At 48.4% G+C, this 281831-nt stretch overlaps 9 protein-coding genes across 27 annotated transcripts in view; 5 read left to right on the plus strand and 4 right to left on the minus strand.

Moving 5' to 3' along the window:
* Positions 1 to 2060, plus strand: part of LOC309600859 (galactosylgalactosylxylosylprotein 3-beta-glucuronosyltransferase 1-like) — a gene marked incomplete at both ends in the record, with an annotated part of 3137 nt that extends 1077 nt beyond the window's left edge. The window contains 2 exons of the mRNA XM_082333487.1: positions 1174 to 1470; positions 1974 to 2060. Coding sequence (XP_082189613.1) covers positions 1174 to 1470; positions 1974 to 2060 — 384 coding nt within the window. The remainder of the gene's footprint in view (positions 1 to 1173; positions 1471 to 1973) is intronic.
* A 10826-nt stretch (positions 2061 to 12886) lies between these two features.
* Positions 12887 to 27164, plus strand: LOC309602023 (beta-1,4-galactosyltransferase 3-like). Of its 2 annotated transcripts, none has more exons than XM_082335307.1 (6): positions 12887 to 13507; positions 20324 to 20559; positions 21446 to 21630; positions 22184 to 22306; positions 25114 to 25218; positions 26220 to 27164. In XM_082335307.1, the coding sequence occupies exons 1-6, from the start codon at positions 13270 to 13272 to the stop codon at positions 26359 to 26361; spliced, it is 1029 nt and encodes a 342-aa protein (XP_082191433.1). In that variant the 5' UTR covers positions 12887 to 13269; the 3' UTR covers positions 26362 to 27164. The 2 variants fall into 2 exon arrangements, with proteins under 2 accessions (XP_082191433.1, XP_082191432.1); XM_082335306.1 differs by having other exon boundaries at positions 12889 to 13507; positions 21446 to 21636; positions 26220 to 27159.
* Positions 27165 to 27261: 97 nt separating this feature from the next.
* On the minus strand, positions 27262 to 72497 carry B4GALT4 (beta-1,4-galactosyltransferase 4). 9 transcript variants are annotated; one of them, XM_082335234.1, is made up of 10 exons: positions 64897 to 65794; positions 50392 to 50564; positions 49391 to 49436; positions 48685 to 48781; positions 44111 to 44590; positions 41737 to 41969; positions 38028 to 38215; positions 32101 to 32223; positions 29005 to 29109; positions 27262 to 28566 (listed from the first exon to the last, which is right to left on the minus strand). In XM_082335234.1, exons 5-10 carry the CDS (start codon positions 44376 to 44378, stop codon positions 28425 to 28427), a joined length of 1059 nt encoding a protein of 352 aa, XP_082191360.1. In that variant the 5' UTR covers positions 44379 to 44590; positions 48685 to 48781; positions 49391 to 49436; positions 50392 to 50564; positions 64897 to 65794; the 3' UTR covers positions 27262 to 28424. The 9 variants fall into 9 exon arrangements, with proteins under 9 accessions (XP_082191360.1, XP_082191357.1, XP_082191359.1 ...); XM_082335231.1 differs by lacking the exons at positions 48685 to 48781; positions 49391 to 49436; positions 50392 to 50564; positions 64897 to 65794 and adding exons at positions 68418 to 68652; positions 71554 to 71685; positions 72260 to 72497; XM_082335233.1 differs by lacking the exon at positions 49391 to 49436.
* Positions 72498 to 72810: 313 nt separating this feature from the next.
* On the plus strand, positions 72811 to 94483 carry TMEM39A (transmembrane protein 39A). 4 transcript variants are annotated; one of them, XM_082304530.1, is made up of 9 exons: positions 72811 to 72940; positions 85891 to 86084; positions 87689 to 87911; positions 89341 to 89424; positions 90855 to 90997; positions 91489 to 91837; positions 92665 to 92852; positions 93377 to 93497; positions 94054 to 94483. In XM_082304530.1, exons 2-9 carry the CDS (start codon positions 85972 to 85974, stop codon positions 94285 to 94287), a joined length of 1455 nt encoding a protein of 484 aa, XP_082160656.1. In that variant the 5' UTR covers positions 72811 to 72940; positions 85891 to 85971; the 3' UTR covers positions 94288 to 94483. The 4 variants fall into 4 exon arrangements, with proteins under 4 accessions (XP_082160656.1, XP_082160658.1, XP_082160655.1 ...); XM_082304532.1 differs by lacking the exon at positions 72811 to 72940 and adding an exon at positions 78676 to 78806; XM_082304529.1 differs by lacking the exon at positions 72811 to 72940 and having other exon boundaries at positions 84976 to 86084.
* Positions 93540 to 112769, minus strand: LOC309586897 (uncharacterized protein; the record flags this gene model as incomplete). 6 transcript variants are annotated; one of them, XR_014227458.1, is made up of 21 exons in its annotated part: positions 93540 to 93779; positions 96696 to 97226; positions 97789 to 97876; positions 98058 to 98142; positions 98802 to 98877; positions 99203 to 99265; positions 99482 to 99630; positions 100910 to 100946; positions 101687 to 101775; positions 101868 to 101945; positions 102085 to 102147; positions 103366 to 103449; positions 103670 to 103755; positions 104867 to 105027; positions 106057 to 106149; positions 106579 to 106699; positions 107873 to 107935; positions 109516 to 109656; positions 110862 to 110899; positions 112461 to 112517; positions 112599 to 112754. XR_014227458.1 is itself a non-coding variant. In XM_082304524.1 (21 exons), the coding sequence occupies 20 exons, from the start codon at positions 112752 to 112754 to the stop codon at positions 97116 to 97118; spliced, it is 1839 nt and encodes a 612-aa protein (XP_082160650.1). In that variant the 3' UTR covers positions 94590 to 96817; positions 97092 to 97115. The 6 variants fall into 6 exon arrangements, 5 of the variants coding, with proteins under 5 accessions (XP_082160650.1, XP_082160654.1, XP_082160653.1 ...); XM_082304524.1 differs by lacking the exon at positions 93540 to 93779 and having other exon boundaries at positions 94590 to 96817; positions 97092 to 97226; XM_082304528.1 differs by lacking the exon at positions 93540 to 93779 and having other exon boundaries at positions 94590 to 97226; positions 112599 to 112769.
* Positions 112770 to 112888: 119 nt separating this feature from the next.
* Positions 112889 to 141427, plus strand: CHD1L (chromodomain helicase DNA binding protein 1 like). 2 transcript variants are annotated; one of them, XM_082337820.1, is made up of 24 exons: positions 112889 to 113058; positions 114381 to 114493; positions 115294 to 115400; positions 116661 to 116775; positions 118292 to 118323; positions 120392 to 120473; positions 121759 to 121921; positions 122603 to 122758; positions 123828 to 123920; positions 124384 to 124480; positions 125915 to 125988; positions 127095 to 127205; positions 128750 to 128864; positions 129308 to 129461; positions 130552 to 130717; positions 131898 to 132043; positions 132416 to 132579; positions 133294 to 133502; positions 134587 to 134685; positions 135460 to 135530; positions 135790 to 135904; positions 136155 to 136263; positions 136967 to 137318; positions 141368 to 141427. In XM_082337820.1, exons 1-23 carry the CDS (start codon positions 112962 to 112964, stop codon positions 137043 to 137045), a joined length of 2667 nt encoding a protein of 888 aa, XP_082193946.1. In that variant the 5' UTR covers positions 112889 to 112961; the 3' UTR covers positions 137046 to 137318; positions 141368 to 141427. The 2 variants fall into 2 exon arrangements, with proteins under 2 accessions (XP_082193946.1, XP_082193947.1); XM_082337821.1 differs by lacking the exons at positions 112889 to 113058; positions 120392 to 120473 and having other exon boundaries at positions 114478 to 114493.
* An 11223-nt stretch (positions 141428 to 152650) lies between these two features.
* Positions 152651 to 184988, plus strand: VANGL1 (VANGL planar cell polarity protein 1; the record flags this gene model as incomplete). The annotated part of the gene is made up of 7 exons (XM_082337473.1): positions 152651 to 152789; positions 154552 to 154678; positions 157471 to 158078; positions 177414 to 177547; positions 181115 to 181247; positions 183234 to 183468; positions 184728 to 184988. Exons 1-7 carry the CDS (start codon positions 152707 to 152709, stop codon positions 184986 to 184988), a joined length of 1581 nt encoding a protein of 526 aa, XP_082193599.1. The 5' UTR covers positions 152651 to 152706.
* Positions 184989 to 199332: 14344 nt separating this feature from the next.
* Positions 199333 to 234395, minus strand: CASQ2 (calsequestrin 2; the record flags this gene model as incomplete). The annotated part of the gene is made up of 11 exons (XM_082337608.1): positions 199333 to 201477; positions 205271 to 205345; positions 205708 to 205808; positions 206493 to 206547; positions 209003 to 209048; positions 214031 to 214161; positions 214631 to 214704; positions 216152 to 216263; positions 218425 to 218525; positions 220020 to 220104; positions 234162 to 234395. The coding sequence occupies 11 exons, from the start codon at positions 234393 to 234395 to the stop codon at positions 201277 to 201279; spliced, it is 1215 nt and encodes a 404-aa protein (XP_082193734.1). The 3' UTR covers positions 199333 to 201276.
* Positions 234396 to 270261: 35866 nt separating this feature from the next.
* On the minus strand, positions 270262 to 270708 carry NHLH2 (nescient helix-loop-helix 2; the record flags this gene model as incomplete). Its single annotated transcript, XM_082334498.1, has 1 exon — positions 270262 to 270708. One exon carries the CDS (start codon positions 270706 to 270708, stop codon positions 270262 to 270264), a length of 447 nt encoding a protein of 148 aa, XP_082190624.1.
* Positions 270709 to 281831: the final 11123 nt, after the last annotated feature.

The following is a 281831-nucleotide window of genomic DNA, read 5'->3' on the forward strand; positions in this document are numbered from 1 at the left end:
CTACCATGTGGGCTTCTAGCATCAACTGGGAGACAAGGGCTCTGGCATGTTGCCTAGAGCCCTCTTCTCCCTCCCCGCACTCAGTGGGAGCTGGGTATAGGGCAGATGGAAACCTATAGCTATGCAAACCCAGTAGCCATGCCCTGGAGGGCTGAAAGAGCAAAGAGAATAGCTGCCGTGGTGTAGGCTGCAGATGTGAATAGCCACTCGCACAACGTTGCGCCAGCCAGACCAGAGGATACATACTCCAGAATTTATACCTCTTCTCAGGGAGAGTTGACCTGATTTAAATAAGCACCGAAGACAAACTTCTGGCAAAGCATAAATCTGCGCTGTTGTAGGGGTGTGATGGGTAGGGGATGTTAGAAGAGTTGACTGACTTTCTAATCCACCTTTTCTCTTTGGCTGCCCTTCTGTACTCTGAGTGCCAGCCACCACAACAGGGCTGTGCCCCTGGGGTCACAGAAGCTTGCCCAGACTTCTGCTGGAAGCCTGGCTTTTGTGAGATGCCAAGTCTATTGTAAACTTGCAAAAATGATTATTCAGTAAACTCCCTTGTCACCAATTTAAGCCAAACTGTACTATACCACTTGAAATACAGAGTTATGCATCAGAACACATTTCCAGTTTTCTGAATTTTCTCTGTTAAGCTCATCCTTTCTTATTTCTTTCCAGGTCCTTTCTGACAATTTGAGTTAGGCAGTAGCCATGGATGGAAGAACAAGGGTGGGGGGAATTTGCAGTAAATGAGGACAAAGATGCATCAGTCGGGGAGGGAGATTACTTGCACGAGGGTGAAGTTGGAGTGGAGTTGATAATACAGAGCTAGAGGCCTGGTAGAAATTGTGTTTGGCATTTACAAGAATGATAAAATATTACAAAAAATGATACAAGTTCAGATGAGATCAGAAAACCAAAGGTTTTCCTTCTTCTGCAGGACTGAAGGTGGGCATGGAAATGCAGTGTGTTTGGTGTTCAGAGAATGTGCAAGCTGTAGCTCTTCAAGCAGTAGCACAGGTGAACAAGAACTTGTGCTGCCTAGAGCGATGCGATTACGTGGGAGGTCAAGGGGGGAGGACAGGTGCCAGTGGAAGCAGAGGAGGGCATACTAACGGGGTGGGAGAAACGTTGCGGGGTTGAATTCTCACAGCACTGCTTCTTTCTGGCACACAGATGCGCTACACAAGGAGGGTGTCCGTCTGGCCGGTGGCTTTCGTTGGGGGACTGCGATATGAATCCCCAAAAGTGAGCCCAGCAGGGAAGGTGGTGGGTTGGAAAACCGTCTTTGACCCTAACCGGCCCTTTGCGATTGACATGGCTGGATTTGCTATCAGCATCAAGCTGATCTTGGAGAAGCCTCAGGCCAGTTTCAAGCTGGAGGGAGTTAAAGGAGGCTACCAGGAAACCAGTCTGCTGAAGGATCTAGTGACTATGGACGGGCTGGAGCCCAAAGCAGCCAACTGTACAAAGGTGAGCAGGACAAGAGACCTTGAAAATACATTCTCCTTGCTGGGTCCTGGCTGCTTTTGCAGCCTCGCGCCATGCTCCTCCACCTTCCACTGTGCCTGGCCTGTGCTGGCGCACGTCAGCGCCAAACGGTGCTGGGACAGACAGGCAGAGCCTGCCAGATTCTTCATGGATGTGAAGCTTGGAGAGCGCTGAGGAACAGTTAGCGCTGTGCACTCTAACTGTGTTAATAAAGAGCCTCAGCCGTACAATTCACACCCAGATTGCTTCTCCAGAATCCAGGAGGATTGGCAGAGGGCTGAATCTGGGGTTTCGGTCCAGAACGATCCCTCTTCCTTGTCACTGTTTCACGTGCCTGTGAAGTCTCTCCCAGGTTCAACCCCTTTGAATCACATCCTTCAAACAGCTGCGAGCCCCGGGTGGCTCAGGATCCCACTTGATGGATGCGCTGCTCTCGGCGTTTCCATGGCATCCAGAGCCCCTGAACTCTTTGTGATTCCCTCTAGGTGTTGGTCTGGCACACAAGAACCGAGAGGCCTACGCTGGTTAATGAAGGCAAGCGTGGATTTACAGACCCCAGAGTAGAGGTGTAAGCAGAGAGCCAGCTCCAGGGTGTGAGTACCCTTGTCTTTGTTGTTTTTGGCAAGGCAAATAATCTGTACCTGTTTCCTTATTTATGCTGTTGTTTCCTCAAAGACTGCATATATGATTGTCCCAGTAACTCCCTTACCATGCCACCCTTTGCACAAGAAGTAGATCCTCACCTGTACCCACTTAGGGTCTGCATTTCATACTCATTCAAGCCTCATTGCAGTCCACACGGAAGCTTTGCCTGCATACAGACAGAGAGAAAAGTGGCAGAAGAATCCCACGGTTTCACTCAGTCATAACGACAAGTCAAATTCTTTGCTCCCCTATTTCTGCCAGCTCCAAACTCTCTTTAATGTGGGAGCTGCCCTACAGCGTGTGGAAAGAGATCACACTCCTGCAGATGAGCTTTTCCCCAGCAGCCCTGCCACCTCTGCAGTGCTCCATGCATCCACCGTCAGCTTTTATCCTGCGTGAACGACTGTGGTGTGGATGCTGCAGGGAAAGGCTGGTGGGACACTGAGAGGACCTCAAAACAGGAACCAGCAAAGAGCAACCTACACAGACTCTTAAAGAGTTTGAGGGGCTCGGTACCAACGTTATCAGAGCTAGGAATAGACCTGCTGCTGAGGAGAAATAGTGAAGGCGCTAGGAGCGCCTTTGTGGTCCACAGAGCCAGGTTCAGCAGCAGGAGGAGGGATTATGGCAGCCACCACAGGTGAGGGCAGGAATGTATCAGAGATCAGTGATGTGTTCTTAGAAGCAGAGATTGATGAAGAACAGGCTGCAGAGGAGCTATGACCTTCTCTGCTAGCTGCCATGCCCTCTGATCCCAATGTCTGCCCTTGGCAGATTCCTAGCCCAAAAGTCCCGAAAGAATAAAGGTATTCAGTTTGGGAGTACCCAGCTCTTTCTGGAATGACTCATATCTGTGGCAAGATACAGGATGCTGAATGATTTATTCCTACTTTGGAAAATATTCCAGGGCTGCTTTCAGTCCTGACCCCAATATACACCTCAGCTCAGCTCTACCAGTGGAAATAAAACTGACAGCTTTTATCCAGGCAGTCGTGAGTATTTCAGCTTCTGCATTGATCTGCTGTGTGCATTACTAGTGGCTGCATACAGCATTTCCACATCATCTCATCATCTCTGAGTGACAGCCGTACAAAGTGCAAAGCAATCCCAGCGCCTGCACACCCAGCAGCAGATGAGAGGGACAGGAGTCAGTCGCCTAAACATAGACAACTTGTGCCGCCATAAGGACCCTGGGGTAGCCTGCCTGGCGCTCCTGTAGGGCACAAACTCTGTACCTTATCTGCCAGCTTTTCATTAATATCTCAGATATCCTAGCAATCCGTAAATGATGCTAGACACCTGTGCTTAGGCAGCAGCCCCTCTTTTAACCTGTGCTTCTCTGGAATCTGCTAGCAGCGACGAGCTCATTTTTCATACCCACCCATGCTGGGTCTGCAGTAGGCTAAAGCTACAATTGCCCAAATTCAGCTCATAAGGACTCAGAATCCAGTTAACTGGTCTGGAGGTACCACTTACTTTGTAAAGGATGAGCAGGTTTATAAAACCTCAGACAGATTAGCCCTGCCTTGCCTGCTTGGCAGAGGAGGGGTTGACTGCTCCACTACAGATACAGAGTGTGGATGTGACGTTTTCATAAATGTGCCATTTATGTATTTGCTTTTTTGTCCTCACCTTCTCTCCCCGGCCAAACACTCAGCCATCCTCCATGAGAAATGCCACACACCTGCTGTGGATTCTCATGGGAACGGCTCCCCCTAAGTCATTTGTTGTGGGAAAGGGAAGCGACCAGTCTGAGAGATGGAGACACTGCCACCCATCCACCAGGAGGGCTTGCACCCTTGTCCAGAGCCATCCTCTCAGGGTGCTTTCAAGCCAGAGTCTCAGCTGGGCCAGCTCTACAGATATTGAAGGAACTTTCCCACTTGCATTAGCAGAGAATGCGAGTGACCACAATCCCTTCCACGCCGACGTCTGCCATGTAGGGCAGCTACTCTGACCTGCCAAGCGGGCAGGTGGCATCCACTCCAGGAGACACCTAGAAAGTAAACTGCTTGACTGGGCAGTCAAGCAAAATCATTAGATTCCCCCCTTTAAAGTTTTAAATCGAGATCTCTGCTGATGGCTACGGTGTTTTGGAGGTCCTTACTATCAAGGCTGCTGAGCTTCAGAACCTTGACAGACATGATCTAGATAAGCCAGCGCTGAGAAAAAAAAGAGGTAAAATTGCTCCCCTGAGGATGTTCTGTTCTTAGACACAATAGGGAGAATATTTCTGTCTTTCCCTCCTGGCAATTAGTCCTCGCTGAGAATCAGATCGAGCCAGTCAAGTCCCAGACCTCCCAGAGGCCTTTTTCCCCTTTAACGCCTGCAGATGTGAGCCGGGCGGACACTGCTGGGTGCGGGATTTGGTCCTCTGTTAACCTCTAGTTGGACCACTGGCATGGCTGCTTGGCACGTGTGCCGACTTGGTGGATTGCCACAGACACGGTGTAAAGGGACCTGCTGATGACGTGAACGGCAAAGATCGGGCTTCAACGGGTGCTGCATAAATAGCAGTTATTTTGTCCCAGCTGGAGTCCACTCTCTTCCTTGCCCGCATTCCCACCACCCTTAGCTGTGTCCGGCTGAACCACGGCAGTTTCAGTGAGTCTGGAGGAGAAAACTCCATGCGCCAAATCAGAGCCGATCTGCAGAGGGAGGGCAATAAGACACATCAGGGTTTTGCTTTTCACAAGAGACAACGAAAAGAAAGAGAAAAGCTCAACGTTTAAAAAAAGGAAAGTGTTTTTCTTTTCTGCACTAGAAATTCTGCTTTTTTTGCTGCCCTGAGAACCATTAGGCAGGATCTGAGATGTGCTGGGATTGAGGATCAGGGGTGAGATCCTCAGCTGCGTCCCCAGCTACTCTGTGCACAGCGGAGGAGCAGGAGGGACAAAAAGGGGATCTCTGAGCCCGTCTTCAGCTGGAGAAAGGCTTTCACTGTGGAGATATTGTGGAAAATGGCCGTAAGCCTGGTCTCTGAGAAACACTGTGGGGTCATGCAGAGTAGGAAGGGGAATGAGGAGGATGGGGGAAATCTTTGGGATTGTCTGTATTGCAAGAGGGGCCACAGAGCAACCAAAAGCTATCACAGCACACGTCCCTGCCGACTGTATTGAAACCCCCTTGAAACACAGGCTTTGGCTTCGGAGAGCGGGAGGTGGAAATTAATTTTGCTTCGTATTTTTCTTTGTTAAAGCCCTGAAAATTATGACTCAAGACTGGTGTTATAAAAACTACCTGTTCTTATTGCTAACATCTATTTACAGGCATCTGAGAGAGAAGAGTTTGCTTAGGTTAGTACAGGACTCCTGCTGCCTTGTGATATTTGGAAACAGGGAAAGAAGTTCATCTGCATTTCAGAGCTTCCAGACAGACTGAACAGGGATCCTCAGATCTCATCCTCCTCCTCTTTCTTTAAAAAAATATCAGAGAGGTGAAAATAATGATTTTATGGGGAGCAAAAAAAAAATCCTTCAAAAACTTCTTATAATTCATAAATAAAATATCCCCGCTAGGACTCTGTAGTGCGGATAGAACAAGCAGCTCCTCAGCCATATCCCCAGCCCAAAGCTGTGCGTTGCGTGGCCGAGGAACCTGGTTACTGTTGGCTGCCTTGTGTCTACCTAAGCCAGGGGACAACCCTCTTGGGAATGCGTCCCCTGCTCTGTTGTACTGGATGTGGTATTGACACCTCTTATCTCCTTCTTACCTCATCTTGTGTTTGTTTTGACAGAGGCAGCGGGCAGTGATTGTTCCCGAAATTTGTCAGCAACCACAGCAGCAGCGTGCATCGCCTGTTCTGCCCGGCCCTCTGCTCCACCGCTGGAGGATGATAAACGCCCCCAAACGCAGCCGCGCCGATCAGCTCCCGCTGCCCCGAAGGTGGTAACAGGCAGGGACGGAGCTGATGCGGTGCCCTGCGATCCTACAGCTCTCCACCTTTGACTTTGTGCCCTGGCTCCCGTTCCCCACCTGGGAGAGGAGAGCTTCCCTTCCCCTGCGGGCTCTGTGTTTTTAACCATTCGTTAAAATTTATTAGATGCGATCTCCGTTCTCGGCTGCGCCAGCACAGAGGCTGAAATCCAGGATGGGTGCGCGTGCCTCTGAAGATTCCTCCTGGCATATCGTCAAACCTGAGCTTCAGTACGGCAGCTGCGAGCTGCAGTGGTTCAAGGACAGAAGTTGTCCCAAAAGCACAAATGTGGACCTGTCGGCCTGAGATCGGTATGCTCTCAAAAGAGCTTTAAAGCAAAGCTAGCCTGAGAAAGGCTCTCCCTCTGAAGGATGCACTCGGATACGGACACAGATCAGCCTTCAGTGTCGGGGAGGGAGCTGTGCTGGAGCACCTCATTTTGGGTTTGAGAGTTCAGAAGGGATCTGGTGCCTACGCCTCAGCTGAGACCTTGAACTGCCCTCGCTTCAGGTTGGTTTGGAAAATGTCATCCCAGATCCCCAGGCCCGGAGCCCTCTGGATAAAGATCCTCTCCTGCTCAGGGAGACCCGGCAGGTACTGCACCTCAAAGGCCATGCCTCCACGTCTCGCTGCAGAGACCAGAAAGCAGGAGCAAAGATGGGTGGACTTAAAAGTGTTGCTCCTAGCCTGGATCCTTGCTGCAGCACTGTCAGGCACTTCAGTAGCCTCGGATCACGCATACGGACTTGCTTCCTAGACCTCCAGAGAGGAAGACACCTCTCTGGGGTGGAGGTGGGTGAGAAGTGCTCAGAGAAGAGGAACCCTCAGCCTGCACTCGCCTCCTGTGAGAACGTCGAGGAATGAGGAGAGACATCGCCAGGAAACATATCTTGAGCACGCAGATGACAACTGAAATAGCGAACGTAACAAGGCGTTGGAGCTGAACTTTGAAAGGCACGTGTGGCCCTGCGAAGAGAGAGGAGACGGCGTCGTGTGGAAGGGTTTCCCTTTCCCTCAAGAAAGCAGGAAGACAGCCAGGTGGAAGGCAGCCCACAGAGCAGGAGGTGGCAAGTGAGGACCGAAGGAAGGATGCACTGGATTAAAAGCACAAGTGTTGGTACCATGTGTGTGCGTGGGGAGCGGCGTCGCTGCGACTTTTCCAGGAAGATTCCTTGAATGACCCAGAAACCCCTCTGAGCACATCCTGAAAACCATCTTCACTCAGGCCAGGAGAAACAAGGCTTTAGGCACTCAAAACACATCAAGGATTTCGCAGCGGGGGGAAAGTTATGACCAATTCAATCATCCCCCGCCCAAGAAATTCTGGGCTGGCAGGAGACTTATTTATTTGTTGATTTATTTATACTGGAATTCCTCTTTGCCTATTTCTTGTTTAGTTTTTTTTTTTAGCTTAGATCACCTGGCACGTTCATGAAGAAAGAATATTTCCCCCCTCGCCACAGACTCTCACAGAAGAACAGTGGAGCTTGGTGTTCACCGACGAATGTCGTATGTTCTGCGCTCCCTGGGGTTTCTTTACAATGCTGTCTTAAACTGGCAAAATAATCAGAAACGCAGCAAGGAGGGGAGTACAGTGAAGGGAATTACAGTTCCTTTATGCAAGAGATGTGGGTGGCACTAAGTTTCTGGCTCCCGAGCAATCATAGCGTGGTAAAAACATGTGCAAAGGAGTGCCTCGCTCAGCAGATAGTCCCCATGGGATCTCAGGAAGCCTCCGTGAAGGGGACTCTTCGAAGGGTGTCTGAGAGAGGGAGTCGGTCCGTGTTCCCTCATGGGGAACGAGCAGCCATGGGGGCTAAAGTCCAGGAGGGGGCAAAGGGGGTGAGATGCCTCCTATCAGAGAGGAAGGCAGGAGAAATCAAAGAATAGGCAGCAAATAGAGAAACGGAGGCTGCGTTTAGTGAGGCCAGGGTCTAACACACCCAGCACCCTGCCTTGAAGGAATACTGAATGGGCCATGGAAGCGGTGTCTTCTCTGGGCCCTAGAAAGGTCCTTACAGAGCAAGGGTCTGGCATACTGGCACTGGATAGCATGAAGGAAGCCTGGCCTGGCGTCTACAAAACCCTTTTCATTCTCCATTTGTCAGAGCTTTGTGTCCTGTCCTCCGAAGGAGGTAACAGGCCTTGCGCTCCAGTGGGCTCTGCCGACCCATCCTTGCCACCAGGCAGGTGGGCTCCATGCTTCCACCCAGCATTAAACCAAGATTAAGTCCCCTTCTTTGTGGTTTTGATGAGTGAGCAAGAGCGAGGGAATAAAGGATTTACGATCCTCCATGTTCCCCTCCAAGATGGGCAGGGTTTCTGCCCGTATGAACAGGAGGGGATATGGCGATGAATTCCCTGGCCTTTAATCTCACGCAGATCCTATGCAGGGTTTTGGCACCGCCGGGGTGTGTTTGTAGCAGGGGTCTGTTCCCATTGCAAAGGATGCCCTCCACACACGTGTTTTTAGAGAGAGATCCCCTCTGCATCCCTGTAAGAAAGCAAAATTATTATTCCTGTTTTTTCCCACTGGGGACCTGGATTCCGGTGATAGGAGCTGCTCTCACGACCAGCCCTATCGCACCATCTTCATTCTCGCCCCAGCCTGGCCCTGTGGAAGAGTATTTCCGTGAATCAAGAAATTCTGTCAGTCACTAAATTGTGCAGGACCAAGACCTTGGATGGACAGCGTGGATGTACACAGCTGATACTCCAGGCTAGCAGCCATTTGGACCTGTTCAGCACAAATACTTCTTTTCTCTGTCGAGCAGCCTAAGGAGGGCAAGGACTGCTGCCAGCCGAGGTGTATCAGCTGAGGGTAGGTGAGTAAGAGACACCACAAGCTAAGACGGCTGCTTGTTTGTTAGCAGAGCTGGGTGGGAGCCCAGCAGTGGAGCAGCGGTCAGTCACAGGCTTCAGGGAAAGCGAATGCAGTGAATGCAAGAAGGAGGGAAGCTGCAGATCCAGCCTGAAGTGTTCAAAGAAGAGAAGACATCCCAGCGCCTGTTTTTTACTAGCATATTAGTATCTGATATTCATGTTCTCCGAGATCCATCCAATTAACCAACCAATGAATATTACTAACATTTCCTGTTGCAGAAAATACTATTGACGAAGGAAAGAGAATGTCAAGAAAGTAATTTTTAATGGTTATTTATTTATATTGAATGGTACTAGAGCGTTATTAAATATGATGTGAATAGTACAATATTGCACCATTGTCTTGTCTTGCAGCGTAAGTGCTTACTTATTTTGCAGGAAAACACAGCGGACTCTGTAATCGAGAATGTATCAGTTTTAGTTGTTCTCGTTTCAAGGGTACTCCCTTCAGTCTTTATCTATCTGACCCAAATGCCGCAAGAGAAATTCAAGCAAAACCACTTCAGGTCCCTGAGGCTGGTGCCTGCATTATGGAGATGAAGGAAGGGAGACAGGAAAGAGAGAGGAAAATATAGCCAGAACTCCACAGTCTTACGGCATCTCTAGCAGCAAGCTGTCATTTTGGTGACGTGGTGACAGTCCCTACGGAGATTGCCCTCTAAAGGTGCTGACCACAACTCTGAAGTGGGTGGTGGTCAGAACATGGGGCAGGCAGGCAGTTCTCCATCACAAGGGAGAGGGGAAAGGTGCCACAAACCTTCTTAGTGCGATCGCAAGCCTCAACAAGGCTGCTGCTGGCAGTGAGCAGGCTGCCTGAGTTCCGTGGAGGTCTGCTGGGTGACGTTATGAGGTCTGCTCTGCAGGGTGCACCGTATCCGCTCCAGCTCTGTTGGCCCAGCCAGCTCCTGCACGCTGCCCTGCCCTCTGGGAAGAGCCAGGACAAGCTGTCCTGGCAGCAGTACGGTAAGACCCAGGGGATCTCCTGCAGGAATGTGGTGACACATCACATCTCAGGTGTCAGCAAAAATTGATCCAAGGTCATAATATCCATTTGGCCTGTCTGCTCTGTGAAAAGTCTCTCCCAAGTAGCTCTGGAGGCCATGAAACCTCTCAAGAGATGTTTTTCAACTTCCTTCCTCCTGGAGGAGGACCAGCTGCTCAGGACAGGAATCGATGGGAAGAAGGCGAGGGCAGTATCTTGTGGCTCTCTGCAGTACAGCCCGCCGCATCTCCTGGGGCAAGGGGGAGACACCCAGGAGCAGCACCAACAGGGTAAGGAAGCACAGGCTAAGGCATTGCAAGGCTTAGTCTTCCTAACCAACTGCGCACTGTTTCGGTCCCTGCTTCTGCCAGTCCCTGTAAGCTACAACCCACTGGGAAACATGTATGAACTCCCTCACACTCCCTGAGCACTAGATCAGTCCAGTGGGATCAGGCAGGGAAACGCCTCCAGTCGCTTGGTTCCTCCTTCGCTTTCCAGACTGGAGGAGAATGGATTGTCCTGTTTGGCAGAAGCCCACTGTTGGCTAATCCACAAGCCTGGGAAAAGCTAGGAGACCCAGGTCCTGTTTCTAATGTTCTCACTGATTTACTCTGTCATTTGGCCAAGGTATGTCACATCAGCTATCTGTAACTGCGGGATTTTTAACAACAAGAGACCCACCTGCCAGAAACACGGAAGCAATTTAAGACTCTTTTGAGAAAGCATTGCTAAAAACTTAGCATACTTGAGTACAAGCCAAATCCATCCCCGCGTAATAAAAAAAAAACACATTCACAAAGGTGTTGCTTAAAGTGCAATGTGAAGTTTACGAGCCAAGATCGTGCGCAAGGCTGAGAAAGAACTGCTGTGGCCAAAGGTACCTGAAACATCCACCCCCCTAGAAAACATTGTCACCCTCAAAAAAGGGGGACAGCTCTGCTTAGCTACGGTGGCTGAAAGGCTCTACAATGCCTGTACAAGGATTAATGCTACCTTCCTCTTCCCTGGGAAGAATCCCCGGGGATCGGGAGGGCAGTGGATGGGACACATTGCCCCACACTGCCTGAGCACCCTGCTTGGTAGCGCTGTGTTACAGCAGCGCATCGTTCCTCCCCTCCTTGGGCCCTGCCTTTTCGAGGCCAAGCTTCCCAGCCACTCTGCTGTGTTTTCAACAGGGATCTGGTGCAGGCCCCAGGAGACAAAGCAGGGAGGAGAAAGGGAAAGAGCAAGCAAGAATGAATCTTATTAAATGGAGCGAGGTACTTCTCTCAGTCTCTCATCACGTTCAGGGCTGATTGGAGGTGAAATTACACTTGGAGGAGGGGAAGCCCCCTCCCCTGGGACAATCCAGAGGCTCCCGCACAAACTTAATTTCAAGCTCTGTTGAAGATGGTGTTTGTCTTTTTTTTTTTTTTTTTGTATGCATTCAATTTAATTTCTCAGGCAGACGTGTGAAAATGAGAAAGGCAGACCTTTGACTGTGAAGACAGCTCGGTGCCTGCTTCTAACAGATCCAGTCTCACGTTGTTTTCCTCCATCACTGCCCTCAATAAATCTGTGCGCAGGGGTTGCTAAAATGCCCACCACCTCTCTTCCATGCTTCGGTGGAGACGGTTAAATTTTTTTTTTTTTTTGCATTTAAGCAATCCAATTCATTTTTAATTCAAAAAAAACCCCAGCTTTTGACAGCTCTGCTCGAAACAGGAGCACAGTGACCTTGAAAAGGCTGGGACCTGCTGGCACCATGAAGTTCTGATCTGTACTCTGCCCTCCAGTCCGTACTTGCTCTCTTGTGAGAAAAAGGCTCGTGGTGGTTTCTGATCCACCCGTTTCGGTGACAATGGCTGAAAGGGAAGGAGAGGAACTGCATTTGGTTTTGGAAGGCTCCTGGGGGAGAGGTTCCTGGAGATTCAGCTCTCCCGGCCTGCACAGAAACACACGCTGCTCAGCTCCTCTGCAGGCAGTTGATCTGGCTAGTTGCACGTTAGTTTTCCAATCTTGAGAGCATACATACACACAGGTTAAAATACAGCTTGGGGTAAGCTGTTGCCTTTCCAGCTGCCCCGCTTCTTGTGCCCAGGAACAGACAGATGGTGTTGATTTTAAAAATCAATGATTTTTAGCAGAGTTGCTGGCACAGGACAGTTCCAGCGGGTCTGGCTTCTCCCTGCCTCCGAGACAGACAGAGGCGGAGAGGCCTTGCCCGAGCCGTTCCTACGTTGCCATTTCCCAAGGGAGGACGTTCCCACTGTGACCCAAGGGAGGACAGCAAGCAAAACATAAAGCGTAGAGCAGTACCAGGCTCTCAAATAATTTCTGTCTGCAACCCCAGGCAGGCGGAGTGGATCACAGCCCTGTAAGCCCCATCTCGTTAAGAAATCAGCCACTAAAGAGATGGGTGTAAAAGCCAAAACTGTTATGGGCAGCGAGGCCGTGACAGGAGGCCCCTCGCTGCGGAGGCTCTGCTGACCTTCAGGTGTAGGTAGAGCCGTGTATGCATTCCAGTTTATCTCTCTCTGCTCAGTTCAATAAGCAATCCGGGACAGCGGCTGTGGGTTGAAAAAGGAGAAGAGCCGCGGTGCAGCCCACCGGTCCCCCCCACCCCTCTCCCCGCCGCCCCACAGCGCCTGAGGGCCGTGGCGGCGCCGGGCGCCGAGGGAGCCCGGGGACTACATCTCCCAGCATGCAAAGCGGGGCAGGGCGGAGCCCGGCGGGGTTGTGCCGCCGCGGTGCATGCTGGGAGCTGTAGTCCCGCCGGGGCGTGGGCGCTGCTGCCTGACGGTTGAGCGGAAACGGCCGCCCCGCCGCCGCCGCCGCCGTCGTCGTCGTCGTCCGCCCTCCGTGAGGGCGCTGGGGCGGAGCGGGGGAAGGCCGGGCCGCCGGGAGCCGCCGGGGTGGGGGTTACAGCCCAGCCTGCCCCTCCGCCCCGCCTGGGCCGTCCCGTCCCGTCCCCTCCCGCCGCGCCGGCCGTGTGCCGCTCTGCCCGCGGGCGCGCTTCCCGCCCTCGCCGCTGCCTGAGGGCGGCTGTCCCGCGGGGGCAGGCGTGAGGGCGTGGGAGGGCGGGCGGCCGCCGCGCCTGTGCCGCGGCGCCTGTGCCGCTGCCCCCGCCGGTCTTAGGCTCTTGAACGGCTTTTTCTCTCCTTCAGTCCGGCTTGCGGAGCCCTTGTAGCGGGAAGGGGTGGTTTGGCTCGCAGCGTCCTGAGGAAGCCGTGCTAGAAGAGCAGGCTGCCGCCTCAGAAAGTTTGAAGAGGAGGAGGAGGAGGAGGAAGAGGAGGTGGAGGTCTTCCCTGCACGGGGACGTAGAACAGCAGCTCAGCTCCTCACCGGTCCGATTCCAGAGCATGGGCTAAAAGCTATGTCCCTCTCCCGTGTCGAAAATCCTTGTTTTCTGCTGTTTCTGTTTGTCTTCCAAGCAATATTTATCCTGATACTCTACCGAGGTGGACCCTCAAATGTGTTTCGTGGGTTTTTAGACTCGCGTCAGATGCTGGATTACTCAAAAACTCACGATGTGTACACAAACCTCAGCTTGTTTACCCAAGCTCCTAATGAAGAAACCATGCCGTACTGCTCAGTGCAGTCACCAATATTTGGTAGGTATTAACCGGTCGTGTTTTTGGAATAGCTGCTTTGGTACGTGATAAGGCTGAATGCTTTGTAAATATAAGTTGTATGTTTTTTTCAAACTTTTCCACTTTAAAAGTGGTATACTGGTGTAATACACTGACAAAACTTTCTTGTGCTAATTAACTCATTTGTATTGGTTATGTGATGAAAAGTATTTTACTGATCTAAAAACTTCCAGTATTAAGGATTTGGCTACATAGAGGTTGTAGAACAAGAGTGAAAACAGCGCATGGTGTTAATACCACGTTAGTAACACTTTTTTTCTCTTGGCTGTCCTGCCTAAAATGTGCCAACGATTGTACTTTGGTAACTGCCTAATTTTGACCTCTTACTCACTGCGACTCCTGGGTTCTTTGTCTCAGCCTTATATCAAGCCTGTAGTTCAATATAAATTGATTCAGTTGGCTTTAAATATTGTTTGTAGGAGAATGTAGCTTGGCACCTTGCTCTTCATGGTGATCTTTTTGGCCTGTGATTGCTACGCATCCTTTAGACGTAGAAACTTCTCCTTTAGACTTACAAGTCTGGTCACAGGTTAATTTGTATTTGCACTAGGACCAAATTAGAGCTGATCCTAGAGACAGCATTAATCCAGCAACTGCACTGCTAAAACAGTTGAGAAACTTTAAGTAAATAAAAAGTCAAACCCGTAAGACAAGTTTGTTGGAGGTGAAGTGGTGCGTCTCTGCTAATAGCGAATCTCTTCCACTCAGGCAGCCGAGAATGGGTGAGTTCTGTAAGCGTGCACTTAGAGCTGGTTTGGGGATGCCTGCTTCTTAGAGTACGGTGTAGTAAGTTACCCTCGTCTGGTTTTCCGTACTGCACAGGTTTCTGCATGTCTAGATCTTGCATGTAATGAGCGCTACTTAGTCGTTGCCCTGCCGTTGTAGGAAAGCTGGTAGCTGCACGTGGAGCACAGCGAGAGCAAATGGCTGACCTCGGTTCACAGCTGGAAGTACTGTGAAAAGCCAGAGCTGTGGTTACTCTTGTGTCAAGGTGCTTACTGAGGTTACAGAACTCTGCTGGGATGCTTCGGATGAGCCTTTTTAGACTGCTTGTTCTTTTGGGGAGTTTTCTTCCTTCCTCTGTTGCTGAAGTTCAATGAAATACATACCGTACGTATGATGAAATTGTATGATAACTTTTGGGTATATACTGCAGCATTTCCCTTGGAAACAGCTCCACTAAGTAAATACTGAAATATTAATAGTACAGAGCCTTTTTTGCACAGGTGCCAGTCATAATGGTCTTAGTGCAGTCTCTGTTCATCACTAGCTGCAGCCTGTCAGTTCTTTTGGGAAGCTACAATTCTGTGTTTCCAGCTTAATCGTTTTATTTGAAAAAGCACAGCAGAAGTGTGCCTGCACCTTGCTTGTTTGCACTACTGACAAGAATCTGCTGTCCTGAAAAGAGTCAAATGAGGAAGCTTTGGTCTCAAAGAAAAACAAACCTAGGTGCAGTTCTGTGCAGTTTGCCTACAAACCATCAGATAAGCAAGAGTAGTGATGCATATGTAGGAGGCAGAGTAAAATTATACTAATCAATGCTCTTAGAGCTGTGACATCTTTTTAAGACCTCTTCTTTTGCCCATCCCTGAGAGAGGGATTGGCCTGCACGTAGTACTTAAGAGCTAAAATGAAAACACGACGTTAGTTATAGACAGAAACAAACAGTAAAGTTGACTGGGAGTAAAAAAAAAAATATGAGGCAAAGTAATTGTGGAAGTTTTGCTGCATAAAAAATTGGAGGTGAATGTATGAAGCATTGTTGCTGTGAAACAAATCATTTGGAGCATTGATACAGATTCAGCTTAAGAAAAATGAGCGCTCTGCTACAGCTTAACTTGGTGATATTTCCCTTTAAATATAAGAAGTAGATTATTCCGTCTGGTATTACTATATGCCAGCCTCTTCTGGGTGTTTTTGGTTCCCCCCGAGAAAGGCATGCTGCTCTGCAAGGTGCTTTGCCCTTTGTTTTGTATGTAATGGGCACATATGAATAGATATATAAATACTTTATAAATGTCTTGATTGGTTGTTACCATCTTCTCTCATGGGACTGATGTCTCTTGGAAGTGTTATATCAGAGAGAATGATGCCTTTTAATATTAATTTCATAAACTCCATTAAATGAGATTTTGAATCAATTGTTGAGGACTCCAGTCTCCAATTCAGAGCTGGTAATAAGTCACTGTGTCCACTCCAAAGCGTGTTAAAGTAACTGGAGGAATGCCAAATGGCCTGAATGGTTTCTGCATCAGGGCTTTTATGAAGTGTAACACGTTTTCCACTTACGTATATAGCAGATCATTTCAATAACTGCTTGAATGTAAGATCAGCTTGCAGCTCATCTGTCTTTTTCTTGCCTCCTGAGTCTACAGCATCTTGGTTCTTCCGGGGCTGTGGAGTAAGAATTAAATTATAATTGCTAAACATCTCTGTCTTGGAGGAATTAGGCTCTTTCTGACTAATGTTACTTTTTTAGCACTTAGTGGTGTCTATTGGACCTGTTGTGACTGACAACTTGAAAAGCATTGTACTAGATACTCAGTGTCTTCATTAATATTGTGAATAAATTACTAAAGTTCCCTTAAAGGTTAAAGTTTCTACTTAAATAACCAGTTGTCTGTTTCCTCCTTCTTTGGTTTTGGAAAAAGCAAAGTGTTTATATGCTAGAGTTGTGCTTATTCAAACTTAATGAAGTAGCTTTTAAATTCAAAATCTGACTTGCTCACATTGCACGCAAAATGTGTTGTTTCGGTTCATCTTTTCCTCTTACCAGGAAGAAGCTTGATGCTAGAAGACTCAGGTTTTTATTTTTTTTTAAAGAGGTAACTTACTTCATGCATGGTTTGTGCTCAACAAGTTGCTTTAGCCCTTGAGGACTTCAGTAGTTGAAAGTTCTGTCTGTAACTCTGCTGTTTTAAATAAGCTGGTGCTATGGAAGAATTTTTTTCCAAGCCCTTCTTACTGCCTTTCGCTCCCATCTGTCATAACCTTTTCGTGAGTGTGACCATCTGTCCTGGTAACGAGTAGCTCCTGCTGCATTTCCTAATGGATGCTCTCCTACTAGAGTTTCTTCTCTTGGATTTAGAGAGAAGTAAAAAGGTGGTAATGCTGAGATTTATTTTCAGCTGCCGTTGAGGCAGCCTTGTATTCTGTCGTTAGAAACTGGTGCTTAAATTAAGGCTGTTGGTCTGCCTTTTTTTTTCTTGTTTCATTCAAACAGTGGTAGAATTAAACAAATATGACTCTCTTAATGTAGTGTGTGGTGCTGCACTTTCTCAGTGAGGTATTCATCCGTGCTCCTGTTCCTGTTTATTTAGTTTGTGCAAGTTCTGCTTATTTTGGCTGAACTCAGTAATTACAGCTGCTAACTCGAAATGTGTAGCAAGGAGTTTAGAAATCGTGTAGTTTCTTTCTTCAGCTGGGATAGATCTGGTCAAAATCAATAGATCCCCCTGATCGTCAAACGCGTTGCCTAGAAAGTAAAGCAAGCAGGGAGTATGCTGTCACTGGCACCAGCTAATAATACGGACAGGGAATTATGAGTTTTAAGTCTATCCACCGAAGTTTCACATTAATTAAACACCTTCTGTGTGATGGTACAGGCACAGAAAGAGCTTAGGAACCAAGCTACGGAGAAATTGCTTGGATGCTTCAGGGTGTTGATTCTGTACCTTGTCTGAATTGGGATCCTGTGCTTTCTAGCATGTCGAAGATGGGCTTTTCCTCCTTTCCCAAAGCTGTGCTTCAGCAGTTTTATTTTTCCCTATTTTGTCCAGCCTGCAACTGCTCTGTTCACATCTGGGATTTAATTGGATTACAGTGCATTAACCTTTTGTTAGTTGGGCAGGAAGGAGACCTGAGAGCCAGAATTTAGTTCATAGCCAAGGAGCGTAGGGCAGCCAGAGGTTTTGGGGATATAAGTCACAGGCTAACTTCTTTTTCTCTGTGTTTCCTTGGCATATACTGCATTGAGTTTCTGAGCTGAGTTGTTCGAGGTACAGAGCCAGGCAGCTCAGGAGAACATGACATCATGAAAAACCTGAAAAATGCAGATATTACCCTCATGAATCATGTGCTTGGGTATGGAAGGAGACAACAGGAATGAAACTATTGCACGTTATCTTACTCATACCCTTATGTCCAAATTTAGATTTGATTTTTTTAAAATTTAAGGATTATCGCTACAGAATCTTACTTTGCAATGCAAAGAGCCCCGATTATATTATAGGAAAAAAAAAAAAAAAAACAACACCCTGCCTTTGTGTGAGAACAAAAGGGATTAATTCCCTTTCTTGTGTTTTCCTTGGAGCAATGATCTGGAGTTGAAATCCAATCTGAATATAACATTTCTTTAGCAAGCCCCAGTTGTCACCAAATCAGTGGTTAATGGGGCTTTAGTTAAAAGATCTGATAATCAGGGAGTTCATAAATCTAAAAAGCAACACAAATTACAGGTTAAAACCAATGTTGGACTGAAACGTGGTGATCTTAAAGGCAGAACAGGAAACTGTCTGCGTAGAAGTAGGTAATAACATCGTAAAATCTTAACAATAAATGTGACCTAGACTCATGGGCCCACAGCATGATTCTCTGAAGAGCTACTCTTCTGTTTCAGGTACAAAGGTACAGCAACGTATTCCAGTTTCCTCCTGAGGGTAACGCAGTCAAAATCAAATTACCTCCGTGTTTTAGATACTTAGGGAAGGGTTGAAAAGTGATAATTAAAAGTCAGCTATTGCAAGATCTTGCTGACAAGCAAAATTCAGGTTTTCCTTTTAAAAACCAACCAACCAACCAACAAAAACAAACCATGAAGTGGGATTCACAGCAGCTGGACCTTTTTGACAGCGTGAGGAATGGGATCAGTGGCTGTTCAGACCGACCTTCAGGAAATGCCGTTATGTGTGTTCCTTGAGGAGGAGACACTCAGCGGGTATAGGTTTGCCCATCAGAAATGTGAGGTATACCAACTTCCACATACTAGCAAAATGTTTCCCGGTTCTGGATGGACAGCTTGAATCTTATGCCAAACTGAGTCCCTCAGCCTTGTTAGTGCTCAAAAAACCCCCGAACAAAACAGTGGAGGGATGTTGCTTCCTTCTGTGTCAGTTAAACAGGATGTGGGTGAGCCCAGGCTCGATTTGCTTCGTTAGAATTGTAGCAGAGACTTGAGTGTAGGATGGGCTGGAAGAAGTGTCTTCTGGACTCACATGCTTTAAGACTTAATTAGACTTAAGACACACCTGTAGCTTTCCCTGCTCAACTGAAAGCTACTAAAAACCAGGCCTAAAGATTTGCTCTTTCTCTCTCAGGGTTCACTTTCATAAGTTTTTTGAGAGAATAATTTATTTCAGTGGTTTAAGAGGGAGTCTGACTTACAGACACTGAAAACTTGCTTTAAGCCAGCCATAGGATTAGCTATGAGCTTGGAAGGAAAAGAAAAACTTATTTATAGCTATTTAAAAAAAAAAACAAAACCCAACAACTTGCCTCACAGGCTTCTGGTGCAGAAGAGTATTTTGTCTTTGGGTAGCACGGCCTGCAGAGAATTGTTGGTCCTACTTAAAGCTGTCATTTGAAATTATCAGCTTTTAACTGTGATTTAGGTAAAGATTTCTTCCTAGTTCATTTAAGGGAGAGATTTCAATCTTGTTCTGCATTTGTGCTTTATTTCCTTAAAAGTTGATAGCGGTTGGAAACCATGAAGACACACTGATTTGTGTATAAATATAACTCTTCTGCTCGTTCTGGGACTTCTTCTCACTACCCAGAAGGACAGGCATTTAAATAATTGTAGAATTTGTTTGTTGATATTGTTATGAGACTTGTGTTAAAATGCTGATTGATGCTTTATATTGATTGTTTCTTACTTGTGACTTGTCAAGCTTTTTTCATCTGAAGAATGGAAGAATTCAGATAAAAATGCAGAATTATTTTTTTTAATTAGGTAAAAACTATTAAACATACTGGATATGTTTTGCATTTAAAGTCAAGGTACTGAGTAAAGGAACTATCGTTATGTAGTTTGTTTTGCTACCCTGCGCCTGCTCCTGAAGATAAGTAACATCTCTCTTCTTCCCTCTCAGTTCTGTCAACTGCTTCTCCCAAAATGTTGAAGTACTGCCTGTTTATCGCTGCGTATCACATGCCCTTGTGGCATGCGATTATAACATCAAATTGAACTTGAAACTTTTTTTACGATAAAGCTAACATTTCCTAAAGCATTCGTATTCATCCAGGCTTTAAACTGTTTCTCCCCCAACCTGCTGAATATCCTTTTGGACATTTTTGCCCTTGAATCTCCTCTGAAAGAGGCTTAGAGACTTTTTCCATATGGGTAGCAAAAGCAGATACGTCTGTTCATCTTGATTCATTTTCAACACTATTCTTACAGTGAATACATTTATTCAAGGATCCCATCAAAGCAACACAAGACAGAAGGTTTGCTTGTGTAGCAGGGAGCCAATACCAGGAAAAAGCAAGCTGTGCAGGAGCCCGCTGAGGCTTGCTGGCTGTGCCGGGACTCGGGGTGCCTCTCTGGCAGGTCGCCTGCTGGCCCGGCGCTGTGCCCAGCACCCCTCGGTGTGGAGCCGTGGGGAGGTGACCAGCAGGCAGTGGTAGACTTCATCATGTGGGCACATCTGCGTGGCGTTGTAGGTAGGGCTGGCGTCTTAAGGAGTAAACATACGTAGCTAATCTGGTAGGTTTGAATGAAGGTTGAGAAGCATCACTGATCTTACTTTTTTTCTTCTTTTTTTCTGTCTCTCCTTACAGTTGGTCCGTTAACCATCACCTTCAGGGTGCTCCCTAGTGAGAGAACGATCATCAGAAAAAATCCTTTTGTTCAGTCTGGTGGCCGCTACAGGCCACCTCACTGCTTGGCCCGCTACAAATCAGCCATCCTCGTCGCCTACAGGAACCAGGAGAAGTACCTTCACCACCTTCTCTACTACATTCATCCTTTCTTGCAGCGCCAGCAGCTCAGTTACAGTATCTACTTGATTCAGCAGGTAAATCTAAATCAGATGTGCCTGGTGGTGCAGCTGAGCTTCCCAGTTAAGGGTTAAGCTCTGACCAAGAGATGTGAATCTTCTAAGGTGGAAATACAGTTTTATGCATGGGTTTAGAGCAGGTCAGTTACATGCTGTCCCATCTCCATGGCTGCTAATGATCGAAATATTATACCACTTGTCAAGACCATCATTCTGCTATTGATTGGTTCTGCTTTTTTTTTTTCTTCTAGAGGGATAAAGTTGTCATTAAGTGGTAACCTGTATTTTCAGCTATTCAAGAGTTGAATGTGGTTTGTCTGTAGCTTGTCAGTGTGGCTACTGAGCAAAACTGTTGAAACTAAATGCTAAAGTGAAGCTGGATATTTTTAGTCTGTATCAAATAAAAACATCGGGCTCGACCCTGCTGTGGGGCAGCCTGTGCAGGTCAAACAGCCATTTTTAACTCACATGGAGAGGCGTTGCAAAAGGTAAGTGGTGAGAGAACAAGTTTTGGATTCATTACTTAAAACTGATAGTTGATTGGGAGAGAGAAGCAGCTTTTTTCTTTGACCGAGATCTTTTTTTTTTTTTCTCATTTCTAAGCTTTAATAAGCCATAGCCAGGGCAAAAGTGTTGATGTGCAGATGGACACCTGAGGATTGACTTACCGGTCTCTTAAAAGTCAGCCTTCTTCAGGTGCCCACGGTATATAGCCCCTGACACAGCAAAGCTTACAATTGCTGAGAACATTGTGAAGAGAATGGGTGAAATTTTCAGAAATTTGGAGCCAGTATTGATTTATTCCAGTGTCATTCAATTGAATAAGGCCTTTTTACTAACATAAATTTTAATTGAGTTATCGTCTTTGTTGTTTTGGTGAAGAAATGCAGGTTTTCTTTTCCAGGTGGGGAATGGTACATTTAACCGAGCAAAGCTGCTTAATGTTGGTGTCCGGGAAGCCCTGAAGGATGAAGACTGGGACTGCCTTCTCCTGCACGACGTCAACCTAGTACCTGAGAACGATTACAATCTGTATGTTTGCGATGAATACTATCCCAAGCATATGGCTAGTGCCATGGATAAGTTTCAGTACGTGTAAGTGCCTCTGCTTTGGATGTGTGTATTCTAACTGGTTCACTTTTTGCGCAAAAAGCATGAATGGGGGCAGCGAAAGATACAGCCTCTGAGAGGTTTTCTGTTTGTTAGTTTTGCAGTAGTGACTTCCCCAGAAAAGGGTATTCCTGACCTGAGCGTGCAACTCTGAACCGTTCCTTGCCTGCGGTTCCCTGTTCCACTGTTAGCTCAGCTTGGCAAATGACTGGCAGATTTCTTTTTGCCTTTCCTTCCGGAATAAAAGGATAGGGTGGGAATTACTGGATCCTGTGGAAGATGTGTGATAGGATGACCCAAGATGTGAATTTGAAAACCAGCTTTGCTTTGGTCTGCTGGGGAGGAAGGATGGCGGGGATGGAACGTGATAGGAATGGCACTGGTTTAGCTATTTTGGGTTTTGGCATTGTAATGACAGTGTCTGTAAGGTATGCAATTAATACATGTGTGACTTGGATCACGTTGTTGATTTGTGGACTGGTATTAGCCTTCAATAATGATGGTTTTATTTTATTTTTTTTTCCCCTCTTAGTCTGCCATACAAGTCCTTTTTTGGGGGTGTATCTGCTCTGACTCCAGAACATTACATGAAGATGAATGGGTTTCCAAACACATACTGGGGCAGCGGTGGTGAAAATGACGACATTGCTACAAGGTACTAATGCACAGGGCAGGCTTAAAATAGAACCAAGCTGGCTAGTGAAACTTGTAGCATTACCCTAAGAAAGGAACTAAGATGTTGGTCCTTAACGCGCTTGCAGTATCGTTATAACCCAAAATGCTGTTGGCATCGGGAATGGTTAATGTCAGAAGATGCTCAGAATCCATGAATCCAGTCATTGTGTGGTGGGAGGACAAAGCTTTCCTCAGACTCCGGAGGGCAGAGTGTTCCTTCACGTCCTTGGGCCTGCAGTCGCTCTGGCGTGCGTCCAAGGGGTCATAACCACCCGCAGTTGACAAGTGACTCCATTGACATTAATGGCCACAAGGGAAGGAAGGGCTCTGCAAGCTTGACGAATAAGAAAGCCAAGAAGGTACTTAATAATTCTCAGACAGTTGGGAATTTAACTTATGTTAAGTGCATCTAGGTTGCTCCAAGTATTACCTAATCACCAGTGCTTGGAATTAAGGAACACAAGGAATTCTGTCTTCAGCGCTGGGTGATGGAGAAGCCTGTGTACTATTATGAGTCACCGACAGCAAGGTCTGGTGTTTTTTCTTGTACTTTAGTTGCCATGGCAGCAGCGTGCTATAGAAGTGAATACAATGAGCTAAGTTCCAGGTACGCTGCCTAATGTGAATTCTTCAAGTACAAAATCATGGCTGCAGCTTCTTTATTCAGCTTTGTAGCTGCACCGTGCACCTTCATCATCCTGCACTGAGGCAAGCTCACGGGGAGTTTATAAAACTAAACTGACAATGAAGGCCTTGTGCGTTTTTTGGTCTTGCACAGTGTGACAAGTTACATGGTTTTGGTGGAATGTTCTGTTCGAGGACTGCAGGAGTTTTTACAAAGCGGTATTCTTCTGGGAATTGAAAGTCAGATTTTCTAATGTAGAATTCCTCCTTTTCCCTTCAGAAAAAGCTAACTAAAAGGGTGTATGATTGTTTAGAGATTCAGCATTTACTAAAGGAATGGAATGCTAGGAAAATAAATCTTTAAATCAAACACTATGATGCTGGGTCTGTTCAGCTGTTCTTAGTACAGCCTAGGCATCTAAAGTGGTTTTCAGTACGAGTGGTAGAGAGTCGTGCCAGCTACGCGTAAGAGTGCGCTACAGAAACCTCTTCAGGTTATATAGATTCAAAAATAGCCCTTTCTTGAAAGGTACTTAAAGTGGTGTTTCTCTGAAAACTAATACTAATGATTGGCAATGTTCTGGCCCATAGGTACATGGAGGCCACTGACAGCACCCGTTAGTGATTTATTCACATACCGAAGTCTCAACCTGCAGAAGTTAGGAATGAGCTGGCCAGTTTTGAACGGCCAGCTTGATGCACCTACTGGGATTTGGATTTTAGGAGGTGCTCAAGCACTTCTTACCATGTAGCAACAAAATTAGTTAGCATTTGAAATTGGACATTGAAATGTTAAAAAAAAAAAAAAAAGTCACGTAAAGATTTTTTTGCTGGGATACTTATATGTTTTAGTTAAAAAAACATGCTGGCTGCTGCTTATAAGTTGGCAGACTGCAGTACTCTAAAATACCAGTCCTAGCAAACACCAGGATCTACCTTTTATTAGCAGAAAACACTAATTGGAACCACTTACATGTTAACATTATCAACTACAGGAAAGTCTGTTGGGTTCTTCTTAACAGTAAATGAACGTCTTAACTGTTTCCTATTATGGTTTTAGTTTAATCTTGCAATGCAAAACTGTAACAGCAAAGCTAGTTTAGTGTTCTTGCTTTTCTTGTCTTTTTGATGGAATAAGTAATCAGCTTATGTTCAGACAACAAGAAAGCTTGCCTAAAACTCAATCAGAAATAATAGTATGTCATACTGTCAGTGAAGTGCTGTAATCATTTGATGGCTCTAGACTAACAAATATGTTCAGTTCTGTAGGCTCTTTCAGCTTTATAACATTCCTGCCTCAGTGCAGCTTGCTGCTGTACCAGATCTCACTGGAAGGGAAGCCAGTGTTGCAAACACGCCGGTTAGATAACCTCAATTGAGCAAACACTCATTCTTACGTTCACAGGAATTTTCTCTGCGCAAGAGCTGCCCTGTGATAACGCAGGTTGCTAGCCCTAGCGCTATGACAGGCACTTTTTGTTGGTAAACCACCATAGATGCCACCAGCAAGGGGTTGCTTGAAAGTCACCCAAAATGCTCTTTTTAGGAGCTCTGTTCTGGAATTCTGAGCCTTTAGTTCCCTTTGTTCTTACCTAACTGTCCTGCAGCTGAGCAGCTCGCATTTATTTAGCCAGCGCCTGCATTTATCGCTAATCTTTTATGAAGCCAGTCCTTTGATCAAGCCATCTGAATGAAGGGCACTTCTCAAAGAACAGAGAGAGGCTTAATCTGGATCTGAAACTCAGGACTGGCTTCCTTTCAGAAACTGCAAGTTTGGGTGGGTTTTTTTTTTAAGTTTAGGTTATGGCCCTCTAGGCAGTAAGAGCTCTGCTCGTACGAGGAAGTGAAAATAACGCTCCGTTGTCAGATTCATGGGAATTGCTCCTGAATGCTCTGTATGCTGTTGTTCTTTCCCTGCTTGCTATAATCCTCTTTGTACCCTGTCGGAGTGCACTGCAGCTGGCAGCTTTCTAGCTCAAGCCTGGTTAGAACCTGCTAAAGACGGTGTGGCACTGTGGTGTTAAACTTGCTCCCTTCAGCTTCTCCATTTTGCTTTGGTTGCATTAACACTGAAAAACCATCCCTGACTTGGAACTTCCCTATAACTAAGCCTAGAAATGGCATCTTTATGCCTAAGCAAACATTTTGTTTGTTGTTTTCAAGGATTCAGTTAGCAGGAATGAAAATAGTCCGGACATCACCTCACCTTGGACGCTACAAAGTGATGGACTACAACAAAGAGGCAGAGACACGAGAGCCTTGGAGAAGGTAACTGCTTGGGGGCAGTTAGGAGGCTGCTCTCTGCCTTGTTACCATCATCTTCCTCAGAACAGGCAGTAAGGATACCTAATGCCACTGCTTGTTTTTCCGCTTTAATGTGGCTATTTAAAGAAGGCTGCCAGTCAGTTTCAACGACTCATTCTGCTCCTCTCTCTGCATTTGAAGGGTTTCTCCTGGTTTCCTACTTTTTTCCTATTGTTAAGGACAGGTGCTAGCTCAGAAGCTAACACATATCAGACTTAAGCATCAAATTATTCAGGGAATAAAACTTAAAAAAAAAAAAAATAGTGCCTGTCTTGTAAATAGGGAGAGTTCAGGTTGAAGAGGCACTTTGTTACAACTTCCCTGTAGTAAAATTTAGTTTACCAGTAGTAAAACTACTACCAATGTAGTTTAGTTTTGCGACTAAAACAGGGGAAAGCAGCATTCTCGTTTGAAGACATGAGGAAGGTGCTATGGGAGACCTGAGCAAAGACCCAGTTTTACATAAAAGAGCTGGAGGAGGGTGTTGGGTCAAGCGTGGCGGAGGCTTCTCATCCCAACAGCTCAGACTTCCCTCTATCATCTCAAAACTCAGGTTTCCATAACAACCCTGTCTTTAAAACTACCTGGAGCAGCCTGCGTACACCATTGCTGCACCCGCTGTGTTGCGCTCCCAGGTCTCTCTAAGCCGCTGCCGGTTTCTTGGGTTTTTTTGCAGACTGGAGTTGCCACCTCACTGGTTTCCCTGTCTGACTCGGTTCCAGTCCAAGTTGCCCTCCTTGTTTAGAATACGCAATATGAACTTAATCCAATCGGTTTATTAGTCTTGCAAAATGCCTTCTCTCTCTAGTCTGTATTATGCGAGAAGAATTTTCTTGGGGCTTTTGTGCTAGCAGCTTCCATCTGCTAAGCCCTTGCCCCCTCTGGACGTCTGTTTCTTCTGCAGCTTCAGCTGCAAACATCACCTTTGTTCTTCTGTCTAACTGCAGGTATTTTTCCTTCTTCAGGCCCACTTCCCGACACAACACCGAAAAAACATGGAAGGATGATGGAATGAATTCATTAGAGTTCAAGCTCCTTTCCAGGACAAAGCATCCTCTGTATACCAACATCACTGTGGACATTGGATATGTTCCCCCATTTTCTTAAGCGAACGAAAACAAAAGCAGAGTTTGGGCTCAGCGTGGCTGAGTTTGGGCTCAGCCTCTGCCTCCCGTTGCGGTGTGGAGCCTGCACCACCTGAGCCTTTTGTCTTTCATGCATTTCAGTTTTCTTCTGACTGTTTGAGATTTAGAAGAAAAGGCTTCAGGAATAGGATACAATAGCCAATAATTGTCAAAGCACTGTAAAACCAGCTACTGAGCCAGACCCACCGCCAAGGTCTCTCTGACAGTAAGCCGGCCCAAGCTTTCTGGAGGTTTGCTCCATAGGTGTATAGCTCTGTCCTGCTTCATACTTCAGTGTTAATTGGGACGCAAGCCATTCTGAAATGCTGTATTTTGAGAAAGCGTTGAAGGCGGTTACAGTTCTGTAAATAGCTTTTGTGAATTTGAGTAAAATAAATTGAGTTATGTGGTTGGGTTAAGCTCTTCTAGAACATTTAATGAGTCCAATAAAGGAGAAAGTTGCCCTGACTACCAGACAAAACCAGAGCTTAAGTTCTTGTTTTTTTCTGGCCTGATCCATCAGTGTTTAAGTGTTTTTATTGTAGCTGTAAGTAATTCAGGCTGTCACCTAGTCTGACCTCCTGCTCAGAGTAGGGAAAAAGCCTAGTATTTCCACTGTTGCTCAAATATTATTTTTCAAGGCTGATCCATCTTCAACATAAAATGCTTCCGAGAAATGAAACAGTAGAGGAAAAAACTAAGTCAAACATGTCAGCAGCGGAGCTGCGACCCTGGCAGGAACGCCTTTGTACGTACCTGGCTGTGAGACTGACACATCTGACTCCCCTTTCTGTAATCTTTCTTCATCCATAAAATCAGGCGGTAGCTCTGCCTACCACGTCCAATTATTTTGCAAGCATGACACAAGGTATTTTTGCTTGTTACTTGTAGATACTGAAATTCCCTGTTCACTGAAAAGCTGCATCTATCCCAATACACCTAAGAACTTAAAGCTTCGGCCTTCTCTACAGTTGGAATAATGTGTCAACCAGCTAGAGAACCGTTCTTCAATATTATAGCAAGCAGAAGTTGCTTTTTGTCTTGTAATTATTAATATATTGTGTCCTAAAAGAAACTCTCCCACATCTACCTGCGAGGGATGCACATCCAACAAGCAGATGTAAGGAGTTAGGTATAATGCAGAAAGGAAAGTGCTGTAATCAAGATTTTAGCAGAAATCCTGCAGCGTACTGCAGCAGTCGGTTAACCACAGACTTTCACCAGGCTTCTAAAACAAGAAGCCCAAATAATAACGGCCAGCGTATGCATGCAAATATGCACTCTGCTAACAGCGTGGCCCAAAGCATTAAGAAAACCACGGACAGCAATTTCTTTCCGTCTGACATAGCTGCCCACTGCATTTCCTTCCCGATCTCTCCAGAATAACACACGGCCTGCTGCAGAACCCAGGCTTTTGTTTTGCCAGAGGACGCTTCAGCAGTCCCACGGCAGGGTGAGCGGAGCTCGTGAAGGACAAGAGAAGCCTTTTGAATTCAATGGAGTGTATTTATTGAGAGATTTTTAACATCTCCTCACCTATTATCATTATTGCCCTTCCCTCACACATAAGCAGCTTTTCCTCAGGCTGGAAAAAATTAGCTTTTCTCAGCAAGTTTGTAGTTGGTGAAGAATTCTTGTGCTTTTAATGAAAAAAGACTGGCCTGTTCCTTTTGAAGTCCTGGCAGTGTTGGCAGTGCAAGGCCGCCTTCCCCCTACAACAAATAAGAAGTTTGCAAGAACAAAATGTTTTTTCAGGAGACCGAAGTTCAAGTCCTTCCCCTGGACCAGCCCAAACGAGGACACTTTTGCAAATGTCCCAGCAGGAAGTGCACGGAAGAACAGGAGGACCTGTCCCTCGGGTCAGCCCGGAGCTCCAGTCCTCACAAAAGGTAAATTCTCAACCGATCAAATTAGATGCTGCGAAGAAAAACTTTCTTCTGCGCTACTGAAGGACTCTTGGAAGCAGAGTGCCAGGGGTCATCTGCTGTAACAGCAGCCACAAACGCGATCTGTCGCCGTTGCCTATGACCTGTGTAGTGTTTGCCCTTACGAGATCTTCGGCTCCGTGCTGAAATCCACCGTGATGTTGACGTATAAAGGGTTATGTTCCACTGAGAGCAGTTTATACGAACAGGAGTTCAGCCCATCTGTTTTCCACGTTCTGGATACCTGACGGAGAAGCTTCATCCTGAGGACAAAAAGGAGAAAATCTTCGTTGACGTGCATAGGAGAGGAGTTTCGAGCTCTTTCCCCCTACTACAGAGAGTACAGCCATTCTGCATCTACTGGGAACGTGAAGTCCTGCTTTTCCTGTCCTCGGCACGGACAATCGGACACGGGGGAAGGAGTCCTTTGGCTTCATCTCTGAAATCATACGCTCGCATCATATCCACGTACCTGTAACTCTGGAAGTTTCTACGGAACATCACCCAGTTGATTCTCAGCAGATCTCATGTACAGAACAAGAGCCGCCAGCTGTGAACAGGGGTGTCCCAGGGGTGTCCCCCAGAGCCTCTGGGTACCACAAAACGCCTCTTTGGCCTACAGCAAGGAACTTGGCCCCCAGGTGCCTGGCTCCTGGCCACATGCCAAGACAACGCAAGGTGGAACACTGTTCTTGACTCACCTCTCTCCATTCTCCTCGTTACCGTGGTCTCGTTTGTGGAAGATCATTGTGTACCTGGCTACATCAGCAGACGGCCTCACCACTCTCATCTTCTGCATCTCAACCCTGGAAGAAACAATAGGGCCATGAGCAAGAAGTCACCTATAAACAAGTTCTTAAGGGAGAAAAACCCCAACATTTGGCAACTTTACGTCTTGTATATGCCATTGAAGCAAGCACAGAGCACTGTAGGAAACTCATTTTTGTCTCTTCCACAACCCATTTTGCCAGAGAAATGGGGCTTGGAGTTGTGTTTCTGGAGAACAGGTCCAGTAGGGTGACAGATACCCCTTTCTTTTGAAGAGAAGCAGGTAGCTACTACGGTAGAGATCACGTCGAGCTTTAAGCACACGTTATACAACAGAGTACCTTTAAATTACTATTGTCTGGTCTGGTTTGTGCTGCCCCGTATTAAACCTCGGAGGTCTGTAGCCAGATTCCACACATTCTGCAACAAGTTCATCTCAACTCCTGCAATAAAGCCCCTATACTTGATAGTTCTCCACTTTAAAAACAAACAAACAAAAAAACCAACTTGTTTTCTTTTTTAATAGTTGGCAGACAGCTGCAAAATTTTTATTTGTTGACATGAAGAAAATTTTCTTTCCGAGAATAGTGCCAGAAACACTGAGCCCCATGCATGGATTTAAGTGTCTGACATCAGGCACTTGATTGAAGCCTTTGGCCGTTAACATCGGTGGAGCATAACAATTTTGCTCTGTCAGCAGCAAGGGTTAACTTCGTGACAGTGGAATTAAGGAATCGCCCAGGTCTTTGCTCATCAGCAGCTGAAAGAGTGATAGGAAACCAAGAACTGAAGAAACTGAGCCCGTACAGCTTTCCAATGACTGTTTGGAGCAGTAAATTATCAAACAAATACAGCAAACAATCGGAAAAGTCTCTTTGTGATGCAGACCGCAGGAAGGGGCCCAAAAGAGACCATCACATTCAGCACAGAGGCAAAACAGCAGGACCAAAGAGCCTCCAGCCCCGAGTTCTTGAAGATGCTGAAGGGGATGCTGCCATCTGCTGTCTTCGCACAGGAAGGCTGCAAGGATCAGAGAACGCTTTGGGATGGAAGGGACCTTTAAAGGCCATCCAGTCCATCCCCCCTGCAATGGGCAGGGACACCTACAACCAGATCAGGTTGCTCAGAGCCCCATCCAGCCTGGCCTTGAATGTTTCCAAGGATGGGGCATCTCCCACCTCTCTGGGCAACCCCTTCCAGTGTTTCACCACCCTCATTGTAAAAAATTTCTTCCTTATACCTAGTTTGAATCTACCCTCTTTTAGTTTAAAACCATCACCCCTTGTCCTATCGCTGTTGGCCCTACTAAAAAGTCTGTCCCCATCCTTCTTATAAGCACCCTTTAAGTACTGAAAGGCCGCAATGAGGTCTCCCCACAGCCTTCTCTTCTCCAGGCTGAACACCCCCAGCACTCTCAGCCCTTCCTCGTAGCAGAGGCGTTCCAGCCCTCTGATCATTTTCGTGGCCCTAAATCTCTCCGTACAACAACCCACTGAGGCAGCAAGCTTCCCATCACCTGCCCGCTGCCAGCTCTGTCACCAGCCCGGTCCACGACCTACTCGAGGAAAGGCGTGAGCCAAGCCCAGCTGCGGTTGCGCTCTGGGTCATACGATTTGGTTTCCACACCCAGACCACAACAGCTGCAAAGTTAGGAGGTGCCACACGCAAGCAAGCGTCGCTTTTGATTCCAATCCCTCGCCAACGTTGTGGAGACCCTCAGTAAATCCTGCTGATCCGCTGCGCGGCCAGTTCTCTGCTGCCCGCAGGAACGCTTGAAAGAACACCGCTATCACCTTTGTTCGCTCATCAACTGTGACGCTTCTCAGGAAGCTGGGGAATAAGATGGTAGCAAGCCATCCCCTGCCGCTGTAAAAGCCAGCTCCCGAGAGGTCACAGAAGAAGTTGGCGCGTCTAGCTCGGGGTAGAGAGGAAAGAAGTTGTGATTAAGACGGGACAGAAATCCGTGTCACCAGCAGACCTTTCAGATTTCTTGAGATACAGCTGGCCGATCTGCTGAACTGACACAGAGAAAAACTTTCATTGGGAAGTTCCTAACTTTTAACACGTTTGATTTCACCAGTTATTTAATATTACAGGTGTTAATAATTGTAATATCATAAGGGGTATGAATTTTATGTCCTCCAAACATCTGTGTGCGTATTTAAACAACTGAAAAGGATAAACACGTAAGGATGACAGAGTATACCCCGGTTACAAATTGACAGGCTCTGCCAGCAGAGCTTGCGGGGTTGTAGGGTTTTGTTGTTGGGTTTTTTTTTTTTTCCTTCCTTCACTAACAGCAGTGCAGGATGAGAGGTTTCCTCCTAGGCCAAGGGCAAAAGATCGACATAAAAGTTTTCTTGACTTCTTTGTCCCACTAAACCTCTCAAACTAACAAGTTTCTCCTACTTTGACAGGCATGTCTGCAAAACTAGTTTTAACAAGAAAGGGCATATGCATATACATGCAGTCTTTCTAAAATTCAAGTTATTCACTATCTTAACTATCATCAACACCACCCACGTACCAACTAAGCCCTGCTTGGAGTAAATCACGATAGTCAATGAATGCAAAAACACCAGTCCCACCAAACCCAAAACACTCCCATGCTCTTGCGAAGTATTGGAACTCAATACATTTGTGTCTCTTTGGCAAATCACGCTCCAGACTTCAGTCTTATTATTTTGGTTATAACCGATTTCCAAATACTGCGTGGCGGAGACAAAACCGGAACAAAACAACCAGAAAAACCCCAAAACACCACAACCCCCCACGCAACCAACAACGCTGTCAGGAGGAGGAGCAGGTCTCAGGCAGGCATAACCTTTTCCAAGAGGAAACCGTTCACACAACTGCATCTCGCGCTCCAAATCCCCGCCGCAATACTGTTTTGAACGAGGACTCCCGCAGTGTTCCAGCTTTGGAGGCTGGGTGTGAAGTCACGCTATTTTTTTATTTTTTTTTATTTTTCAAATCAATGCCTCCCCCTCTCACACCCATTTCCCTCTAGCCTTTCATTTATTTATTACCTGATTCGAAGGTCGTCATCTTCTCCACCCCAACCCCAGTAGTTGTTGGAGAATCCATTCACCTTGGAAAACTGATCTCTTGTCAGAGCGGTTACACCTCCAAAATATCCCTGGTACCGTAACCTAGAAGTACACAAGAAGAGAGAACGAAGAATTAAAAGTCAAGTTCTACCAACAGCAAAAATACCACCCTGAAACTCCAGATGTAGACCTGTCTTTCACAGAGTTTAGGGTGCACAAATCCTCATCCTCTTCCTCTTTTCACGAAAAGATGGTGTTTTGCTTTAGGCCAGAACTCCCCAACTGAGCGAACGCAGCCTTCTTCAATAGCTTCTCCCTTTACACGAGACTCCCCTTGCCAGCCAAAAAGCCACTTCACCTCAAGGACTCGGATGAGTAGAAAAGGAACAAAGCTACGCACTAACACAGCAGAAGCTTCGCAATAACGATAGCAAGCCGTCAGCTATCACAGAGTTCAATCTGAAAAACGTGGAAGGAAATCGGATCACAGCGAGGGGACGTGCGCTATGGGATACCGCAGGACCAACTCCGAGGGAAGGTACAGCGCGGGTTAACTTTGTAACCTAATGTAACGGAGCTCCGCTCTGAAGGAGATTAATTTCTACCTGCCTTCTCCTGGAAACTAGATCTGCTTTAAAAAGGTATTTACATACCATGCTTATTTATCTTCTTACACCATTTTGCTAATTGAAGCAACGGCCTCAAGCTGCGCCAGGGCAGGTTTAGGTTGGATATTAGGAAAAACTTCTTCACCGAAAGGGCTGTCAGGCCCTGGCCCAGGCTGCCCAGGGCAGGGGTTGAGTCCCCATCCCTGGGGGTATTTAAAAGCCGGGCAGACGTGGCGCTTAGGCACATGGTTTAGTGGTGGGCTTGGCAGTGCTGGGTTAACGGTTGGACTCGATGATCTTAAGGGTCTTTTCCAACCTTAACGATTCTATGCAATTGCCTGGACTAGAAAATATCCATTATGGCAATTTGCATGCCAGCCAAGCAGAGGTACAAGGCTTATTATTCTTTCTGGTTTAACATCAATCTAATTTAAAAACACCAAAAAAACCCACCACACACAACCTCCCTCAGACTATTTTTCCTGGCTGATCACAGGAGAATGGTGGAGGCTGGAGCCCCTGGAGATCAGCTAGTCCAACCCCTCTGCTCAGAGCGGGGTCTGCTAGAGCAAGTGGCTGAGGACCATTTCCATTCAGGTTCTGAGCATCTCCAGGGATGGAGACTCCACAACCTCTGGGCAGCCTGTTCCAGTATTTGACCACCCTCACAGTGGAGAGAAAGAAAAAGAAAAAAAAAAAAAAAAAAAAAAGCTTTTTTTTAATGTTTAAATGGAATTTCCTGTATTTCAGTTTGTGCCCATTGCCTTTTCCTTTCACTGAGAAGGGTCTGGCTCCACCTTCTTCACTCCCGTCCACCAGGTATGTATACGCATCGACAAGATCCCCGCCCGCCTTCTCTGCCCCAGGCTGAGCAGTGCCGGCACCCCCAGCCTCTCGTCACATGTCAGAGGCCGCAATCCCTTCATCATCTTCACTGCTCTTCTCCGGACTCGCTCCAGTACGTCCCTGTTTTTATTGTGCTGGGGAACCCAGAACCGGACACGGCACTCCGGGTACCGCCTCAGCGGTGCCGAGGAGAAGGAAACCATCGCCTCCCTCGGCCTGCGGACAAGACCCCTCCTAGCGCAGCCCAAGATGCTACTGGCCTCTGTCATCAGGGCACGCCGCTGGCCCAGATCCTTTTCTGCAAAGCTGCTTTCCAGACAGTTGGCCTCCACCACCCGCTGGTGCACAGAGTTGCTCCTCTCCAGGTGCAGGACTCTGCATTTCCCTTTGTTGAACTTCTTTAGATTCCTCTCGGCCACATTCTGCAGCCGGACAAAGTCCCTGGTACATCAACCACCCCTCCAAGATTTCGGTCTTCTGAAAACTTGCCAAGGCTGCAATCCGCACTATCACCCAGGTTACTAGTGAAGATGTCAACCAGTACCAGCCCCAGTATCAAGCTCTGGAGCAGACCACTCGTGACTGGCCTCCAGCCGGGCTTTGCTCCGGTGATCAGAACCCTTCGAGCCCAGCAGTTCTGCCAGTTTTCAGTCCATCCTTCATCACTTTGTCAATGGGGATGTTATGGGAGACAGTGTCGAAAGCCTTCTTAAGTCAAGATAAACATTATCCACTAACTCCTCCCTCATCCACCAAGCTAGTCAAATCAGAGAAGGCTATCAGGTTGGTCAGGCAGGACCTGTGAACAGATTTCCTTCATCACCTTCCCAGGGATTAAAAGGTGAGGTTGACCAGCCTGTAGTTCCTCAAATCCTCCTTCTTGCCTGTCCTGAAGACAGAAGTGACATTTGTTTTCTTCCAGTCCTCAGGAACCTCCCCCAATCATCGTGACGTTTCAAAGATAACCGAACGGCCTCGCAATGACAGCGACCAGTTCTCTTGGCACTCCTGGATACCTCCCATCGGGTCACATGATTTTATGGTGTATGCCCAGTTTGAGTATTCCTGAACTTGATCCTCCTCCACCAAGAGTAAGTCTTTGTATGTCCAGACTTTTCCACTGGTATCAGAAGCCTGGGAATCCCGAAGGCAAATCTTGCCAGTAAGGACCAAGGCAGAGAAGGCATTGAGTATCCTGGCCTTTTTCTTTTGTCACCAGGTCCCCTGCCACACAGCAGGGACACATTTTCCCTGCTCTTCCCAGCAGCTGATGTACCTGCAGAAGCCCTTCACGCTGCCCTTCGTGCTGCTTGCGAGATGCAACGCCAGAGCGGCTTTGGTTTTCCTAACCCCATCCCCGCATGCTTCGACAGCATCTGGTGTGTCCTCACAAGTCTCCTGACTGCCTCCGCCTCTTTCATGCTTCTTTTTTCTGTTCCGAGTTTTCTCAGGAGCTCCTTGTTCATCCATGCAGGCCTCCGTCCACCTTTGCTTGACTTCCTGCACATAGGAATGGACTTTGAGCATGAAGGAGGCAACCCCTGAAGATCTACCAGCTCTCCTGAACCACGCTACTCTCCGGGGCATCTCCCAAGTGATTCTTCCAAGCAGATCCCTGAACAGGAAAGCAGGATCGCAACCCTGGATATTTGCCTCGTTCCCTCCTTGTCTCTGACGTCCGCATCCCTGACCAGCTCTTCTTTGTGTCTCAGTATAAAGGTCAGCAGAACACCTCCCTTTATCAGCTCTGATCACCTGTCTCGGGAAGTTACCATCAATTCACTTCAGAGATCTCCTGGATTACTTGTGCCCTGTTGTGTTGCCCTTCCAGCGGATACCAGGATGATTAAAGTCTTCCACGATTAAAGTCTTCCACGAGGAGAAGGGCCTGTATACATGAGGCTTCTTCCAGTTGTCTGAAAAAAGCTTCAACTCATTTGCTGGGACTGTGATATACTTCCCAAAAAGATGATGTTATCTATATAAACCTACAAAAAAAGGATTGTTCTAGGCAGATGCAGTCTCTCATGAGCTCTACCTGCGTTTTTTTCTGCCTCTGGAATTTTTACTCCTCCTTGCTCTCTCCCCTTTATCTCCTCTCCTAGAGGAGACCAACCACAAGGCAGCAGAGGCCCTATCAAGTTTTAATTATGCATCGCTACCTTGAGGCTTCTGCTGTGGGCGCTCTAGAGAAATCCAGCGAACAGGGGGAATGGACAGCAAGGAGGTCCCATGAACAGCAACAGCAGGGAAGAGCCCTCCCCAGCCAGGCCTTCAGGCTGCGCTGCCAGTCCCAACAGCCCCACGTCCCCCTGTTCCAGCAGCCTGGTAGGGTTTGGGAACCGACTGCCCACCCACACATCCGTATATGCGCCCCGCTGCTCGCTTATGCGCCCCGTAACTCCCCGACACCACCGGAGAGGCGGACACCGAGGGAGCCAGAGCTGTAACCAGGACGGCGCTGCCCACCCAACCCTCCCCAGGCAGCGCAGAACCGGCAGGGCCCGGGCACGTCCTGCTCCTAGGGGACATCGTCTGCAAAAACACACCTCTAACAGCGTCCAGCCACCTCTTCCCTGAGGACAAGAGAATATCAGCTCCTTGGGGATTTTAAAAATCGAACTGAAGAAACCATACCATAGAAATTGTCATTAGGAAAGAATGTTGTGCTGGTCCCGAGGAAACAGCTTAGCTGTGGTAGCAAAGTTTTTCCCACCCTTACCTTCAAAAGTTTGAGTACAGAAACCTTTTCCTAAAGAATCTAAAACCAAGTTGTAGTTTATAGAACTAAACATAGGGTACTTGCTCTCCAGAGGAGCACAGCTGCTAAGATTAGCATGGAGATTATTGCCCTGGAAGAAAAAACAAACAAAACCCCCTAAGAAACCCAGCGAAAATCCACATTCCTGCCCAGGGTATTTTGTGTTAACACGGACCACGTACGACTTCACTTCCCTCGATCCCATCTGAGCGACGTCTCTCGGTACGCTCACCTCAGCCTAAGCAAAACACTGAGGTTACCCAACTGGGATTTCAACCTGTGGTCTCAGCTCAGTTTAGGTCTCATTCTTGAGCTCAGGACCTGAATTCCTTCAGACATACCCAGGAATTCCCTAGGAAGTAGAGTATGATTATCCCCACTTCACAGATGTGTAAACAGAGGCAGTGACCCAGAAAAGAAAGTATGAATGTAATTCAAACCATCGGTATCCTCGTGAATACTGGCGCAGGGTATTCACAACAAAAACGTTTTGTCAGTGTAAGGCTCTTTAAAGCCAAAGCTTAAAGCTGACCCATAACTAACAGCTCCTTCCCACAACAGGAGAAACCTGAGGAAATTAATAGTAAGAAGACACCTTAGTAAAAGAAAATATCCATCTGCATGCTTAGCTAAGCTAGACACTTGCATTAAGATACAGTAACATACCCCAGGAGGTTCAGTAAAGCACCCCAAGCTTTGGGCCATGTTATTAGCCTGGGTTCTACATGCCTGTCAATTAACCAACGCAATGTTTCTGTTGCTTTGGAGCACAACCACCCTGTAGCCCTCGGCATTCCCTCTGCAAGGTGCAGTGCTCCAAAAACTTGCCACAAGCTTCGTTCATTTGCACTTGTTCACGTTTTCACTGAATAACTGGAAAGTGAATATTATTCTGTATAAGAATTTGCACATCCCAGCTCTTTCTCATACGTTTAACAAAGGAAACCCAGAAGCGAAGCAGAGCTTTACTTCAAAGTACTGAGATCAGCTTTTGAAAAGCCCACTTCTAATTAATATTTAGAGTGACATGACATAAGAGGTGACTCTTGAAAGAAACACATTCAATGAAACCACTCTAGTCATTAAATTCACCAAGCACAGGAGCCTTTTTTCTCTGAGGTGGACTGAACCTGACTTTTCTCTTTAAATTATTTACATCACACTATCACTTAGGGCACCCATTTAAAAGTCCAAATGATCCTGTATTAGACGCTGTACAGCCAAATAATTAAAGGACAACCCTATCCCTCGGCAAATTCTCACACTTGAGCTCTCAATATTAGAAGTTACCTCTTCAACAGCAAAAGCTAAGTGGCAAGTTTTATTAGCACAATAGTAAGATCGCACTGTCAAATCACAGGATCAGGGGACTGCAAATGTATTCCTAGCTTTGACAGAGGTTGTGTGAAGACCTTCTGTCACACTGCTTTCCTCTCAAAATGCCCTTTACCTCACCCCAGAAACCAGAACGATGACAACGATCATTCATACAGGTGACCACGGAGCTGACTTCAGAGACGTCCGCACAGTTACCTTTCGTCAGAAGGTGCTCCACACGCGGAGCGTTACCACCAGAGACCTGGTGTCAGAAGGAAGGGTAGATACCAGCATACAGCTCCGTCAGAAGAGGAACATTATCAGTAACTTGGCATTTCCCAGTTGGTATTCTTTCCATATTCCTGGTTTCCTACCTGTATCCAGTATTGTTCCTGCCAACTACAAGGTGCTTTGGTTGTCTGTCACACATGTAAATGTTAAAGTCATTTTCTGGCACCAGATCCACATCATGGAAAATGAAACAGTCCCAGTTTGCTTCTTTTAGGGCCTCTAGGTATCCTACATTCAGCAGTTTAGCTCGATTAAATTTGGTGTTGCCAGCCTGTGGAAGAGAACGGAAAAAAAAAACCTCTGAAGAAGGTGTCAAACCTTTTGAACCAGAACCGCTCCTGGGCATTTGTTCTAACCACGTAGTTCGCAACGGCGTGCGTGCGTCACAGCCTTTACAGCAGGAGCTACACAAGGAGCTACCCCGTGACATTAGATACGGCATCAGAGTGGCCAAGGATGCAAAGTGTTTCTTCAGTCTCTACTTGTCATGAACAAAACCACAGCCAGGTGAGGGGAGCCTACGCTCATCTGGGCAGCAGAAGCATGCATGCTGCATGATGCGATTTCATGGCTCCTGTATGCTGCTCCAGTCCTGGAGCTCCCACCAGGCTACGTAACAAAAGAGACATCAGTAAACAGTTTAGAAACCGGCGCTCCATACAACTGCGTCAGTAAGGCTTGTGGAAGTTTTAACAAAAAAAAAAAAAAAAAAAAAAAACCAAACCAAACCAAAACACCAAAACATTACTCCCATACAGATTGATTTATAGATGTAAGCACGTGCCACAGGTGATTTATGCTTGCCCACTCCGTTTAGAGGATCGCAGTGCTTCAAGAGTTCACTGTATTTCCTTAGGTCACACAGTAGGTGGCAGAGTGGGAAATAAAAAGCAGGTCTCTTCGTTTTTAACTCCTGTCTATAACCTAATTATCATGCTGCACTAGGGACTCCCCCAGCACAGAGCTTCACTTCACATTTACTCGTCTTTGTCGTTTGCTTTTGCTATAAGTTAGTGCATCTTCGCTTTTCAAACATATCATTTTTCACCTTTGAGGTATACATACATATACACGCACATACAGAGCAGCAGTTTTTAAGCTTACCATGTCACCCTTCACTCCGGAGCAAGAGGTGTGCTTAACTTGCTATTTATTTTTTACTGGGCTGTACACACATGCCAGCCTGTAGAAGGCTTTCTGCTCCTGAGGACAAGGTGGTGAGCTGCCTCGAGTTTCCACCTGGGAGACAGAGGGCCAAGCCCTGTGCTCCCAGAAACTTTCCAGAGCTAAGCACCTGATCTACTTGAAAGAATTAAAAAAAAAAAAAGCAATTTTTCAAGAGAAAGGGGTCATTTGCTGGAAGGTGCCTGGACTGGAAGAGGCTCCATGGAAGGTGAGAAAGAAGCTGGCCTCCCCCGACTGAGAGAATGTTAGCTGTAGGGAAAAGCAACTACATACAAAGCAGGTTTTATCGGTCTAAAAAGTAAGGCTTTGCTCTGAAGAAGCGATTTGTTCACCATCACTAACAGCCATCTGCTTCTGCACAAAGATTTATGGGATTTATGGCTCCATACCTGCAGTTAGGGAAATACCGCCCAGTGCCCGCTCTGAGAAACTGAGAGGGATAATCAGTTGCTTCCAGTCTCAGTAAGGGAAGGAATGCACTTTCCAAGAAAGACTTAGATACAATTCACCCACAATCTATGACGTCAAATTCCTGTATATGAAAATACCTGTCAGAAAATCTCCTGATGATGAAAGCACAGGTTATTGAGTGAACAGAACAGTTCAGACGACTGGTAAAGAACACAGAGAGAACGTCACTTGTGTTGGGTACCAAACCCAGCCTAGTTCAGCAGCAACACTGACCATCTGCCGCTCTTCTGTCTCCCCCATCAGTACTGTCAGCCACCACAGCCCGCTTGCCGCACCAAAGGCAACCAAACGGCAGCTAAAATTGCTTTCCAGGAAGGGCAGTTAGACCACATGCAGAACAAACAGCAAAGTTTACTCTCACCTTTTACTGATGACAGATTTGTCCTCCTTCTGTTTCTATGAAAGGAGAACACTGACCACAAGACAAACTTAGGTTAGGAAAGAAATTAATTATTCAGGGATTACAAACTCACTTTTTTTTTTCCCCCCCCAGCATTGTGCTCACGTATCCACATATTTCTGCAGAGAAACACAATTTTCAAGATGTTACACGTAACCCATAAAGAAGAGATCTGGAGTATGCCCCTCAATGGCTCACAGAGAAAAATATAAAAGGCCCATTTCTTAATCTTCCTCCAAAGTAAACTCTCTGTATTTTAATAGTTAAATCCCATTTTTAAGTATCTTTTAAGGAAAGAAATAGTTAAAACAAGAAATGACATCACAAGTGGAGAGTGGAAATGGATTTGCCGTAAGAGAGAGTTTTGTTAGACCCACTTTCCAGTCTTTGGGTATGCCTGTCTACACGGAAAGCCTAAGCAAAAGCTTCCAGTCTTCCAAGTAAAAGCTCTGATAGAACAAGTCCAGATTCGACATTGCTGCTCACATCAGACAAACCTTTCCGACTTCTGTATTACTTTTTGCTAGCACGACACCAGCCGTTCTCCACCTCACGTGTTTCAACAAATAGAGAACGTATGCCCATTCTCCCAGTGATTTATTGCTAACCACTGCCTGCTAGCTGGAGCAAGCCATTATATGTACGATTACAGTACATACTAATGCAGCAAAAAAGCCTCAGTTTTTCCACCCTACGGGCCACATGACTCTAAACAACGAAAGAACAGTCTATTCCAAGTGAAAGTATGTATCCTGCCATGACTTTTGTTGCTGTTCTGCTGTGCCATTGAGCAGAAGAGTAAGCTTTCACCTAGAATGCACTGCCTCATACCGGTTAATTGACTCTACCCTCTTTAAACAGAAGGGAGGAGAAACTACATTAATTTATCACCTTTTGCTCCTGCTGTCTGAAAAATCTGTTTAGAGTCAAAGCAGAACGTGTAAGCAAATCATAGTGAAAGAAAGCAAACACCAAAAAAAAAACCAACCACCAATCAAGAAAAAGACAACACATTACAAAAGTTAAATCTCTACTGCTTTTAGCTCGTGTGACCAGAACATAGGCACCTTAACTAAAAGACCACGTGGCACAAGTCTGTATGCTCAAATTTCAGCTGCTGATTCAGCGGAGCTAGAGAAAAGGCAAATAAAGAAATTAATAAATCTTTCAGGTACTAAATGCTCTGCTGTGACTACTTCTTCCCACAGCCCTTGCTGCGCAAGTAAAGCACCTACAAGCAGTAGCTGACGTGTTTAGTTTGAGACAGCAGAAGTACGCACAACTACACGATACACGCAGCTTAGTAAGCATGACAGCCAGCAAGCAGATGGGAGAGAAGAGCTCGATACAAACTGAGGCCTTCGATCCAAACAACTCCAAATTTAAAGGCAGAAAACATGTCAGCCTAGTTACGTGTGTGGATACTGCAAGAGAATTGAGCTGCATTGCTAATGCAAAAGACGCTTACCTTGAATGCTAACTCAGAAACAGTACGTTACTTAGACCGAGAAACGGACACCAGTTAAAGACGCTGTTTGTTAACGCTACCCAGCTTTGCTAACAGCAGCTGAGATCCTGCAGCGCTACCAGCAACGGCTGTGTGCACCGCTGCACCCCTCAACAAGCAGAAGGGTTCAAAGCAGGCTTGGAGGACTGACGTCGGACAGCAGAGGCAGCAGCACGCCTCTCCTCGGGCTGCAGAGCACTGACACCATCCCCACCCGAGGTTGCCTCACCTGGTGAATCACGTAGATGCCATAGTCTAGCTGCTGCCTCTGTAGGAAGGGGTGGAGGTGCTCCAGGAGGTACAGCAGATGCTTCTCTCGATTGCGGTGTGGGATGATGATGGCCACGTGCTGCAATGCTGAGCACTCTGTAGGGTGATACCGGCCCTTGGCTACCTGAGGGTTCTCCTTTTGCACCTCTTCTAGCGTGAGAGATGCTTTGAAGGTGAGTTTGCTGGCACCTCCTGTAGGAGAAGCACAAGAAGCTTTCCCGAGCTGTTTCTGGTTGTGGCTAGTGCAGTCACCTAATGAGGTACTCCATAACCAGCATAAGAAACCCAGGTTCAAGCCCCAGTTGGTTACCCTGCCTTTCCAAGAGAAAAGTAGTGCTACAAGGGCATTACACGGGCAGTGGAAGGAGAGGGTATCGAGCATTTCATTGCTTAAATTGATTATAAAGTAATGATTATTTAAAAAAAAAAAAAAAAAAAAAAAAAAAGAAGAAATCAAGAGCAGTTCCACTCTACTCCAGGAGGACTGGCCACGAACGGCTGCCAGGACAAAGCAGAGGAGAGGGAAGTGGAAAGAGACACAGGACTGTGGCTGTGAGAAGTCATCTGAACAAAAGCATCAAAGGCTTAAGGTTCTAAGTTTGTAAGATAAAACGTACCAAGGCTCACTGTAGCCAAATGCAATTTCCATCACTTCTCTTGCACCGAGCTATCGCTCCAGCCCCTCCGGACTCGGCAAACCCATGAAACGGCTACAGCCACAGTGTGTTTATTTAAGCAAACAGGTCCTGGGGGCAGGGGTGGGGTGTGTAGCTAGACAGCAGCTTGTTGGACTACATAGGGGAGCAGGGAAGAATCCAGCTTCCCAAACAAATCCCTAGTCAGGTTTGCAAAAAGCAAGAGGAAGACGACAGTGACATGGTACTGCAAAGCAGAAGCCTGGTGCTGCGGACAATACCAAGGCAAAAAAAAAGCAGACTAATAAAAATGGCCAAACTAAGGAAACAGTCACCTATTTGAACCTTCACCATAAGTAGTGCTAACCCCAACGCAGCTGTGAAGTCCTTCAATTGTCAACATAGAGAGATAAAAGTACATCTAATAATGAAAAGCCAAAAAATTGAGGGAAGGTGAAAAGACTTGTGGTTGAGATCCTTTAACAAAAAAAAGCAAAAGATGCACATGCGAGCAATGCAAAGAAAAATTCATTCATTACTTCATAGAATCACAGAATCGTTTGGGTTGGAAAAGCCCTTTAAGATCATCAAGTCCAACCGTTAACCCAGTGCTGCCAAGCCCACCGCTAAACCACGTCCTTAAGCACCACATCCACACGGCTTTTAAATACCCCCAGGGATGGGGACTCAACCACTTCCCTGGGCAGCCTGTGCCAGGGCCTGACAGCCCTTTGGGGGAAGGGTTTTTTTTCCTAATATCCAACCTAAACCTGCCCTGGTGCAGCTTGAGGCCGTTTCCTCTTGTCCTATCGCTTGTTACTGGGGAGAAGAGACCGACCCCCCCCGGCTCCAGCCTCCTTTCAGGCAGTTGCAGAGAGCGATGAGGGCTCCCCTCAGCCTCCTCTTCTCCAGGCTGAGCCCCCCCAGCTCCCTCAGCTGCTCCTCCCCAGCCTTGTGCTCCAGCCCCTGCCCCAGCCTCGCTGCCCTGCTCTGGCCACGCTCCAGCCCCTCCATGGCCGCCTTGGGGTGCGGGGCCCAGCGCTGAGCACAGCATTCGAGGGGCGGCCTCACCAGTGCCCAGCACAGGGGCACCATCACCTCCCTGGTCCTGCTGGCCACACTATTCCTGATACAAGCCAGGATGCTGTTGGCCTTCTTGGCCACCTGAGCACACTGCTGGCTCATGTTCAGGCAGCTGTCAACCAACACCCCCAGGTCCTTTTCTGCCAGGCAGCTCTCCAGCCGCTCCTCCCCACGCCTGTAGCGTTGGCCCGTGTGGTCATATGGTATGGTATGGAATATCCCTTTGGTCAGCTGGAGTCAACTGTCCCAGCTGTGTCCACTCCCAACCTCTTGCCCACCCCCAGCCTACCAGATTTTAGGGTGCCAGGGAAGAGAGACAAAGCCTCAATGGTGTGCAAACACCGTTCAGCAGTAGCCAAGCCCCCGGTGCGTTACCAAAGCTGGTTTAGCCACAAATGCAAAGCCCAGCACCATACGGGCTGCCATCCCAGCCAGACCCAGCACAGGCACTCTGTGCCACCAGTCGCTTCCTCGCCCAGCGGTACTTACTGCAACTGGTTGTATTTGTTTCACAGGAAAGGTCTCTAACTGTAAAACAGCTAGGAAGAAAACCAAGTCAGCAGTACCAAAGCAGATATAACTTGTTAGAAGGGAGAGGAAAGCACCATCACTTACGCAGGTACGGAGACAGAGCTGGGCAGTGATCTTGAAATGACTTCACCGTGGGAACTTTAGCAATTGATTCCATCTTCTCTTCCTTTTGACTGTCCTCCAGGCTAGTGACCTTTCTGAAATCCTCCACCATGCTCTTCGCTTTAGAAATTTCCTGTCTGGAGTCCACCAAGTAACTGAATGTGGCCCATAGCACCATCAAACACAAACTGACAAGCACCAACACTTTGAACTTATAGAAGAGGTGAAAGACATACGAGCTCAAGGCCATGGCTCTCCCTGCCCCACAAACTGCCTCCTCTGCTCTGACGCCGAGGCAGGCCACTGCGCACCCAGTGGGGACGAAACCGAAGGTCCTGAGAAGAATGTCACAGTAAGGATGCAAAGCTGGAGGTAGGGAGGGCTGCCACACTTCCTGCGGTTTTGCAATTCATGGAGCCATGGTGCTGTTTACTCTTCAAATGTCAGAAAATACGGCTTAACCTGGACAAAAAAAAAAAAAAAAAAGGACGGAGAGCATTAGTTTCTACCACCCTCCACTGCTGTACCTTCACAGAGGTAAATGAAATGAGCTTATGACATAATATGAAAAGCTTATGACATATAATGAAAAGAGCTTATGAGGAAACATGAAAGAAACAGCAAGTATGAACTACTGGTCAGAAACTAAGACTCTGAACTTTGGTCCTAGCTTAGCCACAAACCAGCTGCATGATTTTAGGCAAATCACTTTCCTGCTTTGTTCTCCACTCCCAGTCTTTCCCCCGCCTCCCCCCCAGATCAGAAACTGCAACCACTACCCCATGGTACATCCGTGTACAGCGCCTGGCAACACACAGGATTTACTACTTCTATTCCTACCAAAACTAACGACAGCGGCAAGGCAAGGGATTCTGCTGGCTATGAGTAAAGTCAGCTTCCCCCGCCAAAATTAAAACCACATGAATCTCCGCAGAATTAAACTGTTTTCTTCTGAAAGATAGTATTATTGACGCTACGTTGCTCTGCACAATGCAGCGTGAACCCTGCAACACTTGACTGGCATCAGAAATCATTCCTCCGTACCTGCTGCCTGCCAGTACCACCTTGTGGGTCTTCGCCCAGTATTCCCCTCTCACATGCTGCTGCAAGAGGCAAATCTTCCTGCTTTTCAAGGGAAAGGTTCAGTTTTTCAGTGTTAGGTCTGTGAGGATCCAATTCTTTGTTCTGCTTCCCGCCCTCTTTCAAGAGCTCCATTTTCATACAGCCTTTCGTTGCCATCATACTATAAAGTTACCATGCTAATACTTTAGTCTGCTATTATCATCTCACAGCAGAGAAAGAATGAAATTTTAATAAAAGAGAGCTTTGATATGGAAAACGCACAAGAAAATTGCCACCTGTGAGAACAAGGACCGAGGCTAAGTGAAGCAAAGGCAGCGATTAAAGACAATGCGCACGAACCAGGCTGGATCAAAGAGAAGAAACACAAAAACATGGGAAGTTATTTCATACCAGCTTTCAAAATATACATGAGACCCTGGAGAGATATCGCAGGCAGAAGGAATACAGTAACTCTACATTCCCACCAGTTTAGCCCAGGTGGGCTGTTAAAGTTTGCTGATTCACGTGGGGGGATGTAGGTGGGAGCCAGGCCTAGGACTGACGAGATGAGCTACTCGAGGCACTGCCCGAGGTTCTCGGGGTTGGCCGGGAATGCCCGGCTGCCGTCCCTCCCGGCAGGCACCGCACGGAGCGGCTAACCCGCTCTCCCCAGCCACGTGCACCGCGCAGTGCTGCTCTAAGGAAGCGACGGCAGAGTTTTCTGTGACCTTACCGTTAACGGTGAAGGATCTGAAGGATCTCCACATCCACTTCAACCACAAACAGAAGACAGAAAGAAGAAGAGAAAAAAAAGAAAAAAAGAAAAAAAAAAGAGACTACCCTGGAGAAGAGAATATTACTTACAAGGAAAGGAGGGGAAAAAAGAAAAAAAAGAAAGAAAAAGGAAGAAAGGAGAGGGAGAGGTCCTCAAGGGGGAAAAAAAAAAGCCATGTAGTCATACTAATAACCACGGTGGGGGGGTGGGTTTTTTTTTCCCCTCTGGTCTTCCAGAACAGAAGGACAGAATCACCAGAACAAACAAAAAGGGAAGCCTGAGTTCCTCTTAGTCCTCCCCTCCCCATCTCCTAGCCCTTGAGGCCGCATTTTCCAATGAATTCTTTCTGTTCTTAGGTAAATTACACTGGAGACCACCTGGGTCTCTGCCTCATTGTTTTAAAAGACACAGAAAAATGAGCTCAGTGCTCTCATTTACATCCTTTCCCTGATTTTTCCACAGGGGAAATCATCAGAATAGCCTGTAAGGTGTTGACAGCATGGGTCTCTGCCACTCTCCAAAGGCAACCTGAGAATGAACAGAACCAGTTTTCCTGCTGTTGATACCCATTCGCTCTGTCGTCAGAACAGGAAAGAAAACACCAGCTGCAGAGTAACATGCAACACCTAACATCCAACTGACCTATAGAACAAGGAAATCTACACAGTTCAGGACAGCTATATACATCTAAAAAAAAGAAAAAAAATCAAGAGGATCAGCAAATCTAAGCTACATGCTGATAGCACGCTACTTTCTACTGTCAGCTTGTAATTAACAACTGGAAAGCAACTTTAGGGGCAGCCAGTAACACATTTCACAGATACGGAAAGCTCGACTACTTGTTTCTGAAGATAATTCATTCGATAATGCTAAGAGGAGTAAAACAGCATCGAGCTTCTGTGCTGTGACTGCCGAGCCACATGCAAACGAATCCCAGGCCTCAGTTATAAAAATCTTCACGCTCACTTAGCACACCTCCTTGGTATATTTACTTACACGCGGTGGTAAAACCATACCTCCATCACTTCTCTCTCCTAGGCAGCCAACATTAACAACAAAAGAGTGAACCAGAAACCTTTTTCTCCTTCTGCATCATCAGAGCTGTTCAATGAACTCTTATCACAGAATTAGCTGGCAGAGGTCTTGCACACCCCTAGAAGGGCAGACGACGCTAACCCTGAGCAGCGTGCGTATGAGCCCGTCTGCACCGGCTCGCTTGGCAGCCCCATTCCCTTTCTGCTACCCGTCACACCGCTTTTGTTACTTACAGCACAGGGTACGACACACGCTGGCTGAGCACCGGAGAGGGTACCGCTACCACTGCGAAACCAATTCTCCAGTCTCTGATCTTTTTGCAGCGCTCAGCAACTTTATCCTGAGTATTACAAACAAATACGGACTGCAATGCAATCAGATGGAGAGATCAACAGGGATTAATACAGTCACGTAGACATCCCAAAGGCTGGAGATCAATGCAAAAACAGCAAGGATTTGTCCCCCTTATTTCCCACCCACAAAAGGGCGACTTTAAAAATACGAACCTTCTTTTGACCTGCTAACCTTCTTTCTTGTTCTGGGTTTTGTGAACAACTGTCCTAGCACAGCTTTGCTGATATTCAGAACAGAATTCATCAATCCAGAGAGATGAGGGAGATGGCAGCGATGGACGGGGATTCTCCAGCTTCTGCACCCCTCAAGGGGGGGATCCGACAGATCTGTTTTACAAAAGCTTCGACACCTTTTTAAAAAGCGTGGTGGTCCTGCGTATTTTAAAACCAGAGGTTGAAATGGACCCCCCACTCCACTGTTTTCCATACTGAGACCAACTACAATCATTATCTCTAGGGTCCTGCAAGATCAGAATCTCCATAAGCCTCAAATACTAGTTTGTTTTAACCACTTTTTTTTTTTTTTTTTTAAGTATTCCTGCAGTTGCTGCCAGTAACCAGTACTATTTATTCTGACAGTCTGTATTCTGCTTTTCCTCATAACAGCTGTAGGCTATAGCTGAAGTACTGAAACAATATGCAAAACACACTACTGGGAATGCGGGCAGACGGCGGCAAGGGGACTAAGATGTGAAAAAGCAACAGGAAAAGAGGGGAGAAGAAAATCTCAGTTAAGGAGAAAGAAAAAGCACAGGGGCAGGGGGATTCACTTTCCAGCAAACAGGACACTCTAGTTTGCCCAGGAAAATAGATGAGAGTAATCACTGTTTTGCAGTTAAAAGTTAATAAAAAAATTTGAAGTGGGCTCAAGCAGAAAATGGATTAAACCCAATTAAACACCTCCCCGTGTTTCTAGAGTCTTAATTCAATCAGCCTGCACAACAGGTGTCGAGGGAAAGCTCCCTAACTAAACAGGAAACTAAAAGTTACGTAGAAGGAAATTAAATGGGAAAACTACGTGAATGGAAGGGAAGACAAAAATGCTGAGATTTTCAATGAATATATTTTGTTTCAGCAATGAATTTTATTTCTTACATTTGGCTGAGACTTGCTGGCAGACATGCCATAATAATATAAATTAGCAGCCGTGGTGCCCTAAGAGGTGACAGCAAAAATGTGCTGATACACTGAGTTAAATAGTTCCAGTTTTTAGCTCAACTAATGAGCAATAAGAAGGATTAACATTTGCTTTTTACTATTGCCAGCTGAAACATCAGTGCATGCCTCTCGGCCCAGCACTGCTTCCTAGTTAGCTGTCGTTACTGTCATACCAGGGAAGGACTTTTGCAGGACCGAAGTGATTCTGAAGCACAGCTTAGTTCACATTTCAGCTCTGTTGCTTAGGACTCCGATTCACAACTGCAGCACCTGAGGAAATAACGGGCCAAAATGGTTTACCCTATTATCCCACTGTGGACCATCAGCGAAACAACAGGGATTCAAATAAAAGAGAAAATGTCCACCACGCCCTGGCAGTTTATACGCTGCAATAGCTGCGTACAAGGAATCAGCGATAAGCTGTATGAACGACTGGAGAACAGCAAACACTGCGGACCCCGTGGGTAATATTAGCCGGTAATTATTATATCAAAGACCTTATAATTTGCTCGTTTAAACTCTACTTGCAAGTTTCCATGGAATAATCTAAATTTCTGCCTTTTATAACCTCTCAGCTACTGTGCCGTGGTCAGCAGGCGAAGTGCTTCCCCCACGGAGGGTGATCTCTCCACAATAAACCAAGTGTATTGCTGTACTAAGTGTGTGCATGAGGAAGGAGCTTCCCTCTCCACCCCCCAACCCAAACGACTTCCAGATTCACCTGGGCTGAAAGTACAACATAAAGTTAAGATACTGAACTTAACGTGCAGGGAATGACTGTCAACAGGTATTTGCTAAAAATCAACTGATTAAACTCATAGCCTCCCACTTTATCAGAAGCGGACTGCATTCTTAAAAAAAGGTAAGACAGTTGCTTACCTCTGATGCACAGACTCGTGCAAATGGGCTGTCCCCCCAAGAAATTCTTTTTTTCCACAAATAAAATAAAAAATTAATTTTTAATTATCCACGGAAAAAACCATAATGAAACATCAGGAAGGAATCAGCAGTATTAGTCAGAAGAACAAGCTTCCAAAATACCTTTTTTTGTTAAATATCAGGAGGAGCACACTGGTATGAAATTGCTAAGGTATGAGGATGTTAAATTATGAACAGAAGCTCTGAACTTACTGCACCAATCTTATTTATACTCTCCTCCCCTCCTATTCAGTTAGGTGAAATCTCCCACATACCAGTCTCCTTTGTCAGCTTTGCGAGATTCCTTTGTAAGCAGATGTTACTAAAAGTTCACAGTACTTGCCTCTGACAAATATTCAGACCGTACTACTGTCAGCGTGAATTATGTCACGTAACTAAAACTACACCTTAACTGAGTTCTCCGGCAACGACAGAATGTTGCTCTTGCTTAAAATACACTTGAGCCCTTCAACAGAGGAGCATAAATCCGCATGCACGACCACAACAATTAGCCACTTTCAACTCATCACAACACACAGGCAGAAGGGCGTAATTCACGTTTCGTAAACTTGCAGCTTGGTATTTTTTATGTTTTCTATGGAGAATATAGTATGTATTTCAAAAGGTGGAAAGCCTGGAGATATTTTGGGTATTTTACACGGAAAAACATACCTGAATCAATTTACCCATCAATTTACCTTACATTATTACTTCATAGGTTAAAAGGTATTAGCGTTGTTTCCCCCCCAAGACACAAGAATGGCACGTGCACAGAAAGGCCTGTCTGATTCTACTAACAAATGATAAAGAACCGGACCCTTATGAACGAAGGTGACTGAGAAAGACAGTGAAGAGCTGGCACTTTTATGACTCCCACCAAAGACGGAGAACTCATGAACTTAAGAGGACAGTAACTGGAAATAAAAGGACAAGCAAGAGGTTAAGCCTCAGTAAAAACTTACCTGTCAGAGAAACGAAAGGAAAACTTGATCATTGCCCCACTGGAGGAGGTTGCTTTACTATTTCACACTACAGACTCTTCACTTGAAAAAGCGATCTTTCACCAGCAAGCTTAAAATACCTGGGTTGATAAGTCAGGCAGCTAAGCCAGAGTCAAGAACAACAGAGTTTGGACCTTGTTAAAGAAAAAAAAAAAGTTAGGCCCAGGGCCCGCTGTTAAAAAGCCACACCCAGAGAAGTAGTATAAAAAACAGAGTAGTCACACAGCCATAAAATCATTATTAATGGAACAGCCTCAATAAAATACTGACGAGAACAGTCATGCAGTATCTACTCCAACCTTAATAAAGCCCAACAGTCATTCTGCAATTCACATGAAATAATGGAGCAGATGCTTCGCAACTTGCAATTAGATACAAATTAAACATTTACCAATTAAGTACAGGTTGAGGATACGCAAATCACAACCACAGGATGGCCGAGGTTGGCAGGGACCTCTAAGAGGTCATCTGGTCCAACCCCCTGCTCAAGCAGGGCCACCTAGGGCCAGTTGCCCAGGACCATGTCTAGATGGCTTCTGGATCTCTCCAAAGATGGAGACTCCACAGCCTCCCTGGTCAGCCTGTGCCAGGGCTGTGATTTTCACGGTAAAATAAGTGCTTCCTGATGTTCACATGGAATCTCCTGTGTTTCAGTTGTGCCTATTGCTTCTGGTCCTGTTACTGGGCACCACTGAGAAGAGCCTGGCTCCATCCTCTTTGTACCCTCCCTTCAGGTATTTATGCACGTTGGGAAGTTCCTCCCTGAGCCTTCTCTTCTCCAGGCTGAGGAGTCCCAGCTCTCTCAGCCTTTCCTCATAGGAGAGATGCTCCAGTCCCTTCATCATGGCCCTCCGTTGGGCTCTCTTCAGTATGTCCATGTCTCTCTTGTACTGTGGAGACCAGAAATGGACACAGGAGTCCAGGTGTGGCCTCACCAGTGCTGAGTAGAAGGGAAGGATCACCTCCCTCAACCTGCTGGCAATACTTTGCCTAATGTAGCCCAGAATACCACACGCCTTCTTTGCCCATTGCTGGCTCACATTCAGCTTGGTGCCACCAACCCTAGGTCCTTTTCTGCCAAGGTGCTTTCCAGCTGGGTGGTCCCCAGCATGCAATGGTGCCTGGGGTTGTTCCTCCCTCTGGATGGCAGCACGACCCTCTGGTGTATCTGCCACTCTTCACAATTTGGTGTGGTCTGCAAACTCACTGAAGGCACAGTCTGCCTCATCATCTAGATCATTAACGAAGATGTTAAACAGGACTGGACCCGGTATTGACCCCTGGGGTACACCACTAGTTACTGGCCTCCAACTAGACTTCATGCTGCTGACAACCACCCTCTGGGCCCAGCAGCTCGGCCAGTTTTCAATCCACTGCACTGTCTGCTTATCCAGCCTATACATCAACAGCTTCTCCATGAGGATCTTATGGGAGTCAGCATCAAAGGCCTTCTTGAAGTCCAGGCAGACAGTATTCACTGCTCTCCCCTCATCTACCAGGCCAGTTGTTTCATCCTAGAAGGTTATCAAGTTGGTTAAGCATGACTTCCCATTGGTGAATCCATGCTGACTACTCCTGATGATTTTTTTCTTGTCCTTCATATGCCTCGAAATGGTCAGCTGCTCCATCACCTTCTGAGGTATCGAGGTGAGGCTGACCAGCCTATAGTTCCCTGGGTCGTACTCCTTGCCCTTTCTGAAGACAGCAGTTTTCCTCCAGTCTTCGGGCACTTCTCCCAGTCGCCATGATTGATCAAAGATTATCGAGAGCGGCCTTCCAATCACATCAGCCAGCTCCCTCAGCACTCATGGGTGCATCCTATCGTGGCCCATGGACCTCTGTACGTCCAGTTTGCTTAAATATTCCCCGACCTCTTAAGTAATCCTCTTCCACCAAGGGTACATCCTCCTTCATCCAGCCTTTCCTCCTGGTCTCTGGGACCTGGGATTCCTGAATCACAGTCTTGCTAGTGAAGACTGAGGCAAAGAAGGCATTCAGTAGCTCAGCCTTTTCCATGTCCTGCGTAACCACGTCCCCCATCCCATCGAGCAACAGGCCCACTCTTTCCCTTGTCTTCCTTTGGTTACTTAGGTACTTATAGAAGCCCTTCTTGTCATCTTTGATATCCCTAAATCATGGCTGATATATTGGTTGGGGAGTGAAAAAAGACCACCCAGTCAGATATTAAAACATGTGCAAACAATAATGCAATCAAAAATTCAATACTAAACAAATCCTGCTATAAACAATAATCCCCAAGATGCTGGAAATGTGGTTCTTCCTTCTTCTATACTTTGCAACTCGGGGTGACTGTCCCTCAAATATGGGTGGGAAAACATCTGTGGTGCAACTAAACTCTTCTCATAGCTCTCAAACCTCTCTCTAGCTAGATCTGACCTTCATCAAACGTACCAAGAAACTTTCATTGGTACATAAACTGCAACTTTTCTTGCGAAATAAATTCTCGGTGAAGCATAACCAAACCTAGTTTAGAAAGTTACAGCTGACTACAAGGGCACGGCACTTCAGGCCACAAGGTTAAAACCACCAGGGTACCCATTTCAAAAATCCATGAAAAAAAATAAACAAAAAAACTCATAGTTATCCAAATATGACATCTGCCAGAGATCCCAAATCAATGAAAAATGAGAAAGGTCTCCATCAATATGTAGACATACTCATATCTAGACAGACGCTACAAACACACTTCTAAACATATCCATGATCGTATCGAGGCACATAAATACTGCATGATCTGCGTTCCCCAACATCATATCTGTACTGGTAACTGTCCCTGTGCTCTGCAGCTTGGCTGCCAACTCAAGTTCTGTAGCCTGCTACGTTTTTCAAAACATATGCCAAACCCTACTTGCTTGCTCCAAGGTTCCTAGCACTGTTCCGAACAGGCTACCTGTAGGAACCGATCAGAAATGCAGTGCTATAGGACTCACCCCACAAACAGGGGGGTTCGGTTCTGATCTCTGAGCCTGGTGGCATGAACACAAAGCCCTAACTTGCTCTCCATCCGGGCAGACCAAAACAGCAAGCAAGGTTCCAGCATGGACAAGACTTCTTCCTAAGCAAACTAGAAAGATCAGAGCCATCGATTTTCACTCAGGGTTTTCCCCAACAGAAATACAGATGCATCGGAGCCCGACAGGCCGTGCAAGCACAGAGCAAGTGAGCAACGTATGTGCAAGCTGGTTCCCCATGCAAGGGCTGCGGGGTCGATCCACCCGTACGCAGCGGGCACTTGCCTAGCAGCCTGACTGAAGCCACTAGCATTACCAAGCTCAGAGATACCCAGAAATTCTGGACTAAAGGCTTTTCTTTTTCATCTAGGCAAAAATCACTAGGTAGACGAAGACAGTCTCAGCAGGAAGATGGATTACTGGTAGCCCTGATATTAGTGAAGGAAAGTAATCTTATTAAACAAAATCTGTTATGTAATTGGAGTTGATAAAAACTCATTATTTTCCAAACATTTTTCCCTGATACCTTTTTAGATAAAAATTGTCATTATGATAACTGTGCTAAAGCCTGGAATCACATGATTACTTATCAAAAAAGTTATGTTTAACAGTATAAATAATCAGTGAGAACTGCCTACATTTTATTTCTCATGTGTTTGTATTTAAAATAATTCACCCTGTATGGAACATCTGCAGAACAGCTCCAGAGAGACACCTTCGTTTGATGCACGGAAAATTAGTTTTTAATTTACACAAACGAACTTTCTGACTCTACCTGTTTCGCACTGCCCAGTAAGGACAGGTTTCCTATCATGCAGGATTTTCCAGGAGCCCCTGCAACCTCCTCAAGCTCACACACAAATTCACAGATGGCAGAACAGGTTTAGCAGCAAAAAAGGATTCTTTTCCATCTAACTTTAAAAACCCTCATAAGTTCAAGCAGGAAATGAAGCATGAAAGCGTTCCTTGGGACTGCATTTTTCAGCTCTGCACTACGCAGATTATTACTTAGTATTTTATCTAGGCCAAAGTCAAAAGTAGAAATAAGTTAGGTCTGGGACTATCATGAAGCTGTATAGCAATCTTCTTCATTAAACCCTCCAAGAAAGAATTAAATTCTTTACAATTGACAAGGTAGAAAGATCACTGCACAGCATAAGCTTTTCTAAGCAAGACAGTTCAAGTCCTCAAGTTTTACAGGAGTCTAAACCTACTTCTTTCACAGGCGTTTCCTTCTTTTCAGAAGATTAGGTTTTTAGTAGGGCATTAAGCTAATAGTTTTTAATACCTCTTTTATACAACAGTTTTATAATCCTATTACCTCTTCCTAGTAAAAAAAACCACCAACTGCACTGAGAAATGAAGTCATGGGCTATTAAAAAAAAAAAAAAAAAACAAAAACCACACACACACAAACTAAAGAAACCCAATCGTCAGACAAATACCCCTTCCACTTCTCCGGATTTCAAGCCAAATGAAGCAAACGCATTAAACCACTCGCTGCTGCTGCCACATCCCTCCTGCCTACGGAGCAGTCACTCCGCGAAGCACGGAGAGCGCTACGCACGCAGCGGACGCTTTTCATCCAGGAAACCCCACGCCATAAAGAGACCTCTGTTACCTCTCACATGCTGCAGGGAAGAGTCGGCTCAAACCTTGCAGGATGACTTAAAAAAAAAAAAAAAAAAAAAAAAAAAAAAAAGAGCAAAAAGCCAACACATCCCGCTTTTCCCCAGCCCTAAGAGGCTCCCTCGTGCTGTCCCACGCGCCCCTCCCTCGGCTCGCGTCCCAGCCCGGGATGGCAGGCAGCCTCTCTCCTTTCCTCCCAGCGCGGCAGAACCAGCACGGGGGCACTCAGGCAGATCTTGGCGGAGCACTGTGCCAGAAGCAATACTGCATACAAATAATTACTATAACAAACCATTCCATTAGAAACAAAGGCTCAAGCCTTTGCTCCTAAAAGCAAACCACAATTTCTATTGGAGCCTTTTCTGGTATCTGCTCCATTTGGATATTTTTAACATTAGCAATGCCATTCTTCTTATGCAGATCAAGCTGCCCACCCTCTTGTCCATACCTGTGGAGAAGTCCAGGTGCTGCTCTCTGTTATCGCTCAGACATCCCTGCCTGTGACATTACCACCACAGACAGAAGCGCGTACTTTATGCAAGGGTCTTTCAACCAGTCTTTTCACAAGAGGTAACTTATTATTACAAGGTTGTCCCTCCCTGGTGCTTCTTCCACCACTTTGCCCCGTAACACTCCTCTAGCAACCTCGCCGAATCAGCAGGATGGAAACAACGGAGGTGTCTCTTTGCTGTCTTGCCCATCTGGGGCTCTCTGAGGCTACCAGGGCAGCAGCACCGCAATGTTGGCCATGCTGGCCGAGCTCCGGTCTGGCACACAGCTGCCAACCTCCCTAAGGCTCCTCCCTAGCTGCTATGCGTTAAGCTGACAAACACACTTCTTTCAGTAGAGCTGCACCTACATTAGAGGAATTTATGAGCTTACCTTAGGGTGTCAGGCAAGGGGTGGGATTTTCTCATGCTTCCAGTCCACATAGAGATAATGACAGAACATATAGAAAGGATGAGGCCTGAGTACATACAATCAGTCTTAGCTGTGTACCCTGTATCAGAGGTGGTGAGAGAAAGGATAGGTGCAGCCTCAGGACAAGTCTTAATCTCCTGTAACTCAAACCTGTTTGAACTTTGTACAATACATACGTTCCAAGCAGGTAGATGTTTTGAAGCTTCCCCCTCCTCCTCTATGCCACAAAGGTCTTATCATTAGGACTGCCCAAGACTTTTGGGGAAAAACTTCCTCGTTTCAGACACTTAGTAGCGTCTGAAAAAACCTTCAGGACTACTGTGCGTTTTAACAAGTCGGCCACAAAGTCAGCCCAGCCTAGATCTCAACTGTCACCGCCTCGCCTTCCTCTCCGCTCCAGTCCCCAAACTACGCCTTCGGTCCACCGGCACGGGCTCTCACGCTAACAGGGGGTTAGCCGGCTCAGGAGGCAAGCAGCATTTCCAGCAGCCTTCCGTGATCCTCTGTCTACCCTTCCCACCGAAGAAGGTCAGAAGACCTGGTACAACTAGCAGCAGAAAAACAATAGCTCAGCTTTCAGTTGAATAGGAATGGTTGTTTTAGGAGGACGATACTACGCATTTCCAGGCAGTAACTGGTAACATCCTACAAACCGCCTTGAACCAGACAATTTTAAAGAGGAAACGTGCAAGTTAAAAAGAAACAGACCAAGGTGCATTCGTGGGGCCTGATTAGAATAACAGCCACTGCCAGCTAAAACATTCCAGTTGTGTGGAGAACAGAAACAGATGTGCTGCCTCCGCACTCTTTCCTTTCTATGTATTGCTTGTTAACTGCTTGATACGCAACGCAAAAGAACAGCAGCTCCAACTCCCTGAATTACAGATAAAGAATACATAACACACCAGGAAATAACCTAGATATTTACCTTAAATAACCTAGATATTTACCTTATATAACTTATTGTCTCCAAGCCCGTGGGCATCATGGAAGCAGCAATTGCAACAGATGTAAATAAGGAAAGGCTTGGCAGGCAAATACAATAAATCCGTTTCATACAAAAGGAACATCATAGCAGAAAAGCACTGAAAGAGGACTCTCCATACATCTTTAACTCTGACATGCAGGACGGAGAAGAAAATAGGAGCGTCTCAGTATCTCACCTATCCCTAACAGGGACGCCGTTGTTCTTCCACCCAACGTTACCCCAAAGGGGAAGCGCTATTCCTGCGTCCCAGCCTGCTCTGGTTTATGATCAAAGAGCTGAACAACTTGCTCCACAGTGAATGCACTGGACAAAAGCAGCAGTCCCTGAGCACTGGTACGCGTGAAGTCCGTTGTCCTTTGAATGGGTGTCACTGATTTTCTGGCTGCCAGACACCCACCCGGCCGCTCCCGCGCTTCCCCCCTCCCCAGGCGGACAGGGGGAGACAATAAGATGAAAAAGCTCATGGGCTGAGATAAAGACGGGGAGATCACTTATCAATTACTGTCACAGGAAAGACAGACTCGACTTGAGGAAAATTAATTTCTTGCCAATTAAAAATAGAGTAGGATGGTGAGAGACAGAAACTACAACACATTCCATCCACTCCTTCCCAGGCTCAACTTCACTCCTTCATTCCCACCTCCTCTACTCCTCATCCCACAACAGTGCAGGGGGATGGGGAAGGGGGGTCCGTCCATAACAGCTCCTCTCTGCCACTCCTTCCTCCTCACATTTCCCCCTGCTCCAGTGCGGGTCCTCCCCACAGGGTACAGTCCTTCACGAACTGCTCCAGCATGGCTGCCTTCCACCAGCCACAGCTCCTGCCAGAGAGTCTGCTCCTGCGTGGGCTCCCCTCCACAGGCTGCAGTCCCTGCCAGCAGCCTGCTCCGGCATGGGCTCTCCACGGGCTGCAGCTCCCTTCAGGGCGTGCCTGTCTGCTGCGGCAGGGTGGGTATCTCTCGGCTCCCGCGTGGTCCCCTCCACGGGCGGCAGGGTGGGTATCGGCTCCACACCAGGACTGCCTCCTCCTCATCGCCTCCTTCTTTGGTCTTGGTGTTCACAGAGCTGTTTCTCACTTTTTTTGTGTTTGTTTTTTTTTTTTTTTTTCTTTTCTCTTTTCCGTCTCTCTCTCCTCACTCCTCTCTCAGAGCTGCTGCGCAGCATTTTGCCCGTTCTTAAACACATTTTCCCCAAGGCACCACCAGCTTGGCTGGTGGGCTCAGCCTTGGCCAGCGGTGGGTCCGTTTTGGGGCTGGCTAGAACTGGCTGTGTTCAGCGCCGGTGCAGCCCCTGGCCTGTTCTCGCAGAGGCCACCCCTCTACCACCACCCCTGCTGCCAACACCTCGCCACCTACACCCGACACAGCACTTTGAAGTGCAATACTGACTTAAAAGTGGTTTAAAAGACCCAGCACGTTGTTTGAGATGTATGGCTTCTTAATGATTACTCACACCTATTTACCCAGAGTGTGTGTCATTTTCTAACCAGCAGTACACCCAGCCAAGAGTCCTCTACACCCTGTACCTCCAACCACAGCACATACCTGTGAGCTTCACTCTCCTCTACTGATGTCCAGAACAGTAACTACACACTTCTACCACCTCAGATTAACCGACTGACCCTTTTTGACTGTTCATCTAGACAGTCGTTGCTCCATGGCATAACTATTCTGCCATAGCTATGCAAATCTATCTTCAGGTAGACAAACTTGAGGCAACAATTTCACCAATGCAGAAGAAATTTCAGTTGACATCTTCACTTAACCCAGGGCCCTAGAGGAATCTTGGCTTTGGCATCACTCTTGTTCGAGCGCTTTACATCTATCTCAAACATTAGAGAGTGGATATACAGCTACTTTTAACATTTCCAGACAATTTGGTGAGCAAGCAGCAGACATCTTTATACAGTCATGTTTCACTTATAAAACAGAGGCCCAACTCTTGGCAAATACTCAGCACCTAGAACATCACATTAAGGTTTCTGAGGTTACCAAAGAAAAAGCTTACGCTTTCTTTACTAAGCAAGTACAGAGCCTTTGCTGCAAATGACCCAACGTCATTATCAAGCACAGGCCAACTGAGCGGGTGCTGCTCCAAGACTCCAGTACAGTTTTTACTTCCCTAAGATGCAATGAACTCTGATTTTATGCTAGGAAACGCAATCTAACATCTCCAGGCCGAGAAACACATTTATGAATGGCCTCTCTTGTTACACAACTACAGCTGAGCCACTGACCTCACCGTAAAAGACACGGCGCTGTCAGACTGAATGCAGTCAAAGAGACGGAGCAAGACATACAGCGAACAGTGCTGGCACACCCTCCAACTACCTAACTGCTTACCACAGAAGTATCTTTTAAAAAAATACAGCATAATTTAAAAACACCTTCCCACCAAGGTCAGCAGAACGTCCTGAAAAAGCACATGGTAAAACAGATTTCTGTGAACACAGGAATCCCACGTATAACGGAAGGTTAAGGTCATGGTTCAACTCAGCAACACCCTATCTTTTTCTGACACCTGCTGCCTTGCTGGAGTGGATGCCAGAGACCTTGCCACTTCAAAAAAAAAAAAAAAAAAGCCAAACAACAACAACAAAAAAACCCAACACATTTCTGGCCAAATTCCTCACTCACTTCTCTCCTGCACAAAAAAATAACATCTGAGAAAAAGACTATATTAAGACAGTGCACATTCTTATTTTAGCTTTAAGTACTTCACAATGAATTTTTTAAATCAAAGTGTCAACCTCAGATAGCTAAAGCAATACATGACAGAAGTTGAGGTAGAAGTATAGACCTGTGGCTACTTAACACATTTATAATTTTCAGTTTACAAGCATCTATGAAAAAATTTGTAAAAAAAAAAAAATGAAAACTAATAAAGTTGTACATGTATTATGAATGCATAACCAAGAACAGAATCCCATTATTTGTTTCTCATGGAGGTATTTCAGCATGAGAACTGCACCAAAGGCATTCCAGTTGAAGCTTCCTTAGGCATGAACAGATTTCACTTTTTTTTTTAATTTTATTTTTGCAGTCTGATCTCAGTAAGGATTATGAATTGTCAGTGCCTACTGCAAAGACACCTATCAAGAAACTATGTAGATGGCATGGCTTTGTTAAGCTATTAAATGTACACGTTAGAACACAATTTACATCTATGCCAGTTTTCAAACAATCTGCAGATGGATATTTATGCAGGAGAAAAGTTTCAAACACACAATTTAAAAGCTCTAACTCACATCCTTTGGAAGTGTTACGGCCTAGAACAGCGTTTGACAGAATTCAAAACTGTTCCAACAAATCTAGTTCAACCCAGCAACAAGCAATTTTACTCAAATGCTTGTGGAATTAAGTCTAAAAACATACCCCCCCTCGAGAATCAAGAAACTATTAAACCTTTTGGACAAGCAGCTCAGTAAAATTTCAGGCGGTGGGAGATAGTGCATCTCTCTTCCTCCCGCTCGGTTGCTAATCTCTTTTCCCCATCTCACTGGATCTTGCTGGGAAATCTGGAGAATGAAAGGCGAGATGTGATGTGGGCTCCTCCTCTCCCACCCCCTCAGGGTTAAAGAGCTCCTGTCCCTCGAGAACCCTCCTCCTCCTCACCCAAGCAGCATCGGGGCTCTAGCTCCTTCCAGCAACAAGAGAGAAGGTCGAGGGGGAGGATAATTAACTCAGAAGTAAGGTAGGGGTAAGTGGCTCCTTTCCAACCCTTCACTTCTCATTACTGCGCAGGTATTACCCCTCCCCATCCCACGGCCAAACTCTGGCAGCTAATTTTATTCATAAGTCAATGACAGGACTGAAGACTGAGGGGGACACATGATTAGTGCTGCAGATGCCCCAGCAACATTAGATCCAAAAATTTTGCTATTATTTATAATTGCATACATTTAGAATCATTATGATATCGGTTTAAAAGGATTATCTGAATTATAAGGCATGATAACTTTATCCCACAATTCACTGCCTGACAAATAAATATTATCCAGTTGTTACTCTCAGAAGCAGCACAACATATATGCTAAAAAAATATTTAAGGACACCAAGATGACACAATCACAGCTGTAACACACCTTACTTGTACATATGCCAAAGCACTTCCAACAGAAAAAAAAAAAGCACAGAGACACAATAGTTATAAAACCCCCTAGATGTGTTAAAAACTATTACAAAAAAAGTGATGGAAGCTCTCTCCCATTGTTTTACAAAATTTTCAAGGTCCCCTTTTGTCATGGTTTAACCCCAGTTGGCAACCAAGCACCACACAGCCACTTGCTCACCCTCCCCCCCCCTCTGTGGGACAGGGAGAAAATCGGAAGGGCAAAAGTAAAAAAAAAAAACAAAAATAACAACAAAAAAACCACAAAACCACAAAACAACTCGTGGGTTGAGATAAGAAAGTTTAATGACTGAAATAAAATAATAAATTGTAATGAAAACAACAAAGAGAGAAACAAAACCCAGGAAAAACTAGTGACACCCACCGATCGATGCCTAGCCCGTCCCCAAGCAGCGATTGCTGCCCCCCAGACAGCTCCCTCCAGTTTCTATACTGGGCATGACGTCATATGGTATGGAATAGCCCTTTGGCCAGTTTGGGTCAGCTGTCCTGGCTGTGCCCCCTCCCAGCTTCTTGTGCACCTCCTCACCGGCAGGGCAGTACAAGAAGCTGAAGAGTCCTTGACTTAGTGTAAGCACTGCTCAGCAACAACAAAACACCAGTGTGCTACCAACATTATTCTCATCCTAAATCCAAAACACAGCACTATACCAGCTACTACGAGGAAAATTAACTCTATCCCAGCTGAAACCAGGACACATTTATACACAGTGCAAAAACCACCAGCCTCTGAAACTAAAAACAGCTAGCCCAATTGCATACCTGCTGGGAGATTTCTGGACTACGTATTTGCCTAAACAAGCTGGTTTTTAACTGAACTCTTGCATCAATGCAGGCAGTCATTTGACCAGGCTTCAGAATCGTCAGGCATACCACCTCTGAACTAGAAAAACCCAAGATCACCAAGCTCATTCAGGCACCTTAGATTTAGGATCATAGAAACAGAAGTCGAGCACCCCTCAGCTTCTATTTTTTTCTACATATTATTTAAAAGAGAAAAATGTGGCAACTTAAACCACAGAGAAACATAAAAACCCAAGCCTTCCAAAGTTGAAGTAACAAATTTCTTACTTCTAACTGAAATGTATTTGTGAAAATGAAATACAGTTGTTACAAAAATGACAAGGAAATACCTACGTAAATCAAAAACAAGATCAATCATACCTAAAGAAAGTGTTTATCAAGAAAACTCATTTACAGTAACAGTATCTTGCATGAAAGGTGGTATACTTCACAGTGTTAAAGAAACATTCATGAAACATTATCTAAGTTGAATAATGACACAGAACAATACAAAACTCCAAAGCCACGCTTTTCAATATTCTAATTTAATCAGAGTATTTGTAATTAACAGACGACTTACAGAATCATCACTGAGTTGCAGAAAAAAAAAAAAATAATCTTTAGAGAAAGACCATCTCATGTAACTACCAACCTTACTGATAAAAAGTGTAAATATTTAAAGAATGTGAACAGCTCCTAAAGTTTATTTGTTTGGGTTGTTTTTAGTGTTAGCCATCTCAATGACATTAAACTTTCACCTTCCTCTTCTCTAATCTTCTTTGTTGAAAACTGAGCTCTTCTAAACTGACTCAGCTGTCCCTTGGGAACTTCCATAGCTGTTAAGTGACAGGGCAGAAAGAATGTTAAATTGACAAGAGATCTTCACTGTTAACTCTTTGAGACAAGCAGGTATTAGCAAAAAATTGAATCCATGTATTCTCCTTTTTGACTATTACTACCATTGTGCTGTGAAAATCTTAAGTCTACAAGGTTTCTAATCATATCAGAGCTATACTTTAAAAGTGTTTGTATTATGACTCAGAAACCAAACCTTCTCAAATACTCCCGCTAGTAGCCCCACTTCTGCTTTCCCTCAAGACCTACAAACACATTTCCATCACCACTAGCCCATCCAGGGCATTTTCGTCAAACGAGGGCTCCCACGACCCTGTGCAAGTCTCCCCTCAAGCCCTCTGATCACTGTTCCGGCTCCTCCAAAATAACACCTAGAGCAATGAGCGAATTTTATGTCTCATCGGTGAGAAAATTTTAGTAAACAGCATCGCTTGCCTGCGTCGCAGCATCTCCACGTGTGAAATAGAGAAAATAACACCAAGTCCTGAATTTATTTTACCACAAAATTGCTCAAAAGCTTTAGTTAAAAGCGCGCTACATCCATCCTCCTCTCTGAGCCCGATGCGGTACGTACTTCCACCCGGTACATGATTTTTAGATACGCAACTGTTCCCAATGGTATCAGCAACGCTACACCGCGATGAAATTATGTACCGGATTATGTATTTGCAGGACGAGCATCCCCAAGTCCTGCCCTTGCTGCTCCCCAGGGATCGCTGCAGAGGCCGGGGACAGCCCAGGAGCGCCGGGCTGCAGCAGGCCACCCAAAGTTTCCTCAGACGCTCCAAGTACGAGGCACAATTAAGCAAACCCCCCTTTCGCTAAGGATTTTAAAAATCGAAAACACCCTCCGGAAATTCGTTATCCCCACCGCTCACTTCCACCTTTTTACCCCTCCCTCCGCAACTTCACCCGGTCCCGGTCCCGGTCCCAGCACCCCGCTCCCTCTCGCCGCCCGCCGCCGCTGGGGTCAGGCCCGCCCTCGCGGCAGGCAGCTCCCCACCCCGCTCCCCCGCTTTTTTAACCCAAGCCCCTACTCACCGGGCCCGCCCCTAAGGGCGCCCAGGGGCCGGACGCGCCGCTCGCCCCCGGGCCCGCCGGGACCCGCCGGGACCCGCAGCCCCGTTCCCGCCGCGGCCGCGCGCCCCCGGCCAACCGACCGCTGCCCCCGCGCGCGCAGGCGCCCTGCTGCGCGCGCGCGCGCGCGCGCCCCCTCCTCTCCCCTCCCCGCCGCCTGCCGGGGGCGGGGCGCGCGCGTGCCCAACGGCTGCCGGTGGGACCCGGCCGCCGCGGCGGCTGAGGGGGCGAGGGGCGGGATGGCGGTGAGGCGGCGCGGCCGGCCGGCCTTCCCTTCCTTCCCTTCTTCCTCCCTTCCTCCTCCTCTCCTTCCCTCCTTCCTTCCCTTCTTCCTCCTTTCCTCCTCCTCTCCTTCCCTCCTTCCTTCCCTCCTTCCTTCCCTTCTTCCTCCTTTCCTCCTCCTTCCCTCCCTTCCCTCCCTCCCTCCCTCCTTCCTTCCCTTCTTCGTCCTTTCCTTTCCTCCTTTCCTCCCTTCCCTCCCTCCTTCTCTCCCTCCTTCCTCCTTCCCTCCCTCCTTCCTCCTTTCCTTCCCTCCTTTCCTCCCTTCCTTCCCTCCCTCCCTCCTTCCTTCCCTTCTTCCTCCTTCCCTCCTCCTCTCCTTCCCTCCTCCTCTCCTTCCCTCCTTCCTTCCCTTCTTCCTCCTTCCCTCCTCCTCTCCTTCCCTCCTTCCTCCTTCCCTCCTCCTCTCCTTCCCTCCTTCCTTCCCTTCTTCCTCCTTTCCTCCTCCTTCCCTCCCTTCCCTCCTCCTTCCCTCCTTTCCTCCCTTCCCTCCTCCTTCCCTCCTTTCCTCCCTCCCTCCCTCCTTCCTTCCCTTCTTCCTCCTTCCCTCCTCCTTTCCTTCCCTCCTTCCTTCCCTTCTTCCTCCTTTCTTTCCCTCCTTTCCTTCCTTCCCTCCCTTCCTCCTTCCCTCCCTCCTTCCTTCCGTCCTTTCCTCCCTTCCTCCTTCCCTTCCTCCTTCCCTTCCTCCCTCCCTCCTTCTCTCCCTTCCTCCTTCCTTCCCTCCTTCCTTCCATTCTTCCTCCTTTCCTTCCCTCCATTGCTCCTTTCCCTCCCTCCTTCCCTTCCTTCCCTCCCTCCCTTCCTTCCCAAAGGGAATGGATCCCTACCCACCTCCACACCACGGCGGCACCGCCATCGACCCATCCTTATTCCCTCAGCCGTGGCAGCTCCTCGGCGGGGCTGGGAGTACCGGGCCGTGCGGGCCTTATCCGCTTGTTTGCTTTAGGATTTCAGAGCAAACTCGGGAGGCATAACGTTATCAGCACAGGTGAGCCGGTGCCGGCGGCTCGGCACGCCCGGCGTGTTCGTGGCTGGGTGCCGCAGCCCTGCCAGGTCTTGCCGTTCGCGGGAATGCCGACGCGCCTGGCGTTTGTGAACTTGCAGGGGAGCTTTGAGGGCCGTGGGCATCGCGGCATTTGCATTGCTGGTACTTGTCAAAGGTCAGACGTGGAGAGTTTTGCTTCTTCTCAAAATGTATCATATTTAGCACTTCTTTACAGTGAAATTAGGTGGGGCTTGGCAGGAGTTATTAGAATCTCAGAAATCAGAACTTAAGATACCCACTTCCAAACCCCAATTGCTCAGGGAAGAGAAAGGTGTTCCCCTACCTAAATCTTAAGTGCAATCACAAAAGGGCTTTTTGTGTTGAACGCTAACAGAGTGCCGACAAAACCCCTTCCAGTGTGCACGCCCACGGGCAGACGGCTGCAAGCGTTTATCTGTTCGTGGCCAGTTTTCTCAGTATTTGGAAAAAAGCCTCAAAGGTATTTTTGTCTGCAGTACAAATCAGATCACCCTATGGATTAGCCAAAATTCATATTGCTAGAATCATAGAATCGTTTAGGTTGGAAAAGACCTTTAAGATCATCGAGTCCAACCGTTAACCCAGCACTGCCAAGCCCACCACTAAACCGTGTCCCTAAGCGCCACGTCTGCCCGGCTTTTAAATCCCCCCAGGGATGGGGACTCAACCACTTCCCTGGGCAGCCTGTGCCAGTGCCTGACAGCCCTTTCGGTGAAGAAGTTTTTCCCAATATCCAACCCAAACCTGCCCTGGCGCAGCTTGAGGCCGTTCCCTCTCGTCCCATCGCTTGTTCCTGGGGAGCAGAGACCGACCCCCCCGGCTCCAGCCTCCTTTCAGGCTGTTGCAGAGAGCGATGAGGGCTCCCCTCAGCCTCCTCTTCTCCAGGCTGAGCCCCCCCAGCTCCCTCAGCTGCTCCTCCCCAGCCTTGTGCTCCAGCCCCTTCACAATAATATAACGTTTGTTGTTTCTCCATGCAAAACTTTCCAGCATAACTGCCCCCACCCGCAGAAAACGAATGATTATTTTAAATTATTTGGTCAAAATATCAAAGCGGTTTCACGGACAACGGCAAGAAAAGCAGGAGGGGAGCAGCAGGGTTGACCACGGTGCTGCCCTGCTGAGTCCGCCTGGCTCTAGGGTGGGCCTGCAGACGTGCCCATCAGGAGCTGGAATATTCCACCCAGACCTCATAAAGTTGCACCCAAGAGAAATCTGCTGTCAAGCGCTAAAAAAGCCCTTCAAGAAAAAGGCAAAATTTATTTTCTTTTGTGGTGAGAAATTACTTCTGTTGAAAGAACCAGAGAGGAGAAAAATTCTGTTTAAAAGTGTAAGAAATTAAATGAAGCAAGATGTTGTAAATGTTTTTGCAAGAAAAAAAAAAAACACAACACTGAAACTGTCAGAAATTAGATCTGAGGGAGAATGAAGGCTAGTCTTAAATTCCTTCAGTTTGTAAATAGTGAAGGATGTTGATAATCCAAAAATAAAAGATGTATGAGTAGTTGTCCACTAAAAACTGTATGAGTGACCCCGTTTCTGATGGTATCAGTCACACCTATGGACAGTTTTAGTGGGATTTTATAAGATTATGTAATTTTCAAATCCAGATGCTACTTGCTGGTTGTAATTAAATCTGTCAAAGCGGCATCGGTCCCAAAGACATGAAGTTTCTGTTAGCGCTGCGAGAACGAGAGCTGCAGATACAGAAGACGCTCCGCTGAGAGAGTGGCAGAGAGCGTTAGTCGTCGTTTGACCCGGCGAGAGTGCATTGGCATTATCCGGCTTGTCTGTCCCCGCGCTTCCCGCGGATTTAATCAGCGGGTTCCTTAAGTCCCAACGCACGCAGCAAATCACATCCTCGCTCGTCCTGCAGGCCAACACAGATAGGTAAGCGAACGGCGAGACGCGAAGCTCTTACGGCGCGGTGGTCTCGCGGGACAGATAAGGGAGGAGAAGGGGTGGCCATAGGCGTGCGTGAAGACGCCAGACGCGAATCGGGATGCGCAGAGGATCCGCAAGTGTTGCGTGGACTTGGAGGTATCGGGGATACTGCGTTACGGGGGTATCAAGGATCTGTGAGAAATCTGGGCCGTTGCAGGGATGGCGTCGTGGGGGACGTGGGAACAAAATGCGCCGAGAACAGCAATTAACTCCGTTTATGGCCCGTGGAACGCTCTGTTAAACTGATACAAGCACTTCTATGGCTACGCTTTTCTCAAAGTCCCTCTGCGTGTTTTCCTCCACAAGCGTCCTTATCTGGCAAATTTAACATTTGCCAAACTTTCTTTAATCGGGTTTCTTTCCTCTGGACTAAATGTTAACGCTTGTTCTAAAAAATAAAACCCTCTTGTAGATCTCACGGGAACAGAGCCTGTATTGAGAAGGGTCCTGAGTCTGGAGTCTCCTTCAGTGATCTATCTTTAATCTTTTCTTAAGCAAAACCTTACATTTTCCCCTACCTCAAAATTTCAGATCGTCCTAGATGAGATCTTTAGCTGTTAATTTTAATCTCACTTGTAGAATATGACCAGAACTGAACTTAGGCTACCCAGCATATCAGCCATCTATCACTGGGCCCCACGCCACACGCAAATGCGGTACAAGCGATTTTTTCCCCAAATGCCCCAGTGACTCAAAGTTTTCAAAGTGTAAAATGATATTTTTGAAATCCTTGAAAAAGACCAAAGATCATGAGTTGTGGAAACAATGCCATCCAATAAATAATCATCTGTAAACTTAGTAGCAGGCATTTCAGTGGAATCTCCAGTTCGGAGAAGGACATACAGTATATGGCATGTCGAGTAACTTTATTATGTTGAGGTGATGAACGGACCTTTTTTTTCCTGTCTGGGAAGAGGCAATGATATCAGACAGAAAACCTGATACCTCACCAGTTTTCTTAGCACAGCATAAAGAGTTTCCCTCAGAACTCAAATCCAGACCAGCAAGTTCTCGGTGCTACTAAAAAATGACCGATGAAGCGATCCTGGATGTAGTTTATCTCAATACAGCGACCTAGAAATAGCGGAATTTCTGAGCAAATGGAATCAGAACATGGGTCGTTTGGGTCTGTTTCTGTTAGCGTTGCTATTTGCTGAGCAGGAGCAGATTTTAAAGCCCTGCCGGTTAGTTGCCTATTCACATAGACATCAGTGACCTGAAGTAAAACTGCTCCATAACACGACGTGTAGAAGATGTACGGAAGCACCGTTTTCTTGGATGCAGATACAAAGTCCACATCAGACGCTCTTGCCTGCAGCGAGTGTGAAAGCAGCCTTTCTGTTCGCCTCTATTCTTCAATCTCACAGCTTAAACACAGGCCTTTTACCTGATCAATCTTTCAGATGAAAGCTGTTTGCCTGATGCGGTGTGGCCTCGAAAGGTGAACAGCAGCAGTGACCCGTTCCTGCATACAGATGTGAGACAGAGGAACCTTCGGAAGGGAGATCTGACTTCCCAGGCAGTGTCTCGCACACAAAATCCAAGCGGTGTTTGTGCGGGCACAAGAGGAAGTTCCGCCTCGAGTGTCCAGTGACTCGCGATCCCCGTGACACCTGTATTTTCTGGAAGAGCGTTAAGATAGTTGCGTTAAATCCAGAGGTCTGTGCTCCTGTTTTCACTGTGTCTTTTTCAGCTATGCCCTATTTTAAACCTTGGAGCCCAATCCTAGCGGGCAAACACTCTGCAGCACAAAATAACTTCCACGGAAATACACCCTGGCGGTGGTGACCCGCTGTCACAGCTGTACAAGTCAGCAAAGCAGGGATCACTTTAACATGGGGCAGGTCAAGTTATAGATGACAGCGTGGTATCAGTAGCAAGGAGTTTAGAACGGGCTTCAAAAGTCATCCCAGCGACTGGTGGACGTTCAAGCAATTGGTTCATGCTGAATTTCACGTCACTACAGCTACGCTGTTAGTGGGACCCAACCTCCTCTGGATACAGGTACACGAGATGGAAATTATGTCTTTGCTTTGTCGCGGTAAGGCTTTGGCTCCCTGCCTGAAATAACAGCTGTATCCCAGGGTAAAGTTACAGGACTGTTCAGGGTGACACCCATTTATGTCCCACAGATTGGGGGGCAATAGCCTGGGAGTAAAGGGATAGAGGGGATGTTTGATAAAATGAAAAAGGGGTTAAATCAGGAAGACTGGAAAGGGATTTGAAACAAGAGGGAGAGTGACTGACAAAGAAAAAGGGGTTAGGTCTTCTAAGGGACAGCAGAAAACAGACACAAAGCATGGCAGAAGCGAGAAGTAAATGAAAAGGGCATTAACCTGAAATACCGGAGAGGAAATGAGAGTTAGAAGAAAATAGGAACAGAGGTAAAGACAGACAAAATCAGTGGGCTGCTGGCTGAGAGCATGAGAAGTTTTATTCCGTTGGTGTTTGTTGGTGTACAGGCCAGTGGGGAAAGCGGCGGTACGGTGACTCAGTGTGAGCGTTTTATCAAAGTCCCTGTAGCAGCTAAACATTTAATCAGAGAGGACGGGTCTTTTTGAACATGGGCCTCTGTACTTTCCTGGGCTTCTCGCTGACGTAATCCAGTGTTTCACATGATAAAGTCCCATGCAAGGGTCAGTTAAAACACTAGGGAGACTTCACAAAATGTAACGAGGATGGTCTCATTTTTCACATTCTGCCTGAGCTGCTCCTTGTTCCTCAGTCCTTGTTTCCTTAGCTCAGTCTGGATTACAGTTTCCTTGCAAATAGGGAGAAAGCAAGGACCCAGAGGTTCACACATCTCTGTGGTGAATTCAGTGATAAATGCCAACGGATTGGCCACAAGGACCCTGGCAGATAAAGGCAAGTTATTCCTGAACTAGCGTTATCAAGGATAGATGGGAATAAATTGTCACTCCGCCGTTGTCCCAGGCTCATGCTGTTTCCCTGTGAGAATGAGAAAGGAAAAGACGAGGCACCCAAGCCTCCATACGATTTCATTGAATTCCGTATGCATAACCGTTAATAAGTAGTATGCTAGGAAGGAGGGTGCATAAACCTTAAAACATCCAGCCCAAGCTGTTGTCAGGTCATTAGCCTAACTTCTACAAATAACACAAAGTTACTTCTTTGAGTCAAAATGCATAGCAGCTGTCAGATTCTTCTGCATGTATCCAGACTTAAAACTGGTGTTCAGGTTTGCAGCTGAAAATGAATTTTCCCCCTGTGGAATTAGCACAGACCTCGGTCTCCTACCTGACTGTGCCCTGCTGCACAGCTCCATCAGCTAAAATCTCCTGGGCATATTTTACACAAAGAGCAGCTTTCTCTTGCAGCAGGGGCCTCAGGCCTTAGGGACGCCTGGACTGGGGTTAAGAACAATTTATTTTTTGAAAGATTTCACATTTTAGTTTGGGTTTTTTTCCAGCTGATCTGGAACAACAGAACACTTTGGCAGATTTCCTAGTACAAGGTGTGTACTCCAGAGGTGCAGACACAGGGACTACGGCCACAGCCTGCTGGGCCAGCTGGGATGTCACCGGTCATTTTTGTGGCTACGGGGAGAAGGATGAGCAAAGCCAAGGTGCGAGGGCAGCGAGGCAGGGATACGCGGTCTATTCAGAGTACGGCAGCTGTGGTCCAGTTTGTAGACATGAAAATTACCTGAAGATGCTGCTGAGGCTGGAGGAAGGAAAGTGAATGCATGAGGGACAGACCCTGATCAGGGTCAGGGCAGGGAATGAGGAGGGAGAATTCTGTAACGGAAAGAAGCCCAACCACACTGATAAGCCAATGAGACTTTTTCGGAGCCCCTTCCAGACCATCGTTTTAAAAGTAAAACAGAGTAGAGGGGAGGGTTGGTCAGGCCAGCTCTACGCCATTTATCATAGACTTGCCTGGCCTGAGTTACCAGGTTCTCAGGGTAAAACTTTTAAGCTGTGCATCCCCATGCAGAATTGTCTATTGCTCACACGCAAGATTATTTCTTTCCTCCAATATTTCCTCTTGCTCCCTGGGAGAGTTTTCTTGTTGCGGTTGTGAAAGCTACTCATTCAAAGAGATACGTTTCCACCAGTACAGCTTCGGGCTGGCACCTACAAGCTGGCCCAGAAGTCACTTGCTGCTCAAGCCTTGGGTTGGTTTTGTGTCAACCACCGCCAACCTTTGATTATTTGCTGCCACTTGGTGGCTATTGCAGATACTACCTGATGTCCCTTCCCCACTGCTCGCTCTTCACTGGGTCTGCCAGGGATAAACATCTCCTACGCATGTACAACCCCATGGCGGGGATCTGAATGCGCCCTGCTTTGAAACAGCAGCCTCCCCTGGAGGTCCATGCTGCCAAATGCTGAGGCACCCAGAGGGCTATACTTGTGAGAATGGGGGGAAATCAAGAGTATTTTGGGATGCGGATAATTAAATCAGTTGGGCTCGATGATCTTAAAGGTCTCTTCCAACCTAAATGATACAATGATTCTATGATTCCCGTACCCGAGGCTGTCCCGAGTACCTGTGCGCACCTTCTAACATGCTCCAGTGGCCCAGGCCTTCTCCAGTCACGGCATCTTCATCGCAGCTCAGCCGAGGGTGGCAGTGGCCGCAGGACTTTTCAGCTGTTGATGTTCAGCCATGGGATAAATAGATTTTGCTGGCTGCAATGAAGCAGTTAATTACAATTTCATTTTTTTTGGCATCTCATGATGGAAAATGATGTACCTTCTGGGTTTATTATTACTTAGAATCATGGAATCGTTAAGGTTGGAAAAGACCCTTAAGATCATCGAGTCCAACCGTTAACCCAGCACTGCCAAGCCCACCACTAAACCGTGTCCTCGAGCACCACGTCTACCCGGCTTTTAAATACCCCCAGGGATGGGGACTCAACCACTGCCCTGGGCAGCCTGTGCCAGGGCCTGACAGCCCTTTGGGGGAAGAAATTGTTCCTAATATCCAACCTAAACCTCCCCTGGCGCAGCTTGAGGCCGTTCCCTCTCGTCCCATCGCTTGTTCCTGGGGAGCAGAGACCGACCCCCCCGGCTCCAGCCTCCTTTCAGGCCGTTGCAGAGAGCGATGAGGGCTCCCCTCAGCCTCCTCCTCTCCAGGCTGAGCGCCCCCAGCTCCCCCAGCCGCTCCTCCCCAGCCTTGTGCTCCAGCCCCTGCCCCAGCCTCGCTGCCCTGCTCTGGCCACGCTCCAGCCCCTCCATGGCCGCCTTGTATCTTACTTACGTGTGATTCTAGAGCAAGAAAAATGTTCTTGGCGCAGCAAGGAGCAAATAAGGAGTCGGAGCATCTCCGCTGGAGGCTAGCCAACGTGCCGGTGAGGTGCGGGTTTAAAAACAAACAAAAAAAAAAACAGCAAAAAGGACAGAGCGGGGGCAGCGCGGAGGCCGCTGAGGCACCTCGCTCGCCCGCCCGCCCGCCTGCTGCCACCACCAAGATGGCGGCGCGGCGCCGCCGTCCCGCCCCCGCGGCGCCCTTCCCTCCCTGGGCCGGCCGCGGCCGCCGGCCGCCGCGGTGGCTGCTGCCGCCGCCGCCTGTCGCCCTGTGATGAGAGCATCAGCCCTCACTGCCACGTCTCCCGGGCAGCTGCGGCGGCGGTGCGGGCAGCCGGCGGTGTGCAGGGCCGCGCCGGGGCGCCGAGGCCGGGCTCGCCCGCCTCCTCCTCTTCCCTTCCTTTCCCTGCGGCCGCCCGCCTCTGCTCCTGCCCCGCGGCGGGCAGCGGCGAGGTGGGTCTGCCCGGCGGGAGGAGAGGCAGCCGCCACCGCCGACCGCAGCCTCGTCCCCCCGCTGGCGGTCCGGGGCGGGGGGGGGCTGCGGGGGTCGGGGCTCCCCGCCGGGCCGCTGCCGTCGGAAGGGGACCCCGCTGATGTCCGAGCCGCGCCGCCGCCGCCGCCCGCGCTTGGATGTGTGAGTACCGGCCCCGCCGCTCCCCGCGGGCAGCTCCGCGCCGGGGAAACCCCAGAGACCGGAGCGGGTGGCGGGCTCCCAAGGGCCCGGCGGGACCCTGCCCCGGCGGGACCCTGCCCCGGCGGCCGGAGCCCCCGCGGGCCGCCCCGGCCGCCCCAAACTCGGTGCCCGTGCGCGTCTCTGTGCGCGGTGGGGAGGCCCCCGCCCGCTTTGTTTGGTCCTGCCGGCAAAGCGACGGCGCTGGGTGCCCGGCCTCCGGACTCGGCCGTTTCCCGCTGTCCCTGGGTTAAAGCGGGAGGTGGGAGCTCCCTGGCAGGGAGGGTTGGGGGCGAAAGGCGAGGAGGTCGGCCTGGGGCCACGGGTGGGTTTGCTTTGGGCTTTTAAAACGCTGTCCCTACGCAATCAGTCCCACAGAGGAGGCAGGAGAGAGCACCGTCCTGTGGAAGGGGAAGAGCTACGGCCATCTCTCTAAGTCGAGGCAAATCTAACCCGCCGTAAGGTACCGTTTCCAGCACGGACGTGGGTGCGCATCTCCACGGCTGTTCTTTTTGGTACCGCTAAGAAAACGGGTGTATCAGCCACCCTCCGTGATGCAGGACAGCAGCTAGGCCGATGGTTTCCCCTGTTACACGAGGTGGCTCTTGCGCTACTCCAGCATTGTTTTAACGTGTGAACGCGTAGCCGAAACAGAGGCAGCTTTGTTTGCAGTTTACGATCGCTCCCGTGCACGCCTTTCCGTCGTGAATCACAGGCCCCTCGCATCGCTGGCATCTGTTATGACTGTAAGTGAAGGAATGAGATGCCTATATTCCAAAGCGATGAGTAGTAAAGTTTATGGAGACTAGGCATCCCTGCTGTAACCAGCTCAGGTCTGTTAGCTTGCTGTGATCAGAAGGGATTTTCTGGGAGAGGGATACGGTGGGATGGGGATGGGACTGGAATGGCTCAGCTGCAGGATGTCAAGAGCAGAGCGGGACCCCAGCCCTTGAACCCGCAGTCTGCTCCTCCGCTCACCTCCTGGCGCTCCTGTTGTCGGAGCGGCTTTGTTTCTGACGCTCGTTTCTCCTCCCAGCCGCTCCTCTGGAGCGCCGGCTCCGTCAGCCGAGGCGCTTGGTGTCGCCGTGGGATGGTGCTGTGCTGGTAAAACCTGGGCCCGCTGGAGCCAAAGTGGTAGCGAGGCAATGTTGACCTCTCTGGGAGTTGGGCTGAAGCTTTACCCGCTCCTCGTTGTCCCTTATTGGACTGGAAGTTCTTCAGGTGTAGATGCAGCTACTCCTTGTTTCTGTTCTTGAGCATCTTTGGTGTTTTGCAGAGCAAACCAGCACGTAGGGTGGGATTGCTGTCCGGGTCGGGTCTATTTGGAAGGACAGAGGAGCTCAGGTAGTATCACTTTCCCAGTTAACTGTGTCCAATGTGCTGTGTACTCCTAATCTCGAGACCACAGAGCTCTGCACGCCTCCTGTGCAGCTCATTCCCGGCTCTTTCTTTGCAGACCTAGTGACTTGCAGGCATTTAAGACCTGATTTTCAGCAGGTCCGGGTTTCCACACTCCTACTGATAGAGGTGTCTATATTGCCTCAACCTGAGCATTCAAAATCATTGATAAGTTAGAAAAGGCAGGCCTTTTATTTTTTTACTTTACTTTCATTTTTTACAGTCTTTCTGGCTGTAAAATGGGGATAAAACATTTCGCTTCCTACTTTTGCAGAGTATGTTTCCATTTTGCTTGTAAGAAGATAAATTCTTTTAAAAACTTCTTGCGATGTACAGGTTAGCACCTTGCTGAATTACTCTTTTTACAGAGACGCTAATGGCATCCTGCAGTAGCTAAAGAAATAAAGCGTATTCTCATCTTAGAGGCCCGCCTATATTAGCGATATTTGTGCTGATGTAACCTTGCCAATAGAGTTATGTATTAGTCAAAAGCAGACAGGCCTAATCGCTTTTTTGTCTATGCTTTCTTCAGACACTGCTTTTTGGTCTGAAATTTTAGAGAGAGAATCAAATTATGTATTTAGTATTTGAGGGGAAAAAAACCACACCTTTCTGCTGTTTTTAGAATTGAGCAGCACTGAACGCAAATCTTTGAAAATGTCTGTATTACAAATTGACTTGGGCAACTCAAGTCTGGATATCATAAAACTAACATTTTTTTTTCTTCTGCAGGCATCAAATCTGGATGTTTGAGAATACAACAAGAGCATATATGCTAGAAATGTTTGTTAAGGTGGCTTCCAATTTCCATGAGCATTCAGTTCAGAAGCCAGTCGGGCCTCTCAGTACGACTCTGTAGAGTTACAGCTCCTAAAGATGGATATGGTGCAAAGCAACAAGATAGTACTGATTCTGAGACCGCCCTACTCCTCAATCTCAGTGCTTTCCCTGTGCCTCAGTATCATGAAATCCTGGAAAAAAAAGTTTTCTTCTGGCAGTTACAAGCATGTGGTTCAGTTTTAGTTTATGGATGTGAAACTCCCAAGTTGGAGGGGTTGGATTCGTACTCTGGATTTAAAGAAGAGATATTTTGTCAATACAAAGACGTATGTGCTTTTTAGCACTGGTGAAAATCAATCAGGGATTTCGCTGAATTTGTTTACTATTAGAACATTTGGTCTTAAAAATATTACCGATTTCTGACCATTCTTTTGTTTGTCCATTCTGAAATGTTACGTCCTGGCACATTCATGGACTGAGAAATACAGAGAAAGGTTGAATTTGGCTTGCAGAATCTACTTAGATTCTTGGGATCTTTAGACTTTAGTATTTATTACTTGATCTGTTGTACTTAATTGTGCAGTATGATATTCTGTTACACATATTTTCCTTTTTGAGGTCCAATTTTTGTTGTCCTTGCACTGCCATTCAATTGGAGAACTGATACAGTTTGATGACAGTACCACAGTGCTAGCTTATGCACAAAAAAACATAAGGAAGATACGAAATTATGGCAGCTGACCTTCCTCTTCTTTCGGTGATCCCTTCCCTCTGCCATCTCCTTAATCCGCTCTCTGGCTACAGAGTTCGGGCTGTCGCGGTAATGGACGGTGCCATGGAGTTAGCTCTCTCCTTTTTTCACCTTGCAGCAGGTCTCCTGTGCTGATGGTTGCTTTAGTCCATTTATTTCTAACTGTACCACAGTCAGATAAGCGATACAGCTTTTAACAGGTGGATTTTTACAATCAGAGGTAAATCTCTAGTAGCTCATGAGCTATCACAAACTCGCCTGAAAGATTTCCTGCCATTCTTCGTGGGGTGTAGTCACTGGAGAGTCATTTCCAACCTTTTTTTTTGACTTTTTGGGCTGAACGTGTTGCAAGCGGAAAATGAGACTTCTGGTGGGAAGTGAGTATTATGCAAGCTTGTCAGAGAAGTCGTGCTGGCTAACGTGGTGCAGCGGCATCCACGTATGCTGGGGGGTTTGAAATGGTTGGTTTAAAGCAAAATTGTTAGTAGACATCTGTGGCCCAGAAATATTTATAAGGGAGCACGTATGCAGATTCAGACAGCTAAATTATTCTTGGTATAATTAATTATACCAGGAATTAATGTATCCTATTGCATTTTCCCAATCTGCTAGATTTGTTGTTCTGTAAATGGTTGTACGAGGTTCTGAGTGTCGCCTACCAGAGTAATGGAAGTTGAATCGAAAACCCTTACTGTTTTGCAGGGAACTTGTATATTACTTGTACCTGTTATTTAAGAGGCAAGTAGAGGGGAGTTGATGTATTCTTATATGTGTTTTATATTTTAATGCAGATTTATGATTTATGCAAATTACAATTTATTTAGAATTCCCTGCAATAATTTTGCTTTTTCACAGTGTCAGGGATATGCAAATCGTTGTTGCACTGATACTTTCCGATATGAATCCCAGTGCGGTGACATGGGGTAAGGCTCAAGGCAGTGTTTTTCCCTTGTGTTTTACTCCATGACTTCAAACTCGTTGCTGCAGATGGCAGATGCCTGCCTTATTTTTAGCTATGCAAGGACAAAATAGAAAAATCCTAGTGACTCCCCATGATTTGTCATCATGGCTGATCTCCATTAAATTAAACACAGGGATTGGCAGAGGAGCAAAAACAGCAGGAAAGCTGCTTCTGTTTGTTTTAAAAAAAGCTTGTCTAAAGCACTAAAATAATACTGTAAAAAATATTCACTGCTACATACAGAGACCCCTGGGAGGAGAAATACTTGCCGAACAGTTTATCCGGTTTGTGATAAGGAAATTGAGGTCTAAATCAGTAAAACAACTTCCCTGGAAGGCAGTTGAAGAGGAGAGATTAAAAAGCAAAAGAGTTCCTGGCTTGCGCTCCTGTATTCAGGCCATTAGACCATGTGTATGTGTTCAGGGTTGGGAGGAGAATGCGTATTTTGGTGGCTTGCTTAGCTGAAAATTATAAGATGGGCTCTTAAGGCAAGAGCATCTTTTCTTTTTTATTTTTTTTTTTCTTTTCCTCTCTCTCAGTAGTGATCTGTTTTGCCGTGCATTTGCCCTGATAAGTTGGAAAAGAAAATCTCAGGGGCCATAGCCAAATTTCCCCTCCTTTCCCAGCCGCTGTGCATTGCACGATGTAACGGAGGGCGATGGGTGGCTGCGTTTCAGCGGTGCCGTGCCTGCGCACGGTGTTTACTGAAGAGCTTTGGTGCAAGATGTGCTTAGGAGCGCGTGTTGATAAACTGTATTAACGGCCAGCTTTGATAGCTTTGCCCATGTTAATACATCGTCCTTGTGATTTAGCGTTACTCCCCGACCAGTGTCCCTTTCTAAAGTGAACTTGTGTTCCTGTCCGTAACAGGCACGTGGAGTTGGAGCTTAAAACTTTTGTGGGGTTGCGTATCCAAATCCTGTTTTGGATCTGAAGTTGAAACTCTCCCGAGCTTTCAGACGACAGCGCAGGTTGTATTTGAGAACTGAGCTCAGTGATTCCTGCCAGCATTTTGGTTTGACCCTCTTCCTCTGGATGAGGCTGGACTTGCTGTCCCTTTCCCCACACGAGTTAGAAGCATGGGAACTGCAGGACCAAAATAGACCATGACCCAACTGGTCAGGCCTGCATTTCCCTCCGCTGCTGGAAAAGCTCAGCTTTGCAACTCCGTCTTGTTCTCACACAAGAACAAACCAACGCTTTCTTTATTCCTCAATCCAGTATTTGGCTGTGAGCGTTGCTGTATACATCAGAAGAAGCCAAAGAAAATGTTAATGCCTTGCTAACTGTGTGATAGCGTTGTCTTGGTGAGAAGGGCGTGATTGGCCACTTGTAGCTGATGAGCCCCGAGGACCTTGCGTTGTGGTTTTTTTTTTTTTTTTTGCTTTTTTTGTAACATAATTTCACTTGTTTTCATTCATAAAATTATTCTAGTCATTCATTAAACTCTTACTAAGCTGTTTGCTTTGACCTCCTGCAGCAGTTAGTTGCACAAGGTAATTATACGGTTATGAGGTATTACTTTTATTACTCTAGGAATCGCGGCTTTGTTCTTGTACTCGCCAGAGGTTCATTAAAAGCACTCGGCGTGTGTATCTTCTTTTCCTCCAATTCACAAAGACTTGAACTCATCTGTGTTCTGAAGAGGACCGTATCTCCTGCATACCTCTGGAAGTCTCTTCCTTGCACCCCCTGAAGTAAGGTCTTTGAGGGGATTTTTCAGGAATGTATAGGATTTGGGTTGGAAATCCCTCTCCGCTTTTAAAAATTGCTTTTTTCAGTCTCTTGGATAATTTTCTTGGTCTAGAGTACTAAGAACTTACATCTGTGTTCCGTCCTTAAAGAGCACGGCTGCAAAAGGAGCTGAACTGAGCTTACTGCACGTCGACCTGGAGAGGCTTTTCCTGGAGAGCTTCTCTTTCCTGCTCCCATTTTTGTCGGTGGGTATTTGAAGTTCTGTGGCGGCTACAAACGGCAAGCGCTACCTTGCCTTTGTCTTCAGCTAGAACTTCTATCTTCCCCGCTTATCTATCTGCTCAGCTCTAGCCCTCCTCGCTGAAAATGCCCGAAATGAATCATACGGTATATATGCCGTTTGTGAAATCTTGCCTTTTTCTTGCTACTTTCACCCTTCGGTTTTGGCGCGTGTGTAGAGGACTGAGAAATGGAACCCCTTCAGCCGGAGTTGTGCTCTATCAGCCTACGCTGACTTGGTCTTGCTGGGTTGGTTTTGTTATTACAGAGGAGGTTCTTGGTTCTTAGTCACCGAGCAAAAATTAGTCTTGCTGGTGCATCACCTGACGGCGGTGATTCACCGCCCGGCTCTCGGCCTCCTCGCCCGACCCTGGGCCGCGCTTCGGGGGGGTTTCTATCTCTCTCCGCGCCAAATCTGCTTCTTAGTCCCTCGCTCTGTACGGCGTGAGGACTTGGAAAATGTGCTGACTTGGGAGACCTCCCTCCTAACCAGTTTTGCCTCCCAGCCCAGGGCCAGGGCTGAGCTCCGGGCCAGGCAGCGGCTGTGGGCCTTTGGAGCCAGCCCGAGTTGAAAGGTTGTGTTGACTTAGCGCTGGGGGAGCTCTGTGCAAGCCAAATATTTAGCTTTCCAGCTGATAACCTGTGGTTGTTTCCTCCCTCGCAACAGCCACATGCTTTTTTTTTTTTTTTAATTCCCAAACCAAGTTAGAGCTTCCACCCAAGTTTCGCAGCGTCTCGGCTTTCGGCATGGCAGATGTGAGGGGGCTGGCGGGGTGGGCTCCCGACCCAGGCACGGGTGCAGCCATCGCTGCTCCTAGGCTCGCTTCTCGATATTTTTGGCACTGTGTTGCGTGAATCGGTTACCAGCTTTGCGTCTCAAGTTTTTCCAGCCGGCAAAATGTTTTTATTTAAATAAATAAACAAAAGGCTCACACTAAAAGGAAGTAAAAATGAGCCACAGTAACTAGGACTCGCAGCAGTTCAAAAGAAACCTTGGCTATAAGGTGGATTTGCTGATAATTTGCAGAGACATTAGGCTTGCTGGACAAATGCAAGTTTGGGATTAGGTTGACCAGCTACAGTGACTTGAAGTGAGGACGTTAGTAACGAAGAGACCTTTTTACATTGCTTGTTTCAATTTCTGAGACTGACGGGGGAGGGAGGAAGAGGAGAAAGAGCTGCTTGTCTCCCAGCTGAAAGTCACAACTGTTAGAGTATATATTTAATCCCAAAGGTTAGAGAATCCTACCCTATTTTCCTCCTCCCATCCTTCTAGAAATGGTTTCACCAGGGGCTAGTAAGTGTCTTTTGCAGCCTTGCAAACAAGGTTTTATAAATAAGCCACCCGTCAGGGACACAGTGAGTCGTTGTCACCTGTGGCGTTGCTAATAGGCATTGCTCATTAGCATCCCCAGAAGCTGTACCGGTGCTGGCTGTGCTGGTCAGTGGCAGCCCTGGGGACGGAGCCTTTCCAGGCCCGAGTGAACCAGCAAGGTCTTCAGTGGTCCCTTGCCCTTGTAGTCTGGGAACTCGCATCTCGGAGCTTATCCAGACGGTCCGGTTCCAGGATATATGTTCCTTTTTGAAGGAAGATGACCTGGAAGCCAGTGCTCCTGACAGCAGGGGGACCGGCGGCTGCTGTAGCTGGGGGAGGAATTGGCAGATCCCTGGGTGCAGGAGTGCTCTGGAGATGGGCAGTGCCGCTTGCTGTGGCACTGGATGGCTGCTTCTTGCACTGCTGCTTGTACTTTCCCCGCGCCCTTCCCAGTTATCCTTTTATCCCGCGCTTGCCGCTAGCTGTGGTTCAGGGTATTACCGCTAGCACCCGGAGGAGCTGGGAACGTCAGCGGTGTTTTGTAGTTCCCCCTGCTTCGTGTCAGTGGTCTGCGGCCGTGTCGCGGGGGTGGCCTGCTGCGTTGCCCCACGAGGGAGCGCCGCGCAGATGGCAGGTGTGTTTCCGTGCCTGCGTTGCCATAAAGCACGGGCACCCCGAATGGAAAGTCTTGCTAGCAACCCAGACAACACTCGGAGCTTCTGTGTTGCTGAGGAGGAGGAGGAGGAGGCAGGCAGATCTCCCTCGCTAACGGCCAGCGAGGCAAGGTGTTGCTTCATCCCACGTGCTCGCTCGGCAGGAAGAAGGCGGCTTTGATCAAGACGGAGGGTTGCAGCGAGAGACCTGTGGTCTCCTCAGGCCACGTTGCTGTAAGTGAGGATGGCCACATTTCCCCTTCTGCTCTTGAAAGTATCTGGTTGCAGGACTTGTGGAGCCAAGGAGAGCCTCTTGGGTGTTTTCCAAGCTCTGAGAGTTCTCACGCCTCGGCGCAGCGAGCTTCCCGGGAGGATTGGAGGCTTGGAGTTTTCTCCAATTAAAAAACGTTAATGCCATCAAAATAACTGGCTGAGCATTGTGGCATTTCCAGCAAAGAGATGGGGAACCAGGCAGGCTTTTCGTTCTGATGAGTCACTGACTCTCTCCTGATTTGCCTCTCGTAAGAGCTGTTTTGGGCAGCTGCTGATGCGGGAACATGATGCTGAGCGATGGTCCCTGGGGAGCAGGACGGGGCCGCGTGCTGCTTCACCTCTGAACTGGTGGATAGTTCGTCTGCTTAGCTTTTCATCAGTAAAGCCTTGCTGGCAGCTGTGGTTCTTGATCCTGCCTCATCAGGATAGCGGGGGAGCTGATGCGGAGGAGGAGCGTTGGTGCAGAGAAACAAAATGCCCAAGTGATTTCTGTAGCCCTAAAAGCATGAATGGGAAATCAGAGGGTCTGATGCCTCACGTTTCTGGATCTTCTTATAACCATGTCACAGCTGAAGGTTTCGTCTCCGTCCCAAAGAAAGAGCGCAGTCCCTCTCCAGGACCCAAGAGCCGTCCGTACCCATATTCGTTCCCTGTGCGTGGACAGGACCGCTGTCCGCTCTTCTGTAGCTGGTCCCCAGATCCTTCTTGTGCGTTTTCATGGTGCCCACATCTGCCTGAGAGAGGAGATCTTGGAAGCCAGGCCGTTTCTGTTCTGGGGATGTTGAGGATGAAGGGACTACAAGTATGCGACTTACTTTTGAGGGAAATTATAGGTGAACTGGGAAGAACAACGTGGAATCACATTAATGGACTAGAGTGTCTAAGGAAAAGCTTTTATCTTCCATTACTCACGTTTCGTGCCTGTGACTCTATATAAAATAAGATTGCTGGTGGGGTGGGGACTCTGCAAACAGAGAGAGGAGCCTGGTAGACTCCCAGCTCGCTCTGCGGGCTCTTTATTAATACTTAACATGACTTGGATGCACACAGGAATCTTATCTGTTGGAGTAAAGGGTCATGGATGCTGTCTTTTTTTCTTGTTAGCATATTTTTCACAGTAGAATCACGCCTTTGTTTATTAATTGAAAACTATAAAAAAGCTTTTTCCCGTGTCTCTCTCCTCAAAAAGGAGGGCAGTTGATTGGTTCAAGGCCAAAAAAAGCAGACTTAGAGTCAAGCTGATCTGTAATCTCGCTGCTTTGTTTAACTTTATCTGGGGAGCTTCAAGTTTTGCGTGGCTAGTTTTACAAAACAAAAGCAAACAAAAAAAAAGAATGGTTCTTAGGCAGATTTTGCTCTAACAGACACCTACCTAATTTGATCCGACTCCAGTGAAGTCAAGTTATTTAAAGCTTGGCTTGAGGACCTGCCCAGTCTATATGTTCATGGATCACTGTGAAAGGGCTTATTCAAGTGCATTTAAAATAGGGTGCGCTGACGTTGAGGAGGGCTCCTTTCCCCAGGCGTTCTTTTTTACTGGTAGCAACCTGCCTTTTACTGGTTTGCAAAACCAGAGGGTGAAAGTGCGATTACTCAGTGTCCGAGTGTCTATACCGGCGAGCGTGCGAAGCATACTAATGGGATAATACTAATGAGAGCTGTTAAATTATTTACATGAATTATTGAATGTGGCATAAAATGCCTTCCACTGTTAATACCCCTAATTAGACCACCAACATATTGCATCCATTATCATAAATATCCTGTAGGTTGAATCAGACCAATTGTTTTAGCTTCCGCAGTCCCTGTAATAGTTTAATTTGGCTTAAAATGGCTTTCAAAGTTGCTCGGTTAGAGGTTTTTCTCATTGTTTTTCTTCATCTTAGCTGCTTATATAAAGTGTCTGGATGCCCTCAGTGAATTCTGCACTGTTGCTGCCCCTGCTCATCTTGTGCATGCAGGAGGACTTTCTTCTGCTCGTATTTAATTCCTGAAATACAAATATTCCCAAAGAAAACTCCAGAACATTCTAGAGAAAGTTCTCTGAAAGCTTTAGAGTCTTGACAAGGAAGGTAGGCTTCAGTTCTCCTGTTGTGTTGTTGTTGGAATTACAGTGAGAGTTTTGAAGTCTGCCAAAACACATTATGTTCCTCCAAACCCAAATTGTCCAATGTTTGCCCTCTCCTTTCATGCAATTTCACAACTCCTTTTTTTTTTTTTTTTTCTTCCTTCCCCTCCTTCAGGATCTCTGGTTTACTACTTTTTTTTTTTTTTTTTGCAAGTGACCTTCATGTGGAAAGAGTTCGCCTTTTGAAATGTCTTGATATTTTGTTGAAATTTTGCGAATCGGTTATTGGAGTAGAGACGAGGGATGGGAAATTTTAATACAAAGGATGGTTCTTTGAGGGAGTATTTTAGGCTAGGTCTCCCGCACACCATGTTCGTGGTGACAGTGGGGTGACTCATTGAGCAAACTTCCTGGCATTTCTGCCAGCTGTGATTTCTCAGGATTTTAAAGGAGGTGATAACTGAATTATAAATAGATGATAGGTTCCATCTGTAAATTTTGTAGCTAGATCCAGAGTTTCCCAGAAGGTGGGGGTGCTTTTTTGGACCCTGGGTTGCTTCTGGCTGTGATATTTTGCCAAAAGGGCGGCCGAGGAGTCCTCAGACACGCAGACGCACCGGAGTCCTTGCAGCGAGATGCTCGCTCGGTGTCTTGATTCTGTACAGCACGCGCGCTTGGAACGACTGCCAGATTCGCGCTCCCATTCAGCCCCTGACTCTCTCATGTCTGCTAGCCCTCAGAACCTTACCTGACTGCCGAAATCCTTGCAGTGTCATCCGGGAGACCAATGAAATAAAAGCAAAAAGCCTATGGGAAGGGATAAAGCCTGTGCCAGAGAATCCACCTTTGTTACTGATATTCTGAGTTGCCCAGCCTCTCTCATGCTAGTTCGTTTTAAGGAACTGATTGATTTAAATGTGTCATTTAAAAAAAAAAAATCAATATTTACAGGCTTACTTTTTAAATTGTTTCGTTTTGAGGGCTGGGATATGTGATTACCGATACGTGCGTTTGAAGTACATGCATACATGTGCGTTTTGCAGCACTGCTCTGCTAACTAGAACCATTTTTAAATGGACCTCCTACCATCGCGTCAGTCACAGAATCATCATCACCGAATCATAGAATACCAGGTTGGAAGGGACCTCGAGGATCACCCGGTCCAACCTTTCTAGCACAGTCTAGACGAGATGGCCCAGCACCCTGTCCAGCTGAGTCTTAAACGTGTTCAGCGTAGCAGAGTCAACCACTTCCCTGGGGAGATTATTCCAATGATTGACTGTTCTCATTGTGAAAAATTTACCTCTCGTGTCCAATCGGAATCTCCCTGGGAGTAACTTGTATCCGTTACCCCTTGTCCTCACCATGGGACTCCTTGTAAAAAGGGAGTCTCCATCTCCTTTGTAGCTCCCCTTTAAGCACTGGTACATGGTGATCACCTCTAAGCCTCCTTTTCTCAAGGCTGAACGAACCCAGCGCTCTCAGCCTGTCCTCATACAGCAGGCTGCCCAGACCCTTGATCATCTTGGTGGCCCTTCTCTGGACCCCCTCCAGCCTGTCCACATCTTTTTTGTATAACGGGGACCAGAACTGTACGCAGTATTCCAGGTGTGGCCTGACAAGCGCCGAGTAGAGAGGGATAATGACTTCTTTATCTCTGCTGGTGATGCCCTTGTTGATGCAACCCAGCCTCCTGTTGGCCTTCTTGGCCGCAGCAGCACCCTGTTCACTCATGTTGAGCTTCCTGTCCACCAGGACCCCCAGGTCCCTTTCCACGGAGCTGCTCTCCAGCCAGGTGGATCCCAGTCTGAGCTGCACTCCTGGATTATGTTTTCCCAGGTGCAAGACCTTACTCTTGTCCTTGTTAAACTTCACGAGGTTCTTGTTAGCCCACTCTTCCAGCCTATCCAGATCTTCCTGCAGGGTGGCTCTCCTTTCCAGAGTGTCTACTCCCCCACTCAATTTGGTGTCATCTGTGAACTTCATCAGGCTACACTTGATCCCGTTATCCAGATCGCTTATGAAGATACTGAATAGCGTTGGGCCCAATATTGATCCCTGGGGGACCCCACTTGTGACGGGTTGCCAGTTTGAAAAAGAGCGATTCACCACCACCCTTTGGGTGCGGCCCGCCAGCCAATTCCTCACCCACTGCACAGACCACTTGTCCAGGCCATAACGCATCGGTTTCTCCAGGAGGAGGCTGTGGGGAACCGTCGGCCTTGCTTAGCACAGAAGGGAGCTGAACCCTGCAGTTAACTTCATGGAGCCCATGGACATTTGTCTGTTCAGAGCTCTGGCAGAGGGGGTCCAAATTACCTACCAGCATCAGGGCCTGTCAAGTGATGCGGTGGGTGGTTAAAAAGACCTGCAAAGCTCTAGTAGCTCCTTGTACTAGAACAGGGAGAGGGCTCTTCCCAGGCTGGCGTTTGAAGCGAGGCAGGCAGCGGTACGGTCCCCAGCACTGGAGATGCGTGGTGGTGCTTTCCAGCCGACGGGAAGTGGTCGCAGTCGCTGATGGCTAATTTAAGCAGCTGCTTTTTAAAGACGCACTGTCAGTAGCATCCGTTCTGTGTATGCAAGCAGAGGCTGCTCTGGTGCGGTTGAAATGGCACAGCGTTTTAGGGTGGTGATGGCTCTCCACGGAGAGTGGTTTCCTTTTGCATGAAGTCACTTGGCTGGGGTGTGAATTAGCTGACCAGCAGTTTGCAGCTTAAGTGATGTTTCTGCCTCCTTTGCAGACCTGGGAAGGCTTCGGGATTGTTGTCTGGGTCTCAGGGCACAGCCTGCTGGAGGCACTGGAAGTGGACTGGTTCCTGGTCATGCCCGGTGGAAGGAGGGGACCCAGCCGGCAGCAGCTAAGCCGTTCAGCTTTGCCTTCTCTCCAGACGCTGGTTGGCGGGAGCTGCGGAAACGGTACCGGTTTGAGAAACAGGTGAGGACAAAGGTAGGGTTGTTGAGACACCTGCGGCTAGGATAGCTGTAAAAGCTAAGAGCCTTGATCCACTCTGACCTCTGCGCGGGAATGCGGCTTCGTGGTTACAGTGAGGAGCTGGGAGCTGGGGACTTCGAGCCCTCTGCTGTGGCATTAGGAGATGGCCCATCCGAGAGGGAACGTGCCCTGCATGACAAACCTCTTCCAGCTTCTCTTCTCAGCTCTGCTGTGGCACGTGCTTCCCTCTGCGGCCCCTCTCTTGACTTCATGCATTAAAATCGGCCCCGTGGGGAGGATTGTGGAAGTGGTCTCAGCCACCCTTCACCGTGGTCACAACGGCTGGGGTGGAAATCACACAGTGCTCCGTTTGTCTTTCCCTGCAGCAGGTCCCAGAGCAGTGAGTCCTAGCAGATGATGAGTCCTTGTCTTTCTCGCTGGCTTGCCTGCAATGCCACAGTGTGACATGTCAGAGTTCAGCTGTGAGTCCCCCTCCTACGTGATAGAAAGGCAGGGCAGGAGGATGCCTATATTCTGTTTTAGCCCTGCTGGCTGCAGATGAAAGTAATTCTCACAGTTGGCACAGCTTATCTCTATTTTCTGGGGAAGTTGGGGGCTGAAAAAGGAACACACAGTGACATTTAGATCTCCACATTTGGCATAAAGACTAAAAATGCCCAGTGTTACTTCCTTCCATACAGAAGTTAGCAGACAAGAGAAGCTGTTTGCTGCATGTGGAGGCCCTGATCTACGTGTTATAGGTTCATCCTTACAGAGTAGTGAGATCCAAGCCATTTAGCTTTGGCCTTTAAAGACTTCTCTGGCTGGAAGAGAGGGATGGATGGCACCATCCTAGATTCTTGAGGAACAAGTGACTGTGTTGAGACCATGGAGTCGGTGCCTCGAGGTCCTGGGGAAGGGTCGCTTATCCTGGTTTCAGTCAGACATGGCATAGTTCATGTCTGAACTTCCTCCATCAGTTTAGTCTGCTGGAGCTTTTAGTTGTCCTAGCCTCCTCTGAAGGCTAGGAAAGAAGGAAGTGTGAGAACATTTGAGAGGTCAGCCCCTAGGAAGTGGCTGAACTCCTCCGTTGCATTTTTAGTTACCTCTCTTTTAAAAAGAGAGGAACTGTGAGCAGAAAGATGATGGGTACTTTGCAATACTGGAGAAGGAGGCTGGGTGCTACTGTAATGCCCTAGTGATGGGTGGAAGGAGCCAACGTTAAGCGCTTGGTCTGGCACAGAGTCCTCGATGATTTTTGCTTGGAGTTGCTTCTTCACTCTGTACCTCTGCTCCTCCGTCTGCACGATCACTGAAATATTGCTGGGCGTGTCGGAGCACCTCTGGTAGACCAGAGGTCTAGAGAAACTAGACCTAGTTTCTAGACCTAGTGTCTAGAGAAAATGCTGGATAAGGGTTTTGTCTGAGCTAAGATGATGATGAAGCTCACCACCAGTCTTGCGCCAGAAATACGAATGCGAGACTGCTGCCGTCTCTCCTCTAGCAATACCCAGTCCCAAATTCACAACCCCAAGTGCTCCGTGTCCTGGAAAATGGTAGAGATGATGTAGACTGTTTACCAAGTGAGTGATATCTGTCTGCTTCAGGAATGGTAGCGCCATCAGCCTCTCCGCGCCTCCAATCACAGCGCTGATTACTCCAGAGCCTGTACGTCACTGCCGGATCCCTGAACTGCCATTGGATGGGAGCCTTCTCTTTGAATTCCTGTTCTTCATCTACCTGCTGGTAGCCCTCTTCATTCAGTACATCAACATCTACAAGACTGTCTGGTGGTACCCATACAATCACCCTGCTTCCTGCACCTCACTGGTGAGTTCCCCAGCAAATGTCGTCACTCGTGCTTTGTCATTACACAGCTTCCTTCCATGCTTCTTCAGTCCAGGAATCACCAAGCATTTGACATTAAGGGGGCGAAGGAGAGTTCACATGCACCCCCATCAGCCAAGGCCATGTCATCCCCATTTTACAGGGGAGAAAATACGTGGAAGGTGAGAGAGAGAAAGAGAGAGGTGTCAGCAGGGCCCCGTCAGTGGACATTTCTTGCAGGTACTTGCGTGGCCTGGCTAGCCCCTAGGGTTCGAAATGGAGTTGAGACTCCAGGAGCCTGCTGCGGGTGCCCCTTCCCAGTAGAAACAGCAGAGCCTGAGAGAAAGGAGATGATGCAAGTTTTCATTAGGATCTCGCAGCGGGTCAGCAGCAGAGGAGTTGGGGAGGGAGTCAGACTCATCGTACTTTCCAGTCTCCTCGGTTTCAGTGTTCTTCCTGGCCCAGTAAGCTGCACAACGTGGCAGTGACCTGTACCCAAGTCAGCAAACCTCATCTGAGTGAAGCTAGCCTCTGAAGTGGTCCTTCGATTTATATTGTGTCCTTGCTGCGTGGAAGCATGAGGTGGTTCCTTAGTTAACTATACCGACAGGTGGTGCTGGTGTTCCAGTTATCCAGCTATTAGTTTCAAGTTCAGACATGCGATGCTGGACACAGCTTTCCTTGAAGACAAAGTATTCTGGTTTAGGCTCCCTACCCGAAAGGATTTAATGGTCATTTTGTTTGTTCCCATCAGAAGTCAAGCATTCTTTTTCACCCAAAATGTCCTTGAAGTCCCAGACAGCGGTACCCAGAGTCTGCTAACTGTTGTAGCCAGAACACATTTGATGGCTTCACTGAAAAACCGTAAGGGGTCCAAGAGCTGTATCTAACTTGATGCAGCTGGAGCCACCATTAACTTCTAATGCAGATCTATGGCCTGTGAAGATGACGTTTCTCAGATCAACTTGATTATCAGGGAGCGCTGGTCGCTACAGACCATTTCTGAGACCGAGAGCTGAAGTGAGCTGGTGTGCTCTGGACTCCGTTTTGGCTGCCCTTGCTCTGGTTGCTCAGTGGCTTTTCCCGGGAGAACTTGCAAGCTGTTCTCCACAGCAGGATCCTGGTCCTGGATGTCCCTTTGACCCCAAAGGGTCAAAAGACGCAAAAATACCTGCCTGAAGGGTGGGGTTTTTTTGTTTGCCTTGGAAATCTCTCCATGGGAAGGAGCCTCCATGTGGGGAAGACCTTGCTTCTTCTGGAGACATTCCTGTGTTACTGAAGTTTAGCCTTTCTCCCTCATCCCTAATAGAATTGGGGAATGCTTACACAAGGTCCTAATGTGCTCAGAGCAGCCAGCTTTCCAGTCCCACCCCAGCTGGGTGGTTTCAGAGTCCCTTCCCCTGGTGAAGACCTTTTTTCTTTCCTCCTTCAGAATTTTCACCTCATTGACTACCACCTGGCGGCGTTCATCACAGTGATGCTGGCGCGGAGGCTGGTGTGGGCCCTCATCTCTGAGGTAACATTCCCACTGTTCCCTCTCCTGCCTGTAGTACCGATTGAGGAGCGTGACCGTCCATGGCCTGAGAAAGTTGTGCGAGTTGGATAGCTGGAGGGTTTCTTCCCCCAGAACAAGTCTGGCTGTGAAGGACTAAGATTTTGGGGATGCCTTTCTGCCTTGGAGTCTTCTCCTCGAGCCCATTCATGTCCTGCAGTACTGGGTAGCTCTGTTGCCTCCGCAGCTAGATGGAGATGAAATTGTCCCACTTGCTTCTGCGTCCTTGCAGGTGCAATACTGTACCTCACTATCTCGTGCCAGAGAAGTGGCCGAGAGAATTGCAAGTCAGGTAGCAGAAAGGCAGATAGGGAGGTTAGCCAAGACGGGAAGAATGAACAGGAGATGAGAGGGGAAGGGTCAGGAGGAGGACGTCTGAGTCCGCTAAAGTGAAATAGGAATAGCTGCTAGAACTGCTTTTCCAGTCCTGGTTACTCAATAACTCTGAGGCTCTGGTCATGTCACCTCAGATTTTGAGACCCCCCTCTGTGTTTGTGAGAGCAGAACCAGGCCAAATACATGTTTGAGAAAGGTCATTTTGAGGAAAATGGAAGTTCTGGCCACTGAAATGGTTAATACAACTCCGGGCTAACTAACTAAGCAATAAGTTTAAAAATAAATAAATAAAATAAAGGAACAGTTATGTCCTGTTCAATAGGTGAATGGAGAAGATGGGATCTCTGAAGTTCTCTTTTCATCTCTGATTCCTGCCATTTTCATTTATGTTCACATCCTCCGTAAAACCTCCCATAGACTGAAATTTCTGCATTGAAACCTTCCATGCAAATTCTTGCACATCCCATCTATTGGCTCTAACCCCGAAGAATCTTTTCATAGTTCGGTTGCCTTCTCCCCTCTGGAGACTGGAACAAGCTTTCTTGCTGTCCTTGTGAAGGTGGTGCCTCCTCGCTAGGCTGCAGCCTGTACATCCAGTCAAGATGAGTGGTGGAAATCTAGTTTTGGGATTGCCAAGGTGCACCGTCTTCTCTTCCCGTAGCTGAGAACTGTGACATTGCAGTTCCTAAGGAAAATGAATGGTGAGACCTGATCCTTCTAAAGGAACGAGCAAGAGGAAATGTGTTTCAGGCTATCCTGGACTATCATCAGAGCGATACGGGACTTTGCAGCTCTGATTTTTAAAAGGCCCTGTTTCAGTCCTGCCCCACAACTTGTGCTCATTTGAAACTTTTGGATTCTACCAATCATGAATAAAATCAAAGGTGTTCATCTCTGTAAGAGAGTCAGTCTCCTACTCCTGGGAGGAAGAGGGCAGCCATCCCTCTTACAGTGCCTCCTGGCACCCCTCTCCCGGCTCCTCCTCCTCAGGCACCCCCTGTGCTCATGTTCTAGCGCTACCGTCACGGGGATGCTGAATGTTTCTTCTCCATTTGCAGGCCTCTCAGGTGGGCGCGACATCAGTGATTCACTACATGGTGCGCCTGGTGCTGCTCACCCTCTGCGGATGGGTGCTCTGCTGGACTTTGGTCAACCTCTTCCGCACCCACTCTGTTCTCAACCTTCTCTTCCTGGGCTACCCGTGAGTGACACCACCTTGTACCTTCAGGGTGAGGGGAGCGCAGTCGCTTGGGGTGGCACGAGCCACCGTGGGAAGCAGAGCTGTTGGCTGTAATCTGCCCTCAAAAGACACACAGACAAAAGTCTCTTCATCGTATGATTCAAGGGGCAGTAGGAATGGCTGGGGACGATGCGAGGAGGTGGCGCTGAGCTTATGAAACAAACTGCCTGCATGTGCTGTTTGCCTGAGGGGCCTTTACTGTGGCTGAAGACTGAGCCACTGGGATCACTGGTTCCACAAATGGGATTTAAAGAAGCTTCTCTGCATAGCTGGCTCACGGGAGTTTTCTCTGCTAGCCTCTTAGTGGGGAGAAGAGTTGGCCACTAGCTTCTGGAGTGAGGGTTCCTCTGTGGTGTCCCTCTCATAAGGGCCAACATCTGTAGAGAAGGTGCCCCCTGCTTCATGTTGGGATGGCTGTCATCTCAGCTCTTTTTTGCTTTCTTTCCCTGCAGGTTTGGTGTCTACGTTCCTCTGTGCTGCTTCCACCAGGACAGCAGAGCACAGCCCCTACCTGCGGACTGTGGTTACTTGGTACAGGACCAGATGGTGGATGATGGGGCTTCAGCTGTCAGCAGCCTGGTCAAACCCAAAGATTTCCTCTCGCTTCTGTGGGAATCCCTGAGAGAACAGTTCAATAACCCTACATCTATCCCCACCCACAGCTGCCCCCTCTCCCCAGATCTCATCCGCAATGAGGTGGAGTGCCTAAAAGCAGATTTCAACCGCAGGATCAAGGAAGTGCTCTTCAACTCTCTCTTCAGTGCCTACTATGTGGCATTCCTGCCACTGTGTTTTGTCAAGGTAGCTCTTGCCTGGCTCTCTCTGTGCCCCTGCCCGCCGTCTCCTTCTGAATGTTGCGTGAATTGCTGCCAGGCCAGATTCCTGGTTAATTCCCCTTTTCTCTGTCTCCCCTTTGGCAGCCCGGATAGCGGAGCATGGCTGCATCCGGAGTGCACTAGTACTGCTCCTGGTTGGCGGATAGGTATTGCCATAAATGTGATGCACCTCTAGTCCCATCACCCCACTTACTAACTCCCCTTCTCCCACCCCTGTCCTAGGCAGATGGATAGCTGTGTTCTTCCTAGAAAAGAACAGGGAACCTGTTGCTACCTGTCTCAGATCCAACATCCCGGCGTTCGAGTGCTTGGATCAGAGGCTTTGGTGTTCAGCCTGTTAGAAAACAGAGCCAACTAGGATGCTTGGCAAGCTAAATCCAAGAACCTCTTGTCAATGTGTGGGGGTTGTATTTTTTAATCTGTCTTTTTTCTAACTTGAACGAGCTCCAGTTGGTGTAGTGAAATGGGCAGGGCTCCACAATACGGGTAGCGGTCTTGGTGCAGTTGGCGCTCCTGGGGCGGTTCTGTGGCAAGCAGACCCCCGTGTTACCTGCTGCTGGAGGAGGAGATGCACCAGCTGCAGCAGGATCCCCCTGCCCTTTCTCCTTCAGGTCAAGGAGAAGGGAGTCTTGAGCGTCTCCTAAGCTGTAACCCTCTGAAATCACCGGTCCAAAAGCGCATGCCTGTGATGTGTGGTGTGGGTCTGCTGGATGCACACGCAGTACGTCCCTTGTCATTCCCCTCCTCTGTTTTGTGACAGCGGTGCCAAGTTCTGGTCTGGTCTCTTTGCAGAGCACCCAGTACTACGACATGCGCTGGTCCTGTGAGCACCTCATCATGGTGTGGATCAACGCCTTTGTCATGCTCACCACTCAGCTGCTGCCTCCCAAGTACTGCGACCTGCTCCACAGATCAGCTGCCCACCTCGGCAAGTGGCAGAAACTAGAACACGGTTCCTACAGCAACGCTCCACAGCACATGTGAGTGTGGGGATGGGGAAGGGCCGGCAGGCCCAGCAAGGGGCTGAGAAGACATTCTAGTAGCTAAGCAAGTATCAGCAACGCTTATCCACTGAGGGAGCTTTGCCCTTCACCATGCCGGGGGTCACAGGTGCAACTCTGCTGGTCTTTCTGTTCCCTAGAAATAGAAATATCTGCTCCGGAGAGCTGTCCGAGCTCCTGAGGCCACTGGTGGTTCCTTCCCAGGAAAAAAAAAAAGCTGAGATCTTCTTGGCCACCGGAGAAGTAGCTTGTGCAGGGGCGGGGGTGGCCCCCTCCGATGCAGCGGGCTAGGTTCTTGCGCCGGGAGCCGTTTGTTCACGTTACACCGTCAGAGTCCGTCCGGTGGACTTGTGATCACCTCTCTGTGCTTTTCCAGTGGGAGCTGGGACGTGTCCTTGTGGCAGAGGCTTTGGAATTTTTTCCAGACGCAGTCTGTTCCTGTGAACCCGCGTTCAGGGAGCTGGGAGCGCAGATGCTAACGCTCGGGCATTCTTTCCCCGCAGCTGGTCAGAAAACACAATATGGCCACAGGGAGTTCTGGTGCGACGTAGCCGATGCCTGTATAAAGCAGTTGGGCCTTACAACGTAGCAGTGCCTTCAGATGTGTCCCACGCCCGCTTTTATGCAAGTATCTCTTCTCTCGCTTGACGCATTACGATTGTGGGAGGGAGGAGGCTCAAACCTAGCTGCAGCCGGGCCGATTGTGCGGAACGGAGCTCGGTGCTGTGCAGCAGCCTGTCGCTGCTAAACAAAATACCCGTTAGCAGAGGGGCTTTCCCATTGCAGCGTTACAGTGATGTCTGGGCGAGACGGAAGCCACGGCCGCCTTGCCAGTGCTTCCTCGTCACGGCGATGCAGCTCTCCCATCAAGCAGTGGCATATTCTTAAGAGGGTTCTAGTTCACATCTTCCAAGGAAATGGGAAAATATGTCAGCTGGCCAACAGGTTATTTAACCTGTCCTCCCCTTCCCAAGCAAAATGACACTTTTACACGCCTTGGTGTTTTAATGCTGCTTTCCCTACGTAGCAGCTAGCGGTGGTTGGAGCACAAGCCTTTTTTTCTGCCCAGCACAGTGGTTGCTAGCTCAGTGATGCCCGACAGCATTACGCAGTGTTAAAGCTGGGAGGGGTACGTGGAACACATTATAGAAATCTGTCCTTTTTAACTGTTTCCCTGCAGTTCCTTTTTCACCGTCCATTACGGCTGCTCAACCTGCTGATTCTCATCGAAGGCAGTGTGGTCTGCTACCAGCTCTACTCACTGCTGCGCTCAGAGAAGTGGAACCATACCCTCTCCATGGCCCTCATCCTTTTCTGCAATTATTATGTCTTATTTAAGCTCCTCCGGGACCGGATAGTATTAGGCAGGGCGTATTCCTACCCACTTAACAACTATGGACTCAAGGCACACTAGGCTGGCCAAACGTGTACCCCTTCTCTTTCCCTTCCCACAGGGCAGGGAGGGAACCTCAGAAAAAAAAATATTTTCGTACAGTTCTATTTTTTTCTTGCGGCGTTTATAAATATTTAAAATATTTTATATTTTGTATACTATTGTTTTTGTGGGGCGGGAAGGGAACCAGTGGCAATTAAATGTCGCTTTATAAACAAGGTGTTATTTTATATATATAAAAAAAAAGATCAATGTGTATATACCGTATATCTATACCCATACATATATCTATGTGAAGCAACAGGATTGTGTGTGTGGTCACTGTGTCCGCTTTGCTCACACAGCTGCCTCGCTGTTGCGTACTGCGGGGACAGAACTGGGCTGCTGTGGAACCTGAGTCAGCCAACAGCCAGGGGAAGAAGGAAAGGCAGGAGCCTTCCAGGAGGGCTGGCGTTCAGCGCAGTAGCCTCAGCACCAGGGAAGTCCCGCCCTGCAAACCTGCACTGATGCGCTCCCAGTTTAGGGAAAGGGAGGAAGCAGTGTGTGGAAAGACAAAGTTACTGCCAGTCAGTAAAAGCTCTCAGTTCTTATTCCCGCTGTTAGCAGGATCCAAGTATTGTTTTTAAAAAATAGCAAACTTTATGGTAGGACTCGATGATCTTAAAGGTCTTTTCCAACCTAAATGATGCTATGATTCACTTTAGCTCCTATCTGTCTTCCTAGTAACTTGAGCTCCCTCCCTCTACCTAGAGAATGAACTAAATATTGAAATTATAATTTCAGGGTAGTGCATCATCTAGGAAGATATTTGAAATAAATAGCTTCATCTGGTAGGATGGTAATTGATTATTTTAAACATCCGTCTCTCCTCCCTTGAGTAATAGCATTAAATTAGGGAATATTCAGCCATTTCCTTCAAGCAGTAATGTTCCTGGCAGAAATTTATTCTTGTCAAACACTTATCAACTCCCTTATTGCTATACAATGCATTTCAGCAGTGCTTCACTCTAAGGTATATTGCTAGTGTTTAATAACTTATCATTAATAATAGAGGAAATACTTTGCTTTTAAACTCTTCTTCATAAAGCTTAACTATACTGGAATCTAGTGGAAAAAAAAAAATAGTTGTGGCAGTATCACATAGAGGAAGTGAAGCTGAAAGGCAATATTGACCGTATAATTCATTTAACCGTGGATGCTGGTGAGAGCTGATGGTAGCAGCTGATGCTTTGACTCGGGTAATTCAGGAGGAGACGGCAATGCAATGTTCTTCCATTCAGATGCCATCTGACTTTTACCTTCAGCCGTTAGTAAAGTGCTAGCTCTGTTCAACGAGTGGATATGTACGGGGCGGGGGAAAAAACCCAAACTGTACTGAGTTTGGGAGAAACTGCAACTGCTTTCTGTTCCTTCTTTCCTTCCAAGCGAAGAATACAGCCATCTTCTCTGCTCCCGCCTGTAGGACAGCTTCTCCAGCAGCCTGCTCACAAGCCCAGGATACCTGATGAGGCCACCAACAGGAGATGCCTCCGAGTATTAACCCCAAACTCCTCCAAAACGCACACAAATGCTTAGCCTTGGTTACTCCTAGGCCTCTTCTTATCTTTCACGTGGCCCTAGCGCTGCTGGCAGGACACGGGTACTCGGGAGTTTACGCTCTGGGGCCTCTCAGTGAACCACAGGACTGTGGCTTAGAGCCATGTCATGCTTTATGTAGTATAGCCTCATCTTTAATCCAGCTCTTAATTCTACCTTGATTACTTCAGGAGGGTACAGCTGGGATGAGAGGGAGTTGGCTTCTTACCTAGAGCAAGCCCTTTGCTGCACATGGCTTTGTGCAACCCTTTTCTTGCACCCGGCTTCAACTCTTGCCAGTAGCTCAGCAGCGTTCCTACTTTCAGTACCACACAAATTTCACCTGTTTGTAACAGCTGGCTCAGCACCCCTTAAGCAGTATTTCACAGCACGACCAACTAGTTTCTTCCATTTGGACACCTAAATGATAGTAAGCTTATACTTAAGCTACCAGTGGGAGAAAAGAGGTTCTCCAAGGCTTAGTTTGGGAAACAGAGATGTGCAACAGAAAGCCAGAACCCCGAACCGGGGCTTTGGGTCACGGAGGGGATGAGGGTTCGTGCTCTGCTTTTTCCTCCCCGTGCTTGTAAGGCTGAAGGCAGGTAGGACTGCTCGCGCGGTGAGCACAGCCGTGCTTTCTGCAACAGTTAGACTGACCTTACACCGTTTGCAACGTAAGGGACAGAAGCAGAGTGGCACTTCTGTAGCTACAGGCTTTTTATTTTGCTCTAAGGGACTAAGTAAGGGGCCACGACACACACTACCTCATTGCAGGTGTGTTAAGATCCTCCTCATTCCAAGGGAGCTAGGCATTATTTCTTGAGGGAAGCTGCCTCTCCCCCTCAAACCAGTACCTTTGTTCTCTCCTGGAGCTGGAGGAGTTCTGTGAGAAGGCTTAAGGTCTAGGGATTGTACTTTTCCGTGCACAGTAGCGAGAACTGCCTTCGCAACTGTCTTCCATCTTTACACGGGACGCCTAGGTGGAAAGAAGGTGCAGAAGATAGTTGCAGCTTCCCCTTTTGGTAAAAACACAGCAAGGAACTAGCTAGCACAGTTGGTCTCCCCAGTACAAACTGGACCATCCGATAACAAACAGGGAGCAGAAATGATGCCTGCTCAGCATCAGTGCCTGCTGAGATCAGTGTTCCTCCCCATTCCTCAAACAGGCCTGCTCCTAAGCCTTATTCTGATGAAAATTCAAAACAAGTCCACTCTAATACTTAGTCAGGTCAGACTAGGAAAAGACAGACACATTCCCCATCTTGGTCACTCCGTCATGCGAGGATGTCGTAATAAATGGATGGTTTTTTAGTCTGGTAACGAAACTGCTCTAGCTTCAGGCCAATCCTCAGAAGAACAGCTTCATCCCACCATTTTGCCATGACCTGGGAGAAGATGGGGGGCAGAGAGAGAAAGGAGAAGGAGGGGGAAAAAAAAAAATAGCATCATCACATACAGATGCTCTTGAAAGCCCTGCAAAACATAACTTTTTTCCTCAACAGCACTAAAAGGACACATGCTTTTCCCTTCCACCCCTGTAAGTATGGCATCACTGCATTTGGGATAAAGGCAGCTGCGCGACTTTGGACATGGACCTTTCATTTAAACGAGAGCCATTTCAAGAGGGAGAGGAGTAAGGAAGGACTTAAAGAATTACAGAACTGAGAAATAAGGAAAAGAGAGGAAAGAGTAGTGACAAATAGCAGGTACTGATGCAAGTAGACAGGGAGAGAGAGAAATCTACCTCCCAGATACCTGAAGAGTCCCTCTGCCATTCAGGAGTGAGTTACTCTGAGGCAAGTCTCTTCACCCGCAAGTTAAAACTTGACTACCAGTACCTGCCAGCTCCTCGAGGGTGCTGTGTGGAACAGCACCTGGCTGTAGTGGTTCAGGACAAAGCCAGCTGGGGATTTTGTGAGCCAGCATTCACAAAGAGCCAATGCTCACCTGGAGGCTGATGGGAAGCCCAGCAGTAGAGTATCCAATGGGGACCACAAGGCCTGGAATCCCAGTGAAGTTACCAAGCTGCATGAACCTGGGGGAAAAGCTGTCGTTAGCACTCCTGCCTTGGGACAGCAGCAAAGCCATCCTTTTTTGGCAGAGGCAGCTAGGATCGATCTCTCCTGCTTTACAGCCTGAGCTCCTTCGGTTAGTGCAGCGAGTCTCCAGCTGTTCCCAAACTTTTGCTTCTGTAGCGCAAGCAGCGCTGTTCTTACCTCATGGACCGGGCTGTGAAGGACAAATCGCTGCTGCCAGTCAAGAGGTCAGATTCATAGATTCTTGGGGCAGTGCAAGCAACAGCTGTGGAGGAATCACAGAATGGCTGAGACTGAAAGGGACCTCAGGAGGTCATCTTGTCTAACCTTCTGTCTCAGGGACAGTCAGCTAGAGCAGGTTGCCCAGGACCATGTCCGAATGGCTTTTGAATATCCCCAGGGATGGAGATTCCACAGCCTCTCTGGGCAACCTGATCCAGCGCTTAAAGAGCAAAGGAAGAGACAGGCAGTGGGCGATCTTCCAAGGAACAGCTCGGTTCATTAAAGCCACATGTTTGATATACATTGGTGATGCAAACTCACGCCCCTGGAACGCAATCAAGTCACTGGGATTTATGAATTAAGCCGTTCGTTTCTGTTTAGAGCAAGAACATCTGCATACGTAAGTGGATGTCCAGTCCCTCCTGTGTAAACGTGCTGGCTCTGTTGCTCCTGTTTCAAGTACCAAGAGTTTCTCACTGCCATGGATATAAGCAGTAAGTCCAGAAATACACAGCAAATCTAGAAATGCACAGCCGTCTTTCTAACCAGGCTGCATTATCTTCTAAAGGCCTGAGGCACAGCAAAGTCTTTGCACAAAAGTCATGCTCTTAAAATCGGGGAGGGAACGTTAATAGAGTAACTGTTCTTAAAATGCACCACACAGCTGCCGGGGACCAGCTCTTTGGGCAAGGCTGCCGATACCTGGTGTAAGGATACAGTTCACAGTGGTGAAGATCTCTCGCAAAAATCTCATGCTTCGAGTTCTCTGTCGATTTGCCTGCAAGCAGAGAGACTACCGTCTGACCGGGCCCTCTTGGTTTATGAGGCTCATGTTTGATGATGATAACAGACTCTGCCCATCAGAGCCTACGCCTTTGCAAAAGACGCCGCCATTCCTGCAATTTGGAATCGACAGGCAGGACACCAATCCACGTGGCACGTCCTCTGTGGTGCCCCACCATTCAGTACGCTTTCACAGCGGAGGGCGGTACAGCTGGGTGATATCTTTCCACGTGTATGGGGAGGTTAAGAGAATCCTCTACCCCACCTTTACCGTTTCACTAGGTGCCTCCCTTCAGCCTTCACCACAGTATGTTCCTTACCGTAATATAATCCAGAGCTGTGAACTGGGAAGCCACGGCCAGGTTAGCCCGAGTGTCCAAATTCTGAAAGAGAAAACATCGATCACGGCTCTGCTTGCAAGAAACTGAATGTGACTGCCCAGGAGTTCTCTTCCAGGTCTCCTCTCCTGTACCAGCAGTCATCCAACGGGTGGTTTGTCATAGAAAAAGCAGGAGAGCCTCAGGTTTCTCGCCGACATGACACTTGTTCTGTATCAGCCGGGACAACTACTGCCACTGATCCAAGCTGCGGCTACTTACCATGTCCTGGTAATGTTTATTGAAGTCAGGTTGCAGGAAATCCCTCATCTCACTGAGAATGCAGATTACATGGGCTACTCGCACTTCCTCCATCTCTGGAAGAGACACTGCAACCACGCTGGCTCCCAAACTCTGCAGGTGCTCCACAGCTGAGTACAGAACAGGTAAAGCACAGACGGCATCCTTGAGTTCACCAAACGTCACAAAAGGGCTGTGAATCCCCACCCCCGCGAGAAGTTAGAGACCCCACCGGCCGTTACGAGGCAAGCATCTTCAGTGCATCACTGGCACGCAGACTGCTGCAGCCGCTTCTCGTAGGTAAAAGCCTTCAGCCTAACTAGATCTCAATATTCCCACAGGGCAGGGGCTTGCAGACAGGTTCCTAACTTACCCGCTACATTTTGGGCAAGTTCATCTCCTCCCTCTAGCCCCCCAGTTAACCCAAAGAGTAAAGGTGCCTGACAATGCTTCCCCGAGCACTTGACATGACCGGTATTTTACCAGCCTGAAGTGATTATTTAGCACCATGAGCTTCCCATTCAAAGCCTCTTCTCAACCATAATGGTAGAGGAACCTGGGGGACACTCAAGAGACCAGGTCAACAGTACAGATTCACTAAATCCTGATGCACTTTAGCAAGGCTGAGCACCAAGACTTCGGGAAAAGTGAATCTTTTGCAGCCTAAAAAAAAAAAAAAAAAAATATCCCCTTCTTTCTTTGACCCCAACTTCTTCGTAAATACCCAAGCTTGCCTATTTCACTGGCTTGTGGTGCACCTCTCCTAAGAAAACTCTACACATGTAGAAGCGTGAGTGTCTATGGAAATAAGGAGGCTGAAAAAAATCCAGGCAAACCAAGCCTGAATACTGTGAGCTGTCTCAGCTCCGATGCATAGAAAGCCAACTACTACACCAGGCATTCTAGAGTCTTTCTCCCCCACCCCCCCAAGTACTCACCAGGGTCAATTTTGCTTAGTCTAAAATCTGACAAAGCCACCCTGAAGGCACCATTTGGTTGATTTCAAGGAAATACCAGAGGACTGGATACATCACAAAGACCTAGCCCTGTCTCCCCTACTGAACATTATGTTGTGAAACAAGTCCCCCCCTTAAAAGTCTTTTACCATTAAAGCTTGCAGAGTAAGTGTTACTGAGCACAGATCTATCTTTATACAGAGAGAGGCTCAGCACACTGGATTGCATTCTTCCATTGTAACCCGACAAGCCTACAACTGCCGAGCTTTTTAACCCTCAGCAGTCAGGAGGGCTTCCCTAAGACAAAGCTACTGCTGTTTGTCCAGCCAGACCTCTTTAAGCATCTGCCTTTACGGACTTCAGGTGAGATCTTTTTAATGCACACATAAGAGGAGCACCAAGTGATACCATGACATCAGGCAGAATAAGAGACTTACAAACTTTTCCTCTTTACCTTTCTCACAGATGGACAGGACTTCAGCATCACATGCCTGGACAAAAAGAGGAAAGAACTAAGCAGACTTTAGTCACTGCCCTCCTTTCCTTGGTGAGCACACTCACCAGGTCTTCGGTCCTCATGGAGCTTTCCTTGTTCCTGTCCCTAACAGTAGTGAAACACAGCCCTCCAGGACTGCCTTAGGCCACCTGCTCCAAGAAAACAGCTTGCAGGTCATACCCCTACGGAAGAGGAAAGGTCATCTTTTCCAGAGGAGAGGATGTTCCTCTTCCGCACTGGGGCAGAACCAGAAAGAGCCCTTGTTTTCCTCCAGGGAAGAAATCCTGAGCACATTTGTGGGGTTGCATTACAATTGCCAAGCGCTACTAGCTTGCAAGTCCAGTTTCTACACTGGAATGATGAAATACCATTCAGCAGCTACAGCTTTGTCACAAATGGATACACTTATTTTCCTCATTTGATTTTAAACTAACTGCCTTTTGTAATCAGTTCAGAAGCATTGCTTCCAATAGAAGCAGAAGTATGAGGAAGCATACTGCCATCAACTGTACAGTCGTTATCTTTCCTCATGCCTTCAACAGACTGTTACTCAAAAGGCTGCCTTAGGAAAAAATCCATCCCTGTCGATGTTTTCACCCAAGCTATATTTTCTTCCAATTATAGGACTAAATATGAGAAGCTCTAATGATGACAGGCAAGAGAACAGTGAATGCACTGAACTCCTTCAAAATCTCATTTTGCAAAGCAGCAGAAAGAGAGAGGTAGAACAGGCACCTTAAAAAACGTCCAGTCCACTCCCAGTTTTAAGCCTTTCAGGTCAGGAGCACACATATCAGATAGGGTTGCTTTGGGCTGTTTCAGTCCTGCAGGGAACAAACCAGAGTTCCTTCTTTTATCTAGGATGCCTCTAGGAAGGCAGAGCACCTGGGCTCAGGGAGGGAGAGGGCTCACCTACCATACGGATAGAGCGGATCCGGCTCAGCAAGGATACTGTAAACAATGGCTGCATCTGCCACCGAGGTACAGATAGGGCCTGTAAAAGAGATCAGTTATAAAAATGTGACAAGGGGTAAACAGTACCTTCCTCCCGAGATCTTTTGTAGGCACAGATTGCCTCCCCTGTGAGAACACCACACAGCAAGGTCCCTGAAGTGCAGCACAAGTCCTCTTACCTACGCTGACTGTGGAGTAGGAGAGTGGCAAGCTGCCATGAGAACTGATGCGCCCAAACGTACCTAGAGAAACAGAAATGGGCAGTTACCTAGACACCAGCAGTCGCTGGTAAGATCTGACCTAGATGGCTCTGGTGCACCCAGTCGGTAAGCAACACACGCCTGCCAGTCGCTTTCACGTCTGCCGCTTCAGAGCCCAGTCACTCATCCTTCAATACCCCGTTCTGCTCACCATGGTCTGTCTCATCAGTGAAACAGATGCGTTCAACAAATAGCGAAACTGTTTTCCCCCTTAAGAAATTATTTACTTGAGGGGAAATATGTGCAGGGACATTTTGAAATACATGCATTTAAATATGCAGAAGCAGCATCTATGGTATGGAGGATGGACAGGCAGGAGCAGGATTATCAACAGCAGGAGATACCACACCCTGGGAGATCTCACCCGCTTCACCAGTGAGACTTCGTGCCTAACACCAGTTGACGTCTGCGAGTACTCATATCGCCTTTCTGACCAGTTACATTTTTGTCATCGTCATCATTATCTTCCTCAGATTAATCAAGATGAATCAAGCTGATCACATGTGAAGGATGGAAAAACAGAGTAATGGCTGAGTATCTGGTCTCAGATGAAGCAGCCAAGATCCTTCGGAATGATAAACCATTCCAAAAAGCCGGTGTCTCTTCCAAGTGACAATCCTGCCTCGCCACCTCCCATGCTGTAGACACTGCCCCGTGCATTTCTTATGTCTTCTGCACATTCCCCTTGATTACATTAATTCTTACTGCAAAAATGGCGTTGTTGCTTCTTCTTGTAACCCTGAGATAAGAGGGAATGGCTACATCCTGGTTTCATACAAGCCTATCACCAGGTTTAACTTACCAAATACCAGTCTGAGCAGCATCAGCCTCTCCATATAGTTGGGGTGATGGCAAACCATCATGGGTGGAGATGCTTTTCACCAGCTCACAACAGATAGCCAACTATGTTGGGAACACCTCCCAGCAAAGAAGGAAGATTGGAGAGGGACGAGTGGGTAGAAAGAAAAGCAGCAAGCATGTTTTGTTTAGCATTTGACTCAAATAAGTTAGGTTTTTTTGAACATCCGTTCAACAGCCAGTACTGAGAATACTTCCACTCTGCCAGTCCAACCCACATACTCCAGAGTTTCTCCGGTTGAGTTTTACTTGACCGGAATTAATGGACTGTGCCTGACTTGTTTGTGGCATTCTGATACAGCAATGAAGACGCACACCCCCTCCATGATTAAAGGGCCCTACCTTTCAGCCCCACCACACCGCAGAACGAAGCAGGAATCCTCACAGAGCCGCCTCCATCTGTGCCAATAGCCACCGGGCAGAGACCTACAAAAAAACCCCACACATCACTGGTCTGTGATCAGAGAGGCATTGTGTTGCCCTGTCCATTCAACCCGCAGCTGTAGCCAAGACAGCACACAGAGCTCTCTGTTCAGCTAGGAGCTCCCTCCAGCTTCTAAACCCACTCATAAAAACTAAATGCCTGAGGTACTTTGGCTCAGGACCTTCCTCCCACCAACCCTGAACTCCGTTTAGGACCACCTACCTGCTGCTACAGCTGCTGCTGACCCACTGGAGCTCCCACCTGTGAAGTGGTTAGGCTTGTAGGGATTCCTAGGGATCTTGTGGTACCTGAGGCAGACAAAGAGTGTTGAATCTTTTCCTAGGAAGGACTGCATGTACTACAGGGCAGGAAAAGATCCAGAAACACAGCTCAGGGATTCTGATCTCTTAGTAAAGAGATACCATTTCATCCCAGGTAGTGCTATGTCCCTAGAAAATGAGATGCAAAAAAGACTTCCGTCTCAGAGTCCAATCTCTTCTTACCATAAGCAGCCTGTCCACAAGAGACAGACTCAAAGCAAGAGAAAGGATGCCGCTCCAGCTCTCTTGTCTGCGACAGCACTGTCCCATTACCGCATGCCACAGTGCATTATGCAATTCCAAAAGGTGGAGCAATTGGTGGCCAGCAATTCTTACAGACAAGCAAGTCAGCATCCCCAGCTCTGCCTTTTACTCCAGAGCAGCAGCTCCCAAAGTTTCCAGTCTGACCACAGTCCCCAGACACCAAGGAGACCTGCCAGGCGGCGGGGGATCCAGCTGACCTCACGCAGTGAGGAAATGCCCTGGCACGTTGTTGCAGCTGAGGGGGAGCCCCAGTTCCGTCCAGCTGCACACGCACGAAGCGTGGCTCTGCACATGGCTTATCAAGGCTGTGAGGACCATCGTTCTGGAACAGCAGTTCCCACCTTGGCTATAGCTGGAGAATTCACAACAGTAAAGCAAATTCCAGTGAACCTGTTTTAGCTAGGAAATAAGAACACTACGTTCTCCTGAGATGACTGTGCCTTTTCCCACTGTTCTGGGCCTTTAGCCATTACTGTGACTGAGCATTAGATTACTATTTATTTGTTTTATGTCACTGCTTTTGTGTACCACTCATCCTGTAAACATTCACACCTCCAGGCGTGTAAGGCCTGGCAAACAAAGTTCCTTACTCAGCAGACACCACTTGGATCCTCTCCTTCCTTTGGTTTCAGGAGCCTTCAGGCTTCCATAGCTACTCTGACCCTCAAATCTACAATGCTGGGTTTTCATACCCCCGGGGTTCTCCCTGCACAAGGTGCTTCCGTCAGTTTTATTCTCACATGCTTGCCCTATTTTTGTGCCCTTCCCTGTCAGTTCTGGACAGACTTTTAGGTCTTTCTAGACCCAGAGGAAGAGAGGGGAAAGGGATTTTTACCTATTAGGGTTGCATCCAGTTGTTCCAGTCCCTAGTTCATGCATGTTTGAGACCCCAATAATGATAGCCCCAGCCTCTCGCAGCTTCTTGGCCACAGTAGCATCTTCTGTTTCGGGCTCTGTCCCAAGATACACTGTTCCCACTCGGTGACGGTAAGGTACCTTAGCAAGAAGACACCTTATTATTCATCCTCAAACCCTGGCAAGGTAGGCAGGCACACGTGCATGCTTCACATGCACACTTAAACTCCACAACAGATCCCAGACACGAGGACCCACAGAGGTAAGTAAGGGCTAGGAAGCTTCACCCTTCAACTTGTCCTGCGTTGGTTTCTGTTAGGAGGGACACTTAACCCTTCAGTATTTGGTGCTTCTCCCTTGCAGAGGAGTCCTTTTAATACCATGATACAGAAGAGCAGAAACATGTAGATGGCCAAAAGTCTGCCTCCCTGCTGCGATGCAATTGCTATGCCCAGAGGCTGCAGAACAGTCACCTTGGCCCCACAGCACACAGGAGCTCTGTTTTCCATTTCTCTACAGACAGAGCTGCAGCGTTTCAGATCTGCAGTGCTTTGAAGCAAGGCACCAAGATTAGATGGATGCCAAAATACCAGATGGACTCATTTTCAGGGTATGCTAAGTACTCTTCACTTCGATGCAGCAATGGCAGAATCTGTACATAAACAGACTTCCACCCTATGGGTAGGTCTCTGCAGAGCCTACGACAGCTTGATGGCACTGCCAGGAGTATTTAATGGTAACTGTTGTTAGGCCACAGGCAAAACTCCTTGTGAGTGGGAATTTTCAAAGTAACTTGCATATTTCTGACACAAGTATGTCCTTTAAGGTACGGAGAGAGGGATGGTTTGCCAGTGGAGCAGTCAGTGCCTGAGAAACAGACAGTTACACCCACTGCTACAGATGCTTTTATACATTCTCATTTCATCCTAAGAGGGACTGTTTCCCACCCTCACCCTCTACTCCCCATGGATTAGAGAGATCAGTACAAGATACGGAACACGTCTGCTGGCAAAACTTGTTAATCCTACTCATTACAAACCCACATACTACCCCTTATTACAAGCATATTCTCAGGCTTCTGCCCTGGCGTTGGCCTTAAAACCTTGTTGCAGTGAGTTGTCCAGGTTGACCACCTGCAGCATGAACGGACAGCTAGACAAGGAAACTCACCACTTTGAACTCTTCTTTCACACACACTGGGATGCCATCCAGATAAGACAGGGTACATTTATTCCTGTAACGAGCAGTGGAAGCCTCAGCCATCTGCACAGAGAAAAAAAAAAGTATATGTTATATATATTTAGTCGAGCTGAAGGTCATTACCAATATCAGAACGGATACCAAAAATGGCACTCTCAGGCTTCTACTAAGCCATACCATAAAAGTTTCTTTCTTCTTCCACCATAGGCTGATGGGAAACTACTACTTGGAAGCATCTATGCTAACGGATGCCACATAAGTACAGAAGTCCTGTTTTAAACATAGCTGTCCAGCAGAAAACAAATTGCTTTAACGCCACCTCTCTTTGCAGGAAGGAAAGCAAACTTGTTTGTAGTCTTCTACACAAGGAGGGAGGAAAAATGTACATATTTATCCGTGCAATATATCAGCAGAAGAGCCTCCGCCCCTTCTAATGGATGCTACTGCTCTTGGGGTGGCAGGGGCCCCTTTCCTACCAGAGGCAGACATTACCAGCATTATTTGCTCCTGGTCCCATTGCACTATCGCTCTGAGTGGGGGCGTGGATTTGTCGCAGTCCTCCAGCACGGCAATGATGTTCTTTGCTACCTGAGACGGCGTCAGCTTCCCACTCCTACAGGACAGGAGAAGTTGGGACCTTGTTACAAGACCCCCACGCCACACCCACACACAGGGTTTGTCTCTCATGTAGCAAGACGGCAGCTGTCACAGCTGTAAGCAAGAACTATGTAAGAATCTGCGTGTGGTGATGATTTCAACACAGCTGACGCCATCAAGAGAGGAGACTCCCTTCCTTAAGGGGAGAATTTGCCTACACAGCACACCCCCAACCTTTAGAGTAGGGGCAGGAGCTAGGAGAGTTACCCAGATATTCCTGAACCACCAGATAAACAGGGAAGGACAGCTGACAGCTTTACAGAGAGTCCTCAAGCTCCTGAAAGCCTGAGGCTATGAAACTCCCAGTATCATGAGCTAGGACCAAGAGGCCAGCCACCTTTATACTGGCCTCCCGTTACACAGAAGGGGCTCCCAGCAGTAGTCATAACCCACCTTTAACAACCAGGGCTTCCCTCCCTCCTGGTAAAAGGCTACATTACACCACGAACACATCTATCTGGCTGACACGAAAGCCTCACAGTCAGGATGCACCTATAACACCAGACTGCAGTGTCAGCCTTTTGCTCCAAGGCCGCAGTCTACTGGCAGAGGTGGCCCTTGAGGAACACGTGCCAAGAGTGCAAGAGGATTTATCTGCGCGCTCCACATCTGGCACATGCCCCAGAGGCAACCAGGAGTTACCGAGCAGTCAACAGCTCGCAGAACCTCAGAGCCAGGGATGTGCTTCCAGCTGTTCCCGAGCTGGACATATTTACTTGGTGAAAGCAGTCAAACTGCTCACAGGAGCACAAGCAGCTGGGGACCCAAAGGATACTTCAGAGACCCACAGGATGTGCAACTCGCAACATCTAGATGAACCTTGATCTCCTTCTCACTCATGTGTTTGGGCAAACAAGGTATGTAGAAATCTCTCCCAGAGAAGACTGACAAAAAGTCAAGGAAAACAGCATTTAAACATCCTTGCAGGCTTGTAAAAGTTGCGCCAGCTCCCCGAGTTGGCTTTCCTTCGTTATTTTACTAAAGGGAAAGGATTGCAAAGGGCGATGCTAAACAGTGGTACCTCAAGGACAACCCTAACAAAGAGATGCCTGACAGCTTGTGGAACAGTAGCAGCCCACAGCATGGAAACAGGCGAGACAGGTTGTTCCCAGACCACTATTTCACCTACCGGTAGCAGTCCAGGTAGTCTTTGATCCCTTTGAAGCTAAACCCATTGCTAGCAGAATCAGACCTGCAAAGAAAGGATTAAAGGGGCAACTGTGAACCATCAAAGCCACCTCTGTTTAGACCTGCAGACTTCAGTACCACAGTCCAAGGCAGGCTGGGCATCACCCACTTCCAGTAAACCTGCTGGTCACCGTTCGGACCGCTAGCCTATGCATTTCAGCTCACACTCTGTCAGACTCCTTGCACACACACAGGACACCAGGTACACTAAGGGTGCCACAGAAATACGGGGTCGGTCTTGCTGACACGTTCTAGATGCTTCGTATTTCTGCTGCAATACCGCAGTCGCTAAACTGTTCAAAATCTATGCCAGGCTTACATTTGCTACTCACCACTGGAGCATTACAGAATAGCTAAAAAATACTGGTCAACCTACTCCCAGGCTCTCTGTCCCAAGTTTGATCCAGATAGCCAGCAGCACATACAGCGTGTGGTGCAGGAGTGGGAAGAGACATTATGCAGCACACACAAAGATTCACATCAGCAAACTGCTTAAAAATGAAATTGATGGCACTAGCACTTAAGAAACAGACCATTTCTCATCACAACAGGATGAATGTAAGATCATCTGAAGAGCCAGCTACAATTACTACTCCTGCGATGTCTCCATATCATCACCCAGACCAGAAGCCATATCCTGGAATAGGACAAGCGTATGGCACCGTATTGTGCTGTGCAGGGAAGAGGCAAGGCTCCAGTAACCTGCCCTGTAATACTCGATATATCACTGGTGGAGCTGGGGAGACAAGAACCAGAAGGCTGCACTCGCCCTGACCAATGCCTGTAGGAAATACATCCCTTCCTCTAAAGTCCCTTCCTCTAAAGTGAAGGAGCTGAAAGTTTTTCCTTGCTCTAGCTTAAGAACTCAAGCAGGGAGCAAGCTTAGTCTTGCTAAAAGCAGAGATACATACAGAGATCCCACTCTCTGAGATGCTGATGAAGTGCAGCTCATAGACATCTTCAGTAACTTCTGGACAGGCCCACAACTAAGAAGAAAACCAGCTGGGGAGAACATTCACAGCAGCCCAGCTGCTCCCACCTCAGCAAGACAAGTGAGCCTGAGTAATGTTTCGCCTGGAATCTAGTGGGATTTAATCAAGTACAGGCTGCAATCAAGAAGCTGAACAGGCTTTTAACCAAGCAATCTAACTAACAAAGCCTAATTTGTTGTGGATCGTTTTCTTTATACTCTATGTTCCTTCTCTCCTCCAAGCAAGCCCTGTGTTTTCTTTGAGATCCCTTGCAGGCAAGAAACAGCTCACTTGCAAACTCACTTAAAGGGATGTATGTGCTGACTAGCCAACCACGAAGTGTATCTGCTCTAACAGTGCAACCACAGCCCTGGCAAGGGCGGAATTTGGTCTCTCCCCAGTAAGCAGACTCCCTGAGGCTTGTAGAAACTTCATATCGCTCATAACTACTGGTGATTTATAAGTTACAAAAGGGAAGACAACTGACAGCACAATTTGTTTTGCAAAGTAGCCAGATGCGGAAAAAGATTTTAATCCAACGACAGCTTCCCAGTGATATAATAGCGCCCACACGTGTGTTCTTCCACTCCACGCTTACACATCACATACTGACCTTGCATCTATCAGCTGCTCGATAATATCCGAAGTGCTTTTAGCCTCAGACTCGTCTTCCATAACCTCCGCAGCAACCTCCGGGATAAACGTGGGATCTTCGTGAATGTCAAGTGAACGCATGAGCGATAAGTTGTTCAGCCTGAAAGAGAGAGAGTCACCGCTAGAGTTCGCAAGCTCTACCATGACTAATTTTTCAGACTGCTCAGAGGTACCCTTACCCAAGAACATTTTGTCTTAGCAGTCTGCTCTCACAGCAGGGAGTTGCAACAGTTAACAAGATAATCTCTCTCACACCTTTCCTAAAGGCAACATCAAATCTATTCTGCTTGCTTAACAAAGCCTCCTACTTCTTGACATAAGGCCAGCCAGCCTCTGTAAACCCAAGCTGGGAAAGAACTGGTGAAAGTTTTCGATTCACTTAGATGTATCACCCACAGACCAATGAAGACAGGAATGGAGAGGAAAAGAAAAGGAGAAAGTAGTATAAGCCATACATTCAAGCACTAATTCTGTTAAAACAAGCACCTCTTCAGCCTTTTCCATGACCTGCTTCAACACAGTTCGTTTACAACCAAATGCAACAGGGATCGCAGCACGGGTCCAGGGCTTGGAACGCGGAACGAAGCAAGGAAATCGAGACCCTGTCACAGATGTCAAGGAATGATCTGCTGTATAACAGCAGGGATGCTTGTCTGCGTTTGATTCACTCAAAAAGCCCATGCCCCAAGGAAAAATTCAGGAGTACCAATTGTGTACGTAATACATTTCTCAGTGTCCTGGCATCTGCGCAGACGACCCATCAAATGACTGGCAAACTACGTGAGCCACGTGTGAGCTTGGGGTTCCTGACACCTCTTACCGGGGTGGCTCTTAGTGCAACGTACACCTGAAAGCACAGTTTCTAAACAAAAACATAAATGAGAGAGAAGGAGAAAAGGCTGATCTAAAATAGTCAATTAAAAAGAACACGTCTGGCCTCATTTCCCCGTGACTACTAGTCTTTTACCGCTGCTGGTGATAAACACAGCAGATTTGCACATCCACAAGCTTCGAAAGAAAGACTGCTCCTTAGCAAAAGAACAGAAAGGCAAAGAGGTAAGCTGGCGAATTCAGTTTCTATACACCTGCCTGAGTGCGAAGAAAGGTTAATTTCTTCTGATAGAGACCCACTCAAACCAGAGTAGTTAAAAAAAATAACCTAGTAAACAACATCTGTGACATAATCTTGCTTACTCTCCAATCAAGTTATGCAGCTTCCCTCACAGATAACCTGTAAGTGGTGTGCAATGCAAATACCTTTAAAAAACAAGAAACTTGGAGGGGGAGAAAACTCCCCACTCTTACCTTATGAGGAATGGCAGTAAGCAGATCTGTCCAAAAGCCTAGAAGAAAGTAAGCAGAAACACTGGTTTGCAGTAACTTTGACCTGAACACCTTCCTCGCTAGACAAGGAATGCTGAATGTGCTCACAGTTGCTGCAGTCTCAGAGCACCCTAGAGAGCATGCAATGCTATGTAGTAAAAAAATAGCACAAATACTTGTATTTCAGGCCACAAAATTGGCCCAAAATGCTTTCCCCCCCACCTCTCATTTATACAAAGAGTGTACTCTTCTGGCTCTCCTGCCTTTGTCCTTCCCTGACTTGGCCTGGAAAGCCAGCAGCAGGCGGCTGCAACACTGTTAAGAGGCATATATATAGCTCCCATCTGTTACTTTCTTCATGTTCTGCAGATTATGCAAACATTGGATAAGGTAGAAGCTTATTATTTTGTTTATCCCACTGTTAGGATCTTTCCTATCACTCAACCAGCTCCTGCAGTAAACGGAGTCAACTTGGAAAAGCACGAGAAATTTAGAGACTCCATGGCAGCAGGCAGCTGAAAACACTCTTTGAATACCTTGGTTCCCAGTGTAGCAATGCCAGCGGTCCCAAGGAGACCAGCCTTGTTCTAGCCTGTCTTAATGGCTCAACAGCAGACTTCAAAAACCTGTTAAGGGATGTACAAATACAGTAGAAGTCTGAAGCAAGGCTCACACACACTCCTAGATCCATGAAGTGATACGTTGCCTCACACATCACATAGGAATTACAGTCTCTTTTTGAAAATACATTGCTCCTAATCTACATCTAATCTAAGACAGCACAATCTTGTAGGAGATTGAGAGCCTTGCGTCCCCCCTCCAAGGGGGATGTCAAGAAAGGAAACAAGCCCAGGGCCACGCACAGAAGCAGCCACAAAGCAAAGGATAAATAGGTATTCTGGTTGTTATATCCTGGAAAAAAAGCCACTTGCAAGGTATTCTCATGAATAAACACAGCCCATTGCTAGCTTTCGCTCCAGGCCCAACCAGCTGCCAAGCTCCGTAACAGGTCACGCTGTTGAAACGAGACTTTCATGCCTAAGCCTTGACACTGGGTCCAAAGGCCCAGCAGCAACAAAATCCACCGGCTTTTGGGTGGATGGTGCCGCGAGGCGCTCGCTGCCAAGGGGACGCAGGCTTTTCTCCCCCAGCCCCCTGCCACATGGTGCCTCCTCCGCAAGGGCCTCGGCGGGAATCGACCCCGCCAAAGCCCGAGGAAGAGCGCTGGGGGCACAGCCGCCTCCACCGCCTTCCCGAAAACCCCGCTCGGGGGGCTTGAAGGACCTGACCCCCTTCCCGTCCCGGCAAAGCTGGCGGGGGCTGTATTCCGAGTCTGATGGCGGCTTCGGGCTCTCCACACCGTCCCACGACACCCTCACCCCAGAGGCCAGCTCTCTCTCCCCACAGCAGGGATGCTGTGGGGGACAGGGTGAACCCAAAACCACGCAGAGAAGCCACAACCTCCCTACAGTTTCCCCACAAACGCGGCTTTTACCTTCCCACCGAGACTCCCTCCCTCCCTCCGAAACCCCCAGCAACCTCGCGTTTTACTGCCTGCTTTACCCGCCTGCCGCAACTCACCGTGTTGGCCACATGGACGAAGAGGCGCAGCCCGGAGCCGCACAGCCGCGGGGCCCACTGAGGAGAGGAGGCGAGAGGTGAGCGCCGGACCCCGCTCCCCGCCGCCGCCCGCCCGCCCGCTCCCTCCCCGGCGCTCACCGTGTCCCGCGGCGGGCTGCGGCCCCGCGCCTCGGCCCGGCCCGGCTCCCGGCGGCGAAGCACGGCCCCCGCGTTGCCCGTGTGCCGCCGCACGCAGCACAGGTAGGCGGCGGCCGGCAGCAGCGAGAGGAGCAGCAGCAGCAGCAACGGCGCCATCACCGTCCTTCCCCCGAACCCGGCGGCGAGGCCTCCGGCTGCCGGGGCGGTGCTCGGGGCTCGCCCCGCCTGCGGGCCGGCCCTGCCCGCGCAGCGAGGGCGCCTGCGCCCCGCACGGAGCCGGGGGGAAACGGCGGGAGCAGCGCGGTGGCTGCCGGTGCCCGACGGGCCGGGGCGAGGCGGGCCGGGCTTCCCCCGCCGCCCGCCATGTCCCGCTTCTTCCAGGCGCTTCGCCGCGCCGCCAGCTCCCGGGCGGCGGGCCCGGGCGTGGAGGAGGCGGACGTTTACCGGTGGGGTCTGACAGGTCAGCGGGCCGCCGCCAGCAGCCGGCCGGGCCCCGGGCTGCCCGGGGAAAGGGGTGGCGAGGGAGCGGTAAGGCGCGTTGAGGGGCCGGTTTCTGTGAGGGGACCGCGGGAGGCGGCGGAGGGGCCCTGCGGCTGCCCGCTGCTGTGCAGCTGTGGTCGGCTGGGCTCCGTGTTAACAACCCCCAGGCCTGAAATAAATAAAAGTGTAACTAAAGTTGTCTCCCGCGCCTGTAAAAGCGAGCCACGGTATTGCTGCCGTGCTTGCCGCTCCGTGCAAACCTTCCCCGGCTGCGCCGGTCACGCTCTCCTCGGCTTTGCGGTTCGGTGGGTGGTTAGGCTGGGGGCTTGGCTCCCTGAGCCCTGCTTTTCCCACTCCAGCGTCTCAGCCCGGCCTTCGACAGCTCTGTGCCCCAGGAGCAGGTGTCCAGGGCAGCCTTCGCCAGCCTCAAAGCGGGTCGATGTTGAGCGTGAATGCTTTAAAGTGCTTTCCGCTGCCTGAAGGGTCGGCGTGAAAGGGGAGCGCCTGGGCTCTCCAGCCTGCTCGCGCGTTTCCCTGAGCTGTGGGGAGCCTGTAGTTCAGCCCCTGTGCTCGTCTGGGTTTCTGTTGCGCTGGTGAGTTCCTTCACTAACTATCTAACCACTAACCCTAACCTAAGCGTGCACCTTTCCCCGAGGAGGAGAGGGCGGCAATGGCGCAGCGCTATTAATGATACACAGCACCTGAGTCCAGGTACGAGGAAAGATCTTGAGAACTCCTACTTGTCTTGTTTTGTGTTCATTTTGATGTATTGTGCTCCATAATAAGGATTGCAATGGTGGTAGTAGCTACAGTGACCTACGCTTGAGGTTTGTCCCCACTCAAGTGTAGGAAAGCTGGAAAACATCTTGTTTAGAAATTATTATTATACAATAGTAGAATGTTACAGACATTTTCGGTAGCCTAAAGTGTGTCCCTGGATGTAGTACTTACATATTTAAAAAAGTGGCTGGAGCTGAAAATTAAGCTGTCTTTTAGGAATGCGAAGTAGCGGCTTAATTATCAGATTAGGTTCCTTGTACGGGCCTTTGCGATGACTCGGGGCATTTTTGTGTGTACAAGTTCCTGAATATGGTTTAATTTAATGGGTTTGCTGTAACAGTAGCGTCTCTGCTCTCCAGCAGGGTTAACCAGCTTTGCTGACAGCTGTTGTGCTTTTCCTGCAAGGCAGTTGTTTGGGATGGCCTGGTTGTGCAGGACCTGTTTCTGGTGGCTTCAAGGTGTAACTGTGTCTAGGGTGTCTTGGATGACTGTGTAAATGTACCAAATTGCTTTTATTCCCAGGCATTAAGCTTCGTCCCTATCAAATAGAAGGTGTAAACTGGCTGGTGCAATGCTACGAAGTCCAGCATGGCTGTATCCTGGGCGATGAGATGGGTCTTGGGAAGACTTGTCAGGTGCGTTGCCGTCGTCGTCTTCTGGAAATGACTGAAATGATCTGGAAAATGATCTTTGCCTAATTTAGCCCAATGTTTCTGTAGAATGAAAAGAAAATCACCCTAGTGACTGGTCGGTTAGGCAGCCTCACCCTGAAGTCCATACTCAAAAGAGAGAGCTCATCATTTCTTTCATTCCTTAATCACTTAAAACCCCTGTTAGGTCCTGAGTGACGCTCCAAAAATGTTCCAGGGTTTTGTAAAAAGTCAAGTGGTCATTTTACACAGACATCTGGATGTGTAATTCATAGTGCGCAGAGATGAAGGGACAATACACAGCCAGTACAGAAAGGATGATGTCGTTTTGATGCACCTGCAGCAAGATGATTTTTGGGTTTGTCAACACATGGATTAAAATTTTTACGTGTAAATGCTGCTTTTGGGTTTTTTTGGTAAGTTTTTAAATGGGTTTCAGTTTTGTTGGAAGATGAATGTTTGTGCTTTGATTCAGCTGGTGGTATTCAGTGGGTCTTAAATAACAAACGGGTAGTTTTAGAAAGTGACGTGTGGTAAATCTTTTTTGTGACTGTGGCGAAAGGCCTTTGGAAAGGGGCTCCAGATATCGACGTCGTATTTTGGGATCTAAGCTTTTTTGTCATTGATGGTGGATCTCACCTGACGTTCTCTTAGATCTGCTTTGTGCTAGAGAACCTGTGAGAACCAGCTACAAAGCTCAAGAGGTAGACAGTTTATGTAGGTTCAGGCTATTGCGTTTAACTCTTTTCTTATTATAAAAAAAATTTATTTTCCTTGCCTTCTAGACTATTTCTCTACTTCTTTATTTGACAAAAAAATTAATGACCAAAGAGAGATTTCTGATACTTTGTCCTCTGTCCGTTCTGAGCAACTGGAAGGAGGAACTGGAGAGGTAAGTTTCAACAGTTGTCCAGCTCATTGTATTCTTGTACAGCAAGTAACGAAGATTCTCTTCAAATGGGGTCAGTCCAACAGTTTTCGTCCTTTCAAAAGGGAAAAAAGTAAAATGGGAAGCTACCGAAACTACAAATCAATGCAAACACCACTTGCAGTTAATGTGTAGTCTGTACAATGCTGTGGTACACGTGAATTCATCCAACTTGTAGTCTTGGCTGACTTTCAGTACAAATGCCCCCCACTAGCTCCTTGCTTTTTATTGTCTTGTAACCCTCCATGCTCAGCCTCTCTCAGGCCAAATCTGCTGAAGACAGCCAGGATTCTGTATGAGGAAAGGTAAGACCCAAACTGAATAGTATCATTCTTGGCATGCTCACATATGCATGCAAAATACATCTGTGCATGCAAGCCGTCTTCACTGGGATGCAGTGACTGTGCTGATGGCACATTTGCTGTGCCCAGAATATATACATTTTTAAGCTGGAGCCTAAACATTCCTTTTAAGAGGAAGGGCAGAAAGTTAAAGATTAGAACAGAAGTCTGTCTATGTGGCTGTCGCGCAATGCTGTCTCTCAGCATCTGAAGTCATCCAGGTTACGTTCTGAAGTGAGCTGGCCTGATTTGGGTGGACTTGCAGTTGGAATAGTTGGGCGAAAGTGCATCCCTTCATACATCAGCAGCGAACAGCTATCCAGGAGGAACTTTAGGCAAATATCAGTGGTGGGATTAAATGAGAAAGAATTTTATGGTCCCAACTCCCTCCATGGAACTGGTTTTATCTGCTTTTTGACGAAGAGGGTAGATTTTTGAAGCCCTGACTTGGACCTGTTTGCTGCAGACATTGTTTGCCTTTATTTTTGCATGATTTAGGCCAATTCTTTGGTCCCAGCTGGGCAAGCTGTATTCATCCACCTGCTTCTCATGAGCTTTTTCAGTTCAGAATGGCAGATGGGCCATGAGACTGGTTTTCAATCATCTGCCTGGGACCTTTAGACTTGGGAGAATGCAATTTATTTGGGACTTGCCCAAACCAGAACCAGCAGCTGAGGTGCCAGCCTGAGATGCAAATTAATCAGGAAGGGGTTAGATTCAGAAGCTGAGATCCAGCCGCATCTCACAGGAGGGCAGGGTGTTTGGATAGGAGGTTTTCGTTACCTGTGCAGTAGCTATGTTTGATAATGGGGTCCAGGGTCATAAACACGTGAAAGACTTGGCTTGGCTCACTGTTTTTTCTCTATCTTTCTCTTGACAACAGGTTTGCTCCAGGTCTTTCCTTTGTGACATACATAGGCAGCAAGGAGGAACGACCCAAACTGCAGCAGAACCTGAAAGAGCGATCTCGCTTCCATGCGCTCTTGACAACATACGAGGTACGTGATGTCCCTGTCACTGGAAAGGAGGGCTCAAGTCCTTCCTCGCCTTCTCCATTCCTCTGTGCCACCCAGCTCATGCCTTCTCCTCTGTACTCATCTCTGACCTTCCTCAGTGATTTTCTGCTCTCTAACCCATTTCACCAGCTGATCTACGTTGCTGCAGTTTTCGTGTCGCTAAGATAATCTACTTTAACCCCAGCTTTACCGCACAGCTGTATCACACCTTGAGTAAAGAAAGCAGACACATGTCCACCCTTAACTAATGCTAAATGGTACTGCAGTGCCTTTGTATGGTGCCTTACAGACCTTTAACATTTAATAGAAACATATATGTATGACGTTTATTAAGATTCTATTAATCAGGCAATGAAAGAACACTTAGAGCTTGCCTTTTTTGTGCCCTCTTCGACATGCCCTCCTCAGACAAAACTCTCATTCCTGGACTGCAAAATGGTGAGGTTCCTGTTACAATTGATAGGACTTTGGGCTGAATCTGATCTGAGCTCTCTTGAGAAGGTCCTGTCCTGTTGTAAGTGGAACCAGCCAGAACAGGGTTGCTTCCTTGGTCACTGCTTTGGACTTTGCATGATCTGGTGCTTAGTTATCTGGAGTGGGAAAAAGCCCTTATTTTTCTCTTAGGAGTCAGCCCGACTCGGGTGTTACTTCATATCAGCACTTTGAATATATGTTAACAATCTCTTAACAAACACATCAACTTGAAATTAGATGCAAAGCATCTCTTACAGCTCCTTCCCTCCCCGGTCTCCCTTTCCCTTTGCCCTTTTGCTTTCCCTCTCTTCAAGTATTTTACTGTCTCTTCGCGCTGGGAGCTGTGTGACAGGTGCTGAGCACTCTGAGTCTGAATCTTTTTCCACGGTGCACAAGCAGGAGTGGGTAGCCGTGATAATGCTTGTCCTGACTGTGATAAATGGAGGTGCTCATACTGAAACAAGTCCAGGAAAGCGATCAACTGTATTGAGATATTCACTTAGCTAGGATTTTTCTTGTCTCTCTTGCTTTTGGTGATAAAATTCTGTGCTTTTTAAGGATTTCTCTTGAGTGACCTGATTTTTCTTCCTCTGAATCTGAAGATGGGCAAGCAATGTCTACACTTTAGGATACTATCAGGTCATTGTAATAGCTTAGATTAATCCACTGAAGCATGTGTTTGGTTAGAGTGAAAAAGATTGTGATGCTGAAGGTGTGTGGTGTTTCTTACTGAGTGAGAAAGATATGAAACACTTTACAGAGCTGAAGAGCATTTACGGTGTGTGTAAATTTCCATTAATTCTCTGAGATTCTACTGCTGGTGTTTTGCCAGACGAGTTAAAATGCAGGATCACAACAGCCTTTGGTTACAATAGCTGTCATGTTACTTTCCCCAGGTAATAAGTGGCTTTATTCCACTCTCCTCCATTCCACCATAGTTTGCAAGTAGACAAAAAGATGTTCTGTTTCTTACCTGGAGTATTAACTTAAATCATAAATCACGGTTCATTTCTTTTCATTGCAGATTTGCCTGAAAGATGCAGCATTTCTAAAACTGTGAGTCTGGTTTTAGCTTTTTCAAATTTAATTCTGCATGTCTGTCAACGATTTCTTAAGCGTGTGTTTGTATGTGTGTGAGATCCTGTGCTTGTTTCGCAAGAGCCAAGCATGTTCTTTGCTTGTGATTAGAGCTTTGCCTTTACCAACTTTCAGTGAAGAATCTTTAACATCAGCTAAGATGTATGTGAACTTCCCCCAAGGACCGTTTTCAAGCCAGTTAACTCAAAATAATGCGATACCTAATGGCTTATAGCAGTACTCTAAATATCAGTCCAGAAGACTGATATTTAAAACAGAGGAGGTCTTCAAAAGCTTCCGATTATAAAGGTATTAGATGCAAAATTTGCTGAAATTGATGTGCGTTATACTGTGGTGATCACGGACTAGCACCATAACCTGAAGTTTATTGCCTCCTGCCACCAGTCAGAACTGTGGAGGGTTTATGGAGCGTTTTGCTTTCTAGCAAGACTGATTATACAGCTGAAGTTCAGCCTGTAGGAAGTAATGTCATGGCCGTGCAGGATTTTACAGAAGCCTACACTTGAAATGGGGAGGCATTTTCCTATTTTTTAGTAATAGCGCCAATGCCTTGCAGTAGCGGTAAGTGCTGTGATAAATGCTGGGGGCAGCCAGATACCGTGAATGGCTCAGGATCTTTGTAGGCGCAGAAACCCAGTGGCCCCCACTGACCCAATTTTGGATCTCCCAGAACTAGTCAGGCCCACTGTGGACACCCTGTTGTCTTTCTGCAAAGCACCTGCCCTTGGCCTCTGGTGGAAACAGCAGGTTGTGCTGGATGAACGCATCGTGGTAGAAGCCAGGGCTTATGAAAGGTAGCCATGGCCATACTGTCCTTACGGTTTCATATCTGCACTGCCGCCTGTGATTCTGCTTACTTTGCAGCTCAGCCCTGGGATGTAGTAGCCAGGGAGAGCAAGTGACTAGCCCTAGTATCACAGAAATGTCAGCTCCAGTGCAATTTCCTACTTTTAAGGCTAGCAGATAACCTCAAAGCCATGTCACTCAAGGGTTTTTTTGCCCTCTAGTATTCCTTCTGAAAAAAAGTGTCTGCTAATCATTTGTACCTTGTCCTGTGTAGGACCACTTGGGGCACTTTGTAAAGGTGGGTCAGACTTATCAGACGTCTCACCGCCACCGCTCCTTACAAGCAGCGTAACAACACAGATGAGTTGAGCAAGAGCCCTGTTCTAATGTAATGTGGAGAGATTCAGTTGCTGAGCCTGTAGAATAAGAATAATGACATTTCACTGTCCTGGCAGTGGAGAACCACTCTTAAATAGCAAAGAGGGGAATCAAGGGACACTGAAAAGCTGTGGGGAGAATGTAGGTCCCTGTGATTCCAGCCCTTGTATTCCACTGAGAAGAGAAGCGTGTGGGTAAGAAAAGCTGGAGGGTCATGCTTTCCCTCCTCTGCCTACCCATCAGCCAGACCTGACTATGTGGAAGTCACTCCGTGATGTGGGAGTTGAAACGCCAGTGGTAAGGAGGCACAAACACTGAGGGCTGGAAAGGTCTGGAGTTTGTATTAAGCCCATCAATGATTCTGCAGCCTACTTGATGAGACACTGCATATAGCTGTATTAAGCCCAGAACAAGCTGAAGCTGCTGTCTTGGGTGATTTGCAAAAGGCTTGTAATCGCTCTGCCATCGTGACCCGATCATAGTTGTTGGGTTTTTGCACAGGCGCGAGGGCCTAGTTTCATGTCGCTTTTGTTCCAAATTGTAGACCTCCTTGAACATTTGACTAACTTGTGCTTATGTCATTTTCTCCATAGAAATGGGGGTGGAGAGAGAAGCAACAAATTCAAGTGAATTTACTTAGTTTTAATTTCAGAAAAACTCATCCAGGCTATAGTTAAGAAGCTGCATTGGCCCTTGAAAACCAGTACTTGTGAATTCTTCCCACCCTGCTTGTGACGTTTGCTTGTAGTTCACGGGGTAGGACCATCTCAAGTTCAGCCAAGCAGAGCCACTACTTATTTCAGTCTTTTTGTACTGACAAGAATGAATTGTCTTCCCCTAACTGAAGATGCTGTTTTTTCAGCTTTAACTGGGCTGCTTTGGTTGTAGATGAAGCTCACAGACTGAAAAATCAAAGTTCTCTGCTTTACAAGACGCTTTCTGAGGTAAAATAACTCATCCATCTTTTAGTGTCTAAAGCCTTTTTTCTCTTCAGTATAGCATACGGATTCTCTGTTCCTCTGAGTATTTATTAAGCTCTGGGCCACAACCAGTTTCCATCAGAGTTGGTGAACGTATTCCCATATTTAGTGGCAGACAGATGAAGGCCTATCTGGTTGGCTTTGCATGGCATGGGACAGTATTTGGAGTTTATCTCTCATTCTGACTCATGTTTGGGCTTGACACCTTGGAGGAATTTGAGAGACCAGAAAACGTGAAGCAGCCAGACATAGAGCTGAACCACAGCGGTGCTACTGAAGTGGTAGAAGTCTGACTGACCTGAGACAATATAAAGCGACAAGAGGCTATCTCCAGCTCTGGGAGGGTGAAGGAACCCTTCCCTAGTTCATGGGACCTCGAGTCACGAACCATTGACTTCCATTGTCCCATGTAATGGAGGCACCCTTTTTTATTGAAATTAATAGAATTGCTCCAGCTTCCAAAGCGCCCTGCCAGAGTACAATGGATGCCTGAGTGAAGGATACACTTGTCATGGCAGTGAAACACAGGCATTAGGTCTGAGCTGGCATCAGCAACAATGAACTACAGTACCTCAAAAAATAATTTTTTTATTAAATTCCCAAAAGTCTTATATCTTCTGAACATATTGTCCATGATGTCTGTATTTCAGGATCTTTGGTTGTAGCCACAAAGAAATAGGCATGATTTACCTTAGCTCTCCTCCTAATGTATTTTCTATTACCAAACTTGAGAGAAGACTTGTATTTTTTCAAAGGTAACCATATTCCCCAAGTCTCTTTACAAGGATTACTGTAAGCAATTTGGACCAGATGATGTTGCTGTGTTTGTCAGGTAGCCAGCAAACAGAAATGGAACATAGTCTTTCGCAGTTTCATTTCACTGTCCTATTCTGACAGCATTTTCCAGTCATCTGTCATTACCTAACACTGAGTAGGCAGTATTGGACCGTAGAGTGCATGGATCTGACAATTCTAACGGTGTCGGTTTTGCATTTCGTTCTTATTTTGCTTACACTCTCTTCCTCGCATTGGTGCCATCCTAGTTGGTTTGGTGGAGCTGTTTGACTGTCACACCATACCTTATGTGGGATGGTTTTGGCAGACATTCGCCGCATTCTGCAGGCAGTTCTGTGCCACTGGTCATCCCTAAGTTAAGCTTAAGAGTGGCATGGGTGGAGCTGTATATTAAGTAACTTTTCATTTCAGGTATTTTCTCCTCATAATTTTGTTTTGTTGCTGGTTCTTTCAGTTCTCAGTAGGCTTCAGCCTGCTACTCACAGGCACTCCAATCCAGAACAGCCTCCAGGAACTGTACTCCTTACTCAGCCTTATTGAGCCTGACATCTTTCCTAGGGAAGAAGTGAAAGAGTTTGTGGAGTATTACCAAGCGATTGAAAAGGAGAGTGAGCCAGGTCAGTAATAAGCAATGTTGTACTTGAATCGGAACCGGCTGTCATCTTGACTAGGAAGCAGACATCATTGCTCTCTACAGCTGCCTGAAAGGAGGCTGTAGCGAGATGGGGGTTGGTCTCTTCTCCCTAGTAACGAGTGATAGGACGAGAGGAAACGGCCTCAAGTTGCGCCAGGGCAGGTTTAGGTTGGATATTAGGAAAAACTTCTTCACCCAGAGGGTGGTCAGGCACTGGCACAGGCTGCCCGGGGCAGGGGCTGAGTCCCCATCCCTGGGGGTATTTAAAGAACGGATAGATACGGTGCTCAAAGACATGGTATAGATGGACTTGGCAGTGATAGGTTAACGGTTGGACTCGATGATCTTAAGGGTCTTTTCCAACCTTGACGATTCTATGATTCTATGACATATTCTGTCCCCTTTCTATGCCATTTTAATGATGACTAGCTTTAAAACAAAGCCACTAAAAGTAATGATTACTTACCTTAATGTAGCTCTTGCGTATTTAAGGTGTGCAGCTATGTTTTGGTTTCTCTGTTTGTAAAATTGGGCTTGAATCATTTTACTAATAGATGTAAATTCCCTTATACGTTTATTTTGAAAGTATAGTTGTGAAGGTACTGTATAAATTCCTTACATTTAATACAGTAATCTCCTCTTTTTTTCCCCTGCCTCTGCATAGCCAAAGAATTGCACAATCTTCTGCAGCCATTTTTGCTTCGAAGAGTCAAGTCTGAGGTGGCTGCAGAGCTGCCAAAGAAGGTGGAAGTGGTTCTGTACCATGGAATGTCAGCTCTGCAAAGAAAGTACTACAAGGCCATTTTGACAAAAGATCTAGGTAACTGAGGGGTTTGAACCCTATCAGCTAATTTTAAAACCAAAATTAATTCCTTTTGTAAATCCACACTTTGTTGTAGTGAAGGAGAGGATACTTTGGCCTGCAGAATATGCATAAAATGAGCATGCCAAATTCAGTGCTTTGGGCTGCTTGATTTGTGGTTTTAGCTTGTGATAAAACTAGAGACATAGGAATTGAGAGCTGAGCTTTTGCAGAGTCGGGGAGGGTCAGCTTCAGGATTCTGCTCTGGGCCATCCTGTAATTAAAAATACTTATCACCAGGTAAGCCTGCTCCTATCCCATGTTTTTGAGTTCAGACAAAAGGGTGGTACAGGAAATTTTGGATCTGTGGATCTCTACAAATTTTCCAGTAGTAGTACAGGTGCCATACAGCAAATATAAATGTACTGGATGTAGATATGAGTTTCTTCGGAAACCACAGGGCCATATAGACAAGGCAGCCATAGTCTCTTACCATAATAGCTCACTCCTTGTCACTTCACATATCAACTAACTGTAACAAAGCATCCTGAGGTATGAGAGAGAAAGTATTTGCTTCTCTCTGAATTCCTCCTCTTCCATCTATGCGTACCACATCATATGTGCTTCTTTTTCTCCTCACAAAAATGCAACCCTTCTTAACTTCCTGGTTGCCCAGTAGATCTTGACTCTGCTGTATTACTTTTTTTGTTGGAAAATTCAAATGAACTGCACCAAATTTCTTTCACTTTTTTTTTTATGATTTCTAGATCTATAATTCACTCTTAGAAAAATGGCAGTGACCCTTTCCAGGGAGCCCAGAAAGTTCCAGGGAGTTTGACAAGGCAGAGTAGTTTTCATCAGGGTCTTTTTCTAAAGGGTTGTCCAAAAAACGTGAGGAAAACTTTGTTTGGTCCACGAAAACAGATGTATTAGTCTTGAGATGGAAATTCAAATGCAGATGTGATATGCAGAGAGAGATACCCCAGTGCTGAAGCACTGCAGAGTAGCACTCAGACATTCCCAGTCACACCCACTGATGGAGCATGGGCTTTCCTGCTCAGTTCCTTTTCTGTGCTCTCTGTTCCAGATGCTTTTGAAAGTGAAACAGGAAGGAAGGTTACACTTCAGAATGTCTTAATTCAGCTTCGGAAGTGTGTTGCCCACCCGTACCTTTTCAATGGTAAGAAAGCACTCCTCTCTCTTGAAAGAGAAAGAAATAAGTTTCTTGATTTACACAGTGATTTTCTATTATTGCTTGGCAGTGTAACGCTTAGAAGAAGCAAGTAATAAACAATGTTGTACTTGAATCAGAACCAGCTGTGAGTGTGTGACGAGTTCCAACATATGACAGTTCATCAATAATGAGGAATAAAGTAGGGGACTGTGTGAAGTCTTGAGTTTCCTACCGCAGCTCTCCGCTTGCTTTCTCCTCAGTGCATCTGCTCTCACCTAAACAATGAAATCGCAATGCTTTGTGAACTACTGAGGGTGTTCTTCAGAGACGGAGAAGGGCCATCACTTCTCAAGCAAGCAGCATGGGGGTCTGGTTGGCGATAGCTGGCAGTGCAGACACACTGAGGTTGACCACTGAGTTGTTACTTGCACAGTATTAGGTCTGCTTCTGAAACTCCTTTCTGTTCCAGGTGTTGAGCCAGAACCCTTTGAGATTGGAGACCATATTATTGAAGCCAGTGGCAAGCTGTGTTTGTTGGATAAACTCCTTTCATTCTTGTATGCTGGGTATGTCATGTTGGGGTGAGGAAGATAGGGCGGGGTTGACATAGGGAGAGGTAAACTGGGGAGGCAAACTACCTTATTTAGCCATAGATTGAGCAGATATTCATCACAACGCAAGCATTGCCCTATTTATTGCACATTACTGACTACCTGAAAGAAGTCATTTCAGTATAATAGCTGCATTAGAGATGGTAGAGGAACCTCAAAGATTTTTGTAGCTTCCCTTTAAACATTTCTCAAAACACTTACACTAACTCTCTCACATGTTCTCATGTTTGCCATATTTGGGAACCTGGGAGAATAACCATCTGACGTGGTGTTCAGCATATGTGGTTTGACCGTGGGTTTCCTGAGAGTAGCTTCCAGTTGAGTTCCTTTGTGCTACCATGTCTGTGTTAGCCCGGGAGGCAGAATGCATAGCAAATGTGAAAAAAAAAATTTGGACCAAAAACCAAGAATAAACTGAAACTTCAGCTTTGGGAATGGCATTCAGAATGCCTGGTGCTGGGCTCTGGTGACTTCAGAACCCGGAACCCGAGGACCTTGGGTATTTACCTCCAGCTCTCAGATGGGATGCAAATCAAACTGCGGTTTGCATTCTTGTGCAGTCTGTGAAGCACTGCCTCCTGCATGACACAAATTCTACCTTCTCTCTTAATGGGGCTGTGATTTCCCTTTGACTGCTTCCAAAGGACAGAGCTTCAACAGACCTTGGGAAGTTCTGATGTGGTTGTGGAGGTCTTTGTCCTTCTGCTGTATAGCACCTTGTGAGTGGGTGCCTCTCCCTCGAATCTCTTTGCTACGGGACCAGCCCTGTGCAAATTCTGGACTTGAAAATGTCTGTGTTCTGCTCTACAGCAAAATCTGATTTAAACAGAGCACTGAGGCCTAGAGCTGGGAGGGAGGAGAGTTGATTTCTCACTTACACAGGATTGTAGGCAGAGTTTGATCTTTGAGGGTCATTTGCTGGAGGAGGAAATGCTCTGCTCTCACAGAGATGCTGATATTACATTTTCCCGGCATTTGAGATGCTTTGTAGTGTGTGATTTGAGAGCAGTCTGGTGTGGCAGGTCGTGTGGTGAGGAAGACCTCCTGATGCCAGGTTGAAGCTGAGGATCCTTTTAGACAGGCTCCTTTGGATCCTCAGCAGGCTGCCGCCAGCCAGCAGCTGAGCTGTGCCGCAGCCTTGTTACCTCTCTGTGACTCCACACTCTAGACACGGCAACTGATGATGGCAGATGAGGCCGACTGGTTGCCTCTGGATGTGGGGCCGAAAATGCGGTGAGGGAATGGGCCGTGACTCTGTGAGGCTTAGCGTACAGAGGTGATGAGGCCTTGCTACGTAAGAGTGACTGGTGAAGCTATTGTAACCCCTCTACCACTCTGTGAAATGCTGTCACAGTATGTTGAGGCTCATGGTGTCTCACCTTCTTCCAGTGGCCACCGTGTCTTGCTCTTCTCTCAGATGACTCAACTGCTTGATATCCTGCAAGACTACATGGACTATAGAGGTATGTTCTGCACACTTTGGCAGCAGAGGGCTTATCCTAATGATCTCTGCCATATATTTTTCCTCTGGTTTTGGTTCATCTGCCTGGGATAGAGAAGGGACTGTGATGGGGATTTATTGCTGCTTAGTAGATAGAAACCATATTGTTGTAGTGGCGCTGTGAGTTGGAGGGTCTTGAGTTCAGCTCTTTGCTGTGCTACCACCTGCCTGAAATGAGCTGGCACTTAAACGTTGTTCTTCAAAGTAGTTTCAGCTTTGGTTCTGCAATAAAATGGAGCTAACAGACGGCAGGGTAGCAATGTTTCATTATATACCTGTGTTCAATTATATACCTGAGTCCTGAAGTAATTGCACTAAAGGCAACAGGCTTGCTCTAGATTCAGTTTGTCCAGCACAAAACGCAAATTGGGCCACATTCATACCAGGAAATTAATTTTTGATTAAAACAGTTGTTGGCAGTGGGGCCCCAACGTGTCTGCGAGGGCAGGCTGGATCAGACCATTTTTGGCAAGGTTACTAAAGTGTTCTTGGGACATTTTCTTTTGTTTCGATCCACATGGCTCCATGCCTACTTAGGATTTCCCCTGAAAGAGGCTTTTGTTCGGCGTTTATGGTTTTGGACAGCTAATAACGCAGGATAAAGCCAAATGTAGGGCCATATCCCATACTGCTTGCTCACAGGAAAGCACACACTGAAGGCTGTGGGAGTTTGCGTAAGGAGGATCCAATGGTTGTTGGCCTGTTTTGTGGGACCAACAGCCAGCACAGCATAGCCTGAAACGGGACTGTGTGCTAACGTTCTTTTACTTTGGCTCTGAATTTTCCTGTTGTGTTTCCAAGCAGTAAATTAAATGCTAAGAGTCTGTGCTTCAGACTCAGCTAAACTACCCTTTGCCGACAGTCAATCTGGAACTCAGGATCACTACTTCAGTTTATATGAGGTTTAACTGGGAAAGAAGGAAGGAGTTGAAGGCAATAAAATGAGAATCAAGCCAGGAGGATTTGGCATAAAAAGATTCAGGACAGCAGTGAGACAATAGAGAATGAGGTAAGAGGGTAAGAGCACAGACAGAATTTCAGAAACATACATGTTGCTTGTTTGAAAAGGCTACAGCTACGAGCGGCTGGACGGTTCAGTTCGGGGTGAAGAGAGACACCTTGCCATTAAGAACTTTGGTCAACAGCCCATCTTTGTCTTCCTGCTGAGCACCAGAGCAGGTAAGTAAGGCAAGGAGAGACAAACACCCCATCTTGCTTCCGCGCTCTTCTTTTGCGCTCTCTGGCAAGATTTCAGGGAGTTCTGAATCCTGCAGAGCCTCTTCATGTGGCGGATTTTTGAGGGAGACAAGACACATCCTGAACTTGGGTCTCTCAGCTAGGACATCTGGTTTCTGTGCTTTCCTTTCGGCAGCTGATGCCAAGATACTTTTCATATTGCAGCCACTTGAGTTGCTTTTTTTATTCCAAGGCCCATAATGCCTGTCCCTGTGCCAGGTTGAGCTTAAGGAATCTCACTAGCATTTTATTCCTGCAAGCACCAGACTTTAGGTGGGAACAGACTTCCTTTAAGTAAGCTGGTGGAAGTGTTTCTCAAGTTTGCTGAACATGGACATGCTCTCTCTAACTGGCAGACAGACTCAAATGAGAGCCTTTTACTGTCCTGAGACTGCAAAGAACACTGTGGGACTGCTATCTGTCCTTCTTCCCCTCTTAGCTCCTCAGGCAGATCCGTGTCTTCTACACAGTTTCAGAGGGGATCCAGACTGCTTGATCTCAAGCATCAAACTTGAACTAAGTTTTCCTTTTGGGCTTCTGGTCAGACTTTCCTGGATGAGCCTGGCTCCAATGACACTGCAGTGCGTTGAGGGGAATATGTAGAGAGACTGAAGAGAAGTGCCTAATGCTAGATGGTAGGAGTAAGTGTGTCTCTCACCACGATGCCTGAACTCTCCCTGCCCGTGTCAGCCAGACTTAGAGTTGGTTTTTGCTGCGCATTGCTATGTCTGGCCAAAGTATCTTGTATTCAGCTGGGAATGGGTGTGCTAACAGCATTTCCATCACCGTTATGGACAGAGATTTTCAGATGCATGACTGTCTCTACTTGCAGGGATGGTCTGATTACTGTGAAGAGGTGCTTGGCATGAGCTGGAAGAAATGTAAGGCAGCAGGCTCCCCCCTCCTTAACTACAGTATGTAGTCACAGTAGTGGGTACGAAAAAATATAGTTAACTGTATTTTTTTTCTTTTCATTCCATGAGAGCCCAAACTCTAACCTCAAAAACTTTGTCATATAAATACCTAGGCTCTGGTTATTGTATAATTGGGCCTGGTGTTTTCCACTGTTTCAGCAGTGTATTTACCTATTGCTTCTCTGCTGCAGCCAAGTCATGGCTTGGGCAGTCCCTTGTAGCCTCAGGGAAGCCAGTCCTTGCTGGGTTAATCTGCCTGCCAGCGGGAGAATATGTCTGTGTTCATCTGTCTTGACAACCAGTCCCCTTTGCTTTGGTTCGCTTGCACCCTATCTTCTTTGACTTACGTTGCACAGTACAGCTTGGTTTTGGGCTGTTGCAGAAAGCTGGAAGCTGGAAATGGAAGGCTTACCCATCTTTTTAGATCCTTACAAGACTTAGATTTGGGGTTGAGAGATGGATTGAATTAGATACAGTTGATCAGATCTGACAGAACCTTGCATAGCATAAATTCTCCAGCTTCTCCTTTATTTTCTGCTGGTGACATTTTTTTGTGACCTTCTTTGTTCATAGGTGGAGTTGGCATGAACCTGACAGCAGCCGATACAGTTATTTTTACTGACAGTGATTTTAACCCGCAAAACGACTTGCAAGCAATAGCAAGAGCTCACCGGATTGGGCAGCACAAGTGAGAAATGTTGCTCCTCCTGGTTTGGTTGCTGACTCTCCTGGTCTCTCAGTATTGCTTTCCCTATCCATAGGCAATGGAGGGTTAAAGTACAATAGATTGAAGATCAAAGAAGGAGAGCAGAGAGGATTTTATGTCTTCTTTTTTTCTGTTCCAGCCCCGTGCAGTCTTGTCCTTGTCATGTGTCTAGGGTGGGAGCTTTGTTGATTCAGAGGAGCAGAAGGAATCTGGAGGTTTGCCTGCACTTTTGCAGGGAGCATTTCTCTTGTGTCAAGAAGCAGTTGTATCAGCATTACATTTCTGCTGATTATTTTTGTTGATTTTGTTCTTGCCTTTTTTTCCCTACCAAAGGAGTGGGTGAGGGGATAGTGCTCCATGCAAGGAAAGAGCTTTAACGCACCTGAAAAAAAGAAAATAATAAGAATTTTCTCAAACTTTTCAAGGCCTGTAAAAATTATCCGCTTGATTGGGAGAGACACAGTTGAAGAAATAATCTACCGAAGAGCTGCTTCTAAGCTCCGGCTGACCAATGCCATTGTAGAAGGTGGTCAGTTTGCTCTGGGAGCGCCCAAGGCTCAGGGAGCAGCAGAGTTACAGGTAAAACAGAGCTATATCCTCAATTTGACTCCAGTAACGTCTTTAGAAATGTCCCAGAGTGTTTCTGTATTTATGTCTGATATGAACCTAGCCAGACACTTAGGTTTTGGGAGAGATGTGCATTGACATGACAGTTTTTGCATGTCTTAGGAACCAAAATGACTTCCCAGGTCCAGACAAGATCTGACGTTTGAAAACAGTTTTTACAATTTTGATGCGCATCCATTGTTGAAAAAGGGTGTGTTTTCTTTGGAGAAGATGGGAAGGCAGAACCTCTCCATGTTTTACTTGTTTATTTTTAATTATAACAGGTCTAAAGTGGAAGCTGACTCATTGTTTCTAGAACTTATCTGTCTCTGGTGCTTTTCTCTCGCAAACAGAGCTGATGATAAGTACTTAGTCAGCTTTTGGTTGCTAGTCTGAAACTCAGTCAACCTTCTGTTGACCTCTTGGCAAATATAGCATCTCAGGAGACAGGGCATGATTTATAATTCTGACCTGAAAGCTGGGGTTTGTGCTGAGAACTTGGGTTGAAAACCTCAAGCAAAGTGACATTTAGGGGAATATATCCCCTGTGTGCAGCTAAACCTGGGAGAGGTCTGGAATTAGTCTATCCTCTCCCCTCCCCGCCCCGTCAGCATGTATCTCAGCAATTATAGTTTCCATGGGAGAAGTGGAACTGAGCCCATAGGAAATTCCATGCTGATATTTTTCTCCCCGTGGATTTTTGTGGTATTTAAGCTTTTGTTTTAAAGGAGTTGGGGGCAAAAACAAGCCTGGTCTTTCTGGCTATGAAGAAAGCTGCTTGGATGCAGTCAGTACAATGCTGTTTCGTCATTTAGCCCTGGAGAAAAATGACTGTTCAAGTCTGGATGAGTTATGTTTGAGGGATATATGTTGTAGGGGCCTGTCCCATCAGGTGTTGGGACAACTAAGCATGTTAAAGCCTAAGTATTTTGACAGGTACCATTAAGGCTGAGATTTCTCCACTCGTACATCCTTTGCCTTTAAGTCTGAGAAGCTCGAGACACTGGGATTGGCATGGAATTAGGAGATATTAATACTAAACTTGCCCTTCTCTTTGTTAAAGCTCAGTGAAATCTTGAAATTTGGCTTGGATAAATTGCTCGCCTCTGAGGGGAGTACTATACAGGATGTGGAGCTAGAAAACATCCTTGGAGAGACAAAAGGAGGGAAGTGGGTAATGGATGTTGTGCTGCCATGCGAAGAAGAGCGCGAAGAGGAGGATGCAGAGAGTAAGTTAAGAATCGAAATACCTACGAAATGCATGACACTTGGGTGCTCTTAGAGCAAGCTTCCCGGGCAGGGGTGGCATTTTCCAGGCAACAAGAAGAAAAGTGGACTTGCAATTGAGTGACTTGGATTTTGTTTGTGACCTATCCACAAACTTTATTTCTGAGCCTTTATTGGTCATCGTCTTCTTTTTGTGTCCTTATTTGCCTCTTTGTAAGATAATAGTAACAATATTTGCCCAGTTTGGTGGCTGAGGGGCGGAATTCCTTCACGTGCTTCAAATATTTTGAGACCTCAGATGAAATTCACAAGAAAAGGGGAAATATTCAAATGGCAGATGCTATTTTTCCCACAGAGAACCATTAAGGTAGATCTACAGTTTTAGAGATATAACAGTAACTTAAGGAAAGGCTATGTAACAGCTGTTTTATATTTATCTCCAAACAAAAGATTATTGGCCATGAAAAACACAAGGTAATATGACCTTAAAAATTCCAAAATGTGAGATAAGAGATGCGGAGTCATGGAGTCTAAACAACTAGAATAAACCTACTCTGTCTTCAGTACTCTTCCTTCCAGTCCAGATGTCACACAATTGTGGTTAGTTTTTCATAGCCCCATACTATACGAGAATAAATTCTAAGGATACTTTCCCTCTTCTAGTGTCATGGTGAGAAAGACTGAATTTCTGTTTTGAATAAACAGTAGCACTTAAATATAGATCTGTGACTGAAGCAGAAATATGGCCCTGCAGGTTAGGTATTTTCCATCCTGCAGCAGTTGCCAGCAACAAGTAATTATTTGCTGAGAGTTAGCAAAGAGTGGTATTTTCTGTTGGTAAGTTAAAGAGGAGCAGTGGTACCACACTGTGTAATAGTTATTGGGAAAATAGCTCACCTGATGAGCAGTAACTCTGGGCTGCCACAGTTCTGTGCTTTTATTTTGTATATATGTATAAATGACTTAAATGAAAAGCTTTTGCCTAAGGAAGCAAATCTTGATTCTCTTGTTTCTACATGATGCTGACTCTCGTCATACAAAAAAATGATGAGACTGAACATCATTTTCTGCTGAGGGTAGAACAGTGCTACAGAGAAGGCAGATTTCTTTCAGTCTCACTGTACATTTTAGGTGTTAGTGGCTTTCAGTTCCTTTTTACACTTTTTAATTATTTTTTTAAAGATCACATGTACGTGTACGAAGGCAAAGATTATTCAAAAGAACCCAGCAGAGAAGACAAAAAAGCATTTGATCAGCTTTTGGATCTTCAGAAAGCCTTGACTGAAGAGACCAGTAAGGAAGGGAGAGCTCTCCGGAACAAAGCAAACGTAAGACAAAAGACATGACAAAGCACATGATGCTCTTTCATTTGCTTGTGGAAAATGAGGCTGACTGTTTTCTCTCTTTACCTACAGCTTGCAGAAGGCATGTTAAAAGGTTTGGATGTCAATATAGTAAAGTTGGCTCTTGAATCTGAGGGCTTGACAAGTCAGCAATGCTGATAACGTATCAGAGAGATGATGTGCAGGGCACTCATATCAACTTAGGTCACAAAACCACGTATTATGTGACAATTGGGATCTGATGACTAAGACCTGTGGACAAGTAGACAAATGGGAAAGGAGCGTAGGTTAAGGTGGGCACTAGACACGGCTTTAAGATGAGCAGTTTGTTTCTATGATACTTCTTTCTTTCTCCAGGCCCTTCTCACAGGCCTCCGGGAACAGTCAACCAGGAGGAAGCACTTGTTGAGCGCAGAGGAGCTGGAGGCTAGGAGGAAGAAGCGCCAAGAAGCAGCAGCAAAGAGAGCAAGGCTCATGGAGGAAAAGAAGAAGGCAAAAGCAGAGGCAGAACACAAGAAAAAGTATGGTTTGTACTGCATGTACTACTTGTAAGCTGGTGTCTGCTATACTCTAGAAATGTGCATCTGTTTGATGAAATGAAGTTGTGCTCTGTATCCACTCTGGCAGGTGGGGCTGGGGATGAGGGAAGGAGAAGATGACAAATTGGCTGCAGGCCACCCTCATGAGAGGGTTAACTTCATACATCAGGATGTTTCTGTGTGTGTGCTCAAACTGCATAACAGGGATGTGAAGGTGGAAAAATGGCTTGAGCCCCTAGCAAGGGTTCTTTTCCCCTGAATACATTGCCTGACTTCACATCTAATTTAATTCATAGAGACTGGCCTGAATAAGACCCCCATAGCTGAATGTACAGTGAGCTTTGGGAGAAGCTTTCTGAAATGTCACAGTTGGCCCCTGTGTATTGATCTGACATCTGTGACTCTGGCATGTGTCTTAACTTTCTTCTCCGTGTTTCCTAGATGTTCTTCCTTTTCATTGCCCTTTGTCATATGCTCCCTTTTTCCATGCCTGCAATTGGCTTATCGCACTGGCACGTGGCTCTTAATATCACAGATAACAACTGTGGTAAACTTTGTTCCGATCTAAAATAGGGGAGGGGAGCAGAGGGAATGCAGGTCTGGGTCTCCTGTGTTTCACTGCAGTGGTTTAAAGCGAGGTGTGTGCCCCCCACCTTTGATTTTCATTGAACATCATCTTCTCTTGCTTTGTTTCAGGATGGCCTGGTGGGAGGCAAATCATTACACATCTACCTGCCTTCCTTCAGAGGAAAGTGACTCTGAGGAAGAGTTTGCGGAGGATGAGGCTGGGCTAAATGTGGATTTAGATTATGAAGATGCAGACATGAACTGTATCAAGTACGTCATGGGAGATGTCACCTACCCCAAAGCAGAAGAGGAGGATGCCATCATTGTCCACTGCCTAGGTGGGACTTATGACAACAGGAATGTTGTTGGGTGAGGTGGACAAGGGGGCTGAATTGTCCCTACTAGTTCAATAGTTTCTAATTCCCAGCCAGACTGAAATAATTTGGATTTGAGTTCTGACTTAATCTTGAGTGGTGCAGAGGCAATACAGCCTCTACTCCACCATGCATAACCCGCACAAGTACTAGCAAGGTGTACCTGCGTCTTTTCATGCCCTCTCTGGATTTATGGGTGAGCCTCTTGAAAGGTGCCTGTATGGCTTGAAGCTTTATGTCTATGGCCAAGTGGGGACAGTTCCTCCTGAGAGCAGGGCCTTTTGTTCATCCCATGGAAGCTGTAGGGATTGAACTGAGATATTGAAAATCATCTCCCTTATCCAGTCAGCGGAGAGAGACAGGCACTTGCAGAGGCTGAGGTCCGAGTTTCTCTGTCTCGGTGCTTGTCTCTCAACGCTGACAGTACAGAGGCTCTAGGCTAGTCTCCTAATTTAAGGACTGTTTCTAAGTTAATTTCTTTTAAAGACACTAAAGCTGAGGGAGAGAAACTCACAGTACAGAGTTCCTCCTGAATTAGTGTCAGAGCTGCTCTCTGACCAGGGCTATAGCAGAACATTATAATCTGCTTTGGCTTATGTTAAACTCATCATGAAAACTCATGTTTAAAGTGGAAAAGCCAAGTAAAAGTGAAAGCCCGCAAATAACAAACATGTAATTGTGGGAAGCCCAAGGCACCAATCTGGGGACATACTAGGTGCATGCTCTATGCACCTATATGCATATATGTGAGGATACCGACAGGTTTATATGCTCAATGCCATGGTTAGTGCTTGTTTGAGCATCCTCAGTGGACAGTAAGAAGGAATTCTTCCCGCAGAGTTTTTCAGGGAACTGTGACAAGTTTGTTTTTTTCTCAAGGCCTGAGGTTTATCCTCTAGGATGGTTCCTTGACTTCAGTTCATGTGTGGTTCCCATGTCTGCCTTTGATAATCATTCGTTGCATTTGTACAGAGTAGGTCCCTTTCCTGCAGGGGTGGTCTTCAACCTCACTTTCTAAAAGGAGTCTTAACTTGTTATTTCATTCTAGATGACTCCGGCCGCTGGGGAAGGGGTGGTTTATTTACAGCTCTGGAGGCTCGTTCTGATCAGCCAAGGAAAATATATGAGATGGCAGGAAAGATGAAAGGTAAGAGATTAAAAAGAGATTAAAAAATGACCTTAGGGCAAGTACTTGAAAGAGCTTAAATCCCACTGATGTTGCAGGAGTGAGGTGCTGGGGTACCTTTATACTCATGTTTTTTCTTCTTTCTCTAGATACGTGCGTCCCTAGCTCTGAAAGTAGTAATACAGCAAGTGCTTTGATTTGACTTGTTTGGAGTGGGAGAACTCTGCATAGGGGTTGGTCATTCTGATCCATGCTACAAATCATAAAAAAAAAGAAAAAATTAAAACCCCGAACTTGGTCATTATTCACGGGATGTTTTTCACTATATAAGACAGAGCCCTGCACCTTCTGTCAAAGTGCTTTTAGGAAGGATGAAAGCCACCTCAGGCAGTACTCAGTTGAGCCTTTGGTTCCCTCCAAGCACTGATCTTCTCCTAAGCACATAGTAGCAGTTTTGAGCTACCTGCAGCTGGTGAGGAATGCACATCTGGCTGTAAGGTGGACCTGTTGTTTTTTCTAATTTCCTGGGAGATGCTTTCTTCTTGTTCCAGTGTCTCCCTTTCCATTTGTGGTCTTTAACTGGGATATGTGTGTGTCTGTGTGTCTTGGAGGGGGTAACATCTGTCTTGCTTCCCTGGGCAAAGGGACTGACTCTGCTGAAACCATTATGAGGAGGTAAAGAAAGCCAAGGAGAATAATACAGAACATGACAGTGAAATCACTGCTTCATTGACTCACCGTTGACTCTTCATGACTGATTTTTTTGTTGTTGTTCTGTTCTTGTTTTCTGGACAGACCTGGAGTTAGGAGGAACCCTGTTATTCCCCATTGATGATAAAAAATCCAGGAAAAAAGGACAAGACTTGGTGAGAATGAGAAGCTGCTTTTTGTGTTGCTCTGTCCACGTTTTTGAAGCCGTGTGAAATGAACGTTCTGTCTTTTTCCCAATAATAATGGCACTGAATACTGAACATGGCTAAGTTGCAGTTAAACATTAGAGAAAAGGAGATCTTTTTCTCATTTATTAAAGCTAATAGTTAGTAATGCAGTTTCCCAGCGCTATCACTGTGTCTCTTAGTGCTGTACATAGACTCCATTTCATGTTTTTGTGTGTTTTCTCCTTAGTTGGCCTTGATTGTAGCTCAGCACCGTGATCGGTCCAACAACTTGTCTGGCATTAAGCTGTCTGCTTTGGAAAAGGGCCTGAAGAAGATTTATTTAGCAGCCAAGAAAAGGAATGGTAAGTGTTTGTGCGGTAGAACAGTGAATCTTTACATGTGTGATTGCACATAAAGATGATGACCAATTTCCACCTCTCCTGTACTGTTTTTTTCTGAAGTGAAGTAAGAGGGCGATCTCCATGGCAGATATGTTGTGTTCCAAAATATTTCTTCTGTTCTTGTTGGGTAGCTTGAAGTCCTTATCTAGATTGCTTTCTATATGTGCATCTTGTCCTAAAGAGCGTGCACTCTCTGTTCCCTCCTTCTCAGCAACAGTGCATCTTCCACGTATTGGGTATGCAACAAAAGGTTTCAACTGGTATGGTACCGAGCGGCTCATCCGAAAATATTTGGCAACACGGGGTATCCCCACTCTTATGTATCCTTTTGGAGTATGTTTTATTTGGTTCACAATCTAATACTGAAATGATACCCTAAATATCTTGGTGGATGCAAAGCAAGAAAGCAAGGCAAGGCACAGATGCCACAGTCCAGCTAAAAACTTGGTTTATCTGATTTTGCTCTCATCCAGCTACTCATTCCACAGTGAGGACTTACCATCTTAGGTGATAATGACAGATTAGTGTGATTCAGTATGCCTGTCAGAATCTGTTGCACCTAGATGCTAGTCTTCCGTTGACAGCCATCAACTTACCTGTATGTGCCACATCTGTGGGGGAGATGCCTGGAATTTCAGAATAACGGAAATGACTCAGAAAGTAGCAAAAGTGAGGATGTGAAAAAAACATTACAATGCTTCACGCAAGTGATAACCTGCCTCCTTGGCTGAACATGGTGGAGTTGGTCTGTGTTAGGACAAGCTCTTATAAAAAAAACAGCTCATTGCTTTCACCGTCCAGGAAAGGAAACGGAGGTTTACAAGGAGGCTCTGTTTTGTCATTTCTCTAGAAAGACATGCGTTTGCTGTACTGCCACTGCCAGCAATTCTGTGAAACTGAAAACCTGAAACAAAGGCAATAGTATTCAGAGCATTCTGCCTCCTTCCTTGGTGAATCTGTTAGTGGACATGTTGTCTGGCGTTCCTTGACACTTAACAGCATTTCCTTGACACTTCTTATTAGATACTACTTCCCTAGGAATAAAGGCTCTTCCTCTGCTTCACAACCGTATTCATCTTCAATGACAGTCTCAAAGCCATGACGATGCAGTAATTTCATTGAGAAACATGCGCAAAAAGTCAAGGATCTTTTCACCATCACGCAGATAGTCTGTATGCATTCGCTTCAGAAACATGGCTTACACAGCTATTATTCGCTCCGGTCTCTCTCTGCCTGTGTTGGCCAGAATGTTTACGTGTTGTCAGTGGCTCTGGAGAGGAATGAGACTGCTTCAGAGTTCAAAGAGTCTTTGGATAAGGATGTTGGCTCAATCCCAGATCTGTTTTGGAGATGGAAAATTAAACTTTCACTGATGGTCAGTTGTTGTCCCTTATATTAAGTTATCGCTAAAGCCTGGAATACAGTATTGTTTGGCCATGTTTTTTCCCCCTCTTCAAATTTCATCCCTTGTCTCACCTCTTTTCAATCAGCTTTTTAGTGGTTACCTGGGACTGTGCGTACATGCCCACGTAGACGTCTCAGTGGAAAGGAAGCTGTCAACCACATGACAACCACACAGCATCAACTGTTTATACTGTTCCAGTTCCCCAGAAGTCCATCTGACTTGCATTTGTTCAAATATAAAGTTTAGCCACATAATCACGTGCTTACAATCTAGCAAAATCCTGACCGGTATTCTTGGCAAAGGCATGCAAGGCTGCCAAAATTTGAGCCTGGCTTTATAAATGACACCTTTCCTTCTCCCACAACTGCTTTTTCATTACGCAGTTCTTTGTTGCAGCTGTTGGGCAAAACCAGTTCCTTACTGCTGTCCAAAAAGCTGCGTGAAAGGTTCCACAACCCTTTGATTCACTTTAAGGAAATCTAAATGCAGAGTTTGTGATGTTGGCTTTACTCCATCGCAACAGAACTTTCCTGTTTTTCACATTGTTGTCACTGTTGGCTTCAGGATATTTTTTAGGGTTTTTTTAGTACAACTAGGCAAGAGTAGCTCTCCTAATAAGTGTTTTGACCAGGGAGACTGTGAGCTGCCAAACTTAATTCAATTTAAAGTTCAGCTTCCAATAGGAAATCACCCCACAAGCAGTGGAAAGTATGTCTTTAAGTATCTCATTGCCAACACACATCTCATGGGCTGCATTTACACCGCCTCTGTAGCACCAGCTGGTTACTTAATAGTTTCAGGCCTGATTCTGACACGGCTCATCACACTGGTGCACCGCACACTAGAAGAAGCCTTCCTGAGTTGGATACTCTGTCGTGCACTCTTAGCTGTACCAGAAAACCCCAAGTGATTTCTTACCTCCTTTGGCCCTGCTGAAGCGTAGGTAAGCCAGTGCTGCATACCACCTGTGTGGGTAAGACCTTTCTTGCAGCAGGAACAGCCCCTTTGTGTTTGGCAAAGGGCTTGCAGGATCAGAGTCTGACTGTGGAGACCTTCTGGGGTGAAAGGCGGTGAGCAGAGGTACGCTACCTTGTTTTCCCCGTCACGCGAACTGGCACTCTTCCAGCAGGCCGGCTGGTGGCACTGTTAAATCAGCTGCAGCCGCACACGCTGCTCTTCAGCCTCCTTTCAGAGAGCAGGGCAGTGTCTCCAGCCTGGAAAAACGCTCCCTGTTTGCCAGAATTAAAACATCAATTATGCTTTTCTCTTTGCCAGCTTGACTGAACATGTAATTTCAGTCTGCAGACTCAAGGCTCTGTTCCTCCACCTATTCTTTTCCTGTATATTTGTTACCCTTTTTAAAAGGTTTCATTCCCAAGTGTTCCAGTGTGTGCAGTCTTGTTCCTCAGCTTCACACACACCTGTGGCCAAATCCAAGCCCACCTACAGGCTCTCTGGCCACCACGCAGTTACGCAGGGACAGGATTTGTCTCGTGGCTGAGTCCCCCAGAATAGATTGAAGTAGTGCATCTACCACGGCTGTGGTAGGTATTCCTATTTGAGGCCTCATGCTTTCTTTTTTTTTCTACAAGAAGACGGGGCTCTGCCTTTGTCCTGTGCCCCCCACCCTGCTATAATGCTGATTACAGTTATAAAGGAGAGGAGGGCAGGACTACCTGCCTGTTAATGTCCCTTACCCTCTAAGATAAGGCCCACGGGGGCTGCAAGGTTCCTGGCACACACAGAGGAAAAGTCATGATACGCAACAGATTCTAGCCCTCTAACTTAGGGGCAAGTCAGACAAAAGATGTTCTCTTTTCCCCCTCTAGTCCTCGTGCCCTGTACAGATGAAATCTACCTTTTTTTTTTTTTTCCTTTAAATTTACTTAGGAGAGTGTGGGGGTTTTGTTGGGTTTGGATTTTTTGGGTTTTTTTTTTTCATTTTTAAACAATATTTGTAATATTCTTTAAATCTGCTGAACCCAAAGAAAAGTCCTACCTCTATCTGCTTTGAAATGGAAGTGAGATTTCAACTGAATCCTGAACTGGGTTTTGCAGAATCTCAGCCAAGTGAAGTTTTTCTAGGGTTTGCTACCCCCCACCATTTCTCTTTATTTGGGCAGGAATCGTGTATTTTGGATAATTAATTCCATAAAGGGCTCAGTAGCTTTTATGCAAGTTGCTATTCAAAATAAATGTGTCATGCTGTTTCTTCAGCTGTGCAGTACCATGCATTTTCCCTTTCTAAATAGCAACCACCCCAAAAGGGAAGGAAGGTGTGCTTTTGTAGCCATGTCCCTCTGGCCTCTCTCTTCCTCTAAACAAGATTTTCTGCAGCGTAAGAGCTGAAATGTGGTTCCTTGTGCATATCTGTCATTGCACGTTTACTTCGACGTTAGATGTATGCTGCTAGATTGAGGTCAGCGGCACTGAGCAAGATCATGCACAGTTCAGACTGGCTCTACAAGCAGTTTGATCAGATAGGATCTATGAAGTGGCACCCAGCCTCAGCGAAAAACTTTCTCCTCCACCCCATGCTGGAGGCTCCAGCTGATGCCATATAAGAGTGGGCAGTAATTCAGAACGATGTTTATACTTGTGCTGGCTCAGCTCATGCTTATGTTTCTTACTTGATGTGGCACTGCCTCTGATTCTCAAAGGGTTGTGCAGACAAATTCTGTCTTTGGTGAAGAAGCTCTATGGCCGGTAACTTAAGAATGATCTTTTTATCCTACTCGGGAAACAGTAAAAAAAAATGGAGAAACCAATCGGGTTTTATGGACACGTGTAGATTTGTGATTTTGTCACTGAATTTTGTCACAGACAAAAATTATCTGGATATGTCACTGTGTGTTGGGGAAGGTGGAGTCTGGATTTGGGGGAAAGAAAGAGGAAGACTGGTTCCCGAGGTGATGGAGAAAATCTACAGCAAATTCAACCTCAGTTTCTTAACAAAAATACTGTATGTATGTGTCTCCAAACAAGGCAGAATTTGGCCCACAAAAATGATCAGTAGAAAAATATAAGGATAAGTAGTTGGATTTATTTTAAAAGAAGTGAATCTAATGGTCCTGGAGGAAAAAAAGAAAGAAAACCTCTGAGCAAAGAGATGACTTAAAAGTGTAACCTACATGTCAAGTCGTGTGAAAATTCCCACCACTTTACAATAGATGATCTAGAAGAGACAGCGTAGACCTTTGTTTAGCTAATTTGACTGGATAGCCAGTTGGTCCTGCACTGTGATCAGCAAATCAAAATGTAAGACAGAGTTATTCAAAACCCTAAGGGATTTGTTATAAGAACGGATAATGTCCACATTTTGGAAAGTACCTCTTCTAGTACATCCAAGATCACTTGAGTTCCACAGCTGGGACTGAAAATCCATCTCTCTCTGGTCTTCTGTCCAACTCATGCTTTTCAGAGTGAAAAATACAAGCCTGAGAAATGCAGTAGCAGGATTAGCAGAATTACAGATTAATATTTCCTCTAAAAAAGCAGATGTCTCTATCATTTTGAATTCCTTGCATGAACGAGTCAGAGTGTTTTCCATGCTGGACTCTACCATCCACCCATCTTGGCCTTGGTCAGATGGTATTGTATTTGTGGGAAGACACCTAGAACCTTCTGAAAATGTGATGAGGATAAAAATTGTCTGGATCCTCATGTTTCAACCAGAAAAAGAATGTTCCTGCTTGCACTTCCGAGTATTTTCTTGAGTATTTCTTCAAAGTTATGGATAGGAACAGTGCCCTCAAGGAACTACACGAGGTGAGAATGTCAGTCATGTTTCTATTGGAAAAACAAACCAAAGGAGTGTTAAGGGAAGCCAGAAGCTGCTTTTTGTAAGATCTGGAAAAAGTCTCGGTTTTTGCTGCCTTGAGCAGAAAATAATTATTTTATTAACTTATTTATTGAAGTCAGTGCAGGGCATCTGCTACCCTTCCTCTGCTACTTCCAGTGAACCTGAGGTTGTAGCATCGGCATTCACGTGATAAGGATTTTTTTTTTTTTCCAAATAGGAGAAGAGAGACAAGTTAAGAGCGAATCAAAGGTATTGATGATCTCATGCAAGTCCGCTGCAGAAAGGGATGAAGAATCTGAGATCATATCCCTTTTCTGTGTGCCACATCATGAAACAGGCCCAGTTTGGGCCTGGCTTCGTATGAGCGTCCTACCTCTTCATCTGTCGATCTGTGTGTGCCTCTAAGAGCATGCCATACAGCGCTGCCAGTCCGTGTACTTGACCACTTACAGATCCTGCCTAAAAGATCCCCTGGCCTCTACCGCCAGCAGGAACGGGAAAAGATCAAAACAGAAGGCAACTGAACAGTGAAGGTGTCTTGCAGTACGTACAGGGAGAGCACGCTCTGGACCAGAGACCATCTTTGTTTGACAGGGATGTACTGGAGTGAGTCCAGCACGGGTCCACTAAAATAATTCAGGGATTGGAGCATCTGACGTACCAGGAGAGGCTGGGAGAGCTAGGATTTTTTAGCCTTGAAAAGAGAGGTTTCAGAGTGGAATCAATGCGTATAAATACCTGATGGAAGGGAGTGAAAAAAATGGAGGCAGGCTCTTCTCAGTGGTATCCAGTGAAAGGAAAAGAGGGAACGGGCGCAAACTGAAATACATGAAATTCCATTTAAATGTGAGAAAAAAAAAACATTTTTACTGTGAGGATGTTCAAACACTGGAACCGGTTGCGGAGGGAGGTTGTGGACTCTCCATCCTTGGAGATGCTCAAAACCCGACTTGGCCAGAGCCCCGAGCAACCCGCTCTAGTTGACTTTGTTGTGAGTGGGCAGACTGGACTGGATGATCTCCAGAAGTTCATTCCAGCTTAAACGATTCTCCTGTGAATCTATGAGAGCTGTTCTGGGTAATCTAAAAAACCCTCAAATCTTACCTATTCGGTAGCTTCCAGGAGCATAGCACTTTACAGATTTCTGAACCATGACCCTACCACACCAGTAGCTCGACTCAGGTGAAACATTTCCTCGCGTCTCAGTGGTTTAAACAGATGATGAGAGATAAGCACGTAGCAGCGTCTCAGCATCCGCCCCGAGCCCATCTTCGGCGTATTCCTCCTTTGCCAATATTCTGTGTGACAGCTTGACGTAGTTGGCTGCAAGTGGGCCTCGCTGCCGGGTCTAACTGGTCTTGAAGACCTTTGAAAAAGTCCCCTTTCCCTTCTTGAAGTTCTTTCCCCTGAGTTTCTGTAGCCTTTCAGGCAGGGCAGCATCCCTCCTTGTCCTCTTCCCCACTCGGCACAGGTAAAACCTTGCTCCTCGCCCCGAGTCTCTCCCCTGCGCCAGGTGCGTGGCCTGCATAAACTCCAGCCTGTCGCCTTCTGTCGCGTTTCCCCCACCTGTGAGCGGGGAGGAAGAAAGCCCGGTTGCGATAGCGGAGCCCTGGGGAGCCATTCGCAGGCGGTGAGGCTGAGGCAGGCTTTCAGCAGGGCGGCAGGCGCTTTCCAGGGCAGGGCCGTTGCCTGGAATGCGGCGGAGCACTCGGGCCTTGGGCAAGTTTAGGCACATGTTGATGCAAGATACAAGATGGAGCCTATCACTTGATATCGGCCTCTTCCAGTCAGTCACGGGGTAAGCAGGTACGCCATGCAAAACGGGAGGTAACGTACCTACCAAGTCAGAGCGGTATGGAAGCTTTTCTGCTAATTCCCGGTTGACTGTTCCGTTGTCAAGTCATTCCACGTTGTGCGGATGCTGAGTAGGGAGCAAGCACCACAAATAAAACCGTGGCATTATTTTGGAAAAAGCGAGTGAGGGGAAATAGGAGAGCAGAAATAAAAGATGCAACCCACAGGAGCCCCAGTAATGCAACACAGAAACTATCTGATAGGAATAACTTCAGTATCTTCTGCATTTGTTCCCTTTGTAGACTGGTTTGTTCTTAAGTAGTTGAAAACGCAGGACTGGAATCCAGGAGGTCTAGATTTTCTTCATGCATTCCCAGCTGCTGCTTCATTGTACGGCCTGAAAACTTAACTCTTTTTAAAGGGTAAGACAACCCAAAGGTGAAATGAAAAAGGAGCACCATTTGAATTCAGAAAAGGTGACTTGCACGGCATGCAGAGCTCTGCCCGTTTCCTTCCCAGCTGCCCAGGGCAAGCGGCGTAAGGGATTTGGTGCCCAAGGCAGGCTTTGGGCAGCCTGTTAGAGGCTTCGGGCAAACCAGGCCCTTCTCCCTGGGGGGCAGGAGGTCCTGCCTCAGCGCAGACCTCTTGTGACCAGGGGCAAAGCGCGCTGCAGCTGCAGGCTATGGCTGGAGGAACCGAGCAGTCCCGTTACGGTGCCCGGCAATACGTGTGGCCTCGGAGGGGAAACCCAAGCGCATGGCTGTCGGGGATGGGCGAGCTCCCGGGGACGAGCCGTCCCCATTCCGCTGGAGGAGAGCGTGATGGTGCAAGAAGAGGTGAGGGGCGAGGCTGGGTGGAGGGGAGCTGCAGAGCAGGGAGGGCTCAGCCCCGGAGGGGCTGCGGGGCTCCGGAGCAGGGTTGGTGTCGGAAAGAGAGGCGGCGGCGGGAGGTGCGGAGGAGCCGAGGAGGGAGAGGTTCCCGGGGTGAAACCAGGCTGGCGGCGGGGTGCCGGGGGAGGCAGGGCGGCCGGGGCGGGGGGCGGCGGCGGCCGGGGCGGTGCGGCCGAGGCGGGGGAGGGCCGGGGGAGCGGGGCGGTGCCGGGCACAGGAAGCGGAAAGCGGCGGCGGCGGCAGCAGCGACGGCGGCCGCCGCCGGGGGAAGGCGGCGGGACGGTGCCGGGAGCGGCATGGGGCGGCCGCGGGAGGGAGGTGAGTCCGTCCGTCCGTCCGTCCGTCGGTCTGTTTGCCTGCCTGCCTGCCTGCCGGTGTGTGCGGGGTCGGGCGCGGTGCGGGGGGCGGCGGCGCTGCCCCCCACCACGCCCTCCCGCCGTCGGGACCCCGCCGCCGCTCTGCCGCGGGGTGCCGGGGCCGCGGCGGCAGCGGTGGGGCAGCCTCCTCGGCTGCCCGGGGTCGGGGTGTGTGTGTTTGTCCCCGCAGTCGGTACCACCGTACCTCCGCCGGGTCCCCGCTCCCCCCGCCCGGCGCTCTCCGGGGCGGCCGGTTCCCGCGGCCGGGCGGAGGGGGAAGGCGGGCGGGGGCGGCCGCCGGGCCTCCCTCCCTCCCTCCCTCCCTGCCGCCGGCCGGGGCTCTGCCGGGCAGCCTTGGCGCTGCCCTCGCCCGCCCCGAGGCTGCCGGGGCTCCGGTGCCGAGGGCGGGAGAAGCCTCAGCTCCCCGGGTGAAGCCCTCCCGTGCTGGCCCGGGCCGTAGCTGCAGCCCCTCACGGCGGGCAGCGCTCTCCCTGCCCGGCCGCGCTGTGAAGGGGACGCCGCGCTGCTAACGCCCCAGCACGGGTCAACTCACGCCGGTGCGAAGGCTCCGCTAATGCTTCCCATGCCCAGGCCGCGTAAAACAAGGTGCTTTATGCCTCGGCTCATCCCCCCGGGCAGCAAGGGGGTCACTGCCAGGGGGAGGGAGGGAGGAAGGACGCGATCGCGCTTCTCTGCTTCGAAGCCGCTTTGGTCGCCGAAGCGATGCCCAGGACCAAACGGTTGTTTCCATCCAGCAAGTTACGGCGTGGGGGGAAGCTCGCGTGGCCGGAGATAGATCTGCTCCCGCGACAGCCAAGGAGAGGAGAGTCTCCTTCTGCGCCTTGGCCGCGCTGGCCTGGGATGGCTACCTGAACGCTTCTGAGCGCGCCCAACAGAGGGCAAAGCTATTGCGTCCGCCGTTCGGTTTCGGTAACGGCACGCGTCGGGGAGCCGCGGCGAAACAACGTTGTGTTCTTATTTAAAAGGCTGTCAGGGTTGTAGACTTAACTCTCTCATGCCAAGGGCTGAACTCTTTGACTGCTGGGTCTATGAAAGCGTAAATGATTTGATGGCAGGGTTTTTGGTCTGGGGAGGCAGACTTAGCAATTCTATCACTGTTTGAAGCAGTGGGGTTTTTTGGCCCTGGGTTTGTCAATAATGACTTGCCCACAAGGTCTTTGCAGCTATAAAAAGTTAAGAAGTTAACTCACGCTGGCTGGAAGAGCAAATTAGGATGTTGCGGGGTATATTCTGTGATAGCATTGCCTGTGAGCCCATCACCGGGGCATCCTGACTTTGAGGAAAAGAGAGCTTCAGCAATGCTTTGCAGTCTTTGAAGAGCTTCGTTTTGACCGTGCTTGGCTCTTTTCCTCTGCTGGGGTTTGGCCCTATAGCTGGCCGCAACTATGGGACCAGTGTTGGCTCTGTGATCGTTTCAGTTGTTAATTTTGAAAAATAAATGGTGAATAGAGCCTTACAGAAAGCCTCCCTTAAGAATGCTCCGTATGAGCTGAAATTTTGGAAGGATTCCAGCCTGTGTCGGAACCACCCAGGCAAGTGTCTCGCTGCCCACGGTCATTGGCCAGCAGCTCCTGTGGCCACTACTGGCCTTTTGGTTTTGGTTAGTAGTCGCAGTGTTCTCAGTGGCCCTTATCTTATGAATATGTGCACCTCGGGAGGGCTTACCATCACTGGGAGACCGGGATACTGTACTAGGAAAATGCTACTGAGATAACTGCAGTTGTCCTAGCAAAACTTCATGTCGTACCGTTGTGGTAGCCTGCCTGCCTTCCACCCCCACCTCTGACAACCAAAGCAAAGAACGGTATCAGAGACGTGGCTTTGCTGCTATAAGGCGTGTTGTGCTCCGTAGGGACCCGAGAGGCGGACCCGAGTGGAGAAGCGCGATGTCCAGTTCTCCTGGTGGGAAACAGTAATTGTAAAAGCACAAGCAGTGTCGTGCTCCTCCATCTCTGGTACCGTCACTGGGGATATTTGGCAGAAGGGGAAAAAGTTTTCACAAGGGTTCAATCGTACGACTTCTTTTAATTTCTTATTAGCCTTTACTTTGGAATTATCTGATTTGGGTTAAATTAGTGGTTATTTCCTCAGGAGTCAACACCCTTGCCCTTTCTCCTTGCAAGGTCAGAATGGCATTGGCTTTGTACAGGGTTGAGCAGGAGGAGGGAGACGGGGGGAGACTCCACTGTGTTGTGTACTGGGGAGTTGATCAGGGTCTGTAGTCTTCTTTTTCTTTTTAAATTCAAATAGAAAATGCAGGAAGACATGCAGTATTCTAAAGGAGGGGGTGCACTTTCAGTAGAGAAACCTTTTGTAGTTTATAGCCTTTAATGCCATCTCGGTATCGAAGTGCTAGGGCTAAAAGTAAACTTTGAAAATAAGGTACAGGTAGTGCCTGCCTGGATAGGCAGAGTCTGAAAAGTCTTGCAAAAGTCTTTCCCCTGCTTGTTTCAGTAAGGCTGTAGGGCTTTGAATGTCAGTATGGAAAATTGTGTTTCTGTGGACAGTCCCAGGTGCTCTCGTATCATGAGGGTGAGGCCCCAATACCTTCTACCATGTTGCATGACTCTGGGGTTAAGAGGAGCACTTGAAGGTTTAGCAACACGGGAGACGTACGGCCGAGGAAGCACAAGCTTTCACCAGTCCGACAGGATGGTAGCTAAGGTATAATTTGCATGGTAGACTTGAACGCTGGCTGTGCTTTGCAAACCCGGACGGCGCGGATGTGGTTCTTGGAGCGGGCAAAGGACATCCTCCAGGGAGGTATTTCACCAGCAGGTCCCACGCAGAGAGCTTCCCAACTTTTAGCTGTGTGACAGGGAGGTAAGAGGCCGGCGCTTACCACTTGGAAACGCCGCTTGCTTGGGCGGTGGTTCTGGACGGGCATTTCTGTTGTCAATTGAAACGGCCTTGCTATGTTTTCAGACCTGCGTTGTTGCACGTTCTGATTAAACGTGCAGGTGGATTGCTTCAGTAAACCAAGCGACTTGTCTTTTTGAAATATCCATGTCATGGACTAATGGTTTTCAGCCTAGGGGGTGGAAATCCCCAGGGGTCTATGAAATCTTTCTAAGAAGCCTCTGAGAAGTAAAAGAAAAGAGGAAACTATTGCTAGAGGGCTTGAATTTGCTGACTACTGAACATTTTTTTAGGATGAGGGGCTTGCAAATCAAGACCCACCACCGTAGAGTAAAAGCCCTAATTTATATATATATATATATTCAAGGCCAAAATTAACCTTACTTAATGATATGTAAAAATAAATAGAAAGCTTTTGGAAAAAACCTTGTTTCCCAAAGCTCGTTGGCCATTAAAACTGAAAGCCTTACCTCCGCGAGTAGATTAGCACGGGTGAACTTCTTTGCTTACAGATCAAGTTGCTGGCTTGGGGCCTCCTCAGGAAATTCAAAAGCAAAAGGTTCCTGTGGCATTGCTCATAGGTCTTATTATATATGCAATTGAACATAGCAAGTTAGGTAACTTCTTATTTTTCTGAAGTGAATAATAGGGGTATGCTGCAGCCATACCGTCCAGCCAAGTTAATGCCAGAGTTGGAAGGCTTCCTCACTACCTAGCCATCTTTTAATTATTTTTACTCTTGAACCCTAATGCTATCCCATAGCTTAGTTCTTGGGGTTCTGCGTATTTGATTTGTAAAGCTCTTCGTTTCACTAAACGAAGAAAAAAAACAAAGACTTCTCGGCGCGATAGCTCGTGGGCATCCGCTACCCTGTCGACAGCTGGTGCTGTTTAACAAGCGAGGCCGACGGCGTGCGGAGCTGAATGTGCGCACATCCTCGCGGACACTTGTGGCTGCTTGTGCTCCAGATGGCACTTCCAAATATATGTAACTTCATGAACCGACTGGTAAATCGGCTCTAATTGATTGCAAGTTTTAAACGGAGTAAGATTGAAACTGTACAGACAAGGATTTCAAAGCTGAGCTGCTTTGGAGTTATTTGCCTGGACTTCACAGGGGAAAATCCATTGGGAAAGCATGGGATGTAAAAGAGTGCTCTTGTTTGCGTTTGCCCGCTTTGATTTAAAGATGTAACTTGCTCTTTTAAATTTTCCTTGGGCTGGGAGCCAAACTGTGCTCCCTTGAAGAGGATCACAAAGCAAACTTCATTGGAAATGGGATTGGGCTCCCAGCGTGGAAAATAGTGATTCAAAAGAACTCTTTTGGGAGATTTATGAGCATATGAAAAGAGGGGGTTACAATGAGTGGTGTAGCTGCGTAGAAACTAATTACAGTGATCTCTGCGGTATTCGGGGTAACTACAGGATGCGGCCATCCTTCTTGCCAGAATAGGGTCCCAAAATTTCCTTTGGGGTGTCCTTCGCATTGTTTTCCATCTAGAGCTTGGCATCCTTCCGTCGTCGGTGAGTAAGGGAAAGGCAAAGTGAGAGCGCCGGCCCTACTGGGAGCAAAGTGCTTGGTGCGTGCAGTTAGACGGTTGTTGGAGCGGAGGAGGCGTTCCCGTCTCCCCTCTAGCTGTTCGCTTGCGCTGCTGTTCGCCCTGGTGTTGGTTTTGCTGTTTGGGGCTATGCTGTGAACGAGGTCAGGGAACGGATCCAAGACAAAAGTGCGGTGAGGGGGGAGAAAAGGGATTTGTATGTTGTTTTGTTTTCCAGCGGTGCCGTTTGCTTGCTGGGAATTGTGTTGACACAACCGAGAGTGGTGAACCGTGGTGTGGAGGTGGAAGCTACTTACAGCGGCTTTCTTGTCAATGCTGAAATGCAGTGCAACTGTACCCTCAGGCCGAAGGAGCTTGCTTTCACACAGGGCCAGAAGCTCTGCAAACAGACCATGCCTTCAGCGGCGTCCTGCGAGATGTAATGATCTTTTGTGAAGCCGTTTCAATTGGCTAAATTGGGCTCTCAATTCACACTTGTTTGTGGAGGGATGAGGCCCCAAATGATGGGGCTGCTTCTTCACGCAGCACAGTTGTCCTTTTCCGGAGGGGTAGGGTAAGAATCATCATTAATAGTGATTTAGTAGTGGAGGTGTTTAAAGACTGTTTGAATACGATTGTGTGATGTAGGACACACGTACAGCTTGTCTTCTCCAGCTTTGCTCAGGCTCTAGTGGCGGGCACTGTTGGGGTGGTGGCTAATCCAGGGTTGGCTTCTGTCTATGCCATTGAAAGAGCTCCAACCCAAAGATGTAGTTTAGCATGTTAGTTGTCTTTTGGTCCCCTCCCTATCTCTTCCCCAGTAGTTCCAGAAGCTTTTCTGGGATAGGGCTGGTTCCCTTCCTGCTTTGAGACAGGCTAGGAGGTAGGTAACCTACTTGGCTTGGCTATGAGGAGTGTGTGTTCGGACTGTGCTCCTCCCTCCTTGGTTTCTTCATTTCGTCCTGCTCAGACTGGGAGTGGTGCGTAGCTAGCAGCCCAGGCTATCCTTTGTTGGCCACATCTAGGAAGCCTCGTTGACGATCAGCCTCTGTTAGGCACCAGGCAAAGCCAGTGGTGGTCTGCTTTTTCCAACTAAAGTTGGGCAGATATATTTTATTCCCAGCAGCCCTGTAACTGCCTTGGCAGGAAGATCTATTTAGCCACCAGCGTGTCCTGCAGCTGGGGCCAGGAGGTGGTGCAGAGTCCCCAGGTTCATTGTATTGCTTTTGACAACAATCCAGGAGGCTTAACGTTTTTGGGGGCTTTCTTGTTGACTTTTCACAGAGCTGTGTCAAAACCGTTGCTCTTGTTTACACAGAAAACGAAAGTTGGCGTGATCCAGCCTGCCCCGATGTTCCTGCGTTGGTCTTCCCGTGAGTCTGCTTTCTCTGCCTGGTGCCCAGCACTGCCTTGCTTCACCCACCGTCAAATGGGCACCGCTCGCTCATGGTTCCTCTCTAGGTAGCCTGTGCATTTCCACAGCAGCCTCTGCCTGCTGAAATGTTCTCCGACATCTCCAGGGAAGCGTGACCCTGTGCTGCTGGGGCTGAGACGGGGCAGAAGAGGGGCTCTGCTCCCAGTCCCTGTCTCAGCTCCGATTCTTCAGTCTGGGAGTTCGGGGAAAAAAACTCTATTATGTGGTTAGAGGAAAAGGCTGGGAGTTGATACTTTCCCAGAAGCCAAGGAAAAATGCATAATCCTTACTGATGTACGCCGGCAGCCTTCCTTGCTTTCCTTATTCCTGTAATGCGGTGGTATGTATTTGTTGACAGTGGTTGTTCTCAAAGGGACTCCAGTAACGTCACAGTCAGTGGTTTAAGCCCATAATACTTGTTACCACCTTTCATACAACTGAGGGCGTTCCTGATTTGTAATGGCTAATGTTTCCAAGGTCCTGTGTAGCCATCTCCTCTATGGGTATCATTGTGCTTTTTGAAGGCAGGGGGTGGTGGCCTTACCCCCGTTTGTCAAAGGACAGACACAGGGGGAGGGTTTTTCCAAGGCTGAGTAGCAGGACAGAGGTAAAAATCAGATTTAATGAGTCCCAGCCTATTGCTGGATCCATAAGCTACAGGCTGTGTGCAAGTCTAGGGAGTTAATGAGTGTTACATCACGTGTCCCACACCGGGGAATTTTTATTCCTGTTACAGTAATGATGCCATATTCCAAACTGTGCCGTGCCTTGGCTTTATGTCTTGCTGCGTTTAAATTCATCCTCATTCCTCCCCTCCCCAAACCAGGCCTTTCATTCCCATCCTGATTTGTCCTCCCTAGATTCTGTGCTGCCTTGAAGGAGCTTTCTCAAGGCACGATATGCCCTTAGAGCTTGGGGATTCCTGTACACAAAAGGTGTCATGCCGTCCCGTCCCCCCCACTGCCTTCTCTTTTCCAAGAGCCCTGGCAAGCCTACGCGTTGTGCAAATACCTGCAGGTCCCGATGCAGCGGGAATGCTTCTTTGCAGATTGCACTGCCAGCCAAGGAACCCCGTGGGGAAGAGGCTTCGTTTTTTGGCACGGCTTGCGTGTGGTAGAGCTCTCTGCTCACTTATGAGCTTTTCTGGAGGTGTTAGTGGAAGAATCTTATGGCTGGAAAGAATAGTTGGCCAAGTATAAAGCCCGATTTCTGTTGTTGTCCCTCTGTGTTTGGGGAGGGAGAGGGCTGAAAGCAGTGGTTGACTGTTTTATTGCTAACAGCTTTGAAAACTGCTGCGAGCAGAGAATAACGGAGGGATCTAATTTAATTTTAAAGCGGTCTTTTGCCCGCTCTGAAGGTACGGCGTGGCTGTAGGCCTGCGTTGGCTGGAGGCAGCAGTCTTCTGGGCAGGAGGCACGTGAGAGCGCTCCTTCGTGCCAAGGTGCCTCTGTCCATGGCTGCAACCCCTCCGCCTGCGCCTCTTCACCGTTCGCGTGCCATTCCCCAAACCGGTGACTAACTTCCCTCCTTTCCATTTCTCTTCTCACCTACCGCAGGTTGTGGGTTTGGAAAGCGGGATGGTATCTGCTCTTCTTCCCCACAGGGTTCAGGGTTTTTGACATGTCGCTGTTGGGAATTGTTCTGATGTCGCCCTGCTCCTGTTCCAAAAAACGTGACCCTCTTCTGCCCTTTACGGATGGGACTTAAGCTTCTCTTCCAAATGGAAGTACGTTGTAAGAAGTGTTGGCCCATATAAGCTAGATGTGATCTCTCATCAACTCTCCCTAGTGTTATTAGTATGGGTATATAGAGAGACAATTTTTAATAAAATTCAATCCTACAAGGCCCAAATTGGCTTCTGGAGGCAAAGGTTACAAAGAAAGGGAGGTGATCGTAGTGCCATTGATTGTAGAGTAACTAAGGCTTGCAAAACGGGCACACCTTGCAGTTGTGAAAACAGAGCAGGTTCAGACACGGTGGTCTGATCCTCTCCTGCGTTCCTCCTGGGGAAGTCACCCTCACCCCCCACCCCTTCCCCCTATACGTAGGCTATAACCTTCCCCCTATACGTAGGCTATAATGCTGGCGTTCTGAATCTGGGGGTGTTTGGGCTGTGCGTTACACGGGTGAAGAGATGGGCATGCTGAAGTCAAGCCCAGTGCTTTTTCTGGGGGTGAACGCTGTATCTAGGCTGCTGAGCCTTCTCCGAGTCACTGCCTTTTCCAGGTGACTTACGCTGTTTCTTCTGGATTTTTAGATGAATGGGCAAAACAGAGATGTGTTATCAGCTTATTTAAACCTCTACAATTGCATGTGTTTCTTTAGACTGGAAAGAGAGATATCGGCCGGGATGAGCTTGCAAATCGGGCACAGTATGATGGGCTGTGGTGTGGCCAGGGTGAGGGAATGGCTGCGGTAGGAATGCTGTTTTGCTTTGCTCAGAGTGCACTTCCATGCCCATTTGTCTTCCCTTAGGTCAATCGTGAGGAGCTGAGCACCCTCCCCTCCCTCCCCTCTGATCGGATTCCTTGTAAATGAAGCTCACTCGCTCCCTGAGGACCAGATTTCACTGATGACTGGGAAGCAAAGAGTACCCAGAAAAGCACTTTTACCACGGACTCCACCTCAGGAGCACCAGGAGCTTGTCTTCTAAGTAAAATCCGTGCCCCTTCCGTGCAGACCCAATGTCTGCTGCAATGGATACAGAATCGACATATTCGGGATACTCCCACTACTCAGGTCACTCCAAAAAAGCCCACAGACAAGGGTAAGGAAATGTTTATTTTTAATTACTTGCTGCTCTAAGCTAGGACGCGTCCCATGGAAAAAAAAATTGTAAGCCAGGATGAAACCAGTGGGGCCACAGCTCTGGAGGAGGTAAATGTGGAGAGTCCTTGTTAGGAACCCAGTGAGGAGACTGGAAGCAATAATGCTGTTAATTTAATGATATTCAACTTGTTGGATGCATGCTGAGGTCATGTATGACCGGAAAGATTGGGAAAGCGCCGGCAGAAGGAATAGATCACTTAATTCATCCCTCATACTTTAAGAGCAGAGCAGTCTCGAGTCTCTGGGGAGAAGTGTCAGACTTCGTAAACTGGTAATTGCCAGTTGTTTTCTCTTCTGATGCCATTTCTTTATTGTGTAACAATAAGGTTTCCTATCCCTCCCCACTGTCCTCCTGGCTACTCTGTTGCTGGTGTGTTGGGTTTTTTTAAATAGCATTTGAGTGGTACTTGAGTCTACAACAAGTCCTTTATCAGCATTGATTGGATTAGAAGTCAGGCTTTTCTGGACTTGAATAGCAAGTCCTCTTTGTTGGGGTACTTCAGCAGCCTCAAAAACCATCTTGCCCTAAAACTTCTGATTACTTGGAAACATTATCTTTTTTCTTTCCTGCATCATCATTAGTTTTGCATGCAAAACGTGTGCCACTTACAGTCTTTGCAACTTAGAACTGAGCTGGTCCAAAATAACTTTGCATTTCAGAAGCGATTATACTGTGTGGTTGGAAAAAGAATTCTTCCATGAAATGAAGTCTCTTTGCTCGCAGTCCAGTTATTGAGTAAAACATCTCGTTTGCTTTTTCTCCCTTCTTTAACACCCCCGCCCCCAATATGGATTGTCCTTTGAAGCTTAGAGTGCAGTGTGGAAAGAGCCTTCAAAGTTCCCCAAACAACATACAAAATCCTAGAGCCTCTTACTGTGAACAGGAGAAAGTCTCATCCCATGAAACCTTTGGGCTTTGGTAACTCCAAGAGAGGTGCAATGGAGAGAGCAGAGCTGGGACACTGGATGCTCCTCGGCTTTAAGCCGGTCCCTGAGCACAGTGAGGGTCTCTGGTGCAAAGGCCGCTTTCCTGTCCAGGTAGGAAGGGGAGGAAAATATCGGTGAGCAGATTGGTGGGGCTTAGCTCCTCTTGAGACATTCTCAGATGAGAAGCCATGAGGTCTACAAGGGTGCTCTGGAAGTAAGCACTACCTTAGTACCCTTGATGTTCTTGCTCACTTGGTAAGAGGTTAACTGTGGTTGATTAACCAGTAGAAATAAACTCCACCAATTGTCCTACAGTGTTAAAGTCCTAGTTGACAAGACTCCATTGCAGGAACTAAAGCTGTCTTGATTGATCCCGTGTGTTAACATGTCCCTGTGAGACACTTTACTGCTGGTGAAGAGCTGTGCAGACCAGTTAATCCCAAATGGAGTTGCCAGTTCTTTGGGAAATGCAAGCTTCCCTCTCAAGCACAGCACTGGCAGAAGCTGTTTTAAGAGGAGCTGAGGTGGTGGGGATGTACCCCTGAGCCCTTTGCTCCCCTCTTTAATTACTGAGAGGGTAGACTGTCCCAGCCACCAGGCTGTAGGCTGCTCTGGGCAAGGTCCCTTTCTCCCTCTTCCGAAGCTTGTTTTGTCACAGATTGAGTCAATATTGATCAAGAGATGGGCAAGCATGACAAAGGTGTAGCAGATTCCAGGCCCTGCTCCAGAAACTATCTGATAACGTTGTTCTCCTCTTGCTCTGTTTGGAAAAGGAGTCGGGACAGGCACAAATCACCGCGAAGCAAAGATGGCAGTCGGTCTGAGAAGTCCGTCACTATCCAGACACCTCCTGCAGAGCCGCTGCTTGGGAACGATGCCTCTCGGGCAGAGGAGGGACAGGTAAGGAGGGAATGAAAACAAACATGGAGTGTGGTTTCTGGAACAGGGCGTATGACCTACCAGCATGTGAGTAGAAAAAAAAAGCATTGCTCACATGCTGTTAGTAAAGAATCACGACTTATGGGCATCCTTATTCATGCATGAAGCCAAGGTCTCAGTCAGTTTTGTCTTTTTCCGAGAGCATTATTTTTGACAGCAGCAGTACTGATGTGACTACTCCTGGGGCGCTAATTTGCCTCTGTCTTCAGAGCATCACCTGCCAAGCTCTATAGAAACATCTTGTTTCCATCATCTCGCTGTGCGTTATTCAGGTCAACCCTTTCACCTGTATGTGCGCTTTTGTTTTTAAGCAGGATTTGCTCTGGATAATAGCGTAAAGCATGTTAGGACCAGGATCCCAGTAGGGAAAGGAGGCAAGAAATGTAAAACTAATGTGAAATAGCTGGAAAGGAGGGTGAAGTCAGTGAAAGCTAGTATATCAGCGCTGGGTTAAATAAAGAATGGAATGATGCTGGCTTTAGATTGCACCTAGGATGGATCCAGTACTCTCTCAGCTCTAGCAGCTGGTGGGAAGGTGCATGTTCATTTTCAAAGAATGGCTGATGCTGCAAGACACAGAATGCAGGATGGTTCAGTGCCTCCTGGGTTGGATTTGGGGTGTGTTAATCCTTGGCTGTGGGGCTCCACCTCTGCCCTTGCAAAAAAAAAAAAAAAAAAATTATGCCCAGTTTCCACCCAAATTGTGTATGGTAGTACTTGTAATAGTGTTCATGTAGCTACAGGTGGGCTCACTTCATGTACTACCATATGGTATTTTGTAATCAGATGCTTGTTTTCATAAGTCCCAGATATTACTTCAAATAGATCTAAAGGTGCTGCTGAATTCTTAAGCCCTTGTTTTCGTGCAGACCTCCTCAATGTGAATTAAATCAAAATAAGTCGATGAGCAAGACTTTTCTTCTAGGGAGCAGGGTGCCAGGGTTGGGTCCAACAACTTTGTACCACTGGAGATTTAGACTCGTATTTCCATATAACTGCATGACTTTTTGCTTGTGCCACTTAAAGTGGGAAGAGCTGTTATAAGGGGTAGACTGGGACTAGGCTTGCCTGTTGCCTTCGGGGCTGCTGTGGTGTTTCTGTCCCTTCTCTCTTCTGCAAAGTTTCTCAGTCCATCAAATGGAGGAAACTATGCAGAGCTATTTCATGCATAAACACAAAATAGTTGAAATGCTTCAATTGCTTTACTGGAGACACTGGTAAAGAGGGAAATGTGATAGGATTATGCTGCTTTTCAGGACATACTACAACGCAGATATCTCTTCTGGGGCCTCTGTTTTGGTGAGAATTGACTCAAAAAGCCCTCATATTAATTCAAGATGCTGACTGTTTGTGGTTGGTCTGTCTCAAAACCCTGCTGCTCTAGGCATGGGAGGTATTCATGTCTTGGAGTGCATTACAAGTTAAATCCCTGGAGTTGTTCAAAGTAGTCGTGCTGCCTCTGTCTACTCCTTTCCCAAAGGTTCTTGAAGACTCTTTCCTCTAACTCTTTTAAAGAAGTGAATAAAGGTTTAAAATGATGCCCGTTTCTTTAAAACAAAATGCTTTGATCAGCATGCATAGCTGCAGAAGTCTGGGGGAAAGTGTAAATCCTATTAGTGACGGAGGCTGCAGGAAGATAGGCTCAGGAGGGTAGGAAGAAGAGCAAAACATGTGCTTCTGAATGAGCGTTGCAGCTACGAAGGTGTCAGGTGCTGAGCAACAAAGCGCTTGCACTGCCGCTGTTTGGGTATTTGTGGGAAGCATCCGGAGTCTTGATGTGCGTGAGTCACTCCAGCAGCAGCCGTGAGTCAAATCCATACACGTCAGTGTAACTCTTTGGCCGTGCCAGCACCAGGAAGGAGCAATTTGGAGGCATCGTCGGATGGGAGAAATACCTTGCAGACGTCCTCTGATATTAGCTAGGGAAGAAATGAGACTTTCGGAAAACGTAATGTAATTTGAAGCTTGACTATATGGCAGGTGTATTTCAGGTAAGCTTCTTTGTGGCTGAGTGGCTTCTGACAATGTCCTGGACTCTAATACCAGAGCTGCTTGGTGGTCTAGGATCCTCTAAATTTAAAGCCTCATACCTGAAAATATCCTCTGTGACCACTTGTGATTTGTTGGTTTAACTAAACTTTTATTAGAATATGTCAGCTATTGAGGGCAGTGCTACTGTAGAGAAGAATAAAAGAAAACAAAGTGGAGGAACTTGTTGGAAGTGTGGTTGCTTCTGTTACCGATGGAAAAAGAATGTGTGAACATGTTTTTGATTGTGTAACAACAACTGGCTTGAAACACTGAAATGAAAGTTTCCCTTCCAGGTGCTTCTGTGGTGCACTTGCACCACAGAGTTTGTGGGCTGGAAGAGTGCTAGTCCTTGCCGTGCACATGGGAACTGATGATTACTGCAGTTTCCAGGAGTTATGTGATACTACTCGTTAAGTGTGCTGGAAGAGGAACCTCTGGGGTGCAGTGGGTGGCACAGCAAGTTGAGCTACCTGCTCTACAGTTACAGTTTTTTAACACCTAACATTTATAGTCACTGGTTTGGACAAGTTCCTGTTGTTTCCAAATCTTTGTTAATTTTCAGGGCTGATTATTCAATATATTGAAGATGTTGCTCTTGCTGTATTTTTTTCTGGCACTTAAGTCTGTTGTAGCAATCTTTTTCCAGGCAAGAAAAATAGACGACCTGGAAGGAATAACCTGATTATTTCAATACTATTTTTCTTTATCTCTTCCTCCCTCAGGATGACAACTGGGGTGAGACCACGACAGCAATCACAGGCACCTCTGAGCACAGCATTTCCCAGGAGGACATTGCCCGGATCAGTAAGGATCTGGAGGACAGCGTTGGGTTGGACTGCAAACGTTACCTGGGCTTAACAGTGGCAGCTGTTCTCGGACTCCTTGTCTTCCTTACCCCCATCGCCTTCATTCTGTTACCCCAGATCCTGTGGCGGGATGATCTGGAGCCGTGTGGTACTGTCTGTGAGGGACTGTTCATCTCTGTGGCGTTTAAACTCCTCATTCTTCTGATTGGGACCTGGGCTCTGTTTTTCCGCCAGCCTAAGGCAGATATACCAAGGGTGTTTGTGTTTCGGGCCCTTCTGTTGGTCCTCATATTCCTGTTTGTGTTTTCCTACTGGCTTTTTTACGGAGTTCGCATCTTGGACTCGAAGGACACCAACTACCAAGGCATAGTGCAGTACGCGGTGTCTCTGGTGGATGCTCTGCTCTTCATTCACTACCTGGCCATTGTGCTGCTGGAGCTGCGGCAGCTGCAGCCCACGTTCACTGTCAAGGTAGTTCGGTCAACAGACGGAGAGTCGCGATACTACAGCTTGGGGCACCTGAGGTAGGTACAAGCCCTTGAAGTCCAGCGGTGTAGATAAATGTGGCTATGCTGTAGCGCGAAGCATCAGCTGCTTATGTACAGGTGATATCGCTGGTTTCTGAATCTTCCCCCAGAGGAGTCCTAGAGTCTCTCCAAAGTTACCAGACTGACTCTCTCTTCCCCTCTGCGAGTGTGGGAGAGGTGGTCCCTGCTTCAGAGGAGTCCTGTGCGTTTCTGTAAATGAAAAGAGCTGATGGCACAACTTTAGGCTGGTCGTCGGGCTAAGCCTGATGAGATCTTTAAGATCCTTCTCTGGGTTTCTTGCCCTGTCTCCCTACTGGAGGAAAAAGGAGAGGCCTCCTTGCGTAGCCAGGGCTGGCTTGTGCTCTTTGGCTGTATGGGCCAGGTGCCACGTTGAGAGCAGCCCTTCGGACCACGCAGAGCATCGCTCCTTGGAGCCTCCTGACAGCAGACTAGTCCACGTGGCAGGGGCTGAAGGAAGAAGTTAAGTGGCCCTGTGTGAGAAAGCATTCAGAAACCTAACATGCTGTTGAAAACGTCCATTTGTCCTCCTTGCCCTGTGCAGCCAAGAGTCGTGCGAGGAACCTGAATAAACATCGCTCGGGTCGGATCGAGCACTGTCGTTTGGATCCTCTGCACGCCTTTTGCGGCCAGTTGAGATGCTTGTGTTCAGGTGTTTGGGCTCTGAAGCCTGTTCCTGTGACGGGCTGGGGCTGCCTCGAAGGGCTTAGCCAGAGAGCTACACCATGGGATCTGAAGGCTGCTTTTACTGACTGCGGACTCTTGCCTTGTTTCTTGTTTCAGCGGTTTTGTGTTGGCTTGAGGTTCAGTCCTGCTGAAGCAGTTGCCTTGATGCAGCCAAAATCTCCCAGCAGTTCAGGCATTTAGGAATAATATTTTTAATGAGTACTGGGGCACATGTAGGTGCTTTTTTTGACAGTGCTGTGGTGCTCCTGGTTCGGTTTTGTAGCATGATGTTCTTTTTGTCATCGGTATGGATCAGTTTGCTGGGTCAGATGTATCTGGGAGTGTTTGGGAGCTGTGCAATATCCATAGGTATGACATATGGATGCCTGCTTCCACCTTCCTGCTGGGGTTAATGCTTCCCTCAGCAAAGGTAGAAGAAAGGACAGATGTCTCAATCTCTTCAGTTCCCGTGTCCTGTGAAGCTCTCTAGAAATCTCTTAGTTCCTGTGGCCTGTGAAGCCAGCAGCTGAGCTCTGAGGATGATTCCCCAGACTGTATGTGCACTTCAACATCTGTTCTGCTTATCCTGTCCAGACCCCTATGGCATGCTATCTATTGCAGATGGAGAGATTAGTGTCTGCTGGTTTAAGTGGATGTAGGACCAGTCTCCTACAGCCATTAGCTTAGCAGTGGAATTGCTTTGAAGCAGATTTAGTGGTTGAAGCTCAAGTCTGGGAGTTGACTCCTGGATGTTGTTTCTGGCTTAATGGAAGAACTCGAGGCCTTTTGGGTGAACTAGGTCTGGACTCTGCTGTATTTTCCTTCTCTGTAAAATGTGTAGGGTAGCCCCTCTTCTGTAAGAGATGTGCTCCCGTTGACTTAATGAAAGGTCACCTTCAGCGTTTAAAAAAATGAACTAATCTCTGTTGATTTTCTTGTGAAACCAATTTTTTTCTTTTTAACTTAAAAAATCCTCTGTGGAAAGTGACAGATCCAGCATAACCTCTAAGACTAGGGAGATGGAGAGATGACTACCAAAGAGTTCCCCCGTGCCACAGCTTTGTGCCTTGAGGTGTGCCAGGGCAGTTCTCTCGTAAGCAAATTGTGCACAGAAAGTTCAGTACGTGTATGTATATACCTATATACACACACAATGTGCAGGTTCTGTTGGAGAGAGTTTGCTGGTTGCTTGGTGGTAGATTGTGGGTTTGTGTTCAGAGGAATTAAGATCCCACGCCTGCCAAAGTCTGCATGCCTGGCTTTAACCATGTAAGTAATCTTGCCATTGGAGGCAAAGAATTTGCTCGAGAATCAAGGCCTAAATATTTAATAGCACATGTGTTAGAAACAGTGTTCTCTCCAATTCTCTCTTTGCAGCAAGGTTTTGAAATGCCTTGGGTGATGCAAGGGCAGCAAAGAGTTGTAAAACCTAGGGTGAAATCTGAGATGTATGAAAAATTAGTAACTTCTCATTTGTTGGCAATCCGATTGCAGTTTTGTTTGGCATATTGAATCCAAACCACGCAGCATGTAGATGCTTCAGTGTCCTGTGGTACGAGAGAGTCCTTTCAAGCGTGTCTAATAATGATAAACTAGTGTTGCTTTTCCTTTCGTTTCTGACGGACGTGTATAACGTGTACATGTGTATAACACATGTTCTGAAGCCTGTATGTCTTTCCATCTTTACTAACGTAAAGGTAGAAGGTTTGATCAGTGGCCAACTGTCTCCCAGCTAAGGGGGAGAGTTGATTCTCGCTACAAGCAACAGGGAGAGGTACTTGCGTGTAAATGGTGAGAGCTGCTGGTCTTGGCCAGAGTGTGGCCCCAATGTCATAAACGCTGTAAGAAGTGAATGCCGTTGGTATCTCCTTCAACTTCTAAAGGCTTAGGATTGCGAGATGTTTATGCAGACCATGAGAAATTTGGGGACTTTTGCATGCTTTTGCAGCATAATTTTGCAAAGTTTCCATAAAAGCCTCAACATGCTTGGGGGTGAAGTGGCAGTCAGGGTCAGAAGGGGCTGCCTTCTGGCTGAGGCACAAGGCTGGAATGGGAGGCCTGTTGATGGGAAAATGTGGAGATAGGCAAGGACAGTTTGGATTATTCAGGAAGACTGGAGTAACAGCCTTGTGGGTGTACTGGAGAGGTTGTAGCTACGATGGGGTATACATAAACTATTTGCTACTGCCTCTGGGCTCTCCATTTGCCACCACGCATGCTTGCCTCACCCCAGTGCTTTTAAAGGGGTCTTAGATAGGTTGTGGGCTGCCACCTGGAAGGAGAAAGCATGCTTTAACAGGTAGAGCAATCTGACTGCCTCCTGAAATCAAAACCTTGCTGCCTCAGTCCAGCTTTTTGTCCTCTTCATGCTCCCAAATATATTAAAAGTTTTGCTCCCCGGCTGTTCATGGAGTCTGTCTTCCTCAGTAACCCGGCGTGCTCCAGAGAAGCTGGTGGCAAGAAGGCTCTTGAGGCATCTTATCTTGTTCAGTGTTGCGTCTTGGAGTTGCTCTGGATTTTCCACAGGAAAATAGTTGATATCAACCTTTTTAATCCAAGGTGGAAGCTTTCAAATTCTAGGTCTTTTCTCATGTGGCAGAGGGAGCTGCTATGTAAGTACGAGGAAAACAGGCTTTCTGGGGGAGAAGGGAAGAAAACAAGAGCTCAGCCACCCTTCTGCAAAACCATGTTTTTGCCAGGCAGCGTACAGACAGGATTTTCCACCCTCCCTGACTCCAAACGTAGCAAAGAAGCTGAAAGTGCTGAGTTAGGTATTCTACTCCACCCCTGAGGGCCCTAGGTCCAGGAGGGTAAGCATATTTGGGAGTAGTTCCCCAAATTCATATTATAATCAACCTATTAATAGGCTGGCGTGGTCCCACCCCCAGCACTTTGGCTGTAACTTTTCTTCGGGGAGACTTGACTGCCAAAACGAGTGTTCCCTTTGGCATCGATTCAGGAGCTCGGGGGGGAGGTAAAAATTAAATTGGAGTCTCAGTGAATGTGGTGCCAAGTCTCAGCTCACTGACTGCTCTGCTGCTCCTGGTAGTAAGGGTTGCCACGCGGGGGGAATGCTTTATGGTGGTACGTATGGGTAAAGAGCGGGGAATAGAGTAGATGCAAGAAAGGTCAAGCCTGGGAAAATGCGAGAGAGGCTGGGTGGGGATGCTGGCGAGACTTTTGAAAGCAACGACAAAGGGAAACAAAGGTGGGGGAGAGCAACAGTAGATAGCTTTTCTGTTGAAAGGCTGATAGTTTTGTGAGCTGAGGCTTGGATTTGCAGCCCAGGCTTTGGTTTGTCCCTACGGATAGGGACACTGATGGCACCTGTCACCCACGGCTCAGTTCCTTCTGGGTGGCTCAGAAACTGTGTAGGAAGGCTGTTCCTTCTGGACGGCTCAGAAACTACGGAGGAAGGATGCTGCTGGAGAAAACCTTCCTTTTCTGTAGTTAGGATGTTAAAACATTCCCTTCCTCTCCAGTGAGTACTTTTTCCCCACCCTAGAGCTTTGCTAGTCTAGACAGCTCAAGAAAATGAATGGCTTCAAACATGTAGTAATTACTGATCTCACACATAGACTGAATGTTGGGCTCCAGTATAGTCTTGCTTTTCTCAGGTTAGAGATGTCTGAGAGTGGGTCTTGCTCCTCCCTTTTGCTCATCCTTGCAGTAGGGATATGAGGAGCAGGGCCATGATAGTTTGTCATGTGTCGAGCTGTATGAAGTACTGAGAGCTTCAGTCTGCTTTTCTGTCCTTCCTGACGTGGGCTTACCTTTATGAACCAGCCGGCTGGGAAGCTAGTGGGGAGGCCTCCGTATGCCTTTGGAAACAGGCTACAGCTTTTGCAGACGGATGGGAGCTGGTGGATGTTCTCTGTCCAGCTAATCAAGAGAAGCTTGGTACTCAGAAATAGCAGCTCTGTATGGAAAAAGTCTGTTAGAGCATTGCCTGTACCCGTGTTACCCATCTGCATTTGGATGGATGTTTGCTGAACTGTAGTTTAAAAATCCAAGAAGGGAGCAGCTGCTTCTTCCAAACAGGTCCCGGTTTCTGAAGAGCCTGCATCTTCCCTGCAGGAACTATCGGTATCTTATGGAGAGGTCTGGTGGCTTGCACATGCTCACAAAACAAAGCAGATGCATACACGTTTTGTGGAAGGGGAGAACGTTCAGCCTGTCTCCCAGCTGAACTGGAGGCAGCAGAGCGGCTGTTTCTTAGGTGCTGCGTGAGCCCTTACCTTTAATACAAACCAGAGCTGAAGCAGAATTGCATGGTGGAAGCCGATGCCAGTTTTGACCCAGCTGCTTTGGGTTGGCAGTCTCGTATCTATTGAACCTGTTGCTTATAAAGCTGATCTCTAGGCTGTCAGTATTTACTGATCTGATCTGACGAGCGCTCTCTTGTCTGTGTCCCTTGGTGCTGCTGGGGCCGCGTTCCCTAGTGAGGGAGTGCGCAGGGGGCTAAGGAGCGGGAATAAGCTTCTTCATACTCCAGCCTGCATTTGTAAGCCTCGCACGTCTGACCTTCAACAACGAGGTGTTGCTCAGATAGGCCTCCCCTTATCAAGGGTGAAATTTTTCTAATGGAGAACACCTGGCCAACAATTGAATTATACAGAGCGCTCTTGCCTGGAGTTGTGTCAACACTTCTCTCTAGGTTATGCTGTCCTAAAATCTCCCTACCCCCAAAAGGAAAGCTTCCATGGCATATAGACACCTTTGTTTCTGTTTCTAGCGTGGTGAAATACATCAGCTTAACCATGGGTTTAGGAAGCTCGATCTCTTGCCTGAGGCAAGAGCCGCTGAAATCTTGCTGTTTTCTGCTGAAGGAACTTCATAACGTGTGTCTAATTGCGTTGCTGGTTCCTAGTGTGACTGATCTCGTACGCTTGTGGGCTATTTCTGTTCCCAGTCGGGCGGTCAGAAGTGGGGCTGCAGAACAAGCACTGGTGCAATGCTGTACCTGCCCAGCTAAATCCTGCTGGAGGCACTCTGGGCTTGGGCGCTCTTCCTTCTACCCTGCCTGCAGTTTGCTTGCTCTGCGTTCCCAGGGACCAGAGGAATTACGCTGACCCTCCTTGGGGTTTCTTCAACCCTCGCCATCTTCCATCGTGATAAACACTGTGATGAAAGAGATTGAGCTGATGAGTTTTTATCTTGTTCTGTAGCAAAACATCTTATTAACTGTCCTGCTGCCTTGATTACAGGAGCTTCCTAGAACAGCATGCTCCACAGACTAGCGACTTTGCAGAGCAGCTCTGTCGCCAGAGCCTCGAGCCGGGGTGAAATTAGCCTTGTTCCTGAATGCGTTTTTTTTTCTGTCCTGAAATCTGTACAAGGCACTCTGATGAGCATTGGTGTGACTGTCCCTCCCCCCTGCCCATCACCAGACCTGACGAGCACCAGCATTAAATAGTCTCTCCTCCCAAGAAGTTCTGGGATGGCCAGCTAAATGGGTGCTAATTGCATCTGCAAGTGTGAAGCTCCTGCAGAAGCTGAGCTGTCTGCTCCAGAGCAGCTTCTTTAGCACTGAGAGGTGTCAGACTTGTGACCTCCGAGGCAATATCCTTCCAGCAGCACCTCACATAACTGGGTATTTACAACCACCTTTTCACAACTCATCATCTCCGCAGCTGGGCTGCTTCTCCATGCTCCCATTCCTGAGCTTGCAGAACTCTTGTCCACAGTTGTGTGGCATGGGCAGCTGAGCATCAACACCCTTCAGACACCCCATGCTGCGGAGTAGGGAAGGAAGCTCTGACTTGGGGCTGAACTAACAATGACTTAATGGGAAAAGACTCCCAACTGCATTCTTAGTCATTCTTAGTCACCATACCTTTCCCGCTCCCGCCTGCTTCTGCTGCCGCGACTCCAGGAGGATGGTGCCACAGAGAGCCATTCCCCTGATTGCTCTTGCTGCGAGGGTACCCCTGGAATTGCAGAAGGGAATTTTCCAGCAGCCTCTGAAAAAACGCGTGCCGTTGCCTGCTGAGCAGGGAGCAGTCTCCTTTGATGCTCCAGATGAGTTATGGGAACGGTGCCTTGTTCTGTTTTATGAGGGTCTGTCTGATGGTGCGTGGGGTGTGTTGTCAGCAAAGACCAGATAGGACATCTTACTTGGGTCAGAGCAACACCTCATTAAGAGGAGGTTTGTTTGTGACAGCGGTGAACAGCAGACTCCAGGAGTGCCAGGTGCTTCTCATTAGAGGGGAAGGGAAAGTCGAGGATGGACCGTCAGTATCTGACTGCATGCACAACTCATCTGGGAGTTTCTGATGTGGTAAAGCCTGTCTCCAAAGCCTGGGAGGGCTTTGCTTTTCTGAAAGGAGCGTGTTTTCCTAGCCTCTTGCCTTTCTGCATATTCTTTTCTTGATCTTTGATCACCCCAGCCGCCCCTGGTGCACACACCACCTCTCCTCTCCTTCTCACCAGGAGGAGCACGGAGTTGAGCGTGCTAAACCACAGCCCCGGTACCAGTTGTGTGGTGCTCCTGCAGATGCACCAGGCAGCCATGGCGAGTGGTGGAGGGCGATTGTTGTACCCTGGAGCAGTCTCACATTTTTTGAATACTTAATACTTTAAAAAGTTTACAAGCCTACTTGTAAGTGAAGGGCCTGCTGTCAATTATTAATCCCCCTGGCTATTACGGTATTACGTGCTCCCTGACGGGGAGCTGCTAGGCTTCGGCCCTTCTGAAAGAGATGGTGTGGAGGAAATGCCATTGGTTTCATCTGCAGGGCTTCTCCTCCTTGTTGGTTAGTCTTTCAGAATCAACACTGCCCAGAAGTACAAGAACAGCATGCACTCTAGCCTACCCTCTACTTACGGGGTTTGTCATCTAATTTCTTTTCCCCTGCTGTCGGTGCCCTCCAAATCCCCTGTGTGTACCACCCACGGAGACAGATGGTCTCCCTAAACTGCTGAACAAATTTCGTGGCTGTGAAGATACTTTTATCTTCAAATGCTGGAGGGTTGGGGGGGAAAAATCCACCCCCTCAACCTTTGACATCCATTTTTTGTGGTGAATGATGAAATGCAAATATTCTGCGAAGGAGTGAGCTGTGTGCCCTTTCAGGGCAAGGAGGAGGCTCACTTTTTGTTAAAAGTGCAGGAAATTGTGAATTTACAGTTCTCGTACAGCACGATCAAGTAATATGTCCAAGAAAATTGGAGGCTAATTCCTGACTATACCCTGAAGGAGTAAGGACGAGTTAATACAGAGCTGGGTGGTAGTAAAAGAATTTTTTTTTCTCTTTGCCACAAAACTGAGGGCAATATTTTCGCTTATAACTTGATTCCCCTTCCAGCACTCTCTCTCCTTAAATGAACCTCTGTGCTTAAATTCCCCTTGTGCAATTTAGGTCAAGTGGGGACCTCAGCTGACGGTTTGGGGAGGGCTATTCCCCAGCTGTCAGCAAAACCGGCTCCCGGCGCAGCAGTGGGGACCTCGGCTGCGGTTTGGGGGCTGATGACTCTGATTTGCACTCCCGAACTCCTGTCAGAGGGTCGTCTGCATCCTTGTCGGGGCTGGATTTTTTGATGCTCAGCTCGGAACTGCAGGCCGTGTCCCTGCAGCCCCGGCGTTGGTTGTAGGGTTGCTGGGTGCTGGCTTTAAAGTGAGGCGGCTCTTGCTTGTGCGAAGCCTGCTGGGGTGGAGCTGGGTGTGGGATGCCCTGTGGCGGAGGGATGCTGTGCAGGGAGCGCTGGGCCGTAGTTAGAGAGCTGATATTCCTCTGTGTGCAAGGGTCTGCTGGCAGGTGGCATCAATCCTGCATTTTCAGGCCTTTCCGTCTGGGCTTGCAGGGAAATAATGCTCCGAGGTGTTGTGAGAGAAATCCTAGAAGAAATTGAAGTTGTTGTATTGACTCAAATGACAAACTTCATTCAAAGTGTGGCCACGTTAATCCTGTCGTCTGCTGGGGGTCGAGTAAGAGGTGGTCCTGTTTCCTGAGAGAGCACCCTGCCAGGCTGCCCTTGGAACAAGAGCTGAATACTGCTGTTTCATGGCAGCAGCGCCTAAATGTGAAGTCCTGTTACAGCACTGAAGTTTTGCTGCCAGTAGAAGCTTTGAACACTTTCCTTCTGTTCTTTCCTTGGAGTTAAAGTCGCATTTCTTAGCCTTCACTTAAAACCCCCACCCCACCCTTAGTTACTTCATAACTATTAATGTAACTTGAAGATTTCCTTGTCTGAAGACTCTGGCCTTATTTGATGCATGGTCAGGCTTTAAATTATCTTTTGAAAATGTAGACTCTTAGAAATTTCTTGCCATACCTGCCAGTTCCTGCATATTTTTTTTTTTTCTTTTGAGGCTCAGACTAATCAGAGGCATAGCATACATGTATGTTGGGAAGAAGAAACGCATCGCTGTCACGGATTATGCTACTCCCAAGGACTGGAAGTGGTAATGCAGGGTACTGTGTGTTGCCGGCTGCTGCAAGGTTCCTAGGTGCTTGAGTTGGAGGCTAATGGGTGCCCTGGAGCTCAGGGCTCGGGGGAGTCTGGGATTTCATCCCTTACCTGTCTGCACTAAGTGCCTGTTTCACTCTTGCATGCAGGGTAAGCTCTTGGTCTTGCTCTTGGTCTTGCTCCCAACTCCTGCGTTCAGAAGGTAAAGCACACCTTGGTGCCGTCCTGTCCCCCCGACTTGTTTGAAACTCCTTAAATCCTAAATATCACCTCAAGTGCATAGAAACTCATGAAAGAGGTTAAGCCTCCCTCAAAAATACTCGGTACACCCCTCAGTTACATAAATGTTTGATCATAGTTTCACATCGCTTCTTAAACTGATGCTGCTGCAAAAAAATATCCTGTCAACTGTCTGATCCTTCCTCACACCCCCCAAAGAAATCTTGTCTGGTTGCACAGGGATGCGAGTGGTGGAACTGGTAATTTGTATGTCTGTATTACCTATGTAGCATTATAGTTTGTGTGTGTATCTTTCTCCCTGGATGATTTAGCCCAGCTCAAATTCCACAGTCTTTTTAACTGCCCTTCTGGTGCTTAAGGGTTACAAAGGCTTGTGGTGGCAGAAGAAAGGTGGGATGGGGCAGAGGGAAAGAGGCAGCATCCTCTCATGGTGGCAATGGCTTCACTGAAAGCGGTCCTGCCGCTGCCTGCGTGAGGACACAGGTTGTGCGCACGTGTTGCTGCAGCCTGCACGGCTCTGTCCGCAAAGGTGTGCACCTCTGCTGAGCTTGGGGAAAGGACAGCAGCAAGTCCTTGCTTCTCCTCCCCTACCCAGCAGGCCTACAGGGAACCAGCTGTGGCCCAAACGTGAGGGACAGGTCCCATGTCCCAGGCCACATCCCTGAAGGCGCAGAGCCGGACGCGGTGTACCGCATGGCAGCTTATTGTTGTGGGCTTGGTGTAGAGTCAGATCGCCAGCTGTGAGACGGGGCTGTCTAAATTATTATCTTGAGTATGCAGGTCTCCTTCCACAGGGCTCATTGGCCTCAATAGCCTGCTCGGCTATGGAGATGTTAACCGTAAGATCAACTTCAGCAGTGTCCCTGACTGTCTCAAATTGGTCGTGGGACTGTGTCAAGTTGGGCGCAGACAAGCGGAGCCTGCTCGGGGTGCTGGCAGCTGGGTGCAACACCCGCAGGTGCCTGGGGACGCCGGTTTGCCCCTTCTCTGTCGGCACCTGCGTCTGTCTGGCGTGCCTGTATCTGCCACGCCGGGCAGGTCCATGGGGACAGCTCGGCAGCAGCTTCCTCCCATCATCTTTTCACTGAAGTTGTCCCCTTTGTGCTCTTCTCTCACTGCCTTCCTTCCCAACCTGCCAATTTGCTCAATAGATAAAGGAAGCCTTTCACAGCTTTGGTTTTGCTTCAGTGTGAGCAGATGGCAGTTGGCTTTTTTTTTTTCCCCTCTCCTAAATAAGCAAGTTAGTATTCTCACTAGCTCCTTTGAGGATACCCCACCGCTTTGCAAAACCGTGGCGTGGAGGCAGACTCCTTGGTGTGCCGGCAGGGCGCTTGGAAAACCCATTTGTGAGCTCTAGCGCGTGGATCCAGTAGCTCCTGCTCTCCAGATCCGATTGAACTACTACTGGCTCCTGAGGGTGCTGGGTTGAGCTTGTGGTGTGGGTGTCTGGCCAGGCGTTGGGGTGTCTGGGACGTGACAGATACGTGGCCGGGCACGGGCAGCTCCTTTGCTCTCATCTTTTTTACTCCGCGTTGCAGCAGACCCTGGGGCAATGAGGTGCTGGTAGCAAGGGCTCGCTCTCTGCTTGATGAGAAGGTAGCGCCTTCGCCTGTTTGAATGTGTTATGTGTGATCAAAGGGAGGTGGATGTCTCTAGTTTGAGAGCCGTTGGGGCATCTGCATGTGGTTATTGGTGTCTGAGGAACTGGTTGAAATCCAGCCCAAGCTGTTAGTGCCTGAAAGCTGGTGTTGTCCACCGGCTAATCCGTGAGCTATACCGTTTGGATTTAGTGGTTCTGCTAGGTATCTGCATGGTGAGTAAGGGCTTGAAAACAACCCCCCACACACACGCTGTTCGTCTTGGAGAGGTGGTGTTGGCACGGAAGGATGCGAGTGGTTTGCTTTGGAGCCTGCTGCCTGGCAGCTGGCTTCCTCAGCCTTCTCGGGGAGAGGTTTGTCGCGCTGCGTGCTCAGCCTTTCACAAGCTGCTCTTTCAGATGCAGCCCCTGAAGCTGCTCTTGTCGTACCCTCACGTACCCGTCCCCGTGGATGGGCTGAGGTAATCGCTGCAATGTACCTTCGCCGCATGCTAACAAACTCCCCTTTGCTATACTCGGAGAGGGCGGGAAGACAGCCTTTCTGGTTACCTAGGCTGACCCCCTTGCAATAAGGCATCCTGGAATTGCATACAGCGAACCTGGGAAGATGCTTAGGCTCAGCAAGGGCTTAAGTCTTTTCTTTCTTGTGAAAAAGAGTCCCCTGCCTCCCATAGGAAGCTCTTCTGGTGCTCCGGCACTTCCATTGCTTCTAAAACTCACATTAGGCTTTTGCAGCTTATTTCTGATTTCATTTTCTATCTGTTGAATATGATGTTGGAGGTAACGAGTGTCCCTATGATCTTTGCCTCCCTTGGCACTGTATACCGTGAAATGAGATGTTCACTGTATTACTGAGGAAGAGAAGCGTGGTGCTGTCACAACATCTGACCTCAACACAGGGACTATCTTTTCCTGGTAAATCGTATTATTGGACATTTTGGACCACTCTTTGAGCGAGAGGATTGTGCTCTCCTCCTCCTCATGATATATCACCGCTAGTGTCTTGGGTTTTTGTCCTAGCTAATTATACTAGCTGCCACCTTCAGCTGTGGGAAGTGGAAGCGAGGGCAGTGTGGCTGTTGGGAAAGCGTTCATCGAAATTTGAAGTTGTAGCAATAAAGGTGACTGGGAAAAACATTCAGCCCATGTGCTGGTACCCTGAAGACCAGTTAACTTCCCGAAGTATCAGGCTGGAAAGTTTCTCAGAAGAACTGCAGTGGGAGCATGCCTGTGGGTTTACTGGGGTTTTATAGCTGCTTGCTAAAATTTAGCACTCTCTACTTCTGTAGCAGCATCCTCTTAGTACTGGCCTGGGAATACTTTTATAGGGTTCTTCAGGGAGGCTTAAATAAGTAGCTTGTTTGGGTTGTATGACATAAAGGAGTGGATTTTTTTTTTCCCCCCAAAGTTTGGTCATACCTTCCTGTAAAATCCTCTGTTTTAAAAGCTCCTGTTTCCATACTCACAGCTTCTCTTCCAAATAAAAAGATTAGAACATAACATTAAAAAAAAAAAAAAAAAAAAACCAACAAAAAAAACCACCAACCTGAAAATGAATCCTACTCTCCCCTTCTCATTCAGAAAATCTGTACATTGAAAACCCTTCTGCATCAGCAGTGAACTACTGTATTGCTTAGCTGGTGTGTTGATTCTGGGTTTTTTTGTCTCAGAAAACATGAGACTTGGCATAGTGTGTGTGTGTTGGAGAGCACCGTGTCTTGGACCATGCAGGGCAGAAAAGGGGAGATCTGCGACTAGAAACGGGGCTGGTGCTCTCCTTAAGCTTACAACGTTCGTGTGGCAGTTGTTCAGATGCCCAGTGTTGTGGGGTATGGGCACACACTTAAATTCCTGTTCTTTTATTTTTTTATATATCTATTTTTTTTTTTAAAGGCTGGGAGGGGAGAGAACAGATGGGGACTGGTTGCTGCCAAACTGTGGGACAAACCTGGTGTGTGTGTGTTTGGGCTCTATACAAATTGCACCATTAATGGATGGGTGTTCACTTCTTGGGGGGCAGCAGCTGTGCTGCCATCACAGTGACAACCTGTTACTACGCTGAGGTTTCCTTCCCTTCCCCAGTAAAGGCCTGACCTTGCAAATTTTCTTCCTTGCCTAACCAAATGCCAGAAGTCAGGTATCTAAAACAAACTCGCTGTGTCTCGGTCGCCTGGTGCCGGTGCCGGGGAGGGTGAGGATTGCACTTGCCTGCCTTAGCTGCATGGAGACTTCAGTTGTGGTTGTCTGACAAGAAAATGTGGTTTTCCTGTTCCTAGGGGCTGTGGTCTTGTTCTCTTGACTCTACCAGACTGAAATGCCGTTGTAGTTACGACGATCAAAAGGCATTTTTCTACTCTGCTCGTTTGGCCGCAGCTGCAGAAGGAGTTCCTTGTCTTGGCATCTCTGCCGAGATCTGACTCCGTCTCTGTTTACTGGAGAGGACAAAACTGTAGCTAAGGCACCGGTGCTGCTGCCGGCGCTGCGAAGCGCTTCTGCACGGCCTTGGTCCTCTTGGCCTTGCTTCAAGGTGCTGCTTGGGAAGGATAGCGAGTACCAAATCCCTCGCGCTCTGCCAGCTCGTGGGAGATGGCCCCGGCGTGGCAGTGCTGCCCAGGGAGCATCTGTCCAGGCAGCCTGCGCTGGCCTCGCCCCTAGCTGTGGTAGACAGAGCAGGGTAGCAAGTCTGTGTAGAGGATGGTGGTAATACCTTCTGTAACTGTTTACAGCAGGGATGTTGGTGTGGGAAGCATTTTAATTTCAGTTGTCTATTTCCAGTTTTATTTCCAAGGCTTTGGTCCTGGTGACTTTGCTTTGGAAGAGTAGCCAGGTGTGGTGAAGGACCAGGAACTCGAGCCCCAGCTCTGTGCCTAGCAAAAGGGTGTGTGAAGGAAAGGGGTTTTCCAGGAGGGAGATGTGACTGTAGAATCATAGAATTGTCTAGGTTGGAAAAGACCTTTAAGATCATCGAGTCCAACCGTTAACCCAGCACTGCCAAGCCCACCACTAAACCGTGTCCCTAAGCACCACATCTACCCGGCTTTTAAATACCTCCAGGGATGGGGACTCAACCACTTCCCTGGGCAGCCTGTGCCAGGGCCTGACAGCCCTTTGGGGGAAGGGTTTTTTTTCCTAATATCCAACCTAAACCTGCCCTGGCACAGCCTGAGGCTGTTTTCTCTCGTCCTGTCACTTGTTCCTGGGGAGCAGAGACCGACCCCCCCGGCTCCAGCCTCCTTTCAGGCCGTTGCAGAGAGCGATGAGGGCTCCCCTCAGCCTCCTCTTCTCCAGGCTGAGCCCCCCCAGCTCCCCCAGCCGCTCCTCCCCAGCCTTGTGCTCCAGCCCCTGCCCCAGCCTCGCTGCCCTGCTCTGGCCACGCTCCAGCCCCTCCATGGCCGCCTTGGGGTGCGGGGCCCAGCGCTGAGCACAGCATTCGAGGGGCGGCCTCACCAGTGCCCAGCACAGGGGGACGATCCCTGCCCTGCTCCTGCTGGCCACACTATTTCTGATATAGATAGAACTATAGAATGGTGTAGGGTGCTTCTGGGAAGGCACAGAAGTTTTCCGAGCCTGTTGGGTGTGAGCTGACAGCACTGCCAGAGAGTAAGAAGTGCTGTGGATGAGTAGCTCAGCACTCCAGGAGACCTCAGCATCTCTTGCAGTAGATGAGCTTGATGCAGATGTATGCTGGAGACAGCCGGTAAGGCCAAGCCAGCTCTGCGTGGCAGGTTGCTTTGTGCAATCCTTGCGCAGCTTCACTTTGAGGTGCCAAAGCTTCCCAACGGGCTGTGGCATGTATTTCGTGTGCCCAGAGACTTTGGCTTGTTTTGATGCTGTGTCTGTTTTGAAGAACATAAAAAAACCCCGTTGTTTGGAGGAGAGGAGTCTATGTTGGGAACTATTTGATTAAATAACGTTGGGCTTCCTCAGCCCCCAATTAGCACAGCAGTGATCAGGCCTCTCTGAGTATCCCTGTGGATTTTAGGTGCGTGGCTCGCCCTAAGCTCCGATGCTACAGGATTTGCACCCATAGCAAGGTAGGGAAGTGGGTGCTCTGGTAGCAAGCAGCTCTTTCTGGATGTGCATTTATATCTGCGTCTGTCGCAAAAGCGTGAGGCGCTCCCCTGCTCTTCGATGATTAGCAGTCTCTAGCTGAGGGTCGGTATAGTATCGTGACAGGCTACATTTCTCGCTTAGCAGGAAAGCGCAAAACTGCTAAAACCAGGTGAGGGATGGCTGCTGCAGCCTGCTGGGTTTGACCCTAGTGTGTCCAATGGCAACTTTGAGCATAGGGGTGCGGCTTCAATCTTTCTTTTTTCCCCCCTCCTTATTTTCCTAGCCATTATTCTAGAAACCAGCAGGGCCCAAAGCCAGTATTTTGATTGTATAAACAGGCTTCTTTCCTTGTGCTTTGCTTCAGTATAGCACTGGCTTGTTTTCCTGGAAATCCTCTGAAAAAGCCAATTTTAGTATTGGTGTAGCTACGTCACAGAATGCAAATACAAAGGCAAAATGGCCTCTGAGCCGCAGAATATGGCAAGACCTCAAATACCAAAATCCCATCTAGCAGCAAGTATTCAGGCAAAACTGTTCCTGACTTACCTTTTGAGAGAAAAAAATTGGCGGTAGTTGCTGCTTTTGTGTCACGTAGTCCCCTCCTCCACTTCCTTGGATGCCCTGTAAAAGTTAATTCATTACTGTTTGTAAAGGACTGTGTTTCTCTGCTGCCAAATGCCACGGAGATACCCTGTGCCTCTTTTGGGTCTGCTTGTTTGCTTTCCTTGTTGGCAGTGTGCTGTGACATGGCTGCCTTCAGGCTAGTAATAATAATTAAAAAAAAACCCAAACAAACACAAAGCAACCCTCCAACCACACAAAATGCAAAGCAACAAAATGTAGAGCCTTACCGATATTGCCTACAAGGAAAACTGGGTTTCCAGTAGGTCACTGGCCTGTGCAAGGGTTTTTTTGGGTTTTTTTTTCTCACGTCATAGGTTTTCTGAGTCTGAACTGTTGCATGAAAATGGTTTTTGTGTCCTGATACGCTTTTCTGTGTTCTGGTAGTTTGTTACAATGCCTGAAATATATTGGGCTGCCAGATGTGCTTTGTAGGACACGAGGAAGATCCTCACTCTGACCCTCTCCAAACAGGCAATTAAGTATTGAAACTTTCTGTTCATTTTCTTCCTGCCCCTCCCCATTCTTTTAAAATCGTAAAGGCAAGGAAAGCCTCAGTTCGCTGAAGTGCGAGTGAATGCGGTGACCGACATGGTGCTGAACTCCTCCCGAGACACTTCTGCAAGGAAACAGCCTCTGAAAGCGGGCTCCGGGAAGACTGCCAGTTTCCATTCCCATCGGAGCTGGCGTGTGGGTGGAGGGGAGGCTTGCTGCAGCCGCTTCACCTTGCTCGCAAGGCAGCAGAGGGTCTACCCTGCAGTGGAAAGTCCCAAAAAACTGAATTTCTGTTGTGAGGCAGCAGTCTTCCTTAGTGTTTTGCTTTGCTCCTACTCGCTCCTCAGGGCTGCTCTGGATGCGTGTTTGCTCGTGGTTACCCTCCTCCTTGCACGTTGTGTTGCACAAGCGCCTTGGGTCCCTTTCTGCTGGGCTTGTGACGGCTGTGCCTGTTTTGGGGGGGTTCTCGTGGCTTTGCAGCTCCCCTGTGGGGCAGGGCTGGCCGTCCTGCGCTGCGCAGGGTGAGGCTTCCCCTTGATGTGGGTGAAGAGGTTGAGCAACGCAGCCCAGAAGGCTCTGATTCAGTCTTCTCCTCGCTCTTTCTAGTTATTGTGACCCTTCTAATTTTCTTGTCTGCAGCATCTTCTCTTTAATTCTTTTTTTTTTTTTTTTTTTTCCTCTTCTTCTTTAAAAGAGAATTTGAAGAGTTGCAGTCCAGCTGTCTTCCTAACCTGCCATGCTTAGAACGGGCCACATGGGAGACAGAAATGGGCTGGTAGAAATTTAGGAAACTGATGTTTCATTACAGTTGTCTCCCTAGAGAGCAGACCCTCTGTGTGACTGGGGTATCGCATATGCGGGACGGATCCCGTACTGGATTTGCATCAGCAAAAAATAGCTAGTTTTCAGGATGATGATGACTGCTTATTGCAACGTAAAAGCTTTATTGTGTTTGGATTTCAGGTGCGTGTGCCAATGAATTGGTGGGGTAGGTTATTTAGTGAGGGGATGGAAGGGGTAGTGGGTGGGGAAAGCTGGCATCCTGATGATAACGTTCTCTGTGGGGTCCAGGGAAAATGTGTGTGTATTAAAATAAATTATTCTCCCCTGCGATGCATTGTGCTTTGTCCTAGTAGAGCTAGTTGGTCAACGGAGCACCTCCCAGGCATTTCCAACTGCTGGGATGGAAGTCCCCACGCTGCCTGAAACGAGCACGGTGTATTAGCAGAGTATAACTGTTCATTTTTACCTTCTCGTTTTTAGTTGATCCCAGTCTTCCAAATATTGCATTTTTGAGATGAAACTCTATGGAGTTATACCTTTCTGGGAAGCGGATGTGGAAAAACACGGTCGTGTTTGAATGCAGTCAGAAGGGGGAATACGTGCTGCTGCCGCGTGACTTCTTTTATGAAATTTTGTTTTTAACCTGCAGCGAATTCACAGTAGAAATCCAAAGTTTGGCAGGGAGAAATAAACCGGCTTTCACTTCTTCTGTGTCAGCGCCTACATGTGTGTGGCAGGGGTCAGTCTGTACTGCTTCATTAAAGGAAGATTATTTCCTTGATTAAATAGTGGCTTTTTATTCCGTATCAGTAGCTGAGTGCTGAAATGGAGTTGTTTTTAACAAACCTGATATACAGAAATATGAAGGACCGGCACCTGAACAGTAAAGCTTCTTTAAGATGCTCTAGCTGGATGCAAAAGACCCCACCAAACAGTCCTAAAGATGGAATTTGCTTCAAAAAGCTAAATTCATCATTTTAAAGGTACACAGCTCATGAATTATATGGCGCTGTACCATAATACTGACTGATGAAGGTACACAGTGAACCAGTCTGGGTTTGCTCTTCTTTCTGAGAATCTCGTGAATGGGCTGGCATCTACGCTGAATTCACTGATCGGTGCGGGGGGCAGCTGGAGAATGAGGATGGCAGAGGGAGGGTGTGTGTCTAAATTACTGGGGCGTGATGCAAAAGTTTAATATTAGCACAAGGCAGAGGAAAATTTAAATTGCTCCTCTGGGAGCGCGCGTTGAATCGGTGGTAGTGCTGAGAATTGAATTTAGGTCTTAATTTGTTCGTGTCTTATTTTCCCACGTTACCATCCGTGTAATGTTTTCTTCCTATGTTGTAACATGTGTGAGAATACTTGGTTGCTTTCCTTAGGAGAGGCTTTGTTGGTAAGTGTGAACTTTACAATTAACTGGCAACAAATGTGTTGGCAGTTCCCTTATAATTTTTGTGGGTTCAAAATGAAATTAAGTGTGGGTTCTTGGCAAACTCCAGCTGGCTGAATCGGTGATCTTGCTGAGAATACTGTTGCCAGCCGGACGCCACGGTGGGGCGTGGAGCCAGGGCAATATGGAGAGAGCTACGTCCTAGATCCTCCGTGTCTGTTGGCTTTGTTTTTAAACACTTTTAAGCTCTGGCTTGTTTTGAAATACTATCCTATTTGTTAGCAGCAGTGCCTACAGACATCTCTCTGTTGTTGAAGTGATTGCAAAGGAAGATACCTCTGGGTTGAGCCTTTCCCGCTGCTGGCGCGTGTGCTGTTTTGCTCCCGTGTGTCATCGTTTTATATAGAGGCATCCCTTCAAAGGGAGGGAGGGAGTGTCACTGCTCCTTATTCTGTCCCTTGCCTGGGATTTAACAAGCAATACTGAGGTAATCCCTTCTCCGGCAGCTGTAGTCCTCAGGCAGCGATCTTATCTTGCTGTGAAAGCTGCAGAGATTGGGCTCATGTCAGTGCTGGGATGGAGGAGATCTGAGGAGCTGCGAGGCGCGGCTGAAAATGACTCAAAGGGAAAAGCATCCATCCTGAGCTGGTCCCTCCATCTAGGCTGGCCGGCTACAGCAAAACCAGCCCGGTGCTCTCATCTTCAGCCCGGGCAAGGTCTCTGTGTCGCCGCTGCCCCGCTGCTGAGGCGGGCTGAGCTCTTGCTCTGTATTTTCCCATATTGCAGGCAGCCTGGTGCTTCAGTTTATGTGCTGCCCTTCTGTAGGGATCTCCTGTCATCCTCCTATAAAGGTGAGGGCAGAGACATTTATCTTGTTCTCAAATGAAATTTCAGGTCCTAGAGAGAGTAATTAATATTCTCCGTATTGCACAATTCTGTGGGCGTGACAACCCTGTTCCAAATAACATGGCTATTTTTTCTTTTAAAGAAACAAAAGAACTTGTTGCATTTTGGGGGGTTTTATCTTTTTTTTTTTTTTTTTTCCTTTTTACCCTAGCATCCAGCGAGCTGCACTGGTGGTTCTGGAGAATTACTACAAAGATTTCACAGTCTACAACCCAGCCTTGTTGACAGCCTCCAAATCCCGTGCAGCCAAGCACATGGCTGGCCTGAAAGTCTACAACGTTGACGGTAGGTGAGGTGAAATGTAGTCTCTGAGACTGGGTGGGATGGGGAAGGGCTGGGTTGGCTTTGTGCTTTGTTATGCACACATTCTCACCTTTTTGCTTTGCCAAATCCTTGTCTCCTGCTGGAAATCTTCCTAACAGTGCTGAGTTGGCCGGTTCCAGATGACTTTACAGATGCGTTTAGCCCACAATAAGGCTTTTGTCTTTGCCAGGTGAAACGGCCAAGTTTTGGATCAGGCTTAATTATTACGTGGCTTGACAAGCGTTTCGGTACCACTGCTTGTTTTAGGCAGCCTCTGCTTTTTGTCACCCTTGGGTCATCTCCTTGGTTGTGCTAGTACAATAAACACAACCTTTAACCTAAACGAGTTCCTCAGTCGTTTACCATGCCACTTCCACAGGCAGCCTTCAGGAAAGTGAAGGAGGTTGATACCAATGTGGGAAGAAGCAGCAGCCTTAGCAATAAATGAGCTCTACCTGGCTTACGCGTGGTCATGCTCCCAAGTCATCGTGACGCTAAGCAGTTCATGGAAATTCAGAGACAGATAACTATCCCTCTTGAGCTTTGCCGTTCTACAAACCTGTTTCAAACTTTTGGGCTTTAAAGAGGCCTGTGGGAGGATGGATGAGTGGATCACTGTGGACACTCAAAGGAGTGAAAACTGGACTTAATCATTTGACACTCTTAAACGCTATCAGTGAAAGCTAGGCTTGATAAGCAGGGTGTGCCTAGCCATCACAGCCTTTGTGAAAGTGCGCGTTCCTTTGATGGAAGAGCTGAAGTTGTCTAGGGAAGCTTTTATGGTGAAGGATGGATGAAGCCCTGTGACAGGGTGTGGTAAGGTACCTCCTGCCCATGGATTCGTTAGTATTGAAAGGGTTTGAGACCTGGAAGGGAGAAGGGGTTGAAGAGAAGGTGGCTCTGCGTGCAGGGTGTGGAGACCAGAATATGAAGAATATCTGTCACATGGGAAAACATGAGACGTGATTGTTTTACCTTCATCAAAGCTTCAGGGCCTTATGGGGTTTTAATATTTTTTTTATTTATTTATTTATTTTGCATTTTTGGTGACTTCAGAAGTTTCAAAGACCTTGTTCTAAATGTTTCCCCAAACCTGATGCAGCACTCCTGAGTCCGTAAAATTAATTAGAGGTTTAGATCCTTCCAGTGAGATGTCCCCATCCTGACGGAGGAAGGGCGAAGGGAAGCAGCGGGGAGGGAGATGGGCAGGCTTGCTCATCGTGTGTCCCCTGCTGCCTGGATTGAAGAAGCTCTCAGGTGGGAGAGAACAAGTTGAGTTGGAGAGCAAACAGACTTGCTCTGCGCTTTTCTAGAGGTGAAATCTTTCATTCCAGCTGCTCACTCTCGATGAGACCTGGTGCGTGGAAAGTGAGGGCTTCCCAATCCCACAGGTGTCTGCAACACCATTCCCCCTGAACGGCCCGCCAGGCTGGCTGCCAGGACATGCCATTCTGGTTACTAGCTGGCATGTCTTCTGCGCTGCAGCATCTCTTCAGGACGTGGCAGGGTCTCTGTTCCTGCGGTACCTGCTGGGACATGGGGACTCCCAAGCTCGGAGGAAAAACTGCCGGTCTGGTAGCGTTAGTAGCTTAGGAGCTGCAAGCTCACAAAACTTTGTTGGAAGAGAAGGAACCAGAAGCAAGCTCCAGATGTGGCTGGCAGGCCTTTCCAAGCATCAAGCTCACGAGCCTGCCAGGGCCTGAAAACTCATGCCTTCCCTTCTGGGACAGTGCCGGTTCCCTGGGCTGTTCCTTGTGCAATGCCGCTGCCTTTGCGGACGCGGAGATCTCGGGCTGCAAGGCATGTCCTTAGGAAGACTCTCATCCGTTTCACAAAGCAGAGCGTAGTTCTGGCTGCAGCTTACCGTGGCATCCTGACAGTCTCTTACACCCTCCATGTGAAAAGACGGTAATGCTATTAAGGCAGCCTAATTTGTTGGCAGCTTTTGTATTTGATACTGGAGCAGCCAGGAAGGAAAAAACATCTTACTGTAATCTCTCTTATACAGAGTGGGGTGGCTCACCTTCAAAACCAGGATTTTCATCGCCAGGCATAATCAATGAGGCAAATTACAGTTCTAACCCAAATTTGGGAGCTAGTGTCTCCCTTGAGTCATATCCTCCATTTCAGGGCTGTCAAACAAAGTCTGAAGTGTTTAGACTCTTAAGAAACAGTCTGTGAATGGTCGTCCTTCCCACTACTGAGCTTCAGGCTTCTCTCTTGGAATCTGGTTTGTGCTTTTTAGGAAAAAATTAAAAAGTTGCCCTTGCATGAGCAGAACAGTTTTAAGCATGCCTGTGCAATTGATTGGCCTTAACCACTGCCAGTTGAAAGTGTGGGCTTTCAGAGCAGTTAGTCTGCAAAGCAGCTCTCGGTGGTTTGGAGACTGTCCTAGATTTCTCCTTTTTTCCCTCTGGGTAGACCCACCTCTATCCTCTATCTAGATAAAAGGGTTGGTAGACTCTTCTGGGGCAACAATTTTTCCTACCCCTCTCTGCCCAAACAGCCAGAGCTGCGAGCTCTGGCTCACATGAGGCAGAGGGAACTGCAGAACCTGCTACTGCAGTTTAAGGTGGCTAGTTAGGCTCCTGTCGTAGACGGCTCTGTCGCTTAGAATCAAAGAATCGTTCAGGTTGGAAAAGACCCTTAAGATCATCGAGTCCAACCGTTAACCCAGCACTGCCAAGCCCACCACTAAACCATGTCCTCGAGCACCACATCTACCCGTCTTTTAAATACCCCCAGGGATGGAGACTCAACCACTGCCTTGGGCAGCCTGTGCCAGGGCCCGACAGCCCTTTCGGTGAAGAAGTTTTTCCTAATGCTTGTCCAGGTGTTAGAGCAGACTGCAGGTTCCCTGTTCCTGTAGCTGTGTAGGATCTGTTAACAGCAACAGAAGCGCTAATGGCAGGTGCTGCTCTGAAAGCCTCGAGGAGCTACTATGCCTGTAGACCCCAGCCTACCCTGTTGCACAGGACTGCTGTGCTGACAGCATCTGCCCTTCTGGAAAACCCCATGCTTTGTCTAGAGGTGACCCTGCTGCCCCTGCATCCCGTTTATCCTCCTTGCATGTAACTGCCTGGAGTTCGGCTTTCGTTCATTCATCTCCATGTCTCTTGATGTTCTTGTTTGTCTTTCTCCTCTTTGCATCTCCTCGCTTCTTGGTGCTCTCACTCTGTCTTGTTGCTGAAATGTGGTGTGTTCCAGCTGCCCTTGCCTTCAAACTGAAAACATATATAATGGGTGGTAAGTTGCATCCTTGGCATGTGCACCTCACCTTTGCTTTTGTGTACGTTGCGTGAGATCCTTCATCCCAACTAACTTCCCTCGTCCGCAAGCCAAAGCCCCCTCTGCAAGCCTGCGCTGTCTAGCGGGGTTTCTAGCAGAGCTCTGAGGACCGGGGAAGGGTTTATAGCTTCGGCTGCGAAGGCTGGAGCCACAGAGCACTTGTGACAGATGCTGTGGGGTGCCAGTCTTTCCCAGCCCCGGTCCTGTGGCAGTAACACCGCCTTTCTTGTTTCCTTTTTGCTCGTCCTTTGCCTCCCCAAGGCCCAGGTAACAACGCCTCGGGGCAGTCCCGTGCCATGATTGCAGCCGCGGCCCGTCGCCGGGACTCCAGTCACAACGAGCTCTACTACGAAGAGGCCGACCACGAGCGCCGAGTCAAAAAACGCCGTGCGAGGTAAAGCTGTCCCTGCCTGGGTGCCGCTCCTCAGTGCGGCCAGGCTCAGTTGCGTGGGGCTTGCTGAGCCTGACGAGACGGGGGGACCCATGGGTAAGGGCTGGGGGTTGGTCGTAAATCTGCCACAGCGAAGAAGCATATGAAACCCAGATGCACAAGGGACGGTGACAGCTTGCAACTGGAATTATCTGAAGAACATGCATAAAGCAGAGCTCACGTTTATTATGCCAGATAAGCTAAAGCAATGTCACGGATTAGGAAACAGTCTAGTGCTTGACAAATCTGTAGTTACTTGCTGTAGGAAATCCCATTATTTCCCCCATGCCTAGGCTTGTCGCCTCAGCTCAAGTAATCCAGGGACAGGACGGTGGAGCGCTTGGTGTTGCCTGTTCACGGGCGAGGAGAATATTTGTGTTTGCAGACTACTAAAAGGGGCAGTTTGCCCTTCTCAATGAGTCAGGGAGGAAAGATGTGACCAGAACTGGTTGCATTTTATTTTGGAACATAGGTATGTGTTCTGCCAGTCACACTTAGGCTGCAGAGTTGATGCTTTGTTGAGGTGACCTGAGATAGTGCCTCTATGTGCTCTGGAGCCTAATTACAGTTTGTAGTTAACAGTTTGAGGCGAGTGGCTTACGGACAGGCACCCCTGAACTGAGCTGTGTTTGGAAGGAATGTGCCATAACTGGAAGGAGCTGGCTTCTTTTGTGTTTTCTTTTGGCAGTTTATATTTCATTGGGAAAGTGCTGGCACAGTGTCCCCCGCTAGCCTGCTTCGGTCTGACCTGTGCTCCGTAGCCGCTGTCTTTTGGGCTCTGTTCCAGCCTCGGCGCAATAGGAACTTAAACCTTCCTTTCCGTGCAATGTAGCATCCTAACTCGGACACATCTCCCTTGCTTGCTGAGCTTGGTTAGAACAGCTGCTTAGTCAGAGGAAAACCATCGGTCACTAGGAGATCAGGCCAGATGTTTCAAAGGAGGAAGGTCAGAGCTGCAACAAAAAGACATGAGGAGATTAGAAACTGATTTCCTCACCTTGCCCAAGTCAAATTAAACAAAATGGGCAGGGGCCAGGGCTTCTCGTGCTGTTCCTCTGAATGCGGTATGCTATACCTCTGCTTGTCATGAGGCAGCTTCCCTTGGCGTTAAGATGCTTTGGGTATCGAGGGCAGTGTGGACAGTACTTGGTGACTGGAGTGGAAATCTAGTGCGAAACAAGCCCCGTCCGGAGGGGCAGAAGAGTTTTTGTTGGGTCGCTCTTCCATTATCGTTACTTTTTCCTCACTAACTGCAGCGTAGCCCCTTGTTACTTGGTACTGGGATAACTTGCAAGTGTCATACGGCATCTGTTTGCTTTTTTTATGGTGTGGTCTTGGTGTTTGCTCACCTGTGCCAACACAGGAATGGTTTGCAGAGGATGTCTCTAGCTGCAGGGTTAGGAGTGAAGATGGAGGGGTGCGGAACAATCATTCGGCGGCACGAGGTCTGTACCCAGTTGATGTCAATCGGAGCAGACTGCGGCTTGTGAGCACAGAGTCACGGCGGAGCCTGTGTCCTGGGTCACACTAGTTTATAGCCAGCCCCTTCCTGACTGCTTGCCCGTCCTTACGCTTCACGCCGCAGCACTGTACGCTGAAACCGCTGTTTTCAAAGACGCGCGTTAAACGCAAGGGCAGCTGTGTGTTGTTTGAGTCACGTAGCTGATGTTTATGCTGTGTTGGCAGAACCAAGTACGACGCTCAGGCTTTCAAAGTCTTAATTCTGGTTTATGACCCTCAGTTGCTGGATGGCTTGGGCAAGGAAAGAAAAGCTGCTGTCTGCCCCTCAGACTGTCAGTAGGGAAGACTTTATGTAAATCGTCTGATGGCGGTCAGTGGCAGAGACGGGAATAGGAGCTTGTAAATCCCGACTCCCAGGCTCTGCATTATCCACAGACCCACCCTCCCTCCCTTGTTGTGACTCTTACTGTCCTGGTTTTCCTTCTGCAGGCTTGTGGTTGCCGTAGAGGAGGCTTTCACTCACATCAAACGCCTGCAGGCAGAGGAACAGCAGAAAGCTCCAGGAGAGATGATGGACCCCCGAGAAGCAGCCCAGGCAATCTTCCCCTCCATGGCAAGAGCTCTGCAGAAGTACCTTCGCACCACCCGCCAGCAGCAGTACCACAGCATGGAGAGCATCTTGCAACACTTGTCCTTCTGCATCACCAATAACATGACACCAAAGGTAACGCTTTCTCTAGCGTTGGTGCAGGGAGGAGGGAGAAAGGGATGGCACATCTGTGTGTGCATGCGGAACAGAAAATTGTTGGGGGAGGTGAGTGGAGGTTTTCTTCGTCGCTGTCTGTGATGTGCATTGTAGGCTGCATCAGGTCTTAAAGGGAAGTAATGTTTCCTCTGCAGCATCATCTCTCTCTTTTTATCTGAAAGTGCCTATGAGATAATGGTTCTCGTGTCCAGTTCAGCAAAGGGAGTACCGAAGAAGTGTCCAAGACAGTGGCCTTGAGTCACAGGGTATTCTCCCAGCTGGTTCATAGTAGCAGCAGGATGCAGGTGGCAACCTGCAAGGAACCATTTATTTTTTTTGTCCCCCTCTGCAATGCTGCATTTTGGACCGCTTCTAATTATCGCTTAAATCCCTGTCTGTCTGAGAGTGTTTCTAATTCTTGGGCCGCTTGGTCAAATGTCAGTTTGCTGTTTCACACCCTGGCTGTGACTGTCGACTTGCAGACACAGGGAGGGACTGAATGATGAGAGAAATGGGTCACACAACCCTCCTCCCACTCTCCACCTTCCCCTCTAAAAACACCCCGCGATCCTAGAGAAGGGCTAGAAATGCGAGGATTTACTCCTGGGCATTTACCCAGGACTTACTACGCTAAGAGCAGAAATGCTGTCAAGAGATGGGGCTTAGCACCCTCTCACTGGGATCCACCTGGGACTTCACCCAGGTATGCAAGGGGGAGTTCTGCTGCCGTTAAGGTTGCAAAGAAGACTTTAAAACACAAATGACATCAAACGGCTGTTCCCTGTTCTGCTTTCAGTTTTGCAGCCTCAGTCAGGCTGCAAACATGGAAACCTTTGCTTTCCACCTTAACTTGGCTTGAAGCAGGGAGGGCCAGGTATCCCATCTGCCTGTCTGGGACTGCAATTTTGGGATGGGTTATGGGGCTGGTAGGGGAGAAGTGACCTCTGCTTGACTGAACTGCTGCTGGACGGCAGTGCTGACAGTGGAAGTCGGGGCTATAACTTCGCACGCTTGCTGGGATGGACTGAAAGAGGATCTCCTGGTGGTTGTGTCTGCTGCTGGGGTCTGAACGGCTGGGAGGGACTGGGAAGAGATGTCTCCTGAAGCGTGGAAGCTGAAACCATTTGCAGCGTGGCAAGCCCGTGCTCGCGGAGCTGTAGCTGGGGATGGGAAGAGAGCATCGATGCAGAGCAAGCTGCGGAGCTGGCGCTAACGCGTGTGTGTCTCTCTCTCGGCAGGCATTCCTGGAGCGTTACCTCAACCCGGGCCCAACCCTCCAGTACGACAGGGATCACTGGTTCTCCAAGCAGTGGACGCTTGTCAGCGAGGAAGCGGTCACAAGCGGGTTACAGGACGGCGTTGTTTTTGTCCTCAAGTGCTTGGACTTCAGCCTTGTTGTTAATGTGAAGAAAATCCCCTTCATCAAACTCTCGGAAGAGTTCATAGACCCTAAATCTCATAAATTTGTCCTCCGCTTACAGTCTGAGACTTCAGTCTAAGGGATTTTGAGGGTGGGTTGTTTGGGGATTTTTTTTTTTTTCAATATTGTGCTTTTGGGTTTAATTTCCCCAATGCTGACTGAAACTGGCAGATGATGGACCAGTAATATTTGACCATCTGCACTTTATTTGGAAAGGGGAGGGGGGAGTTGGGATATCTTATCTAGAAAGAAATATCTTAAGAGGCGACAGGGTGACTTGGCTCGGTTAGCTCAGCCTTGGAGACAGAACAAATTTTTTTCTTCCCCCCCCCCTTTCCAGGCATACTGTAAATCTCGCGCTCTCTCTACGCACGATTGCAACGTCGGTATTTTTGTTGGAGCGCTGCCTTACGCCGTGCGCACGCCTCGTGTCTCTGCTTTTGCTACCTGTAGCTGTTTCTGAGACCGTGTTGCTCACCTCTCCGCTATGGAAACCTGCTTGCACGGGGGGGTTGCGGTCCCTCTTTACTTGGAGAGGAGAGGGTATCAAAGGGTGGGTGCGAGAGGGCTGCTTCTGTGAGCCGCCTGATCTGGAGACTGAAGACTTATTCTTTTCCTCCTCTCCATGTGTCCTCTTGTGTCAGTGCTGGGCCTGTATGAGCACAGTGGGATGGTTTTGCTCTCTGTGTCTCCGAAGTTGCTTGTCTTGAACTGGATCAGCCCATCTTGCAGCTCTTCAATTTTTTTTTTTTTTTTTTTTTTTTTTACCAGTGCTTGTTAGTGAAACTGTTCTGCGTGACACGGCTCCCTGTTATCTCTCACCTGCTTGCCTGCATCTGTCGGGCACTCCCAAGGCTCCCCGTTTCTGTCCCCTTCTGCCTGGCTTTCCGAATGTGTTTCTCCAGCCGCGATCCCCTCGGGGTCTGCCTTACCGCTGCTTCCTTTTGCACCTGCACGGGCTGCGTATTTGCACTGGCACAGGGTAGGTAAGTAGCTGGCTCCTCCTCAGATAAATCACAGACCCTCCCTATGTCTGACAGCCTCTTGGAGGGGAAGGGGGGTGCAGGCAGGAATGTGCCTCTCCCTCTCCAGCCGGCTTCAGGTGTGTCTGGAGGAAAGATGGGCAAAAGCACTTCCCTCCTCGAGGAGAGGAGCCAGGGAAGGGCTGACCTCTGCCACATGCCCTTGCTTTGGAGAACTGCTGTGCTCTGGAAACACTGCAGTGTGTCCTTCCCCACCGTACGCCTTCAGCTATAGATAAGAAATACCAAACTATGTCTGAATGTTGAAAATCTGCCTGCCTTTCTTGGCCTTCCTGTACTGCAGGAGTTTCTGCTCAATGCTGGGATCTGCTCCTGCGAGAGCTGCGTAGCTCTGAAATTGCAGTTTGGTTCGTAAGGCTGCCTTTGCCCATCAGTGCAACTGTAGTCTGTGACTTCTGTCATCTGAGATTTGCGGAGTTTTGGAAGGTTTGCTTTTAACGATGAGTCTAAACTGGTGTATGAAGTCTCATTGCCAGCACAGGGCATCGTGTGACTCTGGAGCCAGCTCCGAGGCCGGCAGTGACCTGCCTTCAGTCAGGTCCCTCTGAGACCCCCCCAGCTCTGTGGCGGTGGATTTGCATGTGTGAACGTAAATGCTGGATTCATTCTGCCCAGTCTTTTGCCATGCATATATCTCTATCAGGCAGGAGCTGACCTGCCCTCCATACCGATGTCTTAACGCAGAGGGCTCCGGTTCAGCAAGGTACGTAAGCCAGTGCCTTTCGCTCCCAGGGTGCATCGTCTTCCGAGGGGGGCCTGTGACAGCCCTTCCCGTCCCCAGGCCTTCCCTGGGTTCCTTCACCAGCTTGTGGGGCTGCCCCCAGCTCCCACCAGCATGAGGTGGCCCGGCTAAGGCCAGGGATTGGGTCTCTGCCAGTCCTGCGTGGCATGGCTGGTGTGGGCTGGCCAGTGACCACCACAAGCTGGTGGGAGGGAGCAGCTGCCTTAAGCAGGGGGTCCAGCTTTTCCAGCTTCAGCAGGAATGGAGCTGTGTGTTGAGCAGCACCTGCGGATAGTCCTCTTGGGATCAAGGGAACACCCTGGTGAGCAAGGGTCCGAAGTGGCGATTCCCCATCCAAGAGACACCTGCAGTCTCCTGCACCTTTCTTACAAGTGCACGGTCATCACCTGGATCCTGTCTTCTCCATGTAACGTGCCAGACGTGGGTGTGAAGAAACTAGGTGGCATGGTACGTGACGGGATCAGGCCCATGTCCCTTAAAGGATGGGAAGCAGATAGAGTTTTCCCTTCTCTAAACTTAGTCTTTGGGTTTCTTTCTAGCTCAGGCTTTCTGGTAGTCTGTATGGGGACTCCTTTATTGACGGTGGCCTTCACAGCATTGTATTTTGAAAAAAAACATATTATTTTATTCCTTCCTTTAAAAAAAAAAAAGGAATAGCAGCACATAGTATCTCACACCTTGGCTCTCCCAAAGATGCCTGTATCTGGCTTTTATGATGTGCATAACCAGCAAGGTGGGAGAGACTGGGAGAAGCTTGGGAGACTATGGAGCACTTATGCCTGTGTGGAGGCTACTGCCTGTGGCTGAATTGGCTCATTTCTGTGAAGCCCGAACAAGAACCACCTTGCCGGGGGCTTGGGCGTGCCGTGTGCCTGAGAGCACCTTGGCTCAGGCACCTCTGCAAAACTTTATTACTTTCCCAGGATTTCCTTCCCCTTTCCTTCCCCCCCCCCAGCGAGGGGGGTTGTCTGACAGTACCTGCTCAGGAAACTCATGTCTTAATTGCGTTAAATCCTGGGACGCACGGAGAAGCGGCGTGTGCTCGCTCCGGGTCTGCTTCCTCATCTGTGTGCTGTGGTTCGGCGCTGCCTTTTCTGCCTGCCGCCGAAAAGGACGCTGCCAATGGGGGCCGGCTCCTGCATTAAACGCTCTTCCCCGCATCGGCAGCGTGAGGTCTTTGCCTGATGAAATCTGAAGGAGAGGACTTGGCCTCTTGAACGGTCTCTTTAGCGATGCAACCTGCTTAGGGGTAAGGACAGGCTAAGAGGGGAATCGGGACTCCTGACTATTCCTTGATTTTGTTTTGGGTTTTTTTTGGGTTTTTTAATGACATTTGATTTTTCAGGGTCTCTCTTGTTTCCCCTCTCTATGCAAAATCAGGGGACCACTGTCATACCTACCTCACTGGGGTGTCGTGAGGCTAAACTCGTCATCAAGTGCTTTGAGATCCCCAGATGGATCTGCGGCATCTATACGAATTCAGGCTCTATAAAAATACTGAGCGGTGAGAGCAGACTGGTTTGTTTAACTCTGTTTATAGCCAGCTAATGAGTAAGAACCGAGTCACAGGGAATGAAGCTCTGATCCAAATCCTGCAGTCCTTGCTTCTGCAGAGCTTGCCAAGAGCTGAGCGTAAATAAGGCTTGTAGGGTTTGCCAGCCAAGCGCAGGCTGTTTTCCTCCGAATGCCTCTCCTATCCTGCATTGTCTCCTTGCACATATTCTCCCTCCTTTCATCCAACCTGGATGCTTGTACCTGGCTGGGAATTGGTTTTTTGTTGGGTTTTATTTTTTTGTTTGGTTGGGTTTTTTGTTTTTGTTTTTGTTTTTTTTTTTTTTAAGAGTTCAAGTGGTTTCTAAGACAACCCTGTTTGTGGTAAAGCGGACAATGTTCCTTGCACTGGACATCCTTCCCTAAAGGCTGAACCATTCGATAGGGTGCCGTGTTGCCTAGCCGGGAGCGGTGTTACCCCGCTCCTCCCTCCCGTGTTGGTGTTTTTCCTGTGACTCTCAAGTATGCTGCTCAGATGCTTTAAAGGCTTTGTTTTTGCTCTCAGGCTTGTTACAGCCTAAATCCAAAACTGTGCTGAGATCTTCCAAAACCAGACGCAGCTAAGACTTTCAACTGTTGCAGAGCAGATGGAAATGGCTGTAGGTTTCCACGAAGGCTGGCTTTCTCTTTCATGGCGAAAGAGTGAAAGATTCGGATTTATTGCAGCTTCTAGGAGTGTAGGGGCAGGTATTAGACCCCCTCGCCAGTCCTGTACCTAGGCTTGGGCAAAGGTTGCTAGCCCATCTGTTAGCCTCTCATTGCCATGTGGCCGCAGCCATCCTTGTGCAGGCTCTGTGGGGCTGCCCTGGGTCTCGCACTCCTCTCCGGCTCACGGGAACGGAGCAGGCAGCGCTCTCGGCAGCGTAAGCGTTTCAGCACTCCCCTCCATAGCGTACCAGTCCCCGACCGAGCCCCTGTGGTCAGACTGGGGAGGTGTGGGAGGGCTGCTTGCGACTACCAGTTTTCACCCTGCGGAGGGGAGACGTTGCCACCCGCACGCCCCTGTCGGCAGCCGGCAAGCTGGGGTGGGATGCACCGTGCGTGAAGGAGTGGTGCGATGCTGCTTGCTCGCAGAGCAAGGCCAGCTCCTGCTTCTGGGGTTGTCCTGGGTGCCTTCAAGAGCAATCCCCCTTGACTGGGATATTGGAGAGAAAGGCAGATCTGATTTCAGCCTCTGCCAGCTCTTCCTCTGACCTCTGCCTCTCAAAATTTTCCTGCCAGCAACTTCAGTCGCTCCAGCTCCCATCCTCCCCTCCCTGTGTTTTTCCCGAAGTTCCCTAGGGAGGCAGAACAAGGATCCACTGGGATGGGAGGTGCTGGGGCTGCAGCTCGGAGCTTGGGGGCAGCTCATGGTAAGGCGCAAGTTGGGGGGAGGTCTGAACAAATCCCAGCCTCTTAACCTTTTTTTTGGGGGATGGGGATCTCCACGCAAAGCCTCGGGAATCAGCTGTTGCCAAGTGTGCCAAAAGCTGCGGGGGAACAATTTCTGAAGCTGGCCCTGCCTAAGTAGCCTTTAAAAGTTTTGTTGGAGATATGCTCGTTTCCAACACGTGCTGCTGAAGAAACTGGAAAGATCCATGCTGTGCTAAACGTGGAAACCTATTCAAGCCAATTTCATCTTGCTTACCAAAACTTGTAAATCTGCCCTTTTCAAAAGTAAAACAAAAATCTTGCAGTCTTTTGCGAGAATGCTGTAGTCTGGCCCCAGACTCTGCTATTCCGTTGCGCTCGGTTCTGCCTTGTTCACGCAATGTGTGCGCAGATGTCTGTTTTCTCACTCAGCTTGCGTGTTTGTGTGCTTTTTCCCTTATAGGTGTGTGCATTATACGTGTCTAAAGCCTCAAGCCAGGCTTGGTGGTTCAGTGTTTAAACTGTGTTAAGAAGGAAGCGCTCTTGGGATTGACCTGTTGTTTTTTTTTTTTTAAAAAAAAAAAAATTAACCCCCCCAAAAACCCCCAGATTTCTGTTCTCCTAAAAGAGATGGCTTTGGGCCATGAAGTCTGCTACAGGAATATGCATCCTCCTGCGTTCAGGCTGCTGTCTCCGATAGATGATGACCAAAAGTTGCTGTTTCCGACAGCTGCTCTGTGACCGGTGCGGATCGCTTTGGGATACTCCCGAGCCGGGTCCCCGCAGCACCAGCCGTGCGGCTGGTGTTATTCGCCCCTCTGCATCCCTCCAAGAGACTCTGGTTTTTATCCCTGCAACATATTGAAGCCCTGCAGGCAGCCAGCCCTGCCCTACGTGTGCTCTGCCGAGAGGGGGAATCCGTCCCTCCGGCTGCTTCCCGGGCTCCTCTCACCAGCGCTAAGGATGCTTGGGGGCATCTCCTGCGTGCCCGGGGGGATGCCGTGGCTCGCTACCTGCACAGATGTGACTGTGAAGGAATCTTACACTCTCCTGTGCCTGTTTTCTTTGATTCAGCATTATCGTGTCTTGGGAAAGGGGGTGGGAGCGAACGCCCTTCCCTCGCCCTCTTTTGATCACTGTGTAATACTCTTTTTCTACACAAACTGTGTATAGTAAGATGGGTTTTGCCAAGGTTTTCTAATTAATAGACACTAACCAGCATTTCTTTTTTTTTTTTTTTTCCCCCCGTCCTCTTTGCACATGTGACTTTAACTGCAATGGTACATGGTCTTTCTGTTCTTTCCTAATCGTGAACTTAAGCAAATTCCTGGTGTCTGTGACATTAATGCACTGTGGGTCTAGCCTAGTAAATTGTTCTGTTCCAAGCTGGGTTCTCTTAAGTTATAGCTCGATGGGGTTTTGTTGTTTTTAAACTGAAACATAAAACCGTTTTACACTTTGCATATTTTGTACAGTAAAATTCTGGAAATAAACTGAAACCAGATTCGATTGTCCCACTCCTTCCTCTTCTCCTTTCAGATAAAAAAAAAAAAAAAAGCAAGCTTTTCTGGCCTTCAAGCATTCCTTAGCTGCGCTGGGAGGGGCCCTGCAAACATGCGGTTTAACCTTTTTGAGGCTGTCTTTTTGTCACCCTCCTTCTAGACCCTTCTGATCCACCCCGCCATGGTAAAATGCAAACTCATTTATCACTTGTGAAGAAAGACTGGTAGGTGAGCGCTTTGAACACCTGAAATCACAAATGATGGGGAGCAAATGCAGCTGGGGGGGGGACGGGACGTGACTGCAGTGGGAACAGGTTTTTCTGCCTTCTGTCTTCTCTCCTAGTTTGCACACGAATTACGAAGTGCAGGACTCATTGCCGAGTTCCTTATTTGGACCTGGCGGGGAGGAGGAGTGGCGAGAGGAGGAAAAGCCAGTGCTCCTCGTTTGCGTGGATGTGAGCCCGTGCCCTGCTAAAACACCGCGCAGGGATCTCGCCTCGACAGCACCTGTGGGTGCGGCTCTCCCCACCTCCAGTTTCCATCGCCAGCATGCCGAGAGCTCGGAAAGATCGAGCGGCCGTGCCCGAGGAAATGGGGGAGCAGCCTTCTATACCCAATCTTTGGTATCTGCTCTTCAGGAAAGAGCCTTCTCACGGCGAGTACCTGGCCTCACGGCTGATCTCTGTGGCCTCGACTGCTGGAAAAATCCACAGGATGCTGCTGTGCGGTGAAAAAATAGACTGCAACAGTTGTGGAGATAAGCAGCACATGTGTAAACGCTGGTGGAGAGAAACATCCAAATGGGTAATTTTCTGCTTGGGGGGAGATGGATGTATTTAGGCTACAAAGCACTGAACTTTAGCTCAGCCCAGGAGGAAGCAGGAAGGGTGGGATGGGGGTGGGATGGGTCCTGCCTCCTGCCCTCCCTTGATCTCTCAGCTTTTGATCTGTCCCCCTCATCCTGCTGGGCCCAGCCCTGGGCTGTTGGCAGTGCAGCTCCTGGAGGTGGGCAGGGAAAGGAAACAGCGCTGCTGCCGCCCTGCCGAGCCTGCCATGGGTGTGCGGCCGCTGCGGGGCCCTTCCCGCCCCTCGGAGGGAGCTCTGACTTGGTGGACTGGAGCTGCGTCGGTAAATACAGCGTAAGGTGTGCCGTGAGAAGGTGTAAGAAGCAGGAATTTGGCACAAACAAGATAATCTGCTTGTCAGCCTCGTCCTAGGCTCTTAGCCTTGAGAGTTGTACATGCTCTGTTTCATTTGTGGCTTAGTGCTGATACCGAACCAACACCCGATTGCTGCCGTTCGTGGCACTTTCCCTCCTGCTGTGGGTTGTGGAAGCTGATGGAAGGAACAGGCTTTGCTAGAGGGACCAGTTCCCTTGGCCTTCACCCAGCGCTCGGCTCTCTGAATCACGAGGGGCTGTGGTGCGTAGCTCAGCAGAAATTAGAGCTGAGGGTGCTGTTCTGGTTTGGCCAAGTCCTTCACTGGAGTCGCAGGGGTCTTTGAGGTGCGAGGGAGCCTCGGGTGCAATGTTGGGTTAAGTATTGCTGACCCAAACCTCTGAGAGAAAGGGGATGGAGGCTTTCATTGGCAAGCAATGCTTGGGGGGACCTGGCGTGCTGGACAAGAGGTGAGCACCTTCTGCCTGAGGGAGATACCAGACTGGGGTCACTTGGGAAGGAGATGACTGTCCTGCAGTGCCATTCCTGGCCATGAAGGCATGAGGCTGTGGCTACCCTGAGACAGCACAGCAACAACCGCTGGGGTAGAGTATTGGGCGGCTGAAGAGTGGTTTAATACGCAAGAAGATCGATTGACCCCAGTAGGTGATGGGACCAGGCCTCACACAGTCGTGGACGGCCAGAAAACATCAGCTTTGGGGAATTCAGTGGGGAGGTATGGGGCAAAGGGGCGGCACGCAGTCAGGGAATAACAAATGGGTTAAGAAACGGATTTGTCACCTTAGGCAACTGGCTCCAGAGCCTTCCGTGAAGCATTAGCAACACCTCACCCTACAATATTGTGAGCTAAATTAATAGTTCAGTGAAACATCTGGTTGTAGAGGGGGCAGGGCTTCAAACGCCAGAAGAGCTTCTCCCGGTGCTACGTACTGGCTCTGCCGTTCCAGCCCCAGCTCCGAACTCCCGGGAGGTACGGGGAGGGATTGATCGCGAGGGCTTCCAGGGAAGGCGCGCGCAGCGAGCCGGGGCAGCGGGGTGGGCGCGAGGGGAAGGCGATCTCTCGGCAGGACGTGGCGGCTCACAACAGCAGGCAGGAGGGGAAGGCGCGCTGGGAGCTGGCCAAGCGGAGCGCTTTGATTTGTCTTTCACCACCCCTCCTGAGTTTATGTTGGACTGGGAAGGTGATGGGTTTAGGTTACAGTCCTTTCCGGTACTGACAGATAAATCCACTGGGGCAGGGGTGTCCGTCCCCTTTTCATGTGTGTATCCATGCACTGCTGGGTCAGGAGGTGCTGAGAGGAGAGCGAGCACTGAGCATAACACGTCTGCCGATGTCGGTAGGGATGGCGTAGTGGGGTGAGTGCATACACGTAAATCACTCTCTACGAACAAGGTTACCCGAGTTGCTTTGCAATGCGGTAAGAGGTTTTGCAGCCCTGCTGTGAGCATGTGTGTTGGTTTATGCTGACATGTTGCTAGTAAAATGGAGAGGACCTCAAGCGGGAAGAAAGCTGTTTTCCTCTTTCTCCCCATCTCCCTGTCCCCCTCCATAATGAACTTGGAAAAGGTTTGGGTTTGGTTTGTTTGTTTCTTTGTTTTTTCCTCCCTGGTTACTGCTTATACAGTGGTCTGTGATCAGGTTGGGGGCCACTGCAAGACTGCCAGCCTACTCCAAAGCCCTGAGCTGATCTTCCTTCCCCCAAAATCTGGGCAGTTGAATGGGATGAAGATGGCCACTTCTGTACGTGACCTGGGGCTTGCTCTGGTTCCAGCTCAGCTAATGCAAATAAACCGGGGATGCCAAGAGCCCTCACTGCTGCTTGCCCACCTCCCAAAGCCCATGGGTCCTGCCCACGGCAGGAGCAGAACAGTTGTTTGCTGGTGGGGCCACGGCCAAGACGAAGGGAACAAGCAGTCTTTGGGCTCCATGTGGGCAGCACTCAATACGATTTAGAAGAGGAAGAACGGAGATAACTTCTACCTTGTGCATGTATATTTGGGATGGCTCAGTGCGTCCACCTTGCTTATGTATCAAAATACGGAGGAAGCAGCAAAACCTCAAGAGAGACAGTAAGACATGGAGGCGATGATGTGAAGTCAGTGGGAGAGACCTTGGAGAAGAGGCTGTGGTTTTTCCCTCCAGCACCCTTAGAAACATGAAGGTACAAAGATTTTAAAACCAAAAACACCACAAATTGCTCTAGGCGTGAAGCTACTCTGTAAATTGAAACATTTTAAGTCTCTTCCAAAGGCAAAAATCCAGCTTCCAAATGCTTAGACATCTACAGTCTTGGTTGTCCTCTTTTTTTTTTTTTTTTTTCTTTTTTTTTCTTTTTTCCTTACAACTGGAAAAGGCGGCATGAATGACAAGTGGATGCATGGGAGAAGGGAGTTCTTGATAACACACATTTGATTCGGCCTCTCTGGAAGTTTTAAGAGACACTCTGAACTTTTTAGCTCTTTGGACCTCTCTTCAGCAGGAGTCAGATGCTGTGGGCATGCTTTAAAAGAGGGAACGAGAAGGAGCTGATTATATCTGGGCCGCAGATGTGAAACAGATCTGCAAACCTTTTAGCTTCTATTTTGTAAAAGCTCATTCTTGAGTACTCATAATACCAGATCCTACAGTTGATTATAATTTTGCTTTGTAAGTGGTTGGGAGAAACTGGTTTAGTAATTCAGTAACTAGACTGTGGGAAGCTGTGCAAATTCCTTCAGCGATTTCATTTTGCAGGGACTAAAATGTTCTTCCAACATTTAGTTAGTTTTGTCATTCAATAGCCTCTTTCTTTGTCGCTAGCAGGAGCAGGGCTTTGACATGGTGGATTGAATTTTAAAGCAAAAAAATCTAACACCAGGCAAACTTCAGGGCTGCTCTCTGGTCAAACACCTTTTTATTTTTACCTGTGTTACTGAGGGAGGGACCTGATTCAAGCCAGGCTTCCTCCAAATCCAAAAGCAGAGGATGAGGTTGCCCATGGCTATTTAAGTCACTTGCCACCCACGACTGAAGGAGGACTCAGTCAGGACAACTACTGGTCGTCTTGAGCAGGTAGCTGGCTTTCTGGCTGCTGTTGAAGTATGGGATAACCCTCCAGCAAACTCAGTTCGTTTGACTCTGGAGGCTTATTTCTCGTGTGCGAAGTCCTCTGCTCAGGCAGGGTAGCGGTGTGATTGCCCGTGGTTTCTTCCCGCAGCGGCAGCCAAGATGGCCCAGCCTCTCCCCGTGCAGTCGAAGGGGGATGGTTCCTCACCTGGATTTTGGGACAATGGGAAAAAGTACCCACCCCCCAAAAAATCCTGTTTTTTCTGCAGTGCTGGTGAAACAGCTTCGCCTTGAGCATGTCCCACCTGTTCCCCCTGCAGAAGGAAAGCCAGTCTCAGCCTTGTCTGGTCGGCTTTCTCCTCGGGAAGGAAACGTCGTCCCTCCGCGTGTTCACAGCCGCGGCCCGTGGCACGGGGGCCACCACGGCCGGTTCCTGGCAGTGGCCCGAGGCAGGCTGCTGTCTCCCCGGGCTGCGGGTGAGCTCAAGCAGCAGGGGCAGGGGAGGGCCTTGTCCTTAAGCGACCCTCGGTACCATATGCTGTGGGGGTGGGCTGAGGAGGGGAGGAAGGCAGGCTGGATGGAAATGGAGAGAGCAAAAAAATTAGGGGAGCCAGTGAAGACGAGAAGAGTAATTAAGTCAAGAGGGATGAAAAGAAGGTGAAAAAGCTGTGTTTTCTTCTCGTTGCCCGTATCATTAGGGACAATACCAGAAGTCCTTCGAGTGCTTTGCTGATGCGCTTCATCACCGGGGCTCAGCGAGAGAAGGCGCGAGGGGGGAGCAGAAAGGGGGGGCGAGGCGCCGGAAGGATCTGTGCTTCCATCCCAAAAGCTGCCCATAATCTGACTCCAGAAATGGGTCTTCAAGCTGCAAGGAAGCTCTGTAGCTTCCCCCCCGCCTTTAAATAGTTTAGCACCTTTTAAACCTGGCAGGGAGCGTTCTAGGAGCAGGGCCAAGAGGGCTGGCTCTGCCCTGACCCCTGCCCCATGGTCCGCGTCATCATTAGACATCATCTTCTGCCAAACGGGTGTGAGAGCCATCCCACCGCTGGCCCTGGGGGCTACTGGCTGTTGGAGGGCTGCTTTGCCCAGATGTCGGTGGTACCAGGGAACAGGGCAAAGGCAGGGGATGCTGCAGCGCAGCGGGGTGCTGCACAGAGTCTTGGGTCTGGGGTAGGACACAGTCCTGCTGGCGCAGGCTCTTTACCGAGGTTAACTACCCTCCTGCTGTGCTCTGCTGCTTCCAGTTTCTAGCAGGTGGCACTGCACTGTGCAGCGTAGACATACCCGAGGTGTAAAAGTAGACAGGAGGGAGTTTGCTTTGCCCTGGAGGGCCTTGGTGCTTGTTGCTGTTCTCCCTCTTCAGCCCCCCCAAGTCCAAGCATCAGTGTGCAGCTGGCTGTGTGCGGGGCTTCCCCAAAGTCAAAGTCTCTGCTGGGGCAGAGAGGAATCCAGATGCAATCCTGGCCTGTCTTCACAGCGCTGCAAGTCAGCGGCAGCTGGGAAGTGATATGTTCCTGTCTAATTAATTATTTCTCTGGGAATAAAAGGCAATGGTTTTTGTTTGGTCTTGGTAATGAATCAATCATTTCTGAGGTATGATGTGTGGACAGACACGGAGAAGCAGCCGGTGTCCTCGGCTGTGCGTGCATGTTGGCATCTGGCTGAGCAGCTCTGTTCTGGGATGGGAAGCAGCTGAGATCTCTGGTTTCACTACGGGGCCGTTCTTCTCCCAAGGGCAGCACAGGAGACTCTCAGCACTCCTCAGAAACAGCACAAGCACTCCTGACCCTGAAAATACGGAGTAATCTGTCACTTCCAGCCTGCCTCCCTTGTCCTCTCCTTCTGGAGCTCTTTCCCAAAGGGGTGACGTTAGCTCAGAGCGGTTTCTGGTTCACAGTGCCTCTCCATCGGTGTCCTTGGGTCCGCTGCAAAGGCAGACGCTTTCTCCTCCGTGCTTCTGCATGATAGCTGTAGCATATGGCTCTTGATGGGTTTCCCTCAAGGGGTGGCCTGCGGTACAGCGCACCGAGCAAACCCCTCTTCCGTGGCCCCCGGCCCCGTGTCTGGGGACTGGGAGGAGGCGGCGTACGAATTTGTGTTCTTGCCGTGTATCGCTTGCGAGGGGGGGTCCTCACCATCGCTGGGGGCTGGTAAGGCTAGGGTTTGTGGCTACTTTGAAGTGACTGATCAACTTGAAGCACTCACAACTGGATGAAGGCAAAGTCTGATTCCTCGTCTGTCTTTATGTGTACTAAGGCCCATTTAATGTGAATGTCTAATTAACACTTTGGAGAAAAAGATCTATTTGCTAAGAGAGGGACACGCTTAACAGACTTGCCTGCAGAAACACTCAGTGCTGCCCACATGCGCACATTTTTTTTTTTTTAAATAAAGAAGTTTTTTTGCTGGTTCCTCATCCGAATGTACTGACCTTTTGCTTTTGAGTGCGTAGTTGGCAGGGTTAGGCTGACTTTGCTCCTTAGGGTCGCTTGTGCCTTTCATGTGCCAGTTGTGCCTACTTCTGACAGAGGAGCCCAGGAGCACCTGTGCATGGGGTCCTGTGTGTGATACCTCCACGTGCCAGTATCTTACCTGTCCCTGCAAGGAAGACACTCAAATTCAAGCCGCCACCTTCTTCACAAGAGGTATTACCTCATTCAGTGGTTCAGTCACTATGAACTCGGGGCAGACAAGGCGTTATGGGTGAATGGGAGAGGCTTTGCTGCCTGCTCCTCTTCCTTGCTGCAATCCTTCCTCTGCCCCAATGTTTTCTTAACTTTTTCTGTGTTTATCCCATAAGCTGAAGATAAGAAGTTCCCATTCATGGGCAAAGAGAACCATGAAAACCGTAATGGGGGGATGAGGGAAGAGGGAAAGGGTGGCCCCATCAAGGACTGTGCTGGCACCGTGAAGGAGTGGCAGCCGTAGGATTAGCCCTTTCTCTCATAACTCAAGGGAAACTTTCCATAAGCTACTGACACCAGCCCCAGTACGAGCTCAGCCTCACTGGCCTCTCTGTAAGGCTAGGCACCACTACGTTATTTTTTTTTTTTTCCCTCGGAGCTCTGTTGCTTGATGCACTGAAATGTGTACCTGCCTGTGAAACACCTGTGGGCTTGCACAGGTCCGTAGTGCCGTTTGCAGGGTCTGCCTGCTCTGCCTGTGTAAGCAGTGCGTCTCGGAGCACCTAGAGAGGGGCACACCAGAACAGACGGGCATCCACAGCGGGAGGGGAGGTTCACGGAGAGTACCCAGGCAATCGGGATGACTGGAGACAGTGCAGTTGGGAAAGGCAACTTTTCATTTGTTCTTCATGTTTATAGAAGGTCATGGTGCTTTGCGGTGACTGATAGGAGCTGCGGGGCCTATGCAGGCTGTTACCTTATGCAGGGTGAAACTGTGCGTGTTTTACTCCTGGGAATAGCCCCAGGGTAAAGATAAACAAGTACTTTGCTGAGGTGAGTAACATAAGCAGTGTTTGTCCCTTACTCACAGACTAGGAGATGACTAAACTGCTAGTTTTGCCTGTTCTCGCTCCTTAGCGATGCGCATCAATGAGACCGTGAGTCCTGCTTGCTCCCTCTCTCCCCGAGCCGGCGTCCTCCAGCAAACCTCTCGAGGAAACGGCTGAAAGGGAAGAGCAGGAGGAGGGCGCTGGGCACCCCTCCGGCCAGGAGAGAGGGGGGCGAAGGAGAGGAGGGGAGCTCCAGGCTGAGAGCACTCTGCATTTTGCGCCTTCTGAAAGTCTCCACCAGGTCCTCTGGGATGGGGCTGAGTTGTTCGTAACCCCAGTTGTTCATAACCGGGCGGATGGTCTCCCCAAACTCACTTGGTTCAAGTCTTCCAGGCAGTGCTTGTCCATCATAAAGAAGCAAGAAAGGGCAAGTATATAAAAGACAATGTTGACCTAGGGGCTTTGCTGTCCTGTCTATTCTTCTAATAAGCTGTGCCTGAAAAGCATGGGTTGAGGGTTTGATGTTCAATGAGGAGCTAACGTGGCCTACAGTCATATACCATATCAGCACAGTATTCATTCATATACATAGAGATATACAGATATCCAGCTGTTCACGCTGGCACGTTCCACCAAGGGGATACGGCACACATAGGAATATATCAGTACTTCAGCTTTTTTATACCAGTAGTTTCAAATTTCTATTTCCGCTAACGTAGAGAGAGAGTCAAAGAGACTGATCAACAGGCAGGAAAAAAAAAAAAAATCTATAAAATCTTGCTTTGCAGTTCATCTGATAAAGGAAATATATAGTGTGTAAACCTTGTTTCTCATCAGGCTGATTCGCATTCATATAACGAGCTCCGATTCTCCTGTCCCTCACACTCTTATTTCCCCTAACATCACTTACCTCTGGCGTAAGCCAGTACAAGAAAGGTCAGACAATGTTTTTCATCAGTAGCAAGAGAGGACATGTGTACCCTACCTACGCTAACAAGTCTGAACGACCGGAGAACATATTTATACATGTATTTATAAAGATAAAGCTGTCTCCAAACTCTCCATTCATTGCACTATTGTTAAACCTAATAAGCTAAGACAATTGAAATCTGCCGGCATGGGAAAGCAGGGAGACCTAACACTGTCGCAGTGACCTGCACATGGATGGTGCTGCACTCGCCAGGACGGAGTTGCTGACCCTTTGCTTTGCGAGTGACCCCCTTGGCTGCGAACTGGCGCCCTGAGCTCCTTCTCGGTCTGCAGTCAAAAGAGGCTTCTCGTGGGCTACCATGGGACATCCGAGTCTCTAAGCAGGGAGTAACAACTGAGTACTTAAAAGCCAAACAGCTTGAATCCTTTCACTGCTCATTGCCCAACTCTCATTATCCAGCATCTAATATGGTTGGATGGATGTGTTCCCTCCCAACATCTTGGTCATGGGAAAAGGTGCTATGTAGGCTTTGGATTAAAAGTCAGCTAAAGCTGGAAAGGTTGTGGGGAACAGGAGGGCTTCAGGGTGGGCCCCTATGAATGTTTCCACTGGCAGGAGTATGCTGTCTATCTCATGTGTACCACCTTCAATCCCGCTGAGGTTCACCTGAAAGGCAAGGTAGGCCCTGGCTGCAGATGTTCGGAACTGGCCCGCGGTCTGCTCTGGTGTTTCTTTGGGGTTAAGACCAACGGTTTGGTGCCATGATCTTCAGCCTCAGGGGTCTGGGCTCAGACCTGGATCAGCCTTTGCAGCAGTTCAGAAACTCGCAAGTTTTGATGTCGCATATCAGACCACCTGCACTTACCCTATCTTTGGCCTCAGCTTTCAAGAAGAAAGAGGTTCAGACAGGGACCGTGGTACTTGGTTTTGCACTGCGCTGCTAGACAAGAATATCCTGTCGTTGTATGGAATCACTGAAACCTTAAATAGCATCCCTAAAGCCTTCCTCCCCTCCCAAAGCTTTTTGCTTCTCCTAGCATGTTAATAGCTACAGACCCCCGCAGCAGAACTTGCAGGATTGAGTGGTCTTGGCAGAGTAGCTGCAAAGGGCATTGTGTTTAATAAAAGGACTAAACTTTATAGTGGCCTTCCCTATGTCTTGAAGTGAGATTTGGTCTTTGGATGTTAAGTGCTGGGCCGATGAGCATGGAAGATACAACTTGGCTCCCTGTGTCCCTCTGGCAGCGAGCGGGCAGGCCCTTTCCTCCTGCCCTTGGGGGACTGGAGGCAGATTCCCTGCAGATTCCTATTGTCCTTACTAAGGAGGCATGATTTACAGCGGTGCTGGGTGCCTGCAGGCGCCGCCCGCCGCAGGGGCAGTCCCGGTGGCTCAGCACCGCTGAGAATCAGGCCGGGGGGTCCCGGCAAGGGCAGGGGCAGGGGGAGCGGGGCAAGGGGGAAAGAGGAGCAGCGGTGCTTGCTGACGCTCAAACGCAGGTCTTCCGATGGAGGGACCTGCCGCAGGGGGAGGCCTCTCAGCCCCCACAAGTCAAACTGCACAGAGTCACAGTTAGTCGTCATCGTCGTCATCATCATCGTCGTCGTCATCGTCATCATCGTCGTCATCATCGTCATTGTCATCATCGTCATCGTCGTCGTCATCATCTTCGGTATTTATCTTCCCAGAAAGCACGTCCTCTATCCAGTCCTCCAGCTCCTCGGCTGTGGGCAGGTCATCATCATCTCTGATCTCCATCCAGATGCTGTCGGCCTGCGGGGACAGGTGATGGGGGATTAGCCACCCTCAGAGACACAGGGAGAAGATCAGTTACCCTGCTGTTGTGGGGGTAAGGGCTGGACCACGGGTGGGGTGCAGGGGTGGTGGTGGCATTGGCTCCCTCTCTGCCGCAGCCTGTGAGCAGGCTGGACCACGGTGTCTCTCTGCCCACACGTTGGGATGACCACTTGCCCCTGAAGTGCTGTTGCTTCTGGCTGGGGGCAGTGGGACTGGCCAATGGGTTTACATGAGCGTGTGGTACTGGTTGCCTTGGGTTAGATGTGTGCCCGCTGCCCGTTCTTCTCCTGCAGTGCCTACACCTGTGAGCAAGAGCATCGTCCACTTGGTGCATTGTCCTCACCCCCTCTGGCCAGTTCTGTAGACTCCAAGTCTACCCAAAGAGAGCATAAAGGAACCCATGCCAGCTCCACCTGCATTGCCCCAGTTCACAGGACATCACGGCGTTTCCCTCTTTCCTTCCAGAGCCCTTCTGGGACCTCTTCCTTTGAGCCTTTACACCCTGCTCTCAGCACCCCTTCTCCCCAGCCTCTTTTACCATCACCTTTGCCTCAGGATGTTGCTCTGGACTCTCCACACGTGATAGCGGTTGCTCCTCTTGGGAGAGCCTTTCCTCAGATCGTCTCAACCATGTTCCAGCTGAAGAATGGTGAAAAACACCAATGCCCTCGCTACAGGTGCCCCCTACTCTTTCTCTCCAGCTGTCTGCATTACTTCCATAAACTGGAGGGGATGGAGGGATTCAGTAAGAAGATGCTGTCTAAATTGCAGCTATTAGCCAGGGACAGGACGCATAGCTTTGACGATCTCTGAGACCTGGAAATGAAAAGTTTTCTCCCTGCTTTGCTATAGGTTCCTTGGGTAAATGCCTGGGTAAGCCCTTTTCCCTTCACTGTCTCCCCTCCGTAAAATAGGATCAGCCTCCTATTTTGCAGAGGTGCTGTGAGGTTATCTTCTTCAGCGTGTGATGTTGCAGAAGCAAGTGGTTTTCATATGCCAGAAGATAACTACCGGCTTTTGCGAATGCGCCCCTAATGGTACCTAATTCTCCTTGTTGTATGGCTTGCTAAAAAGCCAGACCAATTTCTGCTCAGGGAAAGCTGTTCCTTCCTTACGATATTTTCCTCCTAAAACACCAAAACTGTAATAAAAAAGAGCCACAGAGAAGCATGCAGCTCTTCCTTCGTGCAAATGATCTTGCCTCCAACCTCAGGACTGTTCATGCAGCAAAAAGTGACACCTTTAAATAAGGGAAACAGGAGTGGGCCCCTTGCACCTAGAGAAGATGCTGTGCAAATAAAGCAGCAATATTTTGTAGCTCGTCGTGGCCCTCGTCCTGAGCCACTACGATGTGGCGGGCCAGTGGGGGCCACTGGTAGCTCTGGTGTTTGTATTGGCAGGTTTTTAGAGAAGCGATGGGGTCACGGGGGTTATGTCCACCAAAGCCAACAGCAGTGTTTATTTTTACTCTGTTGTGTAAGTCCCACTTTGTACTTGTGTAACTTGGCTGAAAGCAGTGATGTAACACTGAAATAACGAAATGAGCTCAGTGTTTGTTTTAGATATCACCCGCCAACCTAGAACTTTCTTAAATCTCTCTCTTGAGGAACAGAAAACAGACTTAAGAGGAATGAAATAAAAACTTCAAATACTATAATCAACAACCTGAAACATTTACTTTATCAAAGCTAGATAATGCATGAGTTTCTACAGGTCTCTGAGTGACTGTTGGATAATAAGGCATATGTTCCTGCCTAATACTGCTTTCTATATGATTCTCTTGCCACTGACAATCCTACTTCCATGAATTTTCATTGATAGGTGTTTAACATAGCTTTGATATGACTTAAACATGGCCAGCTGCAGTAAATATAATGAAGAGAGATACTGTGGGCTAGTAATAAGGGCAAAAGCCTGGAAGACTTGGGCTCTAATCCTGGCTTGCCTGTTCATTTCTCTCATGATTTTGGGTGACAGATGCTATCTTGGCCCTCCTCCCTTTTGTCTCTCCCTTAACCATTCTGCTAACGAGACTTAACCCACTGGGTCCCCACTCTCTAGGTGTCTGCCCCATGGTCTGGTGGATGCTGCTCTATTACAGGTAAAGTACCGCTCACATCCAGCCAGCACCGCATCTACTCCGTAACTCCCAAGCCAGCCTGTGAGCTTCCCTCTCCTTCCCCTCAATGGGGCGGGCAAGATCCAGGGCCTCCACTTTCTTCATAACACCATTGCTTTGCCTTCCCTACCACGTCTCCCATCTTATGGTCTTGCAGCATTTGTTATAACAGGAGGCACAATCACCTAGTACTTCCTCGCCGTCCCTCTTTTTCTGGGGAGGTACAGGAGAGAGGACGTGGGAGCTGGGAGCAAAGTCGGTGGTGGAGCCAGGACCAGCACCCAGCCCCAGACTGTTGTCCCAACCCTAAGTCCCTCTCTGCTCTCTTCTAATGAAACATCAGGTTCCCATACAGCTGAAATTTCAAACACGAAGTCAAGCACTAAATTACAAACATTTCTGCAGTGGAGAGATTTCTGCTTCCAGAGACACTTACATACCCCCACAGGTTCATTTTAAAGAGCTTAAAACACCCATCACTTAACCTTCAAAAATAAACTCAGGTAATAAGCAAGCCAGGCTGGAGCGCGCCGCATTACGTGCTCTCTGATCGTCTGGACTGTTATTGTCAGAAAGAGGAAACGTGGTTTCTCTCCGTTGTCACGTCAGGGCCGTGATGCACGCTACATTGCACTCAGCAGCTCTCCCCAGATCTCTGCTCTTGGGGGTCGGATGGGTCCCTCTCCCACCGGCCTTAAAAGCTCACGGTGTGCGGGCAACCTGACATCAGTCCCATGGTTTGCTGGCTTGAAGGCAACCTTGGTGAAAACAGTAGCTGCTAGAAAGCTGGCCCGATAGCACAGCTGCGGGTGCTGTGGGTGCCACCACCACCGCAGCCGTGCCAAAGCAGCGCCTGCCTGTGCGGCTCGCCCTCTGCAGCGCTGCCGGCTGCGGCACGGTGTGGAAACCCTGCGTTGCCACCGGGCATGGGGTGGACGTCTCCTCTTCCCACCCAAATCCCTCCAGCACCACCCGCACAGCAGTGGCTGAGGAGGAGGGCCTGGATGAACCCCAGTATACCCTCTTTGCCCCAGCAGGATCCCTCCGTTACCAGTTTATGTCATACTTTTATTAAGGCTGTGTATTTATTTGTTTTTTTTTCAAGCTGTGCAGTTTCTCCCTGTCATCTGCTGGGGACCATCTTTCCCTCCTACACTCAAGCTGGGCCATTCTGCTTCTGCTGAAAAAAACACCCTCCTTTTTCTTGAATTCTCCTCCCCTAAGCACAGCTTGCTTCCCCCCTCCATACACACACATTTTCCCCCACAAACCCACCCAGGTTCGGTCAGAGCAGGGCACAATGGTGCATGCTGTGGGTTGGGGTGGAAATGTGAGAGCTTGAAAACAAAACCAGGCAAAGCCCTGAAGCTCAGACCACAGGGGCTGGTCCTGTCCTCAGCAGACGTAGTTTGTGTGCGACTCAGCAGCAGAAACTTGCTCAAACCAAAGCCCTGAAGCCTTACGTTGCAGGTGTTATGAACCCAGCTGCGTGTAGGAATGGTGAGGTCTTTACAATTTTTCCTGGAGAAAAAGCCTGGTCTACTTCCACTTAACAGCAGAAATCCCACCGATTCCAGCAGACCTTGTATCCCATCCTTTCTAGCACCCTAATCTTGGGATCGCTGGATTTTCTGGGCATGTGCTACTCACGTCTGTGACGTTCACCACCCCGATCTGTGGTCTGAACAGGTCAATCTTGAAGGTCTTCTCCCAGTAAGTGATCAGCTGCAGGAGAGAGAAACAAAGCTCAGACAAGGGCATTTGCAATACCCCGTTGCATTAATTCAGCCGGCTGGGCTGTGGTGCGGGGAGCGCGCATCAATGAGTGGATGGGAGGGAAGAGAGGCTGGAGGCAAGCTTGGGCCGTCGCACACGGCAAAGGAAAAGTGGGGGCTCTGGGGGTGTTCCCAAGACACCACCTTCATGGGAGGCAGCCCCAAACGAGCAGCTCTCAGGGATCACCCGCGTTCCCGTTTCCCATCCTTTATAACCTGTGCGTGCGCTGGGGCAATTCCTGTGCTCGTGCATACACACACACACACATCCATGAATTAAACCAAGAAAGGCAAGGAGCCCCTGCCACTCACCAGAGGAAAGTCGTCGGGGTCAATCCAGACAATGCTCAGGTCGGGATTATCGGTGTTGTCCCTGGCAACCTGCTTCAGGATTTCCAGGAACTCAAAACCATCTGAAATGATACATAAACCGCTGCAGCCCTCTCCTGCAAACACGCAGGCACTTTTCGCTCGCGGGGTTTTCAACTTCCCTCACCCCCCTGTGCACACAGGAGTTGTTTATAGTTCTCATTAAAATGCTGTCTCCCAGCTCTTTCTGCTGATAATAAGGCTTTTAATTTTGAGCATCCTCCCCGGGTATTGAAATTAGTTACACATGAATTAAGCCTCGTAATCCTTCCGTGGAGTGGAACAATGTCGCTATTTTCTTGTGGCGAGGGAGGAACTGAGCCCCCGAGAGGCTGAAGGGTTTTGGCACGCTGACGGTGCTGAGAAGCGCCGAGGCCACGGCTTTTCGGGAGCTGATGCCCACGGGTTTCCCGCATGCACATCACACACTCAGCACTTTCCCGGAGCCTCACAGCAAGATGGATGCAGAGTCAGGGAGCAAATCCTGGCGCTGGGGTGGAGGCAATGACTATTTTTTCCCAGCTGACCATCCATTTATACCCAGAATTTGAATCCCGGCTAGCACACCTGCTAGCATAAACTCCCAGAAGCATCCTGGCTCCCCATCCCGGCAGGCTGGGGGTCCCCGTCCCAGCTGGGGCGTGGGGCTCCACAATGCAAACAAAAGCAATGAAACTACACCATCTTGAGCGACGGAGAGTCACATAAGGAGGAAAACAGCCTCCTACCTGGGTCGTCTTCTTCGGCGAAGGCCACAATGTGGATTCCCTCCATGTCGTCCTCCTGGAAACAACAAAACTGTTACTGATGGGCCAGGGAGGGAGGACAGAGCCCAGGCGGTTGCTGGAGGTGAGGAGCGGTGGGATGCCTTCAAAGGAACAGGACGATTGCAAAGGGAGGCTTGACTGGAGCCCCACCGAGACACCAGAAATGGGACCTGAGGTGAGGCCGAGTCGTGGAGGTAATAGGTGCTGAAGCAGGTAGTTTGGGTGGCGTTGCTGAAACCCTTCAGCTAAAAATGAGGTGGGCACCACGATGGCAAAGGCAAGGGAGCTTCCGATGGTGTGGGGCAAAACCTTGCCTGCAGAGAAGGGCAAGGGCTCTCTAGCATGGGAATATGGGCTCACCCTCCATGCCCGAGGCCACCTACTCTTATAAATTTGCAGCTGCCAGGGGATGGTTTGCAGGGAAACAAATATCTGCCACCATGCTCAGACGCCAAACATGCTCCTTCGGGGCCAGCAAAGGAGGTTTCCTCACAACACGAGAGGCGAGGTGGCTCACTTGGACACCTTTCAGGAGGTGAAGGGTCTCTGATCTAGGTGAGAGTCTCCATGAGCAGCAAGGGGAATTGAGTGGGAGGCTCATTTCAGGGCTCCAGTGAGCGGAGGACAGAAATTACAACCTGGTGGACTGCTTTTCTCCATGAGACACATGAGTAATGGGTAATGATATTGGCAAAGGCCAATGGATCTGCCGGCCGGTTCATCATCCGCCTGCTATGAATGTCATCTCTGAATTATCCCGCGGATCAGCTTCGCCTTCCTCACTTGCTGCCGGTCCCGGTTTCCATTTCAATTGGTTTTAATGCGAGAAAAAATTCCCATCTAAATGCTAATTTCTTTTCCCTTCTGAGCCCAGAGGTGACAAAGCCACCATCAAAAACTGAAAGGAAAAAAAGCCCTGTAAGATTAAGGGGAAAACATTATCTTTAAAAACAATAGCAGACGCTGGGCCTTTGCTGGCGTCTTTGGGGAATACATTTTCACCAAGGCATTCTAGGCAGATTTACTTGGGATTCAGACCACTTACAGCTGACAAAATCTACACTGTTGCTTTTTCTCCATACTTTCCCACAGCATTGTCAGACAGCCAAATGAAAAAAACTATACATATATGCAATATATAATTATATATGTAGCTATATAATATAGCTATATTCTGACCTCCAAGGCAGCAAACAGAACTGGAGTAACTCCAGTGAAGGCATTGGGGATGTTCTGAACTTGCAGCGAGATCAGAATCCGGCCCGTTGTCACCTGTAGGTACGAGTCCCCTGCTCATAGCAGAGGCAAGCTCTATGTTCCCAGGCTGCTGGTAAAGCAAACATCCCATCGCTGACAATTCACACTTCTCCTCAGACTATTTTCGAATATAGTCAGTATAAAAGCAAAACCACTGCATATGAAATTTGGGTCCCACTGAAGCCCCATGAAAAAACTTGGAGGGACTTCAGTGGCTCTAGGAAGCTATCTTCTATACAGAATCTGCATTTCGAAATAAAATGAAAAGCTATCATGCCTAAGCGACTCGTAACTCCTGATTCAGTTTTATTACCTCTTGCCTTGTTGTATTAAAGACTCCCAAGGTTTTTGGTGCTTCGGAGTCCTGCAGCGTTTCATGTTACACGGCCAAGCAAGGAGGCAACTGAACGCTGTTATAAATGTGCCAAGCTTTCTGGAGGAATGACTGCATCTTCCTTAGTGTCTGTAAAGCACCTGTTCAGCTTTGTTTTTCAGCACTCAGCTGGCACTTGAAGGTCCCTGACTGGCTATTAACATCGTACTCATTCACAGCAAAGGGATAATTTATTAGACACGATTTTTCTTTCATTTTCACCCTTCCCCTTTTCCCCCACACTTGCAGACCGCTGGTTAGCTCTTCACAGTCACTGACTTGGAGCTTGCTCACACCATGAGAAGGGCAATCAATGCACGGTTTGCTCCGTAATCTATATAATTAACTGAACTGCCTGTCTTCGCTTGCATTTTGAATTGTACAACTGCTCTGGTACAATTTCCATGCGTCATCCGTTTGGTACAACCCCTGTAGCTCAGCCAGCGAGCAGGCCTCTGAAGTCACCTCACCACCAGCACCGATGTCCGTTAGATAAGACAGAGCATCCTTGGGAAGGATGCTCTCCATAGCTATATCATGGCCACTACAGAGGTTCAACACCTGCCTGGCACACTTGGTTAGCTTTCCCTGTTCTCTCTGTGGAGCAAACAGGACCCAGCTCAGCTGTCCACCGCTGTTGAGCAAAGTGTTTGAGCACACCGTTTGAACTCAGGCACTGGGTATCATAGCCAAGGCTTTTCCTTCTTCCCAGAGGAGGGAAAGTGGCTTTGCAAGGAAGGAAAGATATTGTTTAGCCCAGCCAGAGGCTAAAGCTTTTGAGCTGTGGTTTCTTGTTGGAAGCTCTCAGGGGACGCAAGGCTTCCCACCCGCACGTGCTTACCCACGTCTCAAACATGTCCTCTGGGCGCAGTTTCCTCAAGGTGGCCCTGAAAGGAAGACAGAAACGCTCTTTGAGGACGCATCCAGCACCACCACACATGACGCTGCTGGTGTCTCGGAAAAGGTCACCATGGCACGTTTGGTTGCTTGCTGGAGTCAGCGCCGTTGGCCACCACGTTTTGAATGCAAGCTTGGGGGCACAGTAGGTCAACTTATGCTTTTATTTATGGTGATAAAACCCTGCCCTTGCCCCAGCTGGAGTCACTGCAGACGCTATTTGTGCATGGGAAGATGAGATGCCTCTCTGTGCTGGGGTATACTGGTGAATTAGTCCCACACATGGCAGATTGTTCTGTCCGTGCTGAGAGCACGAGGTGACCCATTCACTTGTGTATTGCAGTCCCTGGGACATTCCTACTGGGCTTTGTTCCCCTTTTCTCCTGGTTTTACCCCAGCATAATTCCACCATAAAAATCCTTCCAAACTCTGCTGAAGCAAAGAAGACAGAATAACTTCTGGCAAGAAAATTTACATCATAATAACTGCTGGCAAGAAAATTTAAACCATAAGACTGGCCAAACAAATTTTTTTGAGAAGTAGTTCATAAAGGACAAAAAAAAAATGAATAGTAAATGTTTTCAGACACATCTGTAGCAGGAAGCCCGTCAGAGAGCCTGGCAGGCTGAGAGGTGACTGGGGTGTTAAAGAGGCACCCAAGGAACACAAGGCCGTAGCAGACAAGCACAAGTAATCCTTTTCACCTTCGCTTGCTCTGGCATCAGGTGTTCAGGGAGGTTCCCCCAGCAGAGAGGGTCTCCCTGGAAGACCAGCCCCAGGAGCTGTTGCGAAGAGAAGTGTTGGTCAGTGAGGTCCTAGAATAAATTAGCAAAGGGAGTAGCAGCATGTGGCCAGGACCAGGTGGCATCAATGAGATGTGTAACCTGTTGCTTCGGGTTTGCCTCGCTACCAGAGCGGTGGAAACAAGGATCATTTTTTAGAAGTTCCTACAGGACCCGAGGAGCCACAGATCTGGAAGAGTGACTCCCTTATGGGCATGATGCTACCAGCAAAAGCAGAGTTAACAGACATTTGAAGGAATATGATGTGATAGGACAAGAGATGTACAGCCTTTAAGAGGAAAATGATGGCCATGGATCTGGTGGAGTTCCCAGAGCAAGTCAGCGAGTGGGCAAAGGTATGCTGGTCAATGCAGTGAACTTCCTTCAGAGGACCATTGGACAAGGGTCCTTACTAAAGGGTCTCAGAGAAACTAAGCTGCAGTTAGATCAGAGGGGACATCCTCCTGTGGATTAATGACATTGGAAGATGAAGGGTCGAGATGAATGGTCAGTTTTCACGACAGAGGTAATTAACCAATTAAGATTCATAGCATATGCTTTAGCATGATCATATGCATAACATATTCTCACATAATCTGAAAAAGATGACAAATAGGAATGTGGCAGTGTTTCGTTATCGTATCCAGTTCTTCAGATGCCCAACACAGGCCTGACTATGAGGAGATACAGAGGGATTTCCTGAGACTTGAGTGTCTGTATGATAGACATAGGAAGTAATGCACTTGCAGAAACCCAGCCCTGATTATTCAGGTGCAACAATGGGTTCTAAATTAGTTATAATTAATTATTGTCTCTCAGGAAAGGGGCCCAGGTGTCACAAATTGAGAAAGCACCAGCTCCGAAGGCAAAAGGCAAAAAGAAGGTTACAAACAGGTGGGAAAACACATCATGCCGTTAGAGCAATGGACAACTACACTATGCACCTCCACAGTGAATGTATTTGTGGTTCTGGTCATCTCATCACAGAAATGATATGGAACAACTGAAAAAGGGACATGGAAACATGGCTGCAGTGAATGAAGATATGGAAGGACCTCTGTTTGGGGGACATTAAATATATGAGAACTCTTTATCTTGTAAAAGAGTTGAACAAAGAGGATATTGGCAGGGGGTCTGAAAAAAAAAAAGTGAAACAGGGAATGGCTACTCATTCTTCCCCATAACACAAGAACTAGTAGGCACACAGTGAAATTATTAGGTAGCAGGTACAAGCTGAACAAATACGAATGCTCTTTTGATGCAATGCATCCTTCAGCCACTGAACTCATTACAATTGGATACTTTCATCATCAAAATAGAAATGAGGTAAAAAATGACTATAGAAATTGAAGAAATAGCCACTAAGCACAAGATCAGGGATAGATTTTTTGACCCAGCAAGTCTCCTCACTGCTGATTGTCAGGAGCTGGAGATTATATCAGGTGAATTCATATTATGTACTTGTACCTGGCTTTCAAGATGCTTTCCCTAGCTGTTTTCTGGGGGCAGCTCTTGGAGAAAGGAAACTCGGTGGGAAGGATTTGATCACGCCCACGTGTACCGATTGTTGCAGAGTTACTCAAGATTTACTCTGGTTAATCCCCAGTGTTGGAGGGAGCGAGGTAACTGGGGTTTAGGTGAATAAGAGGGAGCAGAATTCAGCCCCCACGTCGCTACACCACAATTACAGAGAACAGGGCGGGGGGGGGTCCACCCCCAGCACTTTGCATGTGAAACAGGCATGAACCCAGAGGCCTCTTGCTGCAGGCAGAGGAACTACCACGTAATTTGTATTTGTGCAACTGAGAGCAAAATCTGGGCTGAGACCTCGGAGTCGTGGTGCCCAGCCACCATCCCCAGCCGGACACCTTGGGTGAGTCACCCCACTGTGCTGAACGGCAGCTTCCTGACCTGCTCCGGAGGGGATGGACTTTCCCACCACTGCCCACAGCTGCCCAGGGAAGCATCAGCCAGGAGGCTGCGTATGGGCTCCTCCTGGGCACCCACTTCAGCTCCTGTCTTGAAGCTGCAGCGAGAGCTCAGCAAATCCCAATTTCATAGAATCATAGAATCGTTTAGGTTGGAAAAGACCCTTAAGATCATCGAGTCCAACCGTTAACCCAGCACTGCCAAGTCCACCACTAAACCATGTCCTCGAGCACCACATCTACCTGTCTTTTAAATACCTCCAGGGATGGAGACGCAACCACTTCCCTGGGCAGCCTGTGCCAGTGCCTGACTACCCTTTCGGGTAGTTTTTCCTGATATCCAACATAAACCTCCCCTGGAGCAGCTTGAGGCCGTTTCCACCCAGGGTTGGAGGAAGAGGAGGTGAAGCCCGCCTGGGCACAGCAGCAGGGAGGCCTTTTTGGAAGGGCTGTGTAAAGCATGCTTAAAGAGCCTGCGTACTGCTGAGCACTGGGAGCTTTCCCCAGTGATGTGACGATGGGGCTCCTTCTGCAGGATGGAGAGGTGGCAGCGAGGCTTTGCACCTCAGCAGAGGGATAGCCCATGCCTGCCAGCTGCAGTGAAGTGAGAGAGTCTGCCATGTGATGGGGAGGAGGCAAGTGGTCGTTTACACTTTCTTGCAGAGCAGAAGATCCTGCCAAGTTGTCTACAGGGAACCAGCACGTGGCAGCTGCTGAGGTCTCTTTGTTTTTCTCTACAGGCCTGATCATCTCTGTGCCTGATGAATTCTACTTCCAGCCTTTGGCTTTAGGTCCTTCGCTGGTGGCAAGGCACTTCTGCTCCGAGCGACTTAGTATTAACTGCTGGGAACATATCACTGCCACCCCAGGGTTTTTCCCCTGCCATGGCAGCACCTTGGCAGGTTTGGGATTTCAGGCATCTGATTTCATGAGATTCCTTCTAATTCCCTTCTAAGCCTTGGCACTTGCAAAATATATGGTCCAACTTCTTGCTCCTACCAAGCACAACATAGCATCTTGAAATATGAAAGACTTCAGGGGTTTCCACTGCAATTTTCTGCTGGTGGAGAGCTTGCCTTATTAGGCTAGCACTTAGCTGACTGTGTTTAATCAGCCTCCTGAGGCAGATGCCTGTCAGAAAGAGCTCGGGAAGAAAAATGGGAAGGACTGAGGTCAGGAAGTCCAGGAGGTCAGCAAAGTGACCTGCGAGTCCATGTGAGATAGAGGACCCCTTCATATTTCAGAAAAAGCAGAGATTTGTTTCCGAGTCCGGTGACTTGCAGACTCTGGAGATGATCTCCTGTCTCTGAACCCTCTGTGTGTGAACACAAACCTCCAGCTCAGCCCGATTTGGGTTCCCCTAACTATATCAATGGCCCTGCTTTTCTTGAACTCTTTTCTGGTCCCTTGAATGTCTGCTGGGAAATGCAGTTGCAGGAGCAGCAGATAGCCTGCGTGACTATCCTGCGCTGTATTTTTAAGAGTGTAAAAATACAGCACCTCATAGGTAGTTGTGCCCTTATATTTAACCCTGTGCTTTTACATGGGATCAGCCTTTCCAGTCGCTTTCAGACTGTTGGTGGCCAAGTCCCTAAACAACTGTGCAATAACCCTGATCGCAAAAAGCAAGGAGCATCCACAGCTCCCGCTGACCTGATCAAACGTTGTAGGTGCTCAGCCCCTTTGCAGATGAGGACTAAGACAGCCATAACAGCAGTGGCTTCCTCTCTGTGCCTGTGGTCAGCAGGAGCCTCTTAGTCCATCACAGTTCCTCCAACGTTGGTCTGAGCTCACAATCTGCCTACAGACATATCTGACATCAGGAGAGGGATATACCTATTAGTGAAGTGTTTTGAGGAAGGAGGGGACTGGACAGAATTTGGTTTTAGCTTGAGAGGCCTTGGAGAAGATCATCTTCTGTACAGACCTAAATTAAAAGCACAGGCAAGTAGGGCAAGTTTTCTGCTCTCCACTGCTTGCAAGCCTCCCTGTTCTTTGAGGGAGGACTAACCAGGGAGGAGGAGGAGGAGGGAAGCTGTGTTGTTACAGCCCCATGGTGGTGGGCTCTGATTGCAGCACAGATACTTGCACCTCTGGGAGAAGGAAAAGACCATCCAAAATCTCAAACCTGGATCAGAAAATTGCCAAAAGGTGGCCGTTATCCTAATTTTTACTGAGAGGGATGCCCTAGAGGGGCAAGCCTGCGATGGCAGATACCTTCACCCACTTCCCATTGCCAGGAGTGTCCTGTATGCTACGTACCTTTTGTGCTCCTTCACAAATTCAACCAGCTCCTCTTCTGTGTAAGGCTTGTCGGGGATGTGAACAGGCTCATCCATAAACGGTTCATAGAAGTCCACCTCGTTCATCTTCAGACCTAGCTTCTTGGCAACCTGTTGCAGCGCAGATGGTCAGAGGTGAGTGAGCCTGATGTGCCTCTTTGCCTACCCAGAGTCTCTCCCGGTGGCAGAGCTGAGGTCAAGGTGCTTGCTCTCTTTCAGAGCATGCACTCTTAGTGGTGGCCAACAAAATATGAATGGATCTTTCCTTGGTTAAAAAAAACACTGATGCTTTCTACACTACTGGTCTCAAGCACTGGGGCAGAGCAAGGCCAGAGTCAAGGTCCCGCAAACCTAATGGGGATGGTTTCCAAACCCAGACCAGGACCTGCCTCCATGCTGCAGCAATGGCCTTGTATCTTGTGACAGGGCCAAATCCAAACACGGACATCAATACCACAAATTACAGGAATGCTGAAAATGAGAAGCTGGAGCCAGATATTAAATCTGGGAGCATCCTGAGCTTCTGGAAAACAGGTGGTGGAGGCTGTGAGATCCCACGGTGAGGTTCGTGGATGCTTACCCCTTTGTCGAAGGTGGCAAAGAACTTGATGTACGGCTGGAAGTGTTCGGCGGCTTCTTCAAATGCCTTGTAATCTGGAAGGAGAAAAGGGGAATGAAGAAAAGATTTCACAGGCAGCTGTCCACAGTCTGATCAGCACAGAAGGCACTAGGGAAGAACAAATATAAATTATTGCAAAATACATCCGATGATGGCACTGTTTCTTCCACCCTTCCAGGGTTTACAAACAAGGACCACTTCATGTGGAATGAATAGGACATGTTGTGTAACCCCACAGTGCTCAGGAAAACTACAGATCCTGGCATGCCATGCTTAACCGGGGCTGAAATCAGCAGCCCTGCGCAGAAGGTCCGGGAGTTACAATTCCAGCCTGTTGATAAGGGTGTTTGCAGCTGCCCTCTTGCACAAGCAGTACTTCAGCCTGGGAAATGCATGGAGTTGCTCCAGCATTAATGATTGCTGCCATCCCTAAACAGTCACCAAGCGTGATTAGGCACGCTGCTCCTGGTGCAGGAGGAGGGGGCAGGAACGAGGTACGTTTTCACTGTTACTGGTATCAGGTCCTCAGCTGGGGTCAGGAAGGATGCTCTCAGCCTGGCAGGAGCTCTTTATAGCAGGTATTTCCCACCTTTCTTCAAAATGCTTATTACTGAACAGCATTAGGGGCACAGCCCTGTCCGAGCTGCCCTGCAGCCCATTTGGAGTGGGTGAGAAAGCTGAAGGGAGAGGAGAATGGGCTGTTGCGGTGCAGCAGACCTGGTGATACGTTGCTCGTTCAGGTTGGAATACCGGTCTTTTTGCAAAAGGCAAGCCTTGCAAGTGTGGGGTGCGCGCTGCCAGCACCGCATGGAGAGCAGGGCGAGCGCTCGGGGCTGGCAGAGGAGACGGCTGGGGCTTGCTGGGGGGAGTCTTGGGCGAGGGCTTCTCAAGACTCATGAAAGCTGATGGTTTTGCCTAGAATGGTCCCTGAGTTGCACATCCCTCAGGGCATGGGACCAGCTTCTTCTCAGTCCTGGGTCCAGCGAGGAGAAACAGGTCAGTGCCTCTGCCAGGCTGCCCTACCGTGTCCTGCTTACTGCTGCTGTATGTTTGCAAGTTAGTACTTAATGTGTGTCCCCCTCTTTCCCTTTGCCTCCCTCCCTCTTTGTTTGACCTTTTGGGCTCACTGCTCATAAGAAGGGGAGCTTTGCTCCCTTTAGGTGCTCACCCAGCGTAACTGTAACCTCAGCTGATTTTGGGTGAGGTAGACTTACTTCACTTCAGGACACCCCAGATTATCACCCCCTTCTCCTGCCAGCACACACCTTGCAGAAGGGTCACTGCTGTTAGTGTAGGAATGAGCTCGTGCACAGCAACAGCAGAAACTGGCCTGCAACCCCACCTCATCCTCCAGCAATTTTGGCACTGTCACAGCCTGCCTTAACACCTAAAACACCCTTAATGTTCATGCAGAAGAACAAATGCCTGACCCCAGCACCCCCAGCCAGGCTCCAAGCCCCACAAGGAACACATTCATCTTACGTTCAGAGTCTTCTCCTTTGAAGTAGCCAATGAGTTTGATTTCCTCATCGATTTGGTCAAAGGCCTGAAGCTCCAGCTTGCTGTTTATGATCTCCACAGGGTCTTCTAGCAGCTGCCATGACAAATGCAATTGATAACGCAACGATTTGCAGCACCAACCTATGCCTGGCAGGGTGTGTCACTAGTAGCCTGAGTGGGGAAAAAGAGGTCACCCAGTTTCTCTGCTGCTGGAAACCTTACTTCGTGCTCTCTGCCTTAATGGGAGGAACTAAGAGATGCAGGTCACCTTCAGAGGGAGCCATTAGTAGGTTCGCTGCACAGGTTGAAGTATCAAGAGGGAAGCTGAGAGAGGTCTGAGTAACCCAAATAGATGCTGAGGGGTCTGCTGTGATGTGATACAAGGGGTAGCAACTGCAACTGGCTTTAGAGTGGCTGAGAAAAAGGTAGAGCAGTTGAAAGGGGCTGGTATGGAGACTGTGAGCGTCTGTGAATGATGGCTATATTTGTTTTTCACTGTAATTTGCTGGAAGAGGTTACTGCAAAGAACTTGCTTTCGGAAAACATTAAAACCAGCACGCTTGAGTGAAGCCAAACAGTGTTTCGGAGCAGTGGAAAGTCTGGATGTGCTTTTTCCTGGCTGATCCTCCTATGCAGAGTGGGTTAAACCCGTGCTTTGGCCCCAGACACGTCAGTGTTGATGAGGAAGTTGGAAGACCTATCTGCTGCTTCAGTCTGTTGTTAGTCTAAACTTTGTTTCTGCTTTCTTAACTAGCCACTGCTGGTGAAAAGATTGGTCTGATCGTTTTGCCCAGCAATACTGGGGTAAATCAGCTGTGGTTTCACTAGAAAAAAAAATGCAGGCAGGCCACTGTACAGTCTACAGAGTAGTAGAGGACCTCTGGGTTTGTTTTCCTTTGAGAGCAGGCTGCCGAGGCACCACAGATGTGTTTGTTTTTATTTCCCTGCTTTGCTGGGTATTTTCCCTCTTGAGTGGAAAACACACAAACAGAAATCCTTGCTCTCTTCCTTTGTTCACAGAACATGATTTTTTCAGCGGCGTACCACAGCAAACTAAACCTCACAAAGTGCCTCACGAGTGATGCTCCGGCGTGTGGCTGTGCCTCTGCTGCATCCAGAGCAGTGTGGGCAGCTCCCTGCTGCCGTAGCGTCCTGAGCCACAAGAACCGGGCATCCCACCACTGCTGGGGTGACAGCAAAGCCCTGCCCTGCCTCTGGCCCTCCTGGGTGGGGCAAGACACCCGCTTCTGTCCCTGAAGCCACTTACATGTGTTTTGGCCACAGTACCTGATGCATGCAGCCACATTGCCGTAGGAGAGCGGAGGTCCTAAGGAGCTCTTCCCCAGACGTGCTTTTCGCTACTGGCACTCCTGCACCACAGGTCACCGTTTAGGCAACCTGCCACCCTGGGAAATAAACCCTGCCGGCTCCGCTGCTCGCCTTACCTCCCTTATCTGCATTATTGCATGGCTGCTCATAAAGGGAGCCTCATTTCAAAAGAAAGCCAAGCCACTGCAAAATGTTTTCACTACAAAGCAAAGACCATGTTTCTGGGCCATCGCAATAAAATGCAAAGAAAAGTGCAACACGTTGATGGGGGAGTCAGCATCTCATTTGCATTTAGGCCCAAGGGTGAGTATGTTTTTGTGCCTGTGCACAAAATGACCTGAGAGCACGAAGTCCTAGGCTCTTCTCTAACTCATGGCAGTGCAATTTGGCAAGTTCACTGAAGAGACAGTAGTACACTACGTTGTTTGTGCGGTTGTGTCTAAAAATGGGCAAATAGTTTGTAGCATATACCTTTTTCAATGAATTGAGCTGGTTTTAGTTGCTCTATGGGAATGCTACTTCTTGGATTATTTTTTTTTAAATAACTCTTCTCTTTAAAAAAAAAAAAGAGTGAAAGATTTTGCAAATGGCAAAGTGTTTGCACACCAGCTTGCTAACTGAGGTGGGTGACGAGCAGCTAATTATGTGGGATTGTTGCTTGCTTCCAATCAAATGCTCCACAACCAGGAAAGAGCAGAACAGCTTTAAGATATAAGTGGTTGGTGGCACATAAAGGTACCAGTTTTCCTGGGAGCTCCTGGTCAGACAAGTATTTGGGAAGCTGGCAAATGTCATCTCTACCAGTGTGTAGCAAACAGGGATGGAATTTCAAGTAAAGATAAACCTGGGGGTTTTTTTAGCAAAGTGAGTATTTGCAAGGTCTTCTCTGAGAGGCTTTATCTAGCTCTGAGGTTATCTGTGCTTACATCCAAGAGGAATTCCACCAAGACATCCGTGGCCAGTTCTCCGTCAAATTCAATCAACCGCTCCTCCTTAAAGACATAGAGACTTCCCTCTTCAACCAAGCCTGCAAGAAGGAGACAGGAAACATAATGTGGTCAACGCATCACTAAAAGCATTTTTACTACAGAGTATCTTGCTTGTTATTCTAGCAACACCTCCTGGGAAAACGCAATTGCCAGTTCACTGAGTTGGTCCAGTTAGAAACAACCCGAGCAATCTCCTGACTGATGTTTCATGGCACGAGGGTCAGACCTCAGCCAGAACTTGCGCTAGCTTCTTCCCAAACGTTGAACTTTTTCATTCAGGTCACAGTTTGGCCTCAGTTGGAAAAATTCTGTACCAGGAATTTGTTTTAGCTTGGCTGTCTGTATTGCAGTCAATAGTACTAGGCTCTAACTGATAGCCCAAATTTGAACAACCTGACACTAGGTGGAAAATGGATTTTGATGTGGGCTGTGCTCTCTGCCCGGAGAAGGCTGAACTATGTGAACATAAACAGTCAGCTGGAAGCCAAAGCGAGCTTCAAACTCTCTGCGGCTTAGCTAGCCTTGGCAAAAGGGTTAGAAACCTATGGTAGGGATGCCACAGATGGCAGGCTGGCATATTTGAATGGTATATCACTGGATTGAGGACCGGGTGCCACAGCGTCTCGGTGGAGGCTCCAAAATCAGCAGCACTAAGGTCCTGAAATGCATGATGACAGGGTACCACAGGTCAAGGTGGCTGGTAGTTTGTTCCTTCTTGGAGAGGCAGAAGCTCTCAGCTTTAGTTTAGCTTCCACCAGCACACTTAGCCTCTAATTTAGGAAAGAAAATTACAGTCCAGCATATAGTCCAGTATGCTTTAACAGTCTGACCTTAAGTCTAGTGGTATATTTATGTGCTTTTGTATTTATGGGCTATAGTATTTCCATATTCCTTTGTGGGCTAAAATATGAAGGAATCGCCAGTCCCCGGAGGGCAGCTGTTTCCAGGGGTGGGCAATGCAGCAGCCTTTCACCTTCACAGTAGGTTTCCTCTTCTGCTCCGGGGAGCAAGTCAGGAAGGGTTGGCACCTGGCTGCCAAACCATTGCAAGGCTGTGGCTCCCCCATTAGTAGCTGGGGGTCACTCTGCCATGGGGCTGGTGACCTTGGGGGGCCTATGTGATGTTGCTGTAGGTTTTGGTTCTGCACCACCGCGTCAGACCTGTCTCTGTGCAGGAAGAGCACGGAGTTACTCCATGACACCTATTTACAGTTTCTGCTCAGCAAGCTGTGAGCTTCCACCCTGTCATCACTATGGCACGAATTGGCTTTCTTTTTCACTCGGTTTGATTTTATTTTTGCCCTCTTAGCCAGGAAGCTTTTTGCTGGAAGGGTATCGGCTCACCCCTCTCATCCTCACCTCCCAACTTGATCCTGCCCATGTTGGAGTGGGCAGCTGGTCAGTGTGCAATTGCCACCATCACCCTCCTCATCCTAGTGACAAGGATTCGGCTGTCCTCTCCAGGGCTGCCTGTTGACCATCAGTCCCACACTCTCTCCAAGCTGTTCCAGAGATATCAGACATGGGACTCACCTAGCTTTTTGGCAAGTTTGGCATCCTTCTTGGAGTCCACCATCCCAAAGCCGATGCTCCTGGGCTCCAGGACCTGAGCCGCCAGCTGTGGGAGGAACCAGAGAGCCCAACATTAGCGGCATTAACACCACAGGGTAGCTAAAGGGCATCATGCCTTGCTAGCATGGCACGACAGACACAAGTGACCCATATTCTGCTTTCAGGCAGCACCAATGGGTGGGATGCATCACATGCTGCCTCCCCGCTGAGATAACGCTGCCCGGAGGTCACAAGGGTTGGATTTCTTCCCACTGTGTCGCAGCACCGAGTTTGCTGGTGATACCACGTGCTGCTAACTGCTGTTTGACACTTGGGCATCGGGAGAGGGCTCCCGGCCGAACTGGGGACACCAAAGAAATGGGCATGGCTGGGAGAGAGACCTGTGCCACTGACACAAAGCAAAAGCTGTCTCCTTCCTCATGCCTCAGTGGCCTCCTGTGGGGAGCATGATGTGTGGGCACCGCGGATATTTTAACTGTGGAAGTACTTGGTGCCAGGCAGCAGTGGCTGCGAACTGGAGGGGATGCAGGGCACTGCAGCATCATGGTTCCTTTGTACATGTGATGGGACGGCCAAAGCAGGCTCCCAGCAAAATAAGGTAGAGGAAGTCCTGGCTTTGCAATAGCGGTCCCTTCTCCTATGAAATGCTTTAAGTCATGTCTCCTGTCCAGGCTTCAGTCACGCCCCAGTTCCTGGTCCCCTCTTTTTCCTACAGAAATGAGTCTAATCCCAGCCATGCCCGTGCTTGCGCCCTTGCAGCTTTGGAAACCACTGCCCCCTGTTCCCACCATTTTTGATGAAGGGGCCTCTTGAAGATATCGAGTTCCTGCCTGTTTTGTGAAAATAGATATGTGAGGAAAGGAGAGACGGTCTGCAAGTGCCTCTGGTGGAAGCTGCCCGGGGTGAGACCCTGTGAATTCCAGATGGGCTCCGTAGAGATGCAGTGACCCTGGGAAATGAGTCTGCTTACTCACCAGCTGACTGAGTGAGCCCACCACAAGCACACCAGAGACCCTACGAGGTGGTAATGATGCGCTGAGACCACCAAGCAGCTGTAAGACCCCCCTCTTCCTTCCTCTCCCTCCCTGCTCCATGAATGCTTCTGATGCTGACGGTCTTCTTGCTGTCCCCCCTCCCAACCCTGCCAGATGGGGGGGGGGGGTGATGGGGACAACGGGTCAGGGGCCTCTGGGACAGGAATGTCCCTATTAGGGCACAGTTGCTTGCGCTTGGCGGTGGGAGGCTGGAGGGGGGCAGAAGAAAAGCCACGGCCAGAGGGATGGCGGGCTGATTTATGAGGAACGTCCTCCCCGAAGACCCGTTTTGGCACCACCCCCCAGCCTCAAAGCCGGTTTGAATGTCACCCAGCGGCACTGCCCCCACGGCCGCACGTCCCCTTGGCTCCCCGCTATAAATAACCTCCGCCTGTGCCCGGCTGCTGCAAGAGCAAGTGGGGATTAAAGGCATCAGGGAGCAAAAGCAGTGGGGCAGCCCCCTCGCCTGTGCTCCAGGGCATCACAGGGCCAGCCAGCTCCCCATGCTGGCAGCACCCAGCCCTTCCCCAAAATCCTGGGGGAGACTGCAGCCACCCTGGGGATCAGGGTTCAGGGACCTTGCTTGGGCGAAGGGGAGTGTTGGAGAACACGGTTGTCTTCTTCCTTCCACCAAAGACACATCCCCAGGCCTGTCCCGAAGCCCTGCAGAAGGACGTATTCTCCACTAATCATCACAGCATCACAGCATCACTGCAACCTCGATCCCCCTGCGGCTACTGGCCTGTTGTCTTTAGGGAGAAATGCCGCCATGCGAGGCAAAAGGGGTGCTCAGCGTTATGCAGAAAACACACAGTCTCACTGCTTTTTCCTTGTTCTCTGCCAGTGCTTTGAGATAAAGGCGAGGCTGCATGTTTAGGGCTCGTGCTTACAAGGGATACTGCCTGAACGGGGCAGAGCACTGGGCCATATTTGCACAACCATTGAAAAGGCATCTGAGCAGTGGTCTGAGTCATCTGGCATCTCATCTCCTGGCTCAGGCCACGGCCATCCACATTAGAGCACCTGAGAGCAGCTGACACCCAATAACGCAGGGAGAGATGGACACCTCTTGTGGGCTCTCTAGACATCTGCAAGCAGGCGGTGGTGGGAGAAGCTGTTTTCTGTTCCCCATTACGGGGATCTGCCTTTACTGGACAAAGGATGAAGCCTGTAGGGCCATCAGCTTTACGGGACATTGTCAGCAAGTCCCCACTTGTTGGCAGTTGTGTAAACCAGCAAGAGGTTCCTCAGAGTCAACACTTGAGGCTTTGGCTGCACTGTGACCAGAGGTAAAACACAGAAAGCCCAAGGGAAGAAGACTGTCCAGTCATGCCCAGTCCATACTTGATCTAGCTACTTACTTACTTACAGATATGTTAGCCATGTGCCAGACAAAGTCAAGGCAGTTTAAGCCCAATAGTTCTTGACTCCTGCACACAGGAGATGGTTAGGGTTTCTTGAGGGTGTTTGAAGAAGCTCAGAAATGTGCCTTCATCCTGTGAGGTTGCAACACCTGCTACAGACTAGTAGTTGGGTGTGAGCGGGGATGTTTGCGAGAGAGGAGGTGTTGATCAGGAGTAATGTATGTGAGCACGCAGCATAGGCAAGGTAGCTCTTTGGAGGAATGTGGGTGCAGTCGTGTAGCTGTGAGCATGGGAGCTTGCTGGGAAAGAGCAAACGTGTCTAGAAAATGTGGGTGATGATGGGATGAAAGCCTCTTTGTGTGAGGTTGTGGGAGTGTGCACTTTGTTAGGGCTCGGGAGGCAAAAAAGGTCACGGTGATGCTGGAGGTGTGCCTGTCGGTGTGGCAGGGCTTGTGTGGCTGTGTCTAGCAAGACTGTCTCTAGGAGATGTATGTACCGTGGGTATGAGTGTTTGGAGATGTTCCTCTGGAGAGGCTTGTCCCGAGAGAAGATGTGCAACAGTGCATGTATATAGCAGAGCGTGTGCGTGTGTCTGTGGGGACGGAGCTGAGACCTATGCGGGCAGCCTGCCTCCTTCGCTGGGACTGTCACACTAATGAGATAACGAGGTGAGCGCTACAACCTGTGCCCATCTGCAGAGCACTGGGGTCCTGCACCAGGGGAATCTTCATGCAACACGAGACTCTCGGGAGCTCTTTCCACTGTGGCAGTGCCCGGAGGCAGGAGACCTTTGCAGGATGTCAGTACCTATGGTGGCCTTTTCAAGTGCCAGCTATGCAGGGGTTGGACATTGCTCCTGCCCTTGCTTTCCCTGCTTTTCACTGAAGCAGTTGAGTCTGACCAGTGCTTAGGTGAGGACGTATTCCCACACCTATATTTGAATCCCATAAGGCAGCAAATATAGAGTATGCCAGAGGCACAGCAGCTTGGCTAGTTGCCCCCTGCTCATTACAGTATCAAGCATTTATATATCCCCTTACAGTATTTTCTGATTCCATAATGCTAGTGGGATTTGAATGCAGATAGTGTTTCTAATCTTCACAATCCTCTTGGCTCGGGACCTTGGGACAGAGGCAGCTGTAATGTAAGAACACAGCCGCTCCTCCTCCCCCTCCTCCTCCTCCCTTTAAATTCATACCGCTTGAAGTCTTGGCCAGCCAGAGCCCTTGTCTTTGTGTCAGCCTCCATAGCGAGTAATTTAGCTTCAACAGCTGCACGGGGAGATGGAGGGGAGAAATTGCCCTGGAAGAACTGGACATAACTGGTCATGCAGTCCCTGAGGTACAGCAGGAGCTCTGGACAGGCAGAGCTGGCTTAGACCATGAGCAAAGACCACCGTCGCTTGTAAGCTCAAATCCCACGCATAGTTTGCCATCTTCCTCTCATGTGCTTGAAGCCTTTGCAATGCACACTTTCTAGCCACAGGATCACAAGCTGTGTCCTGTGCAACCTTGGGAAAAGGAGGTGCGAATTTGGGAGCACTCCTCCTTTTTCCCACTTCCCTCAGCTAACAGCCATGCTTGGATTTGGGTAAGCGTGAGGGAGTGCATGGCTCTCTGGGATGTGTGAGAGGTGCCAGCCCAAAGTGAAGCTTGAGTACCACCCAGTAAGCAAGCACCACCTCATCTTGGATGGTGTCAACAGTTACAGGCAATCTGAATAACAGGGATGGAAAGAAACAACTCCCTGCCAGAACATCTCCGCTTCATACCTACCATACCCATCTGAACCTAGGTGTGATGCTGGGAGGCTTTCAGGAGGTTTAAGAAGTCCCACAGGGTCTTTCTGCAATCCTAGGCTATAGAGCAGCAGAAGTGTCACCAGTATAAAGGCGACAGCCCAGCCACGATCCTATTCCAGCTGCAAATAAGAGTGAGTGTGCCGAACCTTGCATTTGGTGTCAGTTTTGCTGCTAAATGGCAGACAAAATCCAGCAGAGTGCGTTATGGATGTGGGGTGTGAGGGGTGGATGTCTCAGCACGGTCAGTTTTTCATTGTGGGGTGACATTATGGCTTTGTGGCCTGGATTTTCTTCCCCCTTCTCTAGCACCTGCCTGGAGCTCCCACAGACAGTAAGGCTCATCTTCCCCAGCCGCTCAGGCTGGGAGGCAGGGCACTGGGGACATTTGGGTCTCTATGAGAGCCGTCATGAGTAAACTTCTCTTAAGCATGGGGAGTTTTCTCTTTCCCTAGCTGGCAGCGGTGGAAGAACAAAGCTCAAGCAATGCAAGGAGGAGAACAACAGGAGATGATGAGGGAACATCCCTCAAGCAATCTATACTTCTCTGCTGTTTCTCTCCTACTCTCTTTAAAGTTGCAGTTTATGTTGATGGTCAGAACCTGGATGATGTAATGATGATGATCTTACATCCCAAAATGTTAGGTTTTTATTTTCAGAAACAGCAAGAGGAGATGGCAAAAGTCTAATGTATTCCCCAAAAGCTTTGAATCCTTATGCAGGACTCCTGCCTTCATTCTATATCTGGCTTCTCTGTTGTTCGAGCTGGTGGGCAGTTTGGGAGCAGAGGGGGATAGTTCTCCTTCCCAATGCTATGCTGTCTCCTCTAGCATCCCCTTGAATACCCCACCAGCAACGTTTTGGGTTTGTCCTGATTTTAGCTGGGATGACAGGGTTCTTGAGCAATTCAGGCTGGTGAATTACAGGTCCTGAAGCACAGAGGTGGTGAACGGGAAGGGACAGAAGCCTGCTGAGCAGCTGCCACTAGCGGAGCCACTCTTCTGGCAGTGGGACCGGGGGAGAGCATGTTGGTCCCACCTTCCTGCCCTTTTCCACCACCTGAGCTGCCCGGAGAGGCTGTTTATTGCTGAACTTGCCCTCCCAGGGGGTCGCTGCTGCTTGGACTAAAAGGCAAGTCCCCAAATATGGAACACCCAAAGGTCACTCCCGCGGAGGTGGCTTTCACAGGTAATGCTCCAAGAACGCCGCCCCGGGGCTTTAATTGCCGCGCAGCCACTCAGCCTGGTCAGACATACGATGTGCTCTTTGGCTGCCTCCCTATAGGTTTCGCATAGTTAGTATTTTTATCTGCACTAGGCATCCCTAATTTTAGCGAGCTGTAAGCCAAAGTGCAGCCTCCTCAGCCGTGAGCTAACTGGGGCCGATGCCCGTGCCACCGAGCACCCACGGGTGCAGGGGCCACCTGCCACTGCTCCTGGCCAGTCCTTGCTGGCTCTGCATCACAGATGTTTTGCTGACTCAGCTGGGCAGCTTGCACGCCAAGGACATTCCGGGGCATGCATGCGTATGTGCATGCATGCATGTGCTGACCCAGGCTGTGGGGTCTGGGATGGTGCCCAGGGGCCACCCCGCTAAGCTCTCCTTCGACAAAACGGAGACCGGAGGCACAATTTGGGTCCTCGACAAAAGTGAGGCCATCGCTGCCTTGTTGTCTTTCTGGCCTCAGAGAGGCTGCTTTGAAGCAGAAGGCTGGATGCCACCGTGAAGTGCAGGCAGGGCACGAGCTGGCTCCTTTCAGTAGGTGCTGGAGGAGGGAAGCATGCTTGCTATTCAGCCCCTTCACCTCCGCAGACCATTGCCGTGTCATTCCTACGCCTCCAGCTCCCAGGAACAAGCCAGATTCCTCGAGTTTCTGACCGAGTGGGTGTGAGCCAGCGCCTCTGAAACCCTGGAGAGCCCGGGATGCTGCAGGCAGGAGCTGGGAGCTCCCACCCTGCGTCCGCGGGAAGGATCAGCAAGGGGGGGCCCTGGGGGAATGGAGGGGTCCTTGAGAAGAGAAAGGCCTTTTACCCAAGGAGTGAGCAGAGAGAAATAAGAACTGAGGAAAGCTTTAAAAACATGCAGTCCCCTTTGTGCAGGGCTCGAGGTGTCAGAGCTGACAGCGGTCTGTCTCCTGCCAGGGCCGGACAGGGTTCCCAGAAAAAGGCCGTATCATGTACAGCAGCTGGCCTTTGCCAAAGCTGTGCCAGAAAGTGCGTAGGAATGAGCACCATCAGCACTGCTGAGGAGGGAGCGCTGGCCGTCCCGGGGCGCCGAGGAGGGGAGGGGAGAACGCCTGCTCTGCGGCCCCCCCGGGAATTGAGTCCTTCGCTGGTGCTGCTCGTTCTATTTCCTCGGGCAAGGTTTTGTCTCATGTATGTAGGTAAATCCCAATGTGCAAAGGAAAATAAAAAAGGAGAACTTGGACCTTGTTAAGTCACTTCTTTCCCAGGCCACGGATTTCTTGCCTGGGTGCCTGTTATTTAGGGACAGGGGCTGCAAAAGGACATCTTTGGTTATCAAACCCAGGACCATGTCATTCAATCTCTGTCACAACGTGGTCAGTGTCCATTTAAAACTCATTGGGCTGTTCTCCCTTTGAGGTCTTCCTCCTCTGGTGATTAGTGGTTTCCTAGTTTCCAGACTTGGTTTATTCATAGCCCATTTGTCCTTAGGCTTTGTGCTTAAATAGCTCTTCTCCCTCTTGGGTGTTTAAAGAGAATTATTGTATCCCCTTTCCATTCTCCCCGCAAATGAAGCTCAGGCATGAAGCAAGGGCAGTCACAGGCTTTGATTAGTTTGGTTTTAGATGAAGGGCACTGGCAGACCAAGCTCTGGGATAAGGTCACAGTGGGGGCGCATGGCATGGCCCACCGTACCCGGTCTGCCTCGTAGAGCAACAGCTGCCCCAGCCCGCAGGCAGGCTCCTGAGAAATGTCAAGGTCTGGGGTGGAGAACGTGCGATGGTAACGATAAACACCACACTTGTCCACTGAGTAGGCGAGCGTGGGCTCAAGCTAGTCCTTTTGATGTCCCCCCACTCGGGATGGGGCAAAGGCACCTCATTAAGTGAGAGTGAGACCCAGCCTCCCGGGAACCAGCCCAGCAGGGAGGCACTGGGAACCCTCGCTGGCACTTTTTTGGGAAGCTGACTAGTGTGGCAGGATGGCCGAGACCTAAGAGGGTGAGCTTTTCAATGTTTTTACTCAATTGCATTTCTGAAGGGAGGAGTGACACAGAAGGAGTCTCCATGCGGCTTAAGGTCTTGCAGGCAACCTACAGAGGCTGCCTGCAACAGCTGGACGGTGAGAAGACCTCCTTGCTTCAGGGCCAAGAAAGTCTGCAAAGCTGAAGCAGACTTGGCCTTGCACTGTGTCAGCAAGCTCACAGGGGCCTGCCATGTCTGCAGGTGACATTTGCATAAAAGCTGGGTCTCTGGATGAAACCAGCTTGATTCTGTTTAGATCCCGGGATTACAGCTGGTCTCTGCTCTGAGAACGGTGGTCATACTTTAGCAGCTAAGAAAGGTGCTATGGCATTGAAAGCAGGGTCTTATACTAGATGCTGCTTATGCAGCCAGTCCGAACTCACTGCTGGGAACAGACAGAGGGACTTCAAAGAAAGAAACAGGGCAATAACGAGTAAAGCAGCCTTGGAAATTGTTTCTGCCACTGTTATACAGAAAGGCCAAATCACGTACTTGTCCCTGGATGTCAATGTGCCCATCTCTGGAACGGGGAGCTCTCTGTAACTGGTTTTTGTGACTGGCATGTCAGTGAGTGAAATCCTCCTAGGTGCTACTGCTAAACATCAGTGCTCCGCTGGCTGTTGATGAATTGAGACCTACTTACATGGTCTCAAAGGGCAAAGTAATCAGCGCACACTTTTTCCTTTTCTTTCCCTTCCTTCCTTATTTTTCCATTAACTTATCTGCAGTGGAAGCCACTGCTTTAGTAGCCATGGAAACCAGAACACCTCTTTTATCACAGGTATGTACAAGGCACTTGCACTGTAGGCTTCTGCACGTACCTATCCAGCCAGGTGTGCTTCGTCTCTCACCCTGAGGACTTGTTCTGTAGGGACCCAAAGACCTGACAGTTTCTGTGACACCCAGTGAACATGTCTTGTACAATGTGTCTACCCAGCTCAGGAAATGGTGTTGAGGCACTGTCTCATGAACATGCCCATTTTCAAAGGAAAAGACTGAAATCTGAGTCTGTGAAACAAAAAGAGAAGGGTGCCTAAAGAAAGGGCTTGGTTTTATATTTATATTTATATTTATATTTATATTTATATTTATATCTATATCTATATCTATATCTATATCTATATCTATATCTATATGTCTCTATATATTATTTACATTTATATTTATATATTTATATTTTTATATTTATATTTGTGTTTATATTTATTTATATTATTTATATTTATACTCTACCTAGAGATGGGAATAAACTAGAGTCTCTTCTCCTTGTTCCTGTGGATTTCTGGGATAAACCACACAGACCTAAACATGTAAACCTTTTTTCTGTGTTGCATCAGAAGCAGAAAAGTACTTTTTGCTATATATGACGTGGCTCCGAACTCTCATGGGAACATCTGCTCTCAAGAGATTTCAAGACCGTGTGGGTGGAACTGCCCCAAAACCAGCTGATCTTGCACCAGTTTTTCCATCCTGAGCTGGAAGCTGCAGTAGTTTCAACACTTGAAAATAAATCCTTGCTCTCGAGTGAACTGGGAGGTAGACCTTACACCCAGTTTAACCCTTGCCTTTTACTGGATTCAAAATCTGTCTTTCCCTCTCACACCACAGGTAGCTACTGGCTGTGGCTGGGCACTGGGAGGATCACATGCAATGTAGTGTCATGGACTTAATTCCCAGGTTCGTAGGAGAAATGTTCCCTTGTGTTACAGAATTGGCCAAATACCTTAAGGAGTTTCACTTTGTTCTGCCATTTATTGCTAGAGGCCAGGCTGATCCTAGACCTCATTTGGAAAGAGGAGTACCACATCCCTTTCTCTTACCTCTAATCAATCAGACTGGTTTGTGCTAAGGGCAGTTCTCCATGAATTTTCAGCCCAGGGACACTGTTGCACTGAAGGGCCTAAAATATTTGGGCTTGACGAACCTCTTTTTTTTAAGGATATCACACATGCATACAGTTGACAAGGGAAGAATGACAGGGGAGCCAGGACTGAGCGGGTTTCAGCAGGGGAGAGGGTAGGGAGGTGATGGTCTGCCATTGCAGGCAGCCTGCTACGGTAGTGAGACAGCCCCAGTTGCTGGAGAGAGCTGCTCAAGTGCAAAACCCTAACCACACTGCTCATTATTCTTGCTACATGATGCCTAGAGAGAGGGACTGGCCCACTGGAAGGTGAGACTATCCCAATATTTAGGAGATTCAGAGATGAGAGGGAGAGAGGAGAAGGTCTGAGAAGTGGTGGTATGAGACAGGACAAAATAAGGCAGGGGAGCTGTGGAGGAGAAGAAAAGCAGAACAGATATTTCTCAGCTTCACTGCTTTGGTCTTGTCCTCTTTTGCCCCTTCTTCATTAAAGCGGAGACCTTTTAAGACAAGTAGCTTTTTTCCTAACTTGTCTGTTAAATAGTTATCGTGAAGCCTTGTGTCCAGCTGTTTTATCTGCTTCTTCACTGTGCTCACCTCACGGGGCATGCAGGGCTCTTGTAAACATCACCACAGAGTAGGAATAGCTACTGTTAGCTCCAGGACTGCCTGGTTCAACCTCTGGCATTGCCCTGTATGGAGATTTTTCCCCACTCAAGCTGCAGGTGCTTTTCAGTAGTCAGTGGTGCAGAGTGGAGTCACAGGAGAAAGGCAAGCAAAGGAGAAGAGCCCTTTAACCTGAGCTATGAAGCAGCCTGTGCTCATTCTGTCTCTGCTCTGGGTGGTCTTATCACAATCCTTCCCCAACCCTTTTCCACCCTAGCCAGAAATCAGTAGGCAGCTGCATCTCCAAACATTGCTTTGACTGTTTTCCTGACAGACTAACCCAACAGCCCCTGGCTTTCCCACCCCAACCTGAGGAGCTGGCGCTGCCGTCCTGGGAGCTGTTGCCATGCACAAAGGATGGTCCGAAGAGGCTGCTGTTGCTCCCAGATGGGCTCGGTCGTCCCCAGACCCTGTCCTCACCAGGTAGCACCCAGCAGCGTAGGTGGCAGGAGCTGTCAGGAATGCTTCATGATGGTCTTCACCTTCGTTCCCTTTCTAAACTGGAAAGGGACCCTGGGCTGCGTGGCAACCCGGTCACAGTTCCCAGTACGCTTGCGTGCGGGCAGCTGAAGACCCTGTGTGCTGTCCCACTGTAATTTCAGCTTAATGATGGCATCGTTACGATGATAGCTGGTGTGCACCCTGAGCTTTTGACACTGTCAGTCAGTCCTGCATGCTGGGCTTTTGTCCTGGGAAGGAAATTTTTCCCATCATATCACTTTCTTCTCAGTCTTCTGTTCGTAGTTATGTTTGGTAAAGTCCTTAAATATGTGCTTAAATTTACTCACGTGCTGCCAGGTTATCAGCTTGATTTCCTAAGGATATGAGACCCTTGAGATTCTCCTCTCTCTCCTACCAGGTCTGTCTGTCAGCTGCCTCCCCTAACAATTTTTCTAGCTATTGGCCCTTTTCAGCCAAATTTTCCAGAGACAGGGATCTCAGACATAATAAAGCTATTGCAAGCTTCCTGAAGAGCAGGGACTTGGAAGGAAAGAGACTGAAGTGCCCTGAAAGAAGGAAATGTCACCACATGAGCTCAACCCCTGTTAGACACCAAAGGACCCAGGTGAGAGGGAGCCTCATGGACACCTCACTAACGGGAGAAGCCCCAGTCAGAGCTTGTTACTGACCACGAGCTACATATTTCTAGGAAATCATGCTCATGGTCAAAGGACAATTCATTCCTGGGTCAGAGGAGAGTTTGTCTATACTCATCTTGCCCTTGAGCGCTTTGTAGCTGTGGCTTGTTTTCACGTGCTGAAGCCTAAAGCAGGGTCTGGATCTAGAGTCAAGAAGGAACTGGGACTTCTGTTTGCTTCACCAACATGCCATGCCATCTGCTACCTGGTCATATCTGGGAGTTTCTCCCAGCGAATTTGTCAGAACCTGGGCATTGGATCTCTCCTGTTCTTTTCTTGGTGTCTAAGATATTTCTTCAGGTCTTTGGTCTTTGGAATTATAAATTTCGTATAAGGTGCACGTGGGAGAAACAGAAAGGGTGGCCTATTTGGGGGTTTTCTAGACTTAACATCCATTAAGCCCATTCCCCCCCCATGTGCACGCACACTTGTGTTCATCAGGCAATAGGACATAACCACACAGCTCAGATCTTTGCTTAGCTCCACGCCTGCCTGTGTTTTGGATGAAGGCTCCCTAGTATTCCTAATGATGGAGACCAGTGCCATTTTATGGAAGGGGGGCTAAGGTCATGACGTTTTCCAGGCTGTGGAAGCAGCACGTCTTGTTGTGAGTCCGCAGGTAAATTCTCAGTACAGTAAGACGGAAAAACATGAGGTGCTCCAGGAAGGCACCTTACCACAGGCAGCACCCTACACCAGGAACCCCTCAAGCTGGCAGGCAGGCAAAACCGAGGACTGGAGTGTTTGCCTCTTATATACCTTATTTCAGGCATGAAGGACCTTCAGTACTCAGAGCCTTGAACCCTCTACTGAAATTAGATACATAAAGCCTTCCTGAGTGAACTTTTCCCAGGTTTGGCTGGAAAGAGAGGCTCTGTCACTGCTCCTGTGCCTACCCAGCAGCTCGCTCCTCCGAGTACTTGCTCAAATTACAGGAGAGCTGGGTTCAACTGCTGACTGCCTCCAGGGAGACCGATCCCAGGCCGTTCATCTCCCAGGTGAATGGCTCCACATCTCAGCCACGGAGCCACTGGAGCCATTTGTTTCCCCCTTCCCTGGCCCGGTGAACATGCGGTGACCTCCCACAGCTGGATGAGCTCTGGCAGGGGAGATTGAGAGTGACCCCCACAACACCTTACGGCTTGAGGAGAGGGGGGTGCATGCTGTCACAAGAGGCAGCAGATTAAAACCTGCTTTTTCCTTTCATGAGTGCTCCCATGGTTGATTTAGTACAGAAACTAGGAGCACCAGCACCTTGCTGGGCTGTGTCCTATGCAGGATACTGTCTCTTGCCTTCTAAGACCTTCTCCCCATTTAATTCCCTCAGGAATGTAACTCCCTCAAAGGAGTGCTCGGTCTGCAGACTGCTCTTGTGCAGATCTTGTGCTGTGAGATTGCTGCTGCTGCAGTGCCCAGTCCAGGGGCGGGACTGTGAAACTTCGAGACATGCACTGAATCAGCATTGCAAGTGCTTGGGAAATTTTGAGGTCAAAGCCACAAGAGCCGGTTGCTGCATGACACAGTTAGCAGGTAGCATTAGCGGACTGGAGCACTACAATTATGTAAAGTCTGCTGCGGATCTAATCCTCAATCTCTTGCCCAAGGTCACATAAGAAGTCCATGGCAGAGAGGCAATTGGAAACCAAATCACCAGAGTCCTAAGCTAATGTACTCACTGCTGAATCAAACCCTGCTAAAAGATCTGCTTTAAGCCAGATTGTATTGTAGCCGTCGCACCCTTGATACGGCTGATTGTTAACGTGGGTATAGATGTCATGGGGACTAAAACTGATAGTACGCAACAGATACCTGCTTCTGTCAGGTTTCTATAAATATATATCTAGTAAGGGCTTGCCATCTATCGAGCACGAAATAGCTATCCTATTAAATAACAATGCAATTATACTACCAACCATAAACATTTCAACTGGAGTTCCAGCGTTATTTTTTCTTTTCTTTGCCAAATGTTATTTGATTGCTCACCTGGAGCAAGTAACTGTTTCCTGACAGGTGAGTAAAATCTGGTTAGTTTTTGAATCCTTCGTGTTGTCAGGCTTGCTGAGGAGGTCAGTAGACTTTGAATTTGACATTGGACTTTTGCAGGTCCTAGCCCTCAGCAATCATATTTTCTAATTCACATTTGCTATATTTCTCAGAGTGCAATGCATTTTCTCTCTGGATCTGATAAATAAAGCTTATGTGTTTCTTGTGCACTTCTCACTTTCTTTCCAAATGTGTCTTTTAGTCAAGAGGGAATATTTGTAAGCCCCTGGTAGGAAACAAGCACCTAACAATCCAGGCTGTATGATTCCCTAGATTACAGCTACACTACAAGAAAGAATGCTATGAATCTATTTTGTAATTTTTACCATGATTTATTTTACTGAGGATTAATTAATCATTCTTTCACCAAAGAATTAACAGCACTCTTTTGTCCAGCACAAAAGTGAATTGTTGCATTAACAAGCGGCTACAGACTGATTCCAAGCAGGCAACCTAGTGTCAGAAAAGCAAAAAGGGATTTAATGCTGCACCAACGGGGAGCTTTTGAGATGGGGAGCTGGGACACCCATTTGCAGCACAGTTTGGTAAGGCTTCTTGGCTGATTGGTCCTAGTGGGATAGAAAATGGGACCGAATCCAGAATACAAGGGGGATACTGGCTTGCACAGAATGAGAAAGGATCTAAAAATTTCAAGCTACGGACTCAGGTCTGTGCTGAGATTTGGGAAAGCTCAGCTGAGCTGAGTTCACGTTGCTGAGGTTCGCAAGGTTACTTGCTATTGCCTGGGTTTCCAACGCACAATCCAGAAAGACTATTTCTCAGCAAACAACTCAGAAAACCACACAAGAAGCTTTTTCCTGGGCTTCGCAGAACTCGGGGGATTACTCAAATCCAAGCAAACAAACCCAAACTTCTGAGTGCTCAACCCCGCCCTGCACAAGACCCTTTGACTGTCCCATCCTGTTGCTTCTCTCAACAGCTCCAAACGCTGCGGCATTGACCCCTGCTGGGACAAGCAGCGGTGCTTACCTCCAGGACCATCTCTGTCATCTGGAACTGCTTCTGGGAGACCTTGTCAGAGCTCACGGGCTCGTGGAAGAGCAGGCAGAGCATGTCATACTTCTTCAGGGCCTGCTTGTAGTTCTTCTCGTTCAGGTCGATCACTCGGTCTTTCCCATCATAAGTGGGGAAATTCAGTCCCTCTTCTGCTTTGCAGCAGAAAAGCAGGTAAAAACCTGCCAGGATCCAGCAAGTCACCTTCATTGGGGAGCCCTTGGAGTGCAGCAGAGGTCAGGTAAACGTCCCTCTCCTTCTTAATTTGGGAAGAGGGGGAGACCAAAGGCTCCAGGTGAAGTTGGAACCGAGTTTCTCTTTCTGCTGCCTTCCTAGTGATCAGTCCAAACTCTGCAAGGCTGGTGGGGAGCAGCAAACTCTGCTGTCCTGGGCTCACAACACAGAGACAGACAGGAGAAGCTGTCAGGCCAAGCCCTGGATACCTTACATAGCTGTGTCCAGCTCCCGTGTCATTAGGAACTCCATTTTTAGGAAGCAGTTGTTTCAGGCTAAAAATAAACCCTGCAATGAATAAAAAGGACAGATATGACACCATTGAGGGACTTGCTGGCACTCTGCATCATCTGAGAGAGAGGCAGCGAGCAAGAGGGAGGGAGTGGAAGATGTCGATGCTGGGAATATGCAGGCAGGGTTTGTGAAGGGACAGACTTCACTGGTACAGGGAACGAAGGCACAGCCTGTCCTACTAGGGCTTAACAAAAATAGAAGGTATTTACTGCATTTTTTAATAAGGGTATCTCTCTTTATAACCCCTTGGGATTCACAGTGATTAGGCTTTGGATAACAGATCTTGAATTAAACAGTTTCAGAGACTCTGCACCGCTAGAGGAAAAGTCCTGTTTCCTCAGCAGCAAAGGAGGTGAGCGCTCGTGGGACTCCCTCCTCCTCCTCCTCCTGCCTGGGGCATCGGCTGGAGCTGCCGGCTGACATTCAAGCACTTTTCTGAAGCACCTTCTCTGCTTGCGGGGTAGCAGGAGAATTGCTGGCCCTTGGACCTGTAATCTCAAAGCAGAGGGCAGCTCACGTCGCAGCCTCCCATGTTCACAGCAGTTACTGAGCCCCATACATTGCTGGCGAGCGGTTAAAACCTTATCGTACTAAGGTGGATGAAGGGCAGCAGGCACATGCCCAGGCCGGTGTCTTGGGCAGGAGGCAGGGCTCTTCTCAAGATGATGGACAGATGCCATCATCGCTGCTGGCCTCCCTTCCTGGGACCTGCCTGTTGGCCCAGAGCGGGTTTTTCACATAATCCTGTTGCATTTCCCAGCAAGCAGTCCTTCCTCTTCATTTCCTGGGAACAGTGACCGGTTCCTCCTTCCCCGGGAGCTCAGCGCCGGCTGCCGCTTTGCTGCATCGCCTGCATCATGCTGCTGGGGGAGAATGGTTCGTGGCACAGTCTTTCACCTCTTTCCCTCCTCTGACCGAGGTGTCACCGCTGCCCCATGACTGGCAGCGACAGGCAGGTGGAGGCAGGCCAGATGGCCACGAGCCAGCACCGGGGCTGACGCGGATCCACTGGAGAAGGCACGCTGAGGGGCTGGAAGAGAAGAGCTTGAGAGGGGGCACGGGTCTCTCCCCCCGCCGCCAAAGTGATGTGCAGACAAGTGGCCTTATCAGGCCTCCTCCTTGCATGCTGCTCCATCACAGCCTTGCTCCATCCACACTGCGGAGGACATGATGTCCCTTCTTGGTACATGCAACTCTCGCCCCAACCAGCTGTTCCCATTGTATGGCTGGGATATTTCAATATTTGGGGCGAAAGGCGAGCATTACTTAGCAATTATACCCATCTCCTGGGTGACTTAGGAGCACACGTCCCCCTCAGCTTTCACTTTCAACCTGAAGAGCCCACAAAATACTGACTGAAACCCTGTGGGCAATAGTTTCCAAGTCTGTCTTATTTCCAAAGCCTCCTCTTAGTTTCTGCTCATGCCTTTTCAGAAGTTCAATGTTTGCCTGCAACTTGAAGTCCTAATGATGAAGCATGAGGAATGTGGGTAGAAGCCAGAGCAAGACAGCCTCAGAAATACACTCCCTACTGAGGCACCCTTCAGGGGTGGTCATTTCTAGAGGGAGATGTGACAAACCTGGATACATCTCACTGTTTTTAGTGGGAGATGCAAGACTTTCGTGTGGCAATGGCCCACCAAAGGCAGCGGCTGGCAATGGCTGGCTAGGCGTTTGCTGAATGTTTAGGCTGTAAAACATCGAAATGAGCTTGTAGGATGACCAGGCATACATCAGGCTGGTTGGCTGCCTTTGAAGGACCCCATGGATTTGGGGTGCAAGAGCAGGCTTCCACTGGCCTCGGAGTATGTTTTAAAGTAGGCACACATCAGATGATAGGGCTGTAAAAATGAAATGTTCACAGCTACTTCAAAATTGGCTTCCCAGGCTCCTGCCCTCCTTTTATTTTTGTAGATCTTCAGCAATTGCTCCACTTTCATATCACTCAAGCTATTTTTGAGGCGCTTTCTCTCTAGTCTGAATAACTTTTTAATCCACCTAAAAAGAGACACAGTCCAATTTTCATTTTCTCCTCTTTTTGCTATCAAAAAAGGAGTAAAAAGGTGTTTTATTCACAAAAAGTGTTGCCTTGTTAGGCCCAGACGCATCTATTTTATCTGCTTGTGGCATGTGCAGCAAAGATCTGTGACTGTTAGGCTTCTCTTCTGCTCCGAAGAGAATTCCTCCGGCAGACCGACACTGGATGTCACGGCCACCGGAGTCCATCTCTTTGTCTCTCCACTCAAAACTTCAGTGGGACCGTTAGTGCTAAATCCAGTAGACATTTTCTGTGGTCTTTTAGCTCTAGTTGCATCTATCTGAAATTCAAGATACCTTGTGCACTAAGTCAGAAGTGGTTTAAATGTCTGTATGCTTCCCAGGAGGCAGAATTTGTGTGTTTGACTTAGAAAGGGATGAACCCATGGAGACAGTCAAGATGAATTCCTCAAAATCTGAACAACTGCCTCAATCACCTGGATTTCTTAATTCTAATGAACTTTAGTCAAAGCAGATGTTCTCCTCGTAACCCTGCTGATACAGATCTGAAATCCTGGATTCACATGTTTTGGGATGGTCAGAACAAAAGTACTGGAGTCTGATACAGAGCTGCTTTTTTCCCTGGGGGCCTGTGGGGTGCCAATAGCAGAGCTGGGACTGAAACAGACTCTCCCACACCCTGACAAAGGCCCTAAGTATTTTGTCTTTTTCTTCATCATCTCTCTGGGTCCCTATAACAGCACACTGAAACATGCCCATCTCAGCTCCAGGAGCAAATCTCCTCGAGAGTTCAAAGCTGTCCATCCACACTCAGATGATATTTTAGATTGGGAATTTTGGAGCAGACTCACTGGCAAGAGAAGGATGGCATGTAGACCTCATGGATTTGTGGAACCTGAGTTTTGCCGAAGGCCCATTTCTATGGGACACCAACAAAAGGTTTCTCTGTGTGCCTGATCCTCCCCCATAGGGTAGAAGCAACAGCAGTTCCCCATGGGAGGGGAGGATGAGGGGGACAGCTTCTCTATGAAATCTTAGATTTTGCATTCACAGGTTCACTACAAATACTTTGTGCTATCTTTCTGCCTAGTCCAAGGTCTTCCTGATCTCACTTAGCTGCCCGTGGTTGCAACACATCTGTTTCTGTGGCCAGTGCCATGCAAGGGAATGGCATGGTCAGCACTGTGCCCTGGGACGCTTGCCCTTAAGCTCAAATAGCTCATTCCTTGGCAAAGCTGGCATCTGTTAGTCTCTGATATAAGCTGACTGCAAGGCTCAGCCTTCCAACTCTGACTCCTTAACCATTGACTCCTTCAGCCATTCTGCTACTGCATCTCTTAGTCCTCCCTCAAGAAACTGGTACAATGCTCTTCCCTGGCTAATCATCCCAGAGCTGTCCAGCTGAAAGCTCTCAGAGAAGTGAGGTGATAGGGCTCAATGCCCGCCCACCTGGTCAGGTGCCCATGTTGTTCAAACCACCTTCAGAATTGGCCCCAAAACTTCATGTGAAGAAAGAGAGAATTAAGAAAAAAGCTTGCTGTGGTTTTATCCACCATTCTAGGCCCTTTGGGGTATATTCATTGAGCAAAACCCTGGCTCCAGGGGATTAGGTTGCAAAACCATCCCTGACATGCATTGAAGTAGCATTTTACTTTGTTTCTTTAACTTTTGTGAGGATAAGTAACCAGCGACAGTCATGCAAGTGCTCAGAACTGTACAATCTCAGCCCTTCACTTCGGGCTTGCAGAAACCCGGGGTGGGGATGTAGGATAAGCAAAAAGCTCCTTCTCATTGATTTTTCTTCCTACTTGTATTAGAAATTAGGGATATACACTTGCTGCTCCTCCCTCCTGGCCGCTGCAGCCGCACTCCATGCTGCTGTTCTCACCTTCCTTGTCCTTTCTACCTCACGTGGTAAAAGAGGTCCCCAGCCACCACTGATCCAAATGCTTCGGTGAGCCTTTTTTCCAGGGCTTCAGGATTTAAGGTTCTGCTTTAGCTAATCTCTTTTCAAGCTTCTAAGACCTTGTATGTTTTGCAAGATAGGAGTATTCAGAAAATATGCCTTTTGCCAGCAGCTAGCCAAGCAAGGTCACAGCTCATAATAATTTGCAGCCTACTGCTGTCATTAGGGTGGGAGCCTCAGAGATGCACTGAAGGAGACCGAGGGGATCCCTGTCATCTCGAGGAAAGCTCTGCAGTGCAAGAAAACCTCTCTCCCTTCCTTTCAGCCCTGAAAGGTGACAAGTCCTTCATGGTGCTTTACATTGCCTGTACAGTGATGGCAAGTACAAGGCAGAGAAGTTCTATCATTCGTACTCCCTCCCTTTTTTTCCTATGTTAAACTGCCAGAGATCTTTGCAGCACCTGATGACGCTTTGTATATTTTGACTGAGGTGTCTTGAGACCTGCCGTGTGATAAGATGCTTATACCCTTCCATTTTCTGACACACAGACACTGTTTTTGATGAGGAAAATAAAACACAGCACAGACAAAAGCACTTACATGAAATTTTACAGAAATTCTAAACGGAAGGTCAATGAGATGACTCAGGAGTCCTGACTCATTCTCAGCCACACAGACATTTCAAAAAATCTTGGTTTTGGACATCATGTCCCCCCCCGAGCAAAGTTGCTCTGTGCCACCTTATGGGGATCATTGCATCTCTGTCTTTGGGAGCTGGTCTGGCACCTGTGTCTTATACAGGTCAGAAAGTACTTTAGAAGGTCAAAACCAGGACTGTCCCAGAAGGATTGGGATAGTTACCTTCTAATGGGCTTATAAACCCTACACAGCAAGAAAGGATTTAACTCAGATCACTTGGGGCCAAATGGAAATGGGCCCATTGGCATGGATGGAAATGGGTGGGAAGGAGAGCCATAAAGTGAATCACAGAATCATAGAATTGTTTAGGTTGGAAAAGACCTTTAAGATCATCGCGTCCAACCATTAACCCAGTGCTGCCAAGCCCACCACTAAACCATGTCCTCAAGCACCACGTCTGCCCTTCTTTTAAATCCCTCCAGGGATGGGGACTCAACCACTGCCCTGGGCAGCCTGTGCCAGGGCCTGACTACCTTTTCAGTGAAGAAGTTTTTCCTAATATCTAACCTAAACCTGCCCTGGTGCAGCCTGAGGCCGTTTCCTCTTGTCCTATCACTTGTTACTTGGGAGACCGACCCCCACCTCGCTACAGCCTCCTGAAAATGAAAAGCATAAGGAGAGATGCTGGAAGCAGACAAGGCTGCTTCTTCATGCAGAGGTCTGACAAGGGCCATCTGAAGTCAACCTGCTGCGGTGGCTGGAGGACCCATCAGGTGGGCTGGAAAAGGCTGCAGCTTGCCTGCAGCAGGACACAGAGGCAGCAACCTGCCAACCTCTCCCGGCTGGGCTGGGAGCTCTGCCAGCCCTGGGAGCAGGGGACGACTTATCCACACACAACCCACCCTGGAAAGCGTGGAGGGGCTCCCCTGGGGGGGATTCCTGCAGGTAGCACTGGGATGGGAGGATTTTTCTGTATCATTTCTGTTGCTTATACAGGAGCCAGCAAACAGATGCTACCTCTAATACACCCAGAGAGTTTCAAAGAAAGAAGAGCTTAAAATTGGCATTATATGAAGCCTAGCTGGGGCAACAGCTTTGCACCTGGCTGTACCAGCGTTGTATCAGACATGTTAGAAAAAGCCTGGATCCTACTAATGAGTGGGCAGAGAGATGATAAAAAAAACCCTGACCTGAAAATATTCCAGGAAAGACCAGGAAAGCCAAAGCTGCAGGCCCCAATCCCATTGGGTAAGCATTCAGGGCTACGGTTAGATGTCCCATCGCTCCCTGTGCTTTTGCCTGCAAAAACTCCTCTCTCCTAGGACGGAGTAACTGGCACCCTGCCTACAGAAGCCCAGACCCAGGTTTATTCACTGAGCCTCTAATGGGAGCCCATGCCCGCAGTTTGCAGGACATTGCTTCTGCAGGGCCAGGCACATGGGAGCTCTGTTTGTGGCTGTTTGGGTCCGATAGGCAATGCCTTTTTGGAGCCACGGGAAGGCAGCCTTGTTTGGGCAAATAATTAGTGTTTGGAAGAGACTTTTGAGCAAGTATCTGGCTCTATCTAACCTGAAAACAGGGAGGTGTGACTTAGCCATAGCCTGGTTAGTAAAATCTTCTCCTTGTCAGTAGGACAAGGAGAAGATTTTCTCTCCAGGAGAAGATTTGCTCCAGGACCTGGGAGCAAGGAGGGGGCTGACATGCATTTGGTGCTGGGGCTTTCAACCTTTTTTTGATGTACGAACTCCTAAAACCATTTTGGTGTCAGTGCAGATCCCTGCCTGACAATTTTAAGCTGACTGGTGAGAGGTCCTTTTTTCCCAGCTACCTCTAACACACCCTACTTGAGAAAAACTCCAGTGCCGCACGCTGAAAAGCTCTCCCCTAGGACAAATCCCATGGCATGTCACTGCCCCGTTCTATGTCACCTTTCTGTGCTCGTGATGTCACAACTGATGTGTTAAAACAGTTGCCCCTGAGATAGGGGCATAATCTCCCCCCTGGGGGAAAGGTGCGGACGGGTGCATCAGGAGGGACAGGAGGTGGCTAGGGGTAGGAGACGGACGTTCGAGTTTTCCACTGCCACAGGCTTCTCATGGGGCTTCGGAAAAATCCCTCCATGTCTCAGTTCTCCATCTGAACCGTAACAGCGGGGTCCAGGGAACATATGACATTGCAAGATGCTTAGACACTAGACTGACGGGGGTTAGTGTTTTAGGCAGGCAGAGAGCATGGGCCAAGTCCGGGCTCCTGAAGGTTTTGGCATGTTGAAGAGCTGGAGAAGGGGACACAACTGCTGCTGGCTGAATTTTCAGGAGAGCTGGTTCAGAGACCTGGCCAGGCATGTTCCCCTGAGGGATGCTGAGAGCTGAGGTCTGGGCAATCTCCGTGAAAACCTGGTGATCCAGAGCCAAGCCCTGAGCTGGTGTGGCTCAGTGCTGGTCCCCTGAGAGCCAGGATGTGAATGGGCGCAGGTTGAGCTCTGGTCCAGGCACCCCAGCAATCACTAATAATATAGTAATAATATAATTACTAATAATAAAGTAAAAGAAATAAACCACATGGTCTGACACAGTGCATTCCCTTCTGGAAACCCTTGGGGCACATACAGTCTGGCCATGTCCATCGGTCCCCTGCCTTTTTCTCGGAGGAGGTGGGATCACTGGACTCCTGCCTAACTTTGGCCATGCTCGGTATGTCCGAGCATATGTCTATGTCTCTGCCTGCACGCACCCATGCAGTCATTAACCACCATCGCTGCTTCCACCCAGCCCTCCAGGGCCAGGGTCTAAAACAAGGATCCTGCACCAGGCAGGGTTGGGGTGCCTAGGTCTGGGGTGCCCCTTGCACCTCGGGTTTCTCCTAGCCATGAGAGCACCAGCGTATTTAATAACATCTTGATGATTGGAAGGGTGTTTAATTTAGCGGCGTGGCGCCGGCTGCTGCTGACGGAGCTGTGCCCAGCAGATTTACACCTGTTGCACTGGAGTGGCAGCTCAGCTCTCCTTTGCTCCCGTCCTCCTGTGCTGCCTCTCAAAACCTTCCCCCCTCTGCCCGCAGCGGCCCCGGACCGTGACGCCTGCCGGGGTGCAGCTGGCAGGGCCGGGAAGGGCTGGGGTGAGCTCACTGTGCCACTGGGAACCTCATTCCTTTCGGATGATGAGCTGGACAAGCTTAGCACACTCCTTAATTTTGTAAAGGGACAGAAAGGATTTGCTGCTCTTGAATTTCTGCTCCATTTTGACCTCCCTCTTCTCTAATGGGAATTTGTACAGTCTGGGCTGGCCTTGAATATCAAAAAATCTGTTGGCACGCATCAGGCACACACATTTCCAGGGTGAATAGCTTTCCAGGCAGTACCAATGCCTTACAAGCAGTCCTTTATGCATGCTTTGGGCATGTCTTTTTTTTTTTTTTTTTTTTTTTAATGTCAGGCAATTTTTAAATTCAAATTCTTCTATGTGAACAAGCCCTGCTGGCAGCAAACCCACCATGGATATCGGTATGTAGTTGGAGTACGGTTACACAACGTTCCCAAGCATTCAGAAGTAATGACTCAGGTATCCCCTTCCCTCAGATCGTTAGGTCAGCCTAGAAACCAGGAGATCTGAGAAGTGTCTTGCTTGTGATATTTTTCCCCAGCATGGCAGCTTCTGGGTGCCTGCGCTCAAGCTTTTACCTGCAGCCGCAAAAGAGGAAAAAGCTTCTTTATTAAAGCTTCTCTGTTTAAAAATGGAAGCTGAAATGCTTGAGTGAGAGCATGAAACCTGCTGTCAAAAGCCACAGGAGGACCTGAAAACCACAAACTCTATGATGGTGGAAGTTAGCAAAGAGATGGAGACCTCGCCTCACTCCTTAGGGATGGCTGAAAACTGCTGTTGCAGCTGGTGGTGGGAAGAAGCATATCTCTGCCTCACTGAAAATGAGCTGCTACCCGCAATTAAGGGTGGCTGGCAACTTTTTGGCCGGAGGAAACATTTCACAGCTCCTTTTGAATCTTTTTGCACCTCTCCTTAGAAATTGTCACCCACGCTTGAAGAGACACTGGCCTGCGTTGCTGAAGAGTCTCCTCATCCCAGGGCACTTCAGAGCCTCATGGTGGGAGGCTGGGAAGTGGAAGCTGAGGCTCAACCTGCTGAGGCTGAATGCTCAGAGGAGCCCTGCTAGAAGGAAACGACCCCAGCAGCAGCCTCCTGCACCAGCCCTGTCCTGGGACGCACACAAAAAAAAGCCCAACACACCCAAAAACCTGCAGCCAGCACTTTCCTGGAGAAAAGGCAGTAGCTGCGTCTCTCCAAGCCTGCGGCCAGCAGGGTGTTGTGCCAGAGCATGGCTTTCCTTTCCTTTCCGACATGAGATTTCTAGCTAAGCACTGCCTGGCAGCACCCCCGGGCTGCATCCTGGGCCATGTCTTCCATAAAGGGCTGCTGGGTTCGCTCGTATTTATAACGCTTGCCTCTGCTGTGGCGTGCCAGCTTGCAGAGGTCAGCTCTCCCCCGGGCACGGGGAGTCATTCCACAGGGTGTGCTCCTGTTTCCATCCCTGCCTGCCAAGGGGCCACCCACCCGCCGGCATATGGGACCCGGGGGTGGGCGGGTGGGGGCACGGCAGAACCGTCCTGGGGGGGAAAGGGGACAGGGCAAAGAGGGTGCGTAGGAGATACCATGCCTAGTTTCTAGTCTAAGTTCTGGGAGGTGTGTGGCTTTCTCTAGTGGTGCAGGGGAAGTGTGAGCCACTTACATCCTCATGGGAGACAGGCTGTCTCCAGGCAGGTGAAGAATTTTCTTCTGCAGGTGCATTTTAGTGGGCACTGCTGGTAAGGAGGATCCCAAAAACTAGGGCATGGCTCCTGCACTGGGTATGGCTTGGACCCTTCCCCTCTGAGTTCATCAAAGATGCCTTTGGACTTACTTGTTCAGCTGCCCGCTGTACAACACGGTACACTCCAAGCGGAGTTGTACCAAAGAGAAGATTAGACCACCAGATGCCAGCCTGTGGCCAACATTCAGATATTCCTCATGGTTTGACAGGGAGAGCAAACTACGACGTTGCTCTCAGCAGGTCCCTTACTGAGTGCCGTGGCCCTAGTGAAGGCTGGAGACCCCTGAATGGAAGGTATTTTGGTGGACGGTCAGCTCGGAGGACGTGGCAGGTTTTAGGTAAGAAGCGAGGTTGGACGTTGATGGTGTTCTTCGTCCTCTTCTGTCTCACAGCACGTGCGCGGTGTCGGGAACCAGCGCTGCAAACTCGTCTCTTCCGCCTCTCGGGAGCTGCGCATCAGGGCTGTGCGTAGCATCTGCGCGCTGAAGGCTGCAACTAAGCTCCTACAAAGCTCCCCAGATTAGCAGGTGTGGATATACAGGGCAGGGACGGAGTAATTTGAGCTGGAGCTGCTGGTAGTTAGCGCAGTTAGGCAAATGTCATATGTGAAAAGAGGATCTGAAATGATCTAGCGCAGCAGTTTGTGCTGTTCTTACCGGCCAGCAGCAGGAAACAAAGGTAGCTTTAAATTAGTAAATCCTTCCTTGGTCAAGATCTTTTTCTTGTCTTTTTTTTTTTTTTCTTCCTTTTTTTCTGTGTGGGTTTTTTTTTTATTTTTTCTTTCTTTCCATTTCAACCTAGTACAGAGGGAAACATTCCCAGGAGGATTACGGAGCTTTCCTTATGCTATCTGGCACTTTTTGACAAAGATACAAATGCCTGCCTTGCCATAAAGCGACGTTTTCTGGACTACTCACATTACTATTTTGTCTGAGTTACAGCCTGCAGATTTATGAACACAATGCCCTTTTAAAGAGCAATTTCAGGCTGCAGTCATTTCTGGATCACTATTTCATTTGCAAGTAGCAGACTTTCAGGGTTTAAACAGACAATTAGATATTTAAGGCTAGTCCTGTGAAGATGAGAAACTTTTATTTTTTTGTTGCTCCTACCGTTTGTTCCGATTACTGTTTGTCCAGATTAGACCCACAAGGCAGAGATTTAGGCAGCTAAATGACTCAGGACAGGGCCTGATTCAATGGTTCATTTAATATTTTTCAAAACTCCTGAAGACCCCAAGGACTTGAGACTTAAGTAAGGCCTCTTGACTTCCATGTGTTGTGAACGTACACAGAAGTATGTGGCTGAGGAGCATCACGCTGACAGCGTGAACCCATATAACCGCACAAGCCAAAAAGGGGAAGACTACCTAAGAATCATCTCAGGCAGACCCTCAATGACATTAATTGAAGCACTAATTGAAAAATATGTGGCTAAAACTCCAGTGGCAGAAAGCACAGATCCTGTAACACAAAGGACTTTACAATTATGTTTTCATTTGACAGAACTGTTCAGGTAAAACAGTGAAAACATTTCTTTCGACATTTTTAATTGCAATATTTTTATTTTTATCCAAAATTTCCTTTCTATACTTAATCTGTGTCTCAGATGAGAGCTGGGAGACCAGTGGTTGAGTATCAGGCCCTAAACTCCCCCCATCCGCTGGGAATATTGTGAAGGAGACCAGGTGAGCCTGGTACCCAGGGAGAGGGTGCAGGAGCGTGTGAATCTGCCCACGGTCCTCAGGCCCTGAGAGACTTCGCTTATTGAACTCTAGCGAACCAAACAAGATGACCAGCTACTATCTGTAGCCACCCAGTGACAGTAGGTTGGCTTTTTTTGCCTGTAAATTACTGGACACAGGTGGGGAATTTATTAGCACAAGTAAAATTAGGAAGTAGCACTCCATCCATCTCCATGCTGATGCTGACACGCTGCAAGATGTTGACCTTCTCTGAGGTGTTAGCCTGTACAGCCCCGAACCCAGCGAAAACACTTAGGCCTGTGCTTAATTTTGCATCCCATTAGGTCTGCCCTTGTGCTAGAAGTTAAGCATGTGGGTCACTGTTTTCCTGGATCAGAGCCCAACTCCTGAAGGTCCTTCAAGATTTAGCTAGATAGAGCTTGTCAAATGATACAGTGCAATTAATATAATGGGATTCTGCTCTCTTTTCCTTTAGTGGCTGATTTGTGATGGGTAGGCTGGGCTGGTCGGAAGTATACATCCAGTCATCAACAGTTTTTCACAAACTATCAGGTATATACACAGTGGCAATTTCTAATTAACGAAGTCTCTTCTGGGGTGCCTTTTTTCAGCTGATCAAGGCTGTACCTTCTCGCAGACCCCGTGCCCACTCGCAGAGGTCTGCATTAGGACCCAAACTCTGAAGCTCAAAAGTGACTCTGCTTCAATTAGAAGCTGGTGGCTCTCCGGTCTCCGAGGTGGTGGGATATAAGCCGCCTGTGTCACCTGCATGGTGGTATGCCTGCCACTGCTGGAGACAGGGACTGATCTCTCCATCTCCTCCGATACAGGCAAAGTAGGTGATGGTGTGACCACCTCCTCCAAGCGAGGTTGCCCTCTTGCTCCCCGCAGCCTGCTGCCCTTGACTTCTCTGCCCTTGGCCTGTTCCTAAAGTCACCCATAGGGTTTTCTTCCTTAAAGAGGAAAACAGCAAACAAGTCTCACTTGCATTCCCAGAGCACAGAGGAGCCCGGGTCGGAGAGCAGACAGCCGCGGCACCGGGTGCTGCACAAGCACAGGACAGAGCGAGCTGGTGCCTTACTCAGTTGCCACAGTAGGTGGTGAGGGACACACATGAGGACGCAGAAGTGGTGTTCCTGGTCACCATAGACATAGAGACTGATTTCTGATGGGGCAATGTAGACAAAACCCTGCTTCGTGAAGATGTCTGTCTAGGTGCACGTTTTGGAGAGGACGACATCACCTCAAATAAGGGCTGAGCTCGCAGAGCGGCTCAGTAACATGGGCAATAACACAGCTTCTACCTCTGCCCAGCCACCTTTCCTCACAAAGCCTGTAGGCGTTATTTCACGTTTTTGAGACCCTCCCCATTTCATCAATTTTAGATAAAATTGTCCAATGATTCAAAAGTTATTCGGACATCCACACAGGGACAGCAACACAAATCACAGAATCATAGAATCATATCACAGAATGCTTTGGGATGGAAGGGACCTTTAAAGGCCATCCAGTCCATCCCCCCTGCAATGGGCAGGGACACCTACAACCAGATCAGGTTGCTCAGAGCCCCATCCAGCCTGGCCTTGAATGTTTCCAAGGATGGGGCATCTCCCACCTCTCTGGGCAACCCCTTCCAGTGTTTCACCACCCTCATTGTAAAAAATTTCTTCCTTATATCTAGTCTGAATCTACCCTCCTTTAGTTTATAACCATTACCCCTTGTCCTATCACAACAGGCCCTGCTAAAAAGTCTGTCCTCATCTTTCTTAAGTGCCCTTTAAGTACTGAAAGGCTGCAATGAGGTCTCCCCACAGCCTTTTCTCCAGGCTGAACAACTCCGGCTCTTTCAGCCTTTCCTCATAGCAGAGGTTTTTCCATCCCTCTGATCATTCCTGTGCCCTCCTCTGGACCCTCTCCAACAGCTCCATGTCCTTCCCGTGCTGAGGACCCCCGAGCTGGACGCAGGGCTCCAGGTGGGGTCTCACCAGAGCGGAGCAGAGGGGCAGAATCCCCTCCCTCGCCCCGCTGGCCACGCTGCTTTTGATGCAGCCCAGGGTACGGGTGGCTTTCTGGGCTGCCAGAGCACGTTGCCGGCTCATGTCCAGCTTTTCGTCTGTCAGCACCACCAAGTCCTTCTCCTCAGGGCTGCACTCGATCCCTTCATCCCCCAGCCTGTGCTGATACCGGGGATTGCCCCGACCCAGGTGCAGGACCTTGCCCTTGGCCTTGCTGAACCCCATGAGGTTCACACGGGCCCACCTCTCCAGCCTGCCCAGGTCCCTTTCTCTGAGGAAATCGCTGCTAAACAAAGCGACGCCACCAATTATTTTTTTTTCTCCCTCCTTTCCAGCAGCGTGAGGGCCTTGTCCCGCCGCCCCGGTGCCCCCCGCGTCCCCCCAGCCGCCCCCCGCCTGCGGGGCAGCCCCTGCCCGCCGTTGCAAACCCCCATCCCGGCCACCGGAGCCGCCGCCACCGCCGGCCACCAGGTGGCGCTGCCGCCCCGCGCGTGGCGCTGCCCGCGCGCGCTGCCCGCTGCGCCCCCGCCCTCCGTGGAGGTGCGTCGAGGGCCAACAGGTAAACCCGCGCCTGGAAGAGGTAGCGGCGATGCGGCGTGGCATTATCTTCCTCACCCGCCTCGCCAGCTCGGAGCTTCCCGACCCATAAACGCTCCCTCAGCTGTGCCAGCAGCTTTTCACGGGGCTAAACCACAGCCCGGATCAGAGACCGGGTCCAGTTCAAGAAGGACCATCTCTTTGGTTCGTTGGGGGGTGTTTTAACCAGAACCATGCTCCAGCATGGTCGCCACGAACAGAGTTTGCACAGCCAACAGATTGGCTGCGATGTGAGAAGTGGCTGAGAGTCAGAGGACCTTGGAGGTGACTGTGAAATTCGGATCTCGGCTTTCCGTTGTTAAAACCTAGGGTTTCCTCCAGCCCCAGCGGTTGCAGAGGGCAGCTTGAAGCCAAGATCCATGGCAGGGTTTTAAAGGCTCAGAAACCAGAGTGTAAAAAAGCTCGCCCCCCCTCCCAGCCAAACACACACACAAAATTCTGTTCTTTTAATTTAAATCTTGCGATTTAAAGATGATCATGTAACTTTGATCGTTATGATTTTTGAACAGGTAGGGATGGGTCTAGTGGGGTTTAAAGCCTAGGTTGAATCCAGCAGCGAGGCAGACCCTTACCTTTCCCACGGTGGGATATTGCACACTCTTCCAGCACTGATGGAAACAAGGTTACTCGGCCAGTTGGACTCAGGTTTAGCCCAGTCTGCTGGGCCGACGTTTCATGCTGACTCAGGCAGCCTGGCATCACTCCCCCTTTTTGTAGACAGAGAACCAGAGAGAGGAGAAAGTCAGGGCCTTCAGGCAGCTCTCCGTGAGCGCTCGCAGGCGCAGATGGCTTTGTTTCCCCCCCAAGGGCCGCAGGGTGCCCGCAGCTATGCTGGTGTGCAGCTGAGCAGGGTGCGGGGGATTTGCATGTGCCCTTTGCTCACCAGGCGCCAGCTATTTGAATGACAATGGGGTGAGGGGCAGGTTAGGTGGAAAGATGTTTCTCGGTCTGCTTGGGCTGCTGCTGGCAGCTGCCGTCCAGCAGCCATCCTCGCCTACCCTATCAATATCCTTTCCCCTGAGCTGGAAGGACTAAGGGATAATTTAGTCTTTATGCTAGTTTGGACTTTGCCTGATTACCAGCTGAGCCTGATTACACAGGCCTTGCTGTCCCTTCTGGGAAATAGTCCAGACAGCACGGAGGAGCCGCTGCTCCTCTTGCCAGTGCTGCCACTGCCGAGCCCTCTTATTTCATTTTGGTTTGCAAGATGGGCTCCTTTTTCTCTCTGCTGTCCTCCCTGTGCACCCACCACCTGAGACCAAAGGACCAAGTTTTTCTTGAGGACATTAAATCACATTCACATGCAAGGCCTGAATGTGGGGAGCTGAGCTCTTGTGACTACTAATGGCATGGGGTTGGGCTCTGGAGCAAGGAGTGAGGTGGAGCCCATCTCCATCTGGGTCTTCCTTACCCACCCCAGTTTCCCCTTTCTTTCACAGCTTGGCACCTAAGCCTCAATCTGTGCCAGCCCGTGTCAGAGCTACACTGGATGCCTTGGTTTTCCATGTAACTGGGAGCAAGAGCGAGCTGTCAGGTAGAAACTGGTTCAAGCAGCAAAGCTGAAGGTCCATTCAAGTTGAACATCCCAGCTTCAGCTAATTCAGTGACAACAGAGCGAGTGGCAGGCTGGGCACAGTTGAAGTACTGGGAACTGGCAGTGGCTAGCAGAACATCCAGGAGCCAGCCCATCCTCCCCATCAATAGGGAATTGCCACTTCAGAGCACTTGGATCAGCCAGACACAAGATTCAGATCTCCATCCATATCAGCAGTTCTGCAGAGTTCAGATGAAGGGAAGTTTTGGCTTTGGACTTGTGCAGTTTTCAAAGCTAATTAACATATGGTGTTTTACTTGCTGTCTCCAGCCCCTTTGTATTACCTGTGATCCAAATTTTAAAACTGTAGGTGGATTAGGATGGTCAGGGTGCCACATTCATTTGGAGAGGAATTGTGCAGGGAGATGGAGGGAAATAATACAAAACTAGAGCCAGGACCACTTTAAAAGCATCCCTGCACAGCTGAGAGATTTCTGGAGCAGCCTCTGTTGCACAGAGGAGTTATCTCAACTTCTGAAGCTCAATGAAAACACTTGACCCTTGGCTTGAACTGAGACCTCTGGCTATTGATCCCAGAAAAACTTAGGAGAGACAGCAGTCGCATTCTGCCTGCTGCAGCTCTGGCTTCTGAATGGCTCCGCCTGCTTTTAGGAGCCATGGCATTGAACTCTCCCTCCAGCCTCTCCGCATCGTCTCCCCATCCTGTGGGCAACTAGGGCTGTATGAGAGTTTGTCTCCGTCATCTTTGGAGCTCCCTTTGAAATAAGGGTAGGCTACTATTTTATTGCCTAGTAGTCTCTCATCACCAGAGTACAAGCCCATCTCCTATAAATTTTTCTCACAGATTATGTGCTCCTCACCATCTCAGTTGACTCTGCCAAGTTTTTCGACATCCCTCTGGCACTGGAGGGCTCCAAACAGGACAAAATATCTCAGTGTAGCCTCACCAGCACTGAGCAGACTGGGATAATAACTTCTCTTGATCTGCTGGCCACCTTCCTCTTAATGTAGTCCAGAATGTGGATGGCATTATTTGCCATGAGGGCACTCTGCTTGGCCTCCACGTGTAACCCCTCGGTCCTTTTCAGCTGGGTATAAACAGGTATATCTACACTGACAGATCATACAGGCCCAAGGAGCGCTCCTGGTGGCATTGGTGGGCCCCCACTGCTGGCTGGCATTTGGGGTTTGGCCCCCTGAGCCCACTGGTGGCAGTACCCTGGGTGTTCATTCATTTTCTGTTCAAGGCATCTGAAATTATATGAAAGCTGCGGTACGGCAGGGCTCATCCAGCCGTTGACAGCTGCCAACCCAAGCAAGTGTCAAAGGATGGAGCTCAAGCAGTTGTTGTCTGGTGGCACCAGGACACAGCCTGGCACAGGCTGATCTCTCCCGTGGCATTGCGAGCTCTGGTAGCACAGTGCTACCCTGCGCTCTGAGGCACAGACGGTCTGAAAGAAACTCTTGTACATGACGGAGCAAAACATCATATGCAATTTTGTGACAACTTTACTGGACCGAAGAGCTGTCCTTCAGCATCCTGTTTCCAAGCTTGGCTAGTAGCAGCTGTGTAGGGAAACGGTATAGGTACCAGGAGTAGGATCGCTTTGTACTTATTGGGCTCACCTTCATAGCTTTGGGACATCTTGGAAATACCCACAGAGAGGAGTTTGACCAATCTTCCTATGACACAGCATAACTGAAGCAGGACAACTCACAGCCCGAGCTGTTTGCCATCTTTGCAGCTGCACTGTGAGCTCCTTCTGATCCTACACAGGCACTGTTCCCCTCACAGGTAATTTAAAGGTGGAACATCTCCAAGTGACTGAAATGTTCTGTTTCAATATTCCATCTTCAAGCAGCTTGTCACTTAGGCTTTTTTTTTTTAAGGTGAAGCAAAATATTTTCATTGATCTGAAACTCATTTCTTTGCAAAGGGTTTTTGTTAGATGTGAAACTTCAAATTCCAGGCTGCTTTTCTGGTATGGCGTGAAAGCAAAGGTTGAACAGGTAGAACTGCCTCTGCCAAAAAGACAGAGGAAAACTAAGGAACCTCAATACTCCTAGACTTCAACTGACTGTTGGTCACCTTCTGACTGTTAAGGTTTGATTTTCTGGATTGTTCAGGTTTTAAAATTTTCTTCCCTTGTAAACAGGTTGTAATGGTCTGGCTGAAAGTATTGCCATTCCTCGCTGGAAAGAGTGAAAGCTGCTGATTCATGTCATGTTTGCTGAGCCCAAACTTCAAGTGTTTTGCTTCAGCAGGCTTGGGGGCCTGTGTTCCTTGGTTGGTTGATTGGGGTTTTAAGAGCAGGATCTATTTTCTCTTCTCGGTGCCATGCAGGCGTGCTAATAGGCAAAGTGCCAGCCTAGTGATAACGATGTTGTTCTTACAGGCTGCTGAAAACGGTGGTGGGTGGTTTGCTCTCTTCTGCTAACCATTGCCTGTCTAAAGCGCTGTGCGATTAAAGCTGATGTTCATTGCTGGTGAGGTGCAGGCAGACCTGAGTGGCAATGCTGCTAACTGCAGGTACTGGTGCGCTGCCGCCCCAGTCCTGGGCTGGGAGCACTGGGAGGTGTGCTGCAGAGTCAGACGGGGGGTTCTCCTGGACACTGTTTTGTACCAAGTGATGTGTCCTGGCCCCAGCTCCTTTCGCAGTGCTACTTGCACTGCCTTCGCTGACTGTGAAGGAGTGCTGTGCTACGCCTGCTTGCTGCCAGTTTGGGCCCATCAAGGTTTATTAGCTGTGCTCTGCACCACGCTGAAGTGACTCTGCTGCTTCAGGACACAAGCTGTGCTTCAGCTAATAAGAGCAGGTGGGCCTGAGGTGGCTTGCCATGGAGCTAGCACAGGGGCCTCCACCTTCATGGTATAGTTCACGTGCAACCTGGACCCACCGCCCGCAGAGCTGCCTGTAAGCCTTTAGCTCACTCTGTGCAAGTTGGGTAGCAGGGGGACTGCATTTGGGCTCTGCCCCTGCTGCTCTTGTTTGTGGAAACTGGGCAACCATGCATGGAAAAAAGTCGGCAGAGGGTGCCTTGCCAGCCACTTGTCTGCTGGCAATAACCTGAAGCACACGTGTCAGCGCGATGATGTTCAAAGGACGTATGCGGCTATGGAAACCTGCCTCTGCATGCCCAGAGAGCACGTGAGAGCTTGCAAGCAGAGGCACTAATGCTCCTCCACCTTGGGCCCCCCTGTGATCTTTCTGCAAACAGCCCTGCGGGGAGAACCATTTCATTTTCTGGTCTGTGTTCCCTATGCTCACAATACCTGGGGAAAAAATGACAGCTCTCTTTTCTTGAGACTACATGTCAAATGCCTGGGGCTGTAATGAAATATAGATCTACCTGATGCTGGACATAATACGCGGGTGTTTCCTTATACACTTGAGGAAAGAGCCTGCCACGTCTCCAGCTCACAGCAGCCTACTGCGGCTGGAAGACAGCCACTCTCGAGCTTCACTCACCTTGTTACCCAACAGCTCAATAAAGACATGATATTCATTAGGGTATAGCGAGGCTCCTGGGGAAATATGATCAAATACAAAGATTAGCCAGGGGCTTTAACCAAGGACCTTTTTGGGGGATTGGTTCCTGACTTCACTCTTTTTCGACGGTGCTTGTTTCAGAGCCACCAAGTGCCCATCATGCTTCTGACCTGGGGGCTCCTTGTTAGGCAGCTGCACACGTCTGGCACGTCTTCCCTTCAGGCCTGACCCCGTTAGAGCTGAGGAGGGCAGGTGAGCACAAACGGAGCTAGGAGCTGACCTGGAGAGGAAGGAAGAGGCGGCAAGACCCAAGTTGTCCAAAAACCCTTCCAGCACTGCAGTGAGGGTTGCCACTTGGGAAGGGCAGAAGCAGAAGCTCTATATCTGGAGGAGCTTGCTGTGCTCGGGCAAAGACCCACTCTGCTGTGACTCTGAACGCTGTCTGAGCTGGGCGTGTGGCTGCAGTATGGAGGCTTAATGAGTTGCCATGTGTCAGCCGTACCACGATAGCCATCTGTGTGTGCCCTGCACCCGTGATGGATGTGTGGTGTGCGGCGGGGTGCTGAGGAGCCTGCCTTACCTCCTTGGCTTTGCAAGCCAAGCTAATTCAAGTGGCTTTGTGTTTGTCATGGGCTGCGGGGTGGTGAGCCACCAGGCTGCAGAGCTTGGGGCTGCTTGTCCGTCTCCAAGGTGAGGAGTCAAGCTTTGCTGGAAGGAGATGTTTCCCCACATGCTGCCCATGCAGACATTCGCGGCCACAGGAGATCACTGAGGCCAATGGCCATGCATGATTCAAAAAAAGCATCAAATATTGGTTTAAATGGTGCTTCCAAGAGCTCCATCAGTAAATATGGAAAAATATGCAAGAGCCATGATGGAAACAGAAGAACTCAGCTTTGAAGTGTTACAGCCTACCCTGGCTGCAGAGTTTGTGAGGAGAAGTTCTCAAAGGACAGGTAGTCCATCATGGCCAACAGCAGGTCTTTGAGCACCTTTTCCAGAAGAAGCAGCTTTGGCCCTTGCCAGGAGGTTGGGTGGGATGAACCTTGTCCCTGGTCTGGCAGGTTCAGCCTGAAACCTCTTCACATAGCTCACGTCAGACCAAGACACAACAAATGCTCCCAGCTCAGGTTTTAGGTTGATTTGATGACAATCTTTCTTTTAAAACAGCCTCAACACCACATTGGTTGAAGGTTATTTTTTACATTGTGCAGCTGAATAAAAAGGAAATGACCTATGAGGGCTTTTGAAAAAAAAAGATTTTTTAATTAGTTGGTGAGGAGTCATCCTTGGTAAATGGCTAGTAGCTGGCTCGATGTGGGTCTTCTGTCTGCCTTTGTGTGCGGGTACATATGGTCTCAGTGGATGTGTATGGAGTGGAAGCAGTCCTGTTCTGTAGGTCCCCTGTGCTCAGGTTTGTGTTTGTGTACTGGGAGAGTTAATGAGAACAGACTGCCTTTCTTTCCCTTCGTTCCCCAATCCCATCTGTTCAAACAAAAGGCTGAAAGGGAGAGAGAGCCGAGACCCTGCTGGTCAAGAGGGGATGGATAATAACACATATCCTTGGGCTACATTTCAGCACATGCAACCCTTTCAAGCTGTGCTAAAGCTTTTATTCAGGCAAGAGAAAGAACAACCAATATAAAATAAGTTTTTTTTTCTTCTTTTTAAAAAAGCTGCATCAGGCCTGAAAGATGCTACATTCCATTCTATCCCTCTAACGTTTTATAAAGCTGGATTATCAAAAAAGAGTCTAAAACAGCACTGATTATATATTTGCGTGTGTACAGACAGAGCACGGTATTGGGCTAGAGCGAGCGACATATGCAGAGGGGCCAGGGATGGCTTAGAAAGTCAATTTTCACTGTGTTTGCACATGGTAACAGTTCCAGATTCGTGTAATTAACTATACATCAAAAGGGTGTGAAGGAAGATATATTCCTCTCCACCTTGGGGATTTGATGGGTACTTTGCAATTCATGGTTAACCCCCCATTCACGTATTTGTCATTATGGTCGTGCCAAACAACTCATCTGAAGATCAAAACAGCTTTCTCGGGGACTGTTACAGCGAGAGCAGCACAAGAGATGGCACCTCAAATCCCAAAGCAGGTACCGAGCAGCAGAGAGGGATGCAGCCCTGGATGGCGGCACTGGTGCTCAGCCCTCTGCCAGCCATTCCAGGGACGTCGTAATGGTTTACGGGAGAAAAATGGTCTCAAATGCCATTAGTTTAATGCTTCATAATGTCGTTGTGTCTGTTTTAAATGCAATCACGGAGCTCAGGGGACACCCAGGACTAAAATAAAAAGGAGGAAAAGAGCTTCCAGAAATGTAACGATGGAAAGGGAGGCAGGGGAATCTTTGGTGAGTGAAGAAATGAGATGCACTGATTCTTTTCCATTGAGCAGGTAGTGCACGAGTAATCGGTGTGAGACTGTTAAAGGGATATTCACTATGAGAACCGATTGTGCCCAGGTTGCAATAAATGCAGGAAAGTAATAGAATCAGTCTTGGGGAGGAGAAGAGAGAATTTTGCAAAACACAGAATCTGGTCCTGGACAAAATTTTCAGAAACAGTAATTTCAAGTGAGATTTCTAGTGCTGTGTTAGTGGCTCTGCCTCGTTTTCAGAAGTGACACACAACAGATCCCACCGAATGTGTCCGTCCTCCCCTACTGATGCAGCAAGTTTATTGACGTGCGTGCGGGTGCCTAACTGCGGGGTGCCTGACTCCCACTGGCTCAAAGAGAGGGAGCCAGAAAAAATGAAACAGATCAAAAACAGCGAACAAGCTGGAGCTGACCTGTTCGCGCCAATAGAAATGCAAATAAATACATTTAAAAAGCAATGAGTACAAGCGGTGGTTATGCTCATGTAAGCTTTAGAAATCTTTCTAAGTGTCTCACATCTCGGTTCAATCACACAGGTGGAGCTGTTTCCTTATGGATGAAATCCTCCCGTGGTTGGTATCTCGGCTCCAACAGAGGCAGGTACATGCTCCTTTCAGACAGCAGTTGTTCTGTTCCAGCAGTCATCGGTTATTCTTCTCCAGGGCAGGATTAAACAAGGTGTGGGGATCGTAGGACCGGTCAGCACTGCTCCTTTGTGTCCCTTTCCTTTTGAATCCTAGCAATCGGGAGCAACCTGCTTTTGTGCCTCGATACCAGGGGCTAATCTAACGTAGACAATTTGCGTGAGCAGCACATCCCCTCTCCTTTCTACACCTCTTCTCACAGGGGATCCACCTCACACGTAGAGTGCACGCTACGGCCGCTCTCTTGTCTATCATTCGAAAGCAGACCCCTTGAGCCTGGCCTAACGGCGCAATAGTGGTATATTAGCGGGACGTGCCTCTGCTGGATTCATCCGTCAAGCAACTGCGAGAGGTGATTTCGAGGGATTAATGCGCTGGTGGGTGTATGCAGAGATTGAAAGGAGAAGGGATCACGGTAGTAGCTAGTTTACTGAAAAGACAGAAAAATGAATGTGGCAGAAATAGGGCCCTTAGCATTGCAGATAGGTACAGATCAATAGGCAGTTGTTTCAGCTCCTCTATTTGCTTTCTGCAGCAGCTATTTGTAGAAATCAAGAAAACGCAGCTTTTGACAATGCTTTCTACAAGACTGGTTGCATTATAAGAACCTGTTCCCAATGTCTTACAACCTAGCCCTTGAGGCTGAGATCCACCGTGGTGGATGTCTCTGGTGGTTTGAATTGGGGGAGCTGAGTTTAATCTGAAGCAGTTCAAAAGCAGTTTCTCGGAATGAGGCTAAAGAAAAAGAAACAGATGTATCTGTAGTTTAAAACTGACTCGCAGTGCCTTTCTTTGAGAAGATCTAAAGCTTCTGCGGAGCAGAGACTAGAAATTTGGCTTGAAAGGGCCTCCACTGCGGGGGATATGACTTCTGTCATATCCTGAAAAACTGTCCCAGTTTGGCCAGATTGTGAGCCTCCAAAGAAAACTAGAGTAAATCTCATTTTCACTTGCCCAGTAGTTTTGTCAGAGTTTAACAGCCAAACTGTCTGTCCATCCTTGGCATGCACGACCACCGTGCGTGACCCATCCCTACGGAGCGAAGGAGTGGGCAGCCCTGAGCTGCGTTTTCCTTGCAATGTGCTTAACCACGGGGGGCTGCTTTGGTGCTGGGTACCACAAGAGCGAGCGTGAAGCACAGATTGTGGGAATACAGCTGAGAGGTGCACACAGAGAAGTTTCTTTTGCATTTCACCAATGGCCAAAAGTACAGCTGGACAGACTTACAGCATCAGAAGTCACTGAGCACGGAGAAAAGTCAATTAAGTAGATATTTGCTGTTATAGGTGAAATGGATAAAATTCTTCCTTTAGTTCCTGATGTGAAACAAATAAATTAAAGGGAATATTTTTCACTGCAGGCCACCAGAGACATTTTTTGTGATCCTCAAATATATTACTTGAACATGATATATCAGCAGGCTTCCGGCACAAGGCTTTAGCAAAACAGAGTGCTCGTTGGCATGTGTTCAACACCCTTTCTAGGAAACATCTCTTCCTTTGACTGTCATTCAGGCTGTGTTTCTCATCTTACCCCTCTCCCAGGAAAACAGCAGCAAGGCTGGTGGTATAAAGATACTTAGGTCCGCAGAGGTGATATTTGGATATGGGGAAGAACAGATGAATAGCAAGGTGGCTTGGAGCAACTTTGGACAAAGCTGGAGTTTCCAACTGCACAAGCAAAACTGTATATTTCTTATGATGGAAATGATGTGCCTGGAAGAGAAGTTAACACAGCCAGGTAGGCAAGAAAAATATGTTCAAAGGGATACATCAAAGGTATTCAGGAACTGAAAAAATCAAAGAGAAGAGCCAAAGGTGTTTCACGCTGGCATCAGAAGGCCAGTGGCACCAAGGAAGCTGATGAAGCTTGTCAAATATCCAGAAATAAGTAACAGAAATAGTATGGTTACCAGGAGTGAAATAGTAAGATTACCGCGAATGAAATATGAAGAGAAATATGGGTCTGTGTGAAACCACAATGAGAAAAAACAGAGCAAGGGTTGAAAGGCTGATCTGTATTGAGCATCAAGGGTATGACTGACAGCAATCAAACTTGTAGACATTGAGGAAGATGCTGTTTATGTCAGGCCTGGACTTCAATGGGGTCCCAGCACAGATATCGCCTCAACAGATATGGGCTCTGATAAACAGGAGGATGGCAGCAAGGTTATAGCACACTGAATGTGCCGTTGATCTTCGTGTTATCCCAAAAGGAAGGCAGGCAAATAACCATGAGATGCCCAAAACGAGACATTAGAGGTCTTGGGTGCCAACCGTGCCTAAGGTTTATGGTGGCTGAAGTGAACAAGACTCTGAAGCAAAAATTCATTCCGTAAATACTGCTGACTCTGAAAAGGTATAAAGGACCCATTCCAAAACCAGTTAATTGTCAGCAATCAGGAGGATTCCTTATGCATGGAAGCAATTTTTCCTGGATGCAATATACCTGATACCAAAATATCTGTACTCCCCAATCTATTGGATTGGCTACTAAAGTACTTACTGAAGAAAGTTACAGACCCAGATTTGGATGGATGCTCAGCACTGTTACAGTTCAGAGTGATACCACAACCATGTGGGTTGTCACATGGCCAATAGGAAACTGAAGAAGAAGAAAAATCCTGACAAAAACACTGGGAATCAGAGTCCCTGGGGACTTTAACATAAAAAAAGCCAAGATAAAACAAATAATATGTGATTCAGGGACCCAGGAGTTGCTATTATGCATCCTTATGACAGGAGGCAAAATTGCAAATGGTGGCATTAGCCCTACCACCATGGAAGACTGTTGTCAAATAGACTTGTCAGATAGATGCATACCGTAAAGAAATAAGGAGTACTTTCTCACAATACTAGTAAAAATGAAGCTGGAGTGAGGCAGCCATCTTTTTTGGAAGGGCCTCAGACAAAGGCAGCAGAATCATGACGAGACGGTTGATGTAACATGACCACAATGAGCAGACTTAATGCTGCTTACCAGCCATGCTGTTGCTCTCTCAAAGGAGACATTAAGACAGAATAGACTCAACATTGTTGGACCAGCTAATCTAGAGACTAACTGGATATTTCTACTTTTTTGTAAGTATTTATTCAAAGTTTGTGCCGCAGGGATGTCAAGCGGGGATCCTGTTATATGGTGAACTGTATCAGTAACTGTTTTTTGGGACAAGGAGGCAAGAACAGCTGTGGTGCAGCATGTATGGAGACTCGTGTCATACCGTACCATCCACTCCAGGAGTGGATGATGGTGACCTCCTTGCTTCTGAGTGCTTGCTGAAGGGTGCAACCTTTTAGTCACACTCAGTAACTAGAGAGAGTTCCTGCTCTCGTAACGCAGTGGCCAGTGATAAAGCAGAGGCTAACCCACAGCTCTGGATCAAAACAACCTGGGATGTTGAACTGCTTGAGAGCTGGCTCCCAGTTTGGTGGGTGGATCTAATAACGCCTTAACAAGCTGGCTGACTACAGATGGGCAAACACAGTCCTGCTCAGCTCCCCTTCTCTGCTTCAGATGTCACTGCTAGAAAGTGATTAGATCCCCGTGCGACTGCTCTCAAAGAGTAAGAGCCAGTTCTTTTTTCTCCAGAGGCACATACCAGAGTAGCTCAGTCACCTCATGGGACTGAGCAAGCACCTGTGTTAGCCAAGGGTTTATATACCTCTCATGGTGGGATGGAGCTAGGTGGGACTGGTCAGCTTCAGAGACAGGGTGGGATTGGGCAGGTTGTGAATTCTCCTGCTGGGTGGGTGAGGTCCTTGTACTGCTGACAGAGCGTTTGCAGTCTAAACACGTAAAGGGTGGAAAAGGGAAGCATATGTTGTCTCCCAGGAGGATGTGAGACACGGAGAAATACCAGACTGGCTGTGAGATTCAGAGATTCGGAGAAATGGCTTTGCTGGTGTCAGTCAAGCCAGAAGCTGCAACTCTTAAAGAAACTCAAGGAGCCACCATGCGAAGTAAGAAGGAGCCAATCTGGTGTGGACACTTCCCTGAGCGTGACAGTGGTATAACTTTCACTTGACAAAAATTGCCCTGCTGAAGATGCTATTGTTTTGAATGCAATTATCTTTTACAAGGTTCTTCCAATCCACCTAATCATCTTTATCTTAATGTGCTTTTCCTTTCTACATTGTCACGTAAAATCCATTTCCTTTCAATTTACTTCAGATCTATCTGCATCCAGATTACTGCAACTTGGACGCACGGTAATTAAATGCGGTTTGTCTGAGTAGAAAGGCAATGAATGCTATTATGGCTTGTTTATGCTAGCAAGCGATGCAGGTTTCTCTGCGCCATCCCGCCAGCATGGCTTAACCCGACCCTAGAGAGACTGTGTTTTAGGCCATATGCAAGCTTCCCTGTGTATTTAGTCCTTGGGCCGTCTTCTGAGATTGTTGATGAATGCCCCTTGGCTTTCAGATTCTGAGACTTCGAAATATTCATCCCACTGGGATCTGCCTCAATAGCTCATGCTGTGCTAGCTCTCACCTGAACCTCTATTTCTGATGGAAATATTTAAGAGACTACTGACACCATCTGCATGGCTAAAAAGGTTACAAGGGGGTTCTACCCTCTGGCTACAACGCAGCCTTGTGCTAGAATCCCTCTGTGACTGACGGGACTTGACCCTGGCCTTGGTGCCTCATAACACTATGCACTCTGGGAGCTTGTACATCTGTACTCTGAATCCTGTTTCATGTAATACTTTCACCTTTTTGGATGTGACTGAGAAGCAAGTTGTTTGGTAGCAAGGGTCCTGGATGTTTTGAAATGATACAGAGGAGGTATTATGAGTGTCTGTAGGTCAAGCATGCACTGTAAACCCACCATTGAGAGCTGCTTTCAGAGTGATTCAAGAAACGGTCAAGTGAGGTAAATTTACCTTTCACAGAGTAAGATTCAAATCTTGGATACTGTTACAGGGTGAATGGAGTAGGGAAGTCGTGCACTGGTTTACTTTGTACATTTTCTGAAGCTACTTCATGGGTCAAGAAATCTGGTAGTTCTTCTCCAGAAGTCCTTTGGCACTGATGAATTTTGTGTGGAGAGCCCTGGACTGGGAGAGCCAGGGGGGCTGCTCTGCAGTTTTTTTAAGATACTTTCTTTGAAAGCCATGCTTTCTCTGATATAGGCTGAACTAGAGAGTGTAGACTTTGAGACAGTCATATGACTATGTACAGGAAAGTGATTTTTGCCTTTAAAGATAATTTCTGAACCTCTGGATCCTTTTTATGTTCTGTTTCCTCATCAAGAAATCAGCGACGAGCACCCCCAAACCACTTTCGCAGACTCCACACCTAGCTGAGCAGCAAGACCTGGCTCATACTGGAGATGGCCTCTGGCCACAAAATTTAGGCTGGTCTGTTTACACTGGGCTTGTTTGAACAACTACATATGGTGTCTGAGACTGCTTGTCTGTCCGAGACACCTTTGAACACCTAAGAAGCCCCAATGGGATGAGCTTAGAAGATGATTGACCATTCCCCCCATAGTTCATGTACTCCCCTGTTCTCACTCCTCCTCTTTATGTCACCATTTTAAACTCCCCTTCCTTTTCTTCTTCCTTGTTTCTTTCTCCTTTCTGCAGCTTGAATCTAAAGTATGTCAAATTTTGGTAGGTTTTGATGATCAGGATGGCTGAATCTAAACTCTCAAGTCTCTCATCAGTCCTTTCTTCTTTTAAACACTTCACTAGATTAATTTTATTTAAGGTCTCCTGAGCTTAGGTTTGCTTGGGGCAATTCAAGCAAGGTTAAGAACTTGTGACCTTGACTAATAGGACCTACCTGTTCAGAAGGTAGTCCTGTCCAAGTAAGGACTGAAAAAAATGTCAGGACAGGAAGACTGGGACCAAATTCAAGGCAGGATCCCATCCTGCCTTTGGCCATCCTACTGTACCATGATTGTCTTCTGAATCCTTCCTAGGATTGTTACTCTGGTGACAATCACATGTAACTCCGTGGAACTGCTGTGGGTTTACCTTTATGAGTCTGACATCAACCCTTTGACTTTCAGCAAAACTGCATTTGTTTTGCTTATTGCCCCAGGGAACAAGTCCTCCTCCCTCCCTATCTAAAATATCATATTTATCTTGTCACACACCCACTGGGCACTCACCATACAGAGAGCTTTTGTATTCGGGTCCAAAGAGACTGAGGCTTGAAAGAAGCTGGCATCTGTTAAAGATCCATTTCCTTCAGGTCACGAAGATGTCCGTAAGAGCAGTTGCGCTGAGCCAGACTGAACATCCATCTAGCCCAGCATCCCAGTTCAAATGGGGGCCAAAACCAGATGCCGGGGGAACACCACAAAAGTGGAGGTATAGATGATAATTCCTGCTAGAAGTCTGCTGGCCTTCAGCCATTTATGGCTTGAGGAGAGCTTGAGTTGGAAGCAACTTCTACACGTTTAAAAATCCTCAGCAGATTTCTCTTCCGTGAGCTTCTGTCCTTGAACTTCAATAACATTTTTGCTTTCACAACATCCCGAGGAAGGAGCTCCACAGCTTTACTGCACATGGTGTGATGAGACACCTCCTTTTGTTTGTTTTGAACCTGGCACCCGACAGTTTCGTTTGATGCCTCCTGCTATCAAATTATGTTGGAAGAGACAGGGAACAACTGATCCCTTTCCACCATCCCCTTCTTAACTGGGATATGATGGCTTTCTGTAAAATCACACCTGACTCAGTCCTTTTCACTTAGTCGTTCCTTGTACAGAAGCTATTCCATGCTTTGGGTTATCCTTGCTGCCATTCTCAGATGCTTTTGGATTTTTACTCTATTCTCACTGAAAGGCTGGAGGACCAGAGCTGCACATGGTATTCAGGATACAGACTTACTTTGGTTTTATGCAATGTCATAATGATGCTCTCTGCCTTGTTCTCTACTCGTTCTATTCTTGCTACAAAGATAATAATATCTAACATTTCATTTTCTTTTTCCAGTCCACCAAGAACCAAGCTGATGTTATCATGAAACAATATATCATAACAACAAGGCCTTGTTTCTATGGTTGGCTCAGGACCGATCACTTATATGTGAAGTTAGAAATGTTCTTCCCTGCGTGCATCACCTTATCACTTTATTTAGACTGAATTTCTTGTGCTGTTTTATCAGTCTTGCACAGTCCTGCAATTTTTCATGGTCAGTCTTTGTCTTTATTGTCTGGAATAACAAAAGTCCAATACAGGTTTGTGGCTTTATCCTATAGGGGTCATTTCTGGGAAAGTCTTGAAGCCTGTCTTAAATCTTGAAATTGCTTAAATGGGCAGAAGACCCTTGATGTTGGGAATATTGAGTCTGAGATGTGGGAGAGTGTTGGTTTTGAATGTTGCATCTGCACACGGTCGAATTCTGCTCTCTTCTGCTCTGCTCTGCTCTACTTTTCTTTTCTTTCTTTGTGTTTATCTTGTCTGTGAGCCCGTGATGAGCTCTAGCCCTGGGGCTTGCAAATCTTCCTGCCACTTCCATGCACAGAATAGTTTTGAGCAAGGAGAAAGACAGAGGACTTCTCTGGAGGATAGATATTATATGACAAACCCCTTGTCTTTTGGTCCTTGAAAAAACGTTCCTGTGCCAGTCCATCCCTCTGGCCATGATTAAAGTTGTGGTGATCTCTCCTCAGTAGTCATTAATGACTCCTTCCAACTCCCTGCCTGCCTGGTGCCTGTCTGTTCCTGGATTGAACTCTCTTCTAATCCCCCAAACGAGCTGCTACCTCTGGCTCGCTGGAGCGTCTTCTCCCCATCTTCCCATACTAACAGCTCTACCCAGCCACTCGTATCCTTCCCCTTCCTCGCACTTGCTGCTGCCATCTTTTCTCATGTTTGTGGCCTGTCTTTTCACCTGCTTTTTTTCTCATTGCTCCACCTGCATGTGCCCCAGGTTCACTTGTACACCTCACCACCCTCATGCAAAATCCCTCGTGTTATGCCCAGTCTGTGATTGATGTGGGCCCTCTGCCTATGTGACCTGGCTTCTTCTGCTTTTCTCTCTTCACCCTGCGCTGCTTTTGCTTTGATTTAAGCACTTCTAATGACACCTGTTTTCATCCCTTCTCCCAGGTCTCCTCTGAATTCTCCCCAGAGCAGCTTTCTCTTCTCTGATCATCACATTTCGGTGGGGAACAGCAGAACAACTGTCACCTGTTGCTTTCCAAGCGACTCTGTGCTCTGCCACTCCGAGAGCTATCGTTGCGCACACAAATCTGTGTGCGTGTAGGAAAGCTTGGGAGGAAAAAGCACTGAAAGCAAAGGGGATTTTTTGTATTAAATTGCTAAGAATGCCTGAAGCAGGCAGGTAGGTGTGAGAAGAGTGTAACTTCTGTAACATCACCTGCTCTCTCAGGCGGATTGGGTAAAAGTCTGCACAGATTAGGGGGGAAGCGAGAGCCCAGCCCTCTCACTCTGCCCCTGCGCTGGAGCACCAAGCAGCTCCCCGTGGGAGCGAGGACCGGCCGCGCTGCAGGGCATGGGCTGGCGGTGGTGGAGGAGCAGGAGCTCTCTGCGGTCCTGCAGCTCCCGGGGGCCTGGAAGGGCAGGGTGGCTGTGGGGAGGCCAGGAGGAGCGGCGGGAGGGAGGCGAGGCAGGAGGGGAGGCGAGGAGCTGCTTGCGGAGCTGGGCTGCGAGGAGCTGGTGGGGAGCGGTGGCGGGCAGAGGAAGGAGCCTGCTCTGGGGGGACAGAGGGGAGGCATCAAAGCGCGCAGCAGGGAGCCGAGAAAAAAGCGGCGTTGGCTGGCCCAACTTTGTGCCTGCGCTTGTGCGTCTGAAACTAGATGGGGTCTGAGCTCTCTTTCATTTTAAGCCTGAGTTATTCCAGCCCAGTGACTCAATTTATTTCTGTCTCTGCTCTTGACATTTCTCTTTCAGGTGGCTGCTGCCTGGTTTTGGGTGGGGCTGTGGGCTGGGGTGACTCATGTTTTCAAGCTCTTATCGGCTTCAGTATGATGTTCTGCTTTTCTTTTCTGTCATACGGCATCCCGCTCCCCTCCCCTTCTTCCCCTCCCTCCGCCGGCTCCCAGAGGAGGCGACAGACGGTCCTGTAATTTGGTTCCATTCGCTCGACTGGAGCAACACCTGCCCCCCTCTCTGGGGACGGGAGGGTCTCATCCCAAACCGTGCAAGGAGCCAAAGACGAATCTGAAGCCCACATGCAAATAGAGCCCAAGATAAAACAACACGGCCATTCTGGGCAGGAAAGGCAAAATCCGTCACCAGGGGAAGAGGCAGGAAAAACAAAATCGCCTCTGAAGAAATAAATAAGAAGTGCCAAGAGAGTGCCTTTTCCTTTTGGGTCGGTTGCTATTGTGGTTATTGATCTGTCCCACCCTGGAGAATAAACTGAGAGTACTGAAAAATAATGGCTGATATTAGAACACATTTATTCACCCTAAAAGGACTGGGTTAATTGGGTTGGCTAGATGGATAGATACGAGAATAGATAGATAGAATGTCACTGGTATTTCTTCATGGCTCTATAATCGAAAAGATCCATTTCTTTGTTGAATTTCATATACAGTGTCCTCTTCAGCTCCCCCCCCAATCTCTCTCTCTCTCATATGCGCGCACACACTCTTCGCTAGAAATACAGCAAAGAGATCAAATCACATCCAAGACCCTCAGAATTTCTCTGCTGTAAGTAGCAGTTGTAATATCCTACCTGGCTCACCCCCTTTCTAACGCAAGCAATAAGGCACTATTTTGTGGCCGGTGAGTGGTGAGATCCTGAAAGCACACATACCATGCAATTTTTGGGTGAGTGACGGTCTGTATTTAGAAATCCTTCCTTTTGTATACGCATATCTAATAGCAGCATAACTGCAAGTCTATGTTTCGGAATATTTTGTGTTCTAGATCCTTTAATCTCTTAGGAAAGTATATGATACTCATAGAAACAGTTCCCCCTTAGCTGTACAGTCCCGTGGAAATCAGTACGCATATTTTTAGAAGTTGCTTTTGGCTTGCTGTCTGTCCTCGTTCGCTGTATCAGGGTCAGGATCTGTTTCTAGGGTTCAGATGAATGCATTAGATGCCCTGTTTACCAATGACACCGATGTGAATGCGTATTGCACCCCATGTCTGTGCACGTTCATATAGGTCTGCAAATGTGCCATAAGAGGTGTTATCACCTTATGCTAAGGGCGTGCTGGATATCGCTCGTACTGGGATATTCTGGATCTATCCATTGGGAGTACTTCCTCTCTGTCAATGCTGGAGGTTTCCATGCCATGTTTTATATGTTGGGCTGAGTCAGGCTTAAAGCACCTCTTTTAGCCTCAGCTAAAGCTCCAGAGGTAGTGCTCTGCCTTCGCTGTCTTTGAGCATGCTTTCTTTCGTGGTTTGTAGGATGAGCTCCTCTTTATGTGAAAGAAAGGTATCTGAATGTGGGTTTAATCTTAGCTTTAGTCCCTAAAAAAACAGGAAATGTTAACTCTGTGTTTCTTCCCTGCCAATTGTTGGATTGGCTGCGTATGATATAAACTTCCATTGAGCAGTTCCACCCCATTCTTCCTACAATATTGTCATTCAAGGTCATTCGTTCCTGCATCACTGAGGGAACGTAGACGTAGGCAACGTAACTTTGATTATATAATTAGACTTTATTGCTACCTAACGCAGACTTGCAATGAGGTGAAGTTAAAGTTGTTTATCTGTTCTTCATAAATCCAGACTTTTGAGCATTTAGCCATGCAGCCTTTTTATTGCATTGGCCTTGTAGCTTGTACAGACTACTCAGATCTTTCTCAAGGGCAAAAAAAGGGGTGGGATGAAAACAAAACTTACGTTTTGTTTTCAAGAGTCATCAACTGCTAGATGAGAATGCTTTTCCTTCTTGATGCTAGCAGGAAAAACAGAAGCAGTTGGGCTGATGTCGTGGTGGTGTGATGATATAAGCAAGGAAGTGAGACAGGGCTTTTAGAGAGAAGCAATTTCTTCCATCAGATAACCTTTGGAAGAAAAGGACACACCTTCAGGTCAAGTGCCCTGACCCTTCTGCAGGTTAACCTTGAGACCCGATCCTGTGGATACCACCAAAAGCAAAACCCTTCCTGCCCTCTCTCTGAGCGCAAGCAGCCTCTCCGGTGTCCCGGGGGATGGTAGGAATGGGTTGACCCAGGGAAGATTCTTACTTCCAAACCTGAGCTCTTCCCAGATATCTGCACGCTATGCTCACAACACAGGGGGCTCACCAGCTCACCACTTGGGCACAGGGTCCGTGGCTAGGGCCTTGAGACACTGGGCTAATAACCGCTGCCAGGTCCGCAGCAAACTTCCCTGCAGGGACCTAGCTTGAGCGTCCCTCAACCGGAGACCTGATGTGTTTGCAACACCCCCAGTGTGGGCAGGGGGGACACTGGCTTCACACCTCCTTGTCCCATACTCCGTGGGCTTGAATCAACCACCAGCGACTGCAGACACCGTACTTTACAGTAAGGTAATGCAGAGCACTCTCTTCCCTAAAATGTGCCTTCCACATTTGAGAAGGAAATAATATGTTAACCTTTTTGTTAACTAAGTCCTCCCGAATGTTGGTGGCACAAAGGCTTGCTGGATGGCAAGGATTTATAATATCGCTCAGGCAATTAGCATCAAACTTGACACAGCGTCCAGATGTTGACAGAAGCTAAGAAACAAGCCTGTCCCAAAGAAAACCAGCTCCAAAGTTGGTGGAGTTATTTCAGCCTCAAAAGATGCAGGATTTGAAAGCTGTGCATCGAACAACCAAACCTGCCTGTGCTCCCTGGGGATGCGGGAAGCGTGCATTGGTAGAAAGTGGAATTAACAGCCTCTCTGACGGGTTTTCTGCATGGAGCTTTTCAGCTGGTCAAGCCCACACTTAATTAAACCACTGTGCAAAGTGTCAGCCATAAAAATGGGAGGGGGGGAAGGGTTTTATCTCTCCAGCAAGTAACAATGGACGAGGCAGCCTCCCGAGTCAATGGCGATATTCAAATTATAGGTAAAATTAACCCCTCGCGGTAAACAAGATAAGGATTTAATAATGAGATGGCACAGAGGTCTCACGTTACTCAGGTAATAACCTGTCTGTTATTGAGTCCGTATCGGTGCCGTGCTTCAAATGACAAGCTTTGGCAGTGAAGCCTTATGTAAAGGAGCATGGTTGAGGTTTTCAAAAATAAGGAAAAGGCGCAAGATTTTTACTTGGTTTCAGTAGAACTGAACCTGGCCAGAGAGGGATCAAAACTGGATTTAAAGAAGAGAAAGAAAACCCAGTGCACCCAGGCAGGACGAAACACATACATTTTGGTTGCAAAGTCGGCCGTATCGAGGAGCGATGTGGCAAAAGAGGTGCTCGCAAGCACGGGATTTGATTTTTACAGCCTGAACTTTGAAATGGGCGACCAGATGCCAGTCGTGACCGGGAGAAAGTGAAAGCAACGGTCCTGTGCCCCCTGCGCGTCTGGGCGGCGCGGCCAGCTGCAAACAGCTGGAGCGGGGAGCTGCGGTGGCGGGGCTGCGGGCTGAGCCTCCCGAGGTAACCTGTTGAAGCTTTCCCACGCACGGCTCGAGAAGGCTTTGCACTCCTTATTCGTAAGGGCATCGCATCTCCATCTTATAGAAAGACCAACAGGGAAAAATAATTAGGAAAAAACAGCATTTATTTGATACTTTTATTTATATGCAAAACAGCTCACCATTCATGAGAGATATGAAAAACGCATCAGATAGAAACCAGATTTATCTATTTTCACTACAAAATATTGCATTATATAAAGCAACAGAGACACACAAAAAAACCCTGAAAAAGACTAAAATCTTTGGATAGCAGATGTGTTTTTTCTCTTTTTCTCTTTCGTCCCTAAAATGCGCTTCTTGTTTTAAGAGATTCACAGCAAAGAACATGAAACATTTTCAGGTTATAGAATTTTTTTGGTTGTCACGAAGGAAAGCAGTCCTGGATTTACTTTTCTTTCTTTTTTTTTTTTTTTTTTTTAGGAAAAATGTCCTTTCCTAAAAATATACCACACACATACACGCCCAGGCTCACTCCCACACACATGCATGTATACACACACGCACATATACACCCACAAAGAAACTACTTCCCTTATAAACGATTTGCAAAGTACTTTTCAGACATAACTATAGATCAGAATAACAACAAGTTTTAAAAAAACTCTCCTAGTTAAGTGCTAGTGGTTGTCGATCCCACACGAAAAAAAAAAAAAAAAGAAAGAAAAAGGGTCAAGAACAAATGCCTTGATATATATATATAAAATATGCTTATAAACAGGGAGGAAGGGGAGGTTTGTCGTGCACAAGTGCAATATAATCGGAGGGAAAAAATAAATTAAAGGAAAAAAAAAGGGGGGTAAAGGAACACTGTATCGATCCCAACAAACACTCATAAAGTTAAACATAATATTCCACAGGAGAAAGTGTAAACACCCGACTATAGAAACCAATTGGCACAAAGTATCCAAAGTAAAATTGCCACCACTCTGAAAAATAAATAAATCTTGAAAAAAATAAATTGTCAACTCCTTCTACCATAAATAAAAAATAGTTATTTTTAACTGCACCCATGGGTCACACGTTTAAGGTCACAAGTAGATGTTTTTTGGATATATATAAAGGGGCACTTGACAGCCTGAAGAAACAATCCGGTTTTACACTTCTCTCCGAAAAACGGCCTCCGGGCCCGCCTGCGGGAGCAGCCCCGGAGCGGGGCCCGCCTGCGGGGAGCCCCGGCCGCCCGGGACGGCGCTGCCCGCCCGGGGCGGGGGGTCCGGGGCGGCGGGCGGCGGCTCCCGGGGTCGCTACACGTCCAGGACGTGGTTGAGATAGGAGATGTAGCAGATGGCCAGGCGCAGGATCTCGATCTTGGAGAGCTTCTTGTCGGGGGGCAGGGTGGGCAGCAGCTTGCGCAGCTCGGCGAAGGCCAGGTTGAAGGCTTCCACGCGGATCCGTTCACGCGTGGCGTGGGCCGAGCGGTATTTCGCCGTGGCGCGTCTCCGCCGTCGCTTCTCCTCCCGGCTGAGCGGCGGCGGGTGCAGCCCGGGCCGGCCCCCGCCCCGGCCCTCCCCGCCGCCGCCGCCGCCGCCGCCGCCCCGGCCCTCGCCGCCGCCGCCGCCGCCCTCGGCGGGCTCCGGGTCGGAGACGCAGCAGCTGAGCGCCTGGGCGTCCGCGGCCCCCAGGGACTCCGGGTCGGAGGGCGCCGAGGAGGGGTGGTCGGAGTCGGCAGCTTGGTCCGGGCTGAGCATCATCTTGGCGGGGGGCGGAGGAGCCTTCCCGGGACAGAGAAGCAGAGAGAGGGGGGTCAGCGCCCCGCCGCCACCGGCACCGGCGGGGGGGCAGAGGGGCAGCGACATCCCGGTCCCCCCGCCCCGTCCCCGCCGCCGGTGGCCGCCACAGCCCCGCTCCGCCCGGCCGGGGCCGCGGAGAGCCGGGGCGGGGGGCGGGGGGGTCCCTGCCCCTTCGGGGAGCGATAACGAGAGCCGCAGCGGGGACAAACCCCGCCGTTCACCGCCCCGCTCCCGGCGCTGGGCGGCAGCTTCGGCGGAAAACACCTCTCCCGTTATTCCCCGTGCTTGCTGGGGTGCAGGAACAGGCCCGGCAAGCAAGAAAAGAATATTTTTTTTTTCCCCCAAACAACCTAATATCCAGTGGCTCAATATCAGGCCGTTTTTTTTCCCCCCTCCCCAATTTTAATATCGCATTTCCTCGCCGGCCAAGCTCTGCTTAACCATTTCTCTGTCGGTAATGCTCCGTGGGATGCGGGCTACGGACACGATGCTTCTAAACACGCAGCTCAAGGCTCCCCAAACACAACAAGGCCAGTGGGGAAATCGATTTCCCCAATCAAGACTGCGGGATCTGGGCTCTCCCCCCGCTCTTTTCTCTGTGCTTTTTCTTTTTTCCTTCTCTTTTTCGTGATTTTTTCCCCTTCCCTGCGCCTAATTGTGCGGAGCGCGGCTCGCCAGCGATCAAATGGGGATTTTTGCAGAGTCGCCGGTTTTTAAGCGTGGGATTCAAAAAGAAACAAAACCCCAAAGCAGCGGCCGAACTTTTCCATTCCTTTAAATTTTCCCTCCTCTCCCCTCCCTGCGCGAAAGGGGATGGGGGGGGGGAGAGAGGCTAAATAAATAAATAAGCGCGGACGTGTCTTTCAAAAGAAAATTGAATCGTATCTCCTTGCGGCCTCCCAGAGCACCATCTGTCATGTAGACAGCAACACAAACCCGAGCGCGTCCGTGGACATGCCGGCATGTCATAAACCAATACATCAGGCGAGCGGTGAATAACCTTGGACGCGAGTGGGTGGGTGGGTGCGCGGCTGGGGTGCGGAGCGAGGGGGGGGAGCCGGCCGGAGGAGGGGGGCCTCGCCTCCTCCCTGCCCCCCCGTTCAGATAGCACCAAGTATTTCCATGTAAAGTTTGCAGGCAAAGTCCCTCCTTGGGTCTCAGACCCGGTTGGGAAAAAGCAGAAGGAATTCAAGGTGATAATAGTAATAATAATAATAATAATAATAATAATAATAATACATTAAACGATGGGCAGGAGGAATAGTTCCTGGGCTGGGGCTCAGAAAGGCCTGGAGAGGGGGAGAGAGAGGAGAGGAGAGGAGAGGAGAGGAGAGGAGAGGAGAGGAGAGGAGAGGAGAGGAGAGGAGAGGAGAGGAGAGGAGAGGAGAGGAGAGGAGAGGAGAGGAGAGGAGAGGAGAGGAGAGGAGAGGAGAGGAGAGGAGAGGAGAGGAGAGGAGAGGAGAGGAGAGGGCTTGCTTCCCTGGGAAAGGGCCGCCGCTTGCCAGGGCCATGGGAAACGTTTGCTCTTCTATTTTTAATAAGGAGCGTTCCTCAGGCCCACAAGGCAGGGGTAGGGAATAAACCCGGCCAGCGCGCAGGTCAGGTATCACCGATTTCTTGGGAAAAAATAAAAAGGAAAGGCTTAAAAAAATCACCTTTCAGCTGAGGTCCAAGCGAGGGGGGGTTGCGCGAAAGCTGGCTAGCAGAGGGAGGATTTGCAGGGCGGCTGCACGAAAAGGGCAATTACAGAGGTGGCTGCTGGAGAAAGTTGCTTAAAGGTTTCTCTGCGGCGCGCGTTGAATTTTCCCGTTTGGTTTGGGTTTTGGGGGGGTTTTGGCGAGCCGAGCCGGAAAGAGGCTTTTTTTTTTTTTAATTATTATTATTATTTTCTTTTATTTTAGTAAACCCATGCCCGTGCTACCTAGAAAAGGGATATATTGTTAAGGCTGCTTACCTCGGCGGAGTCGTTCGGACAGCCTCTCTCTCCAGGTCCCCTCGCCCCCTCGGCGATTCCTTTACAGTTCAAATGACCCTCCGGGAGCGGAGCATGGAAAAATTAAAAAAATCAAAATCAAATCAAATGAATTACGAGCGGAAAAGTGTCCTGCTCGGCTGGGGAAAGGCAGCTCTCATCCCTCGCCGCGGCCTCCAGCGCTCCAGAGATGGGAGATGTTATCGCCGTGTTTGTTTGCGGAGTATAAATAACAACTTAAGTTAGTTAGGATGCATCAGGGGAGAAAAAGCGTTTTCCCCGTCAAAGTCTGCCTCCGCCCGTTAATTCGGGGCAGCGGGCTGCATCGCCCCGGCAGCTGCTGCTCGGGTTTGGGGTGGGGGGAATCGCGCTGGAAGGTGCCGTCTCCCCCGCTCTTCTTCCTCCGATCGCGATAAATAACAAAAGGGATGCGGCGATAGCACCAAGCCGGGGCTAGTCCCCTCTCCCCCGCCCCCTCGGCCTCTCCTTCCCCGCGGCGGCCCCGCCGAAGCCGCCGCCCGCCCCCGCGGCCCCGCCGCTGCTCCCGGGCCGGGCCGGGCGCGGAGCCCCGGGGCGCGGAGCCCGGCGCCCGCTGCGCGCAGCGCGGAGCCCGGCGCGGCCCCGCCGGCTTTGTTCCGCCGCGGCCCGGCGCGCAGGCACGGGCAACAATGCGTCGCTCCCTCCTTTCTTCTCTCTTATTTCTCTTTTTTTTCCCCCTCTTTTTTTTTTTTTTTTTTAGGGGGGGGTTGTAACGTGCGGTTTTGTTAATTCACCGGCCCGGCGGAGAGGGGCAGGAGGAGGGGGGGAGAGGCCGTCGGAAAATAAATGTTTGGTTTAGTTTTTCTTCTGGTCCTTCAAGAGCTGGCGAGGGGGGGGGAAAAAAGGATAAACGAAACCCCCATCCGTCCCTGAGCTTCCTAACTCCTCCTGCATGTCTCGAGTGAGAAGAAAGAAAGAAATGCGAGCGCTGAACAGAAAAACAAAACAAAACAAAACAAAAAACCAAAATAAACGAAAAATCTCGGCGCGGGTTCGGAGCGGCTGCGGGAGAGGACGGCGGTGTGGAAAAAGGTACGCTCACACGCACAAAAAGAAAGTGCAGTTCCTCCTCCCACCCCTCCCGGGGTGGCAAAGAAGCCAAGGAGGGGTGCGGAAGGTGGCAGGGGCGAGACAGACAGCCAGACAGCGGAGATGCGTGCGGATCCGCTCCTGGTACCGAAGGGTTTAGCCTAGAGATGGTGGGAAGGGATAAAGGCTCGGAGAAAAGGGGACGGCATTTTTTCCCTCTTAAATTGATATTTAATGGGAAAGCCTATTGGACAGAAACCTGGACACGAGTCACTTAATTGGACTTGACATCTGTCACAGTGTGGGAGTTTTCACAGCCCAAATATTTTCAGCAGATCAGATTCTCGCTGAATCTGTGCCACAAATTATAACAGTTGAAAGCAGCCCATGATATAAACCCTAGCCTCTGGATATATAGTCTCTAGCCACGCTCGCTCCCACCGCCGTCGCGGCCCCCCCAAAAAAAATATTGGATACCCACTGATCTAGAAAAACACCGCTGGCATTTCGCATGCAAGCTTATAAATAAGCTTTAAACATCAATCCGCATCATGTACACCGAGCGCGTGGAGAATCGACAGACTGTTTTTCTAGTGCATTTATTTTTGCGGTCCCCCTGCCCTGTCTCCCACCCACCCCTAATCCTAATGTACGGCCTTGCTGGAGCCAGGGGGGCAGAGAGGACCCCCCCCGCCCCGGTCCCTCTGCCCCCCGCCTCCCCGCTCCAGCACGCAGACAATGCGGCGAGGGAGCCGGCCACGGGTCTGTGGCTTTTCTGCTCACGAGAAGCTGGATGGAACCAGGTCCCTTCGCGCTGGAGCCGGGGGATGCCTGTGACCCAGGGGACTCTTCTTGCTGCCACCTTGCCCCAGCCCCCCTTCTCCACCCTGATCCCCTTTTCCCCCATCTCCCTCCCCGCAGATCCCATCAAATGTGGGCCGCAGCCACTTTTCTCGGTGTAATCATCTTCCTCCCTGGGGACTCTTCTCCGCTGGGAGCCTGCGCTGACAGGTTCTCTCCAGAGCCCCCAAAAAGGGGCAGTGGGAAGGGGGGGGGTGAGGTAGGGGTCACCGGCAGCACTGTGGGTGCTTGGCCTCGCCAGAGCCGCTTCTCTCCCTGGGTCCCATCAGTAGCGGGGCTGGGGGCGAGGCGGCTGGAAAACACTTGCAGGTGTCCCCGTGGCTCATCCAGTAACATATGCAACAGGCGGGGAGATTTCTCAATGGGGAGAGGTTCTGCTCTTGATATGATTTACAGGACCTTACCAAAAATGAGTAACATGCCTGAATAATTTTGGGTTTTGTCAATTTTTTTTTGAAAATTATAGAGACTCTGGCAGAGAATACAATCTCCCTGCATGTCACCTGGCCCACTAGCAAAAGAAATGCCTGCAAGAGGATCCTCGTGGACGTTTCTTCCAGGGAAATGTGGGAATTTCTCTCCCTTCCCCTGCCCACAACAGGTCTCCAAGGCAGCAGGAGGCCGTCACTTGTTTAGGAGCTCTGACTGGATTCATGGATATCCAATACAGCCCCAGCGGAGCTTCTGGAGATGCTTGGCTAGGTGATGCTTGGCTGCCATGGGACATGCTTGTCACAGACCCACCATGGAAGGTGGAGTGTAGAAATGCAGTGCAGCCTCTGGCTGGGAGGGTGCCAAAGGCACGGGCCCTCAGCCCGCCTCCGCCAGTCCTGACAAGGGGCTTCCCAAATCTGCAGAAAGCCACCTGAAAGCTTGAAGAGAGCAGGGAGGCATTGCTCTGGGGTACCCGGTTTGCATGGAAAGGGGGGTTACATCGGTGCTTGGAGGGGTGTTTGAGCTCCTAGGCACAGGGACACAGTAAACCTCTTTGCCACTGTGAAGAGAAGTAATTAAAATCTCAGCTACCCGTCCAGGAAGATTCAGATGCAAGTCGCCGAGGCTGTGGCACATCCCCATTCAGTTCAGCTCTCGGTTAACCCTCGCAGGTGCTCTTTGGAGATCAGGATCTGAGCAGTTCAAGGTCACTGTGCTCCACATTGCAAGACCCAAGGTCCCATTCCACCAAATGACCACTGTCCCACGCTTCAAGGAGCAAGATATGAAGGAGACCTTCTCCAGATCTTACTTGTCTGTGGCTCGGGACTGGGGGCTTTGGCTTGCAGTACTCCTCAAGGCGTAAGTCTGAGGCCTCAGCCCACAGAAGCTGCAGCTGATGGAAGAAGTAGATGGCTAAGGCTGCCATAGATAACAGCCAGCAAGCTGCTAATTCATGCAAGCCACCCTGCTCTCTGCTGCAGATGCTGTCATCACATGGCTTGCTTTTTATTTTTGATTTCCAGGAAAAGACCGAGCAGTTGCTTCTCAATACCCTTCAGTTATGAGCGGACATTTCTGACCCCTCATAAAGCACTGTTTACTGCCACTGGGATCCGATTATCCCACTGCTCTGCTCCCAGACGTGTTAAATCTAGAGGTTCCCACCCTGCCCTGGGCATGCCAGGCCTGTGGCATCTACCCAAACAGCCCTGCTGGGACATCACCAACCTTCTCACACCAACCGCAAGAGCCAGGGTGTAGCTTCTGTATCTTTAGCCCTAAAAAGCCAGACAGAAATGCTGGAGCTGACGGTCTAGTTCTTCTCTGAGCAGAGAAAACCACAAAGCCCAGAGGCAGGGCCACATTCTCCCAGTGGAGAGCTCTCCTGCCTCCCACCAGTCATGCCTGGGGGAAGAGTCTGATTTAGGGAGGTGATAGTGCCCCTGTACTCGGCACTGGTGAGGCCACACCTCAAGTACTGTGTTCAGTTTTGGGCCCCTCACTCCAAGAAGGACACTGAGGTGCTGGAGCGTGGCCAGAGAAGGGCAACGAAGTTGGTGAAGGGTCTAGAGCACAAGTCTTATGAGTAGTAGCTGAGGGAGCTGGGGTTGTTTAGCCTGGAGAAGAGGAGGCTGAGGGGAGACCTTATTGCTCTCTACGACTACCTGAAAGGAGGTTGTAGCCAGGTGGGGGTCGGTCTCTTCTCCTTAGTGATAGGATGAGAGGAAACAGCCTCAAGTTTCACCAGGGGAGGTTTTGGTTGGATATTAGGAAAAACTTCTTCACGGAAAGGTTAGTCAGGCACTGGAACAGGCTGCCCCGGGAAGTGGTTGAGTCTCCATCCCCGGAGGTATTTAAAACACAGGTAGACATGGTGCTTGAGGACATGGTTTAGTGGTGGGCTTGGCAGTGATAGGTTAACGGTTGGACTCGATGATCTTAAGGGTCTTTTCCAACCTTAACGATTCCATGATTGTATGACTCCAGAGCTCGACTGGCCCAGATGTGGAGGTCGTCAGAAATGATCAGAAATTCTGACGCAAAAATGCAGTTGATGGAAACTAAACCAGTTCCATTTTGGCGAAGGAGGGATGACTAAGCTCTTCCTCAAGGTCTCTGCATCTTTTTTATTAGAATATAGCCTGATGCAAGTGGAAACCTGCATGTTGGGAATCAGTACGGTCCCAATGGAAGCTGCATAAATGCAAGGCCACCTTATGACTTGTATCCTCAAATATAGTCGTGGCCAGTGTAAGCCCATGGTTGGTCTCTTCACTAAGCAAGTACCTCAACGGCACCAAGACTAGCTGAAATTCCCAAATGGTATCAAAGGTGACCTCAATGGTATGAATAGCATTGGTTTGGCTTCTCCATAAAAGGTGAAACCACAGTCTCTGAGCTGCACCTGAAAAAGGGAAAGTGAATAGGAAAAACTGAGGCATAACAAGGGTCTCCAGTTTGTCCAGTGGATGTCCAGGGGCATTTTATGGCTGTGGCCTTACTGCAGACTAAATCCATGACAGCGAATCTTGAAGCACAAGTGGACAGGCATCTCCTGGAGGAGAATCTGGGATTACCTTCTGCCATGCTGGAGGGCTGTAAGGGAGCCACGAGTACCTATTCTTCTTTACCTCACAGGGCTAGAGGCATAGGAGAAGTGGAGCTGATTCCTTGTGGATGGCATTGCAGCTCACACAACTGCCGTCTCCTTCCCAGCAACCTCAGAAGTTTAATGAGAATGAAAGGTGGCCAGAGAAAGATTTAGTACCAAAACCACCACATCCGACCTTTGTAGGAACCATCTCACTGAAACGCAAGAAGAAAATCACTCTGTTTTGACTTCCAGGGCTCACTGACAAGCCAATAAAACCAGAACTGCTCACTAGATAAGACCTAGTATGGGACTAATATTAGCTAATTCATTAATGACAGCTAATAAAAGCTGCCCACTGCTATGAGACTTACAGCAAAGCGTCAGAGGCCACCAAACAATATCAAGTGATAGGTAATGCTGAATCTACAACAGAGACTCACAATCCAGGATTTTTCAGGGGCCGGTGGGATCGGGCTTGGAAAGGCAAGATTCAGAAGAGGATTGTCTTCAGGGTGTAGTCAGAAGAGACAAGACTGAAAACAGCGCTGCCGTGTGATGGTATTTTGTGGAAAGGGGGCACTTGCTTGTGTGAACATCTCAGATTCACGTCACACGATCATTTGAAGGTAATGTCATTTGTGAGAATAGACTGGGTTGGCGCGTACCCACTGGAGGTCTGCAAGGGTGCAGCACTAACACCCTGGAGTGGCCATTTGCCCGAGGAGATGTCCTTCTGGCCTGGCAAAGCAGAAGAACGAAAGAACCCAGCTGGCCTCTCCAGTGCTGGGCCAGGTATTAGGAAAATCGTTTTTCACTTGCAGCCTGAGCAAATCTCGCAGGGCCGCCATGGGGAGACATCAAACACGGGAACCCACAACGCCGCTTTTATGGTGTTGCTTGTCAGAGCAGAGCTGCACTTCCATTACTGACACGTCCTCTATCTGTCGAAAGGACAGCTTTCCAGGAGGCTTGAGAACATCCATTCTCTTTTATAGCATACACCATTCACGTTGCTGGCATATGCTGCCCATTGAAATAAATGGAGCTTGTCACTCTTGGATGTGTTCCTTGGAAATAAACGGTCAAACAAATTAGAACGCTGAGCCATGAAAATCCTTGTCCTTTTGAAAAATCTGTGCTGGATATAGCTCAGTGCCTCTGCTCGTGGTTTGCTTGGACGTTTAGATGATATTTTTTGTTTTCTGCTGGTCATGTTTGCTTTCTCTAGGCAGTGGGATTGAGGCTGTTTTAATAATGGGTTGGGAGATTTGAGGCTGCTGGCAGGAACAGCCTGCAACTGGGCAAGGTGAAAAAAGAGTTTCTCTTCTGGGCCACGAGCAGAGGGACTAGGGCTAGCAGGTCTGGACGTGAGGCCACCCTGGTTGAGGTCTGCGAGCATTTGCTGGCCCTCTCAGCTGCTCTCTTGCAAGTGTGAGCGTGACTGTCTCTGGGACTGGCTGCTATGTTTAAATCAGTAGTCTCCAGGCTAGCTAATGGTTGAAATCTATGGCTTTTGGACAAAATCCTAATTCTTCTTACCTAGTTGCAGCCTTTGGCTCATGCCCCTTGGTTTCTGTTTTCATTCCAGTCTTTTCCTTTGCCTGTTGGACTAGATGAGCCCATGACATTAAGATCAAGCTCTAGCTGCTACTGTAAAGAGCCAGGTGCCACCATCGGGGTGTTTAGGACCCTTCACTGCCGTACTGTTTTGACATCTCCAAAGATTGTCCTTGCAACATTAGTTAATATTCACAGCTCTCTTGAGGATAGGGGTGTCTCGGGAGATGAAGGATGATGCGGAGTGTTTAAAGGCAGAAGGGACCACTGTGAGCATCTCCCGGCAGGTTGAAGCCCACAGGACTTCCCCATTTGTTCCCTGTATGAATGAGCATGCATTTTTCAGAAATAATATTTGTGCTTGGTCTAAACGCTGCTGGTGGTAGAGGATTCACCACGATCCTTGGTAAGTCACTCCACCAGCCATTTCTCCCCACTGTTGAAAACGCCGATATGGAAAATGAGCATGCACACCTTCAGCATCCAGCCGTGGGATTTTGTTATATCTTGGCCCCCTGGATTAAGAGTTCTCTGCTATCATATTATCAGGTTTAGGCAGGGATTTTATAAACAGGTGTGCATGCATGTGTGCTGTACAGCTGATATGCCTGCGTGCACCAGTTATTAGCTTGGACTTCCCAGTCATGCAGAGCCTAGCTACAGCTATTGCTGCTGCTCCGACCAGACGTCTGGAAATTTTGGACAAATGGGAAAATTCCACCTGGGCAAACATTTCTAGCAGAAAGAGAAGACATGCCTGAGTAAATCCAGACATCTGACAGTCCTTCCTAGGTCAGTATTCATTAGTAGCGCCCATATCAATTCTGCAGCCTTCTTTTTGTTAAACTGAACAGGTTTGAATGCCTTGTCATCAGGCAAAAGAGACTAAGCCTGCTTTACTTTTAAGGTGGTTCTGCTCTGGGATATTTCCCATTATTCCTGTCCATAATCCTAGCCCAGAAATGAGATGCTTAGCATGCCAAGCTCTGAATGTAGAACAAGAAATACATATCATGCTTTTCAGTGGGTCTATAAGATTCTAATGCAGCCTGGATCCTCCTGGGACAGGTGTATTAGAAATCATATCATACTAAAATGACAGAAAACACATATAAGAGCCCAAGAATGGTCACAGTGGGTTAGACCAAAGGTATCTTGTTTTCAGCAGCGACCAAAAGAGCATGGCTGGGAAAACCTGTGAGAATAACATAAAGCTACAGTGATATTTCCTCCAAATATTCTCCTGACATCCAGTTAATTGCAGTTTAATGCATTGGACCAACTTTTCTTCTATGAATTTGTCAAGCTGCTTTTTGAATTCACGCAAACTTTCAGGATCCATAATTTCCCATGGCAAGGAATTCTCTGTAAGCTATGCAATTTAAGTAAATGTGTAAAGGGATGCTTGTAAGCATGTTTGCAAATAAATTAGGCGAGTTTGTTGTATTACTGTGGCTTCTACTGCTGATGAGTACATGAAGAGTGGTGTTGAGTATGTGGGCAGTAGTGCCTTATGTTTTCAATGAATGCATTTGGTTGAAAGTATAAATAGTGGGTGGATTATATAGCCAGTTAGGGAAAAGAGGTGGAATCTCCTACTGCCTGAGTGGGGGGAAGGTAGCAAGACCAAGGCCTGGCTCCTTGAAAGTGGCTGATCACCTTACATTGACCTGGGCCAGGGTCTGCAAATACGACCAGTCATGCACACGCGCGCACATTTGTTATATAGCTTGGAGCCATGGGAAGCGGCCGTGTGGAGCAGGCACTAAAGCAGTTAACAAAACAAGCCAGAAACAGAGATGTGAACGGTAACCTTTGCAACGCGCTAACAAGTCACGCACACAAATGACTAGTGAGTAGTTTGTGAATTAAGCAGGACGAGTAGGGGGAACTTGGTGATTTTGATACATGCCTGGTGTACTAAATAGGGTGCGTGGGCTTATGCAGCTCCCAAACACACATGGCTGGGGTGCAGCAGTCAGTGAATTGAGGGGGAGACAGACACAGTGTGCTTTGCCACCGAGGACCTTACCTGTGCACATGTGTGCGACTGCTGGCTGCCAGGGTGAGGAAAGAAAAAGTGGATGTCAAGTCTAGCTGGCAGCCAATGCATCTGTCTTCTGTCTTTCACTCCCCCACAGTCGAGGTGGAACTTGGCTATTTTTAAATCTGATGTCTGTGTGTGTAGCCATGGGGAATGCTCTTTCTTGTGAAAAAGGAGAAAAAGAAAGGAGATTTTGAAGCCACCTGCATTCCATAAGCAGATATTTCTCCCTCCATTGATGTCGTGCACCCCAGCCCCCAGGGCTCCTTTCTTCACTTGGAAGAAGTAGAACTTGTAAAACAAAACCCAGTGATCACAACTGCACAGCTTAGGCCAGCTGCCCAGGGAAGAAAAACCCTGCCATGTGATATACGCAGTGTAAGGACTGCCTCACTGGAGGATCCAGGTCCTCCACCCAGTTCAGTGTCCATTCCCCAGCCATGGCCAGTATTGGGCATCTCACAGATGGCTGCACTGAGCCCTCTGGAAGATGCTGATGCAAATGTCTAGTGTTGCAACCTGAAAATAGGATATGCCAATATGAAACAGAG

This window comes from Platalea leucorodia (genome assembly GCF_965183815.1).
Source record: "Platalea leucorodia genome assembly, chromosome: 2".
Lineage (NCBI taxonomy): Eukaryota > Metazoa > Chordata > Aves > Pelecaniformes > Threskiornithidae > Platalea > Platalea leucorodia.

Excerpts from the sequence above, each read along its gene's own strand:
- CHD1L (XM_082337820.1), top strand. The coding sequence starts at position 112,962 with ATGTCCCGCTTCTTCCAGGCGCTTCGCCGCGCCGCCAGCTCCCGGGCG. Across the intron at positions 116,776-118,291 it reads CGCTCTTGACAACATACGAG|ATTTGCCTGAAAGATGCAGC; the intron begins GTACGTGATGTC and ends TTTTCATTGCAG. Across the intron at positions 132,044-132,415 it reads CTCTCCGGAACAAAGCAAAC|GCCCTTCTCACAGGCCTCCG; the intron begins GTAAGACAAAAG and ends TTCTTTCTCCAG.
- TMEM39A (XM_082304529.1), top strand. The coding sequence starts at position 85,870 with ATGTTTCTGCCTCCTTTGCAGACCTGGGAAGGCTTCGGGATTGTTGTC. Across the intron at positions 90,998-91,488 it reads CTTCTCTTCCTGGGCTACCC|GTTTGGTGTCTACGTTCCTC; the intron begins GTGAGTGACACC and ends CTTTCCCTGCAG. Across the intron at positions 91,838-92,664 it reads TGCCACTGTGTTTTGTCAAG|AGCACCCAGTACTACGACAT; the intron begins GTAGCTCTTGCC and ends GTCTCTTTGCAG.
- B4GALT4 (XM_082335232.1), bottom strand. The coding sequence starts at position 44,378 with ATGGCCTTGAGCTCGTATGTCTTTCACCTCTTCTATAAGTTCAAAGTG. Across the intron at positions 32,224-38,027 it reads AGGAACAATACTGGATACAG|GTTACGGTACCAGGGATATT; the intron begins GTAGGAAACCAG and ends GTGTACTTCTAG. Across the intron at positions 29,110-32,100 it reads GATGACGACCTTCGAATCAG|GGTTGAGATGCAGAAGATGA; the intron begins GTAATAAATAAA and ends TGTTTCTTCCAG.
- LOC309602023 (XM_082335306.1), top strand. The coding sequence starts at position 13,270 with ATGTCCCTCTCCCGTGTCGAAAATCCTTGTTTTCTGCTGTTTCTGTTT. Across the intron at positions 20,560-21,445 it reads GTATCTACTTGATTCAGCAG|GTGGGGAATGGTACATTTAA; the intron begins GTAAATCTAAAT and ends TTTCTTTTCCAG. Across the intron at positions 22,307-25,113 it reads AATGACGACATTGCTACAAG|GATTCAGTTAGCAGGAATGA; the intron begins GTACTAATGCAC and ends GTTGTTTTCAAG.